This window comes from Astatotilapia calliptera, chromosome 18 (genome assembly GCF_964374335.1).
Source record: "Astatotilapia calliptera chromosome 18, fAstCal68.1, whole genome shotgun sequence".
Classification (NCBI taxonomy): domain Eukaryota; kingdom Metazoa; phylum Chordata; class Actinopteri; order Cichliformes; family Cichlidae; genus Astatotilapia; species Astatotilapia calliptera.
Window position 1 is genome coordinate 4,415,902 of NC_137439.1, and position 288,358 is coordinate 4,704,259.

At 42.7% G+C, this 288,358-nt stretch overlaps 6 protein-coding genes and 1 long non-coding RNA gene across 8 annotated transcripts; 3 read left to right on the forward strand and 4 right to left on the reverse strand.

Annotated features, from left to right (window-relative positions):
- Positions 1-1,255: 1,255 nt before the first annotated feature.
- basp1 (brain abundant, membrane attached signal protein 1) lies at positions 1,256-50,293 on the reverse strand. 2 transcript variants are annotated; one of them, XM_026149375.2, is made up of 2 exons: positions 50,131-50,293; positions 1,256-5,427 (listed from the first exon to the last, which is right to left on the reverse strand). In XM_026149375.2, the coding sequence occupies exon 2, from the start codon at positions 5,409-5,411 to the stop codon at positions 4,764-4,766; it is 648 nt and encodes a 215-aa protein (XP_026005160.1). In that variant the 5' UTR covers positions 5,412-5,427; positions 50,131-50,293; the 3' UTR covers positions 1,256-4,763. The 2 variants fall into 2 exon arrangements, with proteins under 2 accessions (XP_026005160.1, XP_080148960.1); XM_080292834.1 differs by lacking the exon at positions 50,131-50,293 and adding an exon at positions 34,352-34,663.
- Positions 50,294-62,908: 12,615 nt separating this feature from the next.
- On the forward strand, positions 62,909-185,063 carry myo10 (myosin X). The gene is made up of 41 exons (XM_026149129.2): positions 62,909-63,397; positions 102,504-102,602; positions 114,735-114,893; positions 132,267-132,454; positions 144,611-144,745; positions 144,846-144,970; positions 145,470-145,483; positions 145,779-145,863; positions 146,040-146,143; positions 146,621-146,750; positions 147,333-147,451; positions 148,758-148,904; positions 149,258-149,358; positions 150,903-150,969; positions 151,316-151,408; positions 152,293-152,361; positions 152,542-152,624; positions 153,603-153,711; positions 154,764-154,844; positions 166,934-167,058; positions 167,228-167,342; positions 172,566-172,672; positions 172,774-172,992; positions 174,186-174,225; positions 174,627-175,586; positions 175,894-176,014; positions 176,286-176,529; positions 176,778-176,873; positions 179,112-179,205; positions 180,097-180,152; positions 180,549-180,691; positions 181,072-181,263; positions 181,347-181,504; positions 181,621-181,744; positions 181,894-182,191; positions 182,273-182,480; positions 183,151-183,287; positions 183,369-183,489; positions 183,643-184,119; positions 184,328-184,519; positions 184,617-185,063. Exons 1-41 carry the CDS (start codon positions 63,377-63,379, stop codon positions 184,725-184,727), a joined length of 6,267 nt encoding a protein of 2,088 aa, XP_026004914.2. The 5' UTR covers positions 62,909-63,376; the 3' UTR covers positions 184,728-185,063.
- Positions 185,064-188,448: 3,385 nt separating this feature from the next.
- Positions 188,449-216,774, reverse strand: marchf11 (membrane-associated ring finger (C3HC4) 11). Its single transcript, XM_026149326.2, has 4 exons — positions 215,675-216,774; positions 204,126-204,281; positions 194,290-194,482; positions 188,449-191,503 (listed from the first exon to the last, which is right to left on the reverse strand). Exons 1-4 carry the CDS (start codon positions 216,050-216,052, stop codon positions 191,181-191,183), a joined length of 1,050 nt encoding a protein of 349 aa, XP_026005111.1. The 5' UTR covers positions 216,053-216,774; the 3' UTR covers positions 188,449-191,180.
- LOC113010391 (uncharacterized) lies at positions 196,492-198,437 on the forward strand. Its single transcript, XR_003270331.2, has 3 exons — positions 196,492-196,650; positions 198,065-198,127; positions 198,266-198,437. It is a non-coding gene; the product is annotated as an uncharacterized LOC113010391 (long non-coding RNA).
- A 6,879-nt stretch (positions 216,775-223,653) lies between the features above and the next one.
- znf622 (zinc finger protein 622) lies at positions 223,654-235,849 on the reverse strand. The gene is made up of 7 exons (XM_026149272.2): positions 234,754-235,849; positions 233,437-234,025; positions 232,976-233,260; positions 232,640-232,802; positions 232,382-232,497; positions 231,255-231,398; positions 223,654-224,803 (listed from the first exon to the last, which is right to left on the reverse strand). Exons 2-7 carry the CDS (start codon positions 234,017-234,019, stop codon positions 224,670-224,672), a joined length of 1,425 nt encoding a protein of 474 aa, XP_026005057.1. The 5' UTR covers positions 234,020-234,025; positions 234,754-235,849; the 3' UTR covers positions 223,654-224,669.
- A 10,390-nt stretch (positions 235,850-246,239) lies between these two features.
- On the reverse strand, positions 246,240-249,795 carry LOC145421666 (uncharacterized). Its single transcript, XM_080292198.1, has 2 exons — positions 247,940-249,795; positions 246,240-247,460 (listed from the first exon to the last, which is right to left on the reverse strand). The coding sequence occupies exons 1-2, from the start codon at positions 249,618-249,620 to the stop codon at positions 246,292-246,294; spliced, it is 2,850 nt and encodes a 949-aa protein (XP_080148324.1). The 5' UTR covers positions 249,621-249,795; the 3' UTR covers positions 246,240-246,291.
- A 4,615-nt stretch (positions 249,796-254,410) lies between these two features.
- Positions 254,411-256,054, forward strand: LOC145421688 (major histocompatibility complex class I-related protein 1-like). The gene has a single exon (XM_080292262.1). The coding sequence runs from the start codon at positions 254,463-254,465 to the stop codon at positions 255,585-255,587; it is 1,125 nt and encodes a 374-aa protein (XP_080148388.1). The 5' UTR covers positions 254,411-254,462; the 3' UTR covers positions 255,588-256,054.
- The last annotated feature ends 32,304 nt before the right edge of the window (positions 256,055-288,358 follow it).

Below are 288,358 nucleotides of genomic sequence, written 5' to 3' on the forward strand. Positions count from 1 at the left end.
AAACATGTGTGGCCTTTTTTACCTTTGTGCATCCCTCTAATGCTTCCTGTAAGGTCCTGTGACAGTTGTTGTGATCAACATGTGGCTTAAGGACAGCAGTCGTTAACCTGACTTAATATGGATTTATGTATAGGCAGGTACACCTCTACAAAGCTTTTAGTGGATATTTTAGCACAGGGGTATCAAACATAAGGACCAGGGACCACAGTTGCCCAGGTGAAGATTCCAATCCAGCCCAAAGGACAGCTTTGGAACATGTGAAGGAGGAGACCTCACCTGTGGCCTTTCATACTACAATAAAGTAATAAACAATTCAATGACAGAGATGGTCCTGCTTTTTTCACTATGTGCTATGGAAATATCAATTTTATAAATCAATAATAAAAATAGAAAATCTTCTGTGAATTAACAAAAATGCTCCAATTACAGGATCGTCTGGCCAATCAGCAATCAGAATTTTCTGTAATTTTACACATTTATTTTTCAGTTTAGGCCCAATGAGTCACTGCTTTTACCTTTACTACAACAGGGTTTCTTTGTAATATAGACATGTTGTTGAACTCAGTCTTCTTTTTCTTATACTGACATGTGTCAGAAAAGAAATGTGTAGTTAAACAGAAATGGTACTTTAATCATCTGAGCTGTACATGGCCCACGATGTAAAATGAGTTGCCTGCCTTAGCACACACCATTTATATATTTTCTGGACTGTGATTTCCTGTTGTGTTCAATAAACATATGAAATCTAAAAAGACTAAAATAGTGCATTACTAATAGTCAGATCGGATTTGTTTACAATTAAGATCAACATGTTATCGCTGTAGAAATCCTGAAATCATTTTGAAGGCTTGAGAAGTTCTAGTGAACGCATGTTTGTGATGCATATAAAGTCTTCAGACTAAACTGATTGTATCACAGAGATACCTGATGTAATTTCCAACCTATGAAACCTAAAGACGTAGAATCAGTGTTACTTTCTAAGCTTGCTTGAGGATAGCTTGAGATAAGTTTAGAATCACTAGATACTCTGTCAGTCGAACAATGAAATATGGCTTAACTGACCTTTTTTTTTTTATCACATTCACAAATGTACTTTCACTTTTTAATTTCTTCTTCTACAATATTCCTAACGCTGCATTAAATTGTTTGTTCAAATGCTACTATGTAACAATAACGTATCAGCCTCATTGGCAGGTGTGACTCTGATGTGTCTGGAGTGCATTTGAAAAAAATTGCATTGCACAGAATCCTCAAGTCAATTTAGTACATTTTATTACTGTTCCACCATTTATACAAGTACATATAATTTTGAATGCATCAATTTCCATATCATCTTTTTGTTTGTTTGTCTGAACGTGTGGTGTGGAAGTAGCAGTGATGAAACATGGGATGAAAATATCAACTGTAGTTGCCATGGATGCAGACTGAAAAATTATTATTTTTTCCACTTGACCAAAAAGACAGGACTACAGGTTCACCCAACCACGGACATGCAAGTTACTGAGTCAAGAGAGGAAGAAAAAACTGAGCCAAGTGACAAGCGGCGCTCCTCGAGTGTTTGTTTCTGCTACGGTTTGACGAGTGCTGGGAGGAAAACGCTGAACGTCACATGGATGGAACTGAAAAGTGGCAGATGGATGGCTGAGATGACTAAATATATATATACATATACTTACATACATGCAAAGGTGGAAAGACGAATGTTGGTTTGAATAAGCCAAGCACAATTTTGGGTTGCTGGTACCTTACTTGACTGTTTTGTGCAAAAGCATTTAGCTCAATAAAGTCGTACTACTTCGTCCACTGTGTTCATCATGAAGTACAATCTAAAATCTGAGCTTTCTTGTCCTTCACGTTCTTCCTTCCATCTGTCCTGCTGGTTTTCTTTCACTGTCATTTCTTCCTTTTTCATCTCATATGATAATCATCAAAATGTTTCTACTGTAGTATCAATGATAAAAATCCCTCCTTTGTCTTTCCTGGGCCGGTGTATTCTATTTTCACTAGTTTGCAGTGAGAGTGCTGCATAACTGCACTGTGCTAAAGACACAAGCAGCATGACGCACATGCACACAGGTTTAGTACAAGACAGAGATTTGGGTTACACTTAACCAGTGCATTTAAAAGTGATGCTATGGGGTCTTTAAACGTCCACATGTGGCAAGTTAGAACTGTCTCAGTATCACCGTAAACCTGCACATGTGTGAATCTGAATGGGCTGGTTTTTGCTGGTTGCTGAGAGTTTAAGGATGCTCAGCTCTGTAAAACGCTGTAATGTCACCTTAACTTTTTTAACCAGGTAATTCATTAGTAGCGGAGGATGGGTGGAGTTAACACCATGCCGAACAACCGCCACGTCCTACTCGCACAAGTGATGAACACGACTGAAAAACCAAGAATGGAGTCAATACCACAACTGCTGCTTTCTAAGCATCCATCTCTGTGCAAGATTACTCCCACTAAAAACCCTTAAAGGTCTCCATACATGCAATTTGAGCCACACTGTGCAATGTGGTTCTAATACACTTGGGTAAGACGTCATATTTGATGCATACTGTTGTTGGCATACCCACTGGATCACGTGCCATTTATGTCTCTTCTACTTTCTTCTATGCTACATCGTCCTCCCCTCGTCCATCGCAACTCAACCTAAGTCTCTCCTTTGCTGGAATCCTAAAGTTTTGCTGTGGAAGTTTAGTCCCAAGCTATTTTTGTTTGCAGGACTCCACTGCCATGACCAAAGATATCATGATCCTTTCAAAGTCTCACACTGTTTACGGTTTTACACCAAAGTGTTTTGGCTTTTAAAAAAAGTTCCTCAAGCGGTGGAAGCTGGGTGTTTTCAAAAGTGTGCTTGGTGTTTACAGTAAAAATAAATTTGGGTGGAGACATCTATCAATATTGCTAGTTTTTAATGTATCAAAGGTGTACTTTAGTACTTTTCCTTCCACCACTGCACAGATGTACATACATGTAACCTATATTTCCAAACAGTAAAGGAAAATGCACGAATGGCGATAATGACTAAATCAGAGGCTCCCTTCCATGTGCAAGGCCTTTCCTTCCAGCCTTAGAAACATGGACCATATTACACTGAATTGGTTGCTGATGGCTCTGATCGTTTGCTGAAATCCTGCCTCCTGCCTGTTCTTCAGTGGTATCAGACTGTTAGTGGTGGAAAGCTACACTGATTCAAAACCCAGTAAATCAGACCTGGGTCAAACAGCATTGTGAGCGCTCTCGCTTAAGGCCTTTTCACTGCTTTGATACCAAAAGGGTGAGGTTTGCTCAACAGGGCAGACTGCTTTAGTGCTGTAAGGTTTGCTCTGGTAGGGCCATTAAACTTGAATATGAAACGGCTCTACTAGTTGGATAGTGTCTTTTTTAACTGTTGAAATTTCCGTGTCAGGAGATTGTATGTGAGCATGTAACAATTTTATTTCAAAGTAAAAGAATCCACTGTTGACTTTTTCAGAAACATATTGTGCTGCTAATACTTGAATCGAAAGTGTGTCTTGCAGTCAGTTTTACACCCTTTTACCTTCGCTAAGGAAATGATTTGTCTTCCAGACAATCACAGGATGTTTGAGTGCCAGTCTTGTCTATTTAGGTTACAAAGGCACAACTGAGCATTCACTAACTGAGCTCTACCCATGAAGGAGCAAACATCACCTTCTTGGTATTTTAAGCAAGTTCAAACAACCTCTAAGATGTGACCGTACTGTCTACTTCACCCAGGTCAGCAAAAGATATGTCTTTTCAAACAAACAAAAAAAACGTATACGATAATTTTTACTCTAATTTGTCTTCAGATTTTGCTCGAGGACGAGAGGCTTGCATTGAACTTTCTAAGAACATTTTAGAGATCTTTTCAGCGAGGCTTTGCAGATTATCTAAGCAATACAAATGTTAAAAAACCCACTTAGTTTACTAACAATATAGCTAAGGGTTTCAGTACAAAATGTAGAAGTTTATCTGAAAAATCCTACAACTGTTTAATGTCTAATGTTGTTTTTTTCTCTGCAAAGCCCACCTTTACCAACCTTGCGAAATGCCTTAGAAAGCCTGAAAATTCCCAGTCCTCACAATGAATCTCCAAGTAAAAGCTCTTCAAAGAAAGTGGGATCTTTTTAGAGAGAAAAATAGGAAGCAACACAACCCGACAATACCACACACAATCACGCACGACCACAACCACGACTCCACAGCACTGAAAAGCTGGAGGTACCAGGCCAGAGCCAAAATCACAATATTCTGACGAGGAGGATGAGAGGAAGAGGGAGAGCCGAAGAGGGGACAGATTCGACTTGAGTCCAGCTGGTAAGGTGTTTTCTTAACCTCTCCCCTTCCCTCCATCAGAACCCCAAAATTTAGACGTCCACAGATCGAATGCAGGAGCCTTCTGTGGGCTGACGTGGGAATCAGGCCAAACTTTGTGGGACTGTATGAGCGAGAGGAATGGCGGATAAATGGCGAGGCGTATGGCCGACATACACTCGTATCAAAGTTCAAATACTACGGCAGAAAAAAAATAGAATAAAACATAACAATAATAATAGCAATAATCATCTGCAGCGGTGGGAAACTTCTCCAGGTGGTTGCTTCAGTCCTCCTCGATCAACAAATCTTCATCATTACAATTATTATTATTATTGTTATTATCATAATATGGGTGGACTAGTAAATTTCTTTCTTTCTTTTTTAATCTTCATCGTTGTTGAGTTAGGTAATTTATTTCTTCATTTCCGAAAAGTGGCTGTCCATTAATCTTGAACTGCTACGGTTTGATCCTTGCTTGGTGCCTCTGTGGCGTTTGCCTCCTTGGGAGGTTCGGCGGCTGGTGTTGAACTAGGAGCAGGGGTGGCCTCCTTTGCTGGGGCGGGAGCTGCCGCTGCCTCTGTAGGCTTGGGGTCGGGGGAGGCAGCGGGGGCCGCTTCGGCTTTGGCTGCTGGTGCCGCAGGGGCCTCAGTCTTTTTGGCGTCGGCCTCATCTTTGCTCTCGGCTGCAGGGGTGGGTGCCGCGGCCTTAGCCTCGGCTTCCTTCGCGGCCGGGGCCGATTCTTTGGCCGGGGCAGGGGCGGCTGGTTTCTCCTCGGCCTTGGCGGGCTCTGCGCTCTTGGGCGCCTCCGTTTTGGGCTCAGCGTTGGCGGCAGGTTTCTCTGCCTCCTTTGCGGCAGGAGCTGCGTTCTTTTCCTCCTCTTTGGGTGCTGCGGCATCAGCTGCTGGCGCCTCCTTGGCTGCCGTGTCATTAGCTATCTCCTTAGCATCACCGGCAGCTGGAGCCCCGTCCTTGTTGTCTTTCGGTGCTTCGCTCTCCTCTGCTGAGGCCCCCTCTGCTTTGGCATCCTTGTCTTTAGCCTTGTCATCGTTTACACTGTACCCCTTCTTCTTTTTGCTGAGCTTGCCTCCCATTTTGTATCACTGGCCTCTGAAAGAGAAGGAAAAAATAAGACTTTTAGTAAAAGTAGATATTATATCACAGAGAATGCATTCAGGTGAAAATGCATTAAAGCTATAGCAAAATGTATTAACAGCATGTCAAACAACCGCTATGGCATTCTGTCTGAGACGTATGTGTGTTGTGTTGGAGAGATATCGCCTTAAGTTAAAACTAGGCTGGGTTGCACTTTCATGTAATACCATGTTAAAGCACTAGGAGGTGCAACGAGTCACATTTCCCAGAAATCCAAAATCATCCGCACCAAGTTTTATTCAGGCTAGTCTTAGCTCAATGTTTGTGCACTAACAGAAACCACAGAACTGCAAATGGAAGAAGCATGGATCTGGATCATATTAGTGAGAGGTGTGAATGGGCGGGAACCCTAACCCTGTAGTGTTGGAAGGCATATAATCAAAGACCTGGAAGGGAAATATGAGGTGTGTAGATGCATTGATTGACCAGCCAAAGACCGGAAGTTAGATCAGATTCACATTTACTTTTTAATTAGAGTTTTTATTTTTAGCATTGAAATTTCAAATATTTAAATTTTCTGAAACTATATTTGTTTGGCATGTGGCTAAAATGCAATCTAACCTGAGTCCCAAGAGATTTGCCAGAATCGGGTGGACATTGAGAGGTTATGAGCTAATCTTCATAAGCTATTGGCCACTGAAAGGTTGTTGTTTTGTTGCACCATCAGTCTTCACTTCTTATTTGAGACAAAAAGTGCAAAATCTGGACCGTGTAATGTGTATGCAGAAGCCACGCATTTCTGGAAAACCAGCTCTCAAATTACATTTTTAATGCATTCTTTCAGCATGACCCACATGCCCCCCAGAGAGAAGCACAGCATGATATTTTCATTTTCCACATATTACAACAGAGAAAAAACTAGATGAAGTAATAGTCATCGGAATAATTGATGTTCACTGTAAGAAAAATGCAGAAGCCTTTAAACTACAAGTCCAAAAAAGAGACCTCGCTCATGTATTCCATCATCCTGGACAACACAGAATAGGCACATCTAGTTTTTCAGCTTTCAGATCAGGAACATCTAATTATAAGTGTACAAAAGAGCTTTCAAAGCTCAGATGCCAGCAGTAAGAGGAAATTCAAATAAGTTACTGAGACAACACTCAAATCAAACTGTCTCTTAAGTTCCTCAAATGGCTGCCGAACATGGCTAATTAAATTCTTATCTTGGTTGATGGGAAAGACTATTTTTGCAGAGAAGTAGACATAAAAAAGATCTGTGTTTGACTGGGTAAAATAATAGTTGCTGTTTTAGTGTGCAGAATGAGATTTCTGGGGTTAAATCTTCTCAGTGCAGAGATTAGTATCCTATGGGTAGTGATAAAGCGAGAGAACCGATACCAAGTATGAGTTTCTGTAATTCTGATTAACACGAATTAGCCATACAAGTTCTGCAGTTTGTCTCCCACCTGACTGAAATGTTTTCAGTCTTTAGAATGACCAATTAGTTCATTAGCCTCATATCACCAGTAGGCACACTCCTCAACCTTCTAGCCGCCTGAGTAAGATGTTATCATCCTAGTGGCTCCATGTTGTAGTGATTAATGCATGCACCTTACTCATGGCAGACAGATCCCTGGTTTAAGACCAGGGAGAGACACAAACCCAGCCTCAGGGGGTCACGAGACAGTATGCTCCTGGTGCTGATCCCAAGACCGGAGTAATGGAAAGGTTGTGTTGGGAAGGGCAGCCAGTGACAAATCAGACAAGTTAATCTGTCCCCTGTGCTGACTTCGGAAATAAGTGATCAGCTAAAAGTTAATTCTTTGTAGGATAAAATAGTTTTGAAACATCCTCAATACCTGGAGAAGAAGCTGTCATCTTTTCTTAAACCCAACCAACCCAAAACCCGATGCAAGATACTGGATGTCAAACCTAATGCAACACAAGCTAAATCCAACAGATGAGCCTTGAGAAAACTATGAACACTGCCTCATATTACAGCTCCTGCATATGAATCAAATGATCACAGCCTCAAAAGAAGGTCACCAACTACTGGTGCAGCACTTTTTTGCCCGATAACAATTCATAATGCGAATACAATATTGGTTGATAATGTATGAAATGGGTTATCTGTCCTTGATCATGTATCTCATGAAAATTAATGATAATAGAATAATAAATAGCACCTGGTAGAGAATTTCTTTCCTTATTTTCTGTCATATATCTCATCCCAACAGTGGATTAATTTGAAAACATGGTCAAAACTTCAATGTAATCCTTTTTAATAAAGCCTGACCCCCTGCCACCTTTAAGATGAATCTTTGGGGCAACAAAACTGGCTGATGAACGTTTTCATACCCAGCATTTCTACATTCAAGTTATTCATGAATAAATGAAAATCTCAAATTGTACTGCAGGAAATTCTATCATCAGGATGGAATATTTCCTTGAAATACTCAACCAGGATGTGAAGCACACAGGGAATCTATAAAAAAGGCTGGTTTGGAGCGCTGTAAATCACCAGTCACTAAGCAGGCAGAGAAATGTGTGTGTGCAGGCTCAGTACACACCCCCACCCCCATAGACACACACACCTGCAGATTCCTGGCTCAGTCTTTCAGTTGAAGATTTTTTTCACGAGTGTCACCATCTGCCTGCTTCATAGGGGAGAGGACTTCAATGCCACAATGAATCAAGCTTATTAGGAGCAAAGGATCAAAGATGGAAGTGTGTCGGATAAGATCCCTCTACGCCGATGATTAAAATAGAGAAAAAGAAAGTCGTAATTTTATTAAGCTATTCTTCTTAAAGCAGTTTGAATTCATCAGTGTATGTGAAATATGCAATTCAGCTGCCTTACCAACAAGGTAACGGATAAAGATCACCATCTTAGAAACTTAAATCAAGAGGCTATGTTACGTTACGTGTGCAGACGTTTGCGTTGCCTTTTGAGTTTTACCTCCAGCAGAATGTTTTTGAATTGGCTGAGCAATAAAAAAAACCCCAAATAATTATTTTCTTTTTAAATGATAAAAAAAACTGCCCTCTGTTACTGAATGTCTCAAATGGGGCCATGTTGACGGACCGACTTCACAAGACCTTTTTATTATTCCTCAGTTATGTGGTTAACGCCAAGGCGTCCTCTTTGTGCTGCCACTTGTAAAAGTGTGAAATCTGTCAAAACGGCTCTGAACGCAGACGTGACCTTTTCCTCCCAAACAAACCCGACCACTGAGAGACTCTGCCGGCTACTCACAAATTTGCCCTGCGAACGGGCCGAGCTGACGGTGAATCCACTCAAAATGCTAATCGCCTTGTCGCCACTGACTAAATTACTCCACTATTCACGCAATGTTCCTGCGGGCGTCCAACAGTTGGCATCTGCCAGGGCCAACGTTCCTGCCGCAGCTTTATACGACCCACAATGCAAGTCTCTCTGCCGCATCACATCATTTGACTCCCGGCTTGTGCTGCCAGTACAATGACTCATGATCATCAGGCAAACAATGGCTATTCACACGAAAGGCACGCTTTCTCACTGCTGGGCGTGTGGTTTTAGTATTTGAAGAGCTGGGGCAGGGCTGAGACAACCAGGAGAAAAGGCCCCCAGCTGACAAAAGACTTAATTTAACCTGCACACTGCAGTCACAGAAGCACAAAAGCAAGTGTGAATGGTCCGTTATGACCTTCCAACATGGCTTTGTGTGGACAATAACATCAGTGCTTAGGAAAGGTGGCCACTTCTATCTTAGTGGCTTGAATGGAAGTAAAAAATGAGCAACTAGAAGGCAGAGAGCAAAGGTCCAAAAAACACTGGACAAACTTCCAAGCCACACATAAAAAGAGAATCCTTTGTTATTTTTATCAGTTCATCTTTACGCCGATTCCTTGACCTTTTATTTCACACTCTGCAAGGATTTGGAATCAAGTATCTCAATCCACTTAGACACACTTTCATTGTTACGGTTGTAAGAAGCTAATCTTCTAACTGTGGAAATCCCTGATCTCATCACTGTGAAATCGCTTCTTGTGCTCTGACCAGGGTTGATCTGCATTTCCAAATTTCATAACTGTGTTTCGAGATGAGAGAGACTTCACTGGCTTAACTGAAAATGTGTTTAATAGGTGAAACTTTAACCTTTGCGACAGACTAAAAACGCGACAGAGAAGTGAAGGGTACTCACTACATCTGGGGACTCCTACAGTCGCTCAACAAATTGCCATCATTGGATTCTTTTATCTTTGCCCAACAGGAGTCATCCCAGGACTCTGAATAATCTGATGATCCTTCATGACCAAGAGTGGGGAGTTAAAAACTCATTTTTAACAGGAAGAAGCCTCATGCAGGGGACGGCCATATGCCGCAGATGGTTGGGTGAGGGGAAAGGGAAGAGTGTAATTTTACTCTTAAGTTACTGGAATTGTTCAGTCTTCGCCACTGTACATTTGCTTCCCGAAGATGCTGACAAACAGCAAAAAAAGGCTTTCAAGCTCAGCTAAAGTCAAATTAAAGACGCTATTGAAATCCCATAAAAGAACACTGAGCAGTCAGCATGTTTAAAAAGCAGCCCGTAGAGACCTCAGCAAACGTCGATGCATCTTTCTAAGGTCCATTTATTCTTCCTGAGACTGCACACACCCAAGATTAACACACCTGCGCGTTTCTTCTTCTACTATTCCCCACTGTGTTCAGCAGTTGCCTCCTTTAGCCACAGACTTTCCAATCCCTCAGCCTCTCGATCTGCTGAGTTAACAATACCCACGATTGATTACAGCAGCGGCGCACGGCGAAAAAGCATTTAAAGATTATTAAGTGACGATCATGTCCATGTCTGGCGAGTCAAAAAGGCGGAAGAGAGGTTTAGGATGAGCAGAAGTCCCTGAAGGAGCAGATGGCTGAGCTTCTCCAGCTCTCACCATCTCTGGCGAGTCATCTGTCACGCCCACACATCGACACCACTGCTCAGCTCTGCTCCACTTTTCTCCACATCTTTGCTCCTTTATGCTTCAGCTACAGTCTCCACATAATGCCACCTGGATCAGACATGTATAAAATGTGGCAGTTCTAAAGAGATACTGTATTCCTCTCTACTAAATATCTGAAGTCCCTCTTTTGTCCCTCCGGTCCAGCAGATGGCGGTCTCCAGGAGGTCCCAGGGTCTCCGTGAATCCGCGCCCTGAGAGCAGCAGTGAACCTGCCGGCCTGGCAGGTTCTGCGTTCCTGCCATCCAAGATGACACGTTAAAGGTTAAAGCTGTCACTGTCCGACGCCCTGTCCTGCTCGCACGCTCACTCTGCTGGGAAATCAGCTTGACAGCAGAAAACAGGAAGAACTGCAGGAGCACTAATGGCAGTTTGGTGTTTTTAACCTTTATTAAAGTGAAGAAAATGAACTTTTTTGTGCAGGATGAAGGACAAAAATGGCTAAGGTACAAAAAAAGTACAGTAGTCCCCATTAAATAGATTCCACTAATTCCCCTCATGTTATGAACTTGTTTCCTTGTGTTCCTTCTATTTTTTATCCCTTACATTTCATTAAAAGTTCAAAGAATTCTGACAATTTCTGTTTTACATTAGTCAATTTTTGCTTTGTGATTCATTAAATGTCTTATTTATTAATTTGTTTATTATTTAATTTTTCTCCTCTGCAGTTTATTTGTAGTTCTGGCCCTCTACAGAATATTTTATTCAGTTTTCTTTTAAATTGTATGTACACTGAAGCTAATCAGATGATGCAAAAAAAAAAATCCTATAAATTAGATACCGTATGTGACACAAAAGGAAAAAAAAACTGACTCTAAGGAGAAAAATGCATTGTAGTGATTGCATCACTTGCTGTTTTTCCAGTGAAACTGACATTGAGGACACAGTTCTGGTTTCACAGGACACACTGACAGAGATAGCATCCTCTCCCTGAGGACAATAACAGCAGCTTCTCGTCCTATGTCACACTGACCTCCATTTTAAAACAGTTCTGCGCCATCAGACTGAACAGATCTACGAGTATGCAACAAGCTGCTGCAGCTATCTAATTCAGCCGGACTGCTGTGGATTTAGACTCTGTTGCTGCTCGTTCAGTCAGACTTTTATTCCCGCCCATGCTACTTTTTTTGTGCCGACAGAAACCTTCTGTAGGGGGTCAAGGGTCGTAATTTTTACTATAATTTGTCACTGGTCCAACAAATGCCCAACAACAGTTTGAGAAATGGGTGGTTTAGGTGAAGTATCGGCCATGTGTGTTCATGAATAAATTTTACACGAATGTAACACTATAATTCACAACACAGGCCTGAGCACTGCCTCCCGCTGCCATCCAGCTTGCTGATTTAAAATGACTGATTCACCAATCTGCAGCAGGAGAGTGCAGGAGGCTGAGCGGACAGGCAGAAAAACTGGAGCAGAAAATTTGGCCCAATCACACACACAGACACAAATAAATGAAAAAAAAGCTCTCTGCGCTGAGATGGAAGAAAGAGAAGGGAGCGGAGGATGCTGGGAGTGCACAGTCAGAGGAGCCTGAGTCGAGGTATTCAAGTGGCTGACAGATGGGAGTCCATGACGAGGGTTTTAAGAGACAAAATTTTCACATTGCACCGATACGATTTTCCCACAGCACTGGGCTATTTTAAAAGCTCAGTACCCCAGATCTTGACGAGCACTTCCACATTCGAGTTAAAGATGTTGCAAAAGTATGTTCTCCCTTCACTCCCACCACACGCTCTGCTCTTTTATTTCAGCCTGAATGGACTGAATTTGCACAACGTGTGTCAAAGCTACAGCAGGACCAGCGGCTACGGCTATTTTTGTCCAACAGTAAACACTTTTCATTTTACTGTAGCTTCCAGCTGTGTGGTTATTTTCATGTGTCTGAGGCAAAATTAAAAAATAATGTTCAAAGGTGCTACATATAGAGAATATATATGAAATATAAGATGTGTTTATTCTAAGTTCTACGAAACTAGTCAAGTTAGCTTCGGTACACTGCTTAATGAAATATTTTTCTATATGAAGACATTAAACAATTAATTGTTTAATAGAACAGATAGAAGGACAACAGCACTCATACAAGGTACATGTTGGACTCTCCAACAACACCGTAAAGTGCATGACAGTAAAAAGTGCAATTTGATAGTCCTTTACAAAAGTGACCATGCACACTCATTTATGAGGAAAGCAGTGCTTGAATGTCTGATGAGCAAGTATTTTAAAACTGCATTCTTTCTAATGGCCAACAGAGGGTACGACTTGTGGTTGTATAAGTCTATACAGTCTCCTTTGTTCTGTGACCTCAGTAAATACTTTCCTAATGGATTTATGGGCTCAACCTGTACTATATAGCCAACATAAAGTTCACGTTGTAAACTACAGTCCTGATTGTATTACAATAAAACAGTTCTAAGGATTTCAAACACCTAGATCACACTCTGAAAAACTTAGGACCAATTAGTGACATCTTTGTTTAAACAATCTATGAAAAGAACTACAGATACAGTAAAATAGTCAAAGAAAAGTACAAGTCATAACCAAGGTCATCCTAGCACACTAAGACTAAAGTAATACAAGGTCTACTGAAGTTTTTGGTTAAATGAAAGTCAAAGTTAAACTAGAGTTGAGATAAAACTAACTAATAGAAACAATTTTGCTTTAATTTCTTTAAAAAAAACTTGTGTAAGAACTTTCAAGCATATATACACCTGTATGCTGATGATACTGTCATTAATACTCATGCTCACTTCGTACATGCCTTGGACATGAGATACACTGTAGCAGGTGACTTTGGGTGAAAGTCTTTATTCTGTAATAAATGTATTTAAGACAGACATGTATCTTATGTCTTATGAAATTGTCATTCATGCATTTGTTTCATCTCGTCTGGACTATTGTAATTTTTTGTTTACTTGTTTATGTAAAGCCTCTTTGGAGCGTCTGCAAGTTGTTCAGAACGCTGCTGCAAAGCTTCTGACCAAGTCCTCCAAGTTTTCCCACGTCACACCCCTGCTGATTCAGCTACACTGGCTCCCCGTTAAATTCAGGATCCAGTTTAAGGTTTTGACCTTGACTTTCAGGGCCCTGCATGGACAAGCACCAACGTATATAAGTGAACTTTTGCATCCATACATTCCCAGCAGGTCCCTGAGGTCATGTGACCAGGGCTTGCTTGCTGTCCAGCACACGAGGCTGAAAACAAAAGGCGACAAAGCTTTTGGAACTGTGGCCCCCAGATTGTGGAACTCTCTCCCTTTGAGCCTGAGATCTGTGGACTCAGTGGTCGCTTTTAAAAAACAGCTAAAAACCCATCTTTTTAAACTTGCTTTTAGTTGATTTTTATTTTTAGGTTTTAGCTTCTGTGAAGCACTTTGTGATTTTTATCTTGAAAGGTGCTATATAAATAAAGTTTTTTACTTACTTATAATTCCAAATTAAAACGATAACTGCAAAACCCAATTAAAGTTTACTAAAAGAGGAATTACTGCTTATTCTAACTTCTGTAATTGAGCCACTGTTTATTTTGTCAGCAGAGAGTGGATCATTTTGGGTTTTAAACTGAGGCAGGATCCGATCTAAACAAAGTCGTCACTTTGTTCTGGAGAGCAGTTTAATTACCCAGAGTACACACAAACTGCCCACTGCTTATTCTGGCCTCAGGCTGAAGACACGCACACAAACATGTGCATTGAAACAAATGATAAACACACATGCACAGGCATGAATAAACACACACTCACATTCAGTCCTGTTTAGACAATCAATCCTCAAATTGACAGAGCTTGAGAAAACTCCTGGGCTGGAAATGGTTATTGATCAGTGCAGCGGGACCACAGAGGGCCGCTGTGTGTTCAGCTGCTGCTTATGAGTCAGAGGACGCACTCAGCAGAGATTAAAGCCAGCGAGACGCTTTGAGACGCTTCTTACCGAGACGTTTAATACTGAATACAAAATCCATCCCGACGCTTTGTTGGCTGCGGAGGAAAGCAACGGCAGACAAAACAAAACAGAACTGAAAGCGATTATGTCCATCTCTGTGGATTAAGTGGCATTTTGCTCTGCTAAATCCTCTCCTCCTCAGATGTTCACATGACCTCCATGTCTGCAAAAGCTGGCGCAAGTTTGTGTGGAAGGGAAGCGACTCGTCACAAATTCTCTGCTTGTCACGTTCCTGCACATTTCAAACATTTGGATTCGAATGATGACCTTGGAAACAGTCAGATGTTATTTTTCATGAATCTACGAAAGAAAATTATTCTTTTCAAAATGCATGACTGAATGTGTTCACAACACTGTGCTGAGTCTCAGAGATCTTTGTATTGAACTGGAAAGATTTGAGAACCTTGATGATCCGACAATCCCCTATGAGGAAGCACCTAGCAGCAGTGGGGAGGAAGACTCCCTTTTAGTAGGAAGAGATCTCTGGCAAAACAAACCTCAGAGAGCCATGGGAGAGAGGCTGGAAGGGGTGTCAGACCTATAAAAAACCCGGCTAACTGTTTTGTAATTTGTTTTACAAAAGTGACCCTGTCTTAACTGGTGCATCGATTACAGTATCAACCATACGAGCTGTATTTTTGGTCATTCCCTTGTGATTTACTCCTCTGTAGAAATAAAAAGGGAGCCCGGGAGAGATAAAAGAAAAACTGCAGCTTCATTTGCTGCTGATGGAAAGAAATATCAGAAGCAGCAAATAAAATAAAGCCTGCAGGCTTGTCTTATGAGCACAATTATTTCCCTGTTTCTGTTTTTGATTTCTCTTCTCATTTCATTCTAAGAAACTATAATACAGACTTGTCCTTTCTGCATGCACCGACCTGTAATAATTTTGTCATTCCATCCTGATTTACTGTGCAACGTGGCAAAGCCCCTGGCCTTGTTTCTCCTGTGAAACATTGAAAAGATTTTACTGCTGTGTGACACATCCAGGTCAGCCTCTCAGGCTCTGTTAAGTGATGAAACAGGTGCTCACAAAGTTTCAGCGGCTCCAGCAAATTACCCACAGCTCTCTGCAATACATACATTTACCAAGACAGCTGATGTAACCACAATTTCTGTTTAGTCATTTCCTGTTTTATTTTGGAACCCAAGTGCTTGATTGCATTTGACCTTTTAATTCTTCTGCTGTTTTTCAAAGTTTGCCGTTCCATTTCATTCACCAACTGTCAGCGGTGACCCAATCAACCTCCCCCCCAGATATACTCTCCCCATTTCCCCTTGTCACTTACCAGATTGTCTGGTGTCCCTCAGAGTCAAGCTTTCAATTAACTGCCAAGTTTGCAGCCTTTTCTCCCCTCTGTTTGGAAAGTGTTACTTTCTATGAGTTTCTAGTCAACGCTCCCTGAGAACGACCTTTTGTCTTTTTCTGGACTTCGCTCTTTCCCCAACGCTTGTCTGTACATTGACTGATAACCTGTAGGCCATTTGATTAAAGGTTTGGTTTGAATGAAAGGCTTTAGTGGCATTTAACCAAAAGCTCATGAATAATTCTGGCATTTTTTTGTTAGCCTCATACCTTTCTGATTTTTTGAATTGGTACACTCCTGCAAGATCACTGAGGTCTGTGGATCAAATGCTCCGAGCTGTCCCGAGGCCCAGATTAAAGCACAGAGGAGACCAGGCCTTTGCTGTGACTGCTCCTAAACTGGAGAACAAACTGCCCCTTCCCATCAGGACCCCCCCAATATTAAATATTTCACATCTTTAATTCTCACAGCTTTTCTTTGTTTTTGGCTAAATTACAAACTGGTCAGGAGAGTTGATTCAAATGAAATCTTGACATAAGTACCTTAAAAAAAATGTCATTTATTGTTTTTCTAACAAATTCCAGTTCAGTAAATCTATGTTCTTGGATGTGCTTTACAAAGACATCATGCTGCGTTGCAGATAAAAGAATGATTCCCACTCTTGTCCTCAAAGAGAGGAATGCAGCTAATTAATTTAACTGTGTTACTCTCTGTTAGCAGATACTTGAAGCCACGGTGTTGGAACTGGCATAGGTTATGTCAGTGCGTCCCGTAATGTGGAAACTCCATCTTTTCTAGCAGTGAGTGAGGCACAGCTTGTTGTTTGTGTCTCATCATCATCTGATTTCCCTTCGTACCCGCTTTGACCTGACTTTGATCATTTGTAAAGTTGTTGCTTTTACACTTTTCACCTCTGTCAGACGCACTGCTCTCAGAAATGATTTGTGTTGCAGTACTGCCACAGGGGGCGGCCAAAATGACTCAGACACAGCTGTTGATTATAGAGTAGAAAAACAAGTCATATCGCTGCAAGAGTATGACAGGAATATTTTACAAAAATCTGTCAAGCTATCAAAAACACCAGTAGCCCCAAAAGTCTACTGGTGTGAATGACAACAAATGTTCTGGTTTTTTTTTGTTTATAATGTGCAGAAAGATAAAACTACTTAAGGCGACAAAGCAGAAATGTACTGTCATAGCCTCTAGTCTGAAGATGTTATGAGGTTATTGAGTGCATAACGGCACATGAACACAGCACTGCACCTGGTTACTGAGGCTACTTGTAAAAAGAGTCAGTTCCACCAACCCTGCGGTGAGTATGACTGATTGGATTTGTCAGACGCCTTCGCTGCCTTGGCCACTTGCTCTGTTTTCACAGACAGATAAGAGACTTGAGGAGATCCAAGGACGAAAGACAGCGGCTCGTCACTGAACCCCAAGGCGTGTTTGATATTTACATGATCTCAAATCCACCACCTCAGCAGCCAGACACAGACAGTTATGTCTGACCGGTCTGCCTCAGAGGAGCTCTGCCTGAGTCATTCTCAGCCACACTCAGGACTTCAGTGATTTCTGTATGAATACAAATGACTGTCTTTCCTATTTGGAATTCATTCTGGAGAAATTCATTCATGTGATGGCATTCAAACCAAATGCTGACAATACTAAAGAGCCTCAGGTGGATCAGCCTGTGAGCTGTGATGTCCACAGGGACGTGCTTCAGTCTGCAGCCCGGTGAGGAACTGAGTGAAAAGCATGAACCGACTGCCCCCCGCATGGTCTCTGGGACACAACATGAATTAAGTCTAACTGTCACAACTTGTTGTTGACAAGCTATACTGTTAACATAAAGAGAAAGCACGGAGAATCCTTCATCTGACCAACCTTACATGAGTCCAATCATTACTCCAGTTTCATCCCTGGACATCAAATACCGATGTTTTGTCAGACGAGGTCACCTTTTGCTTTTATCTGATCTATCCGAAACATTTAAAATGATATTTCAAATATTTCTGGAGTTAATTTTCTCCACATCAAATGTTTAACTTCAGGAGTTTAACTTCATATGTTGCTTATCCTTACTTTTACAGCTGAAGACTTGGGCCATTTTAAACCTGTTGACGTGTAAGAAAGTCAAATCAAAGCTCCTAAAGACATGATTGTTGAGTACATAAGACCTGAACGAATGACCGGATTGCTCTTGTGAGGTAGCCGCAGCATCACATCGAGGACACGTTCTCATCCCAAGGCGCCAGATGTTGATGGTGTAGAAGAAATACATACCAGAAAGATTTTGGGACGATATTAAACGCCAAAAGATGACAATCGTCGTTTTAATTCCAAAGAACTCTTAATTTGAAGTCTGGAAGTTTCACATTTTATGACCACATCAATGAGTTTGTTGGGTGTTCACCTTCAGTCACTGGTTAGGTTTAGAGATCAAAGAAAGCTTGATGTGTAAACAAAGAGTTTCAGGCTAAGATATAGATGGATGCCAAAGGAAATGAGGATTACTTAGTGAGTTTAAATGTGACACCAATGGTTTCTTTAGGAGTTAGAAGGGACACAATGGCACAAATGCCAAAGAACACCTTTCCGGTTCCAGCTACTTTAACAAACTGGCACTGTGGGAGGAAAGTCTATAATGACCCTCTGCATGTACTGTTCAGTCAGCTCAGCTGCTATAAAGAACCTTACAGTGTGTGTCAATATAAGTCTTGACACTTTCACAAGAAAAACATGTTTGGGATGAGTTTTTACAGAATGTGCATCGATTTAACTTTCCTGCCTTGTTCAAACATCATAACATGCTAAATGGGACTTCAATGATTTAGCAGCGTGGAGAACTATGGGGGCCTACAGGAACAAAGGCGTCTTCAATACACCCTCAGAAATCCACACACAGCAAGTAGAAATATCTTTGGAGATCCTTGTGGATTGCATGAATACCGCCACTCAAACCACTATTGAACTTGAAGCACTCAACACAATCCCGATAGCTGACAAGTAGGGTGCAGTTTCAAAGGTTGTGTGGAACCATAATCAGTCTGGAAAATGTATGTATAACATTCAACCTTTGGTCTCCGGCTTTTGAGTCCAAGTTAAGAGCTCACATGTGAGACTTTAGCTCCATTAGCTCACAGCTGATCCAGATAGTGTTGACTGCAAGTAGGAGATAGTTAGTATGTGTAACGGGAGGTTTTGGAAAGTTTATCCTGAACATAGCATAAAGAAATCACTCAAGGTTGCAGATTTTCCAATAAAAATTGTCAAAGTCATTTCATACAAAGTCTGGATCTTCTCAAAAGGTTAAATGCACTTGTTCTGCTTTTGCTTGTTCTCTGTCATATACATACTGCTACGATGCTTGATACCCATATTAAAAATGACCGAAGTGTATATAAGAGTCATGCAAAACAACTCTAGCAGAATCCAACAATAAAAATATGGATATAGCAATAAGTATAATGAATCACCATCAGGTGACAGTTTCAAAATGAACAGCTTTATCTTCAGCTTATTTATAGAAGTCATATATAGCAGATATTCACAGTTACAAAAGTGAAACAAATAATCATCACACTTCGGAATGACTCAGTAGGTTTTGGCTTCAGAATAGTCCGAGCAACACGAGAATCTAATGAATGCACTGCCCCTACTATATCTCAAACAGTGGTGGAGCATACTCCAACTCCACTATCTTTACTGAAGCTGGAAAGGGTAGTCCCTCTCCTGGAGATCAGCTGTGAGCCTGAGGGCTACAATAAGCTATCAGAGGTGGAGAACTTGGTTCACTCCGGCTGCAGAGCGCAGCAAGCTCCTCTGTTCCTAGCTGCTGTCTAAAATGGTGGCGCCGAAGTTCATCCAGTTTATAAGAGGCAGCTCTTTGTGTCACAAATAAATATTTGCAAAGGAGAAATGGCAGACATGTCATATAACTGTGAACACTTACACCCCCTTTCTTCTACCATCTCCCTTCTACCACTACAAGCAGAAATCAGTTTTAAATCTGTGGGAAACAAAGTGGACTGACTTTATTGGAGCAAGCAGAAATACAGTATAAAACCACGACAGACTTAAATCATTCAAAACATTTCTGAATCTGTTGCAAGAGAACAAAACTGATCAGGAACTGAGTAAAATGGCTGCAGAGGGAAATGGTGAATTTTATTGGGAATAAAACTGCAGTGCAAGGCTGTCAGAAATGCAAGCGATAACTGTACTCCAGGTCAAACCTAGTGAGCGTACAGGGAGGGATTACAAACACAGGAGTAGGCATGAAACAGCTCCCAATCCAGGGCTTGCTTTAGACTCTGCTCTCAGATGTTGGTCTTTCTTAGCATCTGAAAAGACCTTTTGCAACAATTTTTGGCAGACATGTCCGAGGAAGACATCCTTGAATCGGGTTTTTATGGTCGTGGTACCATGAAACACAATAATATTTCAGTTAGCACCGACAAGCAACCACTTAAACTTGCACCAGTTAAATTAGATCCTTTTTTAATGATAAGATATCCGAGGACAGAAAGGAAAAAAAAAACTTTTTCACTACAAGCTGAAAAGTGTTGACTTTTAAACACGAGCTGTGCTTGATGGTTTTGTCATTGTTTACCTTCACCTGCGCTAAGTACAACATATTGTAAAGATAAGACACAGGAGAGCTGACAAACATGCATTTCAAAAGCAAATATGCAGCTTATCTATATAGGCTGAAGGCTTGCTTTCAATGGCAAACATGTCAGAGTTAATGCAAGTGCCTCTTTATCGTCCACAAATATGTAGGCGAGTGATGGCACATTTCCAAAATTTCCATATTTAGTTCTTGCAGCTCATTCAGTATTAAACCTATTTGACAAAGGTTTTTAGAAACTTTGTATTTTCCCTCCACAGATATCACGAAGTCTCTTACTTTTCTTATATTTGCTCTTTCTGCATCAGCCAGAAATTTTGTCCACAATAAATAAGCAATATTCATGGGAGGCGCAATAAGAAGTATTAAAATAAAAGCCCATAATTCCAACACATAGCATAAACATCTGCTGTTTAACAAAAACCTCATCCTAGCAATCGTTAGTTTAAGGAACTGCAGGTAAAAAACACCAAAGTTAGAGCTGGGATAGATGTGGCTGATGGTTAAATGCTTATTACCAATAAACTTGATGAATAATTCATTAAATTATCTTCAATTCAAAGTGCTTTAAATTATACAGTCACTGAAGATGCTTTATATTGAAAGCAAAGCACCCTACAACATAAGACAACCTAAATGGTCAGATGACCCTCTGTGAGGAAGGGTGTTTCTGATGGTGGGGAGGAAGATCTCCCTTTTAACAGGAAGTCTTCTTCTAATGGTTGTCTCTTGCAAAAAACAACAGTTAAACAGCAGGTGGGTGGAGTTCTGTACTCACAACCAGTATGACTGAGATGACCATATTGAGGATATTGACTCTCTGACATGTGACAGAGCCAAATGTAGAAAGAAATGTACAAACTAATTATTTACAGGCATCTGTTCAATATATCTATGTGACAGAAAATGAATAAAAGAAGTTCCTTTTACAACATATTTTTCAAACCTAGACCTCAAGATAACATCTTACGTCCAACCCAAGTTTCAGTTCATTCTTTTAATTAATGAATTAAGTTTTAAAAACCTGAACCACCATTATAGAACAGAAATTGTCTCCACCCATGCAAAACAACAGTGTCAGCAAAACTAACAACAAGAAAACATACTGGCGAGCGCCAGTGCTACCCTTCAGACTCCTAACAGACATACAGATGATTTCAATTTAGAAATCAAAATTCATAAAGACCTTTGTGTGTGTGTGTGTGTGTGTGTGTGTGTGTGTGTGTGTGTGTGTGTGTGTGTGTGTGTGTGTGTGTGTGTGTATGTGATAAAGACCTTAAGTGACTTAAGGAATTGCAGCTTTAGTGCTTGGGAGGGAAATCAGAAGGTCAGAGTGGACAGATTTCAACTTTCAACCTGGTTTCTTATGGCCATGCAGACATAATTTGACATCATTTGTGTTTGGGCCTGTATCTAACCAGACTTGAATGTATAGCAGCTTCAAATCAAAACATTTAACGTTTGCAATTACCAGAACTTGAGACGTTTTATGTCTGGTCCATAGAGAATTAAAAGTTTTTCAGAGGACTTCATCAACTCCTGTTGCTTATATTTCCATAGACTTGCCAAAATGTAACCTGACTGTAAATATGCTGTGATGAACTGTACTCACTGAACTGCATGAACATTAAAAGTCTCCTTATTAACCAGCACAGCTGTCGAGATGATTAAACAACATGTCAAGTTTTACTCTTTAACATGCATGGCTGTTTCCAAGCATCTCAGAGGGCTTTAAATGCGACCTTGTACATTCTCATTATGTTAGTGTTACATGGTTTTTTACTCTGAATGGCAAAACTCATTTCACCACCGTGTAATTCTAATATTTGTGCGTAAATCTGCGTGTGTGCAGGTGATTTGTCGAACTCTGCACACACACATACACACACAGAGTGCTGAAAAATGTGTGTGTACTGTTTACAAGTGCATTTACATATATTTATGAGCAGTACCAGCAGCTCATTGCAGATGTGGATAGAAAGACTGCAGTGCAACCAGAACATAACTGCAGTTTATTGGCAGGAAATCAGACTGCTGTATTTCCTCCGACAGGGAATGGATCCAATTTCAACACACACACACACACACACACACACACACACACACACACACACACACACACACACACACACAGCCATTCGTCGGCATGAAGGTTGCCATAGAGAAAACAACAACCTGCAGCATAAAATGATTAACGTTAGATATTCATGAGGAATTCCCAACAGTCAAATCATAAATACACGTAACCACGACAGTTAAAAATAATTTTTTATTTTAAAACCAAAGCCAAGCCGCCTCCTTCTTCTTTTTTTAACATTTTAAATTCTTGTTAGAATATTTTTGTTATCCACCCACACGTGTCCTCTCTACACTGATGACACTTACTGGCTCTATATTCCTTTTCTAGTTTTTCACTATCAGTTTCAACATTTACCCTACAACACGTTCTGGACTGTATGCAAAAATACAGAAAAATGACACCTATTGTGTTGACGCTTCTGGGTGTTTCTTATATGGATTGCCACAGCACGTTATGTGCCTCCACATCGCCCTAACTCTAGCATGTTTTTCTGCCACACTGTCCTCCTTCAGCACATCCATGAACCTCCTCTGAGGTCGCTCTTTCCTCCTGTTCAGCAGCTCCATCTTCAACATCCTTTGTCTAATATATCCACTATCCCTCTATCTAACTTAAACCAAATCAATGCTAAAGTTGAGTGTTTAGTCCAGGGGTGTCCAACTCCAATCCTCGAGAGCCGGCATCCTGCAGGTTTTAGATCTCACCCTCGGTCAATACACCTGAATCAAATGATTAGTTCATTACCAGGCCTCTGGAGAAATTCAAGGCATGTTGAGGAGGTCATTTAGCATTTAAATCAGCTGTGTTGGATGAAGGACACATCTAAAACCTAAAGGACACCGGCTCTTGAGGCCTGGAGTTGGCCACCCATGGTTTAGTCCCACAAATATCAGAACCGTATATCAAAGATGTAAGTGGCAATCAAGATATTACTCAGCACTGTTCGCAGAAGTAATCATATTTGGTAGAGGGGGTGGACTGTTATCAGCTAATGCTAGCTGGCTTGGTTAGCAATCTGCATTTATAGACTTGCTGTGCAAAACTCGCAGACACACAAACCTCATTTTTCTCCTCTTATAAATTAGTGCATTAACTACAGAGGACATAGAGGATTCCAATTAGCAAATTTATATAGAAATTAATTTCATATTGTTGTCATAAAGTGAGCTATAGAGACCACTGAAGGTGGCTGTAAATATGTTTATTTGTAATTGCATGCTAGATTTAAATTTTGTGCCCTATTTGTATTTTCCTGTGCGTTGCCAACCTGTCACAGTCCACCAGAAAATTCAATTCAATTCAATTCAATTCAATTTTATTTATATAGCGCCAAATCACAACAAAAGTCGCCTCAAGCCACTTCATAGATACAGAGAAAAACCCAACAATCATATGACCCCCTATGAGCAAGCACTTTGGCGACAGTGGGAAGGAAAAACTCCCTTTTAACAGGAAGAAACCTCCAGCAGAACCAGGCTCAGGGAGGGGCGGGGCCATCTGCTGCGACCGGTTGGGGTGAGAGAAGGAAGACAGGATGAAAGACATGCTGTGGAACAAAGACAGAGATTAATAACAGATATGATTCAATGCAGAGAGGTCTGTTAACACATAGTGAGTGAGAAAGGTGACTGGAAAGGAAAAACTCAGTGCATCATGAGAATCCCCCGGCAGCCTACGTCTATTGCAGCATAACTAAGGGAGGATTCAGGGTCACCTGGTCCAGCCCTAACTATATGCTTTAGCAAAAAGGAAAGTTTGAAGCCTAATCTTGAAAGTAGAGATAGTGTCTGTCTCCTGAATCCAAACTGGAAGCTGGTTCCACAGAAGAGGGGCCTGAAAACTGAAGGCTCTGCCTCCCATTCTACTTTTAAATACTCTAGGAACAACAAGTAGGCCTACAGAGCGAGAGCAAAGTGCTCTAATAGGGTGATATGGTACTACAAGGTCATTAAGATAAGATGGGGCCTGATTATTTCAGACCTTGTATGTGAGGAGCAGGATTTTGAATTCAATTCTGGATTTAAATGATGCTAACACACTGAATATGAGTGAGAGCCCGAGCCAGCCTAATGCATTGCTTTCCAGAATTGCGGTGTGCTCCAGCCACAACATCTGCATGTAAACAGAGTATCCCCGAGACGCCTGTTAAAATTTAAATACGACTTCACAGTTTAGCTATGGCTATTGTAACCATTTACTTTTCGATGCAGACAGGTTTAATTTGAGGCAATAAGGGGCTGCTGTTTGGCAGGCATCCATTTCCTGGGTGGCCTGATGGAAAAGCTGCTTATGCCAAAACCATAAACATAATAAATACTGTACAAACAAAGAAAAATTAAACTGAAAGGTTTCCAAGAAATTAAGATCAGATGCCAATCCGTTCACACATAAGGAGAACAGTGGTGCACGAACAGCTGATGTTTGGGGCATGTGTGGTTCTTGTAGTGCTAATCTGTTACTGGCTTTGTTTTAAATGTATTTTTAAATGACATTTTAATGTAAAACGCCATTATAACTTGTCAACACAATTCAGTCACAGGATATTTGTTCCCACCCTGTTAAACAGAATAAATTACGCTTGACTTTTCATGGGAAAATGAGATCTAATACAAGTGATTTAATAACCAATCTCAAAACAACCATGATGACTAAGGATTTTAAATCCCAGATTTCAGCAGTGTGCTGCAAACTGGGAGGCCTGCTGGGTCCAAGATGGCCCTCATTTAACCTAAGCATCAGAGATTTCTTTTTTATTATATATTATTTAGACAGAAAAACAAGTTTTTAAATCATCTAATGCATCTCATTAAATAAGAACAGCTCAAAAGAGTCAGAAATACAAAGATGTGAAAAAAGGGAAACCAGAACTTCCTCTTTTCTAAAGCAGCTGTAAGTTGTTGAGGTGATTACTTGTGGTAACTGATATTTCAGCCAGCTCTAACACGCAAAACAACAACAACTATGTGTTTGGGTGCACTGACACAAACTGTCCTGCATCTTTATCGGCACGACTTTTTTGCAGTAGGACGCAGGGATTGTGTCTGCAGCCCTCTGCTGTTGTGTCTTCAGTGAGGATGCATCGTCATGGAAACCAAGAAAATGGAGCTTTGAAACAAGTGGGTTAAAATACAACAGCTGTTAGAGATGAACCCAAACTGTTCACCAGGACCTGACTGTGACAGTACTGCATACATAAATATATGGAAAGTTTCAGGGATTCAGAAACTCTATTAGTGTGACAGAGTGTGAGTCTGCACAAGGCCACAGCACTGACGCATGTGCTGAGACACACACACGCGCTGTAGCAGCACAACTTATATGTGCGTAGATAAACAACACTCAGTGTTTATTAATGAGCTTTGTGGATGTTATGGCTGAGAAATATGTGACTTCTGACCAGCCCGCAGCTTTTCTAACACACACACACACACACACACACACACACACACACACACACACACACAGCCATCCGTCAGCATGAAGGCTGCCATAAAGAAAACAAGAAGGGGCCCTCCTTCACAAAATGTAAGCTGTATGTTCACATTCAGAGAGATAGCTCTGCATCGAGTTTGGATGTTTTTCAGCAAGTCAGCGATAAAGGCAGGAAAATGTAGACGTTTAAAAAGACAGAAACCCCGGACGATAGAGGCCAAACACAGACTGGGTGCTTCCTCAAAATGTGCCCAACTTCTGTCACCTGATAAGGAGATTAAACCCAGTAAGATAAATAAAATATGTAAATTTAAATTTCAAACAGAATAAATCACAAAGAATGTACATCCATCATAAAGAAACGAGAGTCGTGCACGAGGGTGAAAATAAGACTTGCAGTGTGTTACCTTAAAGATAAATTATTCACAGTCATACTGTAAATTAAATACATACATACATACACACGTTAAATTAAATTATCACCAGAAACAAACCACAAGCCAAATAAATCCTGATCTGAATCACTGAGTTCTGACTTTAAACGCAGGAGGGTGAATTTAGGCTGTGATGCTAAACCTGTTGACATTTCTCAGCTTCGGGCTGCTCTGAGTCATCGGTTGTTTATGACAAAACATGCGATGTAGAATATGCTCAACTAGACACCACAGGGTGGGAGTTAAAGAGTTTTATTCCTCCCTTTTTGTGCTGTTTGCAGTGCACTGGGTCACCGGTGACCTTGTTTTAAAGCCGTGAATATTTCACAGAGAGGATGCTCTGTATATTTAAGAAACCTCATTTGAAGTCATCCAGCTCCTAGCCATAAGTCAAGGGCGCTTCCTGTGTAAAACAGAAGTTACTTTTCCTCTTCCCCGCCTCTCTCTCCTCCAGCGCGGGCCCAGGGTCACGCCATATTTGGTGTTTGCTTTGAGCGGTACCAGATGGGCGGCGTTTACTGCATCGGTGAGGTTCAGATGGTGTCGAGTAAGCTGTCAGTCGCAAAATAAGGTCACAAAGTCACCCACCTCGTACTGTTAAAATGGCGCAAACCGCACAACTGCCACCTGAGCCGGATACCACAAACCATGAATCAGAATTTATCAGGAAGTTCATAAAAAGGCTAAATCATCTGCTCATGAGACTCCTTCAGGAAGGGTTTAAAGGAGTGATTTACTTACTAAGATGATAACAGATCGTAATGTCCTGGGAAAGAGTTGTCAACAGTAAAGCTCAGCAGTTTACGGGATTTGCAGATACTAAAAGAATCTGTAGTTCATCACAGATGGTTTGAGCCCAAGAATGCTCAGGGCTAATATTTATACAGTTAATAAATATGATGTTATCGTTGTTGTTTTTCAAGTTACTGCTGCACTGATGACGACATCGCAAGTAGAGGAAAAGTATACTTTTAATAAAGGTGTATTTTAATTGTGAACAAACTGTAACATTGACAGATTGAGTATGAACATTAAACGACATGTGAAACTACACAGTACCAGGCTGGACTAAGATACAGGATGACCAGTGACTATCACCTACTAAGGAGGCCTGTACTGTGAGAATAGATGGTGGTTCACCTCTAACCAGTTACATGCTTACAGTGCACACTGGGAGCATATACAAAACCAGCACCTACTGACCAATAGATTTTCTGGAAAACAGCATCACCCTTCATGGAAGATCCTGTGGACCTGAGTGTGCATACAACACTGTCTTACATCACACATGATTGCATGAAAAAAATACATTAACAAAATATATAATTATTTTTGACTCTACCTTTGCCTTAACAAGCTGTGATGCTGAGAAGTCTGTTTGCCTATCTTATTGAATCATATCTGTTATTAATCTCTGTCTCTCGTCCACAGCATGTCTTTATCCTGTCTTCCATCTCTCACCCCAACCAGTCGCAGCAGATGGCCCCGCCCCTCCTGAGCCTGGTTCTGTCGGAGGTTTCTTCCTGTTAAAAGGGAGTTTTTCCTTCCCACTGTTGCCAAAGTGCTTGCTCATAGGGGGTCATATGATTGTTGGGTTTTTTCTCTATTATTGTAGGGTCTGCCTTACAAGATAAAGCTCCTTGAGGCGACTGTTGTTCTGATTTGGGACTGTTTTTTAAAGAAAAGACCAAAACTAAAGCTTGATTTCTTCCTGAGCAAAAACTACAATCACGGCTGGATGTTATAATTATTTGGTGCAGCTTTCAGCTTTTTAAAACACTTTATCTGCTTATCTGCTCTTGTCGTCCTCTCCTTGTCTCTGAAATGGTTTTAAGTGGTCCTCCCCATGTCACCTGGTAAATGTCATGTTGTGACCTCATCATATCAGCACCACCTTCTACATTTAGGCTTTTAACTGCTGCCCTTCAAAATCCAGACGCTGGCTGAGGATAGTTTTGTCTGTGAGCAGCATTACAGAATCTAGAGGTCAGAGCGGTAGCACCTTTGCAATAAAACACTCTGTAAAGTGACTATAAAAGAATGAAAGACCTTGAAAGAAGTGAGAAAGTCCTCCATTTCTCACCAAGTAAAAGTCCTTTCGTATTTTCATTTCGTTGTTTCTTTCTTTTCTGATTTTGCTTCCCACACATTCACTTGCCAAATCTCAGTCAAACTGACAGAAGTTCAATTTAAATTCCTGTCGGGAGTTTCCCAAAGATAAGACGCATCACGCTGAACTGCGGGGAAATCTACAGACGATGTTTTGATGGAAACCTCCTGGGCTTGAAACTTTCGATCAAGGTAAGAGCGAAATCATTTCAATGAAGTGCCGTAATGGACAGAATAAAGAATAAATGGCTAAAAATAAAGTCAGACTGAGGGAAATGTCTGATATTTCTCCTCTATGTGATTATAAAGTTTTGTGACCCAGCGTTTTGAGTCTGTATTTTTGAGTTTCTTATGTTAAGTTTGTGATTGTGAGTTCTTGTGTAATTAATAATTGGATTTAGCTGAGGTTTATTCTGCTTTTTGTTTCATCCATGTCTTGGTTTCTGTGTTATGTCTCCTGTCCAATCTGTGTTTCATGTCTGTGTTGTGTCCACGTTATCAAACTCGTGTCTACATCTCTCCATGTTTCCTGTTTTATTTTGAAGAGTCAAGTGTTTCCATGTTCATTGTGTTGTGTTTTGCTTCCCCCTGTGGCGTCATGTTCATTTGTGTCAGCTGTGTCTCCCCAGGTGTTTCTACTTCCCCGATTACCCTCCCGTGTATTTAAGTCCTCTGTCTTCTGTTCTTTGTCGGGTCATCTGTTGTCAAGTCTTGTCAGGTTTTACTCATGTTCACGGTTCTCGTCATTGGTTCGCATGCTCTTAGTTAATCTTAGTTTATCCCAGTATAGGTTTCAGTTTAGTTTTTCCCTCGTTTCTTGTTTAATATATTGAGCCGCATTAAAAGCTCGCTTTATGTTATACTTCATTTTTCTCCTGCGTCTGCATCTTGGGTCCACTTCATAAACACACAGGTGTGTCCCGCCGTGACAAAGATGGACATCGCTTCTATGTGTGAAATGTGAAATCAGAACACAAGTGCCTCAAGCCTGTATTCTTTCTCACGTACAGCAGGGGGCAGCACCTCTGATTGAAACTAACTCAGTCTATAGGAAAATAAAACTATGTCCTATTTGATTTATGACCTCGGTGGATAAATTTGAGTTTATATTTAAAAAGTTAGATTCAAGATTGATCCCAAAAAGATTTTCATGTTGTATCATATTAGTCCAATGACCCCAATTAGTGGGAAAAGGGATGACAGGCAGGGTGTTCACATTAGGGCGGACCTATGTCCTAAATGTTGCAGTCTGACTGATGGCCGCAGTGACAATAACAATGCCTAATAACGAATAAAAGGTCAAGGCCGCTGGTGTTAAATGTCAAATGGAATTGGAAATCAGGAAGATAAACTGTAACCATGTGATGTGTTTGTGGAAGTTGGCTTCCTTCTTCATTTGTCTTTATATACAAAGTGGAAGCTGGACGCAAACTTGAAGAAGAAGCTGCTGGGCCGTCTCGTAAGTTTGCTTTCTTGCTTCCTTGTTTGGTTTAAGCGATTTCCATCATTTATCCTGGACTCCTGCCAACAGATTTTCACAACACTTATTTTCCTTCCCTGTTCATGTTGTTGTGAACTTTGTGAACCTGTCAGTGTTGGCATTGGAAATAGAAACTCTAGTAACTCTCACATCGAATCCTTGTGAAAATGAAGCTGAAACGTTAATGAGCGCTGGTGGAATCTGGAGCGAGAGAGCGGTAAATAATCTCACGTCCTTCTTAGTGGAGTTAGATTTAATTAATGCAAAAAAATAGAAAGAGAAATGTTTCAATTAGTGTCCTCTGGCTCATTAAAGCTGAAGAGCAACTAAAAAGGGGAAAAAACCCACTTATTTGGCATTTATTCGCGTTTTTATGAAAATTAAACTTAAGTGGATGTTCCCAAATCATTTTTCCAAAAATAGCAGCAAAGTCCTCACAGGCCTCTCATCCTCTGGGAAATCATGGGTCTCTGGGAATAGAAAGTGGAGCGTGTCCACACAAAACAGAACATTTCCTCCTGCCAACACTATCATTAGCTGCAATTATTTCAAGTGAGATTTTTTTCATCAGGAAAAACAAAATGCTGAATTGGTTTATGGAACTCATTCTCAAGAATAATGTGGTGGATGAAACGGCAAATATCAAAACGGCTCAGCTGACCCGTTTTGTTCATGACAAGCCTTAATGTGTGTAATAAAAATGCCACAGGAACTGGAAACCCCCTGTTCTGACTTTAACATGTATTTCCTTCCCATCAAACAAATTCTCCTAGAACAGCTAAAGGCTGAGTTCAGGTTAGTCACTTTGCTTCTTCAATGATTTTTCTGTCACCACTAAAACTTCATAGAAATTTCATGACCTCTGCATGGTTGCCATTTTGCTGCAAGTCTTTCTGTGCATATTCCCCTTAAGTAGCCCAAACCACATGGGTCAATCTGTTTGACTGTGACAGTAATGACCACATTTTCTTTAAACCCCGATGCAGTAACACGACCTGAGAGGACCCTGGGTGTCTCCTGTCTCACAAGAAAATGGCATGGCTAAAAGTAATTATCTCAAAAGGCCAAGGGGACGTAGCACTGTCACCTATAGAAGCTTTTAGCAGGAATATTTTATACAACAGGAAGACACCAGCGCTATTTTTTTAAACGTGTTAGTTTCATGCTTATATTTCATCACCACACTAGAGACAGGATAACTCATCTTTCAAAAATAAAGAAAAGGGTAATGCTGGTTTTCTATCAGAGGAAACCGCTAAGTGATAAGTAAGTTCTATGTGAATAGTTTTTATATTATGTGCTGCTTCCTTATGCTCTGTCTATGCTTTACTGAATTTATCAGCGAAAGAATAACAATCATTGTCTCAATATAAGCAAAAATAATCATAGAATCAATACAAGGGCTCAAAAATTCCTGGAGGGAGATTGTAGAAAGTATTGGAAAACAGTGGAGTGGAAAATCTAGAGAAACAAACATGTTTCCCCTGAAAAAACACAAACAAAACAAAAACAACCCCACAAAGGCAGTACTGATTCACTCTGTTATGCAGATGACACACTGTTACTATAACTAGTAATGACAGAGAAATATAGAGATACTTTAAACAAGACATCTTTTTTTAAAGGTCTAAGCTATATAAATCGAGGTTATTATTAATATTATTGGTGGTTTGGTTAGGTTTGCCTTTTTAAATTATTAGATAATTGTTTTTTACCCCCCCCCCCCCCCCAAAATAACTTTACCTTTTTAGCTAGTGCTAAGTGGCAATACCTACATCTAAATATTAATTTCATATAGTTAGCAATATGTGTAGACATGTTTAAGTCTGGCTATGAAATCTAACTAGCTTACCTATGCTAATATTTGCTAATGTTACAGATCTGCAGCATGTCTTTGCACCACCAGCTGGTAAAATTAGGGCGCACAGACATTCACCACACATTTAATTTTGTTTGAAAAGGAAACACATAAGTCTGTAACAAACATGTATTTTTATTTCAGTGAGACACTGATCAATACTTCTGAGCAGAGCAAGTCACTGTGTCTTTAAAGAGTGGTGACACTCTAAGAGCACACAGCAAACACACAGACCACAGGGAGATAAAGTTGGTTGTGGGTTTAACACCGACGAGTCTTACACACACACACACACACACACACACACACACACACACACACACACACACACACACACACACACACACACACTGCAGACAAATAGATGTGACACCGTCGCCTGGGCACAGACAGACATCAAGACATTCGTTCTGGTTGGTTGTTCGGCCTGTCAGAGTGACAAAGAGTCTGATGAGGTTCCTGAGTTTCACTGCTTTCTGACATTACAGCGAAAGGAGTGAAACTGGTTGTGTGCACAGATAACAACTTCCTATATACAGCCTCGTGACTCATCTTTACGGGGAAGCCAGATAGATATCCTTATAGAGGAATTAAACAGATAAACAAGCAAACAAAGAAACAACAATCATCTGCGGCCAGGTTATTGCACATTTTCAGCTCAGCAACATTTTTCTATAAGACTTCTGTTTTAATCATAAATTATTTTCTTTTTAAATTTAAGTCTGCTTTGAAGCATCGATTTGAACATGTCGATTGCTGCCGCATTATTTATTGTAACCACGTAAACCTTATCTTGCCAAAAGGGTAGTGAGCTACAGCTGCTTGTTGCTCAAAGCAGCAAAGCCCTAATAATGCGTAACAATAAGTCTTAATTTAATAAGTTACACAAACATGTATCACCAGTACAGCTGTCATAATGGAGGAAAACAGCTGCAGAGAATATGTGTTGGGCGTTTTTAGCATGTGAGTCTGTGAGGATTGATGCACTTTTGGAGGCAAGGGGCCGTTTGAGGAACTGCAGCTTTCGACACTTCTGTTTTGGCTTCTTTCTTCAGCCCTGGTGGTTACTGCAAGAAAAAAGCCTCAAATGTTCACGCAATTAAATACAAATGGTACCACAACTAAACATATTCTAGGGGTTTCACTTCATTGCCACCTCAGAACTTTGTGTACATGTTTGTTTGTTTTTAGCTGATATGTGAATTTAAATTCAGCTCTTTTGATTTTGTAAACGTGATCTTTAAAGCACTGAGATAGGAACTCACAGTATGAAGCAGACTGCCAGTTTGCGTCCTGATTCGGAGCTTTATATTTTTATTTTGTCTTTCACGTTCTCTCAAATATGCACCTGAAGGCTCTTCAACATGGCTGCAATGGCTGCTTTGCTTCGGACCATAAAAACCACTTGATGAAGTCCAGAAAATATACGCTATTTATATTAAAATACACACATCCAGCGTGTACCGCTGTGTGTATCTCTGAGACACATGGCGTTTTGGCAAAGCGAGCAGCTCAAAAGTGCTGCATTCACTGGCCTACTGAACGTTGCACTCATAATATTTGATGTTACAAAAAGCGAAATTCCAGAAGAACTCCTAAATACCATTTTTTTAAAATGCCCTTTTAAAGAGAAACAAAAAAAGCAGTAATTCAGCAGAAACCCAGCGTGCTTACAATGCAGAATTCCTCCACATGAGCCATTATGGCCTTCACAAATCAGAAATTCCACAGCTGCATCCCCTTCAATAACGTATCAGTGTGAACATAGTGCACGAAGACAGTGATAATTGAAGCGCTGAGCTACCCACTGCCTTTTCCTTTGAGTGGAGCTCTAGATGCTGCCAACTCTCTGAATGTTTTCAGTCTGGCATGCTGCCCCTCCATCTACTAAATCGTGCAATGCACTGCAGTCCACTCAATCTGTCAAAGGCACTGAATCCTCTCAATTAGGAGAGCTACAAAGTGTAGCCAAAACACCCCGGTGTTTTCATACCAGTGAATCTGCCAAAGCAATTTATTTATAATACCAATTTATTAATATTGTCTCTTGGTTTCAAAGGAGAACCACGCAAGCTAAGGAGCGAATCCCCAGGGCCTGTGCTGCCTCTGGGAGCTGCAAACATTCCAGTCTGGAGGAAATAAAAGTCGTTTTATTTTGCTTGGTATGAATCTGGACAGCAACGGATATTCATCGTGTAGAAAAAGTTACAGAATAATAAAGAGCAGTCGGTACATCAGAATGCAAATCAGCTGGTGTAACTGCAGAATATTAATGATTATGTGTCCTTTCCCATAAACTATTCATATAAGCAGTTCTTTGTAGCAGTGTGAAGGACTCCATATGGGAGAAAGAAATCCAGAGTTTAAACTGTAATGGAATCAGGTCCACAAGACCCGGATCTTCAGGTGTAACATGGAATCAAATGTGCAGTTATTTTGAGCATGTTCATGTTTCTTAACGCTCACACCTCTGCAAAGATCTATTTAGAAATGTGTGAACGTTTTACAGCACTTGCATTCACTTGTAACCATTTTTTCACACGCTTGTTTAAACAAGACAAATTAGTTTTAAAAGATCTCCGATTCCACGTCCGCCTTCATGTTTGTCAGCGTGTTATTCGTCTTACAGCTACTTCCCTCTTTACGTTGAAGGTTAGTGTTTATCTGTTTTCACTTCCTACCTTTGTTCCGCTTCCCTCCTTTCCCTCCTTTCTGTTCTTGTCTTTCCCTCTGTCTTTGTTGGATTGTCCTCCTGTTTTTTTTCTCTAGTCTTCGGTGTCCGTTCCCTTCTTTTTGACTTTTCCATATCAACTTCTGTCAGACTATCCCGCAGTCTGCCTGTGCCTCCTTTGGTTTCTTCACCAAAGCAGTGCATTAAAATCTCTTGTTTTACGCCCCGCCTGCCTGCATTTGTGTTTGTTTGAGAATTCCAACTTTACAATTAAATAAGTCCATCTCTATTGGGACCTCTAATAAATTACCCCCAAACTACGTTAAAAACCTACACATTCTACTGAGTGTCTGTAAGATGGCTGACTGACTGTCTTGGTCAGTACAAACCGTTCTCACTTCCTACCAGAGCGCTGTCTGCTCCCTCCATGATTTATGGAAAATAGTCTGCACCAACACAATGACCTGTCTTGTATTACTCTTACAGAGACGTGGTGTGTGTGTATTTGTGTGTGTGTGTCAGGAATCAGCTGTTCTCTGTTGTCTTTGTTAATGTAAATGTTTGACGGCTTTCAGCTAACATAATGCAGCTTGTGGCAGCCATATTGGATGTTCTCAGTCTTTCATAATAAGAACAGCTGAGTGTTTATTCTGCATTATTATTGCTCTACTTTACTGGACAATGCCAGTTTGTGGCGACTCTGACTCATGAGGGAGACTGTGTCATCTACCAATAGAAAAGTTGGCGGTTTGCTTCCTGGGAGAACCTCAAGTCTGCTTTTCAAAATGTCCTTGGGCGAGATAATGAAGCCTGGCGTGTCCATCAGTGTGAGTGTCAATGTTAGACAAGGTAAGAGAAAAGCACTTGGACGAATCTGTGTGTGATTGGGCTACTAAGGCTTGTAGTAAAAAGCTCTATATAACGGTGGGCTTAAAGAAATGACAGATGTACAGCCCAACATTGTTGTTTTGTAACCAGTTTCTCTATAAAGGTGACAGTGGGAAAGAAAAACTCCCTTTTAACAGGAAGAAACCTCGAGCAGAACCAGGCTCAGGCAGGCAGCTGTGCTGTAAATGTATATACATGTGTATGTACAGTATAATAATTGAGAGGGGAGCTCCCTGTCACTGTCATGTCAGTCACACAACTGGTGAAGTGAGCTCAGACGCTCCCTCACCTGCAGTTAAAATATTCTGTTCACGAGGGGCAGCCAATCAGGAGGAAGTTTGCTTAAAGGCAGGAAGAACCGACTGTAGTAGAGTCTGCTTTCATTTATCCTGGCTTAATATGGACTAATGGTCCCTGGTTAGTAGTCTAGACGCAAATTGAAACAGCATTTGATTCAACGACGTCGGCAGGAAGCTTGACAGGTCGATTGAACTCAGTCGTTAATGGTGTGCAAACAGAAAACAACTTCCAACTGCACTGCTTTGACCTTGTGTCACAGTGGAACAGACCGGCTACAAGGGCATGAAAATATGAATTAATGAGTGAACGTGTTGGAGGAATATTAACGACTGAAGTCATTCATCTCCATAAATATAGTCCGTTCTCTCCTGGGCTCGTCCCACAGAAATTATTATCGAGTCAGACTCAGAAATATCAATGACTTTGTTCAGTTTTATACAAACTTTGTTTCTCATTTCTGGCTGAGCTGGATGAGCTACACTTCAAATGGTCATTGTTTTCTATCTATGGAATATTGTTGCATTAGAGCCCCTCACTGAAGGCCATCCATCCTCTCTGACAGTCCAAATGGCAGCCATTTTAAGCAGGCATGAACGTCGTACACGTTCAATAAGCTGCAAAGTGCACATCATAAACCACAAAACCAAAATGAACCCTTAGCAGTGCTGGAGATGGTGCAGGGTGGATGTGCTAGTCCTCTCTGTCATTTCAAAAGAACAGTTCCCAAACTGTTGTGACAGCCGGCTCTATCTTCCACTCCATCACAGGGTCCTGCCAATAATCCTTCCTCCCAACGCACACCGCCGTCGCCGCCCGGCCTCAGATACACGCTGTTTAGAAAGGAGACTTCAAGAGCTGCAATGTCCTCGGTTTGTGCAGATATTCAAAGGAATCGTGATCTCGTCTCTGCATCTTTCATCATCACTGGTGCCTCTGAATTTAAATGAGACAGCCCGCCTGCCTGGCAGGCTGGGACGTTTCCTGACTCAAGCCTGGAAGAAAAGTGCACCAGCCATATACTTTGATTACTTGCCCATCTGTGGCCTGACATACCTGTGGTGAGGTCTACACAGAGAAAACACTTCACAAATAACAGGAATCATGAATATTCAGTTTTCACATTGAAAACTCATTCAAGTAAGTCCATAAACTCCGTGTCATAACCATTGTTTGTGATATTTCGTAACGAGTAATAAAAACTTTGTGTTCCCAGCTGTGTTTGTATTTTATGTTCATATACTGCGGCTTTGTTCTGTGATTATTTGAATGCCTTCCCCTTTCTTTATTTTGTTAAGCACACATAAAACTGGTAGTGGAGTGCTGGCAAAGATTGTCTCATGCTAATAAGGTACATGGCCAGAGGTTCCACTGTAAAAATGTTGAAATACTGATTATATTATTGCAATCAATCATTGCAAAATAGCTGTGTCTGATTCTGTTCCTGCTGTCACACCGTGTTGTATTTTTTAGATCGACAACTGACCATATTTGGAAAAGACGGGAGTGCTACGATATATCTATAAAGCATATAATAGTCTGCAGAGGTGCAAGGAAACAATACACAAACCTTCTAATTAGTGTTAAGTAAAAATGCTTGAAAGGCACGAATGTCATGTTTAGGCATTAGCTGAGGAGAGGTCACCTATCAGCTACAGCTGCCTGTGTCACCGTCCACCTGTCAAAGTGATAACACCCTTAACTTTAAACTTAAATCGAACAGGAGCGCTACAAAGGAGTAACTGTACGGGTATTATTAGCTAAAGAAAGCTGTAAACAAGCTGACGTCATGACTCGTGCACATTTTAACCTGGTGATCTCTGGGGACCGACACACCAGAGTGTCGGTGTTAGAGGAAGTGCAACATTTTGCACAAAAGTTCTTGTAATCAAGACTTTACTAGTCACTGAGTTATGTCCGGCTGATGTTCACGAAGCAGTTGGCCAGATGACATCGTGGACACTGGCACAAGTTTCACTTATTGTTTTATTTTTAAATGTAGCCAAACTAAACAGGAATGCTTGGATCCACTGATTCAGACACATCACAGACACGATGAACCAGGAAGAATGGAAATCTGGAAGCCCGAAGTTCCATCTCACCGCAGGCACAGCTAAAGGTTACGTTAACCGATGCTACAATTGCTCTTGATTGCTTTGAGATTTGTGCTGATTGAGTACCCAAATTGAGTAATTACATTCACATATCAAGTTTAGCTGACACTGAGCAACTCGCAGTGAACGTGACATTTTCCAGATTTCCTTTATTTATTTATTTTTTGTTCCACATGTTTTTATTTTATTTGAAGAAAGATTTCTTGACTGCTTTTCTCCCTTATTGGTAAGTCACACAACTATAAACTTCACTTCCCATGTGTGCTTGCATGTCAGAGCACAGGTGGGCTTTATTTGATCTCAATAAAGGCTCTGAGACAAACATTTGCAATGATGAAGATTTATTTACCGAAAGCTTGACTGAATTCACTGGAATTAAACAGGAAGCAATAACAAAAGTGCCCCGGCTCTTTAATGAACAACACAGTAATGTAACCTTAATATAAAGAATTTCAGACACACAGCTGGATTGCAGTATTATTCTGTAAAGAGGTGCTGGATAAGGCTAATTGCTGCTTATCTGTTTCCTGTGACACTTCCAGCTCCAGAGAGACTACAGCAAACATTCTGCTCCTATCACATCTGTACAGAGGCTCCATCTGGCTACCAAAGCTACCCGGGGATTGTTTCGTAGCAGAAGATTTCTTTGTCTTGCTTTCAGCCCAGCATTAGAGAGCTCCATCTCTGGTGTCAATCAATACAACTGCAGCTCTAAGCCCACCACTAGCAGCTCTGCTGTCCCTGTGTCCCACACCATCTTCCTTTCCATCTGTCTGCACAGATCCCTGAGGTCCCTCCTGGCTTCCAGACGGAGCCAGACATGGTCCAACATCAATCAATATTTCTGCAGGGCTGTGCTGATGAGCAGAGCTCAGAGGGTTTCTTTTTTTTTTTTTTTTACATCGGATCAGAGCCAGGTGACATTTCTGAGAAATTTCTGGGAATGGAATGAAAACTGCTAATGGGAAATGGCTTTTAAAATAGTATCAGTTGTTTTGCATGTTTCAGCTCATTAGCTGCTAATTGGAGACATACTCTTTTACATGAGTGACTATCATTAGATTTTACTTTAGCTTCTTATCTTTTAAGCCCTAATTGTTTCCCATTTATTTAAGCAGGATAAAATTTGGTTTGCAAAGATTACAAAGTTACCTGACAGCTTTAATTCAGTGAATAAGATTTCACCAAGCGATAATCTGACTGAGATATCTCAATAAATATATGATGAAATGTTTACATTCCTTTGATATTTGACCTGAATCTGACCTCAGTCACGAGTGCCAAGCCTTACAGAGCAAAACAGAGAATTTACTGATGGATTCTTAAATTGCCGCCTTCAGGGGTTTTGTGCAAGGAGGTCAAAGTTTTGTGTCTCTTCGGTCATATTACAAGACTTAGAGGGCGGCTCAGTCCATCAGGAGTGAGGACAGAAGCTGTCTGATATAAAAATCCTTTCAACGCTTTACCCCTCCTGCCTCTGCACCCAGAATCGAGGGTAATAACTCCTCGCTGCTTTCTGGAGACTTTTCTGTGATGTTTATGATCCCCTTTACCAGCTAGGCCTGAGTGCACAGGAAAAGCATAAAACCTTCTCCAGAATTAGCTTTAACATCTTGCCGTAAATACGACGCACAAAGAGAGAGGAAGATTCGCTGAGACGTTTAAAGGAGGCAGTGAGTTCACAAGCAAAAGATGAAGTCACTTGAAGTACTTGCATCAAGTAACAGCACATCGCCACATGTGGGTCATGTGACTTTGGTGAACAATCTCCTGCCTGGCTTCAACCAGAGCTCGAACTGTAAAAAAGGAAACTGTGGTTGTGACCTTAAAATGGCATCAGAAACGGGACTCTCTGAGTAGCAGTAAAAGCAGCTTCGGGCTGATCTCGAACAACAACTGCATCCATTTCTAACACTCATAGCAGAGCTGCAGACTCAGACATCCAGCCCAGCCTTGTTTTTCTCCATCTGTCCGTCTGCCCAGCTCGGCTAAACTGACCCGCTCAGCTTTGGATCTAAGTGACCCCTGTCACCGGCGTGTCTGCGGCTCGCAGCCAAACGCCAGTGGAGTGAAATTTGACGTGGCGGGCGTTTGCTGTCTTCAGCCACAACAGTGAGACAGCGAGAGTGAGAGAGAGGGAGGGGGCAGCCCTGGAGTGAGTGGTGCTGGGTGCCAGGCTAGACATGGAGGCAGGACAAAGTTGACTCTCAACTCCAGCTAACCCCGAGAAGAGCCGGGGGGGTGGGGGTGAGAGCACCAGCGAGGATGCGTGTGTGGGGGGGGGGGCACGCAGAGTCTGGATGGGGTCTGCTTAAAGTTTCTAGAATAAGAGCCAAATTATTGAATTAAAGACATGATCACGGAGCATCATTACAAATACATTTTAATTAGATTAGTTATAATCAGACTGTTTATTTGATGGTTGTTGTTAAAGCTACATCTAGTATATGATTACATTACATTGTATTAATTAATTATTTTTGAATAAAACACTAAAAAAACAAAGCAGAATACTTTATTTAATCTAATATTTAACTGAATTACTTTATATTTTATTCTTTTTTGCAAAATAAGTTCATAGTTACATGCATGTAATCCAACACATGGCAAAATATGCAAGTAAATTCAATAAACGTTCATATTTATAAAAACAAAATTAAGTCAGCCAGTGTGTTATTTGTTGATGAGCAATAAACACCAGGAAAATGTTGGGAAATAAACAATAAATTATTTAATAAATGTAAATAAATTGTGAATAAACTATTTCTGCTTTAAAAGCTTCAGATGTGGTGAGACAAACCACAAATATGTACAGTGCTGTAAAAATTCTTCACTTCCACCTTGCATGCATTAAAAACACACACATCTCCACCAGCTTACCGACGTCTCACACATCCAACACATGGCTGAGGATTTCAGACAGGCCTTTGATTACGTCTCGCACTTCAGGAAAAAAAAAATCCGGCGAGAGATATTCTTGTAATTTTCTTCTCGTCATCAGTTTGTCTCTCGATGATGGGAGCTGACAGAACTGGGACCGCGGCGCTCGCGCGAAGAGGCCGAACACCTCCGAGTCTTCACTCTGTTGTACCATCTCATTATTTTCAGACTCCGTCCCTCGACTGTTTAAGATTCACGCCAGGAACGGCGTTTGGTTTGGTTTCCAAGACTCGGCGGGCCTTAAAGGTTTAAAGGAAAAAAGAGAGCGACGGGGAGGAAGGAAGGAAATGCTGACGGCCTGTGACGGCTGTTCGTCATCCACAGTTCTGAATAAAGTTGGTACTTTTATATCTCAGGTTTCCTGCGAATGTCAGTCTGTGTGCTTCCTTTATTCTCCTTTGTTTCTCTAATAACTGCCCGTTATTTAAATGCATCACAGTGTTCGTTAACGCTACTTTCAACAGAAATTTCAATTGAAACAGTCTCCATGTTAACATCACTATGCTAACATGCCTTAAATGCACCAGCATGCCTCTGCTTACTGTGTTCAGCATCATCGATAAGAAGAAGGATCCGTTTCATTTTGCTGCAGAAACTGTAAGACACACGAAAAACATCAACAGTGAGGATCTGCTGGGGCCCGGTCAGTGAGCAATCTTAGATTTTCTGCTTTCCGTCAGATAAACACAACTCTGACTGCAGACACATTTGAGCCAGTTGTAGATGCTTCACAGTTAAACGATCTCTACTGGCTGATAATAGTTTGAGATGCTAACAGTTGGTGCTTAAAGGTGCTGCTTTATGAGCATTCAGGAGAAGAATGAACATCATCAGAATCCTTAAGTTTATTTTTAATTAACGAGGCAGACGTGTCCTCGTCTGGCTGTAGAACAGTTTTCTTATTTTTTTTTCTTAGTTTATCGCCTTCTGCTCACACAGAAGCAGCTGTGGTATTATCACAACTTTGCACGTGCAGCAACCGGACATCAGCGCGCTGAATCCTCCTTTGGGTTCTTTGCTGGCTGGGTGCTGAGGCAGGAAGCCAATTTATAGGTGAGGGACACATGAAACTAACGGGCACATCAAACACCTTTCAGCTGGTTCTCTTTTAGGCCATTTTTAGTTGTCAAGTTTTTCCTGGCTTATAGATTTTTAGCCATCAGAGCGGCAGCGTTTCTTAAAAACAGCTGGACCTCTGTGAAGAGCTGGTGTCACACTCTTCTCTTTTACAGTCTGACATGAATGAAAGGCCAGATTATTTTTTTACCTTTTCACACTACACAGCAGATTGTGCTCAGTTGCACTTGTGGGCTAAAACAAGATGGCTGCCGCAGACAGAGCTGTGAACGTCTATTACCGAGTTCACACTGGCCTGTAAGTCACACTGAATATCTGAATCTGGAAATTCCTGCAGTTAATAACTGACTCTTGCATAGAAAATCAGAAATGCTTCTGATATCAGTCACAGTCTTTAAATCAGGAATGTGACACTTTCTGATTTCCCCGGGATTTGCTGTTCTGTGTCTGTTGTTTACAAACCTGAAGCCAGAGAGGGAAAAAATGACTTCCTTTCAATGGCAGAGTTATTATTATATAACAAAGCGACATCTCTATATAAATGTGCCCATTTGGCTGATACAGGTGTTAATAGAGCTGGAAATACCTTCACAATGCACTGTCCCTCTTTCATAGCAATTACTTAACAATAACAGGTGCCGCTTTTCTAGCCAAGCTTAAAGTGAAATTGTTGGGCTATTAAAATCCCATAGCTCTGAAAATGTTATCGCCGTCTGCTCCACTTTTAGAATCAACTCGGTCTGCTCTACAGATAAGAGGACAGGTCGTTGGAAGAAATATGGCCGCACTGGTCCTTTATCTGCCCTCGCCAAATGATTCTACATCCACAAGGACACCCGAGTGAGTGAGTGGATTTGGGATTCAGCAGAGAGCGAGCCGAGACGGCCGAGTTCATTCCTGCCCCGTCGGGGTACATATCAGATAACGTTGTCGCTTTCGGTTTGATCTGTAATTTCCTGGAAGACGAGGAGCGATGTGACAGATGGCGCTCACGGTGAAAGAGCTGCCGAGGACGAGGACATGTTGGGGTGCCGTCAAACCTCCAGCGAGACTGGAGAGCGGGCAGGGACACGAGGAGGGGCCGGCCGTCGCTTCTACTTCTAGTTTCCTGCATTTTCGCTGCAAAAAATCCCCTGAATGCAAGACAAGAAGACCCCTGAGGTCAAAGAGTTTAGCATTTGTTGAATCACATTAATGTATATTTTGGAGCCTCGCTCCTGCCAGCTCACATCAGATGTTTCTGCTGCTTTCTTTAATAATCAATTAAAGGAACATGCAGTTTTTGTAAGAAAGACCTAAAAAGCACAGATTTATCCCCAGCTCTCTGTTGGTGCTTTAAAACTGGCAGCACTTTATATTAAGGTAAACCTACTCACCATCAACTCTTTGTCTGTTTGCAGATTAATCACATGTTATTAGCTTTTCATTTGTCGTGTATTACTCCCTTTTTTGCGCAACCCTGTTCTACGAGAAGCAGGTCATCAACTTAAGCATTTCCCCTCTAGTTTCTTATAATTACTGTGTAATGTTACCAAGTTAGGAAACTGCTGAGCATGAATCACAATCATAATGTGTTACTTGCTGTGGGGTTTGTGAGGTCAGGGTGGTGGGAGGGCTCGAGCCAATCCCAGCTGTGATAGAGGCAGCGTGCACCGTGGACAGGCTGCCAATCTGCTGCTGGGCTAACACCGAGAGGCAGACGAGCATTCACACCGACAGCCAAGTCAGAATCACCAATCACCATTTACACTTAGCAAGTTAGCACTTTCATATGATTTCAGTCAATATTACTATAAAAACATCTGAGCTGATAAATGCAGTGTGCACAGAATCCTTTTTCATTTCTGACTTGTGTCTAATCTTTTCATCTACACTACTCTGTTTTACGGTTTTATCTGCAGCTAACCCTAGCATTATCTGATGTTTTTACTGAAACTGCACCAACTACAAAATAATAACGCAATGTTAAATGTCAACAAAAATTAAATGTGAAAAGATTTATCCATAGACCAGAAGTCGGTACAGCGATCAGCATAAAAGTAACCTAATTTTCATCTACAATTATGATGATTTAATTCCCAACCAAGCAGATAAAACACACAGATGACATGACAGATGTGTCAGCAGTGGGGCGTAGCAGAGCTACGAGTCATTTCTTCTCATCACAACATCTTTTGCAAAACCACCACGTCCAACTGCTGTGCTGCACTTCAGCAGCATAAATAAATGGCACCAAAATAAACTTTAAGCACAAGTTTACAGCCATTTGATACACATTCATGCTTCCTTTAACAGGAAATTGAAACATCTGACTTCCTCATTCCTGACAGGCCAGAGGACCACACTGATGGACACCGAGCGCCTATCGAACGGAGGCAGCGCGGCCACACGAAGATTCTCCTCAAGTTCAAAAGTTCCTACTGTGAGGAAGCAACTATTCCTGCTTTCAGTGCAGCTCGTGGACTCGTTATGGAGTCAAACTCTCAGCCAACACTTAGCATTTATACCTCCACACTGTTGTGAGCTGGTCTGTCAAACAACATAAAAAACTGTCTGTTAATGGTGGCTGCTGTCCAAGAAATCCACTTCTCTGTTTTGCACTCGTACAAAAGAAAAACTATGAGCTGTCATCTGCAACAGCTGTTCTAGTGTTATAAACAGAAAACAGAGCATTTAGCATTTCTTTTGTAATTATAACACAGTGGCATTAAACTAAGGGTTCACAAACACTAGCACACTAATGAAGTCCGCAGCAGTGCTGTAATAAATGTTAACTCTGTGCCATTTGCCTTTTATTTATTTATAGCCTTGAATAGAGAATTGGACAGGATATGCCAGGCCAAAGGGAGTGAGGCGCTTCAACAAGTGGCCTAAAATACGCACGGTGACACTGCAGTTACATTTTGTCAATGTCAAACTCCTTTTATGGTGATTTCTGGGGTTTTAATAGGTGGCATTGGGCTGTATTGTACGGTTGCCTTGCAGATGAAAGAAACCACAAATGAATGTTCCAATGGAAAAGATTAAAGATTAGCAGTGGTGGGGCTAGCAGCAGAAATAGTAGCAGTCAGGGTGAGATCTCATCACTGCCCAACAGGAAACGCTCAATATAACATCGAGTGGGAGTGATTATGGTTAACTGGGTGATGGGTTAGGGGGGATGTTTAAAATACTGTATGCAGCAGGTGTCAGCTTAGATTTCAGGTGAGCTGTAAAAGCAGGACCTTGATGTTTTAGGTAGACTACCGTGATCAAAGGGGGATGGGATACAGCACAGGATGCAGATAAAAAACATGCAGCTGACTCAAGCTGACTGCCTGAACTCTTGATCACTTTTAAAAAATATATTTGTGAACTGCGTGAATACTGACACAGGCTTTCAAATCACATGGGACTCTATGGGGGATTTGCTTTCTTCTTTTAGAGTCAGCCTCCAGTGGACATTAGTGGAACTGCACCTTTTGGTACTTCTGTCCGCAGGCTGCTGTAAGGATAAACCACAAAACCCACCACATTAATGCAATTAAATGCAAATGATATCACACGCAACTAAATATATCCTTGAGGTTTCAGTTCACTGTAGTCACGGTAACTAAAACATACTTCCAACCTGCAAAGAAGTTGTCATCTTGCACTTCCTTAAAAATGTAACCCACGCTGCGTTCAAAGATAGATACAGTGTTGTGCAACACGTAACCAAATGATTTCAGGTTATTTTGAGTCGCACACACACACAGTTGTTCATATGTGCTACACAGCTGCAGCCTCCCATTGTTCTGCTTTATCTCCGCTCCCTTAAGTTAACCAGCCTGTTTCTCCATTACACACAGCATGATGCCTTAATTAAGACTGATGCAGGATTGTGTGAAAGTGATCCTGCTGATCACATGACCAAACAATGAAATAAAAAATAAATAAAAATCATATAATGAGAGACGGACCCTCTAAGACCTGCAAATTCATGTAGACAAAATGTCCCTCACCCCCTCATTATCAGTCCCTTAGTCTGTCAGGTACACTGCAAGTATGTGGACACACACTGATAATCACCTATGACTCATCGTCCGCTTACTTTTGCATGAGTACACGATGTGTGTAACACAGACAGGGGTGGGTGAGGTATCATTGCTTCGTGTCTGCTCTCCTCTCCGTAACGTATTCACAGTCACACACTGAGCAGCAGACAGCGGCGGTAACCGATGAGTCACCATCCTAACTTCTCATCAGGTTGCCGTTTGTCTCCATCTGGCAAAGATGAATGAACAGAGTCGGGGATGAATTTATGTCAGCCAATCAACAGCCAGACAGGCAACACGCATGATCGTGGCTCAAGAGTTGGGAGTTCGCCTTGTAATCGGAAGGTTGCCGGTTCGAGCCCCGGCTCGGACAGTCTCGGTTGTTGTGTCCTTAGGCGAGACACTTCACCCGTTGCCTACTGGTGGTGGTCAGAGGGCCCGGTGGCGCCAGTGTCCGGCAGCCTCGCCTCTGTCAGTGCGCCCCAGGGTGGCTGTGGCTACAATGTAGCTGCCATCACTAGTGTGTGGATGGGTGGATGTGTAAAGCGCTTTGGGGTCCTTAGGGACTAGTAAAGCGATATACAAATACAGGCCATTTACCATTACTACAAGACCCCCATTACCATGGTGATCCTGCAACACCACTCATGAGGAGGTTGCAAAGCTATGAGTATTCAGAATATTTTTACCACTGCAAATGACTGGAAATCTTTACATTTAAATTAGCTGTGGGACTTTCTTATGTTCACAGGGAGGGGGGGGGATCTTCTTACAGGGAACCTGCCGTAGTGGGCTGCCATGTTTTCACATGAGTCCAGATGAGCCAAGGCAGTGTCCAGAATACCAGAATATGATGGAAAACACAGCAGGATTAAACGTGCCTCAGGTCTAGATTGTTTTATGTTAAACTGATGACCAACATCTCATTCAGGCTTGGAAAGGTAGAAGTAAAGGAGGAGGAGTCAGTCAGTTTCAATCTACAACTTCACTGCTAGATGTCACAAAGTCTTACGTACTTGTCCTTTAAGCACCGATCACCAATTATTGGGAAAATTACAGAAACCAACCTCGTGTCTGAGATGTTTTCTGTGAATCCAATCTGATTGTAAATCTTAATAAAGGTAATATTTCTCTCAAAAATACCCTCACCTGTAATAAGAGTCATTCAAAGGACAAGAAGTATTCCCAGTCACATTTCAACCAATCAAAATGCTCCGTATCATTTTTTTTATTCAATTTGATTCTATTTAATTTTATTTATAGAGCACCAAATCACAACAACAATCACCTCAAAGAGCTTTATATTGTAAGGTAGACCCTACAATGATACATACAGAGAAAACCCAACAATCACATGACCCCCTGTGAGCAGCACTTTGGCAACAGTGGGAAGGAAAAACTCCCTTTTAACAGGAAGAAATAGCATTCTCCTATTTAAATATCTTTAAATGTTTTGTTTTATTACATCGCTGGTGCAACATCGGCACATGAAAGCTCATTATTGAGTGTCACAGACAGAAACAACACGAGAGTGTAATGAAGACAGATCACACCAAACATAAAGCAGTGTCTGGGTCACTGTGTAGGACTGTATAGCTGAAATGCACATCTGTATTAAGAGTTTCTACATCCCCTGACGTGGTCAGGGTCTCCTTTTACTTGTATTGTCAGATGGAGGCACTTTTAACAGCACATCTACAACACAAGCAAACACATCACCTAGGTGATGCGGGTCCAGCTCTCTTTTCATGTAGAGGAAGTGATGATTTGTTTCCAAGTGCCTCCGTTGTACATTAGCACTCTGGCCGAGGGCTAACATCCTCAGCCAAAAACAAACACTTCCCAGATCTTGTCTGCTGACATTTTAAGCAAACTGTCAGCTTAGGTAACTATTCATGGTGTGTTCCACACAAAAAAGCAATCAGAGCATTTAATGTGTCACCCTGTAATAAATCCCACCATCCTGAGACTATAATATCAGAATCGATGGGATTCATTTTGAAAAAGGCGTTTTAAACCATCTATCCCTCATCACAAATGTCATTATTGTCTGTTTGAATTCATACTGAGGCCGTGTTTGCAAACGTGCAGAAATAATTAATGACGAGATGAAAACAAATGCTATAAAATCTCTATATGTTAATTATGGAATATCAGTGGATATGATGTGAACATGCTCATCCATATTCTTAAATTCTAATCTCACGCAGAGTTTCGTAAACCCACTCTGTTGATTAACCCCGGCCGCCCACCCACCAAGACCAATTACACTCGCTCCCTATCTGCTATCGCCTTTGAAGCATCAAACTGTAAATCTTCCCATCACTGGGCAAGAGTGGAAAAGACAGTGAGTCAGTTTAGAAATGGAAATTGTCTCTGCATTCATCAGTGATTTCCTACAAACTGCTGCTACAGTAAACTGTTGTTTGATTACGGCAACAATTACAATCACAGTTATTTTGGCCACGGCTGAGATCACAGTTAACGGGACTGTTTGTGGACTGACTGGGTTTATTGAACGCATCTCTTTAACTGTTGCAACGTACCCTTGAAATTTGATTGTAATTCATCTGAAATAGGAATGGAAATATAGAAAGAAATGAAGTAAACACCAACAGGGTCAGAGCACTGTTAGGAAACGCAGAGCAGCACAGTGCGAACGTTATCTTCATTATCTTCCTTTAATAATTGTTAAAGGAGGAAAATGTCAATGAAATCTGAATTGGACTAATTTTACAACCCTAGGTGTGACGCGCCCTCGCTGCACACCTTTACTTGCTGTGTCAGGTAAAAGGTTGATTTCAGCAGTAAGTCAACACAAGCAAAAAACTCCCACAGACTGCAGATTCCTGTATGTTGACTTCAGCTGTTGGTGGGCTCAGAGCTGTAAGACTGAATGTCTATGAATGTCCTAACTATCTGTTGCTACAGTGCATGAACTGTGCAGGTGACAGTTTGCCAGAAAATCATTAAAATTGTCCAACAAAACCTTCTTTAAGCAAATAATGCTGTTTGTCATTTCTGCATCGGTTTCATTGTGATTTCAGGTGAAGTCATTATCATAATTAATCATTACAATACCCGATTCATCAGTTATTTCAGCACATCGCTGCAGCACAGTCCAATTCCGATACAGCACCACCACAACTGAGACGCCATTCACACACAAACCGTCATCCGCACACACAATCCACAGCGTCACATCACCGAGAAATGGAGGGGAAAAAACACGCAGACAACCCAAAATACACGCGCACAGACACACAACCCCTCCTCGTCACATTTTAATCGTTTATTGTCTTTTTTTTTCACGCAAATAAACAACTAAACCAAAACCCGAAAGACTGTCCTCCTCCTCTCCATCCTATTGATACGCAAGGTGGCATCTCTCCCATCCACACCCTACACCTAATGCGCATGCGTGCCGCGGCAAACAAAGGACCAGGCAATTAACCGGCGGGGTACGGCTAATAAAGTTTGACTCGCTGCGTAAGCAAACCGATACATTCGAGCAGCGGCAGAAACAAGAAGACGAGTGAAAAGATGAACTCTGTGTTTGTGCGGGAGAGAATGCAGCTTAGATTCTCCATCAGCCACCCCCACCCTCCTCCTTTTCATCCTCCTCCTCCTCATCAACATCATCCCACAGAGGCTCCTCAACCCCCCATCCCTCCTCCATACTCCTTCTGAGTGCAATAAAACGAGAATATGAGATCAATAATTCATCTGAATCATGACACGGACTGATGTGGTTAGAGAGTGCATGTGATACGAGTCACTGAGTGCGTGCGTGTGCGCGCGTGCGTGTCGCATTCAGGCAGAACGGTGTCACACCTCCACAAAGACAAAGAGGTGGGGCGAGCAGAAGAGCACTCTTCTTATTTCTGGATGTTCAACTGTTTACTGGCTGCGAATTATGAGGGGGGCACCCCCACCCCACCCCCGAGCCCCAAATCCCCCCTCCCCTCTGCGGTGCGGAGCAGTCTGTGGAAATTATATAATCATAAACGATATCAAAGCAATCAATAAATAATAAAGAGCACGCTGCTCGATCGCACTTTGAGCGCTGTCGAGGTGATTTTTGCTTTTTTCCCTCAATAAAAGTGAGAAAAACGAGACCGTGTCTGAGCGCGTGCTCTCCCAGACTGTACACACCCCTTTTTAAACTCGTGCACATTTTGTCGCCTGGAAAAGAAAAAGAGAAAAAAAAAGAGCACAGAAGAAAACAGAATTTTACAGTTTCCTAATTTCTCCCTTTCTAAAAAATATTTGATTTCCTTCTTTTTTCACGACATCTCCACGTCCTTTGTCTCATCCCCTGCACTCGCTCCGCGCGGCTGTCCAAACGGAGAGATGGGAAAAGACAAAAGGAATAAAGAAAATAAAAGAGCCACGAGCATGTGAGCGGCTCCGTGGGGCAGTAAAAGAGGAGAGTGGGGCGATGGAGCAGCTCTTACCGTGTGCACTGAAGTTCCGACACGTTCTCTGCGCTCCTGGCAGCTTCAAGCAGCGGCTGCTGGATTTTTTTGCGGCTTCTCCTGCGCGCCCAGCGGCTTGTGCCTGCTACACGGTACGGCTCCGCGGCGATCCTCCGCCTGCGCGCACACGCATCTGAACGCACGTGCACGCGCGAGCGGTGTGCACTCAGAGCAGCGTGAAGAAAACGTACCTGTTCCTAACGACTCGCTTTATTAAAGCTCTGTGGTGCACGCGTCTTTATTTTCATTTATTTCTTTAGGATCATAAAACACTTAATGCTGCTTTATGATCATTTTATCACTGCTGTGCTGCTGCATATGTGTGACCGAGCGGTGTCTCCAAACGTGAAGCTCATTTTTTTCAATCCTTCACACAATATGATTCATTTTATTTTATTTATGCATTTAGTAAAAAAAAAAATACTCTGATATTGTTAGGAACGGAAATTTCTCTCTGCGCTTCTTTTAGTTGCAATACTTCATTCTTGCGCTCCGTCTTTCGTCAGTCGTTGCTTTAGAGCGCCCCCTGCTGTTCACTTTATTCACGTGTTTCCGAGGACTTGTTGGTAGGCGGGACGCACCTGTTGATTCACAGACTGAAGAAACTGTCATCTGTTTATTGGACCAGATTTTACAAAATAAAAATGAAAAAAAAAACTCAACTTGTTTCACATTTTAGGAAAAACTGTTGACTCCAAAAAATGTTTACCCGCTTCTCAATGCTCCACTGTTTATGTTTTAATGTTTAATCTCTGAGGGCTTCAGAAATAGTAAGTCATTGTATTTATCTGTATGTGTTTACATCTGTTTAAGTACAGCAGAAAGGTTTGGTGAATGTGTAATAACCATATTTTCTGCACGGCATTACCTAAAGTTTGACACTAGATGGCAATGTTTGCAAAGAGTTGATGCTCCACATAAAACCAGAGCTAAAAAGTTAGTTCATGTCAAATAAAAGGAAAGGGGCGTTTATGTTGTAAAGCTATTAGTTTCTCTTCAGAGACTTGCTCTCCTCTCTGTCACAGGGGAATCTCATCCTTGTCAGTGTCGACAGCAGGGCTGTCACGTCACAGTGTTTGCAGGTGAACTTATGAGCTTTAACAAAAGGCTTTGAAAAGTTTTAGTTTTTGATTCCTTGAATCATTTGAATTCAGGATTTTCATGTGAACTGTTCAAAGTAATCCTTCTTAAAAAAATAATTAAAGAACAATAGTAATTAGTGGTTGTAACATTCGCCTTATCTGTGAAAGATCACAGATTCAAGAGTGGTCGCAAGCTTCTCTACTTGTAAGGCAGCAGCTAAAAGTATGTTTCTATTAAAGAAAAACTCTTATTTATCGTATAATTGGCCTTGGTGCAGCTCCTCAGTTCATTGTTCTTCTGTGACCAACAGGCTTTTAGTGCTTCTCTCTGTAAGCCAACTTTTCTCTGATTGGCTGCTTCTCATAAGCAGAGAGTCAGAGTTGTTTGCCCGAAAAGATCATATTAAGCAGATCACATGTCACTGGCATCATGCCGAGTGTTTGGCTCACAAGGATTACTTGACTTTATTCTGACCTATTTTATTTGAAAGTAGTTGTGATGGTTAATGTGAGCATCCATCACTGAACTGTATAAATGTCACAGAGAAAAAGGAAAACCACAATAAGTCCACTTTAAGTGCATTTTCATATCCACAACTTAAATGTGTTGTTGTTGCCTCTGCAATGTCACACTGAGACTCAGCAGTTTGTTATCAACATTTCAGCTCCTCCAAAGGGATTCCCATGGTGAAGACCAACAAAGTGCAGCCCCCTCCCCTCCCTCTGGCAGGAAGTGTATTGGGATTAGGGAGAGGTCAGTTTGTTCTGGGAGATGCAGTGACCCGACTTACCCGGCTGTACCTGACCCCTGCACAGAGCTGCTGATAAATCTTGCATGTTCTCAGATGATCCCACTGCCTATGAACTACAAGTGACCCTTCACATCCCATAGTCCTTCCTTTCTTTCCCAACATTATCACATACCACCAACAGGAGGGCAGTTTTAAGGTGGCCTGCACCTTTTGTACATGTACGAACTCTTTCAGAGTCTTTTGTGAGGAATAAAAGAGTATCTATTCTGAGCATCCTTTAAAAAACAACTGGGTCCAGCCAACACTGAGTGCAAGACAAAGAATGCCAGACTGAAACATCGCCAGCAGCAAAGCCAAATTCATCAGGGTCAGGTCCACAAAGGTAAAGGTAGTTGCATCTCGGCATCACGGTTTTGCACTCCTGACTTTTAATTTGAATGCCACATCGCTACCATCTGCTGCTCCTGTGCCACAAGGGGTCACCACAGCAGGTAGGTAGGAATTGTGTCTCTGACAGGAACCAGCAACCTTTCATGTATGACATAAAGCATATTTAGCAAATGGCTAAAATCCTACCCAGCCCTAAACCTACACCTAAACAATTTCCTGGCAACTTGGTGAATGTCAGGAGGTTAAAACTCTTTATTTGCATCATTTTATTTTAATCTCCTCGCTTATAAAATTACCGCACATGTAAACAACTCGAGAACAGACCTGCAGTTCATAACGATGCGTTTGATGATGAGAGGACCAATAAACAGCAGTTTGACAGTATTTGGCTTCCTGTGCCAGTTTTTTCATTTGCAGATGAATCATCCACTTGAGTGCACTTCCACACCTTATCATCTGGGGCCGAGCAGCTGCTCATTGGTGCACAGTGAACTGGAAGATTAACTGAAGTAAAGATATGGCCTGAGGTTAGCAGAAGAAATGCTTTCAAACATCAGAGTCGAGTTCAAAAGGAGCTTTGAAGCATTTGGTTTTGATGATGTGGTGAAGATGAGTCACGACAGTCAAACCGCAGTTAACAGCATTATTTAAGCATTAATTATACAGCACACAGTTTCCTGAATGTTGTTTAAAAACATGATAGAAAATGCTACACGAACTCCTTTTGCTTTCTCAACCCAAATAATAACTGGGGAATATTAAATTCACCCAAACAAGCACTGAGCTTTATGTGATTTATAAGAGTCCACTTCTTCAGTTTCAGTGAAGCTAACATAGAACTTCTGAGATAGACTCATTAGAGAACCTAGAGGAAAATTTGTGATTATGTTTTACACTGAAATGTGGAGACTGAAATAGTCGTTTTGTCCACATATTTAGGGTTCGAACAGATTAAAACAAAGCCATCAAATCAAACATTTTCAGCCTGTTATGGCTACAGCAAACCTTTAAGTTACAAAATAGTGGGGGAAAATTAATTTGCAATCTCTGCTTTTGAAAAGGGCACGGTCTTTAAAACAAACCTGCCAAAGAACTCTTACTGTTTCAAAGCGTTTGCGGGACCTCTGCCTCTTTATGAGGGCTTAATGGTAATAATCAGGCTCGTCACGACCTGCCCGGACTGAAAGAGTTTGCTGCATCATAATTTGCTGGTAAGCAGTTAAGATTAGATTTAGCCTTCGGTATAATCACGAGGAGGTGGAGACAAGCTTGACTGAAAGTAATTATCAAACCCTGTCTCTTTTTCTCCTCCTCTCTCCTTTCTTATTTACTCTCAAGTCCTTCAGAAGTTTCAGGAATCCTTGGAGGAGACTAGTGGTTCTTAAGGCGGTTCCATGTCTGTTTGATGAGGCTTTATGGTTATTAATGGGGGGGATTAGGAGTCACTGAGGCTAGTTTAATAAGATCGAACCTTTTTTTGGTTAACCAAGGCAAAGTGGTCCTTCACATAATACAGCAGTTTGTGTTTTGTGGCCTAAAGTGTGTAAATGTAAGAATATTGATGAAGGTTGGGATTAAAAATTTCATAAATAAAACTGTGTTTACTAAAGATTTCCTCAAAGCACCTTGTACCGTATGTGTGATCGTACCAGGCCAGATAAAAGTGCATCGTATTTGTCTTTTTTGTGAGGTTTTTTTAAAAACCTCCACAACATCAGTGTTTTTTTTCCCTGAAAAACGTCAAGGAAAGAAAAACATTGTGATTGTGCTTTGTGAGCTTTTGCAGCATTTTTCTATTTGCTGACGTTTTTTGAAGATTCGGTGCATTTGATTTCCCCACCACCGTATTATATGGTTGTTTACTGGTTTTCATTAAAAACTTTTTTTTTTAAATTATTTTGAAATTTCTTAAAGTTTGTTGTTGGTTTACTTTTTTGCTTTTTTTGGGTTATTCACAAGTTTTATTTGTAGGTTAATACTTGTTTCATTGTTTTGTTTTGTTGTTTATCTTGTTAAGTTAGTCAGGAAGAACTGTAGGGCCATTTTTCTATAAATAAAGAGACTGGTATAGGACCAGCATGCACTGGGGTGGGCCTATGTTTTTTTTCCCCCAGAGCAGGAGAAACAGCAGGAAGCAACAAAAATGGATCCTTGTTATTGCTCGCCAAACTGGATGAATAAACCCTAAAACGCAACTTTCAAGTTTGACAGTGGACTTCTTTTGCCTGCGTACAAAATGTTACCTCAGTGCAGCAGTGGCTTGTAGATTTTAAGTCTCCAGTCTCCCTCGGAATGCTGTTGAAGCTCTGCCGGAGGTGTGCGTTGAAGATCTCGCGGACTGGGGCCTCTGCTAGACGTTCCCAGCACACCCTCACTACGTGTTTAGGTGCACCGGGTCTGTCCAGCGTCCTCCCCCTCCACCTGATCCAACTCACCACCAGGTGGTGATCAGTTGACAGCTCAGCCCCTCTCTTTACCCGAGTGTCCAGAACATATGGTCGCAGGTCTGGTGATACGATTACAAAATCGATCATCGAGTGCACGTGGCACCAGGACCTAGAGCGTCCTGATGCCACGTGCACTTATGGACACTCTTATGTTCGAACAAGGTGTTCGTTTTGGCCAAACTGTGATTTGCACAGAAGTCCAATAACAAAACACCGCTCGGGTTCTGATGAGGGAGGCCAATCCTCCAAATCACGCCCTTCCAGGTCTCGCTGTTGTTACCCACGTGAGCATTGAAGTCTCCCAGCAGGACAACAGAGTCTCCAGGTGGAGCACCTTCCAGCACCCCACCCAGGGACTCTAAGAAGGCTGGGTACTCTGAACTGCCACTCAGCACATAAGCGCCTTGAGGCGTCTTTTGTTGTGATTTGGCGCTATATAAATAAAATTGAATTGAATTGATAAGCGCAGATGACAGTCAGGACCCGTTCCCCGACACTAAGGCGCAGGGAACAAACCCTCTCATCCACCGGGAAAAACCCCAACGTACCGGCAGCAAGCCGAGGGGATATTAGAATACCCACCCCAGCCCGCCGCCTCTCACCAGGGGCAACTCCAGACTGAGACAGAGTCCAGCCCCTCTCCAGGAGACTGGTTCCAGAGCCCAAGCCATGCGTAGAGGTGAGCCCGACTATATCTAGCCGGTACTTCTCAACCTCACGCACTAACTCAGGCTCCTTCCCCACCAGAGAGGTGACATTCCATGTCCCGATTGCCAGTCTTGGCAGCTGGGGGTCAGTCCGCCAGGGCCTCCGCTCCTGGCCGCCACCCGGCACACAATGCACCCGACCCCTATGGCGCCTCCTGCGGGTGGTGGGCCTGCGGGAGGATGGGCCCATGTCCCCTTTTTGGGCTGTGCCCGGCCGGGCCCCATGGACTAAGGCCCGGCCACCAGACGCTTGCCCTCGGGCACCCTCCCCGGGCCTGGCTCCAGGGCGGGGCCCCGGTAACCCTATCCCGGGCAGGGTAAACTGTTCCCTCGATCTTCTCTTCATATGGGTCTTCTGAATCACTCTTTGTCTGGTCCCTCACTCAGGACCAATTTGCCATGGGAGACCCTACCAGGGAGCAAAAGCCCCCAGACAACATAGCCCCTGGGATCCCTGGGACACACAAACCCCTCAACCACGATAAGGTAGCGATTCACGGAGACAAATTTAGCAAACCTTACATTAAAAATTTAGATGCTTTTTATTGGTTAGAGCAGTTCACACAATATTTTTATGCGTTGAGTGAAAAAAAAATCAGTTTTCCTGATTTGTGTGCACAGTTATAGGAACACTGTTTTTATTATTATTACACAGACAACAACAGGGTGCATAAACATAAAAACACATCACAAAATTGATAAGAATTAGAGTGCAAATCAACAAAAGTGACTCAATGACCACAAAACTACTAAATTATGGATTTGAAGGCAAACACTGTGCAGACTGTTTCCTACTTTAAATCTGAGATTACTTAATGAAACAAGTTTGCACAACTACCCATCTCAACATGCAGGTAAACGTACATATAAAAATAAATGATAAACAAACGTAACGTTAAAAAGCTGTGCACATATTTAGAGCACTGTTTGCATTTACAGTATTTAGGACTTTCTCAAATGGCCGGAGTTACCTGATTTTGCTGCTCCTCGTCTCTTCCAGTGTTTTATTTTGCCACAGTCAGTCTTCTGCTCTCTCTGTCTTCCTCGCAGCATGATACCGGTTGGAGGATGTCTGTTTTGGCTTCACCACTGACACAGTCCTGGAAGAAAATAATTCCCAGTCCGGTTATCTTACATCTTTAGGAGAAGTCTAAAAGAGTCACAGGAAATGTTTGTCTTCCTCATCCTGTTTTGGGCACTTTGAAATTTTAAGATGCTGGCAAAGCATCAAACAACAAGAGAAAAAAATGACTCTTATAATCCTGCAGTATTGGTAAACCAAGAGATGATCAGTTCCAGATTTCAGACACATTTCTTTATTTCCTCTGTCAACATCCAACATTGTCTTCTAATTTGTCTCTTAATAAGTTGATTCTCTAACACTAAACACATTTTTCATACGATTTATTATTGATTTGGTCCCCTTGTCACATAAACTACATTGTCAAATCCAAATCCAGATCATAAATCCAGATTCACATGATGAAAGGATTACAACAATGGACACAGAGAGAATCGCTTCTCTGTTTTACACGAACATCTGCAAATTCTGGCCCATGGCTTCTTCAGCAGCTGGTATTTAAATGCTGCGTAACCTTTGATTTCCACTAATGTCCGACTGAGGTTTCGTTCCCATGAGTTTTAAAATCAATCACAGAAAAATAAAAATAACAACCTGCAGGGCTGAAAAATGAAGTCAACACAAAAACACCAAAAACTGCAGATCCAGGTTCTCGGCGGTCTCTGTGGCGTGTTATAATGATTAGCTTTACAGCAGAAATATGCATATTTTTAACATGGTTTATTTATTTTCTCTATATGTAACTCATGTCAGCTCTTAGCCGACATCAAGCATTGGGTTGACAATGATGGATGAGCTCATCATGACAGCATCACAACATAAACGATCGACACACAATTAATAAACACGTGCTGTCGGAGAAAGTCCAACATTTACACCTGAAGTTCTAAAACAGGTAAGTGTGAGAGTGTATTAGTGAACGGGCTGACACATGCAGAGATTACACCGCTAAGTGCTTCAGCAGCTTCACGTCAGTCAAGAGAAGGATCAGTCTTTCACTCATAATCAGCGCCCACATATCAAATCTCACAAATTCTTGACACAAAGGGTCAAGACCAGAAGTCGAGGGATGTTCAGGTTAGTGTGAATTTGCAGAGGTGGGCTGAGCTCAGTGCTCCCATTAAATCCAGTTTGACCCTGATTATGAAATCCTCAGGAGCTTAAAGACCATCGCTACAGGGAACGAGTGTTACTTAACCTCTGACACGGCCGCAAATTAGAGGTCAAGGGTTGCTGAGATGACAGAGTCCAGACAGGTGACCAGCACCGGCGTCTCTGAGAAAAATAGAAGCGAGAAGGAAGTGAATGAAGAGTGTAGAGCTCGAGGTATGAGAGGGAAAACTAATCCTTGTTGCTCCACAGTCTCATTTGATTTCTTGAAAATCCTCCATCACTGTTCTACATTAACACAGAGAAAACTACCTGAAGGCAACAGCGCAGTTTTAAGTGCTGCCCTGCTTCCATTTACTGATCTTTGGACTCATTCAGACACGAATTACTGAAACAAGTTTTTGTATGTTTTATTTCTAAGTAAGCACTGATTTGACGAAATGGGAGAGTAAAAACTTTTAAGACATTTAAGCCGATGTACATTGCATTGAATTAGGACGCGCCATCACTAATGACAATTAAGAGGGTTAAAGTTGAAAGTAATAGTTTTTTGATTGATGAAACCACATTATTAGCACTATTTCCTTGTTTGTTCCCAGAGGAAATTTTTACCAGACGCCTCTGAAAAGCAGCAAGAGATGTTAATCGTTCGAGGGTTCGAGCAGCTCTGGCTTAGAGGCCTTTTTTAAACCCCTTAACTTCTGGAACTATGTGCAGTACAGCTGTTCATCAATCCACCAACAGCTGAGTCTGACACAACAGACAGACGTGTTAATAGCATTTTGCTCTTTTCAGCTACCCAGAATTTAAAAAATATTGTATCCTAGTACCCAAAAGCTCTTGGTCCAGCATTGGCCTAAATTCATCATGCCTGGCGTTTGTGAAACAGAGTTTCATTTGTTCCAAAGCTTACATTGGCTGGATCTGCAGTAACTCTCAGCCCAGATCAATGTATGAGTCAGAAACCTTAAAATTTCCCAAATCCGGCAGCTTTGCATGACTTCTGGTGCAAGAACACACTCTCAGCTGTAGACTTGCCAACATACTTGGCTACCTTAATGGCCTTTTTGCTGGAATATGTGGAATTAGCTGGTTAGTGCATTCCTGCTTCACCTTATTCAACTTTCTCAGGATGATATGTCAGAAATCTATTTTCTCCTTCTTTTAAACCGCATTATTTCTTCTTCTTTTCTGTGGTTGCCTCACATTTTATTTCCACTCCTACGTGAGCTGCTGACAGTCACAGGATTGTGCACCACATGCATCATTGTGGTTTTGGTATTGCACAAATTTAAAACAAGCACACAGTAATACAAAGAGTCCACAGTGAAAACATTTCAGAAGCACCTTAGAAGTTGCCTGCATCTCACGAGGTTATGATTAGAGAAGCAGCTAAACTCTCTTAATGTAGCCTGAGAAAAAGAAACCTCTACACCAGTGGTTTGCAAACATTTTGTGCCTAAAGTGCAGCCAAAACAGACGAATGCACTTTTGAAAGCAAATTTATTCACTGTGAAACATCGGCATTTTTTTAGCTTTACTTCTACAGCAGTATAGACTTTACCAACATTTCCTGATCAAACACTTTTATATAATCCAGGAAACAGTTTTGCTCCCTCAGGTTCAGGTCCAGCACCATGAAGTAAGCTTTTGCTTTCATGGGAAACGTTTAGTTTCAGTGTGGCCTTCTGCACCAGGTCAGAATTAGTCATCTCGTCCAAAGAAATGATGCTCTCAGGCCACAGGGTTAGCAGACTCAGGTTCGCTTTGGCCAAGCAGCAAAACGGTCTCTTTTTTTAATGTTCTCCTTTTGAGTTTTGGTAACTCTTAGAGTTTAGGGACTGCTGCTTTGACTAACAGGTGCTCTGACATGCAGGAGGGTGTCAGTTAGGCCTCACCACTGAGTTGACTCATTGAACTCAACCTCATCAACTGTATTATTGGCACCTTTTAGAGTACGTTTGAGGGAAATATCTGATAAATGATATGGCTTGTTGTAAAGTACAGACCATTCAACAGGTCCGTGCACCAGCTTCTAGTATATTCTAGTATTTTAATCAGTCTGTTACTAATCCCTAATTAGCAGGTGTGCACCCATACAGTTTATGAATGTGGCTTCTTGAGCAAGCCAGCAGGTGATCATTGAGAGGCTCAACTCTCAGGTGTCAAGGTTTGAGCAGGCAGACCGTGAGGATGTGGGGAACTAGGACCCAAAACAAAGAACTCTTCAAATGAAGCAGTGTCTTTATTTACAGTGTTGCAAATATAAACCACAATAAATCCCCTTGCGCTCTCCCGACTCCCATGCAGTGTCTTTTCCCAGTGTCTGTGCTCCGAAAGTCTGCTTCCTAGTGTTCCTAGTACCCACGCTCACTGCCCTCCTGTCTCTACACTCCTGCAGGAAGAACACAGAGGCAGCCGTTAATACTTCACACTATGACAACCTCACACTAACAGACATCTAGCTGGGAAACTGACGGGAAGTCTCACGCAACGATCCAGCGTCGGAGAGAGCTCAACCACACTGCAAAGTAGCTCCCCCAGCGAGGCTGATCAGCTGCAGGTGTGTGTTATCATCCTTGGGTGTGGCCAGCCACCTGGCAGGGCACACTCAAGCAGGGAAACCAGGGACAGCACAATACAGCAAATATACACAATACCATGGTACGCCCCATCAACATATAAATAAGCACAAAAGCTGCTCGTGGACCCCGGGTCTGATGACCCAAGTCCCTGACATCTGGTCCATTTACAGTCACTTCTGCCTCCAAAAAAATAATGTCAGCAGCCATAACACTAATGTTGACGCTTCAAAACGCAGAGCCCCTAAATCAGAGGGTTGTGGCCATGTCCTATACGTCTATAATAGTAAGTAAATGTCTTCAGGTACAGATAGACTACATTTAAAATTCATCTATTACTTTGTATTTGAATTTGTGTATTGCATTGATAATGTAGCATTGACACAAAACCTCAAAGCACATCTGGGTTTTCTTAAGACGCACCATTTAAAAAAAATACAAACGTATTTTTGAATGGTGGGGTTTAGGACCCTGAACCTGCGGGGGTTAAGGGTCATTTGACGTGGCTATAAGTTAAGGGAAAACCAGACACAGACACAGATGTGAGGGTTGTGTTGTTAACCTGTAGCTGGAATGTTAATGTTTGACCGTTTAGCTCATTACATGTTTATACAGACTTGGTCTACACCGGCTCACAGATACAAAGAACAAAAAGGCTCCTAAACCAGTTTGTTGGAAATGTGACAATTTTCTGCTGTCGAGTATTCGTCATCGCTGCTGTATAAACGTTTTTGCTTGATAAAAACCTTTCTCTGTGTCTTTTGGGCTTCCAGTGAACTCCTTGTTTCAGAAACTGCTGAATATTTAGAAATTTGAATGTGTTTTTGATGTTTAAACATTTCGCTCAGTGACAAATGGTTCTTTTTAACAAACTGGAATATTATCAAAACCTGCAGTCTGACAAATGGTTCTCATGGCTTGGTGTGATTATTATACTGGGGATTTATACTGAACACAGAGTAAATATTGAGGTGAGATCATTTCTTATATGCACATGAATGTTTTACTTTTTTAAAAGAAACAAACTTTACATTTATTTTTATAAACATTATTTGATTCAGGTGAGTACTAGTGTATTAAATGAATATTTTATGTTATCATCTGATGTTATTTTACACTCTATTCAGTTTCTGTTTCTCAGATGTAGTTTAATATTTAATATTGCTGTTTTCACAGTGGCCACATTTATATAAAAACTTACTTTGAGAGTTTTTGCTACAGGACTTTATACAAATTTCTTATGACTCCTTTGTAGAAATGTACCATAGGATATACCATAATCAGAAAAATGCTCAACTTAATTGTTTTTATTGGTGATAAAGCCCAAGTTAATTACATGGATGGTTACACTATTAAACTGAGTTTGTGTGAGAAAGACGTCTGCAGAGAAATGAGTCATCATAAAATGTATGCTAGATAAAGAATTGTTACTTGCTGTAACTCTAATTTTCTGAGTACGTATGTGAATCCAAAAGAGCTTAAGCATGATTGGTCATACGCAGAGTCTAAGGATGTCTATATACTGCAACTGTTTACTGTCACCAGGGGGCGCTATCACAGCCAACTGGTCTGTGGGCTACTTTTGCTTGTGCTGTTTTTGGTTCTTCAGCCGACCGCGGAGAAAAGCAAAGTTATGAAAACAAGGAGCTGAAGTGAAATCAACTGACCAATGAAACCTGTTCATTGCAGCGACTGTCTTTTTTTTTTTTTTTTAAATCTGTGATTCTTCTTTTCTCACACTGATGTTATAAGCTTATATTTTATTGATGTTTTTTCTTCTCTGTATGCTGTTGGTCATCTGAAGGACTGCATCCAAACACATCTGCATACACAAATACGTACGCAAAGAATCACAAACAAAGCACTCTAAATCCTGCATAGCAGTGATTGGTGCACTGACTATTGTCTGTTGTGGCCATTGCCACCCCTCGTGCTACTCACTGGCTCCGGCCCTGTGTCTCACAGCAGTAAAATTAATTATATATACACCAGTGACTTTCAAATTGTGGAGTGCACCTGCTGTGGTGAGGCGCGCAGTCCCTTCAGGATGGGTGGATGACCAGTGGAAAAATGTAGAGTTAAGCTATGAAGGAAAATGATTTACAAGGGGAAAACAGAGTTTGCTTAAGTTATAAGCCTTTGTTTTATTTCACTAAAATTCAACTTGAAAGTATTTCTGTTGTTACTGACTGGTGAAAGATATGACATGTTAGGTATAAGCGTTCTTTTTCTGCAGGAGGGGATTTGAATAAAGGTTTGATCCAGTTGTTCAATTCAATTTTATTTATACAGCGACTCAAGGTGCTTTATATTGTGAGGTAGACCCTACAGTAATACATACAGAGAAAAACACAACAATCATATGAATAACATCATCTTTGAAGCAAAAAAAAAAAAAAAAAACTGCAGTTCTTCAATTGGCCACTTGAGGCTGCCCCCAAAAGTGAGTTCTTCTCCAAATGGAAGCAGTTTTCAGCCTTTCTGCGCTCCAGCGCCTTTTCTCACCTTCGGACTCTCCATGTTGACAGCAGGAGGAGTCAGAGAGACAGCGGGGCAGCAGTAGTGGGAGAAGGAGGGAGGTGCTGGAAGGGCTGGAGGTGGAGCTTGAGTATTATTGTCCGCCGGTCTGAGTGACTGGCTGGCCGAGAGAGAGTCTCCAAAGTTTGACCGGGGTGTCGTTTAGTCGCGTTTCCTCCACATTTTCACTGTTGATCAAACAAAGTGCGCACCGAACCACGTGGACCAAGAAGTGACAGCCGGACACGCGCGGAGGACACGCAAAGAGCTCCAACAGGAGAAGCCCCCAAAGATCTGCTTTAAAGGACTCTGTGCTGGATGAGTAACCCAGGAAACAAAAGAGTAAACTTACTACTGTAGCTCCACACTGACCCACGCTGTGAGCGTCCTCCAGCCCGCACACTTTCAGGAGAAAGATGATGCACTGAAGCTTTCGGATCCGCCGCCCTTCTTCTTTCTGGGTTTTTGTTTGTATCCCACTAACAACACATGAGTTGGATTGACCGGACGCGCGGGTGCCATACAGTAAATCCTCGGGGATTAAAATAAATCGTGCAATGGATAATTTCTTCACGGAGGTAAGAAGACGCTCAAGTCTGCAACTGCTTCGTTCATGCAGCGCGCAGCACATCTTCCATATGCTCGCAGTGTTACTTTTCCTCTCGTCCTGCAAACTTTTGGAGAATTGTAAAACAAGGAAACCTCTCCAAACATGTGCAGCTCATGCACAGCAGGCTCCAAATCTTGCTTTATTGAAAGGATGCAAATACTATGAGGCATAAACTTACTACTGAGTGCCAGGAGTAATGGTAAGATAGGATACTTTAAAATGGAAATTAAACGGTGAGCAACGTAAAATAAACCCAGTGGAGTTCCTGCTCATGTCATAAAGATGCCATAAAGCACTTTTTAGATTTTTTAAACGCGCTTTTCCCAAACCCCTGTAAGAATATCAAACGTACATCATTAAAACATGGATCTCACAGGGACAGAGGGGGGTTTGGACTGGTCCCAGTGGACCTTTGGTATTTCCGCACCTCTTTTCTTCTTTCCTTCCGCAGAAACGGTCTTGTAAAGATATTGATAGAAGTCTAAACCTGCGGCCAAGGGGAGTTTTGTTCTGGCCAAGATGCAGAAATTCACACTTTCAGTGACTGTAGGATGTTCGGAAGCACGAGTCCTGTGCTCCTGCCTTAAAAGCTGATTGAACTTATTCAGTGTAAGCTACCACTGAGGTTTCATTAATGGCAGCAGTCACTTTGCTTTGCTCTGTTATGGTGCAGCAGAGTTTGGACTCCTCAACTATTTCTGGTTTTTATTCGTCAAAAAACATTTTCAAACACACTTAAAAGTCTTCATCAAAACAACGACATTAAACACATATTTCAATAATTAAAATGTAAATTAAAAGAAAGCTTTCCAATACTAAACATCAGTGTTGCAGCTTGCCGATTGTTGGCCTACTTTCTGCCTCTTCTTGTCTTGTTCTTTGTGCAGACTGTTGGCTTCACTCCAGGTTAAGAATGGTCATGTTCTGTGTAAGCGGTGATCAGCTGGTGAGCCTTACTGTGCAGTAATGTAATTATTATATTAACAACAAATAAGTACATTTGCTTCATTTGCTTCAGAAGTACATGCGTAGAAATTTCCTGACATTTGTGGATCTAACTGTAACTTCTGTTACCTGGTCATTTGGGCTGCCCTCGTCACTGTTGGGTATGTCAGGTGGTTTTTCTCGATTACCTGAAGCACTCTGTAAGCATGCTGTACGTCCACCATCTAACAGCATGAGCTGTGACTCAGGGATAAAAGGTGTTCATTGCGATACGCTTGCAATATCAGCGATCACACCTTTTCCTCTGATGACGTGGGCCAGGTAACAGCGGTAACACTTGAGTCATCCCTGACTCATACCTCAATGCTTTCTTTTTTTCCCCTTTGGAAGCCCTCAGGAAAACAACCTGTCATCACTGCGGTTGGTTTCACTAACAGACCTGCTCAGAAAAACAAACAAACAAAAACCGTATGACACTGAAAGTGATTTAAAACTGGTTTCTCTTCAGGTAGTGGCGTTAAAGGCTGGCGAACAATTATAAAAAGCTTTGCTTCCTGGTTTGAAAAAAAAAAAAAAAGAATAAAAAAACACCTGCTTTCCCATTGGTGCTTGTAAAATTTGAAATTCCAGTCTCACTTTCGGCAGTATGAAGGGCCAAAGGTCATGGAACTCACTGAGCTCATAGGTGCATGTGTGAGGCTGAGTTAAACAAACACTGCGAGGCCGAGCCGGTCTCATGACGAGTATGGAGGGCTACATCCAGCAGTTCAGTTCTGTGGAAGTCTGAGGGGGAATAATTCTCATTGCCAGAAGCAGGCAGGCGTGCACAATAGTCTCAAATATCGGCCTGCCTGCCTGTATATCTGCCAGCTAATCACAGCTGAAACAAAGAGCCCAGTCTTCAAGGAAAAGGGCATTTGACAAGGAAGTAAACCGGCTTCAGTCATTTCATACGGAGGCCAACGGTTTGACAAGAGAGGAATGTGAACTGGGAAAGAACCTGAAGTGTTTCTTATTTATGCAGTGTGTACACGAGGGACCCGCAGTCTCCGGACAGACAAAGACATGCTGTTAATAAAGGGCATCGAACCTTCAGCCGGCTGTCTTTGAAAACCTCTTTAGGATGCCTGATTAACTCCATTAGTAAATTCACTGTGTTACAGAATCTTCTTGCTTTGTGGTAATGGTCACCTTTAGAATCACCAGTTAACCTAAACCCATTCATATGTTACTGAGTGAGGGAGCTGGAGAGAACTCGTGCAGACGAGGGAGAACCTGGTAACGCTGCTAACCACCATTTAGCTACATTTTGTGAATATTTCATCTTTAATTGTCAGATTTCTGTTGGTTTTAGCCTTGCCATTTTATTTTTATTTACATTTATGCCGAAACAAGCCAGTGACCATTCACTTAGTTAGGATTCATCCTATTATTATTAACTTATTTGGCTTCCTGGGGAGAAGGGAGACTTTTATATGGAGTATTTGTGAGGTTCAAAGAGTTGAAGCAGCTGACAGGCTGAACTGGAGAATGACACATTTAAGAGACAGTGTTAAATGACTGAAAGAATGTGTTAGTTTCAGCACTTAATGGCTGTCATCTTTATGATGACTGTGGTTCAAAGTGTTTGAGGAGGAGTGCGAAGAAGAGAAATCTCACTGTCAACATCACATCTGTTAGGATCATTTTCTCCTAATTTGTGCGATTTATTTAATATTATCCATCGAGTTCTGAAAGATTTTCATATGTGGAAATGCTCGGAACGATTTCTCCAGCCTGACTTAAATTCAAAGTTATGCCTGCGAGCTACAGAAGAGCACATTGTCCTGAACATCAGAGACACGAATGCGTTGACAATGACACATCCTTCAGCAGGAGGTTTCTCATCTCTAATTACTGAGCTGCAGCCAAAACAGTCTGCAGCACTCAGTCCAGCCGCTATAAATAGAGCCTAACCACAAATCCAGACGGCACATTTTCATCACTTGGTCATTTTCTTGAAACAGGAATCGGTCTTGCAGTCCAGCAGCAATCAGAGTCGTTTTATATAGGTTTTTGTTTCACGGGGACAAAAGCTGCTAAACATAGAAAACGGCTGCATAACGCGGTCACTTATGTTTTAGTGTTAAGGATGAACAAAGTTAATGTTACGAATGCTCTGTATTTGTCACAGAAAAACCCCTTTGAATCCAGCAGAGAGGTTGCATGCTTAGCTTTATCCATTTGTGTTATTTGGGTCGTCATTGGCAGGATGAGGCAGATTTCATTCAGACTTCACTGACCAACAGCCTCGAGAATCCTGTGTCAGTGTCAGTGATTGGCTAATGTTCGGCTCTGTTGTATCCAATAAACTGCAGAGGATCATTTTCTCTTCTGTGGTAGGAGGAACTGCAGTGTGTTTTGAGGCGGTGTGTGTTCGGGTGTGTGTTGACATAATGGAGTCACTAAGTTCAGTCGGTTAGAAGGTTTGTTTTTATTTGAACTGGTGGGCGTGGAGAGAGCTGGGCCTCACCTGTCCACCAATCAGACGGTGGCTGTGCCTCAGGTGTGTGTTTGCAGTGATCGCAGTGTAAATTTATTCAGCAATGGGGGAGTTAAAGAAAAAAAGAAAGAACAGATGTCAGTCAGGGTTCCTGAAGGCAGGGAGCAATGATAGTAGGATTGTACATTTTTGTGCTATAAAGTCCAAGACATACAGAGTTACTTTGTTTTTAATAACGATGGCTGGCTTATGTTTAAAGACCAATCAGAACAAATCATGAAATCATATTTTCTCACGTTGTTTAGGTATAATTATGCCTTCATGCCTTTTCTTGGCTGCTTTGGCTTTTTTCTGCTTTAAAGCAAACGTTTTCTCTCTTTACTGTAGGAGACAGGAAGCAGACAGCAGTTTGAGTTGTAACTTTATTATTTGTCCATGTGGTTTAAATTTTGAATACCAGTATATGTACTGGGCTTCAAGTTCAGGGTTTGCACCAGAAAGGCTGCCACTGAGTGGTGGGGATGGGCAGGTTGTAAGCAATTAGCATACCTCTGTCCACCCACCATAACACGTTTATCTCCCACTTGTAGCATAAAGAGACGGTAATATAGGTCTGTACCAGCTCCAAAGCGTGGTTAGCCTCGTTCACATGCAGTGATGAATGATTCACTGAGCTGGTGAATAAATTATTTAATCTAAATTTGTTGGTTAAAAATGAACATTAGGCTACTTGGATCCGTTAAGCTACAACCATTCAGTTAGCTAAGTTTAGAAAAATAAACTTCTTTCTTCTTTCCCTCTTCTCCACTGTTTTTCCCCCTCTTCCTTTCTCCCTTTTCTTTTCCTCATTCAAGTCTGTCCCGTATCTAGCAAGTGAAAATAAAAAAAATAAAATAAAATAAAATAAACAATAAAAGGTGAATCAAATAGACCACTACGGCAAGGCTGGGATGGTCAATTTGGTAAAGTAAATCCGTTGGGCATCTTTCTTCACCTTTAGACAATAATTCTGATGATGAACCAAACGGGACAGGCAAAAGGAAAATAAATAAATAAATAAATAAACTTCTTAAGATGCATGTCATAAAAAAAACTCCCCAGTGCTTCGACGTGGTGAGCTGCAGGTCGTTTGAGGAAGTGCTGGTTTAGAACAACTCATCTGTAACTCAGGGGCTTCTTCTCCTGATTAACACTGTTATATTTGACTACATGACTACACACCCTTTTGGAGTGTTGCACACAGCACAGATCCTCCACTCAAACCCGTCTCTGTGTTCATACACTGATGTGAATATATAAACGTCCATGTTGGCAGAGCTCTGTTGCATTCAGTATTGTGTGAAAGTCACATGGACCAACATGCCTCCAAAACAAACCTGTGAGACTCGGGTCCCTGTACTCGTTAACCTGCTTCTCTAGATTCCAAACGAGCCCTGAAAAACTTGCAAAGCTTCTCATTCTTTGAGCCTCTTTTATTTCTCCTCCCAGCAGCCTCAGCTGCCTGCATTTCCCATTAAAACCATAAAAAGTAACAGCTCAATCATAGACATTAATAGGCTCACCACAACAAGCAGAGGCCCTGCCCATTTTATACTGCTCCATTTTAATGATCATTTCAAGCAGAAGGGTCAAACTGCTTCTTCTCCCTCCCTCCGTTTCTCCGGTGCTTATTAAAGCTGAAACTTGACACCTGTGGAGCAGGCAGAAGGAACTGCAATTTAAACGGCTTGCAGATTTGTCATTTTGTCCCCCCCCCCCCATGTTGTTCATGTCAGACAGCTGTTATACATACAGCTGAATTCCTGCTCGGTCTGCAGGAGTTTCTTCAGGTCATCTTAACAAGTGACCAGTCAGAGTTTGAAGAGTTCAAGATGCGCATAAGTGACTCATCCCCACAGTCACCCCCAGCAGTGTTCATCACCAGAAGTATGTGGACACCAATATAATGTCATTTAGCTTGCTCGCCCTGGAACGTAGATGAAAAGGCGAAAGATTTACTTACTTTGGGATAAATGATGTTTTTAATATCCCTTATTGATTATAATGGAGATGGTCATGTGTCAATATGGAGGGGGGGGAGCAAAGTGTTCAATATATGATATGTTGTGGCACTAACATGTCATATATGCAAACATCAAAGCCGAGATTTAACCAGATAAACATGAAACTTTACATATTTCTGGTGTAAATGTTTCTGTTTGGAGCTGAAGCCAAACTATCAGTGTCTCGCTACCTTGTCTGTAGCCTTCTAATTGTGTGTATGTGTGGAACAAAAAATATTCTTTTCCACAGTCACATATACAATCTTTAAACAGGGCTGGTGTCCTATTTCCTACGTCTTTTTGAGGAAAAAAAGAAAAGAAAGGAGTCGAGCTCTGGCTCACAGTCCTTTTTACCCTCCTGCTAAAATAACAACTTCTCAAGCCGGCACACACTCTGGAGACGAGCCAGAGGCGCCTGCACCCGATCCTAAACTGGTTTCACTGCTCTCAACTGACTGCATGTAGGGCAGAGGGGCAGCAGCGACTGTGGGAAATCAAACAGTCTCAGGCTTGCAGTTTCAGACCCGGGCCCAGACAGGAAACCTGTTTATTTTTATTCCCTCCGCCGACTGCAGCAGTGAGTCCGTTCCAAAACGTTCATTTAAGCTGATCATTTTAATGAGCAGCTCAGCAGGCTGGTGGAGCAACAAAAAGCATATCAACGGGCGCTTTTTTTGATGGTGCTCATAACTTTCTTTAAAAGTTCCCATTTCTTTACATCGCCGCTCTGCAGGAACACGAGACAATCAGAGCTCTTAAAACCCTGTTTTTGGGGTTCTTTTTAGCTCAGCACCAGGGGAACCTTTTAGTGAGATACTAATAACCGAAACGTTTAAACATCATGGATATGAAAATGGAAAATGGATCAGCAATAAAGTTCAGGATTGATTAAGCCTTTATTTATAGTGGTTCCTACTGTACCTGAGCAGTGAAAGTGCTCTATGCAACTTGCTTAATTCACAAGCATTTTTTTTCTGTGCATAAGTGTTTCCTATCTGACATTCAGATACATTCACGCTCCGATGGATCCATCAGAAAACAACTTGGGGTTATTATCTTGTCCAAGATTATTTGGCATGCAGATTGGAGCAGCCAGGGACATTGAACCTTTCAGTTAGTGCGTGCCCTACTCTTCCTCCTGAATTACAGCCACCCCAAATGATGTAATAACAATCAAAGTTGGTGAAAATTGCCATAAAGTTGAATTCATAAAACTAAACTGATGCAAGCAGTTTTGTAATTGTTTTTCAGTTAATCATCTCTGGTCAGCTGCTTGTTTCGGTGTCTTCCGGCCTCAGTTGTGCATTTCTGTCACAGATGAGCCGCCTTCATGTTCAGTGTAAGATTTTGTCAGTATTCAGACCTTTCTGAGTTATCTTGGAAGCAATGCAGAGACATAAACACTCAACTTTTTTCACAAAAAAGTTGAAAGCACCAACATAGCTGATCCAGACTCTTCCTGTGTGATCACATTGGTCATTCACGTGTGAGGGATTGGTTCGTTGAAGATGAGACATTTAGGACTTGAAAACGCTCTAAACGCTGCCCTGTTTCCTCATATTTGCTTCTTGTCTCAGTTTGTAGGTTAATCAATGATCTAGATGCCATTGTAGCAGCTGTGTACATGTATGTCTGTGTTATTGTTATCAAGAGAACCTCATGGTTGACACGACGTTAGTCTTTGTGTGGTTCAGACAAGGATGAGGTGCAGGCTGATCTCACACATATGTTTCGACTGCAAACGCATCAGATGTAGGATTAGGATTCAAGGATTAGCACTGAGGTTGTCTTTGTTTTGTATTTTTTTTTTAAATTCATAAACTCTTTAATCTCCTTTAACCTATTTAAGAACATTGACAGCTGTTATTCTATCTAAGAGAATGCATGCAGAACTTGAATAATGAAATGAAACAAGTGGGCTTCTTATTATTTATGTATTGTTGCAGAGAAATGGAGTTTGGTTTAAGGGTGTGGCTGATAAAATGCATTGTGAAGCAGGGGTGGGGAACTCCAGGCCTCGAGGGCCGGTGTCCTGCAGGTTTTAGATATCACCCTTTGTCAACACACCTGAATCAAACGATTAGTTCATCACCAGGACTCTGGAGAACTTCAAGACATGTTGAGGAGGTAGTTTAGACGTTTAAATCAGCTGTGTTGGATCAACAGCACATCTAAAACCTGCAGGACACCGGGCCGTGAGGTCGGGAGTTTCCACACCCCTGCTTTAGTGGCTTCATAGTATAGTGGTTAACACATTTGTCTAACACGTGAAAGATCCCCGGGTTTAAGACTGGAAGGTTGCAAAATCTGCCAAAAGTCTGAGTTACAAAGTAGACAAAGGAAGCTTTTACCATGCTATCTTAGATCAACAGTATGATGTCATCATTTTTAAATGGCTCACAATTTAAACGACTAAACACATACTTGGACTTAGTCCACACTTACATGTCAAACCTGCTGGTAAACAATCACTTTTCCTTTTTCTGGAAATGATCACTAAAACAATTCAGAACCTTCTGTATTGTTCACCAATTCAAAAATAAATTGTCACCTAATTTTATTCACTAATAAAGTCAATGATTCAGATGTGCATGCTGCAGGTTTTCTTTGTCTCTTGTCAAAGATCTTTGTCAACAAAATGAGCCCACAAAATTAAAGAAGCAGAAGATTTTGGTCAAAATCCCAAGGTGCAGAGTGCAGTGTTAAAAGTGCCCAATATCCAGACACAAAATGAACAGAAAAATCATTCCTGTTCGGTTTCTTCACCTTCCTCACTCGTTGCTCGATCCTCCTCTTTTCTCTTCTGGCTTTCTGTTAAGTCTTGACTTCCTGACGGATATTTCTAAACATTCCTCTGGATCCTAACGCTTCCTAACCTCTCCCTCAGTCCAGCTTCCTCCACATGTGTGTTTTATGGAACATTGTGCACAGAGGTTTGCGCAGCTCAGTTCATTGTGATTTTTATCTGTACATTAACACTGCTGGGGGAAAAAATCCTGGTGTTTTAATTGGTGACATAACTACAATTTAAACCTCCCAATAACATGAAACTTACATAATCACTTTCTGTCTAACAGTCAATAAAATGCGCTTAGGTGACGTTGAAGGATAAAGCTGAAGTTATCGTGTGCACTGTCAATATTTATTGAACTGATCGTCATGTTAGGTCATTTCAAATAAACTGTTTGCATCTGTTTTTCTTAAATCCTTAAATTTTAATTTAAATATTACCTAAAAATGTCTAAACTATATGGAAAATATGCCCACATGGAAAAGATATATATATAAAGTTTGTATCTGTCTTGTGTGAAACTTGTATGAAAAGCATACAAGAGTGAAAACAGATATAAGATCCCTTGAAAAATGATATAAATGAAACTTGTATGTTTTGGATACTTACTAAAAACAATATATGAAAGTAATGAGAAAGTGGCCACTTTTATGAGTAAATCATGTAAGCCTGATATGATTCACTATATGATGTAGGCCACATCTTATGCAAGTCTTTTATAAGTTTTTACTATTTCTTTTCCATATGGGTGTACTTAGCTGACATCACAGCCTTTGGTTTGTGGACTTGTGGCAGCACTTATGGGTGCAATAATAATAAGTGTTAAGTGAGCAACTTATAAAGTTTTTGCATTTCACTCATCAAAACTATTTTTTAAATGATGACAATTTTTTAAATTTTCAAAAAAGGACTAGCTGCACAAACACCATTCAGAGAGTTATTTCAGTTGCTGTTTTCCTGATCTCAGAGGTCGGAAGAAGAGTGACGTCGCTCCCAAGTTGATTATGTTTCAATATTAAAGCAGGAAAAACATGATTTATTTAGCTTCTTGGCACAATAGAGCGATGCAATATTTTGTTTTGCTTAAAAACATTGCTGCAGCATGGTCATGGATGGAGCCTGCTCAGTGTTCTGTGAATGGCTCATTTAATGAGTCACAAATACAAACTAGAAGTTCTAGTTTTACTCTTGTTTACTTTCAGTGCTGCCATCTTGGATTATTAACTCTGACTTGGTGGGGCTGCTCTGACTTCAGAAATTCCGACTTCCAAGTGACTTGAGTTAGTGCAGCTGAAGATTAGCACCGCATCACTTAGCATAGCTTAGCTAGTGGCTACATAAGACTGCTAATCCAAACTTTAAGCCTTAACGCAACATAAACATGTGAGTTATAACAAAACTACCACAGTACAGTTATTATGAAGGGGAAACTATTACAACTATTACTAAAAACCATTTTTGTATCAGACTCTAAAGATGTTATTAACATGTGAGGCACCTGGCTCTCTTTTGGAGCCAACCTCAAGTTTTTTTTCCAACTTATTTTTGTAATACAACCGAGCCATCGAGGTACCATCTGTAGGCAGATTTAGTTTCAACTTAAGGATTTTCTGTCACCTGACCTCTTTATGACCCCATCATTGTGTAATAAATCAGACTCCATTAAGTTAATGTTAAAAACCATCACTCCTCTGGTGTAACATGTCTACACACCTTTACGTTAACCTCATGTACAGACTTACTGTACAGTTCCTACACAGGAACCTGCACATCTCTGCATGAGAGGTCATTTCTTGGTTGAGTGGCTGTAGAAGCAATATTTAAGAAGAAAAAAAAAAAAGCAGTAAAATGGGTTTTAGTCTGAGATGGTCTGTTGACACTAATCCCTCAGTGTCCTGCTGAGTCGTGGTTTCCCGCTGGTGAAATGGTCAATTAAAACCAGGAATGGACGACTGTAGATCTGACCCCTTTTGACTTCTTTCAATGTTGCGGCATCACTGTGCTGCAGAAGGAGGCAGAGGAAAGCTGAGGGTATTTTAGATCTTTTCACTGCCTTTCAGATCTACACCGTCTGTTATTTATTTCATAAATCAGTATCCAAGTATAAAAGTCTGGGGGGTTTTTTCTGGAATTTTTTTTCATATAGAGTTTCTCATCTGGTTTTATTTAAATTACCAAATCAGTTGCAAATAAATCCTAAAAGTAAAATGCAAGTTAGAAATTCTGCAGTGGTAAAGATACTACAAGGATTATTTTGCCATTTATTTCTTAATTTTGAAATTAAATATCTTTAACATGCTTGATTCAGAATAACTTCAGAATAAATGCCAAGCAAAACATGATATTAGCAAATATGTCATGCAGTATAGGAGTCATGCTTTACAAAGATGAGTCAGAATTTGTGTTTTATGTACGTATGCCGGCTTTGTGTTTGTCTCACCTGTCACTGCGAGCCACTCAAATACACACCTGACAGGTTAAGTAGGCGAATAACGTTTTGATGTTGTTTGATTCGAACAGTGGTGTGGTTTAATTTAGGATTTGCACATACCTAAAGGCATGTAGCACTTTTATTATTGCACATAGCGCTACAGGGTTTACACATCACCACGCTCAGAAATGATTGTAATAATTTAATGGAAACATCTCCAGCAAGGATTAAAACCAATGGGCTCAAAGGAAGGCACGTCTGGAGACAGGGTTTGGTCATACATGTCAGCGTGTGGTTTGCCTTCAGCCCTTCAAAGGTCAGAAATTTGTGTTGGAGATTAGAGCAAGCTGCATGTTGAATGTGACAAGGTAATTTTAAATGCACTCCAGGTTTCTTGGATGGAAAAAAATAAATAATTAAATGCAAATAAAGTAAAAAAGAACATCTTTGAGCAGATGACTCACAATGTTCACTTGTCTAGGATAACATTTCTGTTGTTTTCTTCCTCTTCTTTTTCTTTATTTCGACTTGTTGGACATTTGAATTTGATTTTCACTCACCCAGTCAAATATTCTGTTATTGTGCTTTTGTTAATTTTTTGCCTTTTTTTCAGAGGGGGCCTGATAAAATGTGGTTAAACTTTTTTTCTTATTTAAACTTCACATTTCAGACAGGATACAGAAACAGAAACATGGACAGATATGATCAGGGTTCAAACGAGGTCAGAGTATTCCCACAATGAGGAAACCTCCTCTGACTGTAGTTTTGTCAGGCAAAAGCCATCAATGGTCCAAACACATCACGACCCTTGCAAATATAAAAATGTAGACTGGCGCCGCAAGAGTGTAAGAGGGGCAAGATCAGTTCCTTAAAGAATCACTTTTAAAGGCTGATCTAAAGCCTGATGAGTTATCCCCATGTTGCTGTGACTGTAACTGTGACAGGAACAGCCTGAACTATTCATTAGGCTTAGTTTGGGTTTTGTGGCTCTCAGAGAACCACCTCCTTCGACATCTTGGAGCTGGATCTGACAGTTACTCTAAAATTACATCCCCTTCAGTTTGTGATTGGCCCATTATGTTGAGTCACGAGGGAATGCAGGTGTTGAACTCGGTTTATATTGCTTCTCACTATCACTGTGTCCTTGCATGTTTACAACCAGCCGAAACACAGTGATTACCTTCAGGAAACACTTTCAGTCCCAAGGAATATCATGTTTCTCCCTCTCTATATGGAGGACCAGTGGCTGACACTTTCCTCTCTTTAGTAAATTAACTACATCACTAAAGACAACTCTAGTTCATCAGTTTGACAGCTCTCAATTGTGGAAGAAGATACAACTCAGATAAATTCACTTCACAAACTTGCTTTCTAATGACAGTTGACAACATTTTGTACAAAAAGATATCGGAGCTTTCCATTAACTCGAGTGCTTCGAAGGAAGCCTTTCAGCCTTTTGCAGATGCATTGAATCTTGCATAAGATTTAATCACCAGAACATTAAACTGGACTTGTAAAAAATGAAAAATCCCCTGATTTAAATTGTTTGAAAGATTTTGATTTTCTGAATGTTGTAATTGTTTCTTTTAAGTCGGATGTTGGTTATTGTCTTGGACATCTTTGATAAACACGGTTCTGTTTAAGATCAGATCTGAGAGAGAAGTAGGAGGAGGGTTATCTGATCCTGCACTGTGCTGAATGCAGCTTCCTGGCAACCCCATCCATGCAAACACACTCGCACACAACACCACACAAGTTAGAAGCTAGGCGCAACCCGAAAAGCCAAACATCCATTTCCACTAATTGGCTTGTTCTCATGCGATCCTGTTACCTTGTGAGAGTGCAGGTCCACTCCTCTGAGGCTACTCCGAGTTCTGGAACATCACGCTATTCTTATTTGCTCTGTTAGAGAAGACTAAGAAGTTCCATCGTTTTAAGGATCTCATTTGATGTGATTGATTTCTTTCTTTTTTTCCCTATGCTACAGGAGTCTAAAAGGCAATCAAAGTAGCACTTTCCTTCAACCTCATATTTACTGCTGATTCTTCCAGGCCATTAAGGGGTATTTGCAGCTTGAGTGGTCAAGATAACTTTTCTATTAATATACTTATAGTATGCTCCGGGGCGGCTGTAGCTCAGGCGGTAGAGCAAGTCGTCTACTAACCGGAAGGTTGGTGATTTGAGCCCCGCCTGCACGCTAAATATCCTTGGGCAAGATACTAACCCCAAGTTGCTCTCTGATGCATCCGTCCAAGTATGACTGCGTGTGAATGTTAGATAGGAAGCGCTTAAGCACAGAAAAAGTGTTTGTATGAATGGGTGTTTTGGTGAATGAGGAATGTTGTATAAAGCGCTTTGAATCCTCAGATTTGAAAAGCAATATATAAGAATCAGTCCATTTACTACTTACCATGCTGTTTTGCTTTGTACGTAAGCAGCAATTAAGTATGCATACTCCCATTGATGGGATGAGAATACCCAGGAGGGAGAGGCCTGAGGACTCTCACAAAGGATATTTTTAAGATTCATATGTGAACAGAATGCGTGACACAATGATGTTGAAGTATTGTCTAAAAATAAAGATTTTAAGCTCCTACTTTACCTTGATTTCTACTACATGGCCTATCCTTGGGTGCCAAACATTGCTGTTCTGCTAGATGCTACTGGTGTTGCAGAAGTATCCACACTGTGTTTTCTTACCTCTGTAACTTGATGCACCAGCCGTGGCAATATTTGACCATATTAGTTACAAAAAGCTACAAAATCTGCATATAGAGTGATAGTAATTCACAAGTTGATCAGGCGGGATGGTGTAGTACATGTTTCATTTGTTGTTTTTGTTGTTTTTTCTGCTGATTTTTACATGGTTCTTATTTTAACATTACTCACTGGTTAGATTTAAACGAACTGGTTCTTATAAAGTGTTTTTCTACTGTACATGAGAGTCAAAGTTCTTCTAACATGTATAAAATTGGTGGAATCCAACAACCAACCTTTCAATTGGTACCCTCACACTTTAGTGGCCACAACAAATTGACTGGCTAACAAACGTCTATGCAAAGCCTCAAATTATTGAATTTATGTGAAAAGAACAACCTTGCATGCTAGTGGACACAGAAGCTACAACAGCACAAGACACCAAAATTACTTGGTTAAGTTTAGAAGAAGATTTGGGTTCTAATGGAGCCTTTTCAAACCCTGTACAATCGAATCGAATAAAAGCTACCCAATCCATTTAAAAGTGACAGCAAGTTACAAATGTCAGTATGTACTGAGTTTGGAGTAAAACCTGAGATTCTCCACCCAGTGCATCATGGGGATCTTGTCCACGGGTTTGACAGAACAGCACCACGTTACACCCTGGGAATGTGAATGTGTCATGTAGCTTTTGATTATCTTTATCAGTTTATGGAGTTCAGCTCTGAAGGGGAATTTACAAGAAAATGAAACTAATTCAACAGATCGGTTGAATTCAAGACTTGACGTGTCTGAAGTCTGAGTAGGACAACATTTATCTAATCTCAAATACCCACATGTCTCATTACTAATGCAGATAGTTATCTGTCATATTTCGATTTTTTCCCCCGATACCTTTGAGCAGTAAATGATGGTTCTTTGCATCTGTAACTAAGCACATGAATCACTGAACAGATTCGTCTCACTTCCTCTGAATAAAATCTTATTGAGCAACAGCAGCTAAAAGAGATGTTCATCTGCCCGCCACGCTCTAGTCCCTATCAGTCTGTCTTGTGTTTAATGTTTCATTTTGACAGCCAGGACTGATGTCAGGAAAAAGGAAGTTGGAAGGTTCAAGATGCTGATGTGGAACATAAAATCTCCAGAATAATGTTTCCAGAGCAGTCGACATCTTCCAGCCCCTGAACATGTACAGTGGTGTAATCGCACAATTGGCCTGCAAATTGTGGCAAGTACAGAGACATTTTTTGATGAACTGCTTTTGGGCAAGAGCCTAGATGAGCCGAGATGGTTTGAATCTGGGATTAGAATGTGCAAAAGCACCCTTTGTTAATGTTGGGGGAAAACCAGTTGGCAGTCTCTTGCCACGTAATTTTTTTTCGTTTTGTTTTCTTTTGCATGATTTCTTATTTTGCTAAATTTGCATCCACCTAATTGAGAACAAATAAATAAATAAATATTCAGTAAATTGAAATCCTCAATATAGTAGCACCTGACTCTACCTTCTAGTGGCCACAAGGATAGAGCGGGTGGTTGGTACGACCCTTGACTTCTATAGTCCTTAGTCAGTATTTTTGAACCCCAAATTGTCCCTGATGTATCTCTGAATGTGTTAGGTTAAAAAAAACCTTTATAAAATACCTTATAGAATAAGTTGTTATATGAAAGTATGTGTGAACAGGGATATGTGGCTTGTAGTGAAGAACCACGTTGAGTTCTCAGTAAGAAAAGTGCTAAATAAATAAATAAGCCAGTCTATTGACAATTTACTTGCTAGAATATGGTCGTGACGATGAGCCAAAATAGCTGAGATGTCCTTGAGAATCTCTTAATCACTGATATCTTTCTTCTGGTTTTTGACAACCATGGTCAGAAACAATTGAGTGCACAGTGAGATGAGATTGCGTCTCCTCTTAAAGTACTCAAGTTGGTGTTTACTGAGGTTAGTGATGGAAGAAGTTGTTCAAAGAACTGGTTTGCAGCAGTGCTGCTTGATAGTCCTCAATTAGCATTTAAAAAATTTTTTTTTTGGTCTGGTTTGGCGTGAAAAGTGCTGATGGGAGAATGAACTGTTTGTTTTTGCTGGTTTAAACTCTGGATGCCTTCAGCTCCAGACCTGGTTTCAAATTATTCCTGAATGAAACAAACGCTGTCATTTGGCTTTAAGCTCATTCTCTTTTGCCTTGAGACATTGAAGCCCTTCTCTGTCCTTTTTCTTCTCTCTCATCTTTGAGTGTTACAAAGTAGACTTAAAATTTTTTAATCAGTTTACAGTTTTTACAGCGATTCAGGCCTGGCAAACAGTTTTTATTCACGCTTTAATGGTTAGCTCTTATTTGTTTGATAATGAATGAAAAGCTCCCTTCTTTTTTTGTCTTTGGCAATAGACTGCACCCATTTTCAGTGTGCACTTGAGCCGTAAGTAGCAGAGAGTCGGTGTTTGTCTACCTTTGTTCGCAGATCTCTTGAGTTATATGCAGCCTGAAAAATATCCCCATTACACTATGTGAAACATGATGATTTAAACACACTCTCGGGTCTGCTGTGATAAAACAGAGCCCTAAAGTTTGTTTACCCTGCAAAGCAATTCTTCTCTAATTCATTCCTCGCCAGGCCACTTAACCCACTTCTTCTCCATCCAAGCCGCCAGAATCATAGATTGTCTTTGTGAGTGCACTCAGTTACTTGACACTTTTCCAAAAAAGCCATAAAGTCATTAGAGGAAGTTAAAAGCTCTGAGGCTTGAAGCATGTCCCAGAATAAGGCCTTTCTCATGCTCACCAAGCTAAGATGCTGAGACAAAGAAAACAAGGTTATCTCTGCTGTCCAGTTGGTCAGGCGGCTTCAAAGGGGTTTTGTACCTTAAAATCAAGGCTTGTTTCCTAAACTGAGCAGAGATGGAGATAACTGAGAATTTCAAGGGAGAATGTAAAAATGTACGTCAATAAAGTGTGAGCAAGACAGAAAAAGCAAATCGAATTTGAATTAAATATAAGACGTAGTGTTCTGTAATGACTCTTAATGTCTATTTGAAGAGCATTTGTTGCTGATTTAGCCAATGTTATCTGCAGTCTCGGGATAGCAGCTCCACATTTCAATTGAATCACTCCAAGCAAAATATCCTTTGTAACAAACAGATTAGACATTCTCAAAGTTCAGGTCAGGCCACTCTAGTTAAAAGATTATTTACCTCTGCAGTTATTTAGTTACAGCAGCATGTTCAGGTCCTCCCTGTCTTTGCATGCATAAACATTAAAAGCATAAGCTAGAGAGCAGCAAGACTCTTTTAACGATCAGAGCAGCCATCAGTGACATCTGGAGGTGTGTTGCAAGAAACTTGTTAATGCACATCAACTGTTGGGAAACTGCTAATATACGAGGGCGATCCCAAAAGTAAGGTCTCCTATTTTATTTTTACTTTTTTAGAAATACAAACAACTGTTTATTGAAAAATGATTTCTTTTTCTATATAATCACCATTTCAGTCGATGGTTTTTTTGTAGATGTTGTGGCAGTTTTAGACTGCCCATGTCATACCAGCTCGCCGTCGTCTCCTTCGGGAAGCATTGAGCAATCCACTCGTTGCCGTTTGTTCTTCGTGAATTTCAGTACGACCGGCTGTAAACTCTCTACACCACTTGCCAACGTTTTTGACATCAATGCACGACTGTCCATACACTTATTGGCGATTAATTTTAACTGGTTTAACGCGTTCTGCATTCAAAAGTCGAATAACTGCACGAACTTTGCACTTGGCGGTAGCATTGAACGGGGGCTCCATTTTCAAGGGCTGCCAAGCCAAGATTGAGTGTCCCAGCGAAGCTGCTCATTCTTGTTTGGGAGTGGAGGAAGCACCAATCACAACAGTGTGGCGAACAGCCGTACGAACTGTTTCTCTACCCCACTGCTCTGGAGACCTTACTTTTGGGATGGCCCTCATACCTTAAAGAAGGTACCCCGTATAAAATGGGGTTTTCTGAGCAGTCAGCTGATGCTGATCAGCTGTTGTGAGAATCGGGTTAGGGCAGCTTTGGACATTGTCCTTTCTCACATGTAGCAGGCATCCGCTGATGCCACTTTGTCAATGTGGAAAATTGGTTTAGTTGAGGAAGTTAGATAGTGCAGGATGTAGGACACACGACTCCCACTCTTCTGTTGTGAATATGCCAGACAGTTAAGTGCAGTATTCCCACATGAGCTCAATCTGACATCCTGTTTGTTCTGAGGAGCTGGCAGGTTAAATGACATTGACAATGGTATCTGCAGCTTTGATGGGTAATATCTGGAAAAGTTCAGGTCTGACATGCATGTGTGAAACCTTTGGTTGCTCTCCATGCCATCTTATTTTTTGTTGCTGGAAGACTCCTTTCACGGCTTTCACTGCTTATTGGCGCGTTAAATGACTTCAGATGTTTCCAGGTCACACCAAACTGCTACCTTAATTTGCAGAGTCACACAATCTGTTTCTGGGGGTAAATCCGCCTCTTTTTGTATAACAAGACGTCTGTTGCTGGTCCCAGGAGAATGGCAGAGAGGGGAAGGCGGTATTTATATTCGTCCGTTTCTCCTTCTTGGAGTCTGCAAAAGCAGCGCCATGCGACCACAGCTGGGCAACACATGGCAACTGTGGCCTCAGCTGCCAACTTGTAGCAAACACAAACCCACACACACACTAACACAATGATGCACAGAACATCCTGCAAACGCAGTCGCTGAAAGCGCCGTTTACAATGAGAGTTATTGTATGTGTGCACGCTTTTTCAGCCGGAATGCTGCACTTGTGCAAACAATGCCTTAAACGTGCACAAATTACTCTCCCATGCTCTCGTGTGCATGGATACTTTCATAGACAAACACAGAAGGAGAAAGTAGGTCAGGTGGGCCCAACAGAAAGGACTCTGGTCATTTCCCTCCTTTATGGTCTAAGTGGTCCTTAGGGATGGAAACCAGTCTAAGCTCAGTTAGTTCAACGTCAGGTCATTGTTGATCCTGAGTTTCACATCTGCAGAAAGTTTAAGAGTCTCATCTAAGTTTAGTTTATTCCTTTGAATTCAGATTTCCTCACGTGAGTTTGATTTGGGCTCAGACATGCAGCGGCGGAGACGAATCGCTTTGCATGCATGCTTGTGATGACTAATGAGTCGCAAACGAGACATTTGTTTAGCCAGAAACTGGTTCACTGTGTTCAGTTTTGTTTATACAGTGTTTTGATCATGTTTTCAAGTTGTGCATTAGATTCATGTACAGTGTAATGTTTAAATCCCTTACTGCCACTAATTTGATCTTCTTTCCCTCCCTGTGGAGCAGCGTGGAGAAAGCTCACTTATTGTTCTTCCTTTGACTGAAAGCTCTCAGAGGAGAAAATAAAATGGCTTTATTTAATATAGAGCTGTGTTTCCTGTGGTCTGGTCCAGCTTCATGAAATCTGGAAATCATGATCTGCATGGTTCTTAGCAGAAGGAGACATAAATATATGCTGAGATAGCCAAGTCTTGTGATGGGATAAACACAGTTAATAGTGGTAGATTGCAGTGGTGTGTTTATATTCACTTCCATTAGGTGCTTAGTGGGGCGAGCTTAGTGTAGGTAACATGATTAAGCAGACACTGTAAAAAGTTTTTGTTGGTGGCAAAACCATGAACCATTTTTGACCGCTGGTTTCTTCTTGTACAAAGTATTTGTTTTTCTACATTTGAAAATTAAATGAATTCATTTAAGCTGCCATTGACTTAAAGTAGCAGCCAAACAGAGGCATGAATCAGAGCTGCAGCAAATTCATGCTGTTTAATTTTTGGATTGGGGAGTGAAACACGGTGCCATCTTCGCTGAATTCATTTAGACTACAAGTGAATTCATTTAAGCTGTTACTAGTGCTCTGTAAGAGTTTTTTTTTTTTGAGTCATACTTTGCTTTTCTGTTTCCATTTTACATCTGTAGTCTTAGGCTTTTGACATTTTGTTTGTGAATTTCATAGACCAGTTCATTTTTATTCATTTATGTGGAGGATTTCATTTGCATCTAAATGCTGGAAACACACCAAAGCTTGGATGGAAGCAGCGCCCAGAATACCAATTGCAACTGTGGATATATTTCACTGAAATAATGTCTTGGAAAAGCATAATTACGAGAAAGCTGATCACCAAACCTGCCTTAAATACAAATGATTGTTTTGTTTAAGATCAGATGCAACAAAAGCGACTTTGCTCATGTAAATGAGATGTATTCAAATAAAAAAAAAAATGTAACTGTAGAGAAAAATAAATATGCGGACTGGTTGGTCTAAAATCATTCATGGAAATATAAAATTACCACTGACAGAGTACAACAAGGTTGCCAGTTGAAGGTAAAAAAATGTTAGTGTTACAGAGACAAATCTTTCTCTTCGTTGAATGACCACAATAAAAACAGTTCAGTGCTTTTTAGGCAATAAAGTCCCCCCCAATTAAAAAATGTTAAAAAAGAAAAGAAAAAGAACAAATACCTGACTAAAAATGGCACACAAAGCCCCACTGGCTCTTTCTGTTCATGTTGCATGGTTGACTCACTGAGGAGAAAACAAGGAAGCCGCCCAGCAAGCATAACTGAGATTACAGCCTGGGTTTGTGGGATTCACAGTCACTTTGTTCTGCAAACCAAAAACGGCCCAAAAGTGGATCCTCATTCAAAAAACATGAAAAGAGAATTTATTTTTACTTTTGGAGATGCAGGGTTTCGACTTTAAAGCTGCCTCACTTACCGCTTCACACCTGCAAGCTGCTCTCAAAAACCTATGGTTGGCTGTAATGTAGTTGACCACAATCATTCTCAGAACATTTCATATGGATGAGAAACCACACTGACAACCATCTCACCCGTTGTGCACAGAGGTGACCTGGGCAGAAAAAGAAAGAACTGGGTCAACGAAGACATTAGTCCTCACAGGAAAGGCAAGTCAGAATTTCTTCACTTCAAAGCTGTTTGCTTTCAAAGGACTTCTTCAGATCTCCATTGAACACGTTCGTCTTTTTTGCATGCTGTTTGTGTCTTAGTTGGACTCTTAAAAGTGTGTCTGAGCCAAAGTCGTCTTTGGCTCTTGTGTTGTTTCATGTGGCTGCCTTGAAACGGGGAAACCAGAAGCGTCTTTTCAGTTGTCTGTAGCGGGGCCAGCGACCAGGTGCTGGCACTAAATAACGAGCCAATTCAAAGAAAGTCAGGAGCTGTTTAGCTGAAGAAAAAGAGAAAGGTCACAGTGTGCAGGTGGCTTTGCTAAACTGTGAGTTTTGGATCAGCAGAAACATAAACTTGGAACTATTTTTGCAGTGTGACATGCACAGCTTGGTGGAAGCTTTAAAGAGGAAAGAGGGAGAGTGCTGAACCTCAGTGGACAACAAAAGTAACAGTTACTATCTCCATGTTCTTGTTGGGCGACCACCTTCATATTTTAACACTGTGTGGCATCATGGAACAATCTACAGTATTACATCAAGTCTAACAACTTGCAGTAAGCAAGAGCTGTATACAGTATGGGCAAAGGTTGATGTATCTGTAAAGTTACTACAAATTGGGTTGCGAACTGGCTTGCAGAGGTAGACTGACTGCACGCAAACTAAACCAGCTTAAAACTGCGCTCCCAGGTGGATGTGCAGAAGGATCCCGACGGATGCCGTGAATGTTGCGGAGCTTAACTTCCTGGCCTCTAATGCTATGCTCAATTTGGCTCGTTTTTTTCAAATTCCCTCCTTTTTCTTCATGTTGTTGTAATATGTGCCAGATCTGCAAGAAAGCTGCAGCTAAGCTTCAATTGGATGTCTCTTGTGGTGCATGAAGCTCCACACCTGTTTTCTTCATCAGCCAAAACCAAAGTCAATCGCCTCTGTCAAATATTCAGGGGGAATCATTGCATTCCAACTTTCCCACGTCTGACCCCTAAAGACACATTTTTCATGTTTTGTTTTCTCTTCATGAATTGATTCATTGCACATTGTCTTTTTTTTATACATATATTTCTGTCTGTAATTACAGTGTGGTTTCCTAAGTATTTAAGGTCTTTCCAGCATTGGTCTGTTCCATGTTCATAGATTTATTCCCATGCTATTCATTCACATCCTCAGAGGTTCCCAGTATAACTCCAGTTTTGGCAGTGGCTGACTGTCCGCTTCCTCTATGTGGCGGCTGATTGCATGGTTTAAGATAATGTGTTTGTTGCACTGTAAATGTTAACTGTAATGTTGCCTGGATCTTGTTTTTGAGAGCTGCAGTTTAGCACATGTGATGATGGAGTTAGTTTGGTGCTCTAAGATAAATAAGACATCCTCACGTCTGACCACTCTAAACTAGAGATGGCATGATACCACTTTTTTATGTCCGATACCGATACCGATATCATAAATTTGGATATCTGCCGATACCGATATGAATCCGATATAGTGTTTTTTAATCAACAAAACTGTTTTTTTAAATATCTTGCTGCATTTTGTATAAGTTCATACTCAAGTTTAAAACAACAACTACACTAAAGCTATTCTGTTATACCTGTATGCAAAAAAAAATGTTTCATAGTTCAGCAATACTGATCAATCTAATAAACTTAAGCCTACACCATCCTCCCTATTCTGGTATTTTAAAGAGTACTTAGCGTAAATATTGAGCAACCTAACTAATAGGGTTCCAACTCCCAGCAACAAAAATAAATAAATAAAAAATAGGGAACCACCCCTCACGCTCCACCTCATGATGCTTAATCGACGTAATCAACCTTAATTTGATGCAGTGTGAAAAAAAAAAATGCACAGAAATCAATTCTTTTTCAAGAAATATTAAATAGATTCAATATCTTTCTTTAACAAAATTGCAGACTGCACAGATGGTACCTTCCCAAAGGAAAAAGTACTATAGCTTACTAGGATATATATTAGACTTAATAGTCACTATATACTATATACAGTAATTGACTTCTATTCATTTTACATCAAATTAAAACTTTGGGTGTCAGATAATTATTTATTAAAAGCTAGACATTTTAAATGAGAATAAGAAAGAAAAGTATGTCTTTGTGCCCCCTTTTCCCTGTTAATGCCCTATCGGCCCCCCTGGCTAAACTTTGCTAGATCCGCCCCTGCACAGTTACCAGCGTTAGCTACGTAGAAAAAGATCCTGGTGTAGAAAGTAATATTAAATACATTCTAACAACAGCTGATCAAGCTTAAACGTGCTGCTGTTGTTCAGCCGCTGGTTTCCTCTTTCTGGTGCAAAGTGGGCCAAAAGCAAACCAGAGAGACGGACTCGCGACAGAAAAGCCGATCAGCTGATCGTTAAGCAGTTTCATGATTGAAGTAACAGCAAGAAGAGGCAGTCGCTCCATATATCGCTTGTTAAGCTTAACGCAGGAATGCTTTACAAACATTCAGAGATGGACTTACACACTTGCTTTACTTCTCTCGGGGATAACTTTGTCGGAGATGAAATGCCGGGTTGCTAGCGAAGCTCCAAATGCTATCCAGACCACCGACAGGTCCCGCATGCCACAGCCGCTCTATCATGTGATGCATACTGCTCCGACGTGCTAACTTTCTGAGGTGAGTTACGGCGTGTTGCAAGTTTTGTGAGGTGCTTTCGTGATATTTAATGGATCAGATTACATTTTTTATTTTTCTCCGATATCCGATCCAGTAATTTAGGTCAGTATCGGACCGATACGTGATATCGGATAGGTCCATCTCTACTCTATACTCGCTAAATGTGTAAAACCCACTAATATGTGTCTTTGTTTGGCAGTTTAGTTAACGCCAAATACACCACTGAGTCATTAACGCAGACTAATGAACACACAATGTCACCTTCGTGCAGTGTGACTCAAGAGTTACCAGAACAACACAATGAGAGCTACTGAATAGTTAATGAGACGCAGTGAACCAAACTGTCATCTGCAGCTCACAGGAAGTGCATGGAGACAAACGCTGCTGTCATCAGGAGTTCATTAGAAAGCTCCGAGAAATAAATAAATATCTCAGAGAACAGTTTGTTGGTGGGAACATGTTTGACTTTGAGTCATGGCGCACAATGTGGCTGAGAGACATGTTCACGCCATGTCTAAAGCAAAAAGCAGTCATTGTGGTCTAAAGTCTGGAGGGCGTCGCTCTCATTGTTAGATTTGTATTCTGTTTGCGCTGGCTTTGTTTAGTAATAAATAAACTTCCATGTCATCACTGACTGCATCATTAGTCACTGTGGTTCAGGCTGAACAGCCCGTCAGTCGTGGCTCCTGCCGTCTGCCATATGGACAGTTTCCATCAACGTGCACGCAGCTTAAACATTTTAAATTGTTTAAAGTGAATACACGAGTCTGATGTACTGAATTTTGTTTTTAAATATATAAAATTAGAAGTTCGATGTTATGTCTGAAACTATGAATAGATGTGGATAGATTCTGAAACTATTTTTATAAGCTCCATTAAACTCTGAGCATGCAGCTGCCGGGTTTTTACACATTTTCCGTTTTTAGCAATGAAATTTTAAGTAGTTTTAGCTGCTACTCCCTCCTGATTTACACATTCTCTTTGCTTATTTATTTATTTTTATAGTTTAAAGTCAACCCAAAGTACATTGCATGGAATGATGAAGGCCTTTACAGTATTATATATAGAGAAAGCTAATAATCCCCCCGGAGCAGCACTTTGTGGCAGCGTGAAGGAGAAACCACCTTTTAAGCTGTGACAGAACCAGGCTCAGAAAGAGTCTGCTGGGGGGGGGGGGGGGGTAAAGCAAGCAGAGCTACTCAGTGCATCGTATGAGGTTACTAAGAAGAATGAAGGAGTGGTTTGTAGCGCTAACCAACTTATCAAAAAGGAATGTTTGAAGCCTAATCTCAAAAGTAGAGACGACGTCTGTTGACTGCATCCAAACTGGGAGCTGGTTCCTGAGGAGAGGAGCCTGAAGGCTGAGGGCTCTGCCTCCCATTCTACTTTCACAGTAAAGTTCTCTGCTAAGGATGTGTAGTAAAAAAACAAAGTACATGACTTGTTAAGATGTCATTTTAAGTGTTTAACTGACAGTTTCGACTGGCTGTGATATTACAGTTTTGCCTCAAAGGCTTGTTGTACAGGTTGCGGCACATTTTCAGCCTACAAAGAACTATTGTAGTTGTTGTTTAGTCTCATAACCTGTGCTTATCTCATTCTTGAAAATATATTGGGGGTGGGGGTAAGTTTCAATTACAGGAAATATTGTAACAAAAGTAGAGCTGCATGTTGTGTCTCGGGGTTTTTCCTCATTTTGGCATAAGATAAAAATAATCTGAGTCTGACCATCTCTGTTGGTGGCAGCGACAGAGCGGTGAAACCTTACACACCCCGCTGAGTCAGTCAAGTTCGATTAGCAAATAATATAAATTCATCCAGAAAGGCTCCCGTCAAACATGTCCAGACACAAACAGCCAAGAGCAAATTTTATTAAGCAACTGCACTTATTGGGAAAAAACAGTTGAAGCCTGTCTGGGAACGACAGTAAAGTATCCACAGATGTTCAGTCATTGTGAAATTCCTGCATGCTTCCCTCACTTTTGCTTCAGCTGAAGATGTCACGGTGTTGACACGTGGTGGGACTGTCAGATTACCCGTTGAAACGACACCCACTTGTAGGAGCAAGATGAGAAGGTAAACTGTTATTAGTGCAGTTACAGGAATCAGCGTGACATCCAGAGTGATGTTTCCTGGGCTTCTGGTTGGCTTGTAACGCAGACTGATTCATCCTGGAAATCTGCCAATATTTCGAAACACTTCCAAATCCGTCTTTTTGTGGCTCCTATGAAAATCTAACCTTTCAAACTGCACGGTGGATCATGCTTACTGAACAGTTCTGCTGCTCTGAGTTTATCCTGTTGGACTTGGAGCTTTTAGATATTGATCAATAATTTCTGTTACTGAGACACTGAAAGAGAGAGGACCTCAAAATTATTTGAGTCTATACACAAAAATTAGGAAATTAGAAAATGGCACATGAAATGTGCCTTAAATCTGTTTAAAATTGACCGGTTATGTTAATCCTCAAATTTATGTGAACCATGCAAAACTATTATAGCAACTTTCCAAGTAACTTAACTTGGAAAGTTACTCGGAAATAATCCGATACTGGTCTTTGTGCAGACTGTCAGGTCTTATTGTTTCTAAAACAAGCCCTTTATGCTCATCTTCTCATTGGCTGCTCCTCGCTGAACCTTCAAACAGAAGGTTTGAACAGCAGGTGGGTGGAGCTTCTGTGCTTTTGGTTTACGTTGATGTCATATACATATTTGATCTGTTTAATGTGAGCTTCCATCACTGCTACGTGTGCATACTGTTTACAAAAAGGTCCAGTTTGACAGAGGGATTATGCACGTGCAAAGCAAATAAAGCAGACCAACCACAGTTGATGTAGTCTGCATTGCTGGAATATGTAGTTACCCTTCCGGAAAAGGTGTATGTCAGGCTACAGCGTAGGTGATTGAACACAGAACTATAAATTAAGCTTTACTGCACTCATCTGTTAGCAGTAACACACTCAGAAGAACACTTATCTGCACTGTCCTAACTGCAGATTAACCGGGTGTCTGACCTACAGCACTGCGGTATATTTTCTTCTCCCACATAAACTAACTGTTTCCTGATTGGCCCGACTGAAGGTGGTCTTTATTGTAGGCTGGTAAGGTTTCCTCCTGTTAAGGTTAGAAGTAAACTGCGTAGTATTTGGGCATCCGTCCTAGTAAGTACTAACAGAGAACTGTATTTTTATATTCAGACGTCCCTCCACCCGAGTCATACGACTGCACAGTGATTTATGATTACAAGACTTGGTTCATTTTTTTTTTTTGGTGACAGCTTGGCTAAAACAGGGAAGTCAGGTGAGACAGCTGATTTGGTCCCTGTGCGTGTCCCGCATCTCACCCCAGAGGAGGTTTGGGGGGGGGGGGGGGCGACTGATACCCTAGTTGGATATAAGGGGGTAAAACATGAATACAGTAAATATTGTGTATTGCTTGAAGAGGCCTCGAGTCCACTCCAAACTATATTTATTTATTACATTTTTGGGATTCTGTTATTAATATTGACAGTAAGTACACTTATAGTTGGAAAAGCTGAAGTTCTTCAGCACGCTGAGTCCCTAACAGAAAGAAACGGGCAGAAACATATTTAATTGGCATCAGATTCACTGACCTGTGTTTGCTGAGGCATTTCACGACAGTGACACCTCTCTGTGGCTCTGCCTTCTGTCCTGTTTGCAGTGCCCGGCCGAGTGCTGTTTCTTGTTCTCAGCTCATGAAACAGCGTACTTGTGTTTTCCCCCTGGCGGTTTGATTGTCTTCCAACCAAAAGAGGTTCCAAGTCTCTCCCGAGTCAGCTGCAAACTCACATGTATCCACCCTACAGCTGCTCTCCAGATCCACAGCGACATGCCTTTTAATTATCCACCAAGCAGCTGAAGGAGAATACTGAGAGCTTCATCTCCCAGACATACACGTCTCTGAAGCTTTAAGAATTTAGTGTGGGAAAGTGTTATTCATGCATTTATTTAAGGCCTAAAGGCTTTCTGAAATTTGCCTTTTTAAATTTGGATGAATGGGCCTTTTAATTAATCGGCTCTCTTGAGATGTGCAGTCCTGTTTAGCGAGTATCACTTTCACGAGTGTGAGGATACCTTTTCCTCTCGTCTCTTTGTGCACATTGTTTTTGATCACTGACAGCAGGAAGACGGTCTGCTGATGAGCAGCTGCTTCCTGTGGAGCTTCCAGTCAACACCTCTGCTCACGCTCACTCCCTGACATCGGAGTATGCTGCGTGCCGGGACCTCTGACCCCTGCTGACAACGGCGTCGTTAATAATTTAAGCCTACCAGGTGTTATGTACAGTTCACTGGGTTTTGAGCTTGTTTTTTCATTTTTTTTTCTCACAGTTTATGATCAGCCTGAAAATTTGAACCATTGGTACCAAAGCTGTGCTTCCTCACACTGTTTACTTTAGAATAGGATTTATTTCCCAGTTTCTTTGCTGCTCTGCTGTCTTGATTTTTGTATTTTATACGGATACATCAGGATATATAGCTATATGGATACATCCATACTTATGGATACACCCGAAAAATATTACTACCATTTCTAGCTCAAACCAAACCTTTACAGAAATGAATGAAAATAAAAACTGCACATAGCTAAGCTAAAGACATGACATCACCTCTTTGTACTTATAGAGCTCAAGTTCGGCTTTAATATTTGTAACAGCCAAAACAAAATGTTCTTGTAATTTTGCACGAAGCGAGCGGACTCCTTCGGGTGTTCTTTTGTGAAAACGAATGCCGAACAAGAAGAAATGGCTCAGCGGAGCCAACCGTGAATCTGCATGACTCTAAGTCTTAATACAGGCGAGGTGTATGCGAACATTTCAGCCCCATCCTGTTGTCATTAAGGGCAAAACTATAGAGACAAAACTATTTTTTGGAGCCAACCTGAAGTGCTTGGCTTTTATGCCGCTGGAATATTATGCCCTAATATTCTTTAATATTTTTAGGTGGGTTTTTTCATTTGTAATAATTTCTGTCTACTTAGTGTCCAAACCTTGAAAGCCCAAGATTGGTTAAGGATGTAACTTAAAACCTTGTTTTTGTATATTTTGGCCAGGTTAAATACAGAATTGTTGTTAGCAATGTGTGTTAGCTGTGTGTTATCTTCAGCTCAGGTACCATCCCACCACAGTCAGAGAGAATTTGTGTCCTTACACATCCTCATAAGCAGAGAGCTTATTGATGTCCTCTCCTGCCTTGTAAACCAAGTGTCCATCTTCATAAATTAAATTTATGAGCTGCATTAGAATTGAGTGAAGGCAGCTCGACTGCAACATGTTTTAAAGTGAAAAACGGGGTAAATTTGAATCATTCCTGATTCCATATGTTTTAAAAGCAGCTAGTTTCTGGCTGAGAAGATTCCCTCTGAGTAAACTGATCCTGGATGAACTTCCACTCGCCTGAAGGGGGGAAAAAGGGAAGAAAAACCCACACACTTGCTCTCTAAATGTTTACCATCTCTAAGCTGAGTCTGGACTCTAAGTATATTCCAACCACAAAGCCACTGAGCTATGGTGACGTCATAAACCATAAAATAAGGCACAGGAGTGAAAAGCAAGCAGAGGGAGCTTGTTAAAAGTTGATCCTGTGGTCAGTGAAAGCTGGAAGTCCTGAGTGAATGTCATAAAACAGATTTCCGTTGGCTCATTTTTATATTTATGCTTGCTTTTCCTTGACCATGTATGCAGAGTTCACTGATATTTATCAGTAAAACTTTCATAAAAGAGTCATTTATGCAATTTCCTCATCAAGATAAAACGGTACTGCCGAGCCTCTAGCACAGAGCTTCTACTACAGTCGGTTCACACTGTTGCTTTTTGTTTTATCTGCTGAAATGTGCCCCCCCCCAACGATGTTTGTCACAGGGATAAAAATGCCTGTGGTATTGAAAAGGGTTTGGAGTCTCAAGTGTGTTCTTGGGTATTGGTACTGAGTTTGAAATCCTAAAATCATCACAACCCTAGTCTGCACTGCAGATTGGCCGTAAAAGTTTTGATACAAAAAAGGACGTTTGCTGTGTGCTTGACGTCCAGGGTGAAAGTGCATGTGGAGGTGGTCAGAATGGGATTTCCATAGAATGAGCCAAACATAGCAGCAATTAATAAAACGCAATCAAACAATGTACTGTATACAACACAATGTCTGCACCTCCATCGATTTATAATTTAGTGTTTGGATTTTTACGGTTTGTTTAAATCAGGAGGGCTCGTTTAAATGGTGAAAATGGCATGAAAAAAATAATGTGAGATCGAGTTTGAAATTGGCCGCTGGAGGAAAACGCAAGTGACTAAAACATCTACGGTCATTTTTCAGTGTGCTGTAAACAGGAATGCAGTGTGCAGTAGTTCTATAAACACCTCATAAAAACAAAAAGCCTTTTTCCACAGAGCATCAGAGTCAGAATACAGCCAGCGCTCTGATTACTGCGGTGCATGAAAATCTAATCAGAAACATTATCTAAACTCAGTCAAGTCAGCAGCTCCTCGCAGCATCCGATTGGCCGCTGCGAGCGGAGCCGTGTGTGTTTTATGGCTGCTGCTCATGTCTGTGTAATGGGTCACAGATCATATACGAGCAGAGCCTGTGTGTGTGCAGACTGGGGTTTTTTTCTGTACTTCTGCATATGTCGGTGTGTTTTTTAGTGTGATAATCACAGTTCTCCTTTATCCATCATCATGATCATCAACATTAGTTATCCCAGAAAAAGCCTCTGCAACCTCCGACTTCCTTCCATAATGCACGGGCCTGTTTGTCCTCGTAAATACAGAAAGCTTCAGAACTGTCGATTGAAGCCTTCACGGGTCTCGACAGTGAATCGCTTTACTGAGAAGAAGTTTGTGTCATAGATGAGCCTGTTTGAATAAAGATGCCAGGGGAAAAAAACACACCTTTTCACTGGATTGCGGGAAAAACCTTCAGAATATTCAGTACGATGTGTCTGCAGGGCCACACACATGGTTCCATTTACCCCTGTGCTAGCGAACAGCCATGGGAAGCGGGAATTTGGCTTTTCAGTATCTGTCTTACAAGCTGAGTGGGTGCGATTTGGCTGTGATGGGACTCTGTTGTTCTGCTGCCACATCAAGGAGCCGCACACAGAGGGGGATATCTGGTGCATTAATAGTTCATTTTTCTCCCTCTTTCTGTCTCATTTAGTTTAGTTTAGTAGTTCTGTACTCATCTTCATGTCTTTTTGAGAACTTGGATAAGTGGAAGACTTATATTTAAAAGCCGAATTCAGACGACAAAAAACAAAACATCTTTAAACTCATAAATAATTGTGCAGTGTCTCTACACATCGTGCAACAGTTTTAGGTTTTATCCTTACATCCATCCAGACTCACCTTCCAAAAATCCCACACTCCCAATTTATTCACGTTAATAAAACTTCTCCGCTCTCAGAAGAAATGACATGTCATGTGTCAGGACTCGCAGGCTTCAGCAGACACACTCAGCTCAGGGCACAGTAATACGTGGCACTGCTCACTGAGCCGGGTGGTTAAGTAACGTCTAATTAAGGTGCATTAAGCACTGGAAATTCAATAAGAAGGAGCTCATGTAAAGGCAGCAGTTATTATGACAGATGAAGTGTATTCAGCGCTGATCGAGCTACCGGTGGGGACGTCACTTACAGTGCTGAACCATTTCCAAGATTTGGTCCATATAGCGGCTTCAAAGAAGACAATTACATTTTCCCCGTGCAACTCTGTACTTCCTATAACTCTTGTGAATTGAGTTTTGCTTGAAGCTAAAGGGGAAAAAAAGGAAAAACAACAAGTAGTTTTGTAGCAGACTTTGATAATGTAAACTTCCATCCTCAGTGAGTTACATAAGAGCGTTCCCTAAACGATAGGCTGAGATTAGACTGCTTTTTAAGAAAGATGGAAGAACATCAAAGCTCGTTAAAGGAAAATTGGTTTCACATGTCTCCAATCAACATAATGAAAAACAAACCGAAGCTTTTAAAATACTCAATATGTAAAGTAACTGTTATTTTTAGCTGTGCTGAAGGCTGCAGGGATGAGTAGCAGTCTTCATGGCTGGAAAACTGGGCCACTAAGTGCGAAGTGATTCATTCCCCATAGAACCCTTTTTCAGCAAAAATGTACGTTTACAGCCTCATACAGTATGTGTATGTATTTGTTTAATATTTGATGTGGTAGAGTTTCTTTTGTGTGTAGTTTGTGTCTGCAACGATTCTTTCCACGTCCTCCAGCATCCTCCCACAGTCCAAACACATGGATGTCAGGTTCATTCCCCCTCTCACCATATGACACCTGGAATAGGCCCCCCCCCCCAGTTTTCTCTTTTTATTTTGTGACAATTCTTTAACCGGTGAAGCTTTTCGTGACTCCGACAGACTAATTTCCCCAAATGCATGTTCAGTTGTCCATATTCTTCTTAGTATGTTTAGCTGATCTTGTGTTTGCGTGGTCGTAAAACTGTGTGCGTTTGGATTTGTCGGTGTAAGAGTACGTGTGTGTGTGCGCATGCAGTCGTTGTGCTTGTGCATCTGCAGTTTGTATGATTTGCTTGTTTCCATGTGTGAGTTAATGCACGTTTGCAAGTTTATAGGATGTGTTTTGCATTACAACGTGTTTGTTTATTGATATTACTGCGCGCATACAGTTGTGAGTGAAATGTGTGCATCCGATAAATGAGTTCACGCTGACGAGTGTGTGTATTTCTGTCAGTGTGCTTGGGTTTAATCATGTGTAATTGTCTTTGTGTGTTTGTTTTGCTGTGTGTGACACGTTGTGAGGCTTTCCCAGGCAAGTCAATACAGCGGGCTAATCGGTTCCCACAATCCCCTGATCTCACTCTGTGTGTCCAGTCTTTCAAATCTAAATAACGTCTTCCGCTGAGCTTGTGCTGGTTGGTTCTCCACAAACGCTTTGCGAGGTGATTGGTCTGCACCGCATGCTGGCAAAGGTTCAAGGTCAATTTGTGGACTTCCTCCTGGCTGCATTCCCCAGAGAGCAGTTTCACAGTAAACACCGGTGTATAGGTGTGCATTGTTTCCATTGTTTGTAACTCACTGTCATCACAGGGAAGCACAGGGAGCACATGGTTTGCAAAAAAATAAACTTTATTCTGAAGTGGCTTAAAAATCAAACACTTTCACCTTTGTGGAAATCATAGATTATCTCTCTGCGGTAAAAATGATTTACTCTCCAACTGCCACCGTCACCTCAAGTAGGGGAAACTTCCAGACAATTTATCCGTCTCACGTTAAGCTCACAACTCGGCTGACAAACACTCAGAGGCTTTCCTCAGCAGCAGTTTAAATGTCACGTCTTGATAAACTGAAGACAAATTCAAAATCACGTGAGCGTGTGACAGTTGCTAAGTCATAAAAAGTATTTCTCACTAACAGTTAATAATTAATCCATCCAGCAGGTTGCTCACACCAAAGACAAAGCAAAACAAAAGGTCTGGAGCTGCCGTCTACGACACATTGCAGGAAATTATCACTATCTGCTGGACACACAATGTCTCTCACAAAGCCGACGTGATAATAAGCATCTGGGCCTGCCCTCCGTCTGTTGTAATCTCCTGCTATCACGGTCAGAGTAAGACGGGGTGCAGGATCAGCCTCACTGTTTATCTTTACTCTTGAGTGATAGCTGTGCGTGAGTATCAGGTGGTGGAAAATTCAAATTCAAGCCACAGAATAATGTTTTCAGCACTGAAGAGAGAATAATTTAGATTTAGTAAGGTTTTGAAACCGCATGCCTGCTTCTGAGGGTTCAAGTACTCATGAATCATGTGCTCGAACAGTTGAGATCAAAATGGGTTCATAAGCCTTCTAGACTTCAGATAAGCGGTGCATGACGCAGCACTTCTGATCCGTTGTTCGGCTTTGTTTCTATTCGCAGTCGTGCAGAACTTTAAAAAATTACCAGTTTTCTTTTCTTTTTGCTTTAACCCGTCATTCGTTTCTTCTCGGCCTGATGTTTAAGGGGGATGGTGTGATGAGCATGTGGGGCTTGTATAAACAAGGGGCAGATAATCCGCTCTACTCGACTGACTGAGGGGACCTGATGATCTGCAGGTGGAGACGACTGAGGGTTGGAGACGAGATTAAAGTACCATTTGGCAGACTGTATCATATTCTGATGATTAGAGGTAGTATCATATATCAACACTGATGTACGGCTGCTGCTTTGCCAGGTCTCTGTTGTATAACAAAGATTTAATCTAAATGTCTCTCCCTGCTAAAATAAAGGTAAATAAATGAAACTCTTCATTTCAGTATAGACCCTGAACACTTTTCTTCAGTTAACAAAGAAACAAAGATGTCAGATGCTAAATGTTATATGAAGACTGCACACGAATCTTCTATCTTAGATCAGTGAATATCAACCAGAGTGAAAAATAGACAGACAGCGGAGCCAAAGGTCACTATATTTAGTCAAAAGAGCGCCCAGTTATCAGCATTCATAAGCTGTATGGATGAACTGAACACCGTCTAATAAAATAGGAAATTTCACATCTCCAAAAGTTAAGCACAAATCTTTTGGGGTGTCTGTAACACAGAGTAAGGCGTGTTATTTGTCAGGTCAAAATTACTTCAAAAGGTTGGGGACGATGGTTGAAAAGATCAGTTATCAAAACAATTGGACCTTCCTTTATATAACTGAGCTCTCTGGAAACTCCTAAAGCTGTTTAAAGTACTTGTTTGTGCAGATGCTATGCTATGGCAGTTTCTGCCCGGATTTCACCTCAGATATATCGGAAACAAGTGTGAAATCTGGGAGCAGATTTGACATGGACCATAACCAGGTGTTTGAGCGGCCTGTCAGCCGTATACTGTCACTAGTGGCTTGGCCAACAAGTAACTGATGCAGGGAAGCAGTGCAGACATCTCGCTGGCAACGATGCCATTAACACCCACCATAACGTTCAGTTCTCTTTAGAGCTTCAGAGTTGACTGAAGGAATACTGTGGTAGGATAGATTCACTGCAAACATTGATGGAGGACTGCAGCTGTTGGAGATGTGCCTGGTCTCAGAACAACTGGTGTAGACGAGGTCAAAGTTCAGCAGCAGCAACACATTGCATGGATTCTTCTAGAAAACAACTGGACTGCTGCTTCCTCGTTTGCAGATACATACGTGTAAAGGCAGGCTTTTCATTTATTCTAGCTATTTGTTAACAGCAGTTGAACGTCAGAGGAATAAATGAAGATGGAAGAAAATAGTGGCGTTTGTTTGCAGGAGCAGCAGCGGGTCATCTTCCAGAGAACATACCAGCAGTTGTGTTGAGCCAAAGTTTTAATGCTCACGAAAAGATAAAGAAAAAGCCTCACAGGCTTTTGCATTGACGGCGCTGATAGAGGGGGTAGCTGTGGTCGAGCACAAGACTCAGTTTGTTGTCGGAGAGGAAGTGGAATCTCCCAAACAAGGCAGCTGCTCATTCCCGACACCGATGGCGTATGAACGCTCCCAGCCCCGAACATATCCTCGCCCCCCCTCCCCAGCTCCCTGCTGGGAGAGTATTAGCCACACATGTCGAGGTTACTCAGGGAAAATACACGCAGGCGATGGATGACTGCTTGAATTCTACTCCCAGAGCTTTCAGGGTGGGAGGTTTGTGTTGGTGTTTTGGCTCTGGCCACGAGGAGGTGTCAGGATTGAGATAACAGCCAGAAAAGAGCATCTCCCTGGATAACTGAGACATGCGTCCAACATGTTTACAGAAGACATTATACGTTGGAGGATGGATAAAGCTCTAAACCTAATGAATCAAAAATGACTAAAAATAGAAGGTTGAATCTCACTATTATATATATTATTTTTAATCTGATAGGATAAGACAGCCTGCAAAAACACCAAAACCATGCACAAAGCACTTCTTATAACATGTGTCTACCCTCAGAAAACCAATTATGACTCAAAGCTATTTCTTTCTCACTATATCCAAACACTTGTACCTCTTTTCTGGTGTAAGGGGGCATCCAACATAATTCTTCAGCAGCTTCTTTCCCACTGTAATTATCCTGCCTGTTCATACCAGTCATACTCGGACACCTCTGAGTGTGTGAGAGAGTTTGTTCAGGTTTAGCTGGACCGAGGGGCTCAGAGGTCTTTCTGGTGTAACAGCTGGGCTTTGATCCGCAGCTCCCAGTCCCAGTCGAGACTCTCAAGCGTTTCCCAGCTCATGTGTTGACATTAGCTCGGCGAGGCCCCGCTTCCTTTCATGTCAATGTGGTGATAGAAAATTAGTGTAACTGCAGATTTGTACAGGTGTCTCACTTTTCCTAATTTTGGCTGGTGGTTTTGTGTTGATGTGGTTTTGAAAGCTTTTACGAGCTGAAATTCTCTGACTGCTTCAACAGAACTTTCTTTGTAATTTGACGTAGTTTTGTGTTATCTGAACCATTGGTTGGATCCTGAAGAAAAGTTAATTAGAAGAAACTGATGCACTACATGTCTTTATGTAGTCTGCAACAGACCAGGAACACATGTTGTGCTCTTATCAGGTACTGATGCTCTGTTATCAAATCACGAGTTCGTTTTAAAGAGCTCAGAACTCTTATCACTCGTTGCATACAGACCACCTTTATTGCTAGACCAGTGTGTTTGGCTTCAGTTGTGACCCTGATGAACGCCACAAGATGAAACGCAGTAATGTTCTATGTACTGTAAATAATGCTGGCGTTTTAACCTGTTAATGATGTGTTTAAACTTGTTCCTAGCAATGAAGAATTATTCGTTTCTAAAGTATGACTGATGGGCAGAATCATTTACAGTAACAGTAACATCTTTTTCGACCGTTTCCTCTTTTGTTCTCTTTCCTCATTGAAGTTGAGCTTTACTGCTTTGGATGTCCTTTAATTGGCGATGATGAGCTTGTGATTTATTTGTGATTATTGGCGGTATAAGGAGACTCTACAGGTGTGGAATAATTTCAGCTGAAAGGCTTGTACATCAGCATGTGAAGTGATTTTTTTGTTTGTTTGCATTGAGTCATGTGTTTGGAAGACTTTACATGTAATCACCAAATGTCTGTTACATGTTTGGCCTGAACACTTTTCCTCTCTTCCGTGCACGTTGGAATTGTGTGCAGCCGTCTGAGAAACCTCTGCTCTGCCTACTTGATCTAATCTAGTAAAAATATGCATTATACACTTAACTTTTGTGGTATTGCTGTTTTAAAAACATTACCTTCTTGACCATTTCCCCTTTAACCAGCCCACCTTATATCAGTTACTGAAGCTTTGTGCAGCGTGGTACGTGCTTCTTGAGTGTTTGCTAGTTTTATTAGCCTTTAACTCTGTGTGGTTTTCATCCATTAACAGATGCAACTTTAGGTCCTTAATTTCTTCATTCCTTTGTAAAGTACCAATGAGATCTTTGATGTTCAAAGTTCAGGCAATCAGTGGTGATGAATGACGGAGAGGAGGTGAAGCGGAGTCTTTTGGCCCAGATCCCTTGTTTAGAAATAGGGGTGTGTGTGTGTGTGTGTGTGTGTGTGTGTGTGTGTGTGTGTGTGTGTGTGTGTGTGTGTGTGTGTGTGTGTGTGTTCATGTAGGGATAGAGTTCAGGGAGGAGGAGATGCAGAGAAGATTAAGAGGGGTGGGAGAGAAAGGATAAGATGTGTGCTGGATGCCTCTTTTTCTTCTCTCAGCAGAGAGAGGATGGACAAACAAAATGAATGTATGTGTGTATTTGGGGGTGGGATGGGGGGTGTCTTTAGAGGTAAAAGAGCCTTGAAAAGTGTGCCAGTGGGTGGAAGGAGACCCTCCTTTTGCTTTCTACATCCAAACTTGGTGCGAGCATCAGATTCCCGTGCTGGTGCACACCAGGAATGTCCATATGTCCCGGGCTGGTAAACAGCACACTCCTTCTCTTTGTGCGTGTTACAATGGAGCACCTTCCTTTGTTCGGTTCTTTTCTGGAGCACCAAAGAATCCGACGCCGCTGTCTGCCCAGCCTCTGTTTAGAGCTCTCATTTGTGTTTTGCCTTTGTTTCACTCGCTTAATTTCGCTTTCACTTAGGTTCAGGAATCGTGAGGGTCATGGTTTGGGGTTAAAATGTGTTCATTCATAACACGAACCCAACCCGGTAAATGATAATTTTAAAAAACAGAAAGGGGATATAGATACATGGTGCGATGGGAGAGAGGCTGATTTATACATCATGATCATTGGTAACAGGCCTGGTTAAATATAATGTGAGAACAACGGTACACTCTTGGTCCTCATGTATTCTGAGGCCTGTAAACGATCTTCTGATGAAGATATCAAAATGGATTTTTATCTTCATGTGGAGACGACTTCTTTCAACACAACCGTGAGAGGAAAAGTTCATTCAGACGGTTAAACAGGAGGAGAACATTCAGGTGGTCAGCAAAAGCAGAAAAGCATCTTAAACACTTAAGGTTTAAACTCTTGGGACCTTCCTCTTCTCCCTCTTACCTTTTGTTCGGTCATTTAAGCAGGTCTGAATAATACGGCAGACAAAACCAAAGAAGCAAGGAATGCAAAAACTAGCAACTAAAACAAAGACGAAATTGAGGACTTCATATAACAACGGTTTCATTCATAATTTGCCAAACAAAGTAAAGAATGATGAGCAGTTTCTCTGTAAGACTTCTTATGACCAAATTGGGATCAGAAGAGAAATTCCTTTTCGAGTCCCTCTGACTGCCACATTTATATCTCACCAGGAGATCCCAGGACCGTTTGAACTGTGCCGCTTCCCTCCGCACAGACGAGCGGTCAGGGGTTTAGAACAACACGCAGCACCCCTCTGATCTGTTGCTGACACTGCAACGCTGAGCTTTACTCTGTGTGTGCACGTTTTACTCCAGTCATTCATTCATCTGCTAACATTTTCCCACCCAGGTGCCCCTCTCTGCTGCACCAGGGCAGCTCTGTCTGAGTGAGGGCCCATGGGTCAAAGGTCACATGTATGTCTAGCTCGGAGAGAGGAGGGGCCTCTCAGTGAAGTGCAGAGCTTGTTTTTGCCATTAGCATTAGCCTGCCACGCTAATGAACAACAGCGCATGTGGCTATGCGATTAGGAGGGAATCCACTCGAAGGGCCCCTCGATTCTGTAGCTCAGTCGTATTTCAGGGAGGCTGGTTTCTAGTCTGAAACTGTCCTATCAAACAAACGAATCCATCAATGATCTGCACTGTCTGAACTAAAGCTTTTCTTGATGTGAAGCTATTATTTTTAAAGGTTTCCAAAGCCAAAAGAACGATTCAAACAAAGTTTCAACCGTCTAAACATGCAGTTAAGAATCAGACCTCCTCTTGTAAATTCCACAGATTCCCTGCTAATCCTCCACAAACACAAAAGAATAGGGGAATTCTAGTCATTTCATATCTAGCTGTTAACCCTAAGGAGAAACGCTGTAGAAACCAGTGGCAGTAAACTTGACTGGTCAGCAGGTATTAAAGTCCTCTCAGGAACTCCTCGCTAAAAAGCATCAATAAACATGCAGCTTTACTGGCCTCCTGGGTGACGGCAGGTGGAGACCTCTGAAACTAAACACTGCACAGCTTACCGTGTTTTCATGAAAGCAGAGACTCTGCTTTTGGTCAGAGAAAGGTCATGCCGTGGCAACATGAAAGCCTGTGTCTTTAGCAAAGGACAAAATATACCAACAGCACCACCTCTGAAATAGTCTATTTAAATACTGTCATAAAGTTACGTTTCTCTGTCTCCCTGAGATTTCTAGAGTGCTGTACAAAAAAAACCAGACGCAGAAGTGGATCCCATTACTCAGTTAGCATTGTTGTGTAGAGTCACAAGATTGGATTGATCTGAAACCTAAAAGCGAAATAATTTAAAAGGAGAGAGTTCTAATGTTTTTAGGTTACATGAAGCAGTTTCTTGGGTTTTAATTCAGTTATTTAGATGATTCTGTTATGCAGTAATAGCATAGGTGTGGTTAGGATCTGTTGAGGGTCAACAACAAATTAAGATGCCCTTTGCTTTGTAAATTATCAGTTTAAAAAAAGAAATGTAGTAGGTTGTATATAATGGTCCCATTCATGCAATATCATTGATGACAGAAAATCACTGATTAATTGTTTAGAGACAAATGTATAAATGTCATATTTTGATTCAGAGTCTTCAGCAAACTTTTCTTCTTCCTCTGCAGGGCGACCGGGTGTGGTTACGGGAGGATGAGCAGTTCCTTCCCAGCACCGTGTCCTCTTGCTCCGGAGGTGTTGTTGTCTTTGCCACTGACTATGGCCAGGTAAGAACAACTATAGCAGGTAACACTCGAGTAACTCTACTGACTGTTAGTGCCAAATAATGAGCTTCTCTTAGCAGACATACATGTTCATTATGGAAGTAAAAGTTTAGCTGGACCTCTTTATATCACCTAGCTGTTAAAATGAAGTCTGTGCCTTTTAGGCTATAAGGTGAGACTTCCTTAGCAGTGGTGGTTCCCTGCTACTCTGATTTGCATTGGTGTATGTCACATGTTATGTCAAAGATTGGCCCGGAGATCCAGTGTTTAAACACGAGTTAGATGACCTATGTAGTACTTTTAAAATATGAAGTAAGAGGTGTAAAGTGCATCGAGGGAGCAAAAACTCACAGAACACAACAGGTAGAATGACCTTTTTGGCCCAATTTGCTTAAACTTAACATTAAATTTGGATGTAGTAAAATAGCACATCCTTAAAAAGCAGGTATAGTCCAAGGTTAAATTTTGGATTCTGAGGGTTACATTTCTTTGAGTGTCCTTCCATCCTACTGGGACAAAACATTAAGTCTATATGCCTGTTTGCTTAGCAGACAAGAAGCATTCCCATCTTTCCCACACCTGTTCTGTTGCTGATAAGAAAGCCCAGGCTTAGCGAGATCTTCCCATAATTTGGGATAAGCTCAAAATCCCTAAACTCCATATGGCTCTGCATAACATCTTTGATCCACATGTTTTCAAAACAGTGGATATGGAGGATGTAGGGCAGATGGAACTGGGTTTACATTGTTTTGGGTTGATTATTAAGAATTAACATGCCTCAATCAATCAAGGAGGTTTTGACGTTAGATTTGAAAACATCTTCTGTGAGCTGTTTTGTTCCATAGATTTGGACTGAAGTGTCACGAGTACCCAAAAAGTTGGTTTCTGCACACAATGGTGGTCTATTGACTCCAAACATTAAAGTAATCACTTTAAAGACAGCCAAAGGTGCCAGCATCATGTGGTGTCAACAAACCAGAGCACATGTAAGAGCAGCATTTGGCTGGCTTCCTGTAGATAGTCACACCTCTGTTCTCATCTGGATTGCTGGGTGTCTAACCAACTTTCTGTTGCGTTTCTTTATATAGGCAGATCGAAACAAAAAGTAGACCCTAATATTATTTTCATTGTTTGTAGTATTAGTTGGGATGGGATACATTTGTTAATGTGAAGGTACCTTTTAGGACAGGAGTGTCGAACTCCAGGCCTCGAGGGCCGGTGTCCTGCAGGTTTTAGATCTCACCCTGGGTCAACACACCTGAATCAAATGGTTAGTTCATTAGCAGGCATCTGGAGAAGTTCAAGACATGTTGAGGAGGTAATTTAGCCATTTGAATCAGCTGTGTTGAATCAAGGACACATCTAAAACCTGCAGGGCACCAGCCCTCGAGGCCTGGAGTTCGACACCTGTGTTTTAGGATGTTGCGTTGGCAGATGAATGAATTTAATTGTATGATTGTTTGAGTAACTGAACTACAGCTTGCAAACTGAGACAACTTCTTATGGCTGATGTCCACATGTTGGTGTGGAGACATCGGTCACGCCACTATTTGGAACACTTAGACTTTACTCCATTTCCCTAATGCCAAATTTGGCAACTGATCATTACCCAATCCACATTGCACCAGACACCAACAGCCCATCCTGCAGGAAGTTGGTCTACAGGAGCTCAGACCCATGCAGCTTATTTGGGGTCGGCTTTTCTCCACCTTTGAGCCCCTCCAGATTGTGTGGGGCCGTGGCATGGCATGGTATCTTGTTCATGCGTGAGGGAAGAGCCAAGTGGGAGACTGATAGGTGGACTGGTGCAATATCAACAGTGATAAAGAGATAAGGTGAGGAGCTTGATCATAGCCAGTTGTGGTGGTTCGGATAATTGACATTGCGTCAGTGATAACTAACTTGACGTGAACTTTCTGTCTTCTGTTAGCTGAATCGTTGACCAGGTAGTTCAGGTATGTCAGCTTTTTTTCAAGAAGGTTCTCGTCCCTCGGACACGCTTAAACTGAAACTGCTTACAGTCTTTCTACACTAGTAGTTCTAACCAGAACCAGCAGCAGGAGAAGAACTAAATGATTTGTCATTTCACTGAACTCACGCAAGTGTGGGGAAGTGAAACTGCAAAAAAAACCTGAATCTGGAGAAAAAAAAGTGCTTAAGAAAAAGGAAAAAAGGTGGTCTTGTCTAAACTAAACCCTAACAAGCCAAACCGTGGGTCACAGAGTCATTATAGAGGAACCTTTTTAGGAATTGAAAGAGTCCAGGATGTTTAATATCTGCAATCTTCCACATGTTTGTGCTTCAGTGAGTTCCACTGCCACCTATTCTCCTGTTCAACCAAAGCCTTTAAAATCAGGCCAACAAACAATAACCTGTGCAAGCTGTTTGGGTGGATTTACTCTGCACTACCCTCCTGTGCTGACAGCTTTAACAAAGACTTCCTGTGTAGCCAGTGAGCAGCAGAGGGTCACTACCAGAGGACAGCCGCTAAATGTGAGTGCTGAGGGATTTAGGGTCATGTTGAGCTGAAGTATTGTCCTGAAGATTTACTGGCAGATTAAGGCATTCTTATCTCCTGGCCTCTGCTCGTTCAGAGAGTCTGTTAGACCTGCCGTCCACTGAAGCTAATGACTCTCCTCACCACAGTAAAAAATGTCAACTAGAGGATGGAGGGGTCCGTCTCTCTTTACATCTGTCGCCTCAGGAGTCCACGTGAACTTGGCGTTCTTAAAACTTGTAATGTGTTTCCAGCAGGTCAAAGTTTTCTCTTACTGAGTGAAAAATCTCTGCTTTTCCACATCTACATGATAAATTAGCTCGAAACCTTAACAAAGCTATCCGTGGATCAGACAGATCCTACAGATATAGGAGACACTTTGGTTTGTTATTTGTTTTTTGTAGTGCCACCATTCATGCTCCCCTCAGGATGAGTTGTAATGGTTTTATATCCAAGTAACTCGAAATCTTTTCTTCCCTCTTACAAGCCATTTTTCATTATTCCAAGTAATAAATTTCAGCCCGTAGCATGCTAACTGACTCGCTGCTTTGGAGCCTCACAGTTCAAACAAATTATGCTTTGTGGTGATAAAGTTGTCTTTGTTAATAAAGTTTTCCTCGTATTACTCATCTTACCTGTACCTTCACTTCCTGTACCTGTTTCTTCTCTTGTGTCTTTCTCTTATTTTTTTTTTCCAATACATCCATCTCTGTTGTCCATTTAATTTTTCTTTATTTTTTAAAATTAAATTCTTTTTTAAATTGTTTTATTTTAATTCTCTAATCATTTGATAATTTAACTTGTTTGGGTTTTATTTTCTCTCATTTATTTTTGGGATTCGTTTTTTTTTTAAATGTTAAATGACTCTTTAATCCTTATTTTTCCTTCGATCTCTTCATTATTCCTTGGGTTCCCACCTGTTTCTTATTTTTCTCTCTTCCATCCTTGTCTTTTTTCTATATTTTCTTGTTATTCATCTTTTTGATTTCCTTTTATTTCTGCTTTTCATATTACTCGTCTTATATCTCCTCTTTCTCATATAGTTTATTTTTCTCTCAGCTCCTTCAGTTGCTGTAAACAGCTGTGATAATCTTATTGAGGATCGTGTGTTGAACGGTTTCTTTTTGATAAGCTCAGAGTTAAGAACATAAAGGCACTACACTCTGCTCAAGAGCCTCAACAATACTAGTAATGGTTACTTATAATCGCTTACTGCACACCACAAACTAGTGTGACTAGCATCAGGAGTGGCCTTCTGTTCCGTCGGCTCTCCTGTAACTAAAAAAAGTGCCTTAAAACAGTATGTGACTGCAGTGTGTGCCCTTGAGCAAGACATCGTACCTCCTTTGTATCATTAAGCGAGTGCTGAAGTCGTGATACAAACAAGTGTGTTTGCATGCATGTCCATTGTCCTTTTGTGCATTTGTGTGAACTCATTCTAATTCATAGATTTAAATATGAAGGTGTGTGTTCGTGTGTGTCTGCCAGTTGTCTGTTGTGTGTAACTGGAGATGAAGGTCACCTGTTCAGCTTCAGCGCAAATGCTGCTCCTTGTGAGGAAATCCAAAGCTGACGAGTCAGAAACACGTTACTGCAACACTGTTAACATCACAGTGGCTACAGAGTGAACGCTGTGGGCTCATAAGTTACTGAAGTGCTTCACTAGTACAAGTACAACGCTGCACGCTTTCTGATGGTTTTTAAGGCTTAAAGAATAAAAGTGTGTTATTGGAGTGGAGTTGTATTTAATTATTATTATTATTTCCCAAAATTAGCCAAATATAAAATTAGCCCAACCTGTTGCTTACAGCACTGTGCACATGTGTACACGTGTCATTTATTCCTATTGCACATGGTCAAACAACAATCTTTGAATGTTTCTTTCTCCTTTTTTTGAAGTAATGCAAAGACAAGCGTTTAATTTTCTGTCAGCGTTTAAGCACCCTGCTGCTAAATGTGTCCTTTTTCTGTTACTTCGGTGTCACTTACACTTAGTGACAAACAACAAACTATTGAACTAATTGGAATTAGTGTGTTCAGCCTGAGTGTAATCTAGCTGCTAAAGCCATTAAATCTGATGAGCTCTTAATCCTGAGGATAAATTTGGTGACACCAGACTCGGGATAAAATTCAAACTTTTATTCCTTCTACCCAGAAAGAATAATGAAGCTTTGAGTGGCCTTCAGTGGTTAAAGTGCTGTTAAATGTTAGAGAGAGAGAGAGTGTGTGTGTGTGTGTGTGTGTGTGTGTGTGTGTGTGTGTGTGTGTGTGTGTGGGGACACCTTTCTGTCAGAGGTTGCAGAGTTCCTCTCGTCTTGCTCGGGTTTCAGTGTTTTTGACGGTGCAGACAGTCTCCTCCTCCTTCACTGACTGCAGGACAATACAGGAGGAGATGAATGGTGATTCAAAGAGCAGCTGCTGCTTTTGATGATGATGAAAGGTGGGGGAGTGAAGCTGGAGGAGAGTGGATGGTTACCTGTTCAACTCGCTGACAGAGCGAGGGACAGCGAGGGGCCGGAGGGCTCAGTTTTCCCTCCTAACAACACATAATGAAGAGTTTCATTTCCCCTCTCCTGACAAACTGATTACTGGCACGAAAAGTCAGAGTGATTATTAAATGTTACTGAAGTAATTAGCCGCCTGCAGCCTTTTGGTGTCTGTTAACACACAGACTCAGTCTGATGTTCAGACATTTTAGGTCCTAATGCTGTTTCATTAAGGCTTTTGTTAACCCACACCTGTTCTAATAGGTGTGGGTGCAAAAACAATATAAATACTAGCAGCATAGAACTAGCTGAACTAGCTCTGGGCTAGCTGTTATCTCGGACATTTGGCGGGCACGTCTCCACTCCCCCTGATTTAAAAATTTGTAGATTAAACATCCAAGAAGCAAAATCACCTGAGAGGATTTGTCAGACTCCCCATGGAGACTACATGCAGTAGTATCAAACAACTATAAACACCACAGTGGAAATTCCCTGTTTTATAAACTGAAGCTAAAGATAAGAAGCAGATAAAGGCTTTTAAATTGTTTTTAGTCTGGGAATTACACCTTTGACTCATATCCTTTCATCGTGGTAATTACAGCCATGTGGCTCGCCAAACTGATAGAAAAAAGTAGGAAAATTTCACATAAGCAAAAAATAGAGAAAAAGTAAGTACTAAAGGCTATATTATAAACATATAGCCAGGATAAAATGATTCAGAAGCCCCTTGTTTTGCTTTATGAAAAGATATTGGCAATATTTCAAGTAAAAAAAGTAGCAAATTAAAAAAAAAAATTATTGGGGTCATTTGAGACTTTCAGAGCGAGCTACTAGCTGATAATCTGACGAAATCTGCACTTCTCTTAGAGAACAGGCCATGGAATAAGTATCACCGTGATGGACCAGTCGAAGGGAAAATCCTTCGCTGCTAATTTTAAGTTCCTCTCTAATTGCCTGAACGTAAAGTGAATTCACTTTCCGGATCCATCTAAGCAAAAACAACAGAGTTTATCCGGTTTGATCCAGGAATAGAGCCTGTTGATCCAGGAGTACAGCAGTGACCCCACCCCTGCATCCTCCTCGCGTGCAGTGATGCTGTGTAATGGCTTTGTTTCACTGAGATTTACTCCTGTTAGCATCTGTCACTATAGGCTTAGCGCTCGGGCCCCCGTGGCTTTGTTTTCAAGGCGTGGACCTCCACGAAGACAACTGAACCAATTAGAAATCTAATTGGGTCATTGTGGATGAACAATCTGTGCTCTCCTAGTGCTACAACCATAGAATACTGTTCATAACATAAGAGGTTGCCATTTTCCATCCAGGACGGAACCTCTAAAAGGAAAATAAGGAAAGAGATGGTATTTAGAGCCATATATATATGCTCAAGGTTTTTGGGGTGTTAAAAGGTGGATTTTTTCTAACTTCATTGTGTAACATCCTAGTTGAAATAAGTACAAAGTGAAAAGGTGAAGGTGAAGTTGTTACCTGACAGATAAAGGTGTGTAAAAAGTAAATACCTGCCCTTAAGGTTCAGGGCTCGCATGTTTGACTGCTGGCTATAAACAGTGTTTACATTGGACTAGTCTAACAAGACTGTTCACCGTACAACAGTTTGCCTCATAGGGAAAAGCAAATAGTTTGAAATGGCATTCATATACGCATCTTTCTTTCTGGGGTTTCCCAATTCCTTTACTTTGGGATAGCGATGCCTTTTATTGTACACATAAAAGTTAAAAAGCCCAAAGCCCATGCCAAACTGACGTATACCGAGTGTTGAGCTAGTTTAGTCAACATCCTTGAGCAACTCCCTCATCTGAGGCAGTCAGCATTTTAATGTGGCCGAGTAAAGAAGCTCTTGTTTTCTCAGATGTTTGCTGTCAGACAACAAAAACGAAGGGAAACAGCCACATCCCGTTATGACCCATAGAGAGTAGAGCTCTGCACTCCTAAAATCCTGATCTTACGACTGTGATTGTGATCTGACAAACTCACCATTCACACGAGTTATGATCTCTTGGAAAGTTACAGAATGACGAGGCTCAACCTAAACCTTTCTGCCCCGGGAATGATTCTTAAAACTTGGAAATGAGTTCATATTTGTACCTTTACTGTTCTCTCATGTTGAAGTCAGTTTGAATTAGTTTTTGTTGGAGGCCTGAAATAAAGTTTGTTTAACGCAGACCTTTAGACATGAATTCTGAAGCTGCTGTTTGTCACAGAAAAACGTTTTGCTAAGAAGTGGCTAAATTAAATTACTCAGGTTTTTGGGGAAATTTAACATCATGCAAAACACACTAAGGATGCTTCATACATTTATAGCCCAACATTAGTGCTGAACTTATTATGATTAGTGTTGACATTTTGTAAAGATCATCTTGAACAAACCTGACAGACTTCAAGACGACACCAACAGATGAATAACTGAGAAACTTAAAGACAGGAGCGCTATAGCTGAGGGTTTCATATATAGTTTGAAAACAGGTGCTACAGGAATGTATGGGGGGATGTCAGAGACATGTCGAAGTTAGTAAAATAGAAGTCATGGAAACTGCAAGTGAGGTGACTACAGAAGTGTAAACCTCTTTCAGTTTAGCTTTCGTTACCAGAAGTCAAAGTATTTTGACTTATGTGGTGTTCTGACCTGGAGTAATGAACCCGTCTGAACATGCCGGCAGGTTTTGAACGGCTCTTGGACTCGATCACGTTTCATCCATCTAAAGGAAAAACACATTTGAGAGATGAACTGAATCCCCTGAAGCGTCACCGAGAGAGGAATGTGAGAAATGAAGCCTGGCAGGATGCTGAAGGGCAGTTTTGGTGTTAATGTGTGTGTGGGGGTGGGGGGTCAGATGTGATCGACTCCTCAGACAGAGACTTGTTTTCTTCTGGAAGAGTCCCTCGGCCTCAGCGGGTCACCGAATGGCTTCAGGGCCCCTCTGCTGTTTGAGTTTGTGTGTGTGGATACGCTGAGATGGCTGGTTCATAAGGGTCTCATTTTTATTCTTGGTAACAATAGTTTATGTGGACAAAAGAAAGAATTTAAAGTACACGGCATCTTTGTAACGTCTTTCTGTAATTTTCTGTTACGTTGTTTTTCAAATTTTCAAATGATGGAATATTCACTTCATTATTTATGTTTTTTCCAGCCTATTGAAACCACAAGCCAACTTTTTCCTCTTTTGGTATCCTATAAGCTACGGCTTTACCATTTCCCAGAATGACCTTTGGAGTGGTGATTGTTTTAATGTGGTGAATATGCAAACTCTAGCTCGTCTCTAAAGCCGTTTTCACATGAAGTCAGCACTCCCTGAATGTTTTTAGGATTTTTAGGCTTTGGGCTTCATGTAATTCCAAAGTGTACGGTGAAGATAAGGTCTGAAGCAGTTAAAGCACCAGCTACACCTGTAGTGTAAACAGTTTTAATGCTTGACCAACATTTTTGAGCTTGTGAAATAAAAGTTCTTCTTTGTACTGCAAGTTTTGTTGTAGCCTTAAAGTTCTTGTTGATTAACCAGCAGAACCACATGTGAGAATGGAAACATTTTTACATTAGCTGGTCTTTAATGTGCCGGCTTGTTCTTGTGTGAAATGTGTTGAAGTCCAGTATTCACTCTTTTTTTTTTTTTTAGCTCATATATTGGTCGGTAACATCTTGAGCTTTTACTGCTAAATGTCTCATTATGTTCAGCACTTTGTTTCCAGTAGAGGCCGTTGTTGGAAGAGAGGATGATAAAATGTGCTGTAATGCTCTGTATCCCGAAGTTCTGCAATAACTGAAATGCTGCATTATTTCACCTCGTGTGTCATTGCTAAAGGTTACTGAAATATCTGGGAAATGCCCCGTTCATGCGTGTTGCTGAAAATACTTCGTGGTTTGGTTGTTTGGAGAAAAGGCTGAGACAGCAGAGGGTTTGGCTGCTCTGCATTTTCCATCCCAAAGCCAACTAGACTTAAAGTCAGATGGCGTAATACCTCACTGATGAATTTATAGCAGTTAAATAAAAGCGATTACCAACAGAGTCCAGCAGTGAGGACAGTTTTCTACTTCAGAATCTGATAGTTGTCTTCTGAAAGATGCCCAGACCTTCCTGCAGTGATGGGTCATTATTTTGAGCACATCTCCCTTGGTGATCCTGCAGGCTGCAACTCCCTGCAGAGCAGTGATAATTGGAGGTCTGCCCTAAATTAACCTCTCTGTCTCTTGCTTTTCACAACTGGACCATCGTGTGGCCTTAAACAGTTGGCACTACTGACCGACTGTAGAAAGCTGCTTAGAAGAATGGCCTCTTTGTCGAAATGCTGAAGAGATTTAAGCCTGTTGCATGGTTGAAACTCTAGATTTGTTCCTTCTGTGTTTACTTTTCTATTTGGATTTCATTTTTATTACAAATAATTCCAGAAGACTAATTGGAGGTGAAAAAAGTTAATAAATATAATATTTTAATACAGAAATGGTCAAAAATAGTATATGGTTAATAGGAGAACCTTTTAACGGATTAGTCCTACAGGCACGGACGGCTTTGGACCCAATGGCTTGGATGAAATGTCCTTTCTTTCTGATACTGCTATCAACATTGTGACTTCTGCATGATGTTCAGACTCAAGTTTGTGGTCTGACCATGAAGGCCAAATCAATTTTTAAGGAAAGATACTTTACCAAAGAACACGGATGAGAAATTGTGGCTTTCCAACAAGCAGAAGTCATGACATCACACGTTACATGTTTCAGCGCTCAAATGTCCGCTTAGTCTTCGTCTCTCTTCGCTATAACAGACAGGTGTGTCTCCGGCTTATTTGCATGCATAAATTCACATTCTGAACAACAAATCTCCACGAGAAGCCTTTGTGGTGGTTGAGGCCTGATGTCCTTAACTACAGTGTAAACATGCATCAGATCTCAACAAACTGAGTCTGTTTGGATTTTGCACAGTTAGTTCAACCAAATAATAATAATAATAATAATAATAATAATAATAATAATAATAATAATAATAATAATAATGAAATAAATGGATGGTGGGTTGATCTGTGCACCAATCCTTTAAGGATTTGATTAGCTTGAGTTCTTCAGAGTTAAATGTAGTGTTTGATCAGGCTTTTAAGGCTGTCTGATGATGGAAACCAACAATTTATACATTTATGCAAAGAGTGAACTTAATTTGCCCTCCAAACTGAATCACAAGCAAGATAGAAAGTTGGCTTTTATCTCAGTAATAGTTTTATGAAACACACAGAAGACTGAACATAAGGTGGAAGTAATACAAGTTTAGAAAACTTTGGTAATTAAATGACAGACTGAGTTTCATAATGGTTTGAAAATGCAGTGGGGTATTTAACAGCTATCACTAGTTTTGACGAGACGTTGCAGGACGAGAGTTTAGTCTCGAGAAGCTGTTCGGCCTTGTCCTCAGACACATGATAAGAAGACATCTACTGATGGCTGCCCTTGTCCAGCTCCAGATTTCATGTAGTCTACAGGCTCAGGGTCAGGTTTATCACAACAAGCCTTGAATTATAAGCTGTGAGGAATTACAATACTTTTACATGAAACCTTCCAGTTAAATGCTGCCACCTGCAAAATAATAGCAGCTTAATGGAGGTGTATTTTCAGCTGGAGGTCTAAAACAAATCTAAGGTTTTCATTTGTTTCTTTGTAGTTTTTCTTTTGATTCACAAAAAAACTAAAGATCCATCTTGTTCAGTATTCTTGTGCACTTTCTCTTTATGCAAAATAAAAGCACCTGTTTTCAAAAGAAGCAGGGATATCTGACCACTGTGACATTTCTTAAACCCTTCAAGAGATTCTCGCCTTGACAGCCATCTCAAAATGTCTCAAGGCATTTAAAAAAACATTTTTAAAGGAGGTATTTTGAAACATTATCTATATTGACCTTTCAATGGAGCATAGAGACTGCATGCACTGAATCAGCAGTCAGTTCTGATAAATGGCTTGCAGCTTTGTCCCTAAATAAAATGTAAACTGCTTTTTCCCCTGGGAGGTAGATTTCTACCATCATCTTAGCTCTTGTGTAATTCACTCATAGATTTTCAGTGTGCTGTGTCTCTCTCATAGTCTGTGCCTCTGGTATTCCTACTTCTCTACCGTTTTCTGAAGTTGTATCTTGCATGCATTGTGTCCTGTCTTCACTAGAATTCATAATCAGTGGGTTTTTGACACCTTTAACCTTTAACATGTGGAAATTCTACATCAAATATATTGTGTTTGCCTGTAACCACCAAACTTTGCATCTCATCCTTTGAGTAACATAAGATCAAAGTTGTCAGACAGAATACTATTCATTGTAAAAGCATACAGTTATTATGGTTTACTTTTGACATCCATAATATCTGCAATTTGTAGAAAAAGAAGTTGTGTTAAGCTGGACACATCGATATTTCCTGTCATGGTTCAGTCATTTTTCTCAGCTGTTTTCTGTTACGCTTCATCATGACTGAGACATGAAACTATGCACCACAACAATGTTTGCTATGTGTTCTTGGAATTTCATGTTTTTTCTCATTCTAGTTTATCCCTGATAAACGCACGTGAATGCAATTTAATTCTAGAACTTTAATTATGTTGAGTTTCAAAGTAAAAGGGGGAAATGCCGTCGGCTTTGTTCGATACATCTGGGTTTTCAGAAGTCTGAGCTTTTTAACATTTCTCAGAAACTGCTGTGGTCTGGTGCTCTTGCCTTTATCTGTTCTCGTCTGGCTCATTCTCTCACAAAAGAGCCAAACCGAATGAAATTCAAATCTAAAAATGCACTTGTAAAACTTGTGGTAGAAAACTGGCAGCCTGATGTCCACATCTGGCCTTAAACCAGAAACTAAATGACCTGTGACCAGATCAGACTTTAAGAGGAAGTTGACATGGACCAATTCTGCTATAAAACAGCATCTCAGGAAACTGCTCTGCTGTAGGAATAAATGATTTCCTGTGATTTTTAACATGATTGCCTCTTAGGGGATATATCGCCCCTAAAGTTGGGGAAATAAAGTCTGAGTAAGATGAGGGTTGATTTTATTAATTCTACTTCAAAGATTTCCTGCAGTAGTTCTTTGATCCTCTGCTTTTAGAATGTCAATGTGGATTCATGTGATTATCATTTACGTAGTTTACATATGGACTTTTTCCATTTTCTGACCCAGGTGTACACCTACAAGCAGAATACCCTCACCAGGCAGAAAGTGCAACCCATGCACCGTAGCAGCATCAGAGGGGTGGAGGACATGGCGAGCCTTGAGGACCTTCACGAGGGCGCCATCATGCACAACCTGTACCTGCGCTATAAACAGAAGTACATCTATGTAAGTTTCCTCCAAGCAATACTTGATGAGAACAACACAGTGATTGATTTTTTTTTTTGTCCCTGGTGAAAATCCTACATATTAATATGAAGACTGACCATGAATTGAAGCTCAGCTGATCTGCACAACAGCTGACGGTTCCACTAATGCCCTTCAATGCAAGTCTTATTAGTCTCACCTAGCATAATCTGTGCAGGGGGTCTGGCTGCTTCTGGGATTCCAAGAGTGCGAAGGAGTTCTCTCCACATCCACATCAGCATGCTAAAGGGCAGGGAGGTTTTAAGCACACAGCTATTCCATCAAATAAAAATTACCACAGATGGAAATAATAATCTTCTTTTGAGTATGGTGGTCCTGACTGAGCTTCAACAGTTCATCAACATGTGGTTTACTTGCTAAATATTGCTGAATTTGCAGTTTCAGTCCCTGGGATAACTCGGCAGAAGTAATATGAGGCAGGTTACAAAAAACAAAATCTGAACCACTAGCATCAAAAACCAGAACCAATCTGAAGTCCATCAGCGCTATCAGTGCTTGCGTTGACAGCTTGGTTTGTCAAGGTACATTACCTTCATCCATCAGCTCTGCAGCATTCTCCCATGAATATCTTGAGTTGCTCAAACATTGCACAACAGCAGGGATAACCATCTAGAAACGAGCAGGTGAAAGAGATGGTTGGGTCAGAGAGCTTTCCTCTGCTTTAAATCAGTGCCAGGAAATGGGGACGTGAGAGAGCTATTGTATCTTTCTGGAGCTTCTTACTGGTCTGTACATGACTGTAGGATTAATTGACAGTGCAATCAAAGCATATCCCTACATGGATCTTTGGCTCCTCTGGGATATCCTGTCAGAAAAAGTTTGGCTTTCCGGCTCAGATTTATTACAAACGGGACTCAGTTTTCAGGTTTACACAGTGTGAAGCTGATTCAAAGGTTTGGTTATTTAACTTCCAAGAAACACATGTAGAGACCTAGCAGGGTATCGATGAGGGGTTTCCCAAAACACAAACCTGCAGGACAGCTTCTTGATTTAGTTCCTAATGTTCACTGTAAATACAACATAGATTAAACTGATATTTTTGGTGGATTATACATAGACTTTTTGCAAACACTTTTATGGCTTAAAAACCTAATATAGTATAGTATAAATAGAATTTTGGGGTTGATTCTGATTTTCTTCTTTCTATGTCAGCTGTAGGTGGATTTGCTCAAATTCACTAAAGTCAGCTTCTGGTTTTAGTCACTTCCTTAAAACATATATATGAAAAAGCATTTCAAGAATAATAAATCATAGTAGTGGCAGTGCTCATTATTTTAACCCTTTCACACATAGTGGCCACTGCAGTGGGCAGCTAGTCAAAGGCTGTTTTCTTGTATTTGTGTCAGTGTTGATGGCACACTTGCACATAAACCACTACATTGGACACCAATGTGTCCCTCCATACCCTGCCACCCACTGGCTGTTTCATGTTACTATAGATGTATGATGTGTGTCATTGTAATTATTGTTATTTAACCCGTTCATTAAGTATTTTTATTCGTCTCTAGGCATGAAAAGATGAATAAAAATACTTAAGCCAAAAATCCTGATTGAGGTTGTCATAATTCATGCATGACAGTGTTAAAGAATGGCCTAATTATAAAATGTTAAAAGAATGTAAAATAGCTGCATAAATGTAACCATAAACAAATTGCTGTTTCCTACTTAAAAGGGTCTGTTTTTACTTTTTAAAATGCTTTGTAAAACCACATGAACACCTGCCATTGTTCTCTGTGTAAGAGCACACATGTCCCATTTCCCAGCATAGACACACACCAGTGCCCTTAAAAAAGCTGTCTCACATTCCCTCAGACATTGGCTCATCCGTGCTGGCACCTAAGCCGCACCCTAACCGCTGCCCAAATGCAGTGCAAGCTTAAAGATTTACACTGTGAGTTACTATCTTGTTAGAAGAGAAGTCTTCAGACCTGGCTAAGGTCTTTGGCACTTCGAAATGGTTTTTCACAGCTTCAAGTTGTATTTTTCCCCTTTTTCTTAGGAAAGGATTTGTGTCTCTGTCTATATAACATAGTGCATCACATCAGCCTTAACATTCTTAATCTGAACCCTTACCTCAAAAGCTGTTTTTTTTTTTTTTTGCATTCAATTTAAGGGAGTTAATTTTAAAATGCAGGGCTGGGGTTACACAGTTGGACAGTTTTAACCCTGTTAAACAGTCCAAACACTAAGTTAACTATTTTGCTTGGATCGTTTTATTCTCCCAGAAATGGCGGCCTTGTGACGCCTTTGCAGAGTATTTATGCAGGTGGTTGAATTCTTAAACATTACTGCACTGTGACCAAAGAGCTTCAGATGAATTTAGCCTTGTTATTTGTCCTGTGGTTAGTGTGGTTATTTGCATAAACTTTTACTGTTCCACTCTGTTTTTGAGAGGTTTAAAGTATTGTTGTGCTTGTTTCTGGTGTTTCCATGTTTGCGCTATTGACCAGGCGATGAAAAGCACCAAACCAAATAAGGCGAAGGATTTTGAGTCCCTTTCAATCAGACGTTTGTTAGAAACTGGACGCCACGTAATGGTGGTCCTTGTTTGGCAGCCAAAAACAGAAAAGTGCCAAGTGAGAGGGAACACAATTAGAGTTGGCTGGCTTAATCTCCTGAGTTGTGAGAAAGAACAGTTGAGATGCTAAAGGGACCAAAAGAAGGTGATTTTCTTGGTTAATCCAAGTTAATAAGTCTCATCGTGCTAGTTAGTGCTGGTGTGAACAGTAGTAGCTGTAACCAGGAGTGTTGATGACAGGATGTTACCATAATGTTGATTACTCCTCCTTGAACACATGATATCTGCATTGTGTTATTGTCCTTACAACGTTTTAGGTGTATGCATTGTCCTGCATCGCACAGTGAGCTAGCAAACAAGCAGCTCTGTTGCTGCCCATCCTAGTTAAAGTAAAGAAACCTTTCAAACCCTCCTGCTCCGGTGAAACGCAAAGGAATATGTGGAGCAAATGGCTCTCAACCATTTTGTGCTTATGGTTTAAAGAACAAACCTGAGCCAGCACTTTCTCCAGCGAAACAAGCTGTCAACAAAGGCGGCATTGTGCTCGCTGTACGCAACAGTCATGCTAACCTTTGACAAATGCCATCTTGTTACTTTAATCACATCTGAATGCTCCCGTATGGTCGAAATTATCCAATCAATTCATCACAGCCACCCAATCTCTGGCCTGACATTTTTTTTCTTTGGGCCAGAAGCTGGAAAGAGGGGAAAATTAGAGGGAATGTTTTAATGGAGAGGGTCATGGTTAACCAAAGGGAAGAGCTATAAACACAATACTGAAGTCAGAGTAGCCAACAACAGTTTCTGCTGCATCAAGGATCAAATATGAAACTGGTCAAACCCCAGTTTAAAGGGTTCAGAGTGATTTAGAGGGGTCTGTTACTACCACCACTACTCATCCTCGTCTCCTTTGTTTTCCTCGGGCTTCTTCTTCTCTTTCTTTTTTTTTCTTCAGTTCTTATAATAAAATTTATTTATTGCAAAGGAGCCATATGTAGAGTTTAGATTCCAGGAAAAGTACATGCAGTGAAAAACACAAGCAGAACAAGGTGATGCATAAATTCAGCATATGAATAAAGAGCCTTGGTGGATTTTCTCAGCGGCCCTGTAGCCAAAATATCTTTTTAAGCTCCATATTTTGAATTACATTTACAGGATAATGAAGCAGATTTCAAGGCTTGTTCTACTCGCTGTAAAGGGTTTTGGATACAACTTAAACTTTGGTGGTGAAGCTTGAAGAACATTACAAAACTGTTTTGTTGTTAATCCAAACAGCACAATAAATCTGAAAGCATTCCAGCTGGACAAATCACACAAGTCCTTGTCAAACATCCATTAAAAAGCCAAGCTTGGATGTGGACACGGAGAACATGGAAAGAACACAATACAGTGGGGGAATTTGTGGTTTTGATAGATTTTTCACGAGTACAAACCTGCTGCAATCACATAATTAAATGGCCACAATGAATAAATCTCTGGCCTCAAAGAAAGTTGTATGGTGATGACGATGATGGGGTAGAGGTAGATTTTTCTATCTATCAATATGTGCACACTCAGAACAAAGCAAGCAAAATCTCAATTATAGTTTATACTTTTTGGGGGCACATGTTGATTTTTGATGGTGTAAAAATACAGAAGTGATTATTTTGAGCTTTTTCTGGTTGGTTTGACAAAAAAATATTTTTGTTTCAGCCAAACTGCATCAGAGCTGCTAGCAGCACCATTACATAGACAGGGGATTCGTCTGTAGGCTACCAGACCTCTGTGTGTGTGTGTCTGTGTGTGTTTAGTTGCTGTGATTGTAACCAGCTGTGCTGTCGACTGGTGGCCTCACTCGTCTCCTCTGCAGATTCCACTGCAAGCGCGTGCAGAAACACACACACACACACACACACACCACCAGAGCTACTACCCGATTTCTAAACAAGGGATCTGGGCCAAAAGACTCCGCTTCACACACACATGCACACATACATTCTTTAACTCAGAAATCTCTGACTCGTCTGTACCCCACGGTCCTTCTTTCAAACACACTGACATTCAGTTTTCTATCACATGCTGTTCTTTTTTTCTCTGTCCCCCATCCCATCAACAATTTTCTGTGACCTCCCGCTCATTTCTCTCTATACACACACACACACACACACACACACACACACACACACAATCTGCAGGGGAGTTCATCCAATCAGGAACTCTTTATTCTAACCAGGAATGTTTTCGTGTCCCATGTGCTATAAACATAAATAGGACGATGTCATGTGATGGCAGCAGATCCCCATACAGTTTATTTTTCTGTTTACACACAGAAAACTCTGATTGTTGATTGGTTGGAATGAGAAGTTTGACCGAAAATAACAGATCAGGTCCTGAAAGCATTTGAACAATTGCTGGTATATGTGCTCTTTGTGCCTGATCACATGGTCATGGGAACATGGATATAAAGATGAAAGTTTGGACCTTCTTACATGAAAGCTTACATAATACTTTCATACACAACTCTTCATCTTCTGGCCACAGGCTCCAAGGCTCGTTGGATCTGCAGCTACTTTTTAAACTATACAACAAAAGTTTTTTTTTTTTTTAAAAAACAAAAATAGAAATGGGTATAAGGAGATGAGACTATCCTCCCCCAGAAATCTTCTTTTATAAGAATCAGAGCACTTTAACCTAAGTGGCTGTAGTTTGCTTTTCTTCATTTTCTATCTTAAAGACACTATGATGTTATGGTGCTCATCCTGAACAGGGCCACAAGTTTGGTTTAGTGTATGTACAAAAATTCAGACTTCAGACTGCTCTAAAATCCTGGTTTCCCAAAGTTGGGCTATATCATCTCAAACCAACCCACTTGGTGTTTAAAATCCTAAGTTTGTGAGGGGCAACCAATCAGACGAGAGGGAGACTTTAAAGGGAGAAGAGCTAAAAGGGTTCATTTCAGTCTGTGGATGAACTGTGGGTCTGCACTGATGCTCAATGTAAGATGCACACATTAGCAAAATTGGTTAGAGGTTTGGAGACGCTGTCTGTTCTGGAGGGGACGATCTGCAGAAAGGGCATTGAAGAACGTTCCTGCAGACCCGAGGAATCCTTGATCATATGAGAATCTGAGAAATCTAAAATATGTTTGTCTGTTAGACTCCCTTCTTTTGGTTTTGAAAAACAGTTTATTTTGACATGCAGACAAAAACAGTCCTTGCAGTGCATGTGAAGAGTTAAGAGAACTAAATATAATGGATCTAATAAAAGAGGCAACTGAGTTTCAAGCAACATTCAGCTCAGATGTCTTAGTGGTGACACTGAGGCTAAGCTACAGCATGTTTGTTCTTTAACATTTTGGGTTATAATAGAAGCAGTGTTTTCTGCCCTAACCGTAACCCCAACCCCGCCTACAGAACTATTAACTGTAACCACAGGGGTGGGAGCAAATGGCCTTTGTAATCAATCAGAATCGAGATGACAGCAGATGGATCATCAGGTAGAGCGGCACAAAAATGCTTCTTCATAGTTCAGAGAGGATACCTGAGAAACAGCTACTAAATCACTCTTCTTCCTCGTAATAGGTTTGATCATAGGCTCTGCCGGCTCAGGCAGATTCAGCACAGAGCAAAATCCGTCTCATCGCTCGCTTCGGTTATTTTGACAAGTCTGCATGTCTGCTGCCGGCCCGCTGACAGACTGCAACAGGCAGCTGCTGCTCTGCTTTCACAAGCTCTTGACTCATAGCTGTGAGGATAAACGGGGGAGGAAGAAGTCCAGAATGTGTAGAAAGTCTGTACTGACAATGAGATCGACTGCTCAAAACCAGATTACAGATGGACCAACTTCTAATGGTCTCATTTGATTATCTGAAGTACTTGCAAACAAAGAAGCTATGGGTGGAATGTGGCTTTATAGCAGTAGAAAGGCTGGTTTGGTGTTTTGAAATCCCGCTTTGGGGTCATGTCTTAATATCTGAAAAAATCTGGATGATGCAAGCTCAGAGAAGGGAGGAATCGAAAATGACTGTTTATGTGGAATTTTCCTTTCAGATCAATAGTTTAGCTGGGTTGGATTATGTTTCACTCGTTTTCCCTCTGTACATATCTGCTGGGTTTGGGATTAAGCCACACACACAAATTCCTTCGGAGACTCTGAAATACAAACCCAGTTTAGTCCTTTTTACATTTTTAGAGATTTCAGCCAAAGCTGAAGAGTTGTGATTACTGTCAGATGTGAGGAAACGTCCAGCGTTATACATGCATACATGTCTATGAATAACATGTGCTGATCTCACTTCCTTTAAATCCTGATTTTGGTTTTTTTATTTATTTTTTTTAAATGTTAGCAAAGACAACAACGTGGCTTTTTGCTCCATTTTTGTCTTTTTTTTTTTTTGGGTTTGCTAGTTACTTTGTGGCTGAAGTTCGTCCACCCATCTGTTATTTGTTGAGTTATCTTGAAGAGCGAGAAACAGATTTGTCTGGAATCTGGTGTACAGATTACTCCTGGCTTGGTTGATTAGATCTTTCTTTCAGGCTCATATCTCTGACTTATCGTTTTAGCTTCATTAAGATGTGGTTTTGGGCAAACAATCTCGAGTCTAACCACTACTCCTGCGGTGTGGTTTAAACTTACATAGCCCATTTATGCAAAATTAGGTAAAGTGTTTAATTTCTAGTTAGAAAGTTTAATGAGCAGTGCACTGACACGATTGATTCATGAACATTAATGAGACTGATGAACACTTATATGTCGAGTTAGAACTCGGTGGTGTGACTTTGTGTCTTTGAGCAATCACAGGACCTCCGTACAGAAACAACCAGGCCACAAGCTGGACTACATAGCACCTTGCAGCTGTGCAGCAAACTAAAGCATCTTAAGGAGTCAACTTTTTTTTTTATCATATTTGCTAATTGAATGTGAAGAATCTGCTGAATCGGCAGATGTCAGTTAATGTGGGCTGGATTTAGCTTAGCTTATCTGAAACTCATTTGAAACTTGTTATTAGTAACAATAAATCTTTTATAATTCATACAGCTACAAAGATGATGCTAAATGGGGACTGTACACCAAAAACACACAGTTTCAGAAGCAAACCAATAAGGTAACTTTCACTGGTTAAAGTTAAGGTTTCTGGCGCCGGTTAAGCTCACTGCACCCTTTCAAATAAAGCCATAAAAAGGCAAAAAAAGGAAAGTTGAGGTGTCTTATTTTTTCAACTAGAAAATTAAAACAACTGTTGTTCTCAATGCATCTAATGGCGTTTGTGCTTTAGAGATATGCAGAAGTTGTTCTTTGTCATTATACACATGTTCAGTTTCATTAGCGACAACCCCAACCACAAATGAAGAAAAAATGCATGCTTGACAATTCAAACTGTTTTCCTTCCAAAAATGTCACACAGGCCACATAAAAGTTGACTAACATGAAGGAGGGAATGTGAAGAGGCAATAACTCTGCAACTGAAATTTAGGATAAGCGTCTCACAGTGCGACTTGCTATTCAAATAGGAATGCAGCATGAAATGATGTGCTGGTTAACATGAAGACAAAACAGACTCAGAGCTTATAGATGGAAGTAAAATGCTTGGGATTCCAAAATCCAGTTGAGTTGTGGTAGCAGAAGCTTTTTGTGTATGATGTATCCTCCAGCTGTTACCATGACCGTGCCAAAGAGGACGTAGCGTGGAGACAAATAACGGAGCAATGACAGCCGTGTTGGCTCTGATTATCATTATACAGCAGACATGCATCCAACTTCCTGCCCAGGTTTATTAGATCCATGTCAGCACAGCAATGAACTTGCAAGCTCCTTAAAGTGAGGTTAAGGTTATGGCTCTACTATCACGTTTCTACAGTGATATTTTTTTTCATTTGTAAGAAAACTTTTTATTCAGCATTATAGCTGAAGCAAAAGCTGCACGTTTCACAAGGTGTTGACAGTTTTGTGTTCCCGGGAACTCGGAAAAACCGCATCGTTTCAAAAATAAATGGGCATCTCCTTTCTTTCACGCATGTGCATCAGCAGCAACATTAAACCTAAACAGCGGATCAAGATGCCTTTAAATGCCAAGTATAACAAATGCAAAGGTATGTGTGTCTTGTGACACAGTAATTCTGCAGAATATTCCCTCCTCGCTCCCCTCGCTCGTACATTTCCTGCCGTCAGTAAGGCAGGTTTGCTGATGCTTTTTCTTCTGATCCTGCAGGGTTTTTTCCCCATCTGGACTTCATTTCCTTCTCTGTGAATTTATCTGGCTCTGTCTCAGAGCCATCCTTTTTTTTTTTTTTTTTTTTTTTTTGGAAGGTTCTGACGCCCTGCATGCCTTTCTCTGCTCTACAGTTACACCATCATCAGCCACTGACGCCTTTCTATAAACATAAAGGCGCTCCAGCGTCTGTTACTGCTATCTGTCAGGGGGGAAAAGATTAAGCGGAGGTCAGTTTGAGAAGATATCTGCATTTGTCAGCTGTTTTTAAGTTCTTGAATAGAAGGAACACAATGTCAAAATGTAACGTGATACTTTTATCCGTAATCCTATTTTGATTATCGGGGACTCTGCACAGATTTGTTGGTTGTAGAACGTTTATAGTTTTTTAGAATTGTTCAAAATACGAATGGGATAATGCACGAAGATTCGTGGTAAAAAATCAACCAACATTGCGATCAATACGCAAAATGTTTATGTAAAAGTCATCCGAACATTATCTGTGTAATGCTTTTTTAAAATCAGCATTTTGGATTTTTGGTGAAAAATTAGGGGCAGTGCTGCCGAGCTATGCAGCTGTAGGTGTGAACTGTCTGCTAGTCACAGAACTGGGCGTCTCCAACATGTCTGTGCCTTTTGTAGCCTTTTTAATTACATTATCTTACAAATGAATGTCACCTGCTTTGAGGTAAAACCCATCCACGCAGTCTATGTTCTAGTTTTAATGAGTGGTTCGTTAATCCATTAATTAGCACTGATTAGCAGGTATGTGATCTGTGCAGAGACCCATACAGCTAATGTAGCTTGCTAGTGTTAGCCTATCATCTCTACACTGAGTCTGCAAAAAGAGCAGAGAGAAAAAAAAATGTTAATCTTATAAACTTTTATACTGGGGCTGCTGCTGCTTTCTTTGGGATTTGGGGAAAGCAGTGTTTCAGAACAGAAGCAGCTGATTTAATCATATTTTTTAAAGAAGCCATTATTTCTCTGGAACACGCTGAATAAAGAGCAGATTAAGATGTATTATTGTTTGTGTAACTGAAAAATGTTTCATTGGAATCCACTGTAATGCAATACATTTGAGAGAAGTCAGTTTTATTTATATAGGCCAATATTCCAAACAGCTGATTTTCCCCTGGGTTTCTCTTGCGCGCACACACACACACACACACACACACACACACACACACACACACACACACACACACACACACACACACACACACACACACACACACACACACAGTACAAGAAAGGGAAGAAACCTCCAAAGGAGCAACAGAAGAGGAATTCCTGGACAGAGCATGGATCTCGTTTCTTTACACACCTGTGGAGCTTTCATCTTATTTTTCTTGGGTGTCACTTTAAAGCTTATTCCTGCTGCCATGTGTGGGCAGTGGAATAAGCTGACGCAGATGACATTGACATTTATCTTGTTTCAATATTCACTGTGCTCTTAGCTTTTATTGGGTCTCTGCCAACTCATTAAAACGTTTGGCTTTCTTTATTGAAAATGTTTCACTTTGACTGCATCTTGTCGAGTGCAGAGCAGTTTTTGAACTTTAGGCTTAACTGGAAACTTTTTCCTGCTGCCCCAATGAGGCTGATGACAGAAATGAAAATGAACCTGACCAGAGAAAGAGCCAGAACATGCTTAAATACTACATTATACTTTTCTTTTTACCCAGTATTAGTATAAAACATAGATTGTTGGAGATTTAATAATGAGTGCTGCCCAAATACAAATGTTTCATTTACAAATGATGCATGCTCGACCATCCAGGTAAGGAAATCCCAAAAAGTTGATTGTGTTCATCTGGGCGTCGCGTTTTCAGTCGGAGAAATGTTTCGTCACTCATCCAGGTGACTTCTTCTGACTGAACAGACTCAACTTTTTGAGCCATCACGGTGTTAAAAAACTTTGCTTTCACTGCTATGAGTCCCACAGGTTAAGCACTTCAAACAAACACTGTAAAAAGTGGCTATCGCATTACTCGGGTCACCTCAGTGGGATGACTGCAAGTATTCGACACCACACATGCAGGATGAGGGGCCGCAGTTAATCACATCAGCCAGCAGGGCGGGCTTCTGATGAGAGTCACAGCTGGGGTGCTGCCAGGGAGACTGTTACCACGACGGACCAACAGGGGGATGTAATTGGGTCCAAATGTTTGTAATTCATCGAGTTAAGGGCAGGCACAAATTTTCCCTAAGGCTGTTTTATTATTTATTTTTTCTCTAACTTGAAGCAGCGCTAACTGTTTTATGTGAACTTTGCCCTTTAGACTCGTGCTTAAATATTACTTTCCTTGTCATGTTTTTTTTTTGGGTTTTTTTTGTTTTTAAGAAAGGGTTTGAAGGTTTTTTGTGGGGGTTTTTGTCCACTGGTCGGTTTTACAGACTATCAGATGTCATTTTACTCGACAGATTAAGGTTTCTGAACCAAATAGAAACGCAAAAAAGACCATTATAAAGTTTTAGTTTGAAAAGTCATGTTTTTAAAGCCTGGGGTTTTATTATCATGGCTTTTAGAAACTAGACACTACAAGTGAGGGACAGATCTTACTGAGAAGGTACAGGCAGGATGACCTGTAGCCATATATGCTAAAGGTCACACCATGTGAATCACAAGACAGCACTACCCTGAGGTATACGGAGCTCTATTGCCATAGATGGTGACCATAATTTGGAAAAAAAATCAGGCTGTGCTTAATAAGACTTGAAACAAGAGATTGAGACGTGAAAATATTCAGGCGAATGTCTACTGGACTGTTACAGCATCTGTGCTTCCTGCTTCCTGCTGCTTTTTGCACTTATAAGAATCACTCCTCATGACTCCTGTAAGTTGCGAGGAGCTTAGAAAGGATGCAAGTTTAAGGCACATCCTTGAGTTTTTTCTTAAGTTTGGCAATTTTTACTTGCATCTATAGCTACAAATGATATTCTGTGTAACATGGTATTTGACTTGAAGGTGACTAGATGTCTTTCTTAGGATCAAAAGATCTTAATAAATTCTCTAAAACATGACAATTTCCTATGGAGGTGTGTAAATACTGATATTATGGACAAAGGTTATGGGACAGATAAGAGGATTATTTATTTTCCTTTCTGGGGCAAATAAGATCATCATAAAAACTGCTGACAAATATAAAAAATATTTTCCCCGTGCACCTTTAAACTGTGTCAGAGTGGACAGCAGGGAAAAACTGACAAAAGATACACGGAAATATTGAGCTCATTGTAGCTGGTGCCGTGTTCACCTTACTGTATAGCGTATTGTATACAAGTAAGACTTACGACGTGTTGGACTGTTCCAGCTGTCAGAAGGTGCAAAAGTCCGAATCACAGTGTTTCTCCATCTACTTTCTCCACATACTGTGAATATAAAAATCCCAAACAATACATGACACTACATAAGCATCTGTAAAGAGGTTTATAGGATGGTCTGATCGATGCATGTGAGCCTCAGAGCCAGAGATTAGATTAGCTGTAAACTGTTTACACTGCAGGCGGAAGAAGGACTTCTCTGCTTTTATGTGTAGAAACTGATTCCTTCACCTGAGCAGAGCGCTGCCACATTGTAATAACACTCAGACCTTTATGATCCACTCTATATTATTATGACATACCATCCCTGTACTGTGCTGATTTGCACAGGCAGGATAGCCCAGACCCGGCATTTGTCATGTAAATGTCATCTCAACGTTCATTCAAATGTTTTTGCATCCGGGCCAAATGTAGGTCAGTGAGTCAGTAGGATCTTTGAATAGAAAGATTAATAGGAGGAGCTTAATGAGCAGTGCAGGTGATAAAGATGTTTGTATAGGAAGAGGAGGAGTACAGTGAGTGTGGACTCCTAGCAGACCTCTTCATCACCTTGTTCTTCTGTTATCTTGTACAGTTATTGTGAAGCAGTGTTTAAGAACATCTCGCCTCTGTTGTTTGGGTTATATCTTATGTCTAGCCAGGAAGGAGTGATAGGTCCAAAAGTATAAAAAGATTGGTTTATGGTTTTGATAGTTTGAAAGGTCTTTTTTAGTTCAAGGTTATTCATGTAGCATCAAATCACAACAAAAGTTCTTTTAAGATAATGTGTACTGTAAGGAAAAAAGCCCGATAGTGTTTGAAAGAGACCCCCAACAAACAGATGATTGCTTAGGCAACAGCAGGAAGGAAAAACTCCCTTTTAACAGGAAGGAACTTGGCAGAATCATATTTGTACTTTTTTCCACATGGTCAGCTTAATTTTTTTTTCTTTTTGTTGCCTGTCCCATTTGGCTCTTTTGCCATCAGAGTTATTGTCTAAAGGCAAAGAAAGATGCCCACGGATTTACTTTACCAAATGGACCATCCCAGCCTTGCCGTAATGGTCTATTTGATTCACCTTTTATTGTTTATTTTATTTCATTTTCACTTGCTAAATATGGGACAGATTTGACTGGGGAAAAGAAAGGGGAGAAAGAAAGAGGGAAAGAAAAACAGCGGGGAAGAGGAACGGTGATAAAGGGCAAAAACCAAAAACCAATAAAATAAGCAGACAAAAAATACATCTATCAATCACCTGGATCAGCTTAATTTCTTGCTGTAAATCGACAAGCCCGTTGCCTTTGCTTGTGTTGCATGGGTGTAATCAGACATTACAGGGGCTTTGTAGAATTAGAGATCAAATGGTCTTTCTCACATACATGTCAGTCTGGCAATGTCTAGAACAGTTCAGTGCTGCAATGTATGTGTGAGCTTCAGGGAGTGTTAGGTATTCATTTCAGTTGACGTGTTTTTTCAAGCAGTACTATGGACAATCAGAATTTTAACAGATTTTTTTTTTAACTATTGGTACATGGTCGTCTAACCTGGTGCCAGAAGACACTCCCACAGGTTTAACTCTTCTCTCAGATCTGTTGGGAGTGGTGATCCCATTCAAATGAATGAAAAAGCCAAAGAGTTTCACAGACTCCTGAAGTCTGTATGATCGTAACCTAATGCCACTGTATCTACAGCACTGCTCCTACAACCATCAGCTCACTTCCTGTGGTGCAAGCATGTTAGCTGATGCTTTTTAAAACATTTAATGACTGAACTACATCTTTTAGCTCTAACCAACGGTTTGGTGTTTTCTCGTATTTGTTATCAACTGTTGGTTGAGGTTGGTCATGACTTGGTCTTTGGAAAATTAAAAAACTGGAAGAGAGAAGCTGTTTTCTTCATTCCTGAGAAACCCTCTGTAAATATTTCCTTTCAGCTTGGATGCTCAGAGTCTTTAGTGTCCGACAGCAACAGACTGCTCATCAGAAACTGCATTTCCAGTGTGATGTTATTGTTGGTATTCTTTCCACGCTCTATACATCGGTATGCCTATTAACCTAATTATGCCTATTATGGTTGTAATTTGAGTTCCACTCCACTTCTGAGCTCTGCGCACGGTTTCACCTCAGGCTGGTTATAAACACACGTTTTTTTTCTGCTTGTCCAGAGCCAATAGTGTTTTGAGGCTTTTTTTCCCCTGATCGACCCCTTTATTGAGGAAAAAGGGCTTTCTGTTTGTAATATGTATGTGCTTCTATGTCCTCTTGGTGCTCTTCTCTAATCTGATAAAAAGTTTGACTAACTGTATTAAAGGAAATAAAAAAAATACAGCAAGAAAACAGGCTTTAATAAATCAAGATGAAGGAACAGAGCAAATGTCAGACTGGTATGAAGACCGTGACTGACAGAAAACCGACGGTCCTGTTTGTTTTCACATGCTGTTGTCTGTCAGTGGGAACCAGGCGAGATTAGCAGGATAGAAGACAGTCGAGCCGTGTAACTGCAGAGGACGTAGATGCTCTGTGGATCGAAATGTCCCACTCTCTTTCTCCTAAATGCAATTCTTTTCCTCCTCCAGGCAACAGACTCTCAGAAGCTAATGTGTGTGTTATGGGAACACTGTGCACTGCTGTAATGAGATTTTCACTTTACATCCAAGTTGCGCCGGCAGAAATGTTGTCGTTAATTTTGATAGTGTGATCAAAAATGTTATCTTTGTCCGTGTTTGCAGAGATTAGAGGGAAAAGTGTGAGGTTTATTATTACTGTACCTTTTAAGTAGAAAATGAGTGGGGATTTCCCCTGTGAAACCTGCCACAAAGAAATATGAGCAGCGAGGGAGCTGCTAACTACTGCTGCTTTCACCTCACTGCAGATTGTCTGTGTGGCTCTTTTCTCGGGAAAAGTGGTTGTTGAGTCGCAGCAACTCTTGTGCCTGTTAGAAAATGTGTTACTTTTATTATTGACCAAACTTTTGTTTTCTCAGATGATTCTGTTGTTTGAATGAATGTTCATGGTAAGTCAGACTAGTCACATTACATTTGTAGGCCAGATAAGCAGTCAGTCCATTAAAACGGTAATTCACAGATTAACCTGGTGTTAAGGATCAGCTTCACTATTGTTAATAGATGTTTAAGCCATATTTGAGAAGTCTTAAATTTAAAAAAGTGCTCTAGAAATCCCTTTTGGTTTCCAGAACAGCAGCAGACAGAGACAGTAAGGGTAAAGCTGGTATATTTCATAGAGCACTTAGCAAACTTAACTTTCCTTCAGGAATTCAGAGACATAAAAATGAAATAAATAAAGAGAGGTGAGGTTTAAAAGATCGCCACATTACATGTAGCGATTGTGTTTAGCTCGATGTTTATGTGGCTGTAAATTGTTTGGATTGTGTTTTTGTTTTGTTTTTTCTTCCTGGTTTAAAAACCACATTTTGTATCAGATTGCGAGCATGTGCTGATTGATGATCGCTGACTGATTGTGAAACCAATATTTTTATGACTGCTGCTGAAATTACACAGTGGCATGTCCCGATGAGTTAACATGTGTCAGGATCATACACTGTATATAAAAGATGGACGCTGATGTCACACACTTGTTTGTGAAGTCCCGTTTGGAAGCGATAAGTTAACCATTTTGGTTGTTGCTGCCTGGGACTTTTGAAACTCGAGCAGTCATATCTGAACCAGAGTGTGGAGTGCTCAGTTACAAGCCACAGGCTAGATTACTTGTCAGGTAATTCCACTAAAACAGGTAACATCAACACCACAGACAAGATCAAACAGTCCATTTCAGTGACTCTTATTAGCTGAGGTGAAGCAGCTAGCACCCACAGTTAGCACCTCTCAGTCAAAGCTGACTATGAGTAGTACCAGGCTGGAAACGTGTGTGCTTGTGTTGTAAATGTAGGCATTTTAAAAGTATTTGCGCATGTTTCTTAGGGGTTTTCTCACAAAAGAAGCTTGTTTGGGGTAAACCAACAATGGTAGCATTTCCAAAGTGAATGACCTTTACTGTTCCAGTATTTTTGTTTTAGTGGAAAGACCAATTAAGGATTTAGTTTTCTTCTATGCGGGATGGAAAGCTTCTCTCTGTGGTTACTAGACCTTTTAGAACATACAGGTTTTGACAGTGTTACTATTTTTATGCTGAAGTGGATGTGAAAAATCGGCTTAATGCTTCTCTAACCTTTGCAAATGCTCAGACCTTCACGGTTGAGGACGAGCATTTCTGACAGCATTACCTCTTTTCCTGCCCAGTTCGAGTAACTGTGAGAATCCGGTTAATTCTGCTGTAACCGTTGCAACTTTTCAAACCGAGGCCAGCAATAGGAATATCCAGATGTTTTCTCACAGATGCACGCTGATGTGCTGCCTTTTTTTTTTTTCTTCCCAAGCCTGCCTAGTTATCCATCAGTCACCACCACATCACTGAAGCTTCAGCCAAGTTTTCTTCTGGCTTCACGAGCTTCTATTTCAGCAGCTTGGTTTGTTTTGCTTTGAACTTTGAAATCTGAAACTAATTTGGAAAATCTTGAGTCTGCTTCTCAGCAGTGAAAATAAAAGCAAAAGGTCAAACGTGCTGAATGCCGTGCTGCTGGGCTTTTTGACAGCCTGAGTGGAAGCTGTAAAAGAGTGTTCATCACTAAGGTCACATGTTTGGCTGCTTGATGTTTGCTGCTGTCCACCCTCCTGGGAACCTAATAAGGGTTTTACGACTCTGTGTTTCTGTCTGAGAAATTGGATTTAAGTGCAGCCTTTGGCCTCTCTGTGCTTCCACCTGAGCAGTGACGGGCAGCAGAGATGATTTGCTCCGATCTTTGCTCAGTAGATGGCAAGTAACGACATGCAGGTCAAGAGAGTTATCATTAGAGAAGAATGGATGCTGTGCAAATGTTCATACTTTGAAATGGCAGTGAGGGGGGGGGGAGCTTCCTCTACAGCACCAATAGCTGGTATCGAATATAATTACCCAGGTTCACTACTTCATGGCTCCTCATGGTGGCGCATTTAGTCAAATGAAGATAAAATGAGCAGAACTTTGCTAATTAGCAACACAGAAGATGAAACGGTTGGGGAACAGTGAAGAGAAGGACAGTATGGGCTTATTAATTGAACTGACGCATTAAAAATGTCTGTATTTTAATAAGTACATTTTCATCGGAGTATGAAGTATTGCAGAATCGTTGAATCTTGTTATCGTGTAATGCATCATGATAGTATTTTTTCATGTTTCTCTTTCACCTTTACTTAAAACATTCAGGTGAAATTTGATTTATTTGCTTTCTGTCTGCGTAATTATTGATAATTTACCTCTTTGATCCACAGACGTACATCGGTTCCATCCTGGCAGCAGTCAACCCTTACCAGCCGCTCCCTGGCCTGTATGACCGACCCGCTGTGGAGATGTACAGTCAGCACCACCTCGGTGAAATCTCCCCGCACATCTTTGCCATCGCCAATGAGTGCTACCGCTCGCTGTGGAAGAGGCTGCAGAACCAGTGTGTCCTGATCAGGTGTGTGATCTGTTTTTGTGAATGTATTTTATTTGTTTTTGAATCTCCAGAAGTTTTAATGGATTTACAAAAACACAGCAAGGAGTTGAAGCAAACTCATGTAAAGTCTAGTGGCTACTAGAGAGCAGAGTGTGAAACGTTGGAGTATTTTAAATATTTCGTTATTGTTTTACAACTTTTGCAGACTTGATGGTTCACATTTAGAATATCAGCACCATTTTTGCCTGAGGTTTTATCAAGCATCCTTATTGGTCCTTTGAATAACCCCCCCACAGAGTACCAAACTCCTTCATCTGGTTTCAAGTCTCCTCAGCGCTTTGGCTGCACCTCTGAGGATCTTTCTCTCTCTCACACACACACACACACACACACACACACACACACACACACACACACACACACACACACACACACACACACACACACACACACACGCTCTTTCTATCGCCATCCTCTGTCTGCTCCCTTCCGTCCCAACATCCTTCCTCTTTGATTTCAGTCGGACAACTTTCACGTCGACTGTGGCTCCATTGTTCAGTCGACACACACAGACGTTCTCTTCCTACTAAGTTAAAAAGGAGCTATTTTTGTAACTCAGATATGATAATATTTGGCTGCTAATTTAGTGAAGGACGGATACAGGAGTTGTGTCTGAGTTTAAGTGCGTGGGAATTGTTGTTAGTTGTCATCAAGGTATCCTGAGTACGTGGCCATTCAACTTCCTGTTGCAACATTGTATTGTTGGCAGCAAAGTAGTTGTAAAGAGGAGCAAATAAATTAAGAGCACAAAAAGGGTGGTACACTACACAGAGATTATTGAGCCAGAATGGCTCTATCAGCTTTTCCTGTGACAGTTTTCTCATTAGCTGTCGTAGTTAAGAGTTGAGAGCTTAAAATTCTAGTTTCACATTTCTGTTTCTTCCATTATGAAATGCATGTCATGTTTTCATCTACAAGACAGAGCATATTAAAATGTGTTGAGAGTTGGAAACTGAAATCTCCATATTTCTGAAGACTGTTTAGAGATAGTATCTGAAGCAGAAAGAAATAAACATGGTGCTGGAGAGGAGTCGTGTTCGGAGAGTCTCAGTCTGCTGCTTCAGGCAAAAGTACTGCAGTTTTCTTAGGATTAGCCGGCATTAGTTTACAGCCTTGTTTGGTTCGCTTAATTGGCGTTGGGGATAACGAGGCACACATGTTTCCTTTAAACTTGAACCGGTTTAAGTTTGTGGGGAAAGCAGAAAGTTAAGTAGCTGGGATTTTGTTGTTTGCATTACACATTAATGAAACATTAATTAGCGATTATGTTTAATTCCTTCTGTGTTGCTGATGGTTTAAGTTGCACCTCTATAGTCATCACCATTGAGGGCCTGACCATCTACCACACAAAACATCTCTATGATCCACATCACTCACATGATTTGTCAACCAAAATGTCAAGTGGAAATTTTCACCATGACTCATTTTCACAGCCTTTTCCAAAAGCTGCCACTGTTGCGCCCAAACTTAGAAGGCATGTTGTTCATGTTGGTGTGCTGGGAGGAGATCTCACAAGAAATTGAAATATTGGCAGATGCAGCCTACAGATTCTGTCCGCTCTGAATGTCTTCCCATAAAAATAAAATTTAGCTAAGAATCTCTTAAAGTGTGAGTTGGCTCTTAAATGAGGAGGAAGAGACGGTTCAGTGCTGGCGTCTGCATTGCACTGGTGCTGGTGTCCCATCACCTGGATCATGAGGTAGCATTTCATCTGGCACTCTCTTCAGCTCCACCATGGAGTTATTATCAGTCATTCTATAAATTTAATTTCTATGTCCCAGTAACATAAAGGTTATAATTAAGCTTAATAACTGCAGAGAGACATGAAAAAGATGGTTGCTCCATATAAAAACAGATTTTGGCTTACTTGCTGCAGCACATGTAAACACATCATTTGATCTGTGCCAGTAACCTTGCATGCATTCAAGTTTTTTTTTTTTTATTAAAAACCAATGATGACCATTTTTAATCCTAACTTACAAAATGAATGGGAATACTTCCCTGTGCTTGTGCACGGCATGCAGTCTCACGTGTTCTGTCTGTCGTCTTCTGGTCTGATGATGTATTTGGGATACAGAAATTCTTTTGTCTGGCACGATGTTGGTTAGTGGGAAGAACATGCGCCATGGTGCACAGAGCGAGGCGTAAACACAAACGTTGTAGTGGCGCTACAGAAAGTCCTGAGCCACACAATGCTGTCACTTTGTTAACGAGTCGTATCGCTGCTGTGGATCTGCTTTGTGTTTGTCTTCATCACCTTTCGCTTTTCAAGAAAAATCATTTGTTGTTTCTTGTATATTGGACAAAACTGTGGAACATTTTTAACAAAGGGGAACAGAGCTTGTGAAACGTTTTAAATTCACCACAGAAAGTGAAAAGTTGAAAGAAAAATAAAGCCTACAGTTCAGTTGTGTAATTTTTTTCCATGACAGCAAAGCAGCATGTGAAGTCATCCAGGCCAGAGAGGACAGACCGCAGACCACAGCCGTAACCTTTAGCTGTTGTCTCAGCTAAAACACAACCTGATGGTTTTCTGTCTGTTAAAATAGAGTAAATGACACACTGAGCTTTCCAAGGTACACTCTGCACTGCTTGATTATCCTCTTCTAACTCTGATTGGTTTCGTATTCCGAATATTTTGAGGTTCGATGTTGCAGCTTTTTATGCGCTCCATTGTCTTAAGAATTCAGCTGGTTACAATGTTGCGAAATAGGAAATGAGGGTGATTACAATGAAAGAGCGCAAACACTGTCGTCTGACAGCCTGACCACTATATGCTTAAGGTTATACTTAGCAATATACTTAAGTTTACGTACAGAATTTACTACTACTCTTAAATAACTTGTTTTAAACTACGGTACCACCAGAGTTTCTTTCTTTTTTTCTTTTGGACCCCTCAGGCAGGGAAGTTTAAGACTTTCACTTCTAAGCACTGGGTTTGTTTTCTGTCAGTGTTTTACTGCCTCTGAGCTGCTAATTAGCTGCTAATTGTTACCCTGAAGGTAGACTTTTAAACTTTGCAAAGGAATAAAACGCTTAGGTTAAGGGTTATAGACTTGGCAGCGCTTTGTGAAAAACACATACAGATATCTATTTTTCCACTGTGAAACTGTAAAAATCAAACAGACGATCTTTGAATTAAAACAAAATTCAAAAGCTAGAAAAATGTTCTGCACCACCTTGTGTTTCTCCTGAGGGCCGCTGCTGGCTGTGTGGGCCGACTTTTTGACTGAGGATCAGAACTGAGGCTGTTTTTGTCATGCTCTGTGGTGGTCACTGAAAACACATGATGCCCTCTCTGTAACCACACAAAAATAATTCTGAGTCATTCAACATCATATATCAAACGATATCATTTAATTAGTCAACACAGGATCCATTAAGTGCAGTTATTAATGAGTGGCAGTCATGGCAGTGAAGAAAGACCTGAGTGTTTAAATACTCGCCTCTCATATGTGATCTCCCACTAAAGCAGTTTATTTCTAACTTTCTAACCACGTCCGATTGGCTGCAGTGTGTTGAACTGGGTCAAATTAAATGTGACTGAATTACTGACTTTACTGTACTTGCATTTAAAAAGATAATTTAAATGCATTTCAGTGGCAAAGAGTGAGACGACCAATACTTGAAACCAGATCACTGACGCAGTCGTTGCCCTCCATGACAGAGCCGACTGCAGACTTTTTACAGGCAGGTTTTCAGGCTCATAAAGGTCGTATTTTTGATACCCTGAAGTTAGACTTTGGGTGGAGGATCATTTTAACACAGAGTCGAAGTCCTGCCCAGCTGCCGCAGTACGTGGCATGGTTCACAATGATCTCTGACACCCACACACATTTCTCCTGCAGGTCCCCCAAAATCACCAAAGCGGTCTCGGTGCAGACCCTCATAAAACATGTAACATGCCAGCACCTCCACCCATACACAGAAAGGTTCGCTTCATGGTGTGTTTGAGAGAGAGAGGGAGGAAGAAGAGCTATAAATCGCAAGCTGGCACTTTCAGGCGAGGCAGGAAGCTTCTCTCACTGGATTTAGGGATTGTGGGTAATCAGATCCAGTCAGGGGGAGGCGAATGAAACAGAAGCTGGTGTAAAATAAGTGGAGGAGGAGAAGGAGGAGGAGGAAGAGGCCAGCTCTAACACAAGGCCATCTGCTCATTAATGCTCATAAATGCCACTCTGCATTTTCAATTATGCGGGTACCTGCCTACATCGAGCCACATTGTTTTAATGGAAGCCCCCCCTTTGAGCTGGTGCTGCAGATTTCAGCAAAAATGCCCTCCCCACCGCCAGCAAAGAAAATCCTGGAAAACCTCCAAACGCTCGCTGTGCACAGAAGATGCCACCATGGCAGGTTTAAGTTTGGATAATAAAGCAATAAACCAGAGATGCAGACCTCTAATTCACATTTTATTAGCTAATTCTCTCCATTTCTTATGAACCTGATTTCTTTGTTGGCTCAGTAGCATTCTCACAACTTTAGTGTTGCAGAATAAGCCATGCCTTCATCAGAGAATTGTATTAACCACGCCCTAAATCTAAATATATATACGTCTATATCTAAATCTAAATGGAACACGAACAGGTGACTTCTATAAATTCAATCCTTGTACAGTATTTGGGACTTGCATGTATGGAGGTTACTGCCGGGACAGGACTTGACTGACCTGCAGTAAACACTGACCTTGACCCTGTCCGGCTCTACTGGGATGAACTTGGAATGCAGACTGTGAAACACCTTATCACACAGTAGAAGTGATGGACCTCATTAATGCTGTGGATGAGACCAAGCCTTTGCAGGCAGGTTCCAACATGTGAATGAAAGATTAAAGGCAGAAGAGTGGAGGCTGTTAGAGCAGCTCACTAACACTCATGTTATTGGTTCAACATTTACAAATGGTCATATTAAGCAGACAGCCAGGGTGTTTGAACACTGTAATAATCGACAGTCAGAACAAGTTTGTCATTTAAGAACAAAACAAAAGCTAGCACACTCATGCCTGAAGCTTCAATACAATCAAACTTTTTCATTTGCAAACTTTGGCTTGTTGGGCTGCTTTTTTTATGGCTAGAAAGGCTCGAATTTTTAAATTGCAAAGCTGTCGAGGTGTTTTTCTGCCCAGCCTACAGGTTCCCTCCCCCAGCAGTTTGTTTCTGACCTCCTGACCCATAGGTGGGTGCCGGGTCAAACCCAATAGTCTCCAGCCTTGTTAATTATTCAGGCATGTGGGGGTCACAAAAGCCCTGCAGCAAAGCCTTATGAAAACATACCTGAGAGGGTTTCTCTTGGGATTCAGCAGGATTTCTCTGTTTCGCCTGCTTTGAGTGTCTGACACATAATTTGTGACCAAAGGAAGGAATGGATCACAGCAAAGGAAGAGAGCCTGGTGGAGCGGAAACATAACTAACTGTGCAGATTTAAGTGTAACATGAGACGAGCAGTTTTCTAAATGTGAAATTTTATGGTGTTTGCGTTTTATCAGTGTTTACATGTAGAAATAAGCATCAGTGCCTTTTCATGAGTTTCACGTTAAATAATGACGCATCCCAGGTAACTTAAAATACTCGTGAGATCCTGTTAAAGATGCTCTAAAAGCTGGGGAAGGTTTTAATCATTCTTCACCATCTGTGGGGGACATCCAGACAGGACTGGTGACCTGATCCTGGATGCTGTGGAGGAGGTTGGTGTCACATGGAAGTAAAGGCTGTTGCAAACACTGGTAGGGTAAGAGGCGGTGCTGCTATAGGGGGCATTAGTGCTTGAAGAAAAACACCTTGAACTCAGTCCATTGTTGGATAAGTAAGCAGCAGAGACTGGATCAGCACAGCTGTCTGGGCTCAGATTGAAAACTCCAGCTGTGGGTATTTTGACATTAGTCTGACGCTGGGCTGGAAGAAAAAGGTCTAATCCCTTATACAGGGTTAGATTTTTAGCACGAGTCGCACTTCAGTCTAAGCTCAGGCTTAGCTGCACTTCACTCTGATAATCAGACTAAACTTTCTGAGTTAAGCCCCGCTCCCACTGCAACATCTGCAGACGTCTGGTCAGCCTATCATCACGTCTCTTATCTAATCTCAAACTGTTCACACACAAGAAAGCACTCAGCCAAACAGCACAGTGTAAATATGCAAAAGTTTGTGTTCATACATAGACTGTGTAGTGCAGGAAATGGCTTTGTCTTCATATACGTTCTATTAATACAGTGTTCTCACACCTTTCCCCCGTCACACATCACCAGCAGCCTCTTTTATCAACTTTAGCAACTTTTGGTCTGAGATTTGATTTTGTTTGGATGTCGTGAGCTGTAAGGATCCAGTGTGATCAGTGTTATTGGATGCTGCCATTTATAAATTACCCACAATTTTATGTAATGAATGATGCATTTGTTTTTAATTGGCCTTCCGATTATCAACTCCAAATGGTAATCATGTGTTTTTGGAGTTTCTAACAAGTATTTCTTTCTTGAAAAATGCATTTTTTTTTCATGCAATAACCTGTATACCTTTATCACTCGCACGTCTACACTTCTTATCATTTGATAGTGTGCAATGTTGCAGTAATCTAAAACAGGAGGCTTTGTGTCATGAAGATGAAGGAGGTCCTCACCTGTTTATAAATCTGTGTATTGAGGAAGAACAGAGACTCGCTAAAGACAATAAAACAAAATATTTCCCTCTAAGTGTTTTAGTTTTTATATTTCTGGCTGCACATTATTTCTTATTTTAATTCTCGATTTTTACATGTTTAAAGTGACAAAAAATGTGAAGTGTAGTTAATTCAGCATTGTCTTAAGAATTCATAGTATGATTTACTAAAATGTGCTAGTAGGTCAGTTAATATTTGCTTTACTGTCAACATGTTGGTTAAAGGAATGCAAATGTTCCAGATCCTCTGGACACCCCTAACTTACACAGCAGATTAGAAACAACAATAAAACAATAAATATAGAGTGTGAGACCATCTGAACGTCCCATGATGCAATGTGGTCGAGTTATTTACTGTAAAAGGGTTAATAGGCATAGACAGGGTGAGATATAATCAAGTATCTGTTGAACTCACAGAAGTGTGTAAGTGTGTAGGACATGACGTGCAGAGGTGCCCGTCGAACCTTACAAGGTGCATTCCACACCAGCTCGACAAGTAATTTAATCTTAATCTTCTTTTATGAAAACAGCTTCTATCGGTCGATGAGAACATTTCACCTTTTTGTCCCAGTGAAAAGAGCCAGTACATTTCCCAGATTCAATTACTTGTGTAGACAGATTTTTTTTCTCTTCTCTCTTTGCGTGTCGCTCCTCATCTCGGTTTCTCTTCCCTGCTCAGAAACTCTTTCACTCTCTAGCAGAAACTGAGGCTCTTTGCCTCAGTACAAAGAGTCTGAGTGAGGTCCAGAGCTGTGGAGGCAGTTCGTCCAACACAATCAGTCGCCTGGCTGCAGACTCCCTCCTTCCTGCCTGTGGGGGGGCTTTTGCCTTGGGTGGCAACAACACGGGGGGAGCCAGGGATTAGTACAAAAGCAGGGTGCTGTATAGCTCCGTGTGTGTGTGTGTGTGTGTGTGTGTACCTGTTTAGGCATCTTTGTGGGTGTGTGGGGCTCTCTGCCAGAAGTCTTTTAGGTGACTTGCGTTTAACAGGCCTTTTCTGATTGGCCCATTTGTGTAGAAGAAGTTATTCAAATGAGTCACATGTGAAAGCCTTTAAAGTTTGACCTGCTGCTGGTGAGACGCACTGCTGAGATCTGCCGTTTGAATCACTAAAACTTCATTTTCCACCTTTTTTAACTTCAGTCTCTTCTGTCATAACATCGACACTCATGCGCTGCCTGTTCATGTCAGAAGTTATTGCAAGTCACCCAGAGAGTTTATGTTATCTCCAGTCCTGTTCTGTGTCCATCAGGAATGTGACACTGACTTTAAGGATGTGGCCTCTCCTGCTACAAGTTCAACTTTATTTATAAAACTCTGCAAAAGCAAGCAGTGTTTCCCAAAGCACTGTCCAAGAGACAATGACAAGGCTGTCAAAGCTCTGCTTTTTAAGATGACCCACAAATAGGTTCTCTCACTACTTTGTTGAGGCAGTTTCACATAAATAAGGTTTAAACATTATTTCTAGTTGTACATTTCATCAACTAAAACGCTGTAACCCAAACCATAAACTTTTCCTAAAACCAACAAAGACTTTTTAAATGCCAACAATAAAAGTAAAATTAAAAGCATTAAGGTCCAAAAAGTGAAGGTTGCTATGAAGTTTATGCTCTAAATAATTTGAATTTAAAATACTTTAAATTTATAGATCCAAAATATGCATTAAATGCATGTTAAAGGGATTTTATCCCTAAGCTGATAATCACTCATAATATTTGTAATAGAAAGTTAAATATCTGAATAATGTTTTGCAGTCTTTAGATGTAAATGAGATGGTATCTTTCCACTTTCCCACATACAAAGTCATCTGCAGACATGTCGAATAAAAGAGAAGTTCAGCAGGATGGCTGTCAGATCACCTGGTGTAGTTGTCGGGTAACAAAGAACATTTGTGCGTTATCAGATTAGCTGTCAGTGGTAGGCGAGGTGATGTAAAGAGCATGAATGTTTTTCATGGTGCTGTGACTGTGTGGTATGTCCATCAGGCCTCTGAACCACCATAATGCCTCGAGAGGACGATCTGTTGTAATGCAACCCTGTCCATATGTTTCCCACTGCCTCTCTTCAAGTGGAATTTCCTCAATTTGCTGCCAGCGTCATTATATAAAGCATGCATCCAATTAGTTTCCAAGGTGTTGTAATATTTCTGTAGTATCTGCTTGGATTGTGGGCTTATGAGCAGAGGACTTTAGTCGACCTTTAAGTCTTTGCCTCTTCGGTAATGTGCAGATTCTGAGAGGATTATTTTAAATGAAGGAAAGAAAGTCGGTTACAGATGATCATAATGTGAAAAATAATTTTTTGATATATCAGTTATTTAGTTAACAAAGTTAAAGCAGATGTATTCACTTCGAAGTATTCAACAGTGTCAAAGTTTTATACCAAAAAAAGATTAAATTCCCAATTCTTTGTGCCAAAACTGACTCCGCCCCCCAGAGCTGTTGCTGATTGACCTTTTTCTAGTCAGCTAACAAGTTTAATGGGCTGTTTTAATGCACATAAGATCCAAGTTACAACATCCTTGTACTGAACTCTCAGCCTGACTTATGTTAGATGAGCTAGAAAAACAATGAAAAATGAAAAAGAAGAACGTTACTGTAGCTGAACTAAGGCTAAAAAAATATCCATGAATGTTTTTAGTCCCATCCTTAGTTTCTTTCAGGCTTTTTTCTCCTCCCTGCATACAAACCAGAACACAGAAACACGTCTGTTCAGTGGTGAAGGAGCTACCAGCAGGAAAAACCACATGTCAAACACTGTGATCTCTCTGAGGGGAGTCACCCAGCCATTATCCAAATGAAGAGTTTTCTTCCTAAATAAAGTCCCATCTACTGTCACCAAATGTTTGCAGATGTGAGAGAAACTCTCATTTAAAAAAAAAAGGATGTTTTGAGGTGTCGTAAACAGGATTTCATAACAAAGGCAAACAAGCGTGCTGTGGTGCTTCCTCCTCGGGGGTTAGGTCACATAGCAATTTCGGCCCGCAGACATTTAATTAAGGCTCCCACCCAACAAAAACACATTGAAGATATGTTGAAGATAATGGTTTTCACATTATTTTCACTCAAATCTAGAAGCAATCTTGTAACTCAGGGGTCATCTTGGAAATGCCTCTGGGCATCTATCTACTGCCTAAATGAACAGAGAGGAAGCCAGAGCTTTCATTTCCATGTTCAGTGGGACGCAGACACTGCGTGAGTCACCAGTCAAATCAGATCTTTTTTTTTAAAGGCAGCTTAAAAGGTTTGATTAATTTTTCTTTGAATAAAGTTTAAAAGTTTCATCACATTCTGATTTAATTATTCAGCCCAGATCTCCAGCTCATCCCACCAAACTAAGTAAAATGATAAGTATTCTCGCCTATATCTTTATATTGATTTAAAAGTAAAGATGCCAGCAACCCATAGACTGTATATAAAAGATGGATGTAGCCACGGTGCCATCCCACAGTTTTGAAGCCCCTAACTGAGCTTTTCCATTTTAGCTTCGCTGACATTCAGATATCACAAAGGGACACTTCTTACTTATAAAGTGTCAGTTTTTCAGTCAAAAGATTGGCCAGCTGCTTTATTATCCCCATGGATGCTGATGGGAGCAAATCATGATCCAAATTATCCTGATATGTCATTCACAGATCCAGCCCATAAACTCATCAGTGTTTACTGAGGTCACAGTAAATAACTGAGGGTCATTTTTCCATAGACTTCTATGCATTTACTTCTTTTTGCATCCAGAGGTGTCGCCCCCCGTTTGTCATTTCTATAAGTGCAGGTTTAGGTCAATTCTACATTTATTTCACAGACTTGCAAGCTGCATCCGTCTTTTACCTACCAGTAGCATATTTATAAATTGAGCTATTTGTATATATCAGAACTATTTTGTTATATTTTGTAAGTTGGAGCAACTGTAACTACATAATTTCCTCAGGGATTAATAAAATATTCTGCTGGTGATTCTGACTTGCATGGATTTCTTTTCAGTCTACTTAGCACGCTCTGATGTTTCCTGACAGTATCACTGGTACGCTTCCTTCGAACCTATTTTCTCCCAGGCTTCCAGAAAAGGTCAGAGGAGCTGTTACTGCTGTAGTTGTCTTACTTATGACCACTAAGTGTAACTTCTTACAGGTCTTTAGTGTGTCTGTTGAATAATGTATTTTGGGGGGGAGTAATCTAACAGTCGGGGGTTGCTCTCGGTGTCTAGGTTTTCAGGGTTGATTATTAACGTGACTCGCCTGAACCTCACACTGTTTGGCTGTGGGTTGCCAGGTTCACGTTAAATGTCACTGTGATGTGCGTGAGGGTATCCTGCTGTGTTTGACAAGAAAGTTGTGTTACCGATTACAGCAGTAGAGGTGCAGCTGGACATTATGTTGGGTGATTCTACACCCCTTTCTGTCCATTTCTGTCAGTCGTGTTGTGTTTAATGTACCTCAGGCATCTGATAAATGTCACCAGGTTATTCAAGTGAAAACTTCTAGAATCCGTGTGTGTGTGCGTGTGTGTGTGTGTGTGTGTGTATACCAAGTCTGTAGTGGGATGAAAGTGATTGTGGTTCAGGCAGATGAAGCTTGTCAGGTGGTTTGACTTGCAAAAATCACAGTCATCAGCACAGCGCGTGGAGAGTGGCTGTTTTAAGCTCTGAGTGTGTGGAGTTTGCTGCCCCATATACACACAGCCCCTGCCTGTAGAATAAAGTGGGGTTATTATAAAGGACTGTAGCTGTTGAATGACTATCCATGACTAAATGATGCTTTTTCTCTATTTATAGAATAAAACTTAATCATTGTTGCAATGGTCATTCAATTGTGTGCTTCATTGTGGCTGCTGTATCCTTACAGGGCATGAGCTTGCTGCATTTCAGTTTTGTCGACCCTCTGTGCTCACCGATCAGTGAGAATAGATTTCCCTGATCTGGTCGCCTGAAGCACACAGTTCTGTCTTTGAGCAGAGAGGTCAAACCCACCTGTTCTGTTTGATGCTCTGTGTTAATCATCCAAAGCTGCTCTAGTAGAGTGTATGAATAAAAAATGTGGGGCTAGAAAAAGCAAAAGGAGCCATTCTTAACTATTAGTTACTCATTTTTGCTGTTTTGTTTCCCACATGAATCAGGTTTTTCATCCCGTCATGCTTCATGCCTCCCGTGGCTTTATGTCACTTCTTATTTTTATGATATTGACTTTCACGTGTGATTTGATTCATTGACCGGTTTCAATACAAGAGCAAGGGATCCTAAGTCAGTTAGCAGTGCCCAGTGCGCCATCTAGTGGTTGGGTTTTGAATATTTCCCCAGAACATCTCGATGCCATGAGCTGTGTGTGGAACGCTAATATTAAATTTAACATATAACCAAAACTATAAGTGTGATTTGAAACCTGCTAAAGAAATCCATTAAATGAATCTTCTTATGACATCACTGCTTAATTTCTGAGGCATCTTCATGATTGTGTTTATTTTTATTTCCTTTCCCTCAGTGGAGAGAGCGGCGCTGGTAAAACAGAAAGCACCAAACTGATCCTGAAGTTCCTGTCAGCAATGAGCCAACACTCGCTGGAAGTATCATCCCGAGACAAGACGTCACATGTGGAGGAGGCACTGCTGGAGAGCAGGTAAATTACACCTATCATTACAAATTAACTCCATAGTGCTATGGGGTAATCGCTCAATTGCTTTCCTGGTTAATGATCACGTCCTTTCTTCACTCTAAAGTCCCATCATGGAGGCCTTTGGGAACGCCAAGACTGTGTACAACAACAACTCCAGCCGATTTGGGAAGTTCGTCCAGCTGCATGTCAGCCAGAAAGGCAACATCCAGGGAGGCAAAATTGTCGACTGTATCCTTTAAAACCAACTTGATGTTAAGTGGCCTACGCTTCCTTTCCCTGCTCATTTCCTGCGCAGGCTTAGCATTAAAGGAGGCCATGCTGTAAGGGGTTAGCAAAATTGCTGTCAAGGGTAAAAATACAGCAAGCAAGAGAGAGCCACAGCTTCCTGTTCATTTATTAGCACAAATCCTTCATTAGGAGCACGAGGATTGTAACATTAAAATAAAACTGATTTGACTGTTTTTTTGATGATGTTATTCCTTCATCTTTATTTATGTGTTTATGTGTTCACATGTGTTTTGAAAGTTTATTTTAAAGTCCAGCTACAATTCATGCAACGTTTAGCTAGCTGGTAAACACAGAATTGAAATTTTAATACATTTTAATGCTGGTCTTTGCTTAAGTTGTCCTATTTGAACATTTCTGCAGAATTCTGTTAGCAGTTTTGTGCGTGCAGGCTTTTTTTGACTGTTTTGTTCCTTGACACTTGACACTTTTGTGGCTGCAGACCTCTTAGAAAAGGTGAGTGTTCTTCTTCCTTCCTCCCACCAAATCTGTGATTAGGGTTGAATCAGGAGTGCTGGAGGCTGCTGGTTTTCACTTCACATTTTCAATTTGTGAAATACGTTTGTAAAGAAGGGAGGTGCAAGCAGCTCCATGGAGTTTTTGTTATCTTGTTGTAAAAGCACACCATCTTTGGGTTCAGTTTTAGAAGTTTAAACTAACTAAGGCTGCTGTTCTGTGTGTTTGGTCAAATGTGAAAATTAGCATTAGTTTTGATGTGAAGATGTATATTAACTCTCCTCTTCCTCTGCAGAACCGAGTGGTCAGGCAGAACCCAGGGGAGAGAAACTACCACATTTTCTACGCCATATTAGCAGGAACCAACAACCAGCAGAGAGGTGAATGATGGGAAAAAATACCATCATTTAATTTAATAAGCATTTAAGTAGGAAGGTTAACACAGATGAAGTTATGAGTCAGTGCAAACAGACTTCAGGCACAGAAAGAGCAGAAAGCTAACGTGGTTCAAATGTGTCATAGATGTTGTAATTGGTGTGTTTCTGTGTGTCTGCAGAGGCGTTCGGGTTGACCCATCCTGACAGCTATCACTACCTGAGACAGTCCAGCTGCCAGGATGACAAAACAATCAACGACAAGGGCACTTTTCAGGATGTTCTGGTGCGCGTGGTTATGTTGCATTTACTGATTTAAGGCTAAAAGTAACAGTTATTTGCACTTTACTGTGTGTGCTGTGTTCCAAAACATTTGGTTTTGGTCAAATTTAAAATGTGGCAAAAACTTAGAATGCACAGACTGCACATACTTTTCCTTTTCCCTCATAGTTTGACATAAATGATATTTCTGTATGCTACTCATGATTCATAATCACAAGTCAGAGTAAGAAACTTTTGATCCTGGTGACTGAAAGCTGAAATCACTGCTGCCAAACCAAAGCATCAGACTTATGGCTTTAAATCAGTCCAAACCTCAAAGAACGCCCTAAAGTCTTTACAGCTTCTCAGGACGGATTGTTTCTAACAGCAACTTCCACCCAAAAGAAATAAAATCAGCTGGTGAGAATTTAAACATGAGGCCACCAGAGGCGACCTGAGGTTTTCATCCGTTCTTTTCTCCTTGTGTGTTTGCGGTTCCCAGAACGCCATGCGAACGATGCAATTTACAGAGGAGAACATCAACGAGATCCTGCGCCTCCTGGCTGGGATCCTCCACACAGGAAACATTGAGTTCGTGACGGCCGGAGGGGCTCAGATTTCCTCCAAATCAGGTAGTTTACCCTTCCCCTCCACACATTTTTCTTCATATGGTTACAATGAACTTTGGCGAGCTAATTATGGTCCTACAAACACATAAGTCTGGCACTGTTGTCAACAAAGTAGTTCTCATGATTAAACTTAACCACGTCTGAAACAAAGAACTTTTTTTTTTACTCACAAACAAAATGTTTAAAGTGTTTGTTTGGGAAGATTAGAACTAAATACTTCCACAGCTTGTCATTAGTTTGGTTTCACTTTCCTTGAAAACTTTTCATTCAGAGTAAAATATTCAGACTTCAGGGCACAAACAAACCCAGGATCTAAGCCGTTATTAACATTGTCTCAGCATGTTAAAACTTTAATTTCTGACTGTTTTAAACTTTCATCTGCTTTCACTGTGACTTCACCTTTGGGTTGATTAAAGGCTAATGCATTTCAAGGTCAAAAGCCAAATGGAAAGGATGCTGACGACAGTGATCATGGTGTGAATGAGGACCAGTTAAATAAACACGATGTCTGGTTTCGTGGTTTCCTCCACTTAAAATGACATTTTACGTCCAAAGTCGTTAACGGTGTGTTTCATTTGTTGGCAGCACTCAGCTGGACATCTGAACTCTTGGGGCTGAACTCGGATCAGGTTGCCGAGGTCCTGACGCACCGGTCCATGATCCTCAGGGGCGAGGAGATCTCCACACCACTAACTGTGGAACAGGTCAGTTGTACTTTAAACATCCCAGATCAAAGCCATCCCACCAAATAAAAATGGCTACAGATAAAAAATAACAGCCATGTTTTGATTATAATGGTCCTTCCTTGTTGGGCCTCTAATGCATGTGAGGCCAAATCAAACTGAATCTCAACACCTTGCCACAGCCATGAGTACACTGATACAAAGCAGAGTTAGCAGTGAAGGTGATAAATATGAGATGGAAGGAAAAACCTAACGCTTGACTCAAGGAAAATGACATCATTAATTAACATCATTAATTAACCATTAACAGTATTTGTCAAGAAGAAGTTTAGTTCGAATGTTTGTTCAGGAAAAACTGGCTTTGCTGTTCTTTGGTGACAAATGCAGTAGGACCAGTTCTTATTGGTTGAAAGAGCTTAATAATATTCATGGGATCAGGTGGAAAATCTACATATTATAAACACAGATAAATATGTGCAACAGAGATTAAAAAAAAATATCCTGACTTTCACATCGTGAGTAGTCATACTATTTACTGCATCCATCCTATAATGCATCTCCACATTTAAACCTTCAACCTCACAGAGAACAATTCTTCACTAATTTTAGCCTGAAGCAGGTTCCGGCTGTTTAAAGTGAAGGCAAAACAAAACACACCCAAAACCCAAACAGTGTTCGAGCTTTCCGGCTATTCTCTGCTTTGTGATGAATGAGGCCTTTGGGGGGCTGAACTTATTTCCTCAGTTCATCAGTCTGTAGGGGGCTGCGCTTGAGTCAAAAGCAGGTTGTTTGTGCCTTTTTTTCACTAATTCATCAATGGAGGTAAAGTAAATGTTACCGGGACCTGAGAGTCCAGTTGCTCTTATGTTTCTCTGAACATGTTAACATGGAGGATGGGGACTGTGTATCCTACTGGTTATGGTTACCTCCACAGTTTAACTGGCCGTCTTACATTTTTCTTTACATATAAAAAAACGTTTTTTTCTCTTTACCCAGTTTCTTGTCTGTGTTGCTAATGACAGAATCTAAAAATGATCGCTTCAATCATCTAAACAGGAAACCAAGAAAATATTTAGCATAATGGATTATTCTTACTTTTCATGAAGATAAATTTCTGTCACTTAACATATTGATTAATTGAGGAGTTGTGGCAGTGTTTATAGTAAAAATATTAAGTGAATTAATAAGAAATTAGAATAAGAGTCAGAAAATGAGGATGATGTTAATTTTCCAGGTAGTGTCAGTTTATTCATTCATGACCTTCCAATAAGCCACTAATTAAAGACTTTAGCTGAACACCAACTGTGTTTGTCCTGCTCCTCTGCAGGCCGTGGACTCTCGAGACTCCATGGCCATGGCACTTTATTCTCAGTGTTTCAACTGGATCATTCGCAAACTCAACACCCGCATCAAGGGCAAAGAAGACTTCAAGTCAGTCAGCATCCTGGACATCTTTGGATTTGAGAACTTTGAGGTATGTTTAGTAAAATTCCCCCTTAAAATGTCAATATAATGACCAAGTATTATGTGGTCCAAAGGGTTAACTCAGGAAAGACCCACGGGTGAGCAGGCTGTGAGTCCACTGTGACATGAGAATGTAATATTCCCTCTGGGACAAATACGTTTATTAAATGTAACTGAGTTCAATTAAATTTCAATCGCTTGTTCAAGCACATTCGAATAAACTTTCCCCTCCCCAAGAATTTTAATCATACTTTGTTTTTAATCAAGAAATCAGTAAATAACCCTCAGGGATTCCTCGTTTTCCAGTTCATTAAGTCTTCGTCTTTGTTTTCTGTGTCTGATAACCGCCTGATTTTCCCACAGGTCAACCGCTTTGAGCAGTTCAACATCAACTATGCAAATGAGAAGCTTCAGGAATATTTTAACAAGCACATTTTCTCCCTGGAGCAACTTGAATACAATAAGTAGGTGGAGGTTGTTTGTTCGTGATGCATCGATTTGTTTTGCACCAAAAGTCTGTGATCTAGTGTTACTTTGCTGTTTGTTAATGCTGCTTTCAAAAGAAGACAACTGTAAAGTTTTCAGGCCGTCCAGGTCAACTCTTTGATAGTTATGTTACCTTTTCATACATTAATTAATATTAATGTATCACATTAATATTTTAGACTTTATTTTAACATTATCAAATTAAACAAAAGATCGACACATATTACAGAACAGATTTTGAGACCAGAAAAGTAGAAGGTACTCCTAAAGATTTTATTTAGTTAGTGTTACAGCAGGAGGTGCATGCAAGGAAGTCTTAAATGAAAATTGGTGAAAAGAAAAGAATCCACATATTATTAATGTCGTTTTTGCTAATTGTGAAACGCTGCCACTTTCAGCCAAGTATTTGTTACTATTATAAACCCACAAAAATGGAACTGAATCATTATCTCATGCTGAAAACTTAATGGAAGCTAGTAGGGGAAATGCTTACCACAGAAACATGGTTTAGCCTACATCTCCACAGAGCTTTGTTTATTCTGGTCTATCTCAGAATATATTAGAAGTTTGTTCAAGTTGATGCAATGTCATTCAAACATGGGAGATGTATGTGCAATAAAGCTTTTTTTTTTCTGATTGTGAAGCTAACTTTACTTTTTTCTGCTAAGCTAGGAGAGCAAACAAAACTAAATGTGTTACACAAAGAAAGTTTAATAATTAAAAAATAAAATTAAAAAGGGAATATGTAGGATTAAGTAAGCTAGCAGTTACAAATGCTGAAGGTATTTTTATTTGATATAGCTGGTTGAGATGGTAATAGATATATTTCTTATAGCATTTGTTTTGGTTGCTGATGACTCTTTATTAGTTGCTAGCTAATGTTTTTCAAAAGATGTTTTGAATATCAGGAAATTGTGAAGTCATGTTATGTGTGAAATAAGATTAAAGTTTATAGGCCTTTAATGTGACATAAGCTCGTTCTTAACGCTCGGTTAAACAGTGCTTTGCATCAGCTAAGCTATCACAGAAAATCTTTGCAGTTTGTACGCTGCCAAATAATTTACATATACTGAACAAAATGTTTTCATATCCACTCATTTTAAAGAAAAGTAGGTTGATGGGATCAATAGGTTGAGGGAAATCAGCATAATCGCCCAGCACCTCCATTTATCCATGGTTTGTCTCTGTTCATGTTTGTCTTGAGGGTTTGTTTTATTGGGAGTAACCCAGAGTAGCAGTGAACCGTGATGCTCCTTTAAAAAAGAACAAAGATTTGTCCTAAAGAAAAATCTTGTGTTATGAACTAAAACACTAAGTTTAATCGCCACCAATCTGTGCTTTGTGCTATAAATGCATAGCATCTCTATGAGAAGAAGTCAGGGATGAAAACATGCTGGTGCAGGTGGCAAAGACTAGAATGACGCATAAAACCAGATGTACTTTCATCCCTGCCTTTAAATGTGTCCGTTATTAATTCGCTCTACTAAATCCTTTTGTTTGTTTTTCCTGCTGCGTCTTGCAGAGAAGGCCTGGTTTGGGTTGACATCGACTGGATGGATAATGGAGAATGTTTGGATTTGATTGAGAAGGTATGCAGATGATTCAAGATTTGTGAAGTGGCAGTCGAATACTGTTGTGTCAGTGATTAAAAGAAGTGTTTCTACGATCCATGCAAACAAATATTTCCAAAAAGTGCAGTTGCAGGTAGTATTAGTTATTGGTTTGACCTCATTGAGACAGCGGTTATATTGCTTGCGTGGTGGTTATATGATACTATTTTACAAAAGCAAGAAAAAAAGCAGTGATGAGATCAGAGTAGACAAGACTTGAACAAAAAGAGCACAAAGGTGGTGAGTGTAGAGACATTTAAGATGATGATGATGATATAAATCATGGTGATGACTGCTGATAGTAATTAAATCTGTGTTTCCATAGAAACTGGGTCTTCTGGCACTGATGAATGAGGAGAGTCACTTCCCCAAAGCCACAGACGACACCTTGCTGGAGAAACTCCACAGCCAGCACTCAGTATGTCGCGCTTGACTTTGATTCACTTTGGCAGCTGGAGCTTCTCCTTTTAACTGTTGGAAAACAGTTCAGTCCCACACGTGCATCTACTTCCCTCTTTCTTTCTTTTTTTTTTTTACATTGCTTTAAAAATATAAGGTCTATAAAAGTGGTCCCACCTGTCCTTAGTCTTAAAAAGTTTGCTGTTTTCATTTTCACTTGTGAGGAATCTTAGTTTTTTAAATGCATGCTTTAATACTTTAATACTACTAATACCTAGTTGGCACTACAGTTAATTAATAAACACAGACTCCTTTATGGTGGGGTGAAACCCAATTTTAAATATTCGTCAGACTTCTGCGATAATGTTCAAATGAATTTCGATCAGTGCCTCAAATTTCACACAACTTCACATCTACTTTCTCCGTTTCCATCTGATAAATAACTGGTAAACTGGGAACTTCACAGTGTGTCACGTTACATGCTGTGGTGCAGCTTCACGTCTAATGTTGCTGAGAGGATATCGATCGCTTCCAGCAAACAGCGCTGCTCATTTCTTGGCGTTTGGCTGTGGAGCAAGCAGCTTGATTTGATTTGACTTAACATTGATGTCATTGCAAGTAGTAAAGAGGAGTAATACTTTGAGTGAGTGGGAGCTCTTTTTTTAATGTTGCTAAATAATTTCTTGGCTGTGCTTTTAGTGCAGCTTTACAGCCTTGTTATAGAGGATTCAGAGCCAGTAAATGACTCTTAGATATATTAAAACCAGAGAGAAGAGTGTTAAGTGGAGACTCAAACAGCAACGGTGGGACTTGATTTGTAATTTTTAGCATTAGGAACAAATATTTCCCTCAGTTTTCTGCAGGTATGACCTCAGATACCATAAAGCATGTTTTCTCCTGCAGAAAAACCCTTTCTATGTGAAGCCACGTGTTGCTGTGCACTACTTTGGAGTCAAACACTATGCAGGAGAGGTGAGACCATAATATCTGTTTCTGTTTACTGTTTTTATTGTTGTGTTTTTGTGGTTTTAATGGAGCAGCAGATTGATTTAAAGTGAAGCCCCAAAGCAAATCACGTGTCCAGGTGCTATTCGGCTTTTTATTTGCTCCAGTGAAAGCCTCTCTCTGACGCACTGTGGTGGCTTGGCACAGGTGGTGTATGACGTGAGGGGGATGCTGGAGAAGAACAGAGACACCTTCAGAGACGACATCCTGAACATGCTGAGGGAGAGCAGGTAGGCGTGTGGCCCTGCTTTGCATTTTTGCGTTTCTATTGTTGGACCACACATTTATTTATTAAAATAAGGTTGGAATTAAATTATATTTCAAAAGGAAATGGGCATACTGATCTCATATTTGTTTAAGTTTTCACAAAAATTTAGACTCAAAAGCATTTTCCTAACCTTTCTACAGCTAAGCTCAATAATGGTTTAAGCTGCACAGCGCCTCTAAGTGGCCTCTCTCGTTTCCTTCAGTTAAATTTTTTTTTCACACCAATAATCAAAAACTGAAAACTAGAAATTGGACAAAAATGTGATTTTTCAAATTGATTGATCAGAACTGACTTTTATTTAACCTTCACTTTGTTGGGGCTGGCACTGTAAGTATTAACTAGGGTGACCAGATCCCAGCCAGCTAAATGTGGGGCAAACACCGTTTGTGTGGGAGAAAGTGAGACATGTCAACAATGCAGAGACTGAATGTCTGAGTTTATTTCACTGTTATATCAGCTTCTGTATTTAGAGATTAAATGACATTTCTGAGCCACATCTGACACGTTTAGCAGATATCATATTTCCCCCTGTGTGAAATTGAAAAATAACTCTAGCAAAAAAGGCAAAAACTTTATTTCTCAGAATAAACAGCGGCTTCATTTCCCATCACATTCAACAAAATCTGTAAAGCTAGAGACTTTTTGTGATTTGTTTTTGTCCCTGATGTGTATCGCATCAGACAGGCTGACCTTCCTGAATAAAAACCCTTCCTTTCATATATACTGGGAAAAAGCTAAACTTTAGAAAAGCACTTGTTCTGCAGAACCACTTAAAATGTGGGACGGAGGCGAAGCTATAAAAATGCTATTCAGTCCCACATAAAGAGGGTCATCAATAGTATTAAATTAGACTTTTACATAACAACACTATTGTCAGTTTATTTCATTTTTGCATTTGCACTGCAAATTCCACATCACACTATTTGCTTCTATTTGTCAGGTTGGACTTTGTCTACGATCTGTTTGAACACGTCCTGAGCCGGAACAAACAGGACACTCTGAAGAGCAGCATCAAACACAGACGGCCCACAGTCAGCACCCAGTTTAAGGTAAGTCGCAAATAAAAAGTGTGTTTACTTTAAAGTCTTCCTGAATTGTTCTCTAGCAGTGCTGAATGCTGCAGCTGATTGATCTGTTTTTGGGAAAGTTGCACAGGTGTGTAGAAACCACCAAAAGCTATTTATTAGCAGCAGTGGGAGTTTTGCTACAGGGGCACAAATCTTAGTAAGAGAGGCAGTAAAAGAAAGAGTGATAATAGGAAGAATTGCATTAGGAGCAACAGCAGAAACATTTGTTAACTAATACCTATTAAATAATGTGCAGTTGTTGTGGTAGCAGCAGCGACTACTTTGAAAGTAATAGAGAGTGCTTGAGTAAAGTAGTTTTTCCAGATAAAGCAAAAACATGTGACTTGGAGAAATAATGGTTGTGACAGTAATTAAAAGAAGGAGACGCTATGATAATAAATCAATTTAAAAGTAGGGTCATTTTTGCATAGAATCCTATACAAAGATTTATTTTGCAGCCAAGGAGTCTCCCCCTGCTGGCCATTAGAAAGAATACATGTTTGAGGTACTTTCTCATAGGCTTCTCTTTACAGACCAGGAAATTGCAGTCTGTGGTTATTACAGCATCAGTAGTTGTTATAATAAGAGTTTGAGCTGACATAGTAACAGAAACAGTGGTTGTAGCAGCAATGTTGTACAAGTTGTAATAATACTATAAGGACTGAATGAAATGTATAGAGAGTCGTTATCTCCGAGTGCTTCTGTTGGATGTCACGGTAGCTTCTGCACATGTTCACACACCTTTAGTACTGGACCTGTTGTAAATGTTTGTAAAGATTACAAGTTAAAAAAAGGTCAAAGTGACATAAATTTCATCATCAGACGGCAAACGCAGGGCTTCGTCCTGTATTCGTGTACCCTGCTGGTTGTGGAGCTCACTCAGTAAGGGTACCAACTGTGCCTGCATCCTCAAAGCAGGCTGGAAAATAGTGGAGCAGGAGCATCTCTGTCTATAGTGTCTGACGCTCTCTGTGCTCAGACGGCTGTAATAGTGGCAGTAACTAAAGTGTTTACACCCATTTATTTTCTTACAGGACTCTTTGCACTCCTTGATGGCCACGCTCAGCACTTCCAACCCATATTTTATCCGGTGCATCAAACCAAATACACACAAGGTGAGTGCTCACGAACACACACAGCTTTGCCTTGAGCACACATTCTAGATGTTGGGCCGTGGGGAAGTCTGTGTGGGACTGTCATTTAATAATCAAACAATCCTCCCCCACCAACGAACTGCAGACAGGAATGAACAGTGTATGGCCCTTCTGGTGACCTTTCACCTCCAGTTGCTTAGCAACAGGCAGGAGAAGTGGAAAATGCAGGGTTAATGTACACAAATGATATACTGGGACTAGTGGGACTAAGTATCTCTGCCAACTAAGGATCAACCAAATCTACTGCATATTGTTTTTAATAATGTTAAATGAGTGATTTCAGTTGTTCATATGAAATATTTTCAAATTCTTTGCATGGTTGTGTTTGGCTTTTGGTTTCTTTGATTTAAGGATTGGAGGAAATAGAAAACAACACAATAGAAAATACAATAGCCCATGTGAGCAAAAACAAAGAGGGTTGAGAAAAATAGAGTCAGCATCAGCATGGCATGTGTTACCATTAGGGACCCTGGGAATGTTAGCCTACAGGAACGGTTTGCAGACCATGAATCCAAACTCTCCGTTATGCTCTGAGCTGACCATCACCAGGTTGATGCACCTTACCTAAGTTACAACTTGCTGGCTGACAACCAAGAAGCCGTCTTGGATGTAAAAAATGTGAATATGAATTCATATAAGTCTGTTTTCATTTCCCAGCTTGAAGCATATATTTCTGTGATCTTGTGTTTATTTTATTAAAACAGATTTTTTGGTGATTTCCCATCATCTGACTTCCACTAAAATTGTACGTCCTTATAAAAGCCAATTAGCCAAAATAATCAAGGCTAGCTTAGAGTCTGAATAGAAACATATGTAGCAAAAATAACTTCTAAAACACATTTTTTTCAAACATATTTACTCATTTGGTTTTGTAAATGGATCAAAGAGCTGAAGAAGAAACAGGGAACTATTTGGTTTGTGTAGAACTACTTAACCTGTGTTTTCCAGCAGCTGTCTCGATGGATTTTATTTTACATCGTCAGCTTTTTTGTTTTTTTTTTGTTTTTTGTGTGCACAGTGAGAGTTAATTATGAGCCACAACAAAGGTATAATGTATTTTTATACAGTTTTGGTTCAGAGCTTGTAACTACATGGTTCTAAAACAGTGTAGTTATGTAATATTAAATGATCGGCTTGCTTTAAAATACGAATCAGTCAAAATGACCCAGTATAGTCGTAGATACTTGCTCAGTGCAGCAGAGAAGCTCTCAGCTTTTCAGAAGCAGAGCTGAGCTGAAGCTGGAACCTGAAAATGGAGCATGACATTGGATTGTCGTTTTGTTTGCTTGGTTGTCAGTTTTCTCACACATACTCTCAGCAGCTGCCTCTTTTATTCTGTCTTTTTGCGGCGTATTTATTTCTAGCTCATACCTGCTGCATGTTTATCTGCAGGCTGTGGTTTATAGAAAATGGTTTAAAATTGGCCAAATTTCCCAGGGTGCTCGTGTATTGATGGATATCATCAATATCTGTCTGGATGCCTCGCTGCCTCGTTAACGTCACTGCAAATGTTGAATGTGTCAAGCTGAATTTGAAATACTCTCATTGATTGTTGATGCCAGTGATCATTTGCTGCCCGAGAATTTCCCTCTGCTACTCGACTGTCTGGCAGACGTTAATTGTTATGTTAATTAACATTATTTCTCTAACCACAAGGTCACCAGTGATGCTCAGAGGTCATAAGCATTTGAAACTGTTTTTAGTTCATTTATGAGGAAAGTGTAACATTTTACAGTATTATATATTATGTGTTTAATTTAATAGGGATTCTTTATACTACCAGTGCTCTTATTCACAGATATCTCTAAATATCGCTTTGACTATTAGTCTAAAAAAAAAAAAAACGTCCTTAAATATAGAAAGTATCTGCTTCTCAGCCACACTTTGTCTTTCTTTCATCATTATCTTACAATGGCTTTTAAAAGAAAATGGAAAAAAATAGAAGTAGAAAAAAGTCTGAGAGTAAGACTTTCACAGAGTTGAAAGGTCAGGAAGTCGAGGTATGATTGGATTTTTACTGAAAAAGAAGAAAAGACTTTCAGGGAAGTTGAAAATCTGTGGGAAGTTGCATCAACACACACATACACATTCTCCCTGTTTTCTGAAGTGGGTCCTGTTTCATTGCTGACAAATCCAACTGATATCAGTTCTGAGATTTATGGCACAGCTGTGGTATTTAAAGTGACACTATTCGCTTTATGTTGCTGAGCCTTTATTTCTCTGCTGGGAAGCTGTGGCGAAGTTGGACGTGGATACTCGGAGGTTTGTGACGCAGATGTGGTGCATCTGCACCGTCACCGTGAACATTTCTGTGTATGAAAGTGCCTCTGTCGTTTCTGGAAGTCGTCTGATTCACACACACACAGTGGGCGCTTCTGTTTCTGTGTGTGTGTGTGTGTGTGTGTGTGTGTGTGTGTTGTGTGTTCAAAGAGAGTTTGTCTGTTCTTTGTGCATCAGCAGTACATATGAGATGGTTGCTGCCATGAGAGTTAAGATGCATTTTTATATTTTTCCTTGGAAAACTGTAGTGAGTGTAACTGGAATAAAACCTATAATCTATAAACTAAATAAAAATGTTTTCTTTTTTATTTAATCTTTACTTAATGTAATCTGAGATATTTGAGATTTTTAAACCAGGAAGTAAAAAGCTAATCACACCCCTTCATTCAGTAGTTTGTTGAACCACCTGAAGCAGCGTTATGACTTTTATCAGTCTCTCACATCCCTGTGGAGTAATTTTGGCCCACTCTTCTTCTGTGCTTTCATTCATGCACAGCTCAGGTTGCACCACAGTATTTCACTCAGGTTGAGTCTGTGCTGTGACTGATCTCTATGAGAGTTTGTGCTGATACGTAGGGTTTGGTTTTCACCAAACGTGCCACTGTGCATAATGGAAGGGCGAACATCTTCACCTTGGTCTCATCTGTCTGAAGGAAATTGTTCCAGAGGTTTTATGGTATGTTCACCTCTATCTTTGCACACTAAGCTTGCAGAGTCTGACCTTGGGATGAATTTGCTCAGAAGATCGTGGAAACTAATGGAAGCAGTAACGTTGTACTTTTTTGACTGTATATTGAGAGACATTATATTTGTTATAGAAAACAGCAGGACAAAATTGTAGCATAGAGTGAAAAACCCACCAATTTAAGACCATACTGTTAAACAAATGAACAAATCACAGATCTCTTTGTTGCTTATACCAAAAAACACACTACACGATGTTCTCATGAAAAGCTTTTAAGGTTATATTATACACAAAGATGCAGCGGTAAGAAGCACAGACGGAGTATCTTGACTGTCCGCTGGGAGTCCAGCTGGACAGCCGGCGTGTTTTTATGAGGCGAAACACGAACGTCTGGACTCCTCTTCTGATCGAATGTTAAACAAGGCTGGGTGATGACTCCTGAGTGGAGCTTAATGTAGTGGGGAAACGAGTTGGAGAGAGGATCAGCCGCTCCCCAGGGGGATACAGGGGTCAGAGCACCACGGCACGTGGCCCCTAAAAAGCCCTCGAGAGGCGTCCCTGTCATCTGCCGTTTGACTCAGAGCAGGTGTCAGAGGGCGGTGGGGGAGAGGTGGAGGGATGCAGTGAGTGTGTTCATATGAGCAGCGGTAAAAGTCTCAAACATCTGAAAGTGAAAACCTCATTCTACAAAAAAGCAATTAAATAATAAATTGCTCTTGCTGCAAGACATTCCCTCCCTGTTTCAACATTTAGGACTTTCAGGAAGATTTTCAGGAACTTCCTATAAGTCTAGCTGTAAACTAAGAGCTTTTTTGGCTGCAGTGATGTAATGGTTTGTTGAATAGACCTGCATGGTCAATGGGACTCCTGCAGATGGTGAGTGGAGTCTGTGGAAATATCAATATATAGACTGAATGCATAATGGAAGGGACCGTTGGCTCTGAATACAACGAGGAGCGATATCAGCATATAAAATGCATTTGCATATGCTGGACATTTTCAAATAGATATAATCTTAAGGTTCTTTAACACTTGATGCTCTGTGTTTGAGTCCAACAGCCAGTATGTTAAATGGAAACACTGGCACCGTGCCACCACAGACTGGTCCAGAGCAGGCGCAGCACGCAGATCTACAAGTTATCTATAGTAAAATGAGGAAGTGTGACCCCAATGAAGATATGGTGTCAACATTACTTCCCTTTTTCAAACAGAAATTGTAACATTTGCATCTCTGCATGAACCGTTTGAAGACTTTGTCAGTGTTGCTGGTGAACTGACAGACTAGCAACTGTGAAAACTTAATTTAATTGGATGAATGCAAAGCAACAAATCTTCAATTCAGTTTGCAGCAAAACACAACATCACCCTGTTCAAAATGTTAAAGCCTGAAACGTGGACACAGAATTTTATTTAAAAGTGCAATGCAGTCACACGCAGCAGAGCTAACATATAAAACTGTTTTGTTTTCCCTGAATACACCAGACCAGCCACTATTTTTGGTGGGTGGGGTCCTTTTTGTGACACCCTCACTGCCTATTAGATGACAGAAGGATTTCTGTTGGATAAAAGGATCGTGTTCAGATTCCAGCTTTCACAGACATATTCCATTTTTTGTCTGTGAGCTGCATCACCTCAAATTCATAAAAAGCTGTCACCCTCATCATCCTCACTCATCAAATGCAGTCGACCGTTACCACAGCATCCCCGCCCCTCTCTGCAGCCAGCTTTATAGTATCTGTGTGTCTGCACTCTCTGTGACAGTGACAGTAATAACAGTTGAAGCTGATCACAATCTATTGATTTTAGTTCTTGTTTTCATCAAGCCTGACCTGTATTGACTGCACATCGCGTGTTTCTTTGACAAATTTCACTCCACACACTCCTGTATGTGTACGTGTATATTGAACATCTTGTAATTCCTGGTAGTAATCAGTTTAAACCACAGACTGTGGCCTTTAATGTTTCCATTCTGTAGAAAAATGGGTATCCCAAAAAAAAAAGGTGTTAATCCTCTGTATTTTCATAAAGACATGCACTGGATGAACACACCGCCACTCTGTTTCCTGTTTGTCATCTCATTAATTGGGCTTGAAGGCTTAAAGACCCCAAGTTCACAGAAAAGCCTGCAAGTCTTTGCGCTGTGAGTACGTGATGATTATTATAATTAATGTTTGAGGGCAAAGCAGTAATACGGTTTGGTTTGGTTAATGGAGGGATAATGAAGAGAAAAAAGCTTGTCTTTTTGCTATGTTTCCATTTATGCCAGAGGAAAACATTGTTACTCCTAGATTTGGAGTTACAGAATGTGTGCAGGCATCTAATGAGCTTTACTGAAGTGGCAACTTCTGGGTCTGAAAAATTAAGGTAATTAAACAACTGAACCATTCCAGCTTAAAAGAAATGCATAAACACCTGAAGGAACATTTATCATGGTTTGTTACAATGTTACAGTGTGGATTGTGTGACGAGAGGAGCAGAAATTAGAAACACACCATGATTAGGTGTGAAGTTTATCATAATTGAAACACTGCAGTGCCTTTGGGTCGTACCAAGGATCCAGTCTGAGGCAGCATCTCAGTGCTGAGCGGACACAAAAGTCACCACCATGTTTGAAAGTAAACAGCCTGCTCTCTCTCCCTCACTCTCTCCCCTTCACACACACACACACACACACACACACACACACACACACACACACACACACTCCGTCAGGCCCGACAAGTGGCCCGCACAAATTAGCCTCAGCAGGAGATGCATCACCATGGCAACCACGGCCCTCCCTCTCTCCACTCACACAGAAAAAAAGGGGGGAGTGGAGTTGTGGGGATTGAAAGCCTTTGTTAGAGTCTGTGTTGGCAGAGTGTGCATGTGTGTGTCTGAGGAGAGAGACGGGGAGACGGACAGCAGCTTTGGGAAGTTTTCTGTCAATTGTCTTTAATCTGAAAAACCCTGAAAGATCGTGGCGTGGAGGAGCTACGATGCAAGGTGAGACCCTGATGCAGGCTTTGAATGGGAAGTGGTGCGTTCAAGTACTTGCTTGTTGCATGGGGATTAAATGTCAAGCGGTGGGTTTTAGTGCTGTGGTATGAGGGGCGATGCATTGGTGTGTGTGTGGCTACATGACAGATGCACAAAGCAGGTCTCAGGCTTTTCAGGCAGATTTCATTTCCACTTTTTGCAGACAAATATATTATAATATCCAGGGACACATGGGTTCAATTCTTGTATTTTAATGTCTAAACTTGTTTTTAGTGCTTCAACTACAGACTTAACCTAATCAGGCAGTGGGGTGCAGCAGCAATTAGAATCAATCTATACATTTCTAAAGTTTGGGTACAAACATGTGAATCTGTTTAGGCTGATCTGTGTTCTTCTGTAGTCCAAGTATCTGTGAGCATATTAGTTACGACTCTGTCCAGAAAAAGATGCAAGCATGCATTCCTTAATTCATTTAAATGCCGGAATTATTCCCATCAGTGTCGTTATTCCTCTGTAACTTCATAAAGCCGTGCACTGGAGGAACACATCGCCCTTCTGATGTTTTCTGTTTGTCGTCTCATTAATTGGACATGAAGGCTGTTAGTCCCTGAGTGATGCACAGTGCATTTTGAGGGGAAGCGACACTGGAGAGGTAAGAGGGAAGAGTGAAAGCCTTTGCTTTTTGAGTGCGTGATGATTGTTAGAATCAATGTTCAAGGACAAAACAATGGTACGGTTTGATTTAGTTAATGGCAGAATAATGAAGAGGAAAACGACTGTGTGTTTGCTAAGAATGCACTTGTAGCGTGACTCTGACTAGTTGACTCTTTAGTTTGCCTTTTCTACACAATTGACATTTTCTAAAGACACTAAGGTGGGACGTCACTTTATAGATGTTTTCTCTTGTGTGGTGTTACTTAATGTGTCAAGTCGTAGGATTTAGTGCATGATCCTTTGCTTACTTACAATATTTTATATGTGAGCATTTGCTGCTTTTGTTATAATCATATCATTGGAGATTGAGTCCTTTTGGATTTTAGACCAAACAAATGATCTCACCATGAGATTTTGGCCTTTAAACGCTGCTTTCAGACGATGCATTGACCGGGCACTCACCCAGTGAACTAATTGATGGATTAACTGATAATTGAAATGTCTTCTGCATCAGGCTACACATTTTTTTACTGGTTTATTGATGGTTTCTCTTTTTTTGAAGTATATCAGGGCTCTTATACAGCTCAGACCTATTTGCTGGATCTCAGGTTCAGGGTTCATTAAAACTGATACTCACATGAGAGAGGGCTAAGAAGTGTTGTTCAAATCAGCACAGATATTTTCCAAAAGAGGATTTGTCAAAGATGAGCCACTAGTGGAAAAGTTGTTTTATTAGTTTCATTTCAGTTGCATTACCTTTTTTTGTGCCGTTGATATAATCAAGAAATGCAAACCCACAACAATCCTTCTTCAAAGTGCTTTAACTCTAAGTCCAGCAGGGTCAGGGATTTAGGCTGGATTTATGTCCACCTGTGAGTGAAAACATTGTTCCGGGGATTCCCCGAAAACTCTTTGGAGGAGCCCCCACTGAGCAGTGAGTGATAATCCAGCTGGCTCCCACAGGCGGACCTGGATGCTCACAGGAAAAGAGCCGTCTGACAAAGAGAGGTTTTGGGGCTCTTGACGCCTTCATTCCTCTCAGTAGAGCAGGAATGTTGATCCTTGCAAAGATGGAAAGGCTTCAAATACATTTGGATTGCTTGCTTTAAAGCCACTGTACATTGAATGCTTTTGGATTGTGGACTTTATATTGGACAAAATAAGCTGTTAGAAGGCTTTGGTTTAGATTTTGTCAAATTTGCTGTTTAATCCGAAGAATCTGGACTTTGAAGTGCAGACTACAGCAAATACTGTAACAGCAGTCAGTCTTTCTCTGTCCTATTTTTATACTTTCTGAGTAATGATGTTCATCATTCAATTACTGCTGCCTGTGGCCAATGAACTGCAGCTTTATATCAGAGCAACACAGTTAAACATGTATTACAGCCATACTTTAAGAGGTTCTTCCTTTTTTTTCATAAATATTCTAGAAACCCAACATTTTGTCAAAATGAGAGTTTAATTTATTACCTAAAAACAAACTTGGATTAACAACAAACCTTTTCTCACTCTGGGTCCCATCAGGTATCCACCTGACTTACACCCTGGGCTCACCAAACATTTACGATTTATAATTTCAGCTCAATGGAACCATTGCAGACACTGTACCTGTGTACCTGCACCTACCAACAGAACCTGGGTACATCGTTGTATTATTCTCATATTGTATATAGCATTTGTATTCTATTTTGTACTATTTTATTCGATTGTATATAGTATTGTATTGTATTTTATTCTATTCTATTGTGTACAGTATCTTATTGATATCTTATTCCAGTGTTGCACCTTTGCACTGTCCACTGCTGTAACAAAACTAATTTCCCACACGTGGGACTAATAAATGTTATCTTATCTTATCAGGAAAACAAATGGAAGCCAGAGGCTTCTAACATCATATTCTGCATGTTCATTTGTGTCTGTTTATAGAGATGAACCTTTTAAACACTAAGCTTTAACTATGAGCCAGTAGGTAACGGTTCCTTTGTTCTATCAAAGTAAACGTCAGATCTCATACTGTCATTAATTAGATTTTATTTTTTAAAAAGAAACAATTGTAGTTCATGAAGGCGAGAAAGGACATTTTGACATCTCAGGCTTCAGCACAGCTGCAAATTCTTTTGATTTTGTTTTCATGTTTCTGCTGTGCGTTCTGTTTCAGCTTCAAATATCCATATCTTAGCCACATAGTGGTTTTGTGACTTTTACTGCACTTATCCTGAGGACTATTAAAAAAATGATGGAGCAGTCGCTGGTTATGATGAAATGCGGCTCTCTGGACATTGTCACTGGGACTGAAGGATGGACAGCTCATCCTGAGTTTGGTTGTTTTTCCTTGTTTGCTTTTTTAACCCCCGCCAGTTCCCAACCCCCTCGGGAGCCGACTACCACGACTCCTTTTGTCCAGCTGAATGCTCCGAGTTTGGGATCTTTTAGCTGGAAAGTTGGGCTGAGAAAGTTACTGAATCGACCCTTCAGGCTTTTGTTGTCATGCACCTGTGGAGGCTTGGGATGCTTCGCCTTCCCCTGATAGCTGATTCATGTCACTTTTGTTGTTCTGGGCTGATGGATTGTTAGATTCTTGGTAACTCTCCCCAAAACATGTATCCTTATAACTTGGCAGCCTTCTCAAAAAATTTGATGTTTAGTGAATGATTTATTTTATATCCAAGTGAAATTAGGTACATTTCCTTTGTTAAATCTAAAGCGTAACAGCCAGCCTCAGACTGGGATGAGACCAGCCTCATATACAAGGGATGGCCATGTATTAAAGTTGATTTAGTAATAAAAACAGTTGGCTCCTGGCTCCAGAGAGGGAAAAATGGGAGAATTTTCCAAACAATTATACCAAACATAATTTGTTTATGTGAAAATGTCCAGACACTTGCCCTATTTTGTGAGACCTAAAGGCTATATTCATGTGTCAAATGCTTTCACGTGATTTTGTGTAATACCAAAAGCTGTGTGAGAGCCTGGTGTATTTTTCTCTGTAGGGATATAATTTCACCTGATCTATTATCTCCTCTCCTTTCCAGCTGTTTGCTTACATTCAGCACTAAAAATACTGACTACAAAGGAAAAAATGAATCTTTCTAAAACAGAAAAAGTGATGAAGAAAGTAGGAAAGTCTCTCTCTGACCTTCTTTCTGATAAAGAAAGAAAAAAAGAAAAAATGCCAGTGGAAACATATTGGAACTTCTTAAAAATCAAAGAAAACAGACAGATTGAAGCTGGCCAGACAGCCGAAGAAGAACAAGACAGAGGAGCATCCAGACAAAGCTGTATTTGACATCCCAGAAGCAGCCAAAAGCTGAGCAAAAAGAGGAAGCGATAGTGGGGCCAAAGAAAGCCAGGAGGCAGAGGGCAGCTTCCCGACACCGCTTGGCTTTGTACCTCCACAGCCTGGCCGTATGCAAATGCAAATTATGCTAATAAGGTGCACTCTGCAACCAGTGGCAGTAAAAAGGGCGCCATTCAATCATTCAGTCAAGATCTGGTGGTGAATTGGCCTGCCTTCATCTCAACTGCTCAAATGGACTATCAGCGGGCTATCAGGGGAGACGGTCGCTGAATAAAGGGGGCATTACGATCGAGTATGAAAGCACCCTCTTATTTGGAGTCCCCCTCTACGCCCACCGAGGTTACAGGGTGAGAGGGCTCCCGGGAAAATGGCTTTCTCTGAATGCACTTCTGTAAGTAATAATGGTATCTCAGAGCCAAGTGTGTTTTTGGAGAGGGGAGGGATTGGTTTGTTGCTGGCTGCTGCTGTCATACGCATTTCTTTGTCTCAGAGTTCAGACTTTTGAATGGCTGGTATGCAGTTGGATGCGTGTACATGAGAGTTTAAAGGGACTGAAGTTTCATGAGGCTTAGCTGCAGACGTCATGTGATATGGGTGGATTGTTTCAGTTATCCAGGATTCATTCTTGGGGATTTTTAGCTTCTTTCATTGCCTAGTTTTGCTTCTTTTTCTGTTCTCACATCAACTGAGTTTGTATCAGTAGACTGCTGTTTCAAACAAATGAGCTGTGATAAGATTGCTGTACACAATCTAACAACATGCAGCTTCTGAGGAGCCAGATAACCAAAGTCAAAGAGCTGCATTTGTGACGCAAAGTGAAACGTGACTCCAGTGGATGATAATGTTGCCATGTCTGTGATATAAGAAGGTGCTTTTCACAGGGGACAAATCTTCTAGAAATCAAATGTATGTATTTTTTCTAACCTGCACTTCAGTTTATCCATATAGATAGTTTGAATTTTGAAGGCATGGACTTAAAAATGTCTGCCTTTTCTGAACATCATGAAACTTTGGTCAATTTTATCTGCTAGCAAATAACTTAGATGTGAGTAACACACACACACACACACCCCTTCATGGTACAGTACAGTACTGGTAAAGTGTGTTTGCCATTGAATGGAGTGAAGGTAGAAATGCATGTGTTAGTGATAATATGGCCATTACCTTTGATAGATTAGTGAAAATCTGAAATTGTTTGCATCTATATACACAGAAATTCCAGTTTCAGACCAGCCTGAAGCTCATAGATCTGAAACAAAAGTAGTTGGGCGGTTAATGCAGGACTGCAGTTTAACTACAAAATGATGTAGATGCTTGGCAACCTTGCTTTTATATAGGAGTATAACCAGAATACAGCCATTGGGCAAACAGGGGGAAGCATGTCCAGAAACAATTATGCCTGTGTGTAGAGCAAGCATGTTATCTCTGATATGTCAAATATCCAAATTTTAGAAAGCCACTGTGTTTCTTTAAGTTGAGCTAAAGCATTTTTCGGTGTGCAGTTTGTGTTGCAATCTATTGTGTAGAATTCATAAAGCTATCTGTAAGTGTGCACATGCCTTACTTACCTACAGCTAACCAAACACATTATACCAAGGTAACACTTTAGAACTAAGTGTTAGCCAGCTTTAGCAAGCTTATGTGCATCGGCTGTTTTGCTATCTGGTTGGCATGGTGTTCACATGTGATGTGTTGCTACTCTTTCTGAACGTTTTTTGCCAGCCACACTCACAAAGCAATGACCACCTCAGTGAAACACAACAAAATACATCAAAATCACACGATGCTGCAAACACAGAAAATAAGTCAGAAAGCAAAATCAATCAAAACTGCAGTGAAAAACATTATATCCCCGTCACCGAGCACCATGCTGAGTGGTAAGGTCGCAATGTGAAAGGCGATTCACTTTGTTAGTATTGTTGTAACAGTGTTATGAAAGCAGCATTGAGTGATTTGTAGGGGAACATCAATAGATGTGCGCTGTGTTGTTAAAGTGTTCTGTCGTCAAAGAATGAAAATCGTTAGCTGTTGCTGCAGGACGCAGGCGGATGCTCAATCTGTTGATGTTTGTTTGTGCTTGATTTTCGAGACAATATTACTTTTACTTGAACACAGAGACATTCATCTGAATATGTTTCCCATTTTTCTTCAAAGATGCCTGATCATTTTGACCAGACGGTGGTTCTGAACCAGCTCAGGTATTCCGGCATGTTGGAAACAGTCAAGATTCGACGCACCGGCTTCCCTGTCCGGAGAACTATTCAGGACTTCTGCTCGAGGTTTGTACCCACTACGCTGTGCAATCATACATAAGCACTGCTCTACCAAAAATGTCAGACCCCAAAACAGGCGCAGGGTCATTTCAGTTCTTGAAATGCAGACATTAAAGAACAAAGCAATCATTAAAAATCATGCAAAAACCCTTCACCCCTGCTTTTACTTCTTCAGGTACAAGGTGCTGATGCGTGGTTTGTTGAATTCAGAAGACCCCAGAGGGTGCTGCGTCCAGCTGCTCTGCCAATATGACAGCAGCAGTGCAGAGTGGCAGCTGGGCAAGACCAAGGTGAGAGTGTAACCCAGGTTTTTCCCTGTTGCCACACTTTATAGCCGGTCTCTCCTGCACACGGAGTGGAGCAGGCTGGTATAGGAAAGCACTTTAAACTCAGGACTGCACTTATTCAGGGTCCTGGTGGATTGGGTAAACAGTGATTCATGAAGAAGAACAAATTTCTCACATTTTCAGGAATATAAGGTTAAGTCATCATTGTTTCTTTTCTTATTTTTTTTAAAGTTTTTTCTTCTTGAACTCCTGATAATTTCGTCTCATTTGAGCTCTCTGCATTTGTGTGGATCATTAAATAGAAGTCTCCAGGGAGGCCTTTGGCTCAAGAATTGATCCAGGTCCAGATTCAGTCCAGGTTATATTGTTGTCCAATAAGGTCCTTTTGAACATATAAGTCTTGCTTAACCATAAAGCTTGCTGTTTATTGGTTTAGTTTAAACTTGGTCTTAAAAGATGAAAGTGTTTCTGAAAACGATACCGTTCCAAACATCTTTTATGTTTAAGGCTCCTCAATACAAATATAATTTATATAATAACTCAGTCTTTACTTACAGGTTTGCATTCCCTTTCTGTCAGCAGTGAATTATATGCCTTCTGCTCAGTTCTCGGTGGCGTAATTGACTTTTTCCTGTCTGAGCCCCTGAATGTATCAGGCTCCATACCGGTTGTTCTGTATTCTCTTTGCTAACTTGAAATATGATTGGATGCAGACTGAACATCACTGCTGGGGGATGCCAATCCATTTTGGCTGCTCTGTGCTCCCCTCAAGGCTTAATTTGACTTCATACACCGTAGAAACTCAGCTCTATGAAACCATTGCAGAGTGTGTGTGTGTGTGTGTGTGTGTGTGTGTGTGTGTGTGTGTGTGTGTGTGTGTGTGTGTGTGTGTGTGTGTGTGTGTGTGATATTGAGGTCCAGAGCACCTGAAGCATAGAATCCAACAATTATTGGATCCAGTCTTCAGTCTAATGCTTCCTGCTTCCACTACACCGGATCAGGAAGAATATACCTACTGCCAGGGTGTGTGTGTCTGTGTTTTGAGGGGAAATGACAGATGGGGGATACAGATCGCTAATCACAGCATGACCGTGTGATGCTGCAGGAGGTGACAGCAGTGAAGGATAAGTGTGGTCGTGGGTGGACAGACGAACGGATGAGTGGTCATTAGTATGTGTGTCAGTGTCCATCCAGGACCAACGATGGCACAGGAAGCTGAATTGTGAATACCCCGTTAGAGCGGCGAGGTGGAACAAGTGTGTCTTTGGTTGAATATTTAATGGATCCCTCCACTACATGTAGCCCATTTAAAAACCTATTTTCATGTTACTGACAGTTTTCAACATTCTGTTCATTATTTTCAAGTAAAATTAGCTATTTAGCTAAAAATAAAATAAAATACACACTGAGGATAACAAATGTTATTACAGTCACAGGAATAACAATAGACTTAAAATTGTTAAGTGGACCGGTGCTTATATGGAGCCTTTCTATGACTACAGGTGTCAGTGCACCCATATATATTTTATCTGCTTTCATTTGCATCAGAGCAGATGAGATGGATTCACGACACATATATAGCACAAAAGAGCTGCTGGGCTGATGAACTTCTGTGGCCTTTTCCACTATTCCTCATGTAGCAGTCCACCTCCTGGTATCTCGTCCACACATTTGAGACTGTGCTGACCCAGCAAACCTTCTTTTGACAGCACATATAGATGAGCCGTCCTGGAGGAGCTGGATTACCCGTTCAACCTGAGTGGGCTGCAGATACCGTCTCGCTTTACCAGCAGTGACGAGGACACAAACAAAAAGCAAAAATAGAGAGAATCAGTCAGGAGGGATGAGCACAGTGGTGTGTAGCCATCGCCTGTCAAGCCATTCGCTTTTTGGGGTTTTCTTGTTGTTGCCTCTCCAGTGCACCTGTTATCATCAAAGCAGATGAAATGGATTCATAATGGTTTATGCTTCAGAACAACAACATTTAGATTACCCAAAAGATTCTTGGAGATTATTTAGTCATCAAAAATATCCATTATATTACAATATATGTACAATCTACTATAAATAGCAGTGGTTGCTTTATTTCATATACTTTTTACTAACGTATTTGTAACAGATTTTAAAAGACTGAGAGAAACATTTTTTGGTTTCTCTTTTGTTTTGGGTGTCTGCCACCTTTTACCAGATTTACACAGCTGTTCGTGACTCACCGCATACTTATTGGTTGGAAGACCTTTTTTGAAATCTCCTATAAAACATTCAGCCTGAATGGCCTCTGTAGACCATCTAACCCTGAGACCATACTCTCCACTGAACCACGGAGTCGTCCCTGCTGCTGTGACTGCCTGTAAACTGTTAAATCAATTCCATCTCCCTCAGAGGGATTTGTCCACTTTGTCCCGCTGCCTCTCGCAGTGAGATTTACATCGAGGAGGCCTGCAGCTCTTTTCATTCAGCACATGTCCAGACTATTGTCTTAGACTTATGTCTTGCTTTTTTACCGCCTTAAACTTAATTTCCTGGAAAAGATGTGGCTCTGCTTTCTTCTCCTACTGCTTAGTTTTCTCCACGGGCCTGACCTGGGACGGTAAGCGGTGCTCCCCAAAGGCCCCAGCAGCAAGAATCAAAACGCGGCGAGGCTTAGCGAGGCCTTTGTTGCACTAATTAGCATAGTAATGATTAAAAAGGATTAGTCGCCCATTTTATTGGGATGCAAATGTGTGCACTTGTACACGAGGCTGCGCGTTCTGAGCATGTGCAGCTCATGTTGGAGGTTGTTTAATAAAAGGATCAGCGTGTGCACTGTAGAGATTCACAAAGAGCTGCTTTCTGCAGCTTATATGTGTGAGTTTTGTATGAATGCCTGAATGAGCCTGGATAGCAGCACTTCACAGGAAAATTTTAGATTTCTTTCTTTAGATTAAGTGTATATATTATTTTATATAAATACAGTGGAAAAACACATTCATGTTACATTGAATCTACTATGAAAGAAATAAGGGTAAACTAGATTTTAGTATTTAGTCCTACAGATTGGAAGTGACTTTAGTGACTTTCTCATTCAACAACTTAACTCTAACCCTTACCACCCAGATTCAGGCTCTGGCTCTAAAGTATAAAATGTGACAGCTGATGTAGACTTCTCTGGTGAATCTTTGGATAGCCCATAAAGTAATCTACAAAAGTTGACGACACCATAACCAACATTCGTGCTTTGGCATGGTGATTTATGTGTTAATTACCACTTAGTTGTGTTCCGGTATTGTATATGCGCTGCAGACGATGATAGAAACAAATGAAATGCTGCGACTTTTTCCCTCCAGCATTGCCACTTTTTGTTCTTTGTTCTTTTTTTTTGCTTTTGTTTTTGTGTCGAAGGCAAACATATTTGTCCATCCAGTTATTCCACTTCTCTGTGCATTTCCTCACAACCAGTTTTGCTCTAGGAGTCTGATGACATATGCAAGTCCTTATATTCAGGCGATTACTTTTATTCTCTTGCTGATGAATTCAAAAATTGTTCCAAAACAGTAGCCAGAAATGGATATAAGGAAGTCGACAGTACTGAGGATAGTTGCAGGCTGTACTGACGCAACATGTAGTTACATTTCTAGGGATGTGCACATAAAGTTATGGCGTAAGGTTTCAGAGGGGTCCACAGTTGTACCTCCCTCCTGTTTGGTCAGGTTTATCCCTTAGTTTATGATTGTTAATGCTCACCAGTGTTATAAAATGAGAGGATAAGGTTGGGATGTGTTCAGAAGTTGCTCTTTCTGCCACGTAGCACCCAGCAGGAGACTTAACTTTAGGCACTTGCACTTCTTCTTTCAGCTGCTCCCTTATTAGCAATGGTTCCAACAACAGTCCACATCTTTCTATTTTCATAGATATGCATATTTTATGTGTTCTATTAATATATAAATGTATTACTTAAAATACTCTCATTTAGGCAAGAGTGCCACCTGGGAAGAGAGTGCAAGAGGCAGCATGTCCACAAGCATGCTGTTAATGAGCCCATTTTTCTGTTATTTTTAGATGAGTAAATGTACTTGTTGGTACTCTTATTTTGCTATGAATATTTTTTACATTTCACATAAATATTAATCTGGTTCCAATCTGCTTCGATACTTAAAATTTTGTCTCTGGGGCTTTTCCAGCCTGAAAACTGAATTCCTGGAGAGACACCAGTGGTTTGTGTGCTTGTCTTTGTATTGCATGTGCACGTGTTCGGCATGTAATGGATGTTTCCCTGTTAATTAACCTGCTCATAAGTGACATCCACGTCACCCTGACAAGTTTACATTTCCCCCAAAAAAATCTCATTATTGCCTCACTGCTGAGGATCCAACACTGTCACTCAGCCAACACACACACACACACACCATATCAACAGGCAGTGTGTACTCCTGTACCCCCGTAGCACCGTGATATTTCCCCACCGTCACAGTCGCCTGAGACCGCGTCCCATATCTCATTTTCCTCCCTCCCTAATCGGATTAACCCCTGGCGGCCCTCGCTGGGCCCAGTTTCTCTATCAATGGACGACAGCTTGGTTCCTGGAGCAGGCAGCTGCACTAAGTGCCCGTAAGATCGGTCTTTTCATGGAGAGATGTAGCTGAAATCACTCGCTGCAGTAATCTGCAGTCTCTAGTAGCAGGAACAAAGGGAGAGGAGGATCTGGGTTTGATTTATGTCGGCCGCTTTGTTTGGCTCTGTTGTTCTTCTGTGAGCGACTGTCTGTTAAATGGTAATGTTATAGAAAAAGAAACGGCCTGCCTCTTTTTAATTCTGTTCACTTGTAAATCTTTTATTCATAAAGTGTGGGTAATACAGCGTAACTAATGGACAAACTATGTTAAGCTGCTGGGACTTGAACATTCTGTGGCTATTAGAGATGGGGCATTTTAATGTGACTTTTGCAAATGTACACCTTCATATTCTCACAAATATGCATTTTTCCCTCTGAATATTAGCACTTCCTTGAACTATTTTACCCCAAAATTGTTATGACACGTTTAAACTCTGCTGTGTATTATGCAAACATGTCATGAGATGTTCTTTAACTCTTAAAGGTCAACGTGAACATGATTTTACCTGAAAAGTAAATCAAAATTAGAAGAGAAAGAAATGAGGAGCAGTTACATTATTGATTTTTCCCTTACTTCCCCTCAGTAACAATAATAAAATAACACTTTTTTTTTGTCTCTTTATCCTATCTATCAGGTCTTCCTTCGGGAGTCTCTGGAGCATCGCCTGGAGAAGCAGAGGGAGGTGGAGGTGCTGAAAGCAGCCATGATCATTCAGGCCTATGTCACAGGCTACATGGCCAGGTACAAACAATGAATAAAAACATCATAAACCTCAATAGGATCAGTTTTAATCTTCATTGAAACCAAAATGCTCAATAGCCCGGTCCTTGTCCTCCAAACAGGAAGCAGTACAAGAAGCTGCTGCGGTGTATTGTGGTCATCCAGAAGAACTACCGGGCTTTCTACTGGAGGAGGAAGTTCTTGCTCCTCCGCTGGGCAGCGCTCACCTTCCAGAAGTGTCTGCGAGGGCAGCTGGCTCGTCAGACCTGCAGCCGGATGCTGGAGGAGAGGAGGAAGAAGGAGGAGGAGGAGCGCCGCAGGTGGATGGAGGAGATGGAGAGGTGGGCTACTCAGTTTATTCACCGTGTGGTACTATAGCTACAGCCAAATGAAAAGTTATTGTGCAAAAAGAAAGTAGGTTTTTGCAAATGACTGTTTTTTTTGTTTGTTTTTTTAAATTAAAAGAAAAGAAATGAGAGAGAAATCTGGACTGGAAAATGTGTTTGAAAAACGTGTGCCCACTGTCTTCTTCTGGCACTGGTTTATTTCAGTCAGTTAGTGAGGAATTAACACAAGTCCATCATCTGGGCTGTATTCAGGACTTTCAAATATGATCATGAGTAGTTAAGGAGTACAAATCCCCTGCTTCCATTATTTCAAATGACATAAAAATACTACACGTATATAATAAAAAATGTTCCTAATGCCAGTGTATAATACTGGAGGAGAAACAGAGCATAGCTTTAGTTCTGGCAGGCAACTATTTCATTCTCAGCTGCAGTCATCAGATGAGTGGATCTCATCAGCAGCTAATTTACAAAGCTTATGTAGGACATGCTATTTAAGTAGCTTAGCTTGGCTACAGCTGCTGTGCATCTGCAAGCTGCTTTGCAACCACCTGAGCTCCTCTTTTAGAGACTACCTCACTGAATGAATCTCACATTTGTTTTCACTGATGCTGGCTTTTTTCTGCAATGGGGGGTCATGCTGCTGCTCCCCATCTTATGCTCACTACATATGCATGTGTAAGGACAACAATGTAAATTGCTACAGATGTACGCAGTGCTCTTATGACGGTAGTCATTCTGACGATTCATGGACGGGAGATGTCATCAGGCTTAAAAAACAGCATGTAATGTAAATCCCTCAAATCCCACAATCAAGACTGAGTCATGACCTCCATATCCTCAGTGGTGCCTTTGACCTTGAAGGGGCCACAGCTCAGTTTATACTGCAGATTGATTGCTTTATAATCACTGCTGCTGTCACAATTTAGTAGAGAACCATTGAGTTTGTATAAACATCCTTATTGGACTACATCTGTAGCTTGCATTATGTTTTCCAAAGAAGGTTTCACAGTGTGGTGCAACATTTGTATTTTTGTTGTTTCGATAGATAGTGAACTGCATACTAAATGGGTTTCTGGTATTTTAATCTCACAGTGAGACAGGAAATGCAGTTACTCTGGTTTTGGTACATCGTATCTCCTACTGTGTGTTCGTTCAGCTGATGTCTGTGTGTTTGTGCCCTGCAGGGAGAGACAGAGGCTGGAGGCCGAAAGACTCACCAGAGAGGTATGATAAAACTGATTTAAGTGGAAAACGGTGTATAACTTTTATTGGCCGACTGTCTCCTGAGCAGCCCACTCTCTACAGCCATATCTGATTGGTAAAGAACACAGAGAACACAATTATGTTTTCTATTATGTTACACAGGCTTCTGCTTATTGTAGCAGGCTTCAGTTTATTGTACTGGGCAGTGAAAAACACACTGCCCAGTACAATAAACAGCTTGTATCCTCTCAGGTATTTGTCGTGTATAATTTGCTTATAAAAGTTGGCCCTCTCTCAGTAAACTAAGATTACTTCAGTGTTTGGTTTCTGTAAATCAACTTGTTTTGGGTATTTTGTATAAATTAATGTTGATATCTTGGGGGGAAAAAGTTATGACTGCAGTCTCATGTTTGTGGTTTCAGGCTGAGGAAGCCAGAACACTGGAGGAGCTGCGTCGTGCTGAGGAGCTGGCCTCGCTGGTTTTGACAGAGTCTCAAAATGCAGCAGCAGCTGCAGCATCACCAGACGCCCTGGAGGAGCTGGAGTCAGCAGAAACCTTTGTGGAGGCATCAGCAGAGGAAGAGGAGGCAATACGTCCGCACGAGGCATCACAAGTGGAGGAAATTCTTCGACTAGAGCGGGAGATCCAGGTGCTGCAGAGACAGAAGGAGCGCCAGGAGCTCTCTTTGACTGAAGCCTCGCTGAACCGCCTGCAGCAGCTTCGCGATCAGGAACTCCGGCGGCTGGAGGATGAAGCCTGTAAGGCAGCGCAGCAGTTCCTGGACTCCCTGAACTTTGATGAGATTGACGAGTGTGTGAGGAACATTGAGAGCTCCTTGGGCGTGGGTGAAGAAGATGAGAAGAAGGAGGATGACCAGAGGAGGGGTAACGAGGAAGAAGAGGTTGATGAAGGGTTTGGTGCTGATGATGATGCCTTCAAAGACTCACCAAACCCAAGCGAGCACGGCCACTCGGACGGCCAGCGGACGAGCGGTATCCGAACGAGCGATGACTCATCCGAAGAAGACCCGTACGCCAACGATGCTGTGATTCCGTCACTGCCACCGACCACTGTGCTTCACCACTCTTTGCCAGCGATGCCTTCGGCCTGCCATAGCGCATCATCCAGCGGGGATTCGGCTTACTGCCACCCCCAGGCTTCATCTGAGGCTCAGTCTGATGAGCTGGTAGAGCTGATACCTCCAGATGAGGATTCAGACTACGATCAGGATGACTACGATGAAGGTGCCATCGTGTCTAGTGGCAGCATGGCTTTGTCCAACCCTCGCAGTGGACAGTGGTCTCCGGATTACCGCGGATCTGTTGGCACCTACAACAGCTCAGGGGCTTACCGCTTTAGCTCAGAGGGGGCTCAGTCCTCGGTAAGCTGAATCCTTGTTTAACTTCTGTTTTCAATGACAGGGAGAACATTTCATGCCCGATTTTCTACTCAAACTTAGCTGCTCTAACTCCAAAGTAGTGTAGTCTTTGAAGTTTGCAAAAAAAAACGCAGGCTTCAAAAAAGGATCCAGTGAGAGAGATCAATTAAATGGCATGACTTTAGCCATTTTACAACTCACAGGTGCAAAGAGCACCACATTGTACCTTCTCTGTTATTTGTTGAAATAATATGCAAACTAAGGTCTTGCATGTCTTGTTTAATTTCAAATTTTTGTTGATTTGCTCCAGTTTGAGGACAGCGAGGACGACTTTGAGAGGTTCGACACAGACGACGAGTTGTCTTATCGCCGGGACTCTGTCTACAGCTGTGTCACGCTGCCGTACTTCCACAGCTTCCTCTACATCAAAGGTTATTATTTTCTTATAGAACATACTCTTCTTTTAATAAACCCCAACAGGTGAGAGTTAAGTGCATCATCTATATGGCTTTAGGATGTATTTTGGTGAAAAAGCATTGTACTTTCTGTGTTACCTTCTGATTTGATTTTTTGATTTGATTTGATTTTATTGATTAGCATTCAAATATCTCAGTGAAGACAAAGAGACAAAGAGCAAGATTCTCCCCTCCAGGTGACGTAATGATGGTGGAGCATTTGAAATCTCATATCTTTCTTCTCTAGGTGGTCTGATGAACACGTGGAAGCGGCGTTGGTGTGTTCTGAAGGACGAGACTTTCCTGTGGTTCAGAACTAAGCAGGAGGCTCTGAAGCAGGGCTGGCTGCACAAGAAGGGCGGGGGCTCGTCCACGCTCTCCCGACGCAACTGGAAGCGGCGCTGGTTCGTGCTGCGTCAGAGCAAACTCATGTACTTTGAGAACGACGGAGAGGAGAAGATGAAGGGGGTGCTGGACATGCACAACGCCAAGTAAGGACAAGAGAACATAACTTTGAGGGTTGTTGTTTTTGCATGACAATACTTTCATTTACAGTAACAACAGAAAAGCTGTCAGTTAATCATTTACATGTAAAATATTCAAGAGATATATGGTTGTGTTATTGAAGAGAGATAAAAACTCAGACCTCTGAAGGATTCATGGTGAAATGGTTATGGAAGGATGTTTGTATATTCAGGGAACCTCACTCATTATTTTTCCTTTTTTTTTTGACCTGTAGAGAAATCATTGATAACACCGGTAAGGAGAATGGAATCAACATAGTGATGCCAGAGAGAACTTATCATCTGATTGCCGAGTCTGCTGAGGATGCAAGGTGAGCTGTGTGTTTGTCTTTGATGTATTGTTCTTATCTTTTCACAATAACCAAAGAAATGAATTGTGATTTGATCTGTAAAGGACCTTTCATGCAAGCATGGAGTCAAAATGACTGAAATAACAAGTAAAAACTAGAATTCAGTAGTAAGTTAGTTTCAGTGACACCACTAACTTCGCTTACCTGGTCTATTTAATTACACTGTCAGAATTAATTACATGGTCTTGTCCATTAATAGAAATATGCATTATATGAGTAGAAATATCTCAGAGTCATTTTTCAGAATAAAAGTGCAATGATTCAAAATGTCTTCAACTATTTAAAGGTTTAGCTTCTTTTGAGGAGTATCTTTAGCAACCTCTAACAGCTAACAGTAGCTATGTGTTAATAACCTACTCAAGTCTTGGTCTTATAGGCTTAGAGAATAGCTTGTGACCCGCTGATAACCAAGAGTCGTGCGGTATTCCACAGCTGGCTAATGAGTGGTTGCTGAAGATTGTTGGTAGCTGCTAGCATTAAATAGTAGCAAAGAGGGATACGGTGTGACACCAAAAACCTCCTCACGATTGCTTTGGTCAATGGCAGGTTGTCACGGTCCCCCGTAGTTTGCATAGAAGATGCCGAGTTGCCTGTACACACTTGCAAACTTTTCACCAAGAGGTAGTGAAACTGAAAAATGCTAGGCTTACTGGATGTGGAAATCATTTGCCTTACATGTTGATTGCAGCAGTAAGTCAAACGTTGGAGGAAAGCCTCTTTATCTGGTTTACGTCACACTTTTTGAAAAGTGTTTGCAAGCTGGTTTCTTCCATACAAAGCATTGATGGCTGCATCATTTTGGTAGAAACCAAGTCACAGCAACACTCGCTTTGTGACCGATTCCACCCTGCAACCGCCAAAAACCATGACCAGCTTTTCATGGAAACCTCAGCTCTCTAGTGTTATTCATCATTTCTAGTACCTGCTAGCAAGTACAATTGACAAGAAGGCATCTTTACACATTACAGGGTAAATGGAGAGCCATGCACCGTTTCTCTCTGGTGGGCAGGATTTAAATGTGCTCTATAATCTTTTTCGTATAATGACAGTAGTGATTATTAGTCACATTGTTATTACACTCCTAATGCTCCCAATCCTCCCATTTGTTTCTTCTCTCCTGATCCTATTATTTCCTCAACTGCCATGAACCTGCTCACAGTCTGTCGAAAACTGTATAACAAACAGGAGGTATTGTTGCTATAGGTCAATGTGACGGTTGCCTCTGGCAACACATTGATTTCCTCTCAGACAGTCTACTTCCGCTGTGGCTCAAAAGGGCAACAAGCACTCTGTCTGTCTGAATCTGGGACATAATTATGTTTGCTCTGTCACATTGTGGGGATTTGACCTCCTTTAAGGGAGAAAAATACAAAAGGACAAATCTTAGTTTGAGGTCACAGGACATGAATGCTAGTTAATGCAATGTACTCTGAAGTGAGGAAAACATGGCTGTGGGTGTGTGATAGGAGCAGGTTTGTAAAACCAGACGCTCTCTCAGTGCGAGCCAACATCAGCTCCATGTGTCTGAGACACAATCAGACTGAACCCAGAATTGTTTTGGATTTTACACACATATAAAACTTATAGATGTACAATTTATATTAAAAGGTACACACATGCAGGTTCACACTAATAATTGCATTCATGATAAAAGTATGGCTAAAACTTTCCTTTCATTTTATTTTTCATTTTTAGTTGTTCTCACTTTGAAGTAGTTTAGTGTTGAGTAAGATTCAGTTTCAAATGAATTTTTGGACGTAGGAGGAGCCGAGATGCTTGTGTCTAACTGACCGGCCTGTATGTCCACTGTTAAAGCTGATTACTGTTTATTCCATGGTGATGATGATGATGTCACCCGTTTGACCGGCTGCCCTCTGGTCGGTGCCTCAGATCAATCAGGTTCATCCAGACTCACAGTTTCTTCCCCTGGACCATTTGGACTGCTAACAAACACTATCCCCACGCCCCAGCCCTGCCCACCAAACTCGCCAATCTGAGCCATGGCCTGAGTAACCCTCATCACTCAGGTCATTTACACACGGAGTCTATTCAGTTCTTTTTGCATTAGAAATATATTCTATATTTCTCTTGATTCTATATTTTTTTCACCTGTTTGCTATTTATTCCTGCTGTCTACTATTTATGTTGTGTCCTGACAATAAAGGGCTATTCTATTCTCTATGATCTCTTTGTTTACAGTCAGTGGTTCAGCGTGCTGAGTCAGGTCCACGGCTCCACAGAGCAGGAGATCAGAGAAATGCACGATGAGCAGGCCAATCCCCAGAATGCTGTGGTGAGTACTGTGAGGAAACAAAGCACTCTGGGAGATGGAGTTCTAATAACATTTCTGTTTAAAGAAAATAAATGTCTTCAAAATGCAGCCGTTTAATGTCGTCCTAACAGCAGAATGTTCGGCACTTTGCTTTAACAGATTTCCATAACACAAACCTTCGTCTCACACCGAGGAGAGGACGTTAGCCTTTAATATATGTTCCTCCATTTCCTTATTCATGCCTCACCTCTTAGTAGCATTTTTTCCTCCTTTAAATTCCAGCTGCAATAAAAACATAGTTAATATATGCATGTATAGCTCTGGGTTTCCCCACAATGGATAGCAATGGCCATTTAATAAATAATTGGAGATATTGTGTACTTTATGAAAAGAGATGACATGGTAATAATCAGCTGCCTCTCCAGTCAGCTCTCAAGACAAACTGGTTAGAGTGGAAGTTCTCAGCAGATTTCCAGAGCAGAACAAGCTCCAAGTTGAGCTGCAGGCAAAGGCTGTGGAGTTGGAGTTTGTCTGCTGGTGTGACAAGAAGCTCACAGAAAAGCAGCTGAATTATACTGAGGATGGCACCTGGTGGAAAAACTGAAAATTAGAAAAAAAGCCCCAAAATCTGTCACTGAGCCTTTCATCCAGCATTCATGCTACCCTAACCCCAACCCTCTTTTGTTCTCCTCTTTAAATTTTACATTTTGTTGTAATGCTTTGTTTTGAAGTAACAGGACACAGATGTGCTGAAAATGCCACCTGCTTTTTCAGTGTTGCACCTGTGAGTGAAGGCCTTGCTGCTTGCGTGTGAGATAATTGGTTTCCACGGTGCAGCGAAGGTCAAACTCATTATCCACACCCTGAAAACTGTTTGTGAACCTCCCTCCATCTCTCTGTGTGTCTCCTCAGGGAACGCTGGATGTGGGGATGATCGATTCAGTGTGTGCTTCAGATAATCCAGAGAGGTGAGGACCTACATCAAACCATCAAACATCACATCATATATATATGGATTTTCTTTGACAAAGACTAAAGCAAAGAAACCAGAAGGTGTCGGAAAAAAGCCATCAGAGTGAAGCCCGTTGGGTTTCAGCACCTCAGCAGCTGCATTTCTTCACACGGGGAACATTTTAGATCAGTACATTCTGGTCCTGTATTTCTTCTGTTGTGTTCTAACCTATATGTGACAAATATATAATTCCTGCTATTTTATGTCAGTAGCTTTAATTCTTCTTAGTCGTCTGGTTCAAAATTAAAGTTTAGTTCGTATCTCTTAATCCAAGAAGTGCACCCAAGAGCTATTACGGTGTTAGACTATTGATCTCCTTTCTGTCGTCTTATTAATTTCTGAACTTCGACAGGCCGAACTCCTTCGTCATGATCACTGCGAACCGAGTGCTGCACTGCAATGCTGACACGCCTGAGGAGATGCACCACTGGATCACTCTGCTGCAGCGCTCCAAAGGAGACACCCGAGTCGATGGACAGGAGTTCATCATCCGAGGTGACAAATGATTCGTTTATCGTGGCCGTTTTTCCTTTTTTAATTTGTGTTTAAAATTTTTAACTACAGGTTAAAAGTTGCAGGTTAGGAAATCAGATTTTAAATAAAAGAAGTTTCCCCTGTCATATCTACAGCTCCAGTGGTGGGTGCTCATATCAATGTTATAATTCAAGTAATCAAATGTGTATATGTAGAAGCTGTAAGGCAAAAGCTTCAAACGCTCAGTTTTAAGCAGGTTTGATTTTCTCTGTTATTAAAGAAAACCGTAATAAAGCTCTTTCACAGAGAATAAGCTTGACCTTTCTGCATTTTTATAGTTTTGAAAAGTTCAGAGGAAACCAGAGAATACAAAAAGTTATTTAATAATTATTTCCCACCAGGCTGGCTGCACAAAGAGATGAAGAACAGCACCAAAGCTTCGCTGAAGCTGAAGAAGCGCTGGTTCCTGCTTACCCACAATTCCCTGGACTACTATAAGAGCTCAGAGCGTAATGCCCTCAAGCTGGGAACGCTGGTGCTGAACAGCCTCTGCTCAGTGGTTCAGCCCGATGAGAAGGTCTTCAAAGAGACTGGTAAGAGAAGAAAATGGCAAGAACTGCCAACTCATTCTCTACCCAGTAGCTTCAATTTCTCTCCGCCCCTCTTGTCGTGTCAGGATACTGGAACGTGATCGTGTACGGCCGTAAACACTCGTACCGTCTCTACTGCAAGCTGCTGACTGAAGCCACACGCTGGGCCAACTCCGTCCAAAATGTCATAGATACCAAAGCTCCCATCGACACACCCACCCAGCAGCTCATCCAGGACATCAAGGTAGGAAACTCTGAAAGTGCAAAAATGGATGTCAGTGGTCATTTTAATTCTTTCCTTCCAGTAAAGCCTCAGATAATCAGCACTGCACTAAACCCAAGCTCCTCTTCTCTTTGCAGGAGAACTGTCTGAACTTGGAGGTCGTTGAGCAGATCTACAAGAGGAACCCGATCCTTCGCTACAGTCATCACCCTCTGCATTCCCCGCTGCTGCCACTGCCCTACGGGGACATTCATCTCACCAGTGAGTACCACTGAGACAGAATAGGATTAAATTGGGATTGACAATCTAACTTAGTACTAATGTCTTTAACGTATCTCATTTTTACCATTTTAGTTAAGATATTAATGTACCATATGTACTGATTTAATCACAACTTCTTCCCTGCTCAGCTCCAAGAAGCAGAAGCTACACAACCCTGCAGGATGAAGCCCTCAAGGTGTTCAGCTCGCTGCAGCATTTGGAGGGCGTGGCTGACCCCGTGCCCATCATTCAGGGCATCCTGCAGACGGGCCAGGAGCTCAAACCACTGCGAGATGAGCTCTACTGCCAGCTCATCAAGCAGACCACACGGCCGCCACAGCCCGGCAGCCCTGGGAACCTGTGCAACTGGAAGATCCTCGCCTGCATGTCCTGCACATTCGTCCCGACAAGGAGCATCCTTAGATACCTCAAGTTCCACCTGAAGAGGTGTGCACTAGGCTGCCACATGTTTATAGATAAATTACTTTTATTCTCTCAAGCTGACCATTTCCAAATTGCTCTCTGCAGGACTCGCGAGCTGTTTCCCGGCTCTGAGATGGATCGTTATGCTGCCTTCGCCGCTGATTCATTGAGGAAGACTCGAGCCAGAGAGAACGTGCCGTCTCAGGAGGAGATCCGCTGCATCGTGGCCCGACAGGACATGAGCACCACCGTTCACTGCCACGGAGGAGGGTCCTGCAAGATAACCATCAACTCGCACACCACCGCAGGAGAGGTAGGTTTGTGGAAAACGGGGTTATGTGCCAAAGCATACAAATAAACAGTGTACTTTTTACTCAGCTCTAGTTTTTATGATTTAAGCACAGTATAAAAGATATGTTTGTACCAACAGAACAACCCAACAGTAAATACAGAGCTGAAATGATTGTCAATCATCTATTTTAATTGAAAATGAATTGACAGCTGTTTTAAAAATGACTTTGTATTGTAACAGCCTGAGCTTCTTATCTTCTTCTCTTCTGCTTTTTTCCTTACAATTTTCCTTATTTGTTATTCAATAATAATTAACAATAATTAATTAACAATTAATTAATTCATCAGTCACAGCAATAAAATCCTGCTTTTATTCAGCTCTTTTGGCCTGGAGCCTGTGTAAGCATCCAGGCTTAAATGCTCATACACTGACATGCTTGCTGGAATTTATTATTTTCTGATGCTGCAGAAAATATCAGAATCTGGATAATATGATGAGCTAAGACCCTGTTAAAAGGACATTTTAAATATTTTATAGTTATAGAAATTGTACTTTCCACCTTTATTGAATGGCAGTCCCAAATGTCTGGAATTTAGACAAGAATTCATGCTTTTTTTCTTTTTTTTTAATCTCATCTACAGTTTTAAAACCAGTTGCATGTGTCCCTGTTGTATCTCATCGTGTGTGTCAGGTGGTGGAGAAACTGATCCGCGGTCTGGCCATGGAGGACAGCAGGAATATGTTTGCCCTGTTTGAACACAACGACACCACAGAGAAAGCCATCGAGAGCCGCACTGTGGTGGCTGACGTGCTCGCCAAGTTTGAAAAGTAAGCCCCACCATGTTTGATTCTGAAGCAAATGTTTTTGTCTTCTGGCCAATGCTAACACAATCACTCTGTGGTCTGCAGGCTTTCAGCAAGCCCAGACGAAGGCAGCACTGGATGGAAGTTTTACTTCAAACTCTACTGCTTCTTAGACACGGACAACGTTCCCAAAGACAGCGTGGAGTTTGCTTTTATGTTCGAGCAGGTCAGACTCGTGGCTCATTGTCTGGGGATGGGACTAGGAGACTTTTGTAGCTGATTCTGACTGAACTTGGAAAGATTTTTTGTGGAAATTAAAAAAGAAAAAATGCTTAGATCTTATAGTTTTAACTATAATTTTCTCTGTGTTCCCTCAAAGGCCCATGAAGCTGTGATTCGTGGTCAATACCCGGCCCCTGAGGAGACTCTTCAGTTTCTGGCTGCTCTGAGACTTCAGTACCTTCTGGGTGATCACAACTCCCAGTCCACCATCCCTGAAATGTCCCAGGTGTTCCCCATGTCTCGACTGCGGGCCCGGGTGCAGAACTCGGCCAAGACATTCGCTCCGGGGACCGGCTCGGTGGCCGACCGCTCAGGCACGGCGGAGAGGAAACGCTCGAGTTTCCTGGAGGGGACACTGAGGCGGAGTTTCAGGAGCAGCTCGCTGAGTCGGCAGAAGCTTGAAGAAGAGAACAGCCTGGAGGCCTGGATGAGGGAGGAGGCGGCGGCCGTGAGAACCAGCGTGATGGACAAGTGGAAGAAGCTGCAGGGGATGAACCAGGAACAGGCAATGGTCAAATACATGGCGCTGGTGAAGGAGTGGCAGGGATACGGATCCACTTTGTTCAACGTCGAGGTGAGAAGAGAAATCACTTTTCTGTTTAAGCAAAAACTTTGTTCTCCATGATAAAGGATGGTTATGTTCCCATAAAGACAGCTACACAGCCATAGGTGGAAACATGGGATTGTTTGGTTGGTTTAAAGTCATCTATTGCCAGTTCTAAACAAAACTGATCTTAGAGGGAATGATAGGAGATTTTGATGTTCCATGCTTGCTGTTTCAGTGCCGGGATGGCATGTTCCCCTCCGAGCTCTGGTTGGGTGTGAGCCGGGAGGCCATATCAGTGTACAAGCGAGGGGAGCCGTGGCCTCTGGAGGTGTTCCCGTATGAACAGATACTCTCTTTCGGAGCTCCGTTATCCAACACCTACAAAATCACCGTGGAAGGCCGAGAGCTGGTGTTTGAAACCCAAATGGTGTGTACATCCTCACTCAGTCATAACTCCTGGTCTCCCCATAATTTCAATGCAGGTCATTAAATACAACACCAACATTTACTCCTCTCCTCTGCAGGTGATGGACATCGCCAAGCTGATGAAAGCCTACATCAGCATGATCGTCAAGAAGCGCTACAGCAACTGTCAGTCCGTCAGCAGCCACGGCAGCCACTGTAGCACCTGGTGAACTCCGCCCTTTCACCCTCTGCCTCGCAGCCACATGCAGGAGTGCAGCCAGGGGGCCGAGCGTGGCCGGTGCCGGCCATGCATGGACGCCCATCCTCTGCACTCTGGAGAGAGCAGCTCATACATTTCATGTCAGACTGACTCTGAATGCTGGAGGAAAAAGAGTTAAAAAAACCCAATATGCTCTTAATGTAAACTAGCTCAACTTATCTTGACCTGGTTTCTTTTAGAAACAGTACACATCCACTCCTTATTCATCACGATAAAATGTAGGCACAGGGCTGTGGATAGTTCTGTAGCAAACATGGTGGAAAGTTATCCATAAAACTCAAGAAAACAGAATGAAGTCCAAAAGTTGACTGAGAAAGCAACATGAGAATGCTTCTTGTTATCTAAATCAACAGATATGTGATAACGAGCAGGGACCAGACTTTAAAAGACTCAAACTGCGGGCAGCTTCTAATTGGTTTCCCTCAAAGCCTGCCAGCTGTCAGTGTTATTTTATTTTTTTATTTAAGATCCTTTAGGGCTTAAGATCAATTGCTCCTATAAATTCCACAAGTTAATTACTATTTTTCATAAAGTGATAAAATGCTTGAAGGACTATCATCCTTGTCACATTCACCTCTGTTCAGCCAACATAATATGAAGTTTTTGTTTTAAAGATGGAAGTTGTGTACAATCTTCACTTTCTTAAATAAGCTAACAAGTGCACATTTTTGCCCCACATTAAAGTAAAGGGGACTTCTAGCTAAGCTTCCTAAACTGACTAGAGAAAACAGAACAAAGGATCAGTTTAATCTGTTAATCCCAAGGCGTACAAAGTGTACCATGACAGACGTTCACCCCCAGACTCTGATTACAAACCACAGTCTCTTAGACCAAAGAAAACTAGGTGGTGGTTATACACAATCATATTTTTATATTAGTCTTCATGAAGTCAGATGCAGCTTCTAAAAGGTGGATGTGTCTTGTTTTGAAAAGAAACAGTTAATTTTCTGTCCGATGGTAAACCTCTGAGGCCCTACAGGGACTGTTTTTGCAGAAGGGGTCGATTTCTCACAGAGGTTGGTAAGCGTGTGTGTGTGTGTGTGTGTGTGTGTGTGTGTGCGAGGAAGTATGTTATTAGAAAAAAAGAAGAGTGTCTACAGGCTGTCCGAATGTATAAAAAAATTAAAGGCAAAGAAGACGGAGGAAAAACAACTACAGCCTACAAGCCTTTTCCTCTGCTTTGAGAAACTCTGGGACTTGACCTTTTCCTGTTCACTGTAAATAAGATGCAACTGTACCTTTACGTTTGTGACTGATTGTTTTGCTTACGATACAAAGTGCCTGTTCCAACTGAAGCAGGATGATATCTAATCAGATTTAGCCTTTATTGGTGCCACACTCGTTCCTGTGTAGCCTGAATCTGAAAGGTGCTCCCACACACATTTCCCTTTAACTGCCAATGTATTTGTGCACTGCAAACTCTGACCACCAATGGACGTCATTCAAGGGTTTTTAAATCTGTCAGTTGTGAGAAACTAAATGAATTGAGGCGTAAATTGTTTATAATATTAAAGATACTGATATAGGGCAGCAGCCTGGATCATTGACTAATTGAACGTTTGCAAATGTACCCGAGTACGTGAGTCTTACTGACAATGTTGCGTTGACAATATTGGACATATACATGCAGTTGTTTTTATCTTTTTCTCCAAACCCTTTTTCTTTCTTTCTTTCTTTCTTTTTTGCTGTTGGGAAAGAAAAAAAGAAAAAAGCTATGTATAATAAAATATTTGCAGATGGGTAATTTGATGTCAGACAATCTTTTACGTCTCTTTCTGATCCACGTTGACATCTGCTGGCAACAAATGTGAACTGCAACACCATCTTTCCCTTTAGAACAACCTGAACTTAAAATGTAAATTGGTTCTTTGGGGGGTAGAAAAGAGGAAATATTGGAATACATTTTTTAAAAACGTGAAATAAGAAGATGTAGATATTTTTTCTGTCTGCTGCCTGTCTACCAAAAGCACTTACAAATTCAAAAAGCTATTACATGATGTGTCTATTACATAATAGACATAAGAATTAATCGTTGTATTTCAGTGTAATCTGTCACGATTTAGCTTGAATGGCTTGTTCAGTTGGACTGTTTGCAGTGTAACATTCCTAAAAACGTTTCACTGGACCTCCGCGGGCGGCAGATCCATCCAAAGATGCGTGTGCAGGTTTCCTCCACAGTGCCTTGTTGTATATGATGTACACTTTTTTTTTTTTCATGTGTGGGTTCTTTTTTTGGTATATGTGCAATGTTATATATACTTTAATCATGTGGCTGTACATTTTATATTGTAAGTCTTTGCCTTCTATTTTTTTTCTCCTGAATCCTGATCAGATGGCAGTTTTCCCAAGCTAACAAATCTTGTATTTTTCTCTAAACAACTATCTGACAGTGGATCTTTGACACAATGTTTTGTGGGGGGGGTTTCCTCCTAGCTGTAATTAGTGTTATGTGCTGAACTGATGACTCTAACAATAAATCGCTACACTTTTGGTCTCAAGTTACCGTTTTGTTTTTCCTGACTATTAAAAAAAAGGTTTCGTTTAAGAAAGTTAATGTGACAACCAACGGCTAAAGCTGCTGGACACACATCCAAGAACCTAAAAAAGGCCACAAACAAATACACCTCACCAACAGCTACTTTTTTTCCTTTCTACTTATCATCACCATGTATATATCTCACATCCTCTAGTTGATCTCAAGGGTACTTAACTTCACTAACCAGTCAAGTCACTTCCTCTTACACTCAACTTCCACCACCTTGATTCCTAATCTTGGTTGGGGGTGATGACAACATCTCCCCCCCTGACCTGTGGTCCTGGCTCCCCCTTGACGTAGTATGTGTGTTGTACCTTGTCAATCTGTAGCTGTGAGAGCCAAATGTTGAATCGAACTTGCGGCTTCCACTCCAAAGGCGTGTAGTCTTACCACTACGCTATCCAGCTGCTAGCTCGCTATATATGTATGTATCTATATATCTATGTAGATAGAGAGATAAGATCAGTATTAAACACATACCTAACAAGAGCAATCTGGAACAGCGCTTTTGTTGCAGAAGTCAGTTAGTTGTGGTCATAGTTCTTCAGCATGTAGCTCACACTGCAGAAGCATAAATGGAGTAAAAAAAATTTAAGTGACAGGTAATTTAAAATGCAACATTTCTCACAGCTCAATATCAGCTAACACTAAATGTTTGTGTAGTTTGTTACACACCTAATTTTGCTAACTGTGGTAAAGTTTACAGCAATGCACTAAGTTGGAGTGGGGCAGAGCAGCTGTGCTGTTCATGGTCAATGTTAAGTTACTGCTTTTTAGTTTTAGTTTGACTTCAAGTACATTTCTGAGCTTGTACTTTTTCACTTTTACTTGAGTAAAGACTGCTATTATTTCAACACCAGTATCTGTACTTAAGTGACGAATGTCTGATATTTCGCCACCTAGGTTTATTGATGTTACACTGTCTGATCAGTGTTCCCATGGATGTCACCAGCCCAGCTGTCATAAATAAAATTTCTGTGATAATATGCAGTAGTGTTCTTTGGTCTAGATGAGCAAAAATGATACCTTTCATCACTGGGGGTTTGACTTCATCTCCTGTAACGATGCCACACACGTAGCATCCTGCAGCAGATACTCAAAACCAATATGACGTTGGGCAAATAACTCGCACAGCTTTGTATCTATAAATATTCTTTATACATTACATCCATGTTACAGTCAAAACAAATAGAAATACAGCCAACAGCAAAAGTCACATTCAAGTCATTTCTGTGCTGCGCATTGCAACGTCGACACCCAGCCTCCTAAGGCACCAAAAAAAGTAAATGACTCGTAGGTCAAGAACAGATTAGCCCATGGCCCAAACATCACAGGGCTCATGGAAGCTCAAAAGAATGGTTTACAGACAGGGAAAAACACAATTTCCAATAGCTATATTTATACTGGCACAAACCATCTGAGGATCAGTCCTTTGAGGCAAACTGCCATGCTGAACAGATGTCACTTTGCCAGCTTATACCAGCACTGGAAATGTTATGAATGACAATGAAATCTAAAAAAGGGGGATCGGGGGGGTCACGTTATGGCCCCATGTCATAATTTAAATTGTGTTTATGTACATTGGGTGTCTGCCCCTTCATCCCTGGGTCCAACCATTTCTGCTTACCCATTATGTTGACTTCTATGTGGCACCTGGTGATTGGACGGGAGACTGATGGTAGCTCCTTTAAATTAGAGACCTATTAGGCTGACCTCTCTCCTCCTTCCTCCTAAGAATCGATAAGCATAGAAAGCCATTTCTATGGACATTATCTTGGACATTCCCTCCAGGAAGCATAGGTGTGGGAAGCATTTTTCTTTTTCTTTGGCCTCGTGCACACCCTGATATTGTCTACATTAATAGATAAATAAATCTCTTCTTTCTGGAGTGCAATTCTGCCGTGGCACTCTTCAGTCCTTTAGATTGGTGAAAAATGCTTCTTTTCACTTTTTATGCTACACCCATGATTCTTCTAGGACTGAGAGTAACATCATGGGGGCTCATCCAGGATTTGGACCTCTTATACCCAAAGCAAGAATCACATCCTTAACCAGCATTAAATGTTTGCTGGATCATTTTTTTCAATATCATTTTGACATCAGGTTTTTGTGCTCATATGAAATGTGTCATAATTCCTGCATCCCTGTCTGTCAAATCCTTTTATCGGCATAAAACATAAAGCAGGACATCTGGTTGTATAGTTACAAAGCTCAGAGACCCTGCTTAAAATTAAAAGCTATACATCATTCCTAAGTACAGCTCTGAACCTAGAACACTTTTGTGTTAGCAGTCCTGCAATGATGCATTAACAATATAACACTTTTAAATAATTCGTAATTCGTAATAACAGTAAATTGTAACACTGATTTTCAGCAGCTGACAGTGTGTCCAAAAATAGCCGACCCAAGAAGAAGAAAAGGAAATAAAGAGAGGGTGATGCCCATATGGCTCCCATATTGGAAGACTTGCTTCTCGAAAAAAGTTCATAAAATTCACTTTGTCTTCAGTCTGATCAACGCCTATTAGTTGATAATTTGGTCTATCTCAGCAATTTTTCCTCAAATTTTGAAGAAATTTGAGAAAACTGAGAAAAATGGAGGACAAAAGAATAAGTTGCAGAAAAAAATCTATATACAGCAGACGAACAGTATCTGAAAGCCAAAAACAGGGAGGAAAGGCTGAGGAATGAAAATTACACAAGAACTGGACTGGAAGTCAGTGGCATCAGTTCTTTTTGAGTTTTAAATGTAAAATGTTTGTTTCAAATCATTCAATATTTACAAGGGCGTCTATAGCCGTCTGGAAATCATGGTGGAGGCTCTGTCATAATTTGGGGCTGAATTTCAGCCGGTGTTCTTGGGGGATGTTTTCTAAATGTATAGAAGTCTACCATCAGATTTTAATTCACCATGAATGCCACCCACAAAGCTTCTGATCATTTTCAGACACACTGCCAACACTGTCAGTCATGGACTGACCTCCCCAGAGCCTTGACTTCAACATTATTGAAGCAACGTTGAATCATCAGAGTAAATGGAACAAAAAGACAGCCAACATCCAAAGAAGAACTTTGAATGGCTTTTCCAGAAGTCTGGAGAACTACTGCTGAATGCTCCTTAAAGAAATTACAAGAGGTAAGTAAGCTTGTCTAAGAAAGTTCTGGCTGTGTTGAAAAAGAAATGTCAAACCAATTATTGACTTTCAAGCTTGTTAGAATTGTAGAAAATATGTTTTGTTTTTGGGGTTTTTTGCCTTATATCCTGTATTTCCATCTATGTTTGCACTTATTTGAATAAATCGCTACACTTATTTCACATTTTCCTAACAAAACCTAATGAAATTAAGGGTGGCTTGAGACTATGACACCATACTGTCTCTATGCCACATTAGAGCAGAGATATATGAGAGCGAGAGAGAGAGAGGATATTGGCTGTGTACAGTATTCCTCAACCTTGAACAGGCAACCCTGTGATCCTACACCATGTCTGATGTTGTGCCTTAGATTTGTAATCTGGATAATCCCATCACTTCCTTCAATTCCACATGACATGAGTGCCACACAACAGTTTAAAAGGAAAACTACAAAAAAAAAAGATTTATGTGAGGGTGGCTCATGTCTCTGTCACAAAATAAACAGTGTTATATCTCAGAGTAAAAACAAAGGCACCAACACAAAAATGTGAGTTACTGAAGGTATTAGATTGGTTTGAGGACCAGCCCCAGACAGCACACACAGTTCAAATAATTAAAAGTATTAAGTTACGGAAAAAAATCTGCAACAAAACAACTTTGCAGCACAGCTCAGACTGTAACTCCCAGATGTAACCCATCAGATGCTTCGTCTCTCCACAAATACTGCTTGGAGTTTATACCGATGTTACACGAATGACAACCTCTCCCGAATCACTGTCCTGGCTGAGGTTGTTTCGGGCTACCATTCTGTGGCAAAAGGGTGCCAAACACAGGCAAGTCCATGGATGTGATCCCAGCTGGGTTGGGTGTAAGGGGCCGCTGGGCCCAAAAGTGGCCAAAGGCAACCAAAGTGTCCTGGGGGCCAGCGAAGAGTGACCAGTGCTTGTGTCCTCCATGTCCTTGGTCTTGTCATAGCTTTGAACATCCCAGTGGAGGTTCACTGCTCGCCAGCGCAGAAACACGTTGTACACTGCTGCCCCCTCGTGGATGATCAAGCCTGTTATGATGACAGCAATTGACACATTTATAGGAATTTTGATTTTAGGCAGTTTGTTATGACCAACTTTCAGGAAATCTTTACTGTAAGGTTTTCTAAGTGCTTGAATTGAAGGCAACTCGATTTCTTTTCCAAGTAGTTGAAGACATTTCACCTCTCATCTGAAAGCTCTAGCAGCTGATGGGAAGTCCCACATATTCAAACTGTAGTGGTGTTGGTGCCTTGCTGACTGTCCTGAGTGCTGTCGATCTACCTGGTAATCATGTGAGCCATTATGGTCACGTGAGCCAAGGTGCGAATTCTTAAATGTCTTCACCAACTTAAAAAGTAGTCCAGTTGCCTTCAACTTGAGCACATAGAACTACCACGACCTGGATGACTGTTAACCTGCACAGACAGATATAAAATATTTTGCAAGTATTTTGTCTTTTTGTTTCCTCTTACATATTTCATCTTTCCTCACTTTAAAGTTGCCCTTCTCTCCTTCTCTTCCAACAACATCTATAAACTATTTGCTGAGAAAGCTGTTTTATTTTTTGTGTGTGGATCTAGAGTAACACCAAAGCCTTTGTTGATTTTAAAGGCTGAACGTGGCTTTTTATATGCATGTTAGAGGAAATCTGAAGGGAAATGGATTTTCTGTATGCTCCACTGACAAAAAACCCCAGTGGAGTGGTAGATGAGTGACAAATTTAGGGATACCCTGCCTCCCTAAATTGGAAAAATACATAAAAACCTTTTTAGTGTTTGTACTGTCTGCTCAGAAGGTGGTATTTTATGTTGTTGTTTTTTCTAGTGATTTATTGTGTAACCCAACCTAAGGTGGCTGTGACATTTCTTGACAACAGCGAGCGGTTGTCAAGAAATCAGTGTTGGAAAGGTTCAGTCTGCTAACATGGCTACAACAAAAGACTGAAGAGAAATACTCCCTTGGATATGCTCAGTACTATTATGAGATAGCATGAAACTGACTGTGAATGAATCAAAAACACAGGAGTGCATTATTTTCTTGGCACCATAAATTATAAAGAGGTCCAGCATTATTCTGAGAGATGAACTTTTAGACTGCTAATCTTAGAAACCTTTCATATTTGTGAAACTAATTTGTAGCACCGACTGCTAAAAAGATCATTTACAGTCATTTATGTCCTGCAAACCTGCAAGGGCGGAGCATCGACATTATCTCACCAGTCAAAACTGACACAAGTATGATGGCAAAAAACTGCATCGTATATAAACACATGATGACACAGTTTCAACGTACAACAGACCAAGAACGATCATTTAAACAACCCGTTCATGTGTCTGTGTTAGTTCTCTGTCATCCAGATCACCGTAGTCTTAAGGGCTTGAAAAAAGGAGACAACTGGACTGAACTGGTAACTGAAGAAGGCTCTTGGATGACTCCATTAAGCTACTGGGAAACTTCAGCAGCCTGCCTGATCTGAACCTAAACGGTCTTCTATTGTTGGACTTCTCTGCCAACCACCGATTGTCCATGACACACACCACAGTGACCAATTTTACAATCATATTATCAGACCTGCGCTCATGTATACGTACTGACACTCATTCAGTACAGTGACTCATGGTCTCCGCAGAAAGACACTGTCATTTTGAATCTCTTAGCGATTAAATGGCTTTCATGTCTTCCTCTTCTCACAAGCCTAAATGTTTTATTTCTTTCATTTTGTTTTTGTTTATGAAATGCTAATATAAAATAATTATTGAATAAAAACTTTATTTGTACTAAAGAAGTCCAAGAAAGACAGACACCAAGTCCCTGCACAACTTTTCATTTTGTAATTACTTTTCAGTACATGAAAAATTATTAAAGTTTTGGTACCACGATGCAATAAATAAGCAAACTAGAGATCTGCAGTGTGCAAGCTGTTATTTTTCTTTTCCCACGTATTGACTCATATTTCAGCACAGCACCTGTCCCATTTTCTGGTGTAGATGTGCATGTATCATATCCTATTTTGATATACCTTTATTAGTCCCACAAGGGGAAATTTCATATTATATCCTATTTTAGGAATTACTTTTCAACCAATTTAGATGTTGAGAAAAATATTATTTATAATCCTATTTGACAGAAAATCTTTAAGATGGCAAAGAAATATTTGCTAAAATACTGAACTGATCACTAAACTGTGGTTCCAAGGCTGTTCATACTTTAGTCGATAACCTCAAAGCACAATGCAGTATTTTTTTGCCCGAGATCATACACTGTCCGTGAAGTGTAAAGTGGATCTTGGAGTCTTAGGAAGGATTTATGGTCTGTCCAACGTGTATATTGGATGGTTGGATAACAAAAACCCAACAGCTCTGACTCATAGGGGGAATCATTTCTCAGACTTTCCACACTCACTTCACGTTGTGATCGTCCAGCTTTGCAGAGGTGAGAGGAGACCTGAGCACTGAGTACTGACTGTACTTTCTAGCTCTGTTGCCCTCAGCCAACCACCCCCTCACTCTGTCCTCAGAACAGCTAAACACGTTTAAGAGCATATCTGAGGAATGAGTTTATAAAGACACTGATTTTAAGCACTGAAATTTAGGCCTATGTTTAGGAATTTTTGTTATACAAGTACATTTGAGATCAAATGCTCTGCTTGAAACTAGAATTGTTGCCTTGTGGTGTCATGCCTTTGTCAAAAAGTCAGATACATCCACGTCTGAGTTTCAGGGAATTTCCTAAAAGTTACACATTGCCACGACAGAGAGTCAGCCACATCAACAAAGCACAGGTGTTTGGTGTGCAGCCGCATGCCCATTCTCACCTACACAGACCAGGTCCATGAAGCCATACATGCCGTAGCAGATCTGGAAGAGGACATCGCGACGCTGCCAGGTGGCCTGAGGGCTGAGCGCCGACCAGAGCAGCCAGGAGATGCTGGCTACAAGGAAGAGAGAGCCCAGGAACACCGCAATGATCTGCACCTTCTCCACCAGGGTAATGGTGATGGACTGCCACTGCACAAAGAACAGAGGCAATACATTAAATACACACTTTGACTTTAAAGACTTTGTTTATATTTTAGCAAGAGTTAAGATAAAGTAAGATCTTTATTTATCCCGTGGGAAATTCTTTTGTCATGACAACCTAATCAAAACAGTATTTTTGCTCCATGTCGGATCAATCTGCAGCACCACAAAATTCGGATGCCCGACCTGTGTTAATCAAATACATAAATAAAGGAGGGCCTTTCCACAGTATCATGTCAGTGTGACAAGGCAGTCCGAGTCCCATTTTTATGATTAAAAACAATGTTGGACTTATTAATGCATTATTGAATATATAATTATATCCATCCATCTGTTCATTCCATGCATCTGTCAATCAATCCGTCCATTTTCAGAAAGCAGCAGCCTAATCAGAGAAGCCCAGCCCTCCCTGTCCCACCTCTCGATGATATTAATCTCTTGGTCACTGCTCAAAGTTCAGTGTGAGGGTGGGACTGGAGCTCAACCAGTAAACTGTAGTGAAGCGAGTTCTTCTCACTCATCTGTCTACACTACAACAAACTAGTACAGTGTATATCTAAATAATATTAAACAATATAATAAGTTGTTAATTGTGCTAAAATAATTTTTAATTATTATTATTTTTTTTTTAGTTTGGGCAAAATGACCTGACTTGACCCTTAAATGTCTTACAATGGTTTTGTCCACCTCTTACCGTTCCCTAAAAGACATTGTTTTCTATATCTACCATACAGCGAAGCATAAACAGTCTGGATGTAAGCAGAACACATCTGTTTTTTTGTCACCTCATTTAAATAATCCTGGTAACAGGTACTAGACATAATTGTGCCCACTATCATGTCTGGGAGGAAGGTGATTTTTTCTTTTCCTTTTCTTTAAAAAATGGAAATAACACAGTGGTCTCACTGAAAGCTGAGTTTTCAAGGTATGTTATGGTGATGAGCACTCTGTAAAAACAAAAGAATCAATAGGAATACACTAATCATACACATTTCACTGCAGGTTGAGATGCGCTGAAGCGAAGTGTGTGTGTGTGTGTGTGTGTGTGTGTGTGTTGGCTTCAATGACTTGGTCTCTTAGAACAGCGGTCTCCAATCTTTTTTGCGCCACAGACCGGTTTATGCCCGACAATATTTTCATGGACCGGCCTTTAAGGTGTCGCGGATAAATACAACAAAATAAAACTAGTACCGGTACCGAAAAAAAGAAAACTTATTCATAACACACGTGAAAAGACCCAGGAAAACAGAGTAAACGATAAAAATGCTAACAAAATAACGCTGAAAACCGATAAAAAGCCTGAAAACCCTACATTTCACACCTGAGCCTCAACTCTCGCGGCCCGGTACCAAACGACTCACGGACCGGTACCGGTCCGAGGCCCGGGGGTTGGGGACCGCTGTCTTAGAATACATTTAGTTGTATCTGTGTTAAGGATCACCTTGTTTTATCCCCCCTCTCAGTCTTCTGACCGTCCATTTCGCCAAGAAACGCGTCTAAAGTTTATTTATACATAAGCATGAGGCCAGCAGGCATGAACCCTGTGGACACTGCTGCGAGGCAGAGAGATTATCCACTATGTGATTGGTGAACTCTGGCAGTTCTTTCAGCTCATATCCGGTTTCTATATTATTGCGGGTCAATACAACTATTCATACCACCAGAATACTCCCCACAGTCCGCCACTGAGCGCAGGGATAATTACTACACTCGTTTTATTTGGCGATAACAGAGGCGGAATTGCACAAAACCACCCTGTGAGGACCAAAAAACACAATGAGAAACCATTATCCCCCTAAATTGTGCTTTTATTTTAGACAACACTATGTTTTAAGCAGCAGTAGCTGTGAACAGTTCACCAACAACGATTTGAAAACAACACAGCAGTTTATGTTAGTTTATACAGCCTCGTGTGATTTTAAATGATGCCTAACAAAGAAATAGAATATTTTCATACAGCAGAAAAACGTGACGTCATGTTCTGTTCGAAACGAGAAGCCACAAAACGGAGCCGCGAAAACACCTCGAAAGATTTTAAGTTGTCTGGTTGTTGTACACAGAGTTTTTTCTTAGCCTTCCTTTTATTATACAACTATCAGTTAAGAAAAGCCTGAAAGGAAGCGAGAGAAGCGCGCAGAAAACCCTCCACCGAGATGGTAAACACTCAAACACTCCACTCACTAACTTGCTGCATATAACTACTTTTATTAAGTATAACAAAGCAGCTTCGAATGATATCAGTGCAGTGATGTGGGGAGGCTCACAAGACAGACCTGCTAAAAGTGACCTTAAATACGCATCATTATGCATCAGATTCAAACATGCATAACAGAATGCATCAGTGTCGCACTGTACTGCGCTACTTTAAATTGGTCATTTTGCATCTTTTCAAATTTTAACTGCTTTCAAATAGGCTGCACGCTTGAAAATAGCTTGGTGTTCATGCATTGTCAGTATGGTAATAATGCACTGGGGTTTGATCTCAGAGGGCATTTTTACGTAACTTGGGACTTTAGGACTGCACCCTGTGCATGCGCAATCTGGTCCAATCTCGGAAACTAAGCATTAGACTGATTTCACAGTTTTAAGCTCACATAGTGTGCCACAGTCCTGCTAATATAAAAATCTATGTATCAAAATAAAAATGGGCCTCTTTATTCACCCTAAAGTCAGTGCTTTGCTTAGTAGAAAATAAAACTGCACCAAAATAAACCTGCTTTTTTTTTTTTTTTTTTACATGGTGCCACATTCCTGTTAATTAAAACATATTTGCATACAAATAAGGTATGTAGTCAGGTGACTTTAGCTTGTCTTCATTCAAGAAAAATATAACGTTTTTAACTCCATTCATTGCACCTGCATAATGGACATGACTAAATCTCGTTGCAATGGACTCCGAAAAAATTCATGGATGTTTAACATTCCAATATTGTACACCGATTGTGTGTGCTAATGGAAAACTAAAGTGAAGTTTGAAGGGTTGCAGTTTTAAAACACGAGAATAAAGGTGGTGCACTAAAGCAAATGTAAAAGTGACTTCCACAAAGCCATTTAATAGTAGAAGGAGGGCTGGGGGTGGTCCAGAACGGCACAGAGAGGCAACACATAATACAAGAATAAAATACTCTGTAAAGTTACTCTGTAAAAAGCAAAATTCCTGCGTTTAAAAAATCTTGCTTGAGTAAAAACTTAAAAAATATTATCAGAGAAATAAAATAAGCCTGATTTTATTTATCCCAAAGGTTGGGAAACTACTGTCTTGATATTGTACAGATACAATTACAGATAATTACAGACACCAAAACATGAAAACCAATGTTGCTCAGTAAAGATAAAAAACATATGAATTTAAAATCTAAATATAGTATAATAAGGAGTTTAAATCTAAACTGAATACAGGTAATTTGGTGGTAAAGGTTTTCTTTAAGTGTCCTTGTGGGAGTATAGTGAAAAAAATGATGTAAGAAGATTTAAAATAAGTTAAAAACTGCAGTAGATGTTGTTAGGCAGTCATCTTTGTAGCAACATTCTTGGTAGTATTTGTGATTTGTTATTTATGTTTCTTTGAAGACACAAAGTAGGATGAAAAGACTGTCACTGAGCTGGAGTAAACTCCTGAGCAGGATACGAAAAGTAAGGAAAACACAAGAGGCACAAAATGTAATTAATGTGATGCAACTTCTGCTAAGTTATATATTTATATATATATTTTGTATACATATGTAAACAAAAACCTGAGTGAAAGAGCCTGTCATCTCCTCTGTCCAACAGGCTATAGCCAACCTAACTAGAAGGACCTACACATGGCTGGATAAACACATTAACCAAAACAGGACGAGGAACTCTGACAGACGACAATACAAAGAAATGACCAAACAGTTCAAGACTACCCTGAAAACATGCTACAAGAATGACAAAGTCTCCAAAAAGGAGATGAGGATGGCCAAGAAGCAGTGGAAGGAGGCCATGAAGAAAGTAAAAAAGGAGGACAAAAGGAGGGAAAAACTATGGAGCTCAATCAATAACAATAAGAAAACAGAAAATAGGAGAATGGAGAGGGAGATACCAGAAAGTACAGAATAAACTTTTGAATAAAAATACTTGGAAACAGAAGATTGTTGACAACGAGCAGATGACTGAAGCTGCACGATGCTCATTTCAGAAGAAAAGACTTAAGGCGGACTTTGTGGACAGAAACTAAAGCTCTGCTGAGCCTCAGCTGTGTGTTTGTTCAGTCTGCCAGTGACTCAACTCCCATCTGGAGCGAACAGATATGAAAAGGCCTGAATGTTCTTCAGTGAGAGAAACGATCCAGAATGCAGATATTTTAAGCCTCAGGAGTCTCTGTCTGTTCGGGCTTTTGAAAGAAAGAACGACTGCAGGAATCCTGATGCTCCAAAATGACAGCAGTGACGTGAAGTGGCACCAGAAACACACAGCAGGTTCATACTCAACGCTGCATCCATCTCAAGCTACCAAAAGCAGCCATCGCTGTCTCTGTTTTCATCAATAAAAAATTCTGTACTTGATTACTTTAAGAGAAGAGACATTTTCTTTAAGTTTAGCTGAGCAAAAAAAAAAGAGCAATAGAGGCAAAAATATCTCAGTTATAGATTTCTATAATTCAGAAAGATCACAGCTGTCACTGGATACTGGTTACACATCTTTTCTCTCTTTTTTTTTTTTTGTGTCCCGTTTGGATCTTTAGCATCAGAATTGTTGTCTTAAGGCCAAGAAAGATGCCAAGCGGATTTATTTTACCAAGTGGATCATCATGGCCTTGCCATATTGGTCCATTTGATTGACCTTGGTTATAATTATGCATTTATTTTATTTTCGGTTGCTACAAACGGGACAGACATGACTGGGGGATAGGACAGGGAGAAAGAATGAAAGAAAGAGAGGGAGGGAGAGAAAGAAAACCAGAGGGGAGAAGAGACGGTGAGAAGGGGGGGGGGGGGAAGAAAGAAAGAAAAACAAACAAAACACCTGGATCACCTGTATGGAGAAAAAAAACTGAAGAGAAAGCAAACAAAAAAAGAGCAAAATAATAAATACAGCACCATCACAATAAACGAGCTAGCAGTAGATAACAGTAGATACTAAATAATAAACGATATTGTGCAGCACGCAAGATAGACAGCGCACAATGTGCTTTGAGGCAGCAGCCAAGAAAGCTGTAGTCCTTGTCTGTGAACACCCGTGTGTACACCTACACATCTTTTCTCTAATGTCACACCATCCGTTTGTTAACCAAGCTTTCTCTTAACAACTTCTACTCTGAAACCTATAGGTTCTCTTTATTATTGAGTGCTAAACTTTCTCTTAAAGCTAGCAATCTTGGTTAGCAAGTTGCATCCACACAGAGAATTAACTTCTTCTATAGTCTGTACCACGCAGCAAGATATGCTATTTATCAGACAGTGACACTGAAAATACAAAACAGAAACACAGTTCAGAGGTTCAATTCAGCGACTCAAATAAGCAGAGATTAAGCCTACGAGATATCAATGGGCTACAGCCGCCCATATCAGCAGCACATCTGTCAATCAAAACAGCCACATTTCAACTATAGACCAAACTCTAAATGGGTTATTTAAAAAAATATCCTTGTACTGTTTTTATTTAAAAAGCACTGTTGTGGCACAGCACGAAGGTCCTGAGTTCAATTCCACCATCAGGCCGGGGTCTTTCTGTGTGGAGTTTGCATGTTCTCCCCGTGTTTGCGTGGGTTCTCTCCGGGTACTCCAGCTTCCTCCCACCGTCCAAAGACATGCAGCTTGTGGGGATAGGTTAACTGATTAATCCAAATTGCCCATAGGTGTTAATACGGAAGTGAATGTGAGCGCAAATGGTTGTCTGTCTCTGTGTTAGCCCTGTGACAGACTGGCGACCTGTCCAGGGTGTACCCCGCCTCTAGCCCTATGACAGCTGGGATAGGCTCCAGCACCCCTCGTGACCCTGAAAAGGATAAGCGGAAGCGAATGGATGGATGGATGTTTCTATAAAAGGGAAAATCAAAAGCATTTTTGGACCGTGCTGTGTTCAGTTCTGCTGTAAATTTTGACATTTTAATGTCAGCTCATCAAATATATGCTGACATGTTTCAGTCTAAGAACTAAAGTGGTAAAGCAACTGCTTATTACAGCCATCACTAGTGCTCAAGTCTTTCAAATTTCTAGCAATGTAACCGGAGTAAATCTTTTTGAGGGCTACTATTTCAAGTGGATACTGAGATTCAACTAAAGCTAGAAATGTTAATTATGTGCGTCTGTCTGGTGAGGCTGCATTACTTATTATTGACTTCAGCGACTACATCATTGTCATATTTAAACCCTCCATCCAACTTTTTAACTGCTTAATCATGGCAGGCCCGAGACAGATTACACCAGATCAAACCCAGGGTACACCTTCAAACCAAATGCCTTTTTGCTGTAACAGGTACTCCAGTTCTTTTATATTTCTTGGTTTAAGAATACCGACATTATATGTTTGCATTGACCTTCTCTGTTATTTCAGCCCTGACTGCAGCATTGTGTATTTCCAGCTATGGATCTGATGTGTCATTGTGGTTGAAGCTGTGTAACTGCTGCTAAAAAAAATCCGTCTAGTTTATAATCTAAAGTTTTTGCAAAACAACTCTGCATCTGAAGGGTTAAATCCTACTTTGAAAAAGGTCAAGATTCATCCACTTATTTCTACTTTCTGTGCACAATGAGTCACTGAACTGCAATTAGAGGCGCTTATTTAAACGTCAGTACGGAGAAAAGTGTGCATCATCATCATCATAGGATAAGTGCACTTCCACATTTGGGTTCTGAGTATGACTTTAAGCCAACATTTTACAAGAGCAGCTCTAACAGACGCAGGTGGGTTTATCTGTTGTCAGCTTGCCAGTGAAATGGCTTTTTACCAGTTTGGCTCCGTGAGGCTGTTTTTACTCCAACTGAGAAGCTGTGAATATTTCTGAGCATAAATCCAACTGATGGGTCGATAACATCAGTGACTGTAAAAACAATTTCTAGTTAATGCCCCTATAATAATTTAGAGAGCATGCTTAGTGGGGGCAAATTGTAACCTCGACGGTAGTAAAAAGCAGTTAAAAAAAGGCAGACAGGAAACAAATGGCTGCAGTTTGGTGGCATGTGTCATTTTTAGCCTCTTAAAACTACAAATCTCAGAGAGCATTTTGTTTTGGAAAAAAGAGCACTCGCTTTTTCAATCATATCCATGTGCACTGAATTGGCAGTTACCAAAAAAATCATCAGTTACTCCATAATGTGACTGTTTGGTATAATCATGCAGAGCAGCAAAGGACTGCTGAAGGTCTCCAAAACAGCTGCTGTTTTCAACGTTAATGGGGTAAAAAGAAAAAAAAAACATGACAGGATCTTTTAGCTCAAAATTGTATATTAAAAATAACAGTCATCGAAATGACCCTGAAACATCAGTTTTTTGATGTACTCTGTCCTTTCCACACAGTTTGCAAGTATGAAGACTGAAGAATCTCATTTAGAAAGTAGTGAAGTGGAATGACCTTATTAGACAGTTAAAATAAACCAGAAACCACCTTTTATGTGGTTTTTACCTCTGCCACAGAAAACCATGAAAAACCAATGTGAGATATTCTATTTGTTCAGTTCATGAATAGGATTTGGCCATATGTTTTTAACAAGACGTTAAGAATGACTTTGAAACTCATAAGGAAGTATACTTTGTGCATGCAGCACATATGTTGTCAAGAGTCTCCAGGGGAAAGAATATGGAGTTTAGAAAAACCAACAACCTTTGTATTTTGACCCGTATCATGTTCTTTTTCTTACCCTAACCTAACAGTTTTATTAACATGAGGCCGGGCATTGTCGAACAACAGAAAGAACCCAGGACTCACTGCACCCGCATGAGGTCTGACAGTGGGTCTAAGGTTTTCATGGCAGTCAGGTTGCTGTTTGAGCATAACACTGTCCATGGCTTCTCCAGATCCTTTTTATGTCTGTCACATATGCTCACACTGAACCTGCTTTCATCTGTAAAAAGCACAGGGATTTACCAACTCTAGTATTCAACTGGCATTCACAAATGCCTACCTGTGCAACCTCTACAGGGCCCAGGCATTGCCAGTTGACTCAAGGCACTTTAAATTGTAAGGCGAAGACTCTACAGGGGTCTCGAACTCAAGTCCTCAAGGGCCGCTGTCCTGAAACTTTTCCATATGTCCTTGCTGCAACACACCTGAAGACGATTTGTAGGTTATTAGCAAGACTATAGAACTTGAATGCATGCTGAGGTGGCAACAGGGACACATGGAAAAATTTCAGGACACTGGACCTCAAGGACTGGCGTTTGAGACCTTTCCTCACCAATAATATAAAGAAAACAGAGAAAACCCCCAAAATCATATGATTCCCCTTTGAGCAAGCTATTAAGTAGTGACACTGACCTAGCCAAATGCTAAAACTAGTGAAACCATCAGAAAAGATGAGGAGGGACAAAGCGTCAGTGGCCTCCACCTATTAAACCAGTCTTGCTTTGGCGGTTGTGTCATTGTTGCCCCTGTTTTTAATTTAACATCAAAGCAGCTGAAACTGATTAACAACCCTTAACTGACCAGATCAGACAAGATTGTTTTGTTTTTGTTTGTTGTTTTGAGCAGTGTACGCAAGTGGTCTGATAAAAAAAAAATGAATTCAGGAAAACCAAAATAATTGGAAGTACTTGACCAAGAATGAAAAAAAGGAAAATTCACATAATGAAACAGCACTCTGCTCTCCTACGCTACTAGCTTATCCCAGCCTACACTAAGCATAGAGCAGGGTACCATGGAAAAGTTGGCAGGGCAAACACAGAGAAACAGACAACCATTTATACTTATATTCACACCTCAGGCCAAAAAAAGAATAACCAATTAACATGTATGTCTTTGGACTGAGGGAAGAAACTACTTGGAGAGAAGCCACACAGGCACAGGGAGAACATGCAAACGCCACACCCTCCAGCAGGTTTAAACCCAGGCTTGCTGTAAGCAAGTCCTAAGCACTGCCCCACTGAACAGCCCTTTCACAAATACATATCAAATTTATTTAAAATGTCACAACACAAAATTTAAACAGTCAGAGTGTAATTATTTATTTATGTGGTCAGCTAACATCTTCCATATCTCCATTGTATATAATGACTGCCACTTTTCCTGAACCTTAACTAAGCAGTTTTAGTTGCACAAATCTACCCAAACCTTAATCATAGAGGTAGAAGTTTAGAAAAGGCAAACAAATCTATTTTGTCATTCCATTTGGAGGACTTTGTATTATTTTTCATAACAAGTAACTGACTCACAAACAGTTAGTGCCTTTCCTAAAAGCCCCTTAAACCCCTTTTGGGTTGTGTGTGTTAAATTTAAAAGTTTTAAAGACACTAAACAACAAAACCAAACAAAAGCCTAGAAAAATAACTCAATTTAATCTGTTTGTTAAATAATCCATGGTTGGACCTTTCATGGCTTTAATTATGCATTTCTCTATTGAGTTATTTTAAAAGTTGTTACTGCTATCATAATAAAGAGAGAACAGTTAAGTCTGAAAGTGAGGCAACCTTCAGCAGAGGGTAAATACTCTGCCTTTCAGCAGTATTATACCTGCCATGGTCTCTTCAGATTGATGGCGATCACCTGGAAACGGTAGCAGCACAGCTCGCAGGTCCAGCAGCCCCGTTCGCTGATCCACTTCAGCAGGCACTGCTGGTGGGTATACCGCACTGAGCCGTCACACCTGCATGGGTTCAACAAGTCCCCCTGGAGACCAGAGAGAGGGCAAAGGTCAAACGTAAACAGAGATAAATTTTAAGGGAGGGGACAAACTGACACAAATACACAAATACAGTTTAGACCAGAGCTGTCAAATTCATTTTACATCGAGGGCCACGCACAACACGCAAGGTCCCTGGACCTTATGTTTGACACCACTGGTTTATATGTTAAATGATTGAGGATGGATTAAAAATCATTCCAATCATGTCAAGGAGATAGTTTAGCTTATCCAGCTGTAGCTTGAAACTAACTACTAAATAGCTAGACTATCTTCATGACGACTGATGCAGAGATGATTTCTGATTAGTCTAGCCTCAATTGTTCATCAATAATACTCACAGTGAAAGAAAAAGCAAGTGCAAGTTCCAAGAGCAACTGTTTATTTACTGTCACTTCCATGCCATGGGCAGCTTGAGGTCCTTTGTCACTTTTTTGAGTTTTATCACCCGTCTCCAAGGTAAATGGGGAAGAGTCTGAAGAAGTTAAAGGTCTGATTAAACTTAAATACCATTTGTAGGCATTTCAGTCTAAAGCAGCTTAGACCGAGTGCAAATTCTAGGAGCAACTGCTGATACCTGTGCTAAAATACTACAGTTTTTGCTGGAGCATTGACTTTAAATGCTATATCCAAAGTTTCATCCTACCAAGCTATAAAGTATGATAAAACTTTGAGACCTTTCTCATTACTTGTGCAGTACTCACTGGTGCACCAGGCACACACAATTTTTGTGATTTCGTCCTGTTTATTAGGACTTTACATCCTCAAACCTCTGCTTAGATATCTGTTATTGCACGGCATCTTTAAGCATGTTAGCATCAGCAAAAACAAATGTGAGGATCAGTGCATAAACTCTAATACACCTCTTCTTTGTAGTTGTGTGACATCACCTTTAATTTTCTTGGTTAGTTATCATGAGTAATGAAACATTTTCAATCTCTGAAATATCATTCTGTGACATCACTGGTAAGAGATGCCACATGATGGCATAACATCATTCCCTAATGATGTTGCCTATTTGAGGTTGAGGCAAGAGGCCCACAGCCTACTGACTGCCTAGCAACAGGTAAAAAGCCCCAAATTTGAACATGCTTCTGCATCCGACCTGAAATCTAACACAAATCTAATTACTCACCAGCAGAGGTCAACTCCTGTGATTGCAAAAACAAGTCATATCTGTTCCACTGACATCCCAAGGACTCACTGACCACTGAGAGATTTCAAAGACAGTCCAAAAGATCAGTGTATCTGATGTCATCCAAAAGTTGGCAATGATTGATGATTGGATCGTTGGCTGCACCAATGACGGCATGCTCATTAGCTAACAACTTGTGCCTTTTCAGCAAACCCTGGAAAATCTTCCTTTCTGATTCGAGTAATGACCATAATTTATTTTTACTAAAAAATATACCATTATGTTTCATTTATATGATTCAAAAACGATGACTGAGCCAATAACGCAACAGGAAAATGTTTACTGAGATTGAAGCCAAAGAGCTATTGTTTGATAGACTTTTATTCATCTGGATAAAAGTTGTATAGCCCATGGAGTCTTCCCTTAAGGCAAGCGGGTTTTAGTATTCAAACCTGGAAGCTATGTTCATATACAAAGTGACTTTATCCATTAGTCTGTGGTTGCAGATAATGAAACTGATAGAGCACTTTTCTCTCCTTCTTTGTACAAGGTTCACGATATGAACTTGTGTTTCACAATCACTCTGCAAACCCTGCATATGGTAATGCAAAAGCAGCAAACAAAACCTGGAGCTATACTTGCTTGACATTCATATCTTGTCTCGTGTTTTATCGTTTTGGCTACTCTCTGTAGTACCAGTGATAAATTAAACCTCAGACTCTTTTCAGGAACGGAGAGAAACTATCTGCTTTCGGTTTAATATTGGAGCTGTCTATCCAATATTAATCTTCTATCCATTTCATGGTCCATGTGTCATCTTTCCTATCATCCAAAAATTCTTGTTTTCAGGCCTCAGTTTGGCCTTTTATCCCAACATGTCATACATCAAAGAAAACACACGGCTTGTTCACCAGAGGCCCTTACCAGCATCGCTCAGATCAATGACCATTTCTCAAAGCTACAACACTTACGGATATTAACGGTGGGATGCAGCCTGACATTAATCATTACAGCCGCATCTATTTGTTCCGATGGGTTCTTTTCTTTTCTCTTCCTCTAGGCATTCCTCAAGCAGCCATTACTGCAGCTTTGACCTGCTGGCTGGGCTGTGAGTGGCATATTAATAGTATATTAAGGTCAGTGGTCAGAGAGCTCATTTTTCATCATGTCATATTAACCTTGTGGGTTTAAAAGGACCTCGGAGGCTTTCGCTTGAATGAACTGATGCAGGTCAGCTATGCACTGAAGCAGAGATTGATAAAGCCAACTTCAAGGATAATTTGAATAAGTCAGAGAATTCTCTAAAGGGGCTCTCTGAAAACAGTGCACTTATTTTAGTAACACAAGGTCGTTCCATTGAGAAGTACACAAGGTCAGAAAATAATGTAAACTATTTGTGTATTTCTTTTCCAGCTGAACATTAAAGAAACATCTATAAAGAGACGATCGTTAATGATGAGCATTGATAACATTTTATTGATTTTCCTTATCATTCCCTTCTTCCTTATTAATTCCTGATCAAGTTTCTCTGTGGGAAACTTGCACAGGTGTTCAGCATCAGTGTTGCGATTTATCAACAACTCACATATTAGTGAATCTGAACTGACTGAAGAAATAGAGCAGAAAAAGGGACTCAGTTTATGAAAAGCTCCATGGTCATGAATATGGGTGTCTGGGTCAACCGATACTGGGCTTGGTGACTAATAATGGCATATTGATAAGCAATCAATTCACCTGTGTTCTAATCTCGGGGCATGCCAGTGTCACAGCAGTCCACACTGTGCCTTAATGCACCGGCAATAACAATATTGCAGGGTCTGACATAACCACTGGTTTGGCACCAGTAAAAAAATTGTGTTGGGCGAGTTGATCAGCCAGCTGCTGTTCGGGATTATTTTTCCACCAACTGAAATTAACCTTCACTTAATAGTATTTTCATAGAAAAGTACAATTAAAATCTTTCATCAAGCCACCTATTCATGTTGTTTAAACATGAAAAAGTAACCTTGAGGTGCTCCCGTCCTCTTTGTTCTGCAGAACAGTAGCACAACTGAATTAATAAGATGTTAAAATGTCTATATGCAGATTAAATGCATTATTAGGTTTTTTAAATCATTTGGCAGCATTTGTTGGAGGCTGGCATTAACCACCCCATCGCTCTCTAGAATTAACACCTTTATGTTATGCTGAGTTTGAAGTTGTGTAGCAGTAGTGATCTTTGTGTTTTTCTTTTGTTTCCACTTTCTGAATAATTTCCCCTTTATACTTTCATTTTCATTTTGGGTCAAGGATCAAAAACTAGATGGTTGGGTTCCGGACCAAATGTTGCTTTGTGTTAAAATAGCCTCGTTCACATTGATAAATGATGAGTTGGGACTGACAGCCCTATTTCACCGATGCCATAACCACAACGCCCAAGGACACTTTGTAGTGCACACTAGCAGCTTTGACAAAACGGCACTGTTTTATGTTGAGGGAAGGAAAACGGCCTGGGTGTCAGTGGTTGATATTTATCTGTTTTGGCCCATCCTTTTGCACTGTCAAATATCCTGATGAGAGTTAAGCTTTAAAGCATTTTTATTGTATGATAAAAATTGCAATACAAATTTTCTGTCTGCAGACACAGAGAGAGGAAGTAAACAAGCAGGAAAATATCAGTACTAGGATCTGATACTGGTTAAATTTGTGTTTGTTTTGCATTCAGAAATAAAATTTCACTGGTGCACAATAAACTTACACTTCATTGTTTTACAACGCACAACAAATGAGAATCATGACAGTATTGATAAGAGGAACTGACAAGCTCACACTTACCCCAGAGCAGATTTGGAAGTATATGATCAAATGTAAAAATCACGTCTCATATTTTGACTTTATCAAATAGCAGTCCATTTCAACAAACTATTACCACTGACCATGAAAACTGATTCACTGGAAATGGAGTGTGACAAAATTTGAAAATAAAAGCATATTGATTACAGTGTTGAGTTTTACTTGCTGTGTGAGTACAAAACTTACACAGAAAATGCAAAGAAAGAGTTACTTAGTGTCAGCAATCAATATAAGCATATAAAAATAATCTATAATAATTTATAAAATAATGTAATAATGCATCAACATCTTGCTTAGCCTGCTGACTACCAGCTGCAAAATCAATTAAATCTCGGGGAGCTGGTTTAGCTTAGCGGATTCAAGATCATTTTAAATGACCTGGAAGCTGCTTCTGCAGACTTACTGCTTCCCCTGTTGGACCTGAGCTAGGTTCACTTATTTTCATATTTCACATTTTCTTAGTTTTGAAGTTTATCATTTTGTGATATCTCTTTGTTGCACACATTTGTGTGCACTGCTGTTTGTTTATTTTTGTGTGTGTATTATAATTGAATGTAACTGAGCTGACAGAGCTACCTATTTTGACCTGGACACCAACAACATCTCAAGAGTCTGACTTTCCAGGATAAATAACAATAAATTGTATATGAGATTTTAAATAAAATGCTCAGCATAATCGGTAATCCATAAAGGACTCGTATATTTTGCTTCTGTGTGCACCTCTGTCTATTATTATTACCATGGGGAGGATAACAGCGAGAGAAAAATTGAGCAGTCACAAATGAAACTATATGAAAAATAAAGCCCACACAGCAGCGCGGGGTGTTCAATCACAAAAAACGATTTAATGTCAAAGTCATCATTAAGGCCTTTAGGGGCTGAAGTGCTCAGTGTGTATATACAGCAGAGTTCAAGTTTTAGGAGCAAAGAGTTTATATCTCCCACTCTGGGTGGATGTTTTATTGCCTCAATACCCACATATCTGAAAGAGGAAGTGTTGCACTTTGTCTAAGTGTACATCCACAGCACTAGATGTCTGTGATAGTGCTGCTGTGTTCAACTGTACAAACTAGTGTGTATTAATCCACACTGAGGTGTGTATACAATGTAAAACTTGCTTAATGTTGTATTTTTTTCCAATGAGTTGGTGGTTAAATGAGTTATAATAGTTGGCAATGAGCACCTGGGTAATTTCCAGATGAGGAAATGTCAGGGTGATGCAGGGGAAGGTCTGCTCAGCTGAGAGGGCCCTTACAGCGCGTTTGAGTGGGCTGAGAAAAACAATTGTTAAGAACTAGATCTGTTTCACAAATAATGCCAGGCTTCTTTGATTATACTCTTCACAGCCTCAAATGCCAGTAAATACTGCGTGGCATAAACAATTCCTTGTTCTCCTTCTTTAGATTTGTAATGATAAGGTATTCAGCTCGAGATATGTTTAAAAAAACATGAGGCTTTTTTAAAGCATCTTAGCTTTGGTGTGAAAGACCTCATTACAGATGTAGATCTTGTAATTCTGCTCTGAACCGAGAAACAGGAAGATTTTTCTTAAGAGACATTGGATTATATGATTAAAGCTTTGATACATATAAGCTTGGGGAATAAACACGTTTTTAGCTGGATGAGTGGATTTACCTGATGAGTGAAGATATTTTTGCTATCATGGCCGCTCCTAATCATGTCTGTGTGGTATAGTCTTGCTATTAAATGGTCCTCGAGTTATGATTAATTTGTCAAAAAAACAAACAAACAACAAAATCCAACTTCATTGCAAATTTTCACTCTAACCCTTAAACCATATTGCGAGCTCTGCGTTAGACAATGTATTTCTTATGTAGCTGGACCTTGTGTTAGTAGCTAAACATTTAGAGTAAACCTTGAAGGGGGCTATTTTTTTTCTTACTCTCTGCCATATTCATACTGTTACAATGGTGGGTGCTAATATAAAAAAAAAAAAACATGTCCAAAAGTTTGAATAAGGAAGTAAGCACATCAGTGCAAATACACCCCCCAAAGTCAGAAGCTCAAAACAAAAGCTCTAAACACCGTTTTTTCACCTTTGCTGATGTCAGTGAGAGCAGATATGCCTAATGAAGGTAATCTATAGCACTGCTTTGATTGTCTGAGTGAGACCCAGTATAAAACAAATAAAAAGCCACTCTAGTACATTCCAAGAATACACTTTTGGAGTTGGGAATGAACACAATATGCTTCACATTAGAAAATCGTTATTTAAACCATGATAAGAAAAACAGCAATGTTCTCATGTCATTCATGGCACTCTTATAGCTTTTTAGTGCGGCTTTTAAGAAACACTTTCATAATCAAATGGTGTTTACAGTGCAGATGAAAGCTCCAAATAAACAAGTTCATGTCACTGACGATGCCACCTCAAGGCCTGCGTATACACTTGTTGTGCAGACAGGCAAATGCAAATGTAACATTTAAAATAAATGGAAAATCGAGGGCTTTTTATTCAGTTGTTCTGGGGAGCTCAAGTAAACAGTCTGATGATTGTTAAAGAGTAAACAATGCAACAAAGTTTCTTTAAAAAGGCAGTAAATGAATCTAGAGCTTGTGAAAGAACTGCCATAATAAAAGATATAAAACTGCTCAAGGCCTAAAGCTTTATTTGCTCTGGAGCTTTTCACAGGAACACCCGATCTTTAGACTGAGGAATAAGCAATGGAGGAAAAATCTCCAGAAAACTTTAGTGAGTAGACCAAAGGTAAAGAATTTCAGTAATTTGCAATACAACAGCTATAACTCCCTTTAAGATTTTATCTAGTTTTCCACTACTTTGGTTTGATAATTGTGTTTATATATCATAGGCCAACCCTGATTGGCTCGTTTCCCGCTCTGCAGTCCTCTTTTAAACTATACACTCATCAAATTCTATAATTTTAGTCCACCTAACAGCCCTTTGGGGCACCCTTTACCCACTGACGATTGTTATGACATGTGGTTTAAAGCTCCAGAAAAATCCCATGTAGCAGCAGCACCTGTCAACTGCTGTTTGAGTGAAATATCAAGCAGATCTATTAAACAAACAAATGAGAAGTTCTCAGTGTGTTCAATACATCTGCTGGTGGATTAGCCCGAAAGCTGCAGAAAATGTGTAAAATTAGACCCCAAGTTGTGGTTGTTTTTTTTCAGCTCCTCTTTCCAAAATTAAGATAAACTACAATCATTAGCCTGGACTGTTGAATGAACAAAATAGCACTGGTTTCTGAAAGGAAGGTGGTATGGAAGATGTCAGAGTATGGCTTAAACCAATCAATCCAAAGACTGGAAGAGGATTTTTATGGTGTTTACGGCACATTTTCACTCTATCTGCCGAGACATGAATATTTAAAATGTTAAATGTCTGTTTTGCAATTTGCTTGATAACTGGTGAGCTTGCCCAGCCTGTGGCCGTGTATCAAAATCAAATATCAGTCTGGACCCGGGGGCAGCATTATTAGATTAACTCTGCTAATAGGCTGTAGCCCACGTTCAGAAGACAGGATATTCACTTAGGCATTTACTGCCCTTACTCCCCTCTTCCCTTAAGCTCCAGCAGGGATGTATCGTCCCTCATCAGCCATCACTGTCACGAGCCCAAAAGGCCTGCAGAGTGTCAGGTTTCAGAGCCAGTAGGACAATGTCCATTTGTCCCTGCAGGTCCACATCAGTCCATTCACCTCCAGGAAAACATGCAGACAGTTAGACTGATGCATCGCTTCAGGGAAAATATTTATTATTAATGGCCTATGATTCAGTCACTGTCATCCCCCTCTGTTACGATGAAGGAGCTGCAGTTTTCTGTGTACGGGTGGAAGGACTCACCAGTTTAATCTTAGTTTCATCTATAACAGGAGCTTCACTTAAACAATAATAAAATGTAATGTAATATTATACTGGACTTCATTCATGATCTACATGCTGCCTCCACCCTTACAAAAATAATGCTCAGCATGTTTATCTTTTATCTGCTTTTATTTCTCAGTTTATTGTGTTTTAATGCATTTCTACAACCCATTTAAAGCACTGCTAATTTATTTGAGTGTTTGAAAGGCACTTTATACACAAACAGGATGTAAATAGTTTTGGAGCATCTAGCATCTCCTTCAAGAAAGCTGCTCTGAAATGAAGACTTTGATTTCTTAGTGTGTTTGTAAAGGAAGCAGCTAAACACAAAAACTGATTAATAGAAATGTTATTTGGATAAATTAGAGATTATTGACATGTGGCAGAAAGGTGTACTTAGCTGCTAACAATCCAAAATGCTAAACACTTTGAGTCCTTATGGAGGGATCTACCATCTTCTCTGCACTTTGAACAGTTTTCATTTAACCTTCCTGTTACAAAAATACAATAACAGAACCTCTGAACCTGGAACTTTTTATCATCCATTTTTCGTACTTTGGACCCTGCTCAGGATCTTGCATGAAGATCTGTTGATCTTTATTTTTGTAAACAAATAAAAGTTTGCTATTCTGTTGACTGTTTACTCAAATTCAGCCTTTCTGTCTGTATGTTTGGTTGATTTTTATTTATTTGTTATTGATAAAAATCATGGGTTGTGGGCTTGCACTATTTTGGCTTCTGAAATGAGGCATGTCTGAAAATAAACCAACCAGTGGAAATCTATGACATAGTACTAGCAATGTTTAGTCAATGTTCTTGTCTAGATGCACAAATTTGATTTACTTGAATAACTAAAGGTGTCCCAGAGGCTTCCATTTGAGGACATATTTTGTTTTATAATTTTAGAAGTTATCTTAATACTACAATAAAAATTATATTTCAGCAAGAATACATCTCTTTGCTGATGAGACTGTCATTTAAATTACACAAGTATTAGGGTATATGGATAAATGACAAGCTTTTCTTTATTGTACAAGTTGGCACTCTTATTAGAAAATACAATTTATAGTTTTTGTTTTAATTGTTGAAAAAACTAACGTGGAAGCTATTTTGAGGATTGATGGTGATATTTGGTGATATAATGTATGTTCAAGCCACCTCCTCACTTTTATTGAACATTGATTCAGCATATTGCTCATCTGTACTTCTTTATTTATACAGATTTATTAGAGAAACAAAATCACCACTCACCACTGCATTCTTTAATCCTGGACATCAGTGACCACAGAGGAAACAGCACCGGTGTGTGTCTGTGTGTGCACGTGTGTGTGTGTCTAAACAGTTGCTTCTGATGTGCTGATGTTTTTGACAGATTTGGAGATTTCAAAACAGGATCTCACCAAACACCTTGGAAATGAAATACTTGCAGAAAGAACCAAACTTAAACATGCTTACATCTGTCTCTGGATTTAAAGGTGCCATGTAGTGAATGTCTGCATATCATGCATTTCATGTTGTACTTATTGCATTTTTAATACAATATGTTTATATTTTGTATGCCTGTCCTTTTTTCCTTGTGAACATTTTATCTCAGTGGGATTTCCTTATTAGATAAATAAATAAATAAAATTAACCCACACATTATCAACATCGTGTTGCCAGTACCACAACAGAGACACATTTTCCTCTAACTAAAGTGTGTGTGTGTATATAAGTACACACACTTTACAGTTATGTTTTTAAGCCTGTAATTCCAGTCAGTGGGATGAATAGTAAGGCTGGGATCCTTCATCCATAAAGGGATGAATTATTCAGTCTCAGTATGTAAAAACTTTAGTTTATTACTTGGTAAAAAGATAAATATTGGCAGCTTCTGACTTCATGTTATAACACAAACAACATTATGTAGGAACAGCTGTGTGCAGGCATTATAGACATGGGGGGAGTGGCATGTGGTTGGGTCAGTGTGGGGCGATCGTGGCTCAAGAGTTGGGAGTTCGCCTTGTAATCGGAAGGTTGCCGGTTCGAGCCCCGGCTTGGACAGTCTTGGTCGTTGTGTCCTTGGGCAAGACACTTCACCCGTTGCCTACTGGTGGTGGTCAGAGGGCCCGGTGGCGCCAGTGTCCGGCAGCCTCGTCTCTGTCAGTGCGCCCCAGGGTGGCTGTGGCTACATTGTAGCTTGCCATCACCAGTGTGTGAATGTGTGTGTGAATGGGTGGATGACAGGTTGTGTAAAGCGCTTTGGGGTCCTTAGGGACTAGAAAAGCGCTATACAAATACAGGCCATTTACAGGCCATTTCAGGATTTTTTTGTTTTTTTAAACAGAACTGCAACAAGACACTGGGTTGTGTTTAGAAACTGCTTCAACTGCTTCAGCAGTACCAGTCTCATGACCTCAAGACTCCTTTCTAAGGCTACCTGTGCCTGAATTTTGTCACCTGCACTAAAAGTATAACAGTAGATATTGATGCTCACTGAATCTACTATAGCATTGCAGTATAAATGTGCTCTGAAAGCTACTGGAGTTAAGTTATACATCTATTACACCCTCAAAGGGCAAATATTATATAAGAGTTTGTGTTGGTGGGTACAAAATTTGTAAATGATAAATAAATGCCATGGTGGCTTTATCGGTTTTACATATATCATGTAGTCAAAATGTTAAAAGAAAAATGCTTTCTCCAAGTATATGTATGAGGAGCTGGCAGTGAAAATGGTTATGTTGCAACAGGTGTCTCACTGCAGTGGCCCCAGAGGACATCCAGTGCACACATTTAATAAAGAGCAGTGTTTGATGCCCTGATCAGGAATTAATCCTTTACTACTAAACACAGTAAGATCTGACAATTATTAACAAATACATTATAATATATAAAATCTTATACGTCACAATGCAGCTGTACTTTATGAGTTATGATACATTAATTAGTTAATTCATTAGAATGTAATAACTTAATGGAAATTAAATGGAAATTGACATTAATTAACTATGGGATTTAATTAATTACGATATGATTTTTTTTTGTATCCACCGGTAAGTCAGTTGATGAATGGTAAAATATGACTGGCTCTTGAGGACTTCTAAAGAAGTACTTGTGCTCAGCTTTGGAATTGCTGCCCTTGGTGATTTCAGCACCACGGACAGCAGCAGGTCCGGCGTTACTGAACAAAACCTTTCCCTGTAACATCTCAGAGAATTAAAAAGCTCACACACTTTAAGCTTTCGGATTCTCTCTCTCTCTCTCTCTCTCTCTCTGTGTGTGTGTGTGTGTGTGTGTGTGTGTGTTTCTTTCTGATTGGCTCTCTGCCTACTGAAATCCGTCCAACCAGGCCAGCCAGCAGGATATGAACTCAGCAGGTTTACCTAATTTTAATTAGAAGAGTTGCTACATTCAGCCAATCAGGGTCAAGCATTGCGAGGACCGAGCCCTCACCTTCAGTTTAATTCAACTTCGACCACTCACAAAACCGGGGCTGTTAATCTGCCAACACTACAAACACATTTGGTAACACAATCTTGGACACACATTGGTTGGCATCAGTAAGCTAAAAACCACATGTACCTGCTCTGCGCCTTGGAAGCAGATCCTGCAGCTGGGAGTGGGGATGCAGGTTTCGCTGCTGCAGTTTGAATGCATTGTCTGAGCCTTGCAAGAGCTCCCCCCGACAGCCCCGTCCTCACTGGAAAAATTCCCCTCGTTGTTCTCCACAGTGAATTTCTCTGTGTCACCCCCACACGCGTCCCTGCAGCTCCGGCCCTCCCGGCAGCCCTCTGCCCCCTCTCCCTCCTCTCCTCCCAAGGCTTCGTCCTCATCGTCGGGGTGCGGACGTCCTTGGAAGCCGTGAGGTTCGCTTTCCTCCCAGGTGTGGCGGTGAGGTATGGTGGTACCTCCACTCGCCTCCCCACACGCGGGACCCGCCTCTCCCTCCTCTGTGCTCATAATAAAATGAAAAGTCGAAAATAAATTGCATAGATGCCGCCCGACACGCTCACACAGTATCCACCACCACTGCGACGCAGGGACGCGATGCAGCCTTCAGGCTCCTTGATTACGGCGCTCTCGGCGAAAATAACTCCGCTCCGTGGCTTCCGAACCGAGCCGTGCACCTCCTGTAACGGAACCTACAGCGTGACAGCCTGGCAGAGCTGCAGTTGAGCCGCAGGAAGCTCACGATGCTGCTGCGGACCGTCGCTCGGCTGGAACCGCCTCATGCGCTCCGGAGACCCGGGGAGCATTTCCAAGCAGCCTCCATGCATCGCAACGAGACTCAGCCGTCCTGAAGCACCCAAATCCCCCTCTACCCTTCCTCCTCCGCCTCTTTAGTCCCCACCGATAAAGCCGATGGCAACAGAGTAGCGGCACGCAAACAATCTTCCGAGCGGTCCAACCCGGGCTGGAAGCCGCCTGATGTGCTCGAGCATTCACCCTGCTGAGGGGCTCTTGGGCACGAATCCACTTCAAGTCAGCTGTAAGTTCTCTGATGAGTCGTGCACTCTCAGGAAGCAGAAAAGACCATTTCCCCCGGGGGATGACCAATCAATCATATTATTATCCCATTAATATGATGGAGGACATAAGTTTCCAGACCCAGGCAGGCACTACTTCAGCACAGCCAGCAGTAAGAAAGAAATGAGAAGCATCATACTCACAGCAGCAGCAACTTGGCCAGTCCGCCCGCCTGCCACAAAGAATATTTTATGTGCTGAGACGTGGCGACCCACAGCAGCCTCCCTGTGTTAAAGGGGTCACCTGCTGGGTTACAAATGCCATCATTATCAGTGGTGGTGGTTAAAATCTTTCTGAAACTTAAAGAGGAACTTCAGCCTGTAAATGATAGACTTATTAAATGTCGTAGAGGGCTGAGCCTGTGGTTCTCTAAAGGTGGTTCATGGTGAATTCCGGTGTCCTCTGCTTGGAACGTGTGGTTAATAATCTTACCGATCCAAAATGAATCTAAAAGAAGCATTTAAAGGGAACTTATGAGTTAATGCTTTAATGAGGTAAAGTTAATTAATGCTCAACGTTTTTTTCCTCATTGGCTGCTTGTCCCAAACAGAAAACTTTGCACATGCAGAGCTGTGTCATAATTTTAAGGATACAACCTTTTAATAACAGCATGCAGAGCCAAGAGCACAAAAAACTATCTGAAACAGAGCTACAGTTTCCTAGGAGGCTGAAGCCTGATCTTAAAGTGGCTGATAATGAATTTAGGGGTGCAACAACAGGAAGCCATTAATAGTCTAAAGAAGGTGTGGTTGTAAGTGTTATTTATGCACAAGTCATTTTCATTTTTTGCTTTGAGTGAAATGTCTTTGGATGGTGTTCTTTAATCTTTCTCACTTCTTGATCTTGGGTTCTGGTGATGATAGAGTCACAAACAGTGTTTGTTTTAAAGGTCCTGATTGCATTTAAGGAGCATTTGACAGGGTAAGATAAGATAAGATAAGATAAGATAAGATAACCTTTATTAGTCCCACACGTGGGAAATTTGTTTTGTCACAGCAGGAAGTGGACAGTGCAAAAGTTATGACGCAAAAATTAGAATACAATAAGAATAAATACAGTACACAGCTGTACAGAATAGAATAAAATAATATACTATATACAGTAGAATAAAATAGAATAAAAATATACAATAAGATAAAAATAGAATACGAATGCTATATACAACTGAGTAAAAATACAACGATGCCAGAAAAGATTATTGCACTTAGTGTTATTGCACATGTGTGGATGTGTGTGTTTGTTCAGTTAAAGTCTTTGTTGTGGAGTCTGACAGCAGTGGGGAGGAAAGACCTGCGAAATCTCTCCGTCCCACACCGTGGGTGCCGCAGTCTCCCACTGAAGGAGCTGCTCAGTGCTGTCACAGTCTGCTGCATGGGGTGGGAGACGTTGTCCATCAGGGATGACAGCTTAGCCGCCGTTCTCCTGTCACTCACCACCTCCACTGGGTCCAGAGGGCATCCTAGAACAGAGCTGGTCATTTCATTAGTTATTCCATGAGTATCCATTATAGGAAAGTGTCTTTTGATGGTTGTTTTGGGGCCACGTGGAGAAGTGTTCTAACAGCCAGCTAATGGTCTTAAAGTTAAACTTCAGTATGTTAACAAGAAGTTAAATGTGACTTATTATACTCGTTTCCAGCTGCTTATTTCTAGTCTTAGGACTCTGGCATTGTAGCTTTGTGTAATTTATAGTTAATCTATTACCTGAAACAAGCCATTTAAACTTTATTTTACCTTTAATTTTATAGATCCACTAAAGCTGGGTTCTGTGAGTTTGTGGGAGACAAATGTTAATTATATGCAGTTATGTGAAAAACTTGTACTAGTATCACAGGCTTCTTTAACACGTTCTTGCACTCTGGTGATCACAGTGATGACAGTAAAAGTATTTGTTTTATGGATCTTTACGTAGACCCTGGATGCCATTTATATACAGGTGAGGGGTAAGATAGCCTCCTTAGAAATGAATAGAAAAGGATACCAATGGGGTATCTGATGTTACAGGAGCAATAAATCTAATGTCTGCTTCAGATCCCTGTAATGCCTAAAGGTTTACCCCATTTCCTTCAACACACTGAGAAATTTTGCAGTTTTAATAAAGCTTTAAGCTTAAAACAAATGTAAATAACGAGCGGGTGGTGGAATTATCTTTAATTACATGCTAAAAAACAAACAGCAAAGAAATATCCTCAAATCAAATTTGAGCAAATCACAAATAATGTCATGAAGTTAAGCTGAAGTATTTTACTAGAATTTAACCAGTTCAGGTTAGCTGAGACTGGTGGGTTAAATGAGTTGGTTTCTAGATATGGTTTTGGAGATGACTTGATATTTGTTCTGTGCAGGATACAACTCTTTATAAATTGTAAAGGGCAGTTATTGATTTAAATCGAACACGGGGTCTTAGTCTACAATCTGCATTATTGCTTACAAGTATATCTGCCCTCCGAGGGGGAGTTTAAATATTTTGGCTCAGTTTCCACAGCACAGATGAAGCCTGGGCTGAGACACAAGCTTTTTCAATACGTTTCTGTGTAACAGTTTTAATCCACTACTGCAAAAATAACAAGCTTTAAATAAACCTTTAAATACATACATGCATCATTATTTAAAACAGACATTTTCAAATGTGAACCTCATTTTAATATCTAACCAGCTGGACGAAATTTGAAGAAGTCATCAAAACCATTTCTTCAAAAAAAGGAAAGACTTTCCATATGGGAGAAGCTCGTTGGAATTTCATGCATGACAATCCAGAGTAGTTGTCAGTGTAAGCTCTTTTTCTGTGTTTCATGCCCCTGTGGGAGTGTATTTGTGTTCATATTCAGCATATCAATGTTTCTCATTCAGCAGCTACCCACCCCCCTCTTTTTTTCTTTCTTTTAGTAAATATAGAGCCTTGCTGCTTCACAATTTCCACTCGAACGTGAAGAAAAAGGATCCCAGTGAGTAAGAAGAAACAGGAGAATGAAACAAAGGATGTCACGGTGGCAATGAGTAATGATTCACCCAGCAAAACAAACGCTCCCGAGGAGCTCTGAGAGAGACTCTCAAGCTGAGAATAGTCCTGCTCGGCCTCCGTGGGAGGAAGTCTGTAAAGGTTAAAACTCAGCTGGGATTCTTTCTCTGAATGAATATAATTCTGTGTCTGTATATATCAGCTTTATTTCATCTTTGTTTTTCTTATTTAACATACGCAACACCCCCAGGCTTGAGAAAACGACAGAAAACGTCTCAGTTAATGCCAGATCCTCCTTTGCTGTTACCCAGTATCTATTATCATCCTCCAAATGGACCTGATAATAAAGTTCAAGGAGCCTCAGCTGGCGAATCATTTGTCGGAGACTGCTTTTCCAAGAAGAATCTTCTCTCTCATTTTTTTTTTTTTTTGAGGATGTTTATCGCTTTCCGGGGAGCAGGCCAGTAATGGACTCTAATGCAGCAAAGGAAATTATCCACTCATGTCCAATCACTACCTACGAGACACCGATCAATACCAGGTCCCCAGGGCTCAGAGGGAGACCGGGATCGTGCTGAGAGCAGGGAGGGCCGGGTGAACTGCTTCTCAACACATTGTGTTTAGGAGGGGTGGTGACTTAGGCCGTCTCTGAATCTACTTTTGAGTTTAATCTTCTGCCTGATGGGGCGGCGCCAATCTTCCTAATGAATTCAGACAGAGAAACTGAAATTTTCTTTCATATTTTTAGTTTTGTCTGTAAATATTTTATAATTTGTCTAAAAACAGCAGTTCTAATAATTCAGAAATTCATTAATTACTTAAGCTAAACGAGTTATACACCATATCAGACACAAGGCATGAAATCCTTTTTGTTGCCAGGTTGTAAAAAGTCACTTTTGCTGTCTTGAGGAGAAAGAAGAAAAATAATGTTATTAAAGTTATGATTCAGTCAGAAGAGCTGCAATAAATTCATAAATGAATAAAGAAAGTTTGACAGTTTTAAGTATTGCAAGGGATTTAACAGCTGACTCGTATAGCATCTAAAATAGACAGAAATCGAAACTCTTGCCTTGAGCTGACCTCTGATTGACAAAACTATTTTTAGAGCCATTCTGCAGCCTCAGTGTAAGCTTTTAAATGGTTAATAAATGCACTTATGTTTTATTACTATGGTCACGATTTGTGGGAGAATAAAGGCTATGGAGACGATGCTAGGTGGAGCATCTCTAGCATAGCACTCCTGTTGTAGTTTTTCACTTTTTAACACATAATGAACTGTAGACAGTAAGTCCTATTTAATACAATATGGTTATTTTGCAAATTACGATCCATAGAATCAAAAAGGATCAATTCAATTTGTCTTAAAACCACAGTTGTGATAAGTCAGACTTTCATAAACTGCTTCAGTTATGCCAAACAAATTATAGCCTGATGCATTTTACATCAGATATAAGAGATCAATATGAAATCCTTTTTTTTTTGTCAGGTTTTTCCATCTTGAGTGTTTTACAGTGTGGCCAAGACATTGTTACCCAATGATGGCATCGGTTTCACTGTCAGGTCCAACTCTAAAAATTCCCAACCAGTAGAGGATGTAATGGTGGCTACATCCATCCTTTATGCAAGTCTATGAGTTTAGCTCCGAGTACGATTACATTTACCAGTGATCATTTCAGGTGAAGGTACAGTGAGAGGATTTTGTCACTCTGCTTTGCTGGGAGGGGAATTTTGCTAGCATGCTTTTCGCTCCACTTTTCTTGTGCAAATCTATACAAAGGTATTCTGAGTGATCATCTTTTATCCTGTGATGAAACATTTCTATTCTAATAGGAGGGGTCTCATCCAAAATGAAAATGGCTCCAGCAATGGGGTTTGAGTATCAACATAATGTGAACATATCTGAACACAGATGGGAGTGTCCGACAGTGCTCTCCAACTTAAACATACAGAATGAAAGAATATCATTTGGAAGAACTGCGTACACCATCGATTAGAGTTCCAGAGACTTGAGGAACCAATGGAGCTTTGAAGCTGTTATGGAGTTAGGTACTGGTCCAACACACTATTAGGACACCGTATGTTGGTTTTTTTTCCATTGTCACCTTTTATATCAACTGAAACACTGTTGGTACTGAAGGGAGAATCATTAGAAATATCCATTTATGAAATAATTATTGGATAAACAAAAATTCTGACCTGATCTCAAAGATAATTGCTACGTTCTACGACTCATCCCGAGAGTGAGAAAGATTAAGGAACACCATCCAATACCAAAGACATTTCACTCAAAACAAAAGATGTTACTCTCACTATGGTGCGAGGGGAAACGTCGGTGAATTGTGAAAGTGGATCAGATTCAACCTCTGTGGAAAAATAATATCTGCATGAGATTTAGTGCCAGTATGATCTTGGATATCTCAGTCTGGACTAAACTGGTGGACAGGCTGATGGACACTGCTGTCCTGAAGCCATGCTGCCAGCATGACTAAAAATAATTATTTCCATGAAAGTGAGGGGGAAGATAATCAAGCCCAGCTATGATCCAATCATTCAAATCTCTTTAATCACTCAATTTTTAAGCAGATGAAACAAAAAACACACCCCCTAATGAAAATAAGCTGCTAATTCGTTTGGGAGGAGGGGTCTTTACATGAATTTGGTTTATTTAATTCCATTTTAATTTCACAAAAACACCCTGAGGTAGATTTGTCACAAAAATGTTCAATGAGACAGTGTTCTATATCATCAGCTTCTAAAACAACCTGTATCAACCATCAGAAAGAAGTCTGTCTAGTTAGCATCACCTCCTCCAATGACTTCCACAGTGCTAACGCTTCTTAGCCATCTGCCCCATCCCTCTCCACATCATCCTGATCAATTAGTCTCCTTCTCGCCGTCGGCCAGTCTGCATGGCCCCTCCTCCTCTGCTTTTCCTGTCGACTATGTCAAACAGTGGTGTGCTGTACGGGCAAAGAGCCCTAAACCCCTGAAACCATCGAGCCGCAAACACTCTCCCAGCCGACGAAAGGAAGTGGAGAGCCTGCCAAAGATAAAGTGGAGCACCACAAACAAATGGAGTAACTGAGCTCATTAATGTGGCAGTGCGGTGGGTCAGCATCCTGCCGAAGCCCAATCGGCTTTCGATTACATCATCTGCACGAGGCTCAGAGTCATTGATAAATCTGACGTATCTGAAAGCAGCAGAGTGATCATGGGAGGAAAATTGCAATGTCACAGTGAGGAAAAAAAGTGTTTTCAAATTTCTCATAAATGAAAAAGAATAAATATGGTAACAAGCATCCAAGTGTCATTGATAAGAGTAAATACTTGTGAAGTGAGGTGTTGCTTCTCTGACTGTGGTGAATTAAAAATGATAGAAAAACATAAATGGGAAACAAAGAAGAGAAATGTGGTAGTAAATATGTCATAACTGCCAACTTCAACCACTGTTGTGAACTGGACTTAATGATAGTTGTATATCCATCAACCACAACATTGCAATCACCTGTACGATACCACGTAAGTCCTCGTCCTGCAGTTGAAGAAGCTCTGATCTTGAGACTAGTCTTGGGCCTAAGAGGCTGTCTTCAAAATATTTAGGTGAACAGAATTATTTTGAAGTTGCATAAGTGTCCATTTACATCAGCATTTGGCTGAAAGGCACTTTATATTCCAATGTAAATACCTGATTTCTGAGATTGAAAACCCCCAACAATCAGACGATCCCCGAACAACAATTAGGGACGTGAGAGAAACAGAACGCTATTAAGACGAAGAAACCTCCAGACAGACTGACGTTATCACGATATATCATTCTTTTGCCCAACTATAAATATTTCTTTGCTTCAAAATCCACTGTGGTAACTGTACAAAACGTATGCACCTGACTGTATGTCTCATATGAAGGGCCTGTTTCATCTAGTTGGAAGCGAAGCAATCGTCACATTGTTGAAAGGATGAGGAGTTGATTGATTTAAGCACAAACAAAACAATGCTGATTTTAAAGATTCAGTTTTTTTCTATTTAAACACAAAATATAAAAAGTAAGGAAACATTGCATCAGGAAGACTGCGATGTATGCGGTAAATATCAAACATTTATTTAGTTGAATTGGTTCCGATCATGTTGAACGACAAAGATGAAATCCTATCAGTTAAATAAGTTTTGTCCAAAGTATTAAAACAGTTTCTTATCATTTATGTAATGTAGATTTTACAGGATTTATATAATTTCAAAAAGAACTCATAAGTGTGATTCGTGTCCTTGATCTGTTTTCAAACAGGCCGTTTTCAAAATGAAGTCGATAAGAGCTTCCAGGATCTCTATCACAATTTCAAGGAGATTTACAGAGAACCTGCACTTTGTACAGCAGCATTTGAGAGATGACAGATGATTTTTTTTACCAAAGTAAATTAAAGGCTCTAAAAAATTCAAGAAGCTTTATCGAAGATCAAAGATAAAGATTTACCACATCAAAGATTCCCTGCAATCGTCAACCCTCAAAACTGGCATTAGTGCATTACTTTAAACGCAACAAAGAATGACTGTAATCAGGTTTTCAGTATAGGCTGTACACAAAAGATGGGTGGACCCAATGGAGAAATGCTTGAAACCTGCATTTTTTCACTTTATCTATGACCTTTTCTGATGAGCATTCACTGGTTTCAACTCATATTTAACACAACATTTTAAATTTTGGGAATCTTGGTCGTATTTAGAGTAAAATAGTTGATGAAGAAGAACATAATTTGAGGTCTTGGCTACCCTGTGATAAATAAGGATCCAGAGTATAACCCTGTAGTATCTTTTGGTTTCCTGGTCTAATCCACACATTACTTATGACATCTCGCTTAAAAGTGTGACTGACAATTTTCTGTGTTTGAGGCTTAAAAACAAGACTTCACAAACCAGTGAGTGACACAATGGCCACATCCATCCTTTTCATACAGTCTGTGCGTTTGACGAGCCCGATTTCTGTTCCTACCACTGTTCAAGGACATCTGCCTGATTTCTTGGAGTTAGTGAAGATGTTAAACTTCAGAGCTTGCCAGTCCTTTTCTCATTTAGCTCCGTCCTGTTATTCAGTCCGAGTTTAGAACATAACTTGGGCTCTGAAGTGCTTCTGCTTGATGGTGTTGTGGCTTATGCCCATCTTCAGCATCCACTTGGACTTCATCATCTGTACATACTGCATGTCTTTCTGTTTCTGATTGAGGGCACTGTTACCTAAGAGACAGAAAGATGAGGGAGTTAGTAACATGTGAGCAGTGTGTCAGAATATCAAATCGCAGAGGTTTTCTCAGTTAAAATTTGATAAACAATGAGCACAAGGTGTCACATCGACCACAGACAGCAGCAAATGACACAAATTTAAATTAAAACAGTAAAGCTAACATTTTGTCATAAGTGATTCTTGTGACCATTTTTTTGGTCTTAAAATATACATTTTCATTATTATTTGCAAGTAAAATGTAACACGTTCGCCTTCTGGCCACAGTAATAAAGCTAAAAATTGTTGCCATTATTTAACAGCCCAAATGGGACAGTCTGCGATGAGCTGCATGGAGCAGGGCCACCAAAGTGTGCAGCAAAGAGAGGAGAAACATGCAAAGCCAACGACATCTAAAGCCATCAAACAATGCTCTGTGGAACTCCTTAGAAATTTACCAAAATCTCTCTACAGGAGGGGGAGATACAGGAGAGGTGGAGGAAGATCTCAGCCTGGGTGTTTATTGTCTTATGTAGTCTGGAAGAAGAGTGGATGGTGGGGTGGGTGCAGTTTTCTCTGTGGTGGGGTTGGGTGGACTGTCCTGGGCTCTGTGGGGCCGGGAGGCGCTGCTGCACTGGGCCCCGGTCTGGATGGGCCTGGGCCCCCTTTCCCTGGTGGGTCGCGGAGTATGGGGGTGCCTACTGGGGTCAGCGGGGGAGCTGGCCCCAGGGAGGGGTCACTTGCCCCTCCCTTCCTTCCCTCCCCATCTCCAGCTGCCTCCCTCTTCCCGCTCCATCACAACCACCCACCTTGGAGTAGGGGTATGTCACCAGGGTGCAGAGGAGGCCACCCCCCCCCCCCTCTGTCCCCTTCTGGCTGCCTCTGCCTCAATTTTATCCCACAACTTAGACATTCACATTACTCACACTCTCATTACACATACATATAGGATCTTGGGGGTGGGCACGATACACGGAATCCAAAGTACCATCAGGGTGTACACCCCACCCCTGGCGTCGTTGCCCACCTCTCAATGTTAAATACACGTAGACATTGAGGGCCAGCAGGAGGGACCATGCGCTTACCTGCTGCTCTCTGGCAGGTAGCTCCATGCCCTCCTGGGTTTTAAATGCACCTTAAAACACACATGCATCAACACTACAATGAGCGGGTGGAGGGAGGTTTGGAGTCTTCTCTCACCCCCATTCTCTGCGACCTGCTGGAGCGGGGGGGCTAGGAGGAGGAGTTGGCCGTCCGACTGCGGTCTGGGGTGTGGGGCCTCCCTGCTGCTGCGGAGTCGGGGCGGTCTGCCTCCCCCCACCGCAGGGAAAAGGGTAACACCACCTGGGTCTGGGTGCAGTTCCCCCCCCTCCAGGGGCAAGGGTACCTAGACCCGGGGCTTAGAGTACGCTTGGGGAGTGTGATCGTGTGTACAGTGTCTCTTTATGTCTGTCTCCACGTTGGTTGAGTGTGGAGTAAGTGCATATGAGAGCATGAGGGTGGGAATGGATGTTTGTATATGTGTGTGCCTGTATGTCTGTGTCTATATGTCAGGTTGGGTGTCAGGCGCCACCTCTCTGGGGACATCTTAGGCCCTCCAAGGTTTGGAGGCCTATCTCCACCCACCACCACTTCCCCTGCCAGTGGCGGACTCCCTCAGGTGTCGGTGCGTTGGTGGTTCTTTGTGTCCGGGGATGGGCGTCCAGGTACACACCGGCTCACTCCTTGGCGGCCGCTTATCGGGGCCTGGAGCCTGGGGCTTGCTCGGGCCACTTCGGAGGTGGGGTGCCCCCGGCCTCTCGGCCTGGGGCTCGGTCACTCAGGCACGGCTGGCTGCCGGCGGAGCTCACGGGCGCGTCACTGCAACTCCCCCTGGCTTCTGCTCCGCGGCTGCTGAGTGAGCCCTCATCTGGGACTCTCCTCAGCTCTTTCTGGGACAGTGGCGCGGCTGCCCCTCTGTGGGTCTTCCTTGGTCTCTTGTGTTCTGGGGGCCTCTGGATGTCTGGAGTTTTGATCTCCTCCATACCTGCTTCATGCCCTGGAGGACGGGGCTGTGGCCCCCCCACACCCTCTAGCAGATCATTACATGAAGGAACCTTTTAAAAAACAAAAAACAAGCGCGTCCATGCTCACAGGTGTACACACGGGTGATCACACCCACAAACTACACCCTTTTTGGCTCCTACCTCAAAGCACACTGTGTTCTGTTGATCTTATTTGCTGCACAATAATGTTTAATATTTAGTATTTACTGTCATATTCCCATATATCATTGTGATGTTGTTTATTCTATTACTCTTGTTCTCTTCTGCTTGTTTTCTTTTTTCTTTCTCAGCAGGTGATCCAGGTGATTGATATATGCATTTTCTTTTCTTTTTTTTCCTTTTTCTGCTCATTCTGTTGGTTTTTGTTTTTTGCCCTTCTCCCCCGTCCCTCTTCTCAGCTGTTTCTCTTTCCCTCTTTCTTTCTCCCCTTCTTTCCCCCAGTCAACTCTGTCCCATGTTCAGTAAGTGAAAATAAAATAAACAATAAAAGGTGAATCAAATGGACCATTATGGCAAGGCTGGGATGGTCAATTTGGTAAAGTAAATCCGTTGGGCATCTTTCTTTGCCTTTAGACAATAATTCTGATGGCAAAAGAGCCAAACGGGACAGGCAAAAAAAAAAAAAAAAAAAAAAAAGAAATTTACCAAAATGAGTCTCGATGCTAAATAATTGTTCAATATGTCCCTGCAAATATTGAGCAAAAGTGTTTTTTTAAATGCCTTTACCACTCCAAAAAAGGTTGACATTTTATACATTAATATAAATGTTATATGACTGAAATAATGGCAGTTAATCATTTGTGCATGTGTGGCTTAACTTCAAACAGCTAGCACTGTTGTTGGTCCTATCTGTGCATAATAGTCTAGTTTGTTCCACAGAAGACAGCCAAACAAAGCAAAGCTACCAAATCTGTTTACAAATGGGTTTAACTTAGTAAATAAGTAAGAACCACATAATTAACAGTGACTAATATGTTTCAATCCTAACTGATGCTTCGCATTTAACCCTCCTGTTATGTTGGTTTCCTGGAACACCATTTATGGTCCTGGGTTAATTTGACCCGGGGCAAATTTACTCATCCAAAAGTGTCAGAAACACTGGCATTGATTATTTTACAATTTTCTTTTATAATTTTTATTTTTTTTGTTTTCTGTAGTGATGCAGATGACGTGTGACATCTCTTCTGTTCTGGGTCAATCTGACCCGCAACATAACAGGAGGGTTAAAAAACAAACAAACAAAAAAAACCCCCCAAAAAACCCCAAACAAAAAAAAAAACATGTTGGACGACATATTCCATGATTGTGGAAAAGAGATTATTCTGTTTCAGAAGGTTCAAACTAATAGTCTGCATCAAGCAAAGAAAACAATTGAGAAAAAGAATTAAACTACTACAACTGGGATAAGAACTATACATATACATTTGGAAAGTGTTGCTCAGTGTTGTGAACATCAACTACTTCAGCTGTTAGTGAGGGTAGGGGCCGTGTGCCTGCCTGTCTGCAGCATTGCTAAAGGTGGTCCAACAAAATATTAGATTGTATAACAACCACTGGGCACCTACTCGGTCCATCGCCATTTGTGTTTTAAGGGGGGAATCTTTGCATGAATTTTTCTTTTGGCAGTCCTTTCCCACTGGCTCAGTACAAGTCCTGGTGCAGAGCCAGTCCAACTTTGATGCCTAATGATAATCATCCAAGCACTGACATCAGTGGAAGCAATCATATTAACGCTCAGTAATTTGGGGAGTAAAAGCGTATTTCAGAATTAAACTGTAAAGCTCAGTTGCCAAATAGTGCCAGAAGGTGGCGTTTTTGTTTTTTTTGTTGTGTTGACACTGATCTTCTGCTCTGCGATTTATTGTTAGCAAATATATTGCCATTTAGGGCCCGAGCACTGAGAATGCGAAGGCCCTATTGTATCTGCTCCGTTTCTTCTTCTTCTTATTATTATTCAGGCAAAACAAGCGCCTTTTTGAGGGCTCAAAAACTCGTGAAATTTTGCACATGCATCAGGTCTGGTGAAAAATTTCGTATTTTAATTGTTTTACATATGAGCACTGGGAAATGGCTCTAGAGCGCCACTTATGCGTTGTTAAATGCAGCCCTACGAACACATCGTTTGAGCTACATGTATGAAATCTGGCACACGTGTGTATCATTCCGAGACGAACAAAAAAGTCACTGGGCCCATTGACGCAAACCCAACAGGAAGTCCGCAATTTAAAAGTGAAGGTGACATTTTGGCTCTAATTTTGCCATTTCCATGCCTCGAACTTCTGCGAACTCCTCCTTGGGATTTGATTGCATAAACTTCATCTTTGGTCAGTGTCAACTACACACCTGGGCCATGTTAAATTGCGGAGATTTTGAGTTTTCGGGATACGGTGAGGCCGTGGCGCCATGGCGAATTTCGATGACTCGCCATGAAAATCTTATTGCCTCTCACTCTGTCATACATTGTCCGATCTGGACCAAAGAGCACACATATGATAAAGCTCCACCCCTGAACATATTTCAACTGCCACATTTGACATCGGGGAGAGCGCCACCTTTTGGGAACAGGAAATGTCATGTTTTACACTTTGGGATACAGTATTGTGATGGGTGACATCTGCAACCTCAAAATTCTCCAGGAAAGCATTAAGGAGTTGGTCTTGGGTTACAGTGAAAGCTGTGAGTTTTCGCAAAAGGGTGTGACCCCAGCAGCATGGCGAATTTTCATGTCTCACCATGAAGAAACAAATTAGTATAACTCAATGAAATCCAGTCTGATCAGTACCAGACTTTACAGACATGATGCCAGACCCGCCCTGAACAGATTGATATGCCCATTGTCAGGAATACGCAGAGCGCCACCTAGTTGGAACAGGAAATGTCATGTCTTATACTTTGTTGTACTGATTTTCACAGGTTCGTCGTGGCCACCTCAAAAGCGATGAATATCACCATCAGTCCCTCATGATGCTTCAGTGCGAAAATTGTGAGTTTAAACTGAACGGCACACCCTGGTGGCAACGCTGTTCACCATGAAAGATGAAGTGGTTTTTGAGGGGCTTGGAAAGTTCAAAAAGTCTTGAAATTTGGCGCACAGCTCCAATGTCATGAAAGCTCTTGTTTTGTGATCATTTTCATTGAATAGCGCAAAACTGAACAGCACCCCCTACAAAATGTCAAAACATCAGCCCCTGCTCTGTGTTTCATCTACGAGTCTGAAACCTGGTAAGCTTATGGAAGATATCAAGATGTACAAAAAAGTCTCTTGGAGCAATATCCCAAATCCAACAGGAAGTCAGCCATTTTAAAATTAATGTGTCATTTTGGGGACATTTCCCCTCTTTTCAGGCTCCGTATTTTGACGAACTCCTTCAAGGGATTTCGTCAGATTGACGCGATCTCCAGTGCGTGGAATCTAAAGACCTTTGTGATGTTAAATTGCAAAGCTTTTTACGTTCAGGGAAACGGGGTGGTCATGCGACACGTGGAGTTTCAAACACTCGCCAAAAAGCAGTAATCTGCTGTCACTCAAAAACACAATGTCCAATCTCTCCCAAAGGTCGCAGGCATGATGAGACTCGAGCTCGGAAATGTTTGTTATGCCATTTGTCAATAATCGTAATGCTGCTTGCAGCTTTAATTGTATTTGTATCTGTTATTGCTCTTAATTGGTTCTGTGAAGCACTTTGGCATACCTCTGGTTTTAATGTGCTATATAAAATTGTATTGTATTCTATTGTATAGCTGTGTGTTGTTTGGCTCTCTGTTTTTAATCGGGCTATATAAATGGAATTATTATTATTATTGACCTTTATCACCAACAGCAGCTGAATAATGAAGCTCCCAGGAGTTTCTGGGTATTATTTACAAGAATTGAGGAAGGATTAATAACTGAAAATCATAATGCTGCAGGCTGTAGCATAGCGATACAACAATGAATAATGATCTGGACTAAGATCCTCAAAGATGATTGGATAAACAGAGGAAATTCAGCTCTGCACTATAGAAAATCATGTTTCTTATTAAAAACCTTTCCACAGCCACATCTTTTTCTAAACCTCTTAACACTTAGAATCATTATTTTCTTCTATTGCATTTTTAAGACATAGTAACATCATTGATTAACCATCATCTTCATCATCATCTTGTAGCTCAGCTTGCTACAAAAGAATAGTGCTAACAGTAATGGTCTCCAAGGGTAGAATGACTGCTGAACGGCGCACACAGTCTACGCAGCATGTGGAGGAGTAACAAGCCTAAGCTAACACAGTAAAGGCATTGACATGGAAACAGGGTCGACAACTCATTGCTGAACAAGCAGGCTGCACTGTCATAAAGTCATAAAAGTGATTCATAAATTGAGCTGCGACAAAACTTACTAACTAAATGATATCATGCTTTTTGACGAGTGTTTACTGACTCTTACCTGTATCTCCTCCCCAGCCGAGGGATTTGTACTGCCGGAGCACTCTGCCAACGGCGTTCTTATTGTGGGTCAGAACCACCGCTCGCTGGGCTCCGAACCGCTGTTTGTAGTACCTCATAAGAGAGCGGTGGCCAATCTTAGCACCTGAAGAAACACACAGCAAAGACATGGATTCTGTTACAACAGAGAAATCTAAAGAAAGACTTGCTCAGCAGTTCTGCAGCAGCAATCAATTCTGCCATGTTTTTCCAGTCGGACAAGGCAAATCAGACAACGATAAAGTGCTAATTATTTTTCTTCTTAAGATAAGATCAACAGGAAATAGAAGAGGCCAGCAGTGAGTAAGCAGTTATCCAAATGTACTGCTGGTGGCTCACCCTTTCATTGATTTTAGTAATAGTTATTTAATATTTTTACTATCCAAAAAATCCCAACAAAAACGGCAAAGTTAATACATACTTATATGTATTATTTTCCAAATTTACTAAACCCATTAAGATGTTGCCTGTTGTTTTTAATAGGTTCCAAATTTGTAAATTTAGAATGTACACAGCATTTCAGACAGGGATGATTATGAAATTATTGATATTATGAGCTGATGCAGTTGGTCTGAACAGGTTATATTTTCATAGGACTAGATATCATTAAAACTACAGAATGTGCCTTAATTCCTTAATTTTGGAATCATCTGAATTTATCACATCTTTCTTGTGTTCTTCTCTTACTAAAACCCCCAAATTCCAACAGCTTGTTAACTGAAAGTAACTTTCATTCTTCAGACGGAGCAAACTATCAAAAAAATCAATGGTGGAGTCTTGCAAATTAATTTATTTCAACATTCCTGACCAAAAGGACTACAAATATTAATTATTGTTTATATGTGATTATTTTACAGGTTGTTGTTGTTAATACACCACAGCATATATCTAAATTTGGACAATCAGCATTGCGGTCTGAATCTATGTGACCCATTACCAACTAAAAACCAAATCGGTGCCGATTTTTATGTTAGCTATGAAAAGTTTAGAGTTATGGCTTATAGAGCAAGCATTCATATAATTCCTTTACATACATTTAAGACTTGACCAGGATTTCCAATTATAAAAACTAATCTCATTTCAAGTCACCTGAAGGGAGCATCAGCTCCATCGTCTCGTCGTCATATTCCAGGTTCTTGTCATCAGCCAACTCTTCATCATCCATTTCAGCATCCTCCCCCTCTTTTCTGTCAGGGTAACTATTCCTGTTGGCAAAAGAAAAGTGAAAATCAATGAGCCTTTGATGGGTTTAACGAAGCAAGATGCATTATATCCATTCCCACTAAACAAAAAAGGACCCTATTTGCTAAACATTAAAGAGAGGCTCTGGTTAAAAGTCTTTATTACCTGAAGTCATAGAAGTCTGCAAACTCCAGGGCGGCATCGCCATCTGTGAAGAGCTTACAGTGGCTTTTGTCTAACATGTGACTCTGTACTGCTTCTGATGAGTAAAATGAACGCCCCTTTTCGTTACACCATAAGCACACGTTCCCAGCACCGACTTTTTCTCCTGTAAAACAAATAAATTTTAAAAAATTGTTAGAGCACAAAAGAAAAAAAACATTCATGTGCAAAAGAATGTTTTATTTTTTATGTATGTGATAATCCTGACCACATCTTTCTGTAACTACACCATTATATTAATACAAGCCTTGCTGCTGCAATTTTACAGTCAAAACTCACCGAGGTAACGGATGAGGCCCTTCAGATCTACGAGGAACTCCACATCAGGGATGAAGAAACTGTGGACTTTGGTCATGTGTGTGACGTTCTTCATGAGGGACTTGGAGTGGTGGGAACAGAACAAGCAGTCAGTGACGGGGATGGAGCCGGGTAGAGCGGGAGGTTGGGTGTCAGACAGAGCGGTGGACTCTCCCTCCTCCTGATCCATCACCTCCTCTTCATCATCTGCCTCCATCTCATCACCATCATCGCCCTCATCATCTTCATCTACATCCTCCCAGTCTTCTGCAACATTTTTATGGAAATACATTCAAACTAAGACAACATGACATTTTCACTGCTTTTTCCCCTCTAAATTTAGTGCAAGTGTTGATGTCAACATTCAGTTTATAATGTTCTGTGGGTGCGGCAGGACATTCAGACAGTTGAGAAATGCTTTTTATTTCATTTAATCTGCTCACCTTCACCTTCACCAGCTGTGCCACCTTCTTCTCTTTCTCGCCTCTTGGCTTGCTCCTCCAGCCACATCATCCTGGGAGGTTTATCCAGCTTCTCAGTCCTCTGCTTTGTTGCTCCTTGTGAGGTCTGTGCATGGTCTTGCTTGGCAGGGCTCGATCTCTGCTGTTCTTTCAGCGCCTGTTGCAGGGCCTTATTCCTTGCGTCATTATCCACCTTTTCATCACTAAGCCCCTTCTCCAGGTTCTTCTCATTCATCTTCTCCACTCTCCTCTGGGCAGCGAGAAGGGTCTGCTTTTCGGCCTGTTGGTGTTTGTGGGACTGTAGGTGGTTCTGGTAAGCATTGGCGCTGGAGAACTTCTTGTTGCAGATGGTGCAGTACTCAGTGGCTGATGCATCGGTCAGCTGCTGGTCAGCAGCGGCCCTCTGAGCGAGGACACGTTCCTGGAAGTTTTCAGCAGTGACGGGGGGCATGTCGGCCACCTTCCGCTTCAAGTTGTACCGATGCCAGTCTGTTTTATAGTGTGCACGCTGCACCTCACCATCTGCGAAAGCTACTCGGCAGCTGATGCAAGTATATGAGGCCATGGGAACCTGGGGATTCAAGTAGGTTTACTTTCAGCATATAGCACAAAAAAACCCCAAAAAAACAACAACAAAAAAAAAAATCACAGGCATCTCAATGTAGAGATGTTTAGCCGTAAACAATTTTATTTAAAAGAAAGTTGGTTCTCTGGAGTTGGTTATGTCTAGTTTGTTAAATGTTTTATTTTGTTTGCCCTTTCTGATGCTTCTTAACGATACCATTAAAATTAGCCCTTAAAATCTGAATTTTAAATGCAAGATTAACTGAAAAAACGACGTTTTCACGTACAAACATTCACCGTTGTTTTATGTGACAACCATAAAATGCATATTTTTAAAAAAAGAAAACCACGTGTAATGTTTATACATTTCCTTTTCAGACACGTGATGACGTCATTATTTTTAATGACCCGTCTGTATATGGATGTTAGCTAGGAGGGTTAGCATACGGAGCTAGCCATTAGCCGGCTAGCGTTGTGAAGTCACGTGTTTACCTAACCACGCAGATTATTAACGATACTACACGCACACTGAATCTAAAATAGCTGCTACAACATTCAGTGTTTACACGGTGGCGCTGCGCTGTTCCGAAATAAACGTACTGGGCAGAAACCAGCTCGGAAATTTCACGCATTTCACCGCAAACACTGAAGCTAACAGCAGCTAAAATCATACGTTTGTAACGGTGACGACAGCAGCACATTACCACCACCGACTCTCCACCAATATTTACTCACCTGTTCAATGAGATGACTTCTCCGAAAAAGGTGTTTTAACCACTTTCTGGTATGTGCGCACCTGTCTCAATGCCGTAACTACACCACAAAAACACGAGGATGACTTCCTGGTGAACTTTGAACTTCCTTTTCGTGGTGGGGTTTTTTTCTGATCTGGCGCATCACTGCCACCTACCGTGTATAAAACGGTTCCTGTTATACAAGGATGGCTAATCTTTCACAACAAAAAGCTTTTATTGTGAACTGAAACTCAAGTAAAACAAAGGCTAGCCGTTAAAAAAAAAAAAAATTTAAAAAAGAGGAAAAACAACTTGAGAGCTAAATATATATATAGAGAGAGAGACATATAAAGAGACACAGACATGTCTTTGGACATCCGCAGACACGTGGCCAGCTGGTGGATTTAAACAACGTAAACCCCAAATATTCTTGCTGTGAGGCCATAGTGCTAACCACTAACTGTGGGCAGATTTTTTGGTTTTGTTTTGAAGTCAGATCTGTGATGCTAATCAGTTTAACCTGGGTGATAAACTGAAAGGGTATAGGCTTGAACTGTTGGATTTTATTCCCACTGCTCTCAACACCTGTCTTATCTTCTGGAGGTATCTTGCATCCTGATTGTTATTCCCTCTGGTCTGCCCTTGTGACAATTTTCCCTTGTAGCTGAGTGTACACACTGAATGGATCTTTGGATCCAAACAGGCCATTTATTTTCTTGGCCTCTGCTTCCGTCGTATATTACTACTATAGTTCCCAGAGCTGTCTTTGTTTGGTAATGGTAAATGGCCTGCATTTGTATAGCGCTTTTCTAGTCCATAGGACCCCAAAGTGCTTTACACTACATTCAGTGATTCACACATTCACACACTGGCGATAGCAAGCTACATTGTAGCCACAGCTGCCCTGGGGCGCACTGACAGAGGCGAGGCTGCCGGACACAGGCGCCACCGGGCCCTCTGACCACCACCAGTAGGCAAACACGGGGTTAGTATCTTGCCCAAGGATATTTGGCATGCAGCCAGGATGCAGCCTGGGATCGAACCACCGACCTTCTGATTAGTGGCTGACCTGCTCTGCCACCTGAGCTACAGCCACCCTGGCAGTTTCTAGAGCCTCAGTTATGGACATCTTGTTTTACTTACTTTTCATATGCCTCTGCTTCCCCGAGTTTTGCTTTAAGATTCTAAGTGTTTATTGTCAGGTGTCCAAAGAAAAAAAGGCATTTTTCTGTGCAACGAAATTCTTTCTTTGCTGTCCACACACAGATGCCAATTAATATACAATAGAACTAGAACATAAAAAACATAAATAAAAAAAATAAAAAACATCACTCACATGTGCTGTACCAATGTACCTGCACATGTGATGTGACAATAAAAGTGATTTAAAATACAAATAGTACAAATAAATAAATTAAGACAAAAAAGAAGAGAATATTGAACTGTGAAACAGAGATGTGTGCAAAAGAGTTATGAGCTTAATATGCAGGATGGCCTGATGTGCAAAAAATTATTATTACTGTTCAAAAATAGATCAGCTGTTCAGAAGCCTGATAGCAGTGGGAAAGAATGAGTTGTTGAGTCTGGATGTTCTGGATTTCACACTTCTGAAGCTTCGTCTGCAGAAGGAGAAGTGTGAACAGTCTGTGTTGGGGGTGTGTGGCGTCTTTGAGGATGGAGGCAGCTCTCCTCTGGACTCTGCGATGGTAGATGCTCTGCAGAGAGATCAGCAGAGTCCTGATGATCTTCTCCGCGGTTGTTATCACTCTCTGTAGGCGTTTGCGGTCCACAGCAGTAGTGCAGTAGTGCTGCCGTACCACGCAGTGAACAAAAAATAGACACTTTTCTTTTGTTCATTTGGCATCATTAGCTGGTTATTTAAACAGGACCATTCATCACTCATTTGATGTCCAGTAGTCAGATTGAAGTTCAGTCTCTCCACATTCTTTATTAAGATTGCATCAATGTTTTTTTAATCCTGCAGATGGTGCTATTGAGCCAAACACCAACACAGTATCAACACAATGTTGATACTAATCCGTCCCCCTGTACTTTTCCACGGCTGGTACTAGCAACAGCAGCGTCCTCTGACTACAAAGGCTTATTGTTATGAATACTATTATTGACAGTTGGTTCATTTGACACATTTGCATTTATTTTTTAGGGTTTTTTTTCTTAATTTTTCAGCTACTTCTTCCACATTAAACTCTGTTGTGCTAGGTGCATGAGCACACAGTGAAGGTAGGGGAGGGGCCCGGTGTTTTAAGAGATTTCGGTCAGGCCTCTTCCGGGGTGTAGGGGGCCCTCGGGCCTTCGGCCTCTGGGCCTGCGGCTCGGTTCACTCTGGCACAGCTGGCTGCCAGCAGAGCCGGCGGGCACGCCTGTCCAGCCCCCTCTGGCTTCTGCTCTGTGGCTACTGGGTGACCCCTCATCTGGGACTCTCCTCAGCTCTTCCCAGGAGGTGGCATGGAAGTAACACGTGCACACCAAGACTCATACAATGACATGAGAACTTTACACTAGGACTGGGGACAAATGGACATGGAGCTATGACAAACTGGGGAGACTGAAGGTAAACAAGAACAGAGATAAAGACCAAACACAGAGACAAAACTAGAGCAGACTAGACATGGAAGGGGAACCAACATAACAAAACAAGAAATCAAGAATTATAAATACCAAACTCAGAGGCACTAGAAAGTAAGATACTCAGGAAGCACATAAATTATCTCTTAATTCCAAGGAAATTAATCACAAGTTCAAAATAAACTCAAAAACTGAGTCAATAACCCAGGACGTCCAGATGAACAGAATCAACTTTCTGGGATGCCCATCAAATGGGCATTTTATATCTTATATGATACTTACATAAATGTGATTTCATACAAGTGGTACTGGCAAGAGGAGGGCAAGAAGAAGAGGAAGGAATTTATACAACGTGTGTGACTTGACTCATTTTCCGTTCACCATCAGCTTCTTTAAGGCTTGACGATACTATGTTCTTCATAAAATTTCTATAAATGTTTGATTGTGGAGATTGTATTCATGAGAGTAAAAGTCTGTTACTAATAGCAAAACGTGATTTAACAAACAGTTGATTACTAACTAATTCAAATGCTATGACCAGAGTTTAAATAAATAAATAGGGTTCAGTTATTCCTTTGCCAATTATTGTTCAGTAATAATGAACATTTTGAGTGCATTCCTGCTCTTTGCATATAATGATGGTAGAAGTACTGATGATACAATCATTCTTTTGATATTTATCGCATTTAAAGAATTATTTAACTTGTCTACAGTTATTGTTTATGAATATAAGCTCAGTACTACAGCTCATACTCTACTGCCTCACACACTACTTAAAAACATGATGTGTGTGTCATTGTGTATAAATTTCTATTCATACACAGGCATAATTTCAGAGCCATTAGTTACATAAAGGTCAAGCAAGTACATTTTCTTTTTGGTTCCAGAAAAAGGTCAACTTAAGCTCTGAGTCACTTACTGGGGTAACAGACTCTGAACCCTCTGTAAATGACCTCATTAATATTTTGTAAAGTGTTTTGTAAAGTTATGAGTTACTATTATATTGTTGGACCCAGTGGGTGCTTTTATTTTGAAAGTCACAGAGCTACAAGGTGCCGTAAATCAAGTGGCGTAAACCAAATAGCAGAAGCGCGAGTTATGCTATATGGTTAATGGACGGGAATGGGGAAAAGAACGGCTATTAAGGTGCAACACTGAGTTGAAAGCAGTTTCTTAGCACCTGGTTGATGAGGGAACAAGGTTCGTAACAAAGTTTGTCCTGTGGATATGTACCTTGTTGTTTTACGGAGCATATAGCTGCTGACCGCTACTAAGGATAAAGGCTAAGTTTTCACCCACTAGAGGGCGCTAACGTATCTCGTCATGTTTAGGCAGCGATGCAACGATTTCACTTATATGCTAAATTTGTTTCACTGTTATATGTTATGTAAGGTAAAGATAATTACTTTGTGATTAATGAGTAAGTCAAAAGGTTAAAGGTAATACACTGTTTGATTTACTAATAGTCTTTTATTCTGTATGTTGTAGCTCTTACGGTGTGTTCACATACACGGCTGTTTAATAAAAGGATTGTGAACCATCAGTTTGAGAGACCATCTTTTCAACCGGGGATGCTGCACCCTCTGACTCCTCCTGCTGTGCCTGAACAGACCAATTTAAACACTGATATCCCAGTTAGCACAAGCAGACTAACACCCACCCCATCTGAATGCAGATAATGTAAAATGTGTGCTGTAGTTTTAGGGTTGATTTTCCTCAAATCACAAAGGTGTGTGGGAAGAATACATGGCTGCCCAAAACAATTATTTTGATAGTCGACTAGTCACTGATTATTTTTGCGATTAGTCAACTAATCAGATCATGCATCCATTGGACGTAAAATGTACAGCTTATTGCACCAGCAGCATCTGTTCTTATATAACTATCATTAGCTTACAGCTTGAAGTGTTTAAGGAATGTGATACAAGTCTCCGGCCTCATCCAACTCTTCTGCCTGTGCCAATTCAACAAACACTTTGAAAAACCCTCACCTTACATACCTGTGTTCAAGGATCGAAAGGAGGAAATGCAGCGTCACTTCCTGTATTTATAGTTTGTTATAGAAAATCTTGAATAAACTTCAACAACCAGGGTTATCTTTGAAGTGAGGTTTATTAAAAAAAGAAAACACTGCAGTGGAGAGAATGTTCAGACCAAACACCAAACAATTTTCTGAAGAAGGACACCGCCCTGAACCATTTTATACCTTCCCAGAGCACTCTCAAACAAAGAACATTCCACAGCACATCATATAGCTCTATGCCTTCAATCCAGCTCATCCTTGCCCCTCTCCCACTCTAAGAAAAGTTACGACCACCCGTCACCTCCCTAAAAGCAGGATGTTCTGGAGATCTTCAAGTCTACACCTCTGTGAGGTGTAATAAAACCTGAGGCCCACTTGTGAGAACATTTCACATGCATGTATACAAAGAGGTGTCAGGAGTGATTTTGCCATACTAAAGTGATGTAATTAAAATATGTGATCAATACATAAAAATAAAGAAATTTCCAGTACAAGTTTCCTAGTTAGTCTGAGGTCACCGGAAGAGACCAGGTGAAGAAGGAGGAGAATCCTTGTCACTTATTAAAGTTGATTTTAGAGTGTGTTTATAGCAAAATGGATTTAGTATTGTGATATGTGTTGACTACACCTTAGAGTTTTTATTGCTAGTAAAGAATAGCATTATAGGTTTGAGTAGGGAAATGTTTGTCTTACCTACGTAATGGAATAGTGAGAAAAATCAAGCTTTAGCTAAAATTTTAATATCTACTAAAGCTTTATTTTTCTGGTTGCAATCAGTTATACTTAAGCTAATTGGAGTAGGGCAAACGTGGGATATTAGGACGTAAGATGACAGACAGCTTGGCTGTCATAAGGGATAGTTCAAGAGCGGAACATTCCCCTTTGTTGTCTAGGAATAGATCTGGAAAAAGCCTTTGATAACGTTAACCATACTTTTTTGATGAAAGTCCTTAATAATTTAGGTTTTGGGGAGGGGTTTAGGAGATGGATCCAGGTGTTATATAATAGTTGTAGTAGTGTGGTTGTCGTAAATGGAACACTCACCGCTACGGTCGGAGGAAAGTCTGGAGTACGACAGGGATGTCCTTTGTCCCCTATTTTGTTTATACTGGCGATGGAGCCACTAGCATGTGCCTTAAGACCGAACGAGTCAATTAAAGGGTTAACACCCCCCGGGTATGAAGTGGGGGGAATGAAGTAAAATTTACCATGTAAATGTTTCACAAGATTTTGAGTTGGTCAGAGAGTGTTGAAGGCATGGGGCATGCGATGCTCCCTTAATACACCTTTCTCAGAACAATACCCCGCTGTTTATGATGTAGTAATCCAATCACTGAAGCGTTTCGCTTCCTTTGGGGGGGCCAACATGAAAGAACATGAAAGACTGAGGAGATTATTATGTATAGACCTTTTTTTTTTTGAGGTGTCTGTGGCTTTGATGTATCCCTTTTGTCTGTTCCAGTGTTGAGAATTTGAATAACCTTTCTTCAATGAACAATAAAAATTGGTTCACCCAGGGCGAGGGTGATACCCCTTTGCTTTTTTTTCATTCAAAGCTCCCATCATTTCCGCTTTTAATCTCGTTATCTCCTCATTCACGTCAAATCCCAAGAAGAAGGTTATAATATCTTTACAATGTAGCTTGCTTCCTTCTTTGCCATTACGACCTAAAAACATCATTCAGGTTACCATCAGTAATTAAGTTTTCTAACGCACAGGAACATCCCCTCTACCCACAGGGTTCTCCCCCCGCCGGACTTTTTTTCCAAGGATATAATTAAAATATAATATAAAAGACATGCACTTAGTGGGGATAGGTTAATTGGTTAATCCAAATTGCCCATAGGTGTGAATGTGCGAGTGAATGGTTGTCTGTCTCTGTGTGGCCCTGCGACAGACTGGCGACCTGTCCAGGGTGTACCCCGCCTCTCGCCCTACGACAGCTGGGATAGGCTCCAGCGCCCCCCGCGACCCTGAACAGGATAAGCGGATGCGAATGGATGGATGGATAATTAAAATCCCCCCCCCCCCCCCATACTATATTTCTTCTACTACAAAGAAAGGGTTGCAAGGTAGTCTGTTGCTTCTTGTCAGTATATCCATAGACATTGATAATCCTAAATTTACTCCCATATTTTTCTGCATCAACAAGTAACACTCTCCCATCCACCACAGTCTCCACATTTTCTATGTTAAAGGTTCTGTTGTTAAATAACACTCCCACTCCTGAAAAACGGTTCTGGTTATCCCCTGACCAAAAGGATTGCCCGTATGCCCATCGTTTTGCAAACTTTACATAGTTGTCCATGTAAGGCAGAGGTTCCCAAAGTGTGGGGCCCGCCCCCTGGGGGGGGGGGGGGGGGGGCAGAGCTATTGCAGGGGGGGGGAGCAGTATGAAAAGAGAAAAAAAACAAAAACAGAAAACGCTTGGACACTGCTAGCATAATGGACAGGTTTTTGACGGGGCTCCCACACAAACGCAAAGCAGGAGATGAAGCATCGCCAAGTATGTTTCCAAACCTTCTTCATTCTAAGCCAAAGACTAGAAAATATGGTGAAGCAAATCTTCCCTTTGGCTTCACCTGCACAAGTGCCAAGGTAGGTCTCCCCTGCAGAATTTGTTTCCCCTGCATCGGGAGCACGCGCTGGGCTCTCCAAATCACGGATAAACAGTATCCCACATTCTTGATTTTTAGTTCACAAACCTTTCTTGTAAAGACTAACTACTCCTGACATGTTAGCTCTGTATACAGTAACGTTACAGTGGGATACAAATAATATCAGGCTGATCCTGCCACGATTTGTTCCCTCAGTTCAAATCACGGACAAACAGCATCTCACAGTTGTTTATGTTTCTAAACCCATTTTGCACAGAGAGGTATTTTTCGAAAAATGTATTGATAGCAATGTTAAATATTATTACACAGGAAAAAAACAACTACACGTAAAATAATTACACCGTGACGCCTCTGCCTTTCTAAATAGAGGGACAGTAACTGCGTATATAAATGTAAGCGTGTAAAACCTGAAGATAGAGACAAAATACTGTTATTGTTAACCTTACTATCTGTCATTCTGCAATTAATCTCATTTAAACAATAACATGGTGCACAGCGTGACGTGGACCTTTACCTTCTTTTCCTTTTTTAATACCAACCACGCCACGGGTGTTCCAAGTCAGCATCTCCAGCTGAAGATTCCGTTGACGTATTTATTTGCCGCTTTAGTGAACCTGACACATCATATGGCCCAGGTTGTAATACTAGTTCAGGGGAGCGGGGCAACTTGTCTTCCATGGCGTGTGCTGGTAAAGGGAAAACCTCGTCAAACTTAACAGTATGTTTTGTCTCCTCCGTTGGAAAATCCGGGAACATAAAATCCAACAAGTCTCTGCACTCTTTTCATTTGTTGGAAGGGTAAGGTCTGAAGTTCCTAGGGAGGATGCCATCTCCTCGTGAATAATTTCAACTCCATTAGGTTCCTTTGATAATTGTGAGACATCGTTGTTTCCTCGTACACAGCTGCTTGGTGGAATGACTTCCCAGTTGGTTCCCCGTCCTGATTAGCCCTTGTTGGGTTCTCAATGGCTTCCAGCTGAAACTCGTTAACTTGGTTGTTACCCTTATCCACATTCATTGGCGATGAAATATGTTTATGTAGCTCAAAACGCACAGCATTCCTCCTGGAATCTGTCAAGGTCATAGTAGCATTTGGTGTCATCATCATGGAGGGTGAACCAATTTACAATTTTCACGATTTTTTATTGTTCATTACAGAAATGTTATACAAAATCTCAAACGTCTAGACCAAGAAAAGGCATCAAAGCCACAACACCTCAAAACAAAAAATTGAAAAAATAAAATAAAAATAATATAAAAGAGGTTCAACAAAGGATCCCATATACCAGGGGTCAGCAACCCTAAATTGGAAGATTATTGTGATTTTGAAATATAAAAATAAAATTATATCTTATTATGTTTTTCCGCTGAAACGCTATGCATTTATTGAGACTTTCAACCCCAGGCAGGCCAATTATGGATCTTGGATCCACATTATGTCGGCAGCTGTTCTCCACCGTGAACTATGTTAAAAACAAACACCGCTTACGCCTCACAGATGACAGCTTACAGTCCTGCGTAAAGATGAAAGTGACTTCGTACAGCCCCAATTTGCAGACGCTGTGCGCAGAGGTTCGGGACCATAAGTCTTATTGTAAACATACCACGGCAGACCCGACGATGTTTGTATGAACATGCTTTTCAGCATCTCTTTATTGACCACTTTTCACACACGGTTGCTGTACGGATACGGGCTGTAGCTTTTCAGCTCACAGCCCGACAACACAACAGCAGAGAGAGCACAGACTTTAAGGTGGCGAGGCGTGATTGCGGGTGCTGCTCAGGTGCGCCCGACTCCCATGCAGCGGCACTGCAGACCACGCCCCATCACACACATTAACCAGGTAAAATACATATTTAGGCAGAATTTTGCAAATAGCCATTTTTTTTTTCAGCAGCATAGAGCTTTTTTTCCAATTACTTTTTAAAAGTCAGGTCAAGGCTCCAAAAGCCCAAAGGCGATATAAGGGTGGCGACTCACAACAGTTTTTGTTTGCTACATGGATCATTTTAGTTCAGCTGGGTATCTTTCCTTTTGTTATATTTCTTTAAGAGTTCAAAATGTGTTAATTACATAAATAAAATGTAATTTTCTCTGTAGCACTTCATGGATTTCATAAGCGACACACCTTAGTTGCTCTGTGGATTCTTTTAAAAAGCAGTTAAAAACTTTTCTGTTCAAACAAGCCTTTTGTTGATCTACGTATTTTATATTCTTTACATTTGATATTTTACATTGTGTATAATGTCTATTGATTGTAGTGTTTATTTTAATATTTGTGTACAGCGCTTTGTGACTGCCTGTCTGTGAAAAGCGCTTAATAAATAAACTTTACTTACTTACTTTAGTTGTTCACACAAAGCGTAAAGGTAAAAAAAAACAATATATACAGTGTTATCTTCATTTTAGATTTCAAAAAGTATTTGCGGCTCCCAGTGTTTTCTTTTGCGTGGAAATCAGGTCCAAGTGGCTCTTTGGGTGTTAAAGGTTGCAGACCTCTGCCATATACTAATGTTCAACTAACATCCATACATTTTGTTTTACTCCCTTCTCCAAAAGGATATCTTCCCGTAAAGTAATCATTAAACAAATTAAAGGTACTATTTACTACAACTCTTGCAGGAATTTCATATTTTTTAAAAACACAAATGTTTCTCGCCCTCCATAATGCATCTTTAACACAATTCACTGTTATCCACCAACAATCTTCCCCTCTTCCCCCACTACCTTTCAAAATCCCATACATTATACATTCATATGTTAAATCCCCCTTATATAGCTCTTTCAACTGGTGCCGTAATAAACACCACACCTTATTAGCAAAGGGGCATTCCCAAAACAAATGTCTAACCGTCTCGTCATTTCCACATCTCATTCTTGGGCACTGCGCACTCCTCGTGCACTCTCTTACCTTCAAAAAGGCTCTTGTGGGTAGACATTCTTGAACAGCTTGCCACGCTAAGTCTTTGTGGGAATTTAACAGTATCTTATTATTAACATTAGCCCATGCCATTTTACAGAGGTTTTCAGGAAGTCTCCCTACTGGAGTCATTCTATGCATTGGAAATAATATCTCCTCTAAATTGGCTCGAGTTATCTCCCGAGGTGTGATCTGAGTCAAAAAATGCTTCAGCGATTGAATTACCATATCATAGACAGCGGGGTATTGTTCAGAGAAAGGTACACTGAGAAGGCATCGCATGCCCCATGCCTTCAACACTCTCCAACCCACCCAAAACCTTGTGAAATATGGCCAAATCTTATCTTTAGGGTCATTGAAGCAAGCCCTGAGCACTGGGACGATAAACATTGCATTAAGTTTAGATGCAATTTCTGGGACTGCTCTCCCCCCTTTTTTTACCGGTCTGTAGATAATTTCTCTCTTCAGTCTCTCGTGTTGGTCTCCTCAAAGAAAGTGAAACATAGCCTTCCTCAGCGAGGCTAATATTTTATATGGAATTGGTAGTGTAGTTGCCAGAAACATATAGACACAATTACTTCAGCCTTTAACACCAAAACTTTACCTATAAAGGAAAGTTTTCTGTCCTTCCAACTCAACAGCTTCCCTTGTATTTTTTGTAGTTTTGAATTCCAATTCTTAGTTTGCATATTTTCTCCTATTTCCACCCCTAAAATTTTCATTGTTTCAAAATTTTCAATCAATCCCCAATTCTCCTTAATCTCCTGCCACTTAACCCTTGTGCGCCCGCCTGTTCTCGGGGCGTGGGTCGTGGTGACCCCCCGAGGTGTGTGTGTGTGTGTGTGTGTGTGTGTGTGTGTGATGATGATGATGAGTGTGTGTGTGTGTGTGTGTGTGTGTGTGTGTATGATGATGATGAGTGTGTGTGTGTGTGTGTGTGTGTGTGTGATGATGATGATGATGATCCTGATGATGGTGGTGGTGGCGATGGGGGGTCTTGGTAACCCCCCTGGGGGGGTATGTGTGTTTTATGATGATTAGGGTGGGGGTCCTAGCGACCCCCTCGGGCATATGTGATGATGATGATGATGATGATGATAGGTTTGGGGTCACTAGGACCCCCCGGGGGGGGGGGGGGGCATATGTGATGATGATGATGATGATGATGATGATAGGTTTGGGGTCACTAGGACCCCCCCGGGGGGGCATATGTGATGATGATGATGATGATGATGATGATGATGATAGGTTTGGGGTCACTAGGACCCCCCGGGGGCATATATTGTGTGATGATGATGATGATGATGATGATGATGATGATGATGATGACGATAGGGTGGGTTGGGGTGGGGGTGGGTCGCTAGGGGACCACCGTTGGGGCGCTTGTGTTATCACGGCGTCGGTGGCGTCCGGGGAGCGGCGTCGCGGGAAGAAGAAGAAGAAGCGGCGCAGTTGGGACAGTACGTGACGGCGCAGTTTGTACACACGTGCGCTCGGCACTCGCGGCACAGGATCTTGGTCTTGACGTCTTTGCTCCTGGGACACACGCGGCACCTGCGCCTCTTGACCGGAGAGGAGTCGCGTGGCGTAGCGTTGTTGTTAGAGGCTGCCTCGGCGGTAGCGCCTCGGGCCGCGACTCTGCCTCCTCCTCCTCCTCCTCCCGGTCCTCGCGCTAAAGCCGCCCTGGCTTCGAGCATGGGGCGCGCGAGCGCTTTGCCCAGTCGCTCGAGGAAGAGCCGTCGTCTGTTGAGCTTGCCCGGCATCCAGTCGGGGTGAATTTCCCTCCACAGCACGAACGCGTTGTAGGCCGCCACGTCGACCATGTTGTGGAAAAGGGCCACGGGCCACCTGCGGGTCTTTCTCCTGCAGCTGTACGTGCTCACGACCTTGTCCAGGTTGTCCACTCCTCCCTTGGTGCGGTTGTAATGCAGCACCAAGGGCGGTTTCGCGCCGCTTCTGTTGCTGCTGCCGCCGCTTCTGTTGCTGCTGCTGTTGCTGCTGCTGTTGCTGATGCGGCGGCTAGGCCGGGGCTCGGGGCCGGAGCGATGGTGGTAATAACGAGGAGCTGTGGTGAGGAGCAGCACGTTCTTGTTCTTCTTGGCCACGTAGGAGAGGATGATCGTGTCGGGCCCTCCTCCTCCTCCTCCTCCTTCTCGTCCTCCTCTTCCTCCCCCTCGTCCCGCGGAGCCGCCGAGTACCACGGATTCGACGGAGCCCACGGCCCTGCCCTTGACGCAGCGCAGCTCTCTGGGGATCTCGGGTCTGTTCGACCGCAGAGTGCCCAGCACGGTGTGGCCTCTCTCGCGATAGAGCCTATCGGCGAGCTCGCGCGAGGTGAAAAAGTTGTCGCACGTGACGTTGCGTCCCGGAGTCAGTCCCTCGGTGAGGTCCACGACCACTCGAGTGGCCAGGTGCTTTTCGGGAGGGCCGCGCTTGTCGGGCTTGCCGGTGTAGACTTGCATCTTCCACGCGTAGCTGGAACGCGCGTCGCACGCCACCCATATCTTGATCCCGTACCTGGCCGGCTTGCTGGGCATGTACTGTCTGAACGGACACCGTCCTGATGGATGGATGGAGAGGGAGAGAGAGAGAGAGAGAGAGAGAGAGAGAGAGAGAGAGAGAGAGAGAGAGAGAGAGAGAGAGAGAGAGAGAGATGTGGGAAAGTGTGGGGGGAGATTGGGGCAGAAACGCAAGGAGAAGACATTCAATTCAATTCAATTTTATTTATATAGCGCCAAATCACAACAAAAGTCGCCTCAAGGCGCTTCATAGATGATACAAAGACATAAAGAGTCATAGACTTCATAGCTTCATAGACATAAAGACATAAAGAGTCATAGACTTCATAGCTTCATAGACATAAAGAGTCATGCGAAAGCAGCACAAACGCGGAACCCAACACGAGTATGCAACAGAGCAGCGAGCTAGCCCGTTTTCGTCATTCCCGCTCCTATTCCTCCTCTCTTCCCCCAGTCACACACACACACACACACACACACACACACACACACACACACCACATAGTACGTACGTACGTACCTCTGAACGGCACCAGTCTCTCGTCGACGGTGACCTCCGGTCCCGGGCGGTACATGGCGGGCAACCTCGCGCACCACTCGTCCCACACGGCTCTGATGGGGGCCAGTTTGTCGTAGCAGCTATCGCCCTCGCCCTCGCCTTCGCCTCGCCCGGCCCTTCTGGTCTCCCTGTCGTCGAAGCGCAGCGCGCTCGAGTAGGCTCGAAAGGTCTTGAGCGGCATCGTGGCTCTGAACACGGACCTGCCGCTCTCGGCGTCCCACAGGCTCTCGCAGGCCTCTCCCCGGGACCTGTACACGCCGGCGAGCACGAGCAGCCCCAGGTAGGCTCGGAACTCGACGCGGCCCATGGGCTTCCATCCGTCGATGGCGGGCCTGCGCCTGCCCGCTTCCAGGTTGGTCATGGCGATCACCGAGTCCTCTATCTCCGGCGGGAAGTAGGCCATGAACGCGGAGGCCTCGTCTCGCGCCGCCGCCACGGCCTCTTCGGTGGGGCCTCGTCCCGGCGGGTCGAGGTCGTCGTCTTCTTCTTCTAATTCTAATTCTTCTTCTTCTTCTTCTTCTTCTTCTTCTTCTTCATAGTCTTTGTCTTCTTCATCGTCATCGTTATAATCATCAGCGAGGACGTCTTCTTCTTCTTCTTCTTCTTCTTCTTCATCATTGGCGAGGATGTCTTCTTTTTCTTCTTCATAGTCTTTGTCTTTGTCTTCTTCTTCTTCTTCTTCTTCTTTTTCTTCTTCTTCTTCTTCTTCTTCATCATCATTGGCGAGGATGTCTTCTTTTTCTTCTTCTTCTTCTTCTTCTTCATTGTCTTTGTCTTCTTCTTCATCATCATTGGCGAGGATGTCTTCTTCTTCTTCTTCATAGTCTTTGTCTTCTTCTTTTTCTTCTTCTTCATCATCATCATCATCGGCGAGGACGTCTTCTTCTTCTTCTTCTTCTTCTTCTTCCTCTTCTTCTTCTTCTTCATAGTCTTTGTCTTCTTCGTCATCGTCGTAGTCGTAATCGTCGGCTACATCAGCGTCGCGAGTTTCACCGACAGCGCCGCGGCCGCGATCGCGCCCAGGATCATGAACGCCACCTGCAGCGCGGCCGGCATCGTCCTCTTGCCAAATCTCCCGAGTCCCCCGCCCCGGTGGGTCGGCGCCTGCTTCTTCTTCCTCTCCCTCTCGGCGGTTCGACTCGCCTTGCGAGCCGCCGTCCTGGCAGAGTTGCGACGCCATTTCGTAACCGCGATCGTCTTCCTCGCAACTACCCACCCCATCGTTTTCGTCCTCCTGATCCTCCGAGTGGCTCTCCTCCTCCTCCTCGTCTGCGAGCGTTCGGGCCGTCGGGTCGTCGTTGTCGTCCCCCTCGGCCTCTTGCTCCTCTTCCTTGCTCTCGTCCTCCTCCAAGTTCTCCTGTAGCTGCTGCTGCTGCTGCTGCTGCTGCTGCTGCTGCTGCCGCTGCTGCCGCTGCTGCCGCTGCTCTTGGTCTTCCTCGACCCCTAGCCCTCGATAGCGAAACGTGGCCGGTCGCAACAACGGAGCCACTGGAGCCGACCGCGCAGCGTACGCCAAATGCGATGGCGATGGCGACGGTGATGGTGAGCGGGAGGAGGAGGAGGAGGAGGACACCGCTGGCGATTGCGATCCGCCTGTACCGACCTTAGTGCTCTTTGGCTCCCACGGTCTAGTGCGTGACATTATCTTCTTCTTCTTCTTCTTCGTCTTCTTCTGCTTTCGCCGGGGTGTTTCTCGACCACCTTTTTACAAGACTTTATATCTCTCTCTCTCTCTCTCTCTCTCTCTCTCTCTCTCTCTCTCTCTCTCTCTCTCTCTCTCTCTCTCTCTCTCCAATCCCATCCAATCCCCATCCCATCCCATCCCCATCCCATCGGGGGGGGGGGGATCTCGCGACCCCAACCTCCTCCCTCCCTCCCTCCCTCGGCGGGGGACCCGCATCCCCCGAGCCCGCCATCCCATCCCATCCCATCCCCATCCCATCGGGGGGGATCTCGCGACCCCAACCTCCTCCCTCCCTCCCTCCCTCCCTCCGCGGGGGACCCGCATCCCCCGACCCCGCCATCCCATCCCATCCTATCCCATCCCATCCCCATCCCATCGGGGGGGATCTCGCGACCCCAACCTCCTCCCTCCCTCCGCGGGGGACCCGCATCCCCCGAGCCCGCCATCCCATCCCATCCCCATCCCATCGGGGGGGATCTCGCGACCCCAACCTCCTCCCTCCCTCCCTCCCTCCCTCCGTGGGGGACCCGCATCCCCCCGACCCCGCCGCTCTCCCCCTGGCGGGTGCATCAGGGTTAACAGCGGCCTCCGTTGGCCGCGCGCCATAGAGCCTGCGCGAAAACGCTCTTATTTCAGCGAGGAGGATCGCGGTCGCAGACGGAAAGGTGGGGCTCGCGGGGGATACCTGGGGATACCTGGGGATACCCGGGGATACCCGGGTTATCTGGACCACGGACCTGCTTGGCGCTAGTGGGATTCGATCGTGGTTACTATGTCAATCGCACTGATGTTGTGCGTTGTGTGCGACCATTTCTGTGCATCTCTCGATGCGGCGCTCGGTCGACAGAGACACTAACTTGTGTGACAGACAAAAAAAAAACAAACGCATGGTAGAACGATATCTTTGCATCCACTGCTCTTTATTCCTCGTCATCATCACATTACATTCTATTGGAAGGTAGCAAATGGTACGAGACAGATAACGACACAGACAACGGTGCACTCTCGATTGACATAAGACATTACTCGACGTCCGCTGTCCCGTTCCACCGCCTTGGCGAAGTGCTTTGTTGGGGATAGCTGCGACTGTTCATTGATCGTGATGGTGGTTACTTGGTTGCGGTGGATCGAAAATCCATTCGTAGTGCTGGAATACGAGTCTCGCCGTGTTTGTTCTGCGCCGTGCCGTTTCGTGGGCTACGTCGGGAGCGTAGCGGGCGCTGTTTGCAGCATTACAAGCGGCACATGTGCACGTCTTGTCGAACGGAGCCACGGCTTGAACCGCTGCATTTCTTTTGTATCTGTCCCAGTACTTCTCGGGTGAACCCTGCACTGGTTCGAGGCGCTCTGTTGTTCCCGGTGTCGATCGCACCTCCTGTACATGCTCTTCGAGCGTACCGTGGTCTGCTTGGGAGAGGCGAATCCTCTTCTTCTTCTTCTTCTTCTTCTTCTTCTTCTTCTTGTCGTTGCGATCGAACGACTCCATCGTGAGCCACGTATGTCGTCGTGCGGAACGGGGAAAAGGGGCTGGCTAGTAGTCAGACTTTGACGCTTGGTCTTCATTGTGTCAGTACATGAGTTTTCCTCTAAGGTCGTTCTCTTTCACTAAAAGACATCGAGCGGTTGAGCGTTGTTTGACCACGATTACTTTCGGATAGGTGGCCCCGATGATGGCTGTAGAACCAGCGCTCGGACGCGACAACTTAGGAACGGGCTGGATCGCTTACTGCGTACACCAGGTTCGCCATTGTCGATACCATCACCGTTGTGAATAGCGCTAGAAAAGCTGGGATGCGTGTCGCGTTTTGTACCGCAGCCGTACGTCTACACGACACACGGTGCCAGTACAACAGCACGCATAGCACATATAATACAGGTTGGTGGCCGCCTGGGTTGTTCTTCGATGTTTCACCCCTACTGAGAACGGTATTATAACCTGGACAGATCCACAACTACCATCAGACGCTTTGAGACGAAGGGTTGACAGCGGCCGTGTGTAACGGAGACACAGATACTGTCATGTCGCAGGTCTACAGCGTACGTTTGGTGCACCCAAGGACGGGGCTCCCGGACAGCGAGATACGCCGCGTGTGGTTCCTGTGCCGCCCTTGGGCTGAAGACATCATGAAAACACACATGTTATCTGCTAACACGTTGGACAGGATCAAATGCCCGGAAGAGTTGGCTGCGATGGCACCCCGTCACATAGCCCTCATGGACCTGGAAGACATGAGCGACATGTGCTTAGACGGCTTTCACATGGTGGACTTTTGGTTTCATTGTAAACTCGAGTCGTTCATGGCCGGATGGGCTCGTTGGTACGTGCACGTGGATCGGGTGACTGGTGTGGGATGGAGTATGACCCTGCTGCTAGATGGCGAGGGCAAAACGGTGGCGGACGCAGAGGTCCTCTCGAGGAAGCTATGGCTTGCTTACAAGACATACTTTAAATGGCAATGGGTTGTCAAGCAACCTGGGCGGCCGGGGGATACGCGTAAACCCGACATCATGTATGGGGAACACGAATACGAAAACCGACGGGATAAACTGCTGTGTGTCTCCATCGAGGGCGAGCGAGGCGACTTTGGGCGAGTGGTTGACGATCGGATGACCGTGATGCCGCGTATGGGCGAGGTTTATCGGACCGAACGACACGAAGGAGAGTGTCTTCTGTGGTGTCACACCAACGACGCTGATGACAAGCGAAAGGCGTCGACGATTAGGCTGTGGTACCCGCAAACAGTAGAAGAATCGACAGATTAGACCGCGGCTAGTGTGCCGGGCAGCCTATCGTCGTGTCACACTCTCTGCTTTACGCTTAATTGTATTGCTGTTGTGTTTTTTCATCGTATCCAAATGCTGACTGTAATAAAAACCTGACCTGATGTGTGTCTTTTTCTGATCGCACCACAATGTTGATAGCAATATAACAAACGACCTGATGTTTTTGGAAGCCACGTAAAGGATTGCGGTGGACTGAGGGCTGTCACAAATGTTACTGTGTGCATTGTATCACCATTGCTGACCGTAATAAACTAAATGGAATGTTACATTCTGGTTGTTCTGCGTGTGATCCTCTGTGTTTGGTCTCTGTGTTCTCTCATACATCGGCTACAAGCGCATTTTCTATGTCATCTGAACGTAAGCTCATTTTGGTACGGGGGCAGGTACAATAAGAGCTGACATTCGACCGGTACTGCTTATGTGTGGGTATGTATAGTTCACTGCTTCTGAGACTGTCAGGGCCGTTCCTCGCTTTCGCCGCCTGCGGTTACGTTCTGTATCAAATACAGACATCCAGAGACCTGCGATCGTGATGCCTTTGGCGATTCAATACCCACCGAAACCAAGGAGAGCGAAAGTGCTACATTGGACACCCGTGCGACGAGAAGGACGCGTCTGAGACGGCATCTTATCCCCGACCTGTGTAGGTGTCGAGCTGTGGGATGCTATATAAGCTGTATGGATGTGATTGCAAGACAGTGAAGCTAACTCTGTGACAGTGTCGGTGTATAACGCAGCAGCAGCAGCAGCAGCAGCAGCAGCAGCAGCAGCAGCAGCAGCAGAGCAAAGCCATGATGCCGCAAGTGCACAGCATACGTTTAACACACCCGAGGTTGGTGTTCCCCGACGGAGAAATGACAAAGCCTTGGACAGTGTATAACCCTTGGGCCGACGACATCCTGAAGATACACATGTTGTCTGGCAAGATGTTACAGAGGATCAAGTACCCGGAGGAATGGGGCGAAACGGCGCCCGATTGCGTAGACTTTATGGACCTAGAAGACCTGAGTGTGCTGTGCCTTGACGGATTTCACATGGTGCAGTTTTGGCTCGATTGCAAGCTCGAGGCTTTGCTGGTCGGATGGGCTCGTTGGTACGTGTACGTGGACAGAGTGGCCGAGGTGGGATCACGTATAACACTGCTGTTAGAAGACGACGGCAAGGCGGCGGCGGACGCGGAAGCGCTTGCTCGACAGCTGTGGCTTGCTTACAGGGATTACTTCGGATCGAGATGGGTCGTCGAGCAGCCTGGCTTGTGGGGTGACATGCGAAACCGCGAGACAGCGTACGACGACTGCGAATATGAAGCCGAGGAGGACAAGCTTGTGTGTGTCACAATCGAGGATGAACGCGGTGACTTTGGAAGGCTGGTCGACGAGCGGATGGCCGTCATGCCGCGTCTGGGAGAGGTCTTTCGGACGGAACCCAACGGCAGCGATTGTCTTCTGTGGTGCAAGACCAATGACACGGATGCGAGGCGAAAGGCCGCAACTCTTAGGCTGTGGTACCCCGAATAGTAGAACGGGGCAAAGTGTTCACTGTATTGTATTGTATCAGCTTGTTATCACACTGCTTGTAATAATAAACCTACATGAAATGTTACATGTTGTTGTTATGCGTGGGCCTCTCATTTCAGTCTAGTCCGTCCGCTTGCTCTTCTAACAGTGCAAACACTGACTTTTGCCATTGCGGTGAAACACGCACACCCCGCTTCTGCGTTTACCGTGCTGTGCTTGTATATAAAATCACACACATTGGACAACTGTAAGTGAAGACCTCTCAGTTACAGCGTTCGTTTCTTACAAAAGACCGACACACGTGGGGATGGCTAGGCCTTAGCTGGGTATATATGTGGTCGATGCAAAAAAACACGACAGCCGGGGGGTGAGATTGTCGGTCGGACAGCGAGCTTTGTTGTGAGACGACCGAACCGTTGGCGAGTGTATTTGCCCGACCACTGGGAGAGTTGGACTCACTTGCATTTGCACACCGTACATACTTGAGGTAGTTCTTACGATGGACGAGTGGTATGTGTTTTTGTACTTTGTTACTCGTATGCTGACAGTGAATTCGGCAACTCATTCGCTGATCTACATTTATACAGCGCTGTCCGCAGACCTTGGATTGCCGGGTGTGCACAAGTTTACAGCAATAGGTCTAGTGGACGGTAAACCCTTTGACCGTTTTGACACTGACAACCCACGGAAAACCCCCACAACAAACTGGGCTCGAGAACGCTTAACTAGTGACTACTGGGCTAAGGGCACGCAGAGTCGACTCAGCAAGCAGCAATGGTTTGGCGTTAACCTAGATGTCGTGATGACTCTGACGGGACACTCTGCGTCCGATGGGGATCTACATGTTCTACAGTGGTTGCACGGATGTTACGGGAAAACGAACCCCTCCGAGGAGAGGCTGCGGTTTGTCAGTGGGGTGGATAAGTACGCTTACGATGGTGACGATTTGTCTGTTGATTATGTCACAGGAAGGTGGTCGGCTGAAACCGAAGTGGCGAAAACCATCGCGGACAAATGGAACGCTGTGACCCTATTGACAGAATACACCATCGGCTACTTGCACGGCGAGTGTATCGACTGGTTGACTAGGTTTGTTGAATACAGCAAACGGGGACCCAGAGAAAGGGCAACCGCCCCTGACGTGTACGTGTTTACGCTGAAGACAAACGGCACTACTCTCACATTGATTTGTCTGGCCTCTGGTTTCTCCACAAACACGGCTGCGATGAGGCTGATGAGAAACGGCCGAGTTCTCGACACTGAGGACGGACTTAAGGTGTTTGACACTCTCCCAAACGACGACGACACGTTTCAACGACGCATCGCTGTGGATATCTTACCATCTGACACGGGGAACTTCACCTGCCACATGTCGGAGGAAGACACGGGGTGTCACATTGTCAAACACTGGCGAGCGGGGGATCGCCAAACTCTTCGCGCACTTGGCTGGCCGAACGCTGTTTTGCCGTGGGCCTTAATGTCAACAGTGTTGTGTTTGTGCACTGTAGCTTTGTGTCTGGTGGTGGTGTGTATCGTACGAAAACGGAGGACTGGACACATTGTAAACCAAACCGATCGTTGCCCACAACACCACGGGCTAGGAGATGAGACATCTGGAGTTTGATACATAGTGCCTCGTATGCGTGTATGTCTCAAGAAATGATCTATGTTTCAATAAAACCTCTACTGTTGTCTTTAGGTGTATGTGTGGCAGCAAGTGTCCCAGATTCAGTGTTCTATCAGTTATTCTGTTTGAGTGTGTTACGACACAACATTAAATAAACTTTGTTTTCAACTGAACACGGCTTGTTTCTTTTCTAACTTGTACATTAGCAGAGGAAAACGTAACGGTTGGGGGTCCTGAGGACCGAATGAATCTCGGATGGCTAACAACATCGGACGACATGTGTGTGTTTTACGGTGGTGTTGGTAACAGACACCATTGATTGTTACCGCACTTTATTTTCTAGAACATAGCGTAGACCGTAAACCATGACATCTGTGTATACAACACATTGTTTTCATAGGACTCTGCTTTATTTAGGGGATATTTCATGCTCTTTTTATGCAGTGTGTGTATATTTTTGTAAAAGCCACCACCGCGACAAGTCTATTTTACTTGTGATATAAAATTGTATATGTAACCTCAACATGCTGATGTATTCGTGAATAAACAAACGTACACTGTGATCTTGTACGGGGGTTTTCATTTGACATTTGGTGTATAAAGGAATCAAACCCAGCTCAGTGTATGATTGAGTTTTCAACGCAAATGAAACAGTGTAAAACACCACACAATAACAGTATGTCTCAGCTTTTATTTGTGCTGCACAGATGCCACATGGTTTACAACACAAGGACAGAAAACAGAGGCATTTGTCTAACATCAACATGTTGTAGATCCACACGGTTAAGAAAACCGATTCTCAGCACACTGTCTTCATAAGCAGCTCTGTCAAAAACAATCTTGTGTGTGATGGTAACCCAACTAATATAGGTAGCCTACCTAACTGAACATGGCCACAGAACAATTAAACTGAGAGTACCCAATCGCCCCACCGATCCCCATTAGCACGTAAGAGGACAAGTATGCTCCTGCTCCAAATAATCCCAGAGACGTAAGACCGAAGAATCTACACCATTCCCCTTGTCTTAATAATGTCTTCGTGCTCTTTTCGCATTTGGTCTTGCTCTTTCCTCTTCCGCTCCCTGTCTCTTTCGAGTTTCTTCTGCGCTGCCTTGTACATATCGTTGCTGTAGTGCTCACCTCCGTTGAATTCTACAATGTCCTCTATTTTACTCAACAGAGTATCCACTTGGGTTTGGTTTACTCTCTGAGTGTTGCTCAGCGTGTGGTACCTTCCGCCACACTGGTTTATCACTCTTTGTAGCTCTTTGCTTTCCTTCACGTAGTCTCTCACCCATTTACCCTTTAGCAAGTCACCGTGCAAGACCAATCAGTTGACAGCACACGACGACAATCACAAAGGGTAGCGCGACCGACGTGGGTGTTATACGGAAAGAAGTGTTGTGAGGCCTTGGACTGTGAGGAATGCAATGTGTGGTGTTTTTCACTTTCTCCTCTTGCGGGCAATGCGATCTCACCGACTGACGTACATCTGTCTCCGACTGAGAGTGAGAGTGTCCGACTGAGGCACATCGTTTCGACGCGATGGTTTTATATTGACACCCAACGCGTTCATAATATTACGATTGGCAATGTATTGGCAATATATTACATGCGACACGCTGTAAGCACTACGAGTGTATATGTCTCGAATAAACACAGACACTGTACGGGAACTGTTATGGTTTAAGGTTGTCTTTATTTTTACGAGAACATGAAAAATCATGTAAACTAGACAGTGGCATCACAAAAAAAAACATCATCGGCATCATTATCATTATCATCATTATCATTATCATCATTATCATTATCATCATTATCATTATCATCATTATCATAGTAAGAAGGAGTATTCCGGTTAGTCAGAGTCGTCGTATCCGCAGTCTGCGTCGCTGTCATCCACCACGGACAATTCCGCAGGTGCAGAACGTTCTGTCTCACCGTAGCTATCGAGGGCCGCGTTGCTAGCCGAAACGTGTGCAATCTTGCTACTCTTGTTACCGCCGGAGAGCGAGTTGGCGGGTTCTTCCTCTTCCCTGTCCTTTCTCTTCAAGGAATAGTCCGCCCGACGGTTGTTGTTTCGATCGGCCTCATCCCGTGCCTGTGTCGACGTCTGCGACGCAGGCGACGGGCTCGGCTTCTTGGCTGAAGCCGAGGGCAGCGAAACCAGACCGGTCACTTGGATGTTTTTCTTCTCAATAGCGCAGATCAAAGACTCAAAGTCCTCCGCTCTCAAATCCACCGCCAACATTCGTACCCGGTTGATGTCTATGCGAGGCACCGTGAAAGATACCTCCTTCGCGATGCTTTCCATCACTTCGTCCACTGTGCTTTGCGTGGGTCGCATCAAACACTGGAGTTCCAACGAGTCGTCTCGGTGATACAGCTGTGTCTTTATGCAAGTATTGCTAAACACGTTGACCAGGTAGTAGCCGCCCTTGTTGGAAAATTTACAAGCGGCGTAGCTCTTGGTGTTGTTGGTGAACAACCTCATGTTACACATCGCCATCAGAGGGGCATTCACCATACCCTTTTCGTTTTCGTACAACTGCGTCATGCTCATTCTACTATTGTCGCTGAGGAACACGACCCTGTTGTACGACATGTTCTTGTCTCTCATGATCTGTTCCACTTGCTGCCTGGTGTCCCCCAACATGTTCAGCGACGTGCGCAAGTATTCGGGCAGCCTGTAGTCTTTGGCGTCAAGCCACTCCAACGCGTTGAGATCGAGGCGTGTTCTGTTCGAGGAATTGCCGAACATGGGACCTGTCACCTTCAAGAGTTCGCCGAAAGGGGTTTTGAGCGTGTTGAGTGTTTCCTGGTCGTCGCTTTTAGGCAGCTTGAATTTACAGGACATGCTCAGCGCTGTGATGCTCCTGCATACGGTCATCATGTCGCCGGACTTGGTCCCGTAGATGCACCGCGCTATCTCCGCGCACAGAAAGCCAGTCACCATTATCATCGTCTGTCTGACGGTAAGCGCCAGCGTTAGCCCGCACATGGGCAAGGCGCCGTGCACCGCGGTGACCTTGTACTTGCTGTGTGGCGTCAGAGTCGTCTCCATGACCATATTGGCCTGGGGGGAATCCTTTGCGGGTTTCACATGTGCAACTTCGGTGAATTCCCCCGAGTTCAGCCTGTGATGATATCTAGCGTACATGTACACGTCTGTCACGGTGTCGGCGCGGCGAGGCACTGGTTTGTACGGCGAGGCCAACGTAGCACGAACACCTTTGTTGGCGGGGGGCGGTTGGAGACTGTACGCAGCGAACAGCATGTTACTCATCATGGTCTCTCCCGTTCCTAGGACTACGGAGGTGAATGTCCCGTAGGACCCCTGGCCCTGGAGTCTCTTCTCTTCGGATCCGGTGAACACTCGGCCGAAATGAAGGACCGCTCCGCTGTCTTGCCCCGCAAACCCAACGCCCGTGACGCAAAGACAGCTCTTGGTGCGCGTACGCAGTTTGGACCACAGGTTTCTGCTCTGATGTCGTATGGCCTCGGATAACTTGGTCATGGAAAAGTTGACCGTGGCCATGACAGGTTCGTCGAACTCACTGTTGGCGTGACAAGGTAACATGTTACGCAAGGTGCCGATGACGCTCGACTGCATGTAGGCCATGACATTGTCGCACACCAGGCATTCTGCTATCTTGACGGCCTTCTCGCCGATTTGCCCCCCCATCAACTGCAAGGCCTCGGTTTTGATCATTGTAACCCTGTCGCCCATCTGAGGCGCCACGAACCACAGTTTCCTGTTGTCACGTTCTTGCAGCTTCCAGCCCTGCACGCGGTTCAGAATGCTGCGCTCCGTCCACTCCAGATCACCGGAAGTCGACACGTCCTCGCCCTTGTCGTTCAACACGTACCCCGTGAACAACCTGTAACAGGCAACTCTGGGTGCGCCCTCGGCGAGCGGTTTGCCGTCTGCCTTTTTCTTCGGCCTGCTGGATTGCTGCTGGTAGTAAGGGACGAACATGGGCTTCAACAGCGTAGCTGCGCACAGGGGGTGACAGAGGTTCGTCTCGAGAAACACAGACGATGCCACGCTCATAATAGTAGCCAGGTCGGTCTCAGGCATTTGGCTACTCACGAACACCACCATGAGCTGGATGAGATACAAGAATAGCATGTGTTCGGGTTCGTGTCCGGGAGTATGAGGTATCTCTTCGACGAGGTCGGTCTTGTTGAACAAAGACAGAAGGCCTCGCAGTAGAGCCAGAACGTTTTGTTTTGCTGTACTTTTAGTGAAAGAGGCAAACACGCGAGGGGGTTCGCCGGCGTCATTTTCACAGTCCTCCAGTCGTTGACCGCAAGGTAGACCCTCCGGGTCACAGGGAGGATCCCCTACGGTCTGGGCGTACACTTCAAGGACCCTCTCGCTGGTGAACAGTCGACACAGCCCGTGGAAGAGCGTGCTCTCCAGATCGTCGTTGACTTTGGGTATACTCTGCAAAGCTAAGAAGTGTCCCAGGTGTTCGGCGTGTATCTTCAACACTTCATCGGGGAACAGGACCGGCAGGTACAGATGGAAGACGACGGGAGAATCGAGGATCACCGGCGCAAAAGAACTGACCTTGCAAGGGTACCCGATCCCGTCGTCGTGTGGTCCGGTCGGTATGCAAAAGGGATCCTGCTGCAGGCGTACCTCGAGTGTCTCAGTTTGGCGTGCCATTATAAGCAAAAGGAGACAGGTCCCCCCTCTACGTTAAGATCCGAGCTTGTAAAATGTTTGTCCGCTAAATCTAACGTCCCTCTCGCGGACGAAGTCAAGACCGTTTGCCTGTCTTTGTGGCGTACTCTGTCGCGCAGCCTGGTCGAGTGTACGGGCGAGTCCTCCTTATCGGACGAATCCGCGGTGGTGCAACTGGCCGGGTACGAGGGTGTGCTACGCTTAGCGCTGCTCGCCGATTTCTACAGTTTTCAAAAGCAAGTGTTATATTTCGATCAGGAACGAGCCGAACACAAACTCGGGCTCGTGACAGTCGAGGCTTTAAAGTTTCTGGCCAGCCGGGGATGGTGCGGGACTCCGCCTCCCGGACTACATCGGCCGCCTCCGATCGAGCAGCCGGAACGGGCTGCGGGCAATACAGCCCCACGCGCAAACGCCACAAAGGGACACCGTGACGCGCAGGATATTAGCTTTCGTACAGCCGAGCCCGTTTACCGCGGGGTGGACTACCGAGACCGAAGAACCAACGAATTGCACGAGGACCGCGGCAAAGAAGAAGCCAGCCTGATAAAATGGTCCAAGCTCGTGTACTCCGCGACGAGAAAGTCCTATCACACCAAGTTGATAAACGCCTTTCAGGTAGTTAAGACTCTGGGGCATCCGACGCTAACGTTAGCGTCCGAGTGGGAGCTGAGTTGTTATTACAAACTCGCGCTCGCGTACACGACGGACACCCCGTTGGAAACGGCAGCGGGCTGCATACCCAAGCTGCGCGAAAGCGTCGAGGCTTTTCACCTCGAGCGATTTCAACGGCTGAGGCAACTGCCCCCGGAATCGCAGATGCTCCTGTATGCCGTGTTAAACTGCCACATCAATTGGGTCGACCACAACCACAAGCAGATACTCCTCATCCCCGGAGCGCCCACGCCTTCCGTGCAGCCAAGAGTCGAAGGCGATCTCAGGTGTTCCAAGTGTCTGAAAAACCAAACGTTTCATTCCTCCGAAGTGAAAGGCAATCCCAGGAATATAGACGTCGAATACGACTTTGAGTGCATGTCGTTCGGGTCCTCGTGTTGCGCGGCTCCAATGTTCAATGTGCCGCTTAGCACCAGAGACGTCAACACGTGCACGTTCACCGAGATGAAACAAATGTACATAGCCTGCCCCAAATGTACGCAACCGATTTTTTCTGAAGTACTAGTGGATATCGAAACGCTGTACCCCCAGTGCGTAAGCTGCCAAACACTCGCTCGCGCGCCTAAGACATGGCCACAACGATGGAAACTAACCACGCCGTAATGAAAGCCGTCACAGGCATGCTGTACACCGAGCTTCTGGACGCAATAGGGAGACATTACCCAGACATGTTCGACGTGAGGGCCTGGGAAATGGATTGTACTCTGCAGGGCTTAGGTGCACAAAACAATTTGATGTTGTACCTAACCGTTATAAACACCATGGGTGTCAAGGACGAGTTTATCAACGAACTGATGAAAGTAGCATCACAGCAACAAGAAGGATTAGGTTCCTCCGCTGGCACAGTGTGCACCATAGCGTGTGTAGATGACTACGACCTAGAATCCGATTCCACGTACATGATGAGTTTGGCCTGCAACACTACACGGAGCTGCGTATTTGATCTCGAACGCGAGGATGGTGAGGACGACGGAGACGACAGCAATGTCCCCGCGGTGTCTGATAATACAACACAGGAAGAATCCAAAGCGTCTGAGGCCCTGGATGTGTTAGATGTGACAAGCGAGCCATCTGTAAAAGACAAGGAGATGGACTCTCCCGGGCAGGAATGCCCAGACTCAGCCAAACGGGGCTTAGAGACTCTGACACCCGCATCTATCGCACAGCAGGCTTCCGAACAGGGCTTAGAGACTCTGACACCCGCATGTATCATAAAGACTCTGACACCCGCATCTATCGCAGAGCAGGCTTCCGAACAGGGCTTAGAGACTCTGACACCCGCATGTATCATAAAGATCGTCAGTGAAGAAGGACCAAAGACTGTCATGGATGATGATGATGATCGATGATGATGATGATGATTATGATTATGATGATTATGATCGATGATGATTATGATCGATGATGATCACTGTCATGTGTTTGTTATAGACTGTGTGTGATCCCATTTGCAGGTATTATATCTCCCGTTGTTGGTGTTGCTTTTGTTTCACTGTACATACAATAAACTGTTTTTGTGTGATACCAAGCGCGTGTGATTATTGTACAACTTATGCTTTGTGTATCACGCACAACACGCCACGCTATTCCTTCACACATGGCATTGTCAGCGTTGTGTAGTTGCAACAAACATGGATCCGAGTCAAGTGGGCGACTGGAGCGGAGCGTATCATTTGACGGTGCGTTTGGCCCAACACACCTCTAACGTGCAACTCGTAGAATATTTTTGGTCGCACACGGTCAACATCGAGAAAGTGATACCAACAGCGGTTATTCTCACAGAGCCGGGTGAGGATGGTCTCTATCGTATCCCACTGACCAAGGCGCAGTCCAGAGTCGGCAACTGTCTAATTATTCGGGTCGCGTACGCAGAGAGCAGCAAACAGGACGATCGCGGTCTTGTTACGGCCAAACACCTCACCGGCATGTACACGAACTCTAAGGGCCACGAAGTAAGGACGGTGAGCATCCTAGCAAGAGCACCGTTCGCGTGGGTGAAACCGCACGTCCCGTCACACGTAATCGCAAATCCGTTTTTCGGGGACGCGATCGACGGTCATCGCCCGGAGTCGATCGTATCTAGGATATACTCCGCCGTGGATATGGAATTTCGGAACTTGCTATTTCACGTAACTGGCGAGGACAAAGACATGTGCATAGCAGGACTTGTCAGAGATACGCTGTCTAGGCTGGCGGCTCCTTTGGCGTTCAAAGTCGTGTACGAGCAAAGCAGACTGACCCTAGAGCACCTGCGCCGCGAAACGTCGCGAGGCGCCGACGGTGCTTCTTTCATCGAGCCCGACAGGGACCTGTGGGGCACATCCGTGTTGTGGACACTGTCTAGCGACACAACACCCGTGGCATGTACGACTGTTAACCAACACGACCTACGGCCCATGCGTGAAGCTAGACAGTCCGCTAAACGATCCGCTCTAGCTTGGGTGGAAGTGGAACTGACACGTACTGGTCTAGCTATATCGAAGCGCGTATCGCAAGCCGTCACCCGGGAGGTCATAGACGCTCCGTACTGGGCCGTGATACTCACGGCCTTGTGCTGCGGAGCGCTCGACGGTTGGTGCAGTGCGACGGAAAAACTGTTGGGTAGCCTTAAGGTCGACGCGAAACAGTACGGTCGCGTTAAAGAGCTCTGTCAACGGTGCGGGCACGACTACCGCGATATGCCAATAGCCTGCCCCGCAGAACCCAAGAGAGTTTTGGCCGTGACGCAGATTGACAAAGTGCTCTTCGGCGACCTGTGTACGTCTCTGTGCGCCAGAGTGTTTCCGACACGCTCGTCTTCCGAAAATGGACACGCGTGCGCGAGAACCCAAGGACCGGGACGATGCCTTAATCACAAGCGCCCCTACACCACGAGCCTCGAGGAGGAATGGGAAAACGAGCACCGCGGCCACCGAAGTGCAGCAGGAGAGAGAGGATCATCAACGACGCAAAAGCAAGTCGAATTCACGTCGGACCAAGAAGACAATCCAGACCTCCGCTGTGGACACGGCGGCGACACGTCAACAACACGCGGGCCACAGAACAGCGAGCGAGGCGAGTGCCACGGCCACGAGCAAACGTACCCGTGCGCGAAAAGACAGAAAAGACAGAACAAGCCGCCAAAGAACGAGCCCGACCCGGGCTGGTGGATGTGGCAAAAACGGCACCGAGACCACGCGCACGGACGAACAGGAGGCGTCCGTGCGCGAAAACACAGAGTCTGGGACCTGTACAGGGAAAGCTGGGAAGCCGCACAAGAGTCGAGTGAACAATCGACCTCAGTTCAGTGCTGGCGAAGATTCTCGTGTCGATCTGTTGGATATCATGTCAAGACTCTTCCATTTGGACACCCAGACGGACCCCTCGCCATCTGAGGAGACTGTCCGTGTCACACAAAAGCCTTCGCCGGCAAACACGATAACGGGTACGCTTAGGGGAATGACAGAGACTTTTGCCGAGTTGACTAGATGGTTAGAGTCATTCGAAACAACCGATGCTCGTGAGATTATAGGGTTCGATTTGGCCATGGAAATATGCGGTTGTTACGACATGACGATCCGCGGATTAGAGAGCTGTGTAACAACGGGCTTGTTCTCGGAGTGTAGGCACATGAAGAGTTTAGCTGATATACCGCTGGCGGACAACGTAATAGCTTGTTGCACAAGACTGTGTGCAGAAAATATAGCCGTCGAGACCACGGATTTGAACGCCATCACCGAGCATGTCCGTAAGAACGATGGCAATCTCAGTGAGAAATTGTTGTCAATCGTGCAACGATTGAAACCCGTCCCGTCGCAAAATATGCCCGACACCAGTGTTAAGTTGACAGAGCGCTTTCAAGCGCTGGTAGAGTTGGTAATCCAGCTCACGGCTGTCATCGTAAACACTGCCGACGAACTCACGCGTAAAACGGCGACATGCGAACAACTACGGGCCGAGAAAACAAATCTAGACAACGCGTTATCGGCAAAAGAGGAAGAGCGCCAGTCGCAAGCCGAAGCGCACAACCTGACCTCGGCTAGGCGAATCCGGGATCTGGCCGAGGAACTCGACGAACAGAAACGCACGATTCAGAAGCTGACGGCCACACACGAAAAGTACAAGCGTACGCGCGAAGACGATAGACGGAGGCTTGTGCAGGAATTAGAAAAAGCTAAAAAAGAGACCCATGACGCTAAGAAAGAGTTCATTTTATTCCAAGAAGACAGTGAGCAAGATAAAGCTTGTCACAAGGCGTCGATAGATGATCTCAGCCACAAGTTAGAGAAACTTGTAGTCGACAACAAACAGTCACTGCAGAAGAGCGAGAGTGAAATCCAAACCCTCTCTCAGGAACGCGAGTCACTGCAGGCCAGCCTGGTCGCTTTGACAAACCTGAACGGCACACTGCACAGAGAGCTAACAGAGAAAGACAAACACATTTCCAATCTCGAGAGTGCACTCGAGAGCGCAAAGGCCGAGGTTGACCACATGGAAGCTAAAGTAACTGAAATGAACACATTGGCGGCGTCGATCCGCGCGTTGTCTACCGCACTAGATGTGGACCTACGAGGCATGCAGCCAGATGGCATACTGCCTGTGATCCGCGACAAGACCGAGGCGTCGGCATTGCGGCTAGGAGATGTGCTGAAGCAAACTTGTGTCGCCCGCGAAGATGCAAGAGACAAAATCGCGCATGAGACACCCGACACCGACATAGTGTTTGACTTATATGAGAGTGTGGTAGCAGCAGCGATTCGGTCGCTTGGTACGGAACAAGCTCCCATGGATGTCAGCGAGAGTAGCAGGCCCCGACTGAAGCGTAAGAAGAAGAAGGCCTGTGTCACCGTAAAACACGACAAGCAAAGGAAACGTGAACCATCGCCCCAACCACTAAAGCTCAAGACCGAATCGACGAGTTATGACTTTACAAACGTTGGGTCTGATTTAAAGACCGAAACAACATTATCCAATCCCACTACGTGGAGCCTTTGTAAAGCTGAGAGAAAGAGTACAGGTTTCACACTGGAAAACTGTGGCCGACTCAAGAAAAAGTACATCGGTGTACCGAGTTGCATAGTACGAAAGGTGTTGCGTTCTTCGTATACTAGGGTCATACTTGTGAACTTGGGATCGGACTCGCCGCTATCGCGACTTTACGAGATGCTGACACCTGACGACCAACGCCGTGACACTCCCAGTCAAACCGCATCGTGTCATTGCGCACAATTCGCTTCCCTGGTAGAAACATACCAGGTCGGTGTGCTGGTATGCTGGTCTCCCTGTGGCATCTACGAACTATACGGTGTGGATTACATGAGCGAGGGTATGTATGTAATAGTGGTCGAAAGCAGCAACCCAGGCCTGGATCCAAGCCTCAATCTTGTGAAAAGTTATTATTACATTATGGCCGGAGGAAACAACATGGACAAATACACTTATAACCTAGTGGACATGGGGTCCCTGACTACAGACTTACCGGCGAACCGTCGCTTTATACATGACAGCAGCAAGGCGTGCGTGGTGGGACCGGTCAATGTGGCTATCGAGCGTCATGGCGAAAACACAGATGTTATGACGGTTACAACCTCTGATATAACGTTGGATTGATCTGAATGAAATGCACGCAGACAGTTTGTATGTACACATGGTTGGTTTATTGCTGAATAAAACATTACCTGAGTTGTGTCTACAATAAAAGTGTAAATCTCTATTGTGTTATTCGTGTCATTTTATTCCACGCTCAAAACACACAACACCGATAGCTTGGACAGCACGGTATTATTTAGCATGGGGGTGGGGGGTTAAGGGTCACGGTTGGTGAGGGGGTGTCTTTATTAAATTGAATCGTTTCAGGGTCGGTGGCTACAAGCTTGGTGTGGTACTACTACAAAGGTTGCAATCCAGCTCGGCTGTTACGCATCACAGACGTACAAGGCGTTAGTGTTAACAAGGAAGAGTATGGACAAGCCGCTGCCGTTCGTCGACTATTTTCCAGACATATATCCCCAGCGTAGAAGCGTCGACATCGATCGCGAACCGACAGTAGTCGGAGTGCTACTGAAGTCGATATTTTATCACAAAGAGTCATTGCTGTGCAGGGGACTGGTGATTCGGTCACAATGCGAAACCGTGCCACTGTACACCACTGTCAATTTGGAAGTGACCGACATGGCACCCGTGGTGGGTTACGACCTGGAGATGGATGCGGATGACGGCGAAAATTGGAACGCTGTGAAAGCTACATGGTCCAGGCATTTTGCAGCAGAGCCGATTTTCATCAGCGTCTCGCACGAAGACATCAAGCGGACAGTGAACGCCGCTGTCTTTCCTTTGAAATCCGTGGCGCGGGCATCTGCGTACATGAAACTTGTACGAGGCGCGCTGACGTTTGGGGATTTCAGTCCCGACAAGGGCTACTACCTAGCCAGGGATGGCAACACGCCGGCGCTTTGCTCAGATGTAATGTTTGGAAGAATGTATTACATTCCGGTCGGCAAACTTAATCGCACCGTGTCCCCGAGAGATCTCGTCTACGACCACCGAGCTTCGGAGATCGAGGCTAGAGCGTTCGACGCCTCTCACGTGAATCATTTCTACAAAGCGGCGTGTCTGGACATCGAAACCGTGTTCGCCGGGGCTCACCGGGATCCTGCGGTCCGATCGAACTCGTTCGCGTACAGGTTCCCTTACTGCACAGAGGGTACGGTGGACGACATGACTACATGCCGCAATAGGATGGTGTCGAATCTGAAGGAACAGCAAAAACAGTTTCCCAAACACGTTAAACGCGTGTCAATCCCCAGCCTGCCTTCGGACATGCCGGGGCAACAGCACGAGATAACGTGCGTTTCCATTGTGGTCCTGAACTCACACATGCCCAAGGCGTACGGGGGTCACAGGAAAAAGTTACTGGTGGCATACAACAAAGAGAAAGCCGCGCTCTGTCCTCACCCCGAACTCGACCTCGACATAGCCAAAACCGCCGGTATAGACGATGTGCGTCGCGTGGAGTTTCACGCTTGCGGAGGGGAACTAGCGCTGTTGGAGAGAACGATATCAATATTACGAACCCACCGCATCGAACTGTTGTACGTGTACAACGCCGAGTTCGACATACGCGTGCTGAACCAACGCGTGCACTTCTACGCGGACCCCTGTTACCTGAAAACGCTAGAGCCGACCGCTAGACAGCGATGTGAGAAACTGAAACGAATGTGGACAGGCCTGTTTGTCACGAGAGCTCTCAGCGCAGACGCTGAGCCCGTGTTTCAGTTTGAAAACGTGCGGTTTCTGGACATGTACAGGGAGATGTTGAAAAACGTGGGTTCCGTGCTTTCCAGCGGCACGTTGACCGAATACAAGCTGAGACAGATAGCGACGCACGTGGAAACGTTCAACAAAGACAAAGCCAAACTGGGCCACTTCAAAATGAACAGCTGTGGCATGAACGTGATCGACCTGTACAGAATGGCCGGCACGAGGGATATCAAGTACGCGTGTACCAGCATGAAACTCAACGACGTCGCGCCGTACGTCGTCGCCAAAGTCAGAGAGATACACAAGAAACCCGCCAAAGACCCGAGAAAACTGTACAAGGTGGCAGACGTGAGCTACGACAAAATGGACGAGATGATAAGCATGGGCGGCAAAAGCCTGTTCGCGGTGCTCGTGTACAACTTGGTCGATTCGCAGTTGTGCTGTAGACTGGCCAAGGTGCTCAAACCGGTGTCCGCTCTGTTCCATCGATGCAGGACTACGCTCAACATAGACGTCGTAGTTCACGGCAGAGGGGACATGTTTAGCGGTTTCGTACAGAGTATCCACTCGGTGCAAATGCCACAACTGAAGTTCACGCTCGACACTCTCAGAGTGAAAGCGGGGCCGGTCGGCGGCGAACACCAAGCGAGACTGAGATGGGACCCCAAATCGCAAGTGCCCGACGGAGACTGCGAGACCTGGAAAGGAGGCGCCGTGTGCGAACCTCTCACCGGCCTGCATTACTCGGGTCCGGGTATGGGATTGGAGTTGTCCTTTGACTTTGCGGGCATGTACCCTTCCATCATGTGCGCGCTCAACATATCGCCCGAAACGACCATACCGTGGCCCCCGGTCGATTTCCCTCACGATCTGTCGGGTTGGATTTGCTACAGCTGGGAAGCCGAAGGGCACGAGTACGCGTCTCTGATTCTCAAGTACGACGAGCGCACCGGCTCGTACATCAGGGCGCCTGGGGTGTTCGCCTCGTCGGTGGAGTATTACCTGAACCAACGCTCGGCGTTCAAAGCGAAACTTAAGGACCCCGCGGTCGGCGATGCAGAGCGAATATACTTCAAGTTGCAAGAGGGAGAGTGCAAGGTTATGGCCAATTCCTTTTACGGAACCGCTCCGTACCCCTGCGGGCCTCTGATATCGGGCCACGGAAGGCAACAGATCGCGGTCGTAAACAACTGCGTGTCGGAGTTCTACCGTCACAAATGCCCCGTGGTGTACGGCGACACGGATAGCGTGATGGTAGCGGTGGGTTACGGACCCGGGGACTCGGTCGAGATCGACGTGCCGGACGCCGTGCGCGACAGAGAAATGAACTCTCAGCAACAGAAGGCCTCGCTTCGACAGTTTGCCTACAAGGCCCAGGAAGCCATACGTTCGAAGCTGAAGCGAGTCGGAGAGCAAGTGCCCGATTTCCTGCAGTACGTACACGTGGCGCTGGTGGAAGATGTTTTGAAGCGAATGTACGTCATCGGCCGCGACAACAAGCACGAAAAGCTCCACCGCGACCCGCAGGGTAATCTCACCGACGAAGGTTACCCCGTGTATCTCGCAAGAGTCCCCGGTGCAGGCGCTCGCGTTCCTGTCACCGAGGCGTTTGTGAAAGACAGACGGGTGAAACTAGAATACGAAAACAGTTGCTCCATATATTGTCACGTCGCAAAGAAGACATATCTGGCCTTGACGCACACGGTGGACTGTTTGGGTGAGCAACTCTCCTCTATCTCGGTTAAGGTGAGGGGACTGGCCGCCTTCAAAAGCATGCGATCCCCCTGCGACTCTGCCGTCACGGATACGTTCATATCGTGCGTAATGAAAGGGGACTGCGTCAAATTGGAAACCGATCGAGTGTCGTGTTTTTCAACCGCACCGTGGCATCGGCTTCGAGCCGGAGACGTGATACTGTACGCGAAAGAGGAGCCTACGTTTGACGACGAGTCGAGCAGATGGGCCGAACTCAGTCAGGCCTCGTCGTTTCTGACGCCACACAGAGTCGTATCTGTCGACACGCTCCAGTTGACGGGGGGTCAGAGTGCGGTCTTGGTCAAGCTGGAGAACGCGCAGCTCGAGGACGCGAGACGCAGCGTGTACCGTTTGAGTTTGTACAAGGACGGGGTTTACTGCATGAATCACATGTTTTCCAGAAAGGAAAGTATCCTGAGAGACCTGCTTGCTGCTAGGGCGTCCGAAATGATCGCATCTAAAATGGGCTTAGGGTTGTTCCCCTGGAGCACCCTGATCAAATGCGCTAAAAACAAACACTTTAGCCAACACACGCTGGCTCGCCTGAAAGTCGGCAACTCCAACGTCAAAACGACGTACGTCGAGCTCACTAGGACCTGGCTGCAGCGCATCACCGGCCTCGCTGTGAAACCGGTAGAATGCTACGAGTTCCACAAGTGCAACCCGTGCGAAGCCACGTTTTACAGATACCCGGTGGCTTTGCAGGCCACGTCGGGCTGTTTGACAGTCATGTTTGGCGGTTCCCTGTTGTGCGAAAGCGCCGCCGGTGCCGCAGAGTCTTCTCTACGAGATGACGACGACGACGACACTCAAACGGGTTCCCCGTCTCCGCGCACGGATCCAGGGTCTAGCGCCGACAGTTGCTTGATCGACCATCCCTACCAGCTGGGTAACAAATGCTACGCCGACTCAAAAGTCATGCTGGCCCATTCGGCCGATCGGTCTTTGGTGAATCGGGCGGCGAAACTGATTGCGCACTGCATAATAGACTTTTGTCTACCTAGACACATGTACAGCGACAACTCGGAAAAGCAGGTGGCGGAAGACTGCAAGACCCGGTTGCTTCTGTCGATTTGCTGTATCAAGGACCGCCTGAAAAGGGCCAACGCTGCCTTCAACTGTATCATGAACACGTGCCCCGAGCACATGATACCGGCGTGCGGAGAGCACGAACTGGACAGGATCATGTTAAACCGGCAGCACGTGAGCCGGCTTCGGGGTGAAAAACTGACGGCGTGCGTGAACGTCGTGGTCGGCGACATGACGCTCCGTCCGGCGGCCGTGTACGGCGACTTGTGCCGCAAGCTGGGAGAGTCGTTGTCCACGCTGATGAGACAAGGTGCGATTTCGACTACGCGCACGCAAACCCACGCCGGTGAGAAGATATCGATATCGCTACCCGTTGCCATGCTACGCGAAGCGGGGATCGCGTCTGAGACAGGAGAACTGCACGTGTCGAGGAACGAGTTACACGAAAGACCCCTGGTCGACCTAGCGGGTCTTCTCTACCAAACCACGCTCATGCTGCAGATACTGAATCCCGGTGCATTCACGCGGTCCACTGACACACTATGCCCATCGAACACTCTCTGCATCATGCCGTACTCCATGGCAGACGAGACGGCCATGGCGATGTGGATCGACGAATTCAAAAAGACACAGTGGCTCACTGTGAAAACCCTCGACTGGAGCGACAGACGACCGGGTGTGCCGTTTGAGACCAAACAGGTCTCGTACCACTGTACGGGCTGTAAAAATTTCTACAGGGACCTGTTGGCCAACGACGTGCCCGTGCATGCGGTCTTTGCTCACGTGTACGGTCCGGACAAGACGCGTAAGATCGGGCGCTGTGTGAACGAAAAGCCTTGGCTTCTGACGCAGAAGCGCGACACGCCGTGATCGATCGGAGCCACGGTGGACTCAAGCGCACCACGTCAGCATAGCCGATTGTATTATATATACAGTATCGCCGCCACGCGCGGTCACATTATACCTCTCGGGCCAGCGAGACCTTAAAGACATCGGCGTCATGGCGTTCAGCCACACCGACTACGTTTTCTCCCACACTATGAAGAACCGCACCGATGCCAACCAGCCGGCCGTCTTCACCGTCGATCTGGCGGACCTGATTCAGCTCGGCGGTCACAGTGCTCTGTTCACGATCGACTCGATGACCGTTACGGCATACAGTCAAGGGGATTGGAAGAAGGTGCCTGTGAAATTTGCAGTGTTAAACGGAAACAAGACAAGGGTCATCACGTACGATCCCAACAGGCATTCGTCTAAGTGGCTCGTAGACCTCGGTGCGCAAGAAGCCTCCGGCGTAAACAAGGACCACTCCGACGGTCGGCGTTGCGTCAAGATAGCCGGGACCGACCGCGAACCGTTCAGTCGTGCGCTATCTGTCTACGATGATGAGAATAAACAGGCCGCTCTAAACGTATTACGATTCATGATGTCGGAGAGTCTTTGGGTCGCGGATAAAGCCCGGGGGGCTTTAGACATCTTAATGGCCTCAGCTGCTAACGAGTTCAACGTGCATTGTGACTTATGTGGTCGCCGAAGCGTAGTGTACACTCAAAACGACTCGGGATCGTCGTTTGCATTTCCGGAGTGCGAAGACACATACGTTTGCATGCCCTCGGCTCGAAATGTGCAGGATCGCACGTATCGAGCTTTGTGCGACATCATGACCCTGATCCGATGCGCTTGCGCCGACAATCTGAGCATTCTGACGGAGCTAACTAGATCGGACTGCGGACTGCCTGACGGTCCGTTCTCGACTGACTTTCCACCTAGGGACCGCTACCAAGGAAGAATTGTGATTCCGCATTCGCTCATGAAATACTTGACGGCTCTGTACGAAGCCATGAGCGACTACGCGGACAGTTTCGCGATAGTGGACAGCGTGACGCCTAACGTCAAGGTGCTACTGGAGAGCCCCTGTGCGAACATCGGCCTGGTGTCCGGATCTATCGGCGTTACGACGATATACGGCTCCACCGTTCGCGAAGTGTACAACGGACTGTTGACACAGCACCAGTCGGCCGACGTGACAGAAGACGAAGCTCAACATTACGGTCTAGTCGACGGTGCCCCGCTCATTCCCCAGCTCATTCCCCAGCTCATTCCCCAGGTGTTGTTGAGACGAGCGCCCTTGACGTTCGACATGCGTGGTGACATGGACCTGCACACGTGGAAGACTTTCTTTTACAGACGACCCTCTGCATTGTATCGTCAGTGAAACCGAGGACTTACTTTGGTGTTGTTTATGTTGAACGAATCACACACACACAGTTTACACATTATTATTATTATTATGTTCACATATGTTTATTGTCACATGAGAGCGGTTGTGTAGTAGGTTTTATATATCAAATAAAACAAATACACATGTCAATGAACAGTGTGGTCTCTCTTTCTCTTTCTTTAGTTCTTTCGTTGTAACGCATTGCTTTATTTTGTCACTGTCAGTCTAGAAACAGCTCGGTCTCGCTCACAAACGATACGTGTTGATATCTCTGCACGTAAGACATAAGGGAGTCCATGGCCCGAAAAAACATGCTGGGCCCATCGTTGGTTAGCACATAACCCAGGTGTTGACTAAATGTCACAAACCATGTTCTCTCCGCCGTAACTATGTCAAATAGGTAGCCGGGTATGTTCCTGCTTAGGTTATACACAACAGCCCCGGCTCGCGGATCGGTTTGCCGTAGGTTGCCTACGATGCAGTCTGGCGTAACACAATCTGTCTCTTCTCCATACGCCAGCCGAAACCATATCGGCGAATCCGTTAGGCTCCTCATGTCTTCGATCATCCTTGTCAGGGAGACGGGTCGATACGGAAGGTCCTCCAGCCAACAGTCGGAGGTCTCGCGGCACGGCGCCCCGAACAACCTGACCGGCAACTTACGGTCAGCTCGGCTGCGTGTAGTCGACACCGGCGACAAGGGTCGGGCGTCGTCGAGGCCGTTAGGTCGTGCCAGTATAACGGGGCGGGTTACGGTCGAGACAATGCGATGCACGCACGTTATGAGAGATGAAAATGTCTCATTAGGGACTGTGTCACATTGAAATCTGCAACCGGAGAGAACGACGTTATGGGTGACCATGGCAGGGAATGCTCGCACGGTCACAGAGCACACAATCCCCGGGTCGCTCGATAGCGCAGCCGTGATAGCGATGTCGCCGTCCGCACCGAAATCCATGCAGGACGCGACAGTGGACACACAGACATCGCCCCACCAGCCCTCGTCGGCGTATGCTAGGAAGGCATGCCACGTTTCAGCGAGCAATGTCCACGGTCTCACAGTCCTGTTGCGCTGTGGGTCGAGCCGCTCGTCGCCGTCGACGGGCAAGTATTTGTTGTAGTCCGCCTGCGCCTGTTCGTGGTAGGCTGAGCTCTCGCCGAGGGCTTCGTCGTCAAACTCGAGGGACGGGCGTGCCTGGCAGCGGTTCGTCTGTCCGTGGTAGTCCGGGATACCGATGGGGGCTTCCTCCTCCTCGACAAACTCGAGGACAATTTGTTCGCGACACACCACGTCCTCCGCTTGTTCTCGGTGCGCACAGCCGGGCTCCTTTTCGCCGCTGCAGCACACAACAGGTGAACCTGGTTGCTCCGGTGAACCTGGTTGCTCCGGTAGTTGTGACACGTCCACGTAAATGGTCGGGCGTACGCCGCGATCGCACCTATCGCAAACGGCACCGCATGTCGACTTTGTGCATAACACCGGTTCGTAGTGACAGCCGTCGTTATTGAGATAAATAGCCCCCTTCCACATTCCCTTGTGGCAAGTTCTTAGCCACCGACCTTGGTAATAGGTATATATTCTCGTAGATAACATGGCTGCCAATGCTTCTATCTCAACCTCGGTAGCCCACACGCCGACGCGATCCATGCCGCTCTCTTGGACATACTCGGCGTTTGTCAGTCGCATGTCTGACACGAGCGCCGCTCTAATCGTCTCGTGGTTTTCTTCGGTGCCCGAAAGAACTTGACTGATGGCCCGAAAGAAACAATTGCCGTCGCTTGTTACGGCCATACGTTTGCAGGGTTGGCCAAGGGGTAGTATGTCGATGGCCTGTGGTACCGTGGCATTCTTCACGTTAGTGATCCAAAGCTTCTTATCGCACATAAACTGCTTAGCAAATGGATGGAGGGGATGGAAAACAAACGGATCTGCAGCTGTAACGCTGACAACTTCACATTCGTCCTCCGACGGATCTGCAGCTGTAACGCTGACAACTTCACATTCGTCCTCCGCGCTACTTGTAGCACCCGCGCCTTCGTAATCGTCCATCGTGCTACACGTAGTAACACCCACGACTTCGCAATCGGCGTCCATGGTGATTCCTATGCACGGCATGTGGTTCTTCCAATGTTAATGCTGATAGTAAATACACTGGATTATATACTGAGTGGCCTCGACCAGGTTTGTCACAGTAATACAGACGTCGTGTCATTGGCCTGTGTGATATGTAAAATAAAGAGACGTTTGACAACTGTACAAACACTGTGTATCATTCCTTTTTTTATTTCTTGCAAGCATTACAACGTGTACATCACAACACATCACATTCAGTGCTTTGACACAACGGCAGATATGAAATCGGAAACCGAGTCTCCAGTGGATCTCCCGGCGCTAGCTTGCGCGACACTGGCGTAACCGGCCTGTTGCTTCGCGGTCACCAGAGAATGATCCCCAACGACCGCGGACTGTGCGGCTTGGCTAGTGTTTTCAGCTTCCATGGCGACAGTCTGATTGTCAGGGCTGCGGTTTTGATTGGCGGTGTTTGAATTGCCGAGGTTCGTTTTCGGTTTATCGGCTACTACAGCACGTCTGGCGGAGAGCTCTTTAGTCAGTTCCCTCAGTTCGCGGAGTTCGCGCAAAATCCCCGCCACGTCGTTGTCGTCGTCGGTCGACTCGGAACTCCTCGGAGTGTGGTTGACACGCTTGTACGGCGTATCCTTTGCTAACATCCTGAGCGTGTCGTATTGTTCGCTCTGGGACTCCGTCGATGCGGATTTGGACATCTGGTCTTTCAGGGCGTCTTTTATGCTGGCTTTGATGGACTCCAACATCCTTTCTTGTTCCTTTTGCGCAACGGCCTGTTTTTCCGCTTCCTCTCGATTGTACGCCATGGCTATTTTCCGTCTCTGTTCCTGAGTCAGACTATCGTAATCCATCGGGCTTTCGGAGCGGGGAAACGCAGCCTTGGGGTTTGCGTCGGGCAGCCCAGCGTCTCCGTATCGTCGGTGGAACGCGGTTGGGTTGTGGGGCTGCACAGCTGCAGGATACGGAAGGTAGACTGGATTGGGTTGCGTTTGATTGTGAAAGGCATAGAGTTGAGCGTGTTGCATGTCTTGCTGTTGTTGAGGAGGCTGTTGTTGCCGGTGTTGGTTTTGCAGGAGCTTGAGTATCTCGTCCACCTGACTTTGCGTCGCGGCCATCTCGCCGGCGTTACGAGCGTCCGACGTCTGTTCGGGTTCTCGGTCAAGGGGTTTCTCGTCAGTAGTGTCACCTGCGCAGAGTTTGGTTCCCGTGCCTGTTCGCCTACTGAATTCCCTGGCCCCTCGTAGAGTGAACAAGGCGTCTTCGTCCGGTCCCCTTAGCAAACGAGTAAATAGGTTATTCTGAACCTTCACGGCCTCTAACGCGTCTTTCAGTAGGCGCATTTCGGCCGTCTGATCCGCCACCATCTTTCGCAGAGCCTCCGCGTCTTGCTGGCCCACTCGCTCTGCAGATGTCAGAGTCTCTGGGGCGCAGAGGGTAGTAGATAGGCCGAGGGGCTTTTCGCCAGCGTCCAGTGCGGCGTCTTTCGAGCAGGAGAACCCCATTCTAGTCATCGTCGACGGCAAGTCCTTTGCCGACACCACCACGCAAAAACAACCCGGTCTCATGGGCCAAGAGACCAAACTGCACTCTTCCGTGACGGGCCCCTTTGCGTTATCCCCGACTGTACCTAAGCTAAAACCCGTACTGGTTTCTGGTTGCACGACGCCCGCCGCGTACTCCGTATCGGCCCTCGCCACGCAGCAATACAGAAAGGTTTTGTTTGTCGATCGGCTGTGCACGTGCCAGTAGCATTTGACCGAGCCGATCTCCTTCTCGGTCTTGTGCATGAACAAGGCCCTGCCCGGTTGAGGGTGACAAGCTCCGGAGAAAGACAAGTCGTTTGGCACAATGTATTCCAGCCTAGAATCCGGGTATATCTCGCCCGAGGCCACGCCGTACACGCTGCACATGCCCACGATGAACGTGTCCGCGCCAGAAGACTTTATAGCCTGCAGCGCGCCGTTGTATTGTGCGTCGTGTGTGCCGTAGCATTCTTTGCAAAAGATAGGAACGAACAGAGATCGGTCGCACCGCACGGGTTCGTCCGGGTATTGTTCCGGAGTCGCGTAGTCCACTAGGGTCATCGTCGATAAGTCGACGACAGCGCGCACGCTGTCGTCCTTGCGAACCTTAATGTACGCCCGCCGGTCCTTGGTTGCAAATACGGGACCGAGTCTCGATCCCATGGCTCCCGCCACGGCCTCGTCCATCGCGGCGAAGCGCACCGACGTCGGAGTCAACCTAGGCGAGCCTTCGTGTTAAACGTCACGTTGTCACCCCAGACAAATTCGTCGTCGAAGGCCAGTAATATCGTAAGAGCCACGCTCGATATATGTCGCACGTCAGCGACCGTACAGTACGGAGGGGTTCCTGTTACGGGGACGTCGCGGTGGTCGAGGGTTGCTCCTTGCGTCTTTGTCAACTCTGCGATCAACTCCGTTAATCTAGCGGCTTCCGACACTCTGATCTGAAACAGCCGTCCGAGATACGCACCGGTGTAAAGGCCGCCGCCGAGTCTGTCGCGCGTGCCTCGAACAGAACCGGTTTTGCACCATTTACAATGTTCGCTATGTACTATAGCTATTACGTTCTCGCCGGCCGAATCTCGATGTAAGCAGATGCCGCCGGTCCGAAAGCGATCGCAACAAACCGACAGCAATCCACCCGACACCGTGAGCCTGTCACACTGTATGCGCCCGACCACGCCGCACTCCTCGACTTGCGAAGATGAGCAACCGTCCGCACGGCGATTCACCGCCACTAACTCGGCCGAGGAGGTCTGAACACTGGACATCCTCCTCCGACCGCGCTCACCGAGCACGTTCTATAACCGCGACGACAACAACGACCAGTCGCCCCGCGGAACATTCTTCGTCGGGCGTCCGACCCTCTATTAGTAGATCTAACTCCTCGACGCAGCGAGGTTCCACGGAAGAAAACAGGCCTCGTGCAACCGCACCACGAGATCCAGGGTATTCCGTCGCTATGGCTTCAGATCCCGTGTTCAGCTTGTTTCCAGAGCCGTCGGACCAGGGCGTTCTCGAGTGTCAGCAAAACGGGGATGTCGATCGCTTCATGCAGAAGCAATATCCGATGTTATACGTCAAGTTAAACACGGACCAGCAGCCCGGTATCGTGGACGTCGAACTCTGCCCCCAAAAACAGTGTCGTCTATGCGAACTGGACCAAAACACCGCGGATGCGATCAAGGTACTCAAACCTCACGAAGTCAGGTCGTTTTTGGTGTCGTGCGGACAAAGGTTTACAACCGAAGAGGTCAACGTTCATCTGGGTCACACCGTAACGTCGGACGAAAACACGATCGGCGTACTGCAGAACATGTCGATAGACTTGATAGCCCGCTCGTACACATTAGCGAACCGTACTTCGCTACACATCATGAACCGCGTGACTACCCATATGGGTAAGGCGATACTGGTACCGGATCAGGACGTGGCCAAGATTCACAACGACGCAGTGAAACAATTCATCGGACTCACGGCCATGTGCCGAACTCTACTAAAACACCGGCCCGTAGATTCAAACGACAAGGGAGGGTCGCATCCTCTGCTATGACGCTGTGCAGCTGATGCTATCAGAGCGCCCTCCGTAGCTTTACCTTGTAAGCGGCACATTCGTCGTGACACCATGATTGCCGCATTCGCTCTGTGTGTGGGTTTGTTGTTGCCTTTCGCGGCATGCAGCCCCGTGGTGTACGACAACACCAACAACAACAAAAACAACAAAAACAACAGAATCGCCAAGCCGTACGGATACGCTCCGTACGTCTGGATATCGGTTCTGAGATGCGCTGCGGGGACCAGCTGGTGTCAAGGTTACAGCAAAGGAAGCTTCGCCTTGACGGTTGACATCGCGGGGCGCGAGGATCCGAGTGACCAAACGTGTACACATTACTGCTCCGGGAAAATTTACGCGAGCTGGAGACCCGACAGGAGTGCTAGTGGCGATCTGAGTAGATACGAACGTCAAGGTGTTATGCTAGGCGCGTACGTGCTGAAGCTGGACAGAGACTCGTGCGTAGAAATACCAGGAAAGTTCCCGTGCGCAGATCGCGTGGTATCTTCAATTCCCATCAACAAGGTATCCGTAATGCTGCACGCCAATGAGAGAAACAGAGAGTATTTCTTCGGCGACGATCCCGCGGCGCAGTGCGACCCCGATCCCCAGTGCGCAACCTACAAATTGTTGAGAAGGACCTTATACGCAACCGAAGGGAATAGGACTTGGCCCGACACCGACGACGTGCTGAGCATAAGAAACTCTCCGTACGCTTGCGTGTTATCGTACGTGGGCCTGGGCGACAGCGAGTCGATAGGCCTGTGCTACACTCAACTGGGCGACAACTGTTTTCGCTCAAACGGAAACACGTTCTGCATAGGACGAACCGATACCAACAGCGTGGGCATAACCAACGCCGACGAAGACGCCTCGGCCCCTATCGCTATGTGCGAAATATCTAGTGCCGCGGAGCTGCTGCGGAGAGATGTGCTATCGCGACCCACTACCGGTGAAATCGAAGCCTTCATCGCCTCCTCGTCCTGCGACGCTACCATAGTATCGGCGGACAACGCGACGTACGCCTCGGATCATCTGTCCCTGGACGTGGACATCGACAGGTTCCACTCGTTGAGCGAATTCGGGCACGTTATTCTCAGGATACCGCTGGACAGGTGCGTGGTCCCCGTGGCTTCCACAGACGGTGGGTACGCCTCGACGATGCAGAACATAGCTAAGACCCTGCACAAAACGGCGATTGCCACGTACGCGAGCGCCATCATGCTGGACGCCAGCGCGTGGGGCGGCGCATCCGCTTGCTCTCGGGTCAACGCAGATTCCGAGGTGAGCAAAGTGGCGAGCGACGTGGCGCGGGCGATAACTGAGCTACGGGCAACCAAGCTATTCCTTCGTTTACCGAGAGATGTGAGACGTGTGAAGACCATGAACTTTGCGAGCCTTGGAACGTTCGAGGCCTTTGTCACCCCCCGACTGTTCGTTAACATGACCGAACCCAAAGACTGCCAGAACATGTGGACGAAAAAAGGGGGTTCGATCAAGGGCATCGTGCCGTACGTGCTGGCTGTATTACGCGGTGGCGTTAAGGCTAACAAGCTGATAGCTACGTTGTCGCTAACCGGGGGGCTGACGATTACACCCGTGGAGAACAACAACGTGACGGACGTCTCGAATAAAACCACGACCGAACTCACATTGGCCGACATGGAAAGTAATAACATTTTGAGATGCGAGGAAGACATGAACACGAAATGTTGCTCCGGATCGACGACGACCATGTGGGGCAGAAACGCGTTAGTCAACGCGACGTACACGTCTACGTCCCTCGAAACACTCAAGCAGTACCCCGAATTGATAGCGGTCGCGTTTGGTATCAACCAATTTGTGATCTCCCCCGTGGACTCGGATTTCAAGCGAAAGGTGCGCGCTAACACCCCCGCTATATCGAGCGTGACGTCCGCAGTCCACAGGCTTAGGGACTGGCGCAGACAACAGGCTGTGGCTGGGGTGTCGAGCGACACCGCATCCCGTGCCAGCGTGAGGAACAGGCGCTCCGCAAACTCAGTCGTGGGAACGGATTCCACGGAAGCTATCGCCGTCCCTAGAGAATACAAGGACCCTGCGTCGGGATCCAAAAATTGCCTCGACCCGCAGTATCAAGTCGGTCTCAGCAACAGACTCGTGTGTCCGGGGCTTATAATTTTGAACGGGGCCTTGGGGGTGTTCAAAGAGCCGTACAAGGAGATGTACAAGACAAGCTACGATAACATGTACATCGTGAACGTGCACACGCTGCAATCTTGCACGCCCGGCGAACCGAAACGCGAGGCCCTACTGTCCAGCACCCCGCCGCAGACCGCGATCAACATACACACGCTAGTACCCACCACGGACAGCAGTCACTACATGGTGGGTATACTGGACACCGCTACCGTGGTGGAGTACAAGCCTCCGGTTAACAAAGTGTGTAACGCCTACAACGACGGAGAGACCATCCACAATATGAACGTGGTGGCCGTGGACGACGGCTACACGGTGGATAAGCCGACGATCGAGGCCGAGCACGGATTGATAGTCAAGCCGGCCGAAGCGTTGTATTTCGTATCGAACTTTACCCACGGCATAGATTACATAAATATGGACGTGCGGTGTATCGATTACGACGTGAGCGCCATGCAACCGTGTCTAATAGCGATATGCGGAGGGGACGACAGCTGTCGAAGGAATTACGGCAGGCTGTGCTATTCCGCTCACGAGATAGTAAACGACGCACGCAGAGCCAGTGAATTTGTGCAACAGGGGCTGCGAGAGCTGGCCATGCAGGAACGGAAAGCGAGGATGTACGAACTACCGGACTCGGCGCCGTTTCCCTGGCTGGACAGGCCGCCTAAACCCCGCGGCAGAAAGAAACGTTTCGTGGCCACGGGCATGGCGACCGCGGCGTTGGGGTTGGCCTGGCACACGTCGAACAGAGTTGATAAATTGGAAGAGCAGACGGACCTTTTGAAAAACAACTATGTCAAAATCTCTCAGGACATGGTCGAAGTCAGCAGGAAGCTCGATGATAATATAGCATTGGTGAATGGACGCCTAGACGAGCAGGAGATACAAATGCAGCGCAATACTGAGAAGGCCAACAAAAACTTTGCCCTGCTCAAAGAGACTATGATGAAAAACAGGGAAGCCTTGATGCGTGACATCAACGTCAAATTCTCCGTCACCATTAGCTACCAGATGTGGTACGCTCAGATGCAGAGCGTCACGCATCAAATGATGCAGGCGGCCATGCAGGTGAGGTTCATGGCCAGAGGGATCGAGAACTGTCTCAGGCAAATCGCATCGAAGCGATCCGGCAGTTGCCCGAGCGGCATGTCTGTGATACAGGAACACCCCGGATTGTCCGAATTCCCGACGGTCGCCACCGCTCTGTACAAAGACAGGAAACTGTTCATAGTGCATTCTTTGCCCAACACGGTGGAGAAAACCACAATCAGGGGTGTTATACCCATGCCCAAAATGAGCACCGACGGCATCCCATGTTGGCCCGATTACAAGGTGTGGCTGATAAACGGCAAATATTACGAGCCTTCGGAATGTCACGGAAGGTACTGCCGTGCACCCGAGCCTCATCACACGTACCTAAGATGCCTGGAAAATCCCAAGGACTGTAAGACCGTGTGCGCGCCGTGTCACAAAGGCGTATGCTATCAGAAGAACCAAGTCACTTGGATGGAAGGTGTCGCGACCGTGGAAATAGAATCGCCCCCCCTTAAACCCTTTTCCCGGACGCATATATCGCAAGGCCCGGTGTCCTTTGCGGATCTGTTAGAGGACAACGCGGCAGGAGGGCCTGAATTGGAGCTACTTACGAATATAAACACAAGCATAAAACTCATTAGTCTCCACGGTGAACTTGACAACATAAGCAGAAACATAGAAGCGTTTGATAAACGCTACGATGAGATAACCGCTAGCAGGGTCACATTCGGAGGATGGCTTTCAGGTTTTGCCAGCGATGCCGCGCTGTGGACTTGTGTTGCCGTACTCATGGCATGGTGTACCGGCCTTTCTGCTGGGATAGCCTATACGATGTTTTGTGGAGGAGGAGGCTGCGGCGGCGGAGGTATTTCGCGGCCGGTTGGCGTGAAGCCTCGCTTTCGCCGAAGACCTAAGCTGCTATGAAAGGGTTGTCTGTTTCAAGACAACACGAACCCACTGCTTTCACGTCGGGGTATTGTAATTGTAATGCAATTGTCAGTGTCATACCTGTACGTTGTACATTGTTTGTGTGTGTGTATATATATATATATATATATATGTATGTAATAAAAGTAAAAGAACTGGACTGTGTGGTGGCGTATGTATGTAATCCATTGTCTTGTGAAAGACAAACCCAAAACCGACCCCCCCCCCCCCCCCCCGTTCGTCGCAGAGCTGTATAGCTGTTGTGCTTTCGGTCAATATAAATTAGGACCAGGGTACAGTTTGCGCTTTCGTACTCGTAGTCTAACCAGAGTGTTGTTGATGATTTCTTCAGTGAGCCGGGAAAGCGGTGTGCGGTACATGCACCACGTTGCCCTCTGCGGGGAGGTGAAAGAAAAGCATCGTTAGACTTTGACATTTTCTACTGCTGTACTGCGATGGATACGCAGGGAGAGGACTGGGTTTACACTCTAGGTGCAACCGATGGGGTTTTCGTAAAGTGTGCTGTGACTTTAGTTCACACTGCCACACAACCCAACATAGTACGATGTAAGACTTCCAACTTTGGAGTTCTACGGCCATTGCCTGGTCGCAACGTCAACTTTGAGATGATATGCGAAGCTCTGAGGTTTATGTTGACAGCACCAGCCGCGCCACACCTTTTGGGCTTCACTATTCGGTGTCAACGCGTGTTGTGGGTAAAGACATTTTTTGTCACTCTCGTCTGCGACGAACCAGGCACCGTGCGGGAAACTGCAAAGATGCAGCCTTGGTTGATTAGAATTATGGGCCAGACTCTACTGCTTCATTTCTATCACGAGAGAGTGTTAACCCACATACTCGTAACTCACAAGGATCATACGCAAAAGATATCTAGAGAGCACGTAGGATGGATACCGTGTTTTACTGATCTCAAAGACGTGGCCGACGTGGATAGCGGGAGTTGCGTTTGTTCTACGCTTCGTGGACTGTGGACTGTCACAGACAGACATGCGTACTTTCGACAACGTGTGATGCCGACTATTACACAGAGACTAACGCGTTGCACTCGCGATGTCGCCGATACCGGTTATCGAGAATTACTACTGAACATCGCCCGACACGCGGGTTGGATATTGCAAGGATATAACACCAGATTGCAGGAGGTTGAGACGGTACACATCCTATCGATGCTGCCGGTGAATATGGGCCGTGATGTGCGACGCGTGTACCCAGTGCAATCTATGTACAGATTAACGGACTGCCAAGGCGAGTCGCGTGCAGAGATGTATACGTGCCAGGCGAACGAAGAGCCTATGGCGTTCGTGTATAATCTAAAACAATGGCTCTCCTGGGTAGATGAAACTCCTGAGCTACACGGGGTGCAAGGGCACGTCTCCGACTGAGATGCAACGGTCACAGTGCCCTGCAACAGCCGTGTCGCGTCCCAACCGATGTCTGGGTCCACCGTATCATATATGTTATTATCGTCAACATCTAATGTGTTTTGTTGTGACTCTGCGTACCCATGTTTTTTAGAATGCTGTATGTGGCTCGTACCAACGTGTTAGAATGCTGTATGTGACGACACAATAATAAAGACATTTGTATCATTCTACCATCGTGTTGTTTATTTTGTACATTGCACACAGATCAACAGAAAACAGGCAATCTACACTATGTGCACAGGACAATTCGGTTCAGGCGGTCTTCCGTATGCGTTACACGCTTCTTGGACCGTGACCTTGGTCACAGGCTCCCTGGCGTCATCCAAGTCCCTTTGTATGGCCAGAGTGAGCACTTGCTTGTTTATGTATTCCGAAGCATTGAGTTGCAGTCCCACGTTGTCCGACAATGTTTTAACTGCAGGAATCAGCCGCCGAACATCGAGTCTTCCTCTCAGAGCTCTGAGTAAATAGCGCAGACGCTGTCTCTCCAGCTCAGCCGAGTCCAGCTCTTTCTTGAGGTTCTGATACTCCTCCGTGTGATCCGCGACGAGCGCCGTCGCGGTGCTGTCTTTGAGCAGAGCGATGTTTGCGTCTAAACTCGATATGTCTCGCGACACCGTGTGTATCGCCACGTCGAGGTGCGCCTCCTCTTTCTTTCTCATGAGCACGAGAATATTTTCTTGTTCCATCGGATGCATGTATAACGAAGTGAAAAAGTTCACTCCGCAAGAGAGCAGCGCGTCCGTCAAACAGCACACGGCCTCGGTCAGCCTATCCGACACTCCGGTCCGCCAGCGAGGCATTGCGAGCGCAGCGCGATACCATTGTTTGTTTGTTTTTTTATGGGGGGGGGGGTTATTTGGTTTTTTTTTCCACCTCGGACGTCGGCTAGCACTGTAGCATGCGCGAGTATCGCGTACTCTCAAATATGCGGTTGAATATAGGAGTGATGAGCCGGTACGCGCTGTGAACCGGGGTGTTAGCAAACAGCCCCGTGCCGCTGATTCTAGGAGCCAGTCGATCGACCAGATTGCTCGTCGTTTCGTCGCTGACAAACTTGAGTTTCTTATCCGACGTGAGGCCCACGCCGTAAGTACCACAGAAAGCCACTCCTAATTCCTTGTGCATGATGTCCGTAATCCGTTTGTTTCCGCTGGCTCTGTCGACCGTGTCCTTGAAGGGGTCGTGCACGGCGTCCAGTACGCCTTTGTCTAAGTCTACGACGTGCTGGGTTTTACAGAAAAGTCTCAGGTTGCTCTCCTCGCTACCTCTGCTCCGAGAATGCGATTTGGGCTTTACGGCGTGCACCGAAGTGAAAGGGTGAAGCAAGGTGGGTATGCAACTGTAACCTTCCGTCCGCATCCTCGGATCACGCGTCAACGAGGAGGTCAGTCTCTCCGAACGACCGGTCGTGAAAATGTAAGGTCTGCGGCCGCCGCAGGAAGTGTCGGATTCGGGGCAGAAGCCGTTAAACGCGTCCGCTACCACCACGTCGTACGGACCTTGCGTGTCGATGTGAACGTCTCCTCCTCGCAAGTCTTTCATGTACATGTTAGAAATGTATAACCCCGGGGAGTCCATCGTATCTGGGATGATCGTCGATTCGCAGTACTGGTTGACGGATAGCAGTTGATGAGTGTTGTGGCTGGTGGGTTTGCATATTACCCCTGTGCCCAAGGTGTACAGCATGGACTTCTGCGGCATGAGCGATATCCCGCAACCGGTAAATCGCAGACCTCGGAACATCAGATACGACAACCCCGAATAATACTTGGTGTCGTAGTGGTCCTGTATGACCCGGCGAGTCAACAGAGTGCTATAGTGTACTCCCAAGAGGAATTTGGCAAGGTAGTTGGTGACGCCGGTAAGTTTGTGTATCCTGACGGCCCACATGTACGTGACGAGCGACGTGGGGTGAAAGCTCGCGTCGCTGCTCTCCGAGAACCCCGCGGTGGGAACGAAGACGTCTGTCGCGTCCTCGTAGCCTGCGCCCGGTGTCGTCTTTGAAAAGAAACACACACCGGTGATCTGGGGGACCGTGGGCATCTCACTGTTGGTCAGATTCAACTCGTTCTCTAGCCTGACAAGGTCCCCGTCCCGCGCTACGGGGACGTGTCGGACGTCGCGATCGCGATCCCGTGACTCCGTAGTCCTATACACCCTAGCTCCCATAGCAGGCAACACTACCCAGTACATGATGTTGCAGTAGTCGATCTCGTTGGCGGTGAACGACGTCGGGTAACCGTGGTTGTCTTCTTCGTGTCCATTTGAAAGGTTGTTGAACGCGACCATGTAGGGGAGCACCGAGTTGGTTCTTTCGCCGACGATTGCGTGAAATAGGAACAGCACGCCGTTTATGAGATCCTCCAATTGTACCAAGATCGTACGCTCCTGAGATGTAAATTCAGAGCTCCCTTCTTTAGCCAAAAGCCGTCTGTGCAGCGCGATCGTGCAGATGGGATCGGTTAACAGGGACCAGTACTTTCTGGATGTCGGCCACTCCGCTTCGCTCATCAGCGCGGTTAGCGTGAAGGTGTTCGCGAACGCCTCGTTTCTGACTGCCAACATGGCCTGGATGCCGGGGCTGTGTAGTAGCGCGTGGTCGATAAACTCCAAGCCCGAGGTTACGCTTTGCGCTTGCGTGGTTTTGCCAAAACGTGCGAGCAACTCGCTTCCGATTTGGGCTATTTCGTTCTCGATGGAGTTCATGCCCGAGGAGTTGAACAGCGCGAACCTAGGTCTCACGAGCCACCGGTCGTCTTGCGGTATCACCATGTGTCGCGTGTCGAACTCCAAGAGAGACGCCGGGTTGTTGGTCTTCGCGTACCAGTCTCTAGTCTTCGCCAACGCGATCATCGTCGCTCTGGTGATCCGTGTGCGTTCTCCGCCGGTCATCAGAGAATCCACCTCGGTTTGCAGAAATCTCCTTCGCTCGGCGGTGAACAGTTCCTTGGGGTTCCCTCTGGCGTGAAGACTACGAAGCGTGACTTCTACCACCGCCCCGTCGTATCTGTGCAGGAAGGTGGACGACGGCGACCTCTGCGCCACGTGTTTGAAGTTGAGCTCGTCCGCGTCTTTGGTGTCGAGCAAAGTGTACGGATTCAATTGCGCGACGGCGGGAGCGGTGCACCCCACCGTGAAATACTCCCACTTAAAACCCTCTGAATTGGAGAAGGCTTTGTGCTCGGTGGAAGTGTTCCTACTCACGCCGTGTTCCATTTGCACGCCGTCCACGCGTACGATGGGTATCTTGTCGGTCGGTCCGCCGCCTGCCATTATGTAATTCACCTTGGTGGACTCTTGAGACAGAGACCCCTCCACGAAAGGCAGGCCCGTTCCCAGAGAGCTGTGGTGCGCTACTTCTTTCATTACAAATTGGTGACCGTCGGACGCGTTGACCGTTTCGTTGTCCATGGTGTACACCGCAAACTCCGGCGAGAGGACGGTGTCCTCTGTAACTATGTGAGACCTCGAGGAGCCGGAGTGCTGCTGGGACACTATTCTAAATAAGCTCTCGCCCATAATCAGAACCTCTGGGCTTTCGCTCTCTAACACTCTCCTGGCGTTTTCCAAAGCGCAAACGAACGTGTCGGGCTGTATGTTCACCATGCCACACGTGAGCTCGGCCATGGTCAACACGTAGTCGAGCCGTTCGGCGCGGCCTGCCGTTTTGGTCTGCCGGGCGATTCTGTCGATTAGCGTGGGCTGAGCCGCGCAGTATTGCAAGACTTCGCACGTTCTCGTCAGTTCCCAGGCCGTGCTGGCCATCTCCAGCTCTCTCGTGATGAGGTCGACGGCGACCGACGGCACCGTCACGCTCAGCAGACTACCGAATTGCATGGTCACAACTTTGGACGTGGGCCTGAATTCCTCGCTGTGCACGGTGGTCTGCACTCCGTTGGTTAT

Bases quoted from the DNA above. Each gene is read 5' to 3' on its own strand.
- znf622 (XM_026149272.2), bottom strand. From the start codon at position 234,019: ATGGCCTCATATACTTGCATCAGCTGCCGAGTAGCTTTCGCAGATGGT. The intron at 232,803-232,975 runs GTGAGTTTTGAC...TTTGTTTTACAG, and splicing joins GGGCCTCATCCGTTACCTCG to GAGAAAAAGTCGGTGCTGGG. The intron at 232,498-232,639 runs GTAATAAAGACT...TTTTGCCAACAG, and splicing joins GCAGACTTCTATGACTTCAG to GAATAGTTACCCTGACAGAA.
- LOC145421688 (XM_080292262.1), top strand. From the start codon at position 254,463: ATGGACGAGTGGTATGTGTTTTTGTACTTTGTTACTCGTATGCTGACA.
- marchf11 (XM_026149326.2), bottom strand. From the start codon at position 216,052: ATGAGCACAGAGGAGGGAGAGGCGGGTCCCGCGTGTGGGGAGGCGAGT. The intron at 204,282-215,674 runs GTACATGTGGTT...TCTGGTCTCCAG, and splicing joins GCTTCCAAGGCGCAGAGCAG to GGGGACTTGTTGAACCCATG. The intron at 194,483-204,125 runs GTATAATACTGC...TTCTTTGTGCAG, and splicing joins ATCTGAAGAGACCATGGCAG to TGGCAGTCCATCACCATTAC.
- myo10 (XM_026149129.2), top strand. From the start codon at position 63,377: ATGGATAATTTCTTCACGGAG. The intron at 167,343-172,565 runs GTGAGAGTGTAA...CCTATCTATCAG, and splicing joins GGCAGCTGGGCAAGACCAAG to GTCTTCCTTCGGGAGTCTCT. The intron at 176,015-176,285 runs GTTATTATTTTC...TTTCTTCTCTAG, and splicing joins CAGCTTCCTCTACATCAAAG to GTGGTCTGATGAACACGTGG.
- basp1 (XM_026149375.2), bottom strand. From the start codon at position 5,411: ATGGGAGGCAAGCTCAGCAAAAAGAAGAAGGGGTACAGTGTAAACGAT.
- LOC145421666 (XM_080292198.1), bottom strand. From the start codon at position 249,620: ATGTCACGCACTAGACCGTGGGAGCCAAAGAGCACTAAGGTCGGTACA. The intron at 247,461-247,939 runs GTACGTACGTAC...TCCATCCATCAG, and splicing joins GAGACTGGTGCCGTTCAGAG to GACGGTGTCCGTTCAGACAG.